Source organism: Mytilus trossulus, chromosome 1 (assembly GCF_036588685.1).
Source record: "Mytilus trossulus isolate FHL-02 chromosome 1, PNRI_Mtr1.1.1.hap1, whole genome shotgun sequence".
NCBI lineage: Eukaryota > Metazoa > Mollusca > Bivalvia > Mytilida > Mytilidae > Mytilus > Mytilus trossulus.
The window spans coordinates 20,502,706-20,791,063 of NC_086373.1; the positions used below are offsets into that span (position 1 = coordinate 20,502,706).

At 32.3% G+C, this 288,358-nt stretch overlaps 9 protein-coding genes across 16 annotated transcripts in view; 4 read left to right on the forward strand and 5 right to left on the reverse strand.

The window, feature by feature from the left end:
• Positions 1 to 8,939: 8,939 nt before the first annotated feature.
• Positions 8,940 to 15,769, reverse strand: LOC134718139 (uncharacterized). The gene is made up of 4 exons (XM_063580633.1): positions 15,603 to 15,769; positions 14,084 to 14,165; positions 11,216 to 11,391; positions 8,940 to 10,551 (listed from the first exon to the last, which is right to left on the reverse strand). The coding sequence occupies exons 1-4, from the start codon at positions 15,661 to 15,663 to the stop codon at positions 10,340 to 10,342; spliced, it is 531 nt and encodes a 176-aa protein (XP_063436703.1). The 5' UTR covers positions 15,664 to 15,769; the 3' UTR covers positions 8,940 to 10,339.
• Positions 15,770 to 23,843: 8,074 nt separating this feature from the next.
• On the reverse strand, positions 23,844 to 27,606 carry LOC134718165 (transmembrane protein 187-like). 3 transcript variants are annotated; one of them, XM_063580674.1, is made up of 3 exons: positions 27,435 to 27,606; positions 26,181 to 26,321; positions 23,844 to 25,682 (listed from the first exon to the last, which is right to left on the reverse strand). In XM_063580674.1, exons 2-3 carry the CDS (start codon positions 26,293 to 26,295, stop codon positions 24,859 to 24,861), a joined length of 939 nt encoding a protein of 312 aa, XP_063436744.1. In that variant the 5' UTR covers positions 26,296 to 26,321; positions 27,435 to 27,606; the 3' UTR covers positions 23,844 to 24,858. The 3 variants fall into 3 exon arrangements, with proteins under 3 accessions (XP_063436744.1, XP_063436736.1, XP_063436728.1); XM_063580666.1 differs by lacking the exon at positions 27,435 to 27,606 and adding an exon at positions 27,259 to 27,404; XM_063580658.1 differs by lacking the exon at positions 27,435 to 27,606 and adding an exon at positions 27,284 to 27,394.
• On the forward strand, positions 27,555 to 60,859 carry LOC134718149 (host cell factor 1-like). 2 transcript variants are annotated; one of them, XM_063580642.1, is made up of 22 exons: positions 27,555 to 27,769; positions 34,164 to 34,385; positions 34,813 to 34,900; positions 35,609 to 35,817; positions 36,222 to 36,413; positions 37,099 to 37,244; positions 37,770 to 37,803; positions 38,162 to 38,392; positions 38,764 to 38,829; positions 40,645 to 40,769; positions 41,032 to 41,203; positions 41,646 to 41,839; positions 42,078 to 42,230; positions 44,029 to 44,293; positions 46,249 to 46,350; positions 47,188 to 48,960; positions 52,276 to 52,403; positions 53,140 to 53,286; positions 53,754 to 53,942; positions 54,833 to 55,133; positions 56,779 to 56,854; positions 58,220 to 60,859. In XM_063580642.1, exons 1-22 carry the CDS (start codon positions 27,610 to 27,612, stop codon positions 58,275 to 58,277), a joined length of 5,031 nt encoding a protein of 1,676 aa, XP_063436712.1. In that variant the 5' UTR covers positions 27,555 to 27,609; the 3' UTR covers positions 58,278 to 60,859. The 2 variants fall into 2 exon arrangements, with proteins under 2 accessions (XP_063436712.1, XP_063436717.1); XM_063580647.1 differs by lacking the exon at positions 38,764 to 38,829.
• Positions 60,860 to 74,661: 13,802 nt separating this feature from the next.
• LOC134718199 (uncharacterized) lies at positions 74,662 to 82,134 on the reverse strand. Of its 2 annotated transcripts, XM_063580701.1 has the most exons (7): positions 82,010 to 82,134; positions 80,287 to 81,131; positions 79,282 to 79,453; positions 78,541 to 78,666; positions 77,389 to 77,646; positions 76,912 to 76,982; positions 74,662 to 76,346 (listed from the first exon to the last, which is right to left on the reverse strand). In XM_063580701.1, exons 2-7 carry the CDS (start codon positions 81,064 to 81,066, stop codon positions 76,140 to 76,142), a joined length of 1,614 nt encoding a protein of 537 aa, XP_063436771.1. In that variant the 5' UTR covers positions 81,067 to 81,131; positions 82,010 to 82,134; the 3' UTR covers positions 74,662 to 76,139. The 2 variants fall into 2 exon arrangements, with proteins under 2 accessions (XP_063436771.1, XP_063436764.1); XM_063580694.1 differs by lacking the exon at positions 82,010 to 82,134 and having other exon boundaries at positions 80,287 to 81,293.
• LOC134718190 (ubiquitin-like modifier-activating enzyme ATG7) lies at positions 82,081 to 145,688 on the forward strand. Its single transcript, XM_063580686.1, has 19 exons — positions 82,081 to 82,292; positions 93,976 to 94,030; positions 95,059 to 95,176; positions 96,134 to 96,211; positions 96,681 to 96,797; positions 106,766 to 106,909; positions 107,331 to 107,419; positions 109,079 to 109,200; positions 111,436 to 111,526; positions 117,392 to 117,536; positions 123,884 to 124,042; positions 124,406 to 124,457; positions 124,918 to 125,054; positions 131,430 to 131,594; positions 132,988 to 133,103; positions 137,959 to 138,043; positions 143,469 to 143,549; positions 144,036 to 144,155; positions 144,927 to 145,688. Exons 1-19 carry the CDS (start codon positions 82,148 to 82,150, stop codon positions 144,975 to 144,977), a joined length of 2,070 nt encoding a protein of 689 aa, XP_063436756.1. The 5' UTR covers positions 82,081 to 82,147; the 3' UTR covers positions 144,978 to 145,688.
• LOC134718215 (uncharacterized) lies at positions 85,585 to 89,253 on the forward strand. Its single transcript, XM_063580712.1, has 6 exons — positions 85,585 to 85,767; positions 86,358 to 86,742; positions 86,970 to 87,200; positions 87,467 to 87,755; positions 87,991 to 88,229; positions 88,549 to 89,253. The coding sequence occupies exons 2-6, from the start codon at positions 86,681 to 86,683 to the stop codon at positions 89,117 to 89,119; spliced, it is 1,392 nt and encodes a 463-aa protein (XP_063436782.1). The 5' UTR covers positions 85,585 to 85,767; positions 86,358 to 86,680; the 3' UTR covers positions 89,120 to 89,253.
• Positions 145,689 to 147,435: 1,747 nt separating the features above from the next.
• Positions 147,436 to 216,637, reverse strand: LOC134718225 (protein kinase C delta type-like). 4 transcript variants are annotated; one of them, XM_063580728.1, is made up of 20 exons: positions 216,429 to 216,637; positions 209,327 to 209,382; positions 198,272 to 198,453; positions 187,086 to 187,231; positions 185,381 to 185,577; positions 177,523 to 177,583; positions 175,807 to 175,969; positions 171,188 to 171,219; positions 170,398 to 170,483; positions 169,989 to 170,118; positions 168,684 to 168,841; positions 167,463 to 167,516; positions 163,661 to 163,846; positions 162,762 to 162,935; positions 158,472 to 158,563; positions 154,901 to 154,963; positions 154,410 to 154,548; positions 153,412 to 153,600; positions 152,785 to 152,925; positions 147,436 to 152,328 (listed from the first exon to the last, which is right to left on the reverse strand). In XM_063580728.1, the coding sequence occupies exons 4-20, from the start codon at positions 187,213 to 187,215 to the stop codon at positions 152,182 to 152,184; spliced, it is 2,142 nt and encodes a 713-aa protein (XP_063436798.1). In that variant the 5' UTR covers positions 187,216 to 187,231; positions 198,272 to 198,453; positions 209,327 to 209,382; positions 216,429 to 216,637; the 3' UTR covers positions 147,436 to 152,181. The 4 variants fall into 4 exon arrangements, with proteins under 4 accessions (XP_063436798.1, XP_063436791.1, XP_063436810.1 ...); XM_063580721.1 differs by lacking the exon at positions 209,327 to 209,382; XM_063580740.1 differs by lacking the exons at positions 167,463 to 167,516; positions 209,327 to 209,382 and having other exon boundaries at positions 216,429 to 216,634.
• Positions 216,638 to 222,669: 6,032 nt separating this feature from the next.
• On the reverse strand, positions 222,670 to 249,384 carry LOC134707009 (uncharacterized). The gene is made up of 2 exons (XM_063566471.1): positions 249,313 to 249,384; positions 222,670 to 224,647 (listed from the first exon to the last, which is right to left on the reverse strand). Exon 2 carries the CDS (start codon positions 224,637 to 224,639, stop codon positions 222,696 to 222,698), a length of 1,944 nt encoding a protein of 647 aa, XP_063422541.1. The 5' UTR covers positions 224,640 to 224,647; positions 249,313 to 249,384; the 3' UTR covers positions 222,670 to 222,695.
• Positions 249,385 to 285,223: 35,839 nt separating this feature from the next.
• The window catches only part of LOC134718252 (uncharacterized), a 5,993-nt gene continuing 2,858 nt past the window's right edge, over positions 285,224 to 288,358 (forward strand). Inside the window, exons 1-2 of the mRNA XM_063580749.1 lie at positions 285,224 to 285,397; positions 286,010 to 286,426. Of these exons, the coding sequence (XP_063436819.1) occupies positions 286,021 to 286,426 (406 nt within the window). The 5' untranslated portion in view covers positions 285,224 to 285,397; positions 286,010 to 286,020. The remainder of the gene's footprint in view (positions 285,398 to 286,009; positions 286,427 to 288,358) is intronic.

The window sequence follows — 288,358 nt, forward strand, 5'->3', positions numbered from 1 at the left end:
ATAAATGACATATAAAATACAAAAATACTAAACAAAAATACAATATGTATGTAGGCACTTGTTAAAATGTAACAAACAGATCATTATTGTATATATTTATATAATTTGTTTATCACGCTAAGAAAAATCGGTATGATAGCTTACTTGTATATAACTGGGGTTCGTGTTGCTTAATCTTTAGTTTTCTATGGTGTGTCATGTGTACTATTGTTTTTCTGTTTGTCTTTTTCCTTTTTATCCATGGGCATTAGCGTTGTAACTTTCTTTTCGATTTATGAGTTTGACTGTCTCTCTGGTATCTTTCGTCCCTCTTTTTTTTAAAGGTTCTGGCTATGTAATCGGTATTCATTTTTCCGAGGACCTAAAATCATAATATTGATCTATCCTATATTTAACTTGACATAACAACGGTTATCGAAAGTGTCAGTTCTTTTTGATATATCTCATTTCATTAGTTAATGAACCAATCACACTTTTTTGCTCTTTCTATGATGTTTATTAAACAGATAACATGTTTATCCTATACTTTAGGTCAGCTCTAGGATTTCAAACATTTTGGCCTCGACTATCACTGAAGAGACAGTAATTGTCGAAATGTGCATCAGGTGTAGCGAAACTAGTACCGTTAGAATAATTGCATCACTGAAACAGTTTTAGAACATAGAAGATCGAGTATAGAAGCCTACATTGTACTTTTTACATTTATGTTTTGTCCATTTGAGAAAGGTTGTGAAATTTTTATTTTGCTTTACTTGTTTTTTTAACTTACATCAAAAACACTTTCTCTGCTTTTAACAAGGTTATTAGCCTTAATCAAAAAATATTTGTGCTATTTACTAAATCCTAGAATTTTATGCAAAACATGAAGGTAAATATTTAACTATAATAGTGCTTGATTTACTTTAACTTTCTTAACATAGCAAGCTCTAATATCAGCTCTCTCTTGCATGCTCGCTTTATTTTCTTCAAAGTTTCAAATTTATTTAATTTTAAAAGCTGAATTTGTATTTAACAGCTATCTACAGTAAACAATGAATTCTGAAATAGGCACAACATTACGTAGGGGTAGTACAGAATTTCAATAGTTTAAACGTTCAAAAGTTAGGGGAATATTAAAGTTGAAAATATGCAGCACAGTCCTATGTTTTGACCTTTGAAAAACACTGTAGTGCATATCAACTTGCCATTCTAGAATGTAATTTTTTACGAAACCTCATAGGAAAATTGGAACAGTTTTATACGCAAAAGGTGTTTCTTTGGGAAACAAATTAGAAATGACGTGTTTTGGTCATGAAACTCTCTAGTAATCATCTCAGAAAAATTGCCTTATTTCTCTCTTGTTTTGTGTTTTTGAGGGGGGGGGGGGTCGTGGTGCTCAGTCTTTGGTTTCCTTTGTTGTATTTTGTAATCTGGTGTGGTGAGTTTAAAACCCGCTGTATTTGTTCGCATCTGTCCTAAGTCAGGAACCTGTTGTTCAGTGGCTGTCGTTTGTTGATGTGTTTCTCGTTTATATAAACAAGTAGATGGGGTATGATTGCCAATGAGACAACCGTCCACAAGAGACCAAAATGACACAGAAATTAACAACTATAGGTCACCGTACGGTCTTCAACAATGAGCAAATCCCATACCGCATAGTCAGCTATAAAAGGCCCCGAAATGACAATGTAAAACAACTCAAACGAGAAAACTCCTTTTTATATATATTTGTTTTTTCCTGGTTGATGCTCCTAGTTTTCGGTTTTTTATATAGATTGGTATTCCTGGATGAGTTTTTATACAATAGTCATTTTGTGGCCCTTTATACCTTGCTGTTAGATGTAAGTCAAGGCTCAGTGTTGAAGATCGTATTTTGATCTATACTGTAGATTCATTATTATTCGTTGGATACCAATTTTCGAGGCTTTCGTGGGAACAAGTAATCTATGTATGCAGATTAGTAAAACCACGAAAATGCAAGTTTTACTCAATCCACGAAAAGTGATACACACGAAAATAAATGAATCCTCAGTAGTTGATTACTTATAACACATTATGGCTTGGATTAAGAAATATCTCATTGGCACTTATAACACATCTTATTACCACTTACATGTTCCTTTTTGTACTTTTCGCTTCTCTTTTAGAAAATATACGAACTTTGTGTATAAGGTATTTTGATACAGGTCGGCATTAAAAAGTTCAAAAGAGGCACAAAAGATACCAAATGAACATCCAAACTCATAAATCGAAAAAAAAGTCATGGTTAAAAAAAATGACAAACAGGCAAATAGACACACAATTGTACACACAACACAACATACAAACTAAAGACTAAGCAACACGTACCCCACCAAAAACTTGAGTTGGTCTGATGTAATCTGAAAGTAGAGTTGCTCTTCATTTGGCACCCGTTGTTTTGTTCATGTTAATACAAACCCGGTAAAACATTCGTGATAAAGGGATGACATTGGTAACATATTCGCTACCATTCGTTTGAGAAAATGGATACTCAAAAACAGTAACCAATTCATGATGCCGTCCGGAACATTTACGAAGGGATGATTTCATCTTCACCATTTGAAACTTATGGTTCAATAAATTTCTTATGAGCAGCAATCACTACAATGAGGTTACTGTGCGTATGTGAACGACACACCTCTGCACATCATATAATGTATATGAAAAAACACAATCTGCTGAGACTAAAATTACATTTTTTGTATTCTCTATAAAAATCTAAAGGTTCTTTGGAAAATAAGATAACTTTTGTATGACATGAATTATATAATTTAATGTTAACATTAATGAAACGTAGGCATGGTACGTACCCAAAATGCACCGAATTAGCAAAATAGCAGCGTATGTGTTACAAATTCTCTTAGAGAATTAACAAATTGTAATTTTATTATTTGATATTATATATAAAAACAAATGTTCTGTGTATTATGTCAGTATTAAAATATCATAGTAATGGAATTAACAATGATAACTTTTATCTCGTATCATAAACTTGAAATCACAGGGTTAATAAGAGTTTCAAATAAAGGCAACAGTAGTATACCGCTGTTCAAAACTCATAAATCCATTGACAAAAAAAAAACAAAATCGGGGTAACAAACTCAAACCGAGGGAAACGCATTAAATATAAGAGGAGAACAACGACACATCACCGAAAAGCAACACACACAGAAACGGACCAAGCAACAGACAAAACACCACGAGAATAACAAATATAACATCCAAACCAAATACGTGAATTTGGGATAGACAAGTACGTACCGTGCCACGTCTTATCTCAATATCTCAAAAATAAGAGAAAACACAAACGACTGAACGTTAAAATGCAACACACACAGAAACAAACAATATTATAACAATGGCCATCTTCCTGACTTGGTACAGGACACTTTTAAAGGGGAAAAAAAGTGGTGGGTTGAACCTGGTTTTATGGCATGCCAAACCTCGCACTTTAATGGCAAAGTTAAATAAAACATTGAAATGACAACATAATATTACAGGACTACAATACAAATAAATAGGAGAACGCATTAGATAAAGAAAAACATGATGAATAGATAACAAAAGACATCAGGTTTAACTGTCAAAACTGTCAATGCCTTTCAGAACGTTGAATTTCTTTTATCAATAAATCAATCCATTATTTTATTGGAAGGGACTGGATTTTGGCTATAATAGTACGCTGTAAGGTTTATAAAAGGTAAATTATATTCAGGTGATTTTCAATAAATGTATTTCAAGTCTTACAAAAAAACAAAAAAACAAAAAATCCACCAGCAGTGGTATCGACCCCGTGGTTGTAAATAAACTCAACATAGACACCAGGATTAAATTTTGTATTTACATCAGACGCGCGTTTTGTCTACAAAGGACTCATCACTGACGCTCGAATAAAAAAAGTTAGAATACACAAATACAGTGCGAAGACGAAGAGCATTGAGGACCAAAAATTCCGAAAAGTTTTGCCAAATACATCCATGGTAATCTATTCCCGAGGTTGAAAAGCATTAGTAATTCAAAAATTCAAACTTTTATAAACAGTCCAAAGATCAGTTCAGTTTTACATTTATGAACCTATTGTTTTTTAGTTTCGTTATAATAAGCAATCATTCATCAGACCTATTTACTAAGTGACGTTGATTTATAAGTGTGGATCCAATGCAAAGTATCAACACTGATTCCCATATAAGGCTTTAAAATGTCTGATATGAAACAAAACTTAATAGGCATTGTTAATAAAATCTGTATCAGTATTTTCTAAAAGTGGATTTTTTTTTAATTTTGATATTTCCTCTTTTAAACTATTCATCAAAGAAGTACGAGGAAATCGATACTAGAATTTTCATTTCGTCAGAGGATGGAAACCCGTATTGTTCATTATTCAATTCAATTAACAGACATATTATGTAGACGTTTTGACACAATTTATTGAAACAATGTACCAATCGGAGAAATAGCAATCATGAAGTATAATGTAATACAAAAAATAAAGAAGATAAAGTACATTTCATAGAGCAACAAGACGGGTTCCCGCACATGTGAAGCGGGATCTGCTTACCCTTCCAGACCACCTGAGATCACTCCCAGAATGTTGTGGAGTTCATGTTGCTTTGTCTTTAGTTTTCTATGGTGTCTTGTGTACTATTATTTGTCTGTTGTTTGTTTTTCTTTTTAAGCCATGGCGTTGTCAGTTTATTTTTAAATTTATGAGTTTGAGTTTCCCTCTGGTATCTTTCGTCCCTCTTCCATAGAACACATCGAAGGAATCTTCACTTAATTTATTATGAAGAGTCTTGCAATGTGACTGGTTTCTTATCAGATATAATTAAACCCCATCCAAGCTAAACTAGTTACATGTCAGGATGAAAAAGGAATTTGTAATAGCACGTAGGAATTAATTTGAATCATTAATATTGGTTTTCATTTTTATTGAAAAAACAAATTGTAAACAAAATAGTACTTTTATTTTGGTTGCTGTTTTTGCTTGCATAGTGATGGAGAATTGAAAATTTGTGCGTAAGTTGCGCGTTTCTAGATTTATCGTCATACTCAAACACAAAAGTATAAATGCCAAAACTTAAGGACCTATACAGCCAAAAGATACATAATAAAAATAGCCATGGATTTCTACTTTCAACCAATTGGCCAATTAAGGTTATATAACAGAACGTTATTTTCCAAATTGATACAGAAACGTATCCGCCTTGGATGCCTAAACAAGGAAGTATTTTGGGTAAATATATCATTAATTAACTTTTTATCATTTTCCAACTATAAATAAAAGTGTAACACATTTTGCGCAATTATAATTTGATTCATTTTTCAAATCTTATTTATATTTCACCTGTTAATAGAGTTTATTTTTTATGGATTTATATCTCTTAAAATTTTCTGCAACGATTTTGTCCAATCATTTTCGATCTTTATATAGTTGATATCATTTCGCGGCCGAATAAACATATACTTTTATATACATTTTTGCAGGTACCACAACAATGCAGATAATATATCAAGTTTTATCACTCCTGGGATTTACCATCAGCTCAGTGGTATGCGCAAACAAGATGAAATTACCTTGTCAAGAAGAAGCACGCTGTAACTGCTGGAGAGTTAATAGAGAGAAGTTAAATGTGGATTGCTCGTATAGTAATATGTCGACAATTCCAGTACTGCAGTACGATGTAACTTTTCTCAATCTTCAGTTCAATTCTATAGAAGTTCTTCCTAGCGGGATGCTAGGAAATCTTTCACAGTTGTCTACATTAGATATTTCGTATAACAAGCTATTACGGATTGAACCAGGTGCTTTTGACGGTCTCCGTCATTTAAGGAAATTAATTCTTCAAAACAATGCTTTGAAATACAATACTGTTTCGTTTCCATTAGGCATTTTTAAACCGTTGGTATCACTCGACTACATGAACATCAAATTCAATGACCCTTCAAATAGTGAAAACTTTCCAGGTAGTGTCCTTTCAGACCTTATAAAGCTTACTGATCTCGAGCTTGACGTATTTGAATCACAAGATTATATGGTGTTTCCTGAAGTCTATATGTCCTTCAAAAGACTGCAGAGACTGGTGATTGGCAATTGTACTATAAACACTATGAACAATACATTCTCTTATTTACCGTATCTTCAGTATATAGATATTTCTTCGTGCAATATCAGCAATTATCAAGAAGGGACATTGAACAAGAGGAATCTGACTTATTTAAGTATGCCAGGCAAGGGATGGGAATATCTCAAATATGATCAAAATGTTGTTCGTGATTTAAACACAACAAAGTTGACCATTTTAGTAATGAAACACAGTACGTTTTCATTAGAGTCTGCATTTCATTACAAATATTTGATTCATTCAGGTTTAAGAGAGTTGTACATACACAATAACAACCTAAATCAAATAATAAATGAAGGTGAACCAGTAGAATTCTCTCTCCCTTCTACACTTGAGATTTTAGATCTTTCAAACAACAAATTAAGACAATTTTGTATCAATCTCCGAAACGTTACTGTTCTTAGTCTATGCAACAATTTGATTGGTCCATTCTTAGAGCAGGATCTGTGCATACAAAATGAAGCTAGTAACCTAAGAAGAATAGATTTATCTTTTAACAGAATTGAACATTTTAGTTTCTCTATATTTCAGCAACAAGCAAATTTAAAGTTTATCAATCTGAGCTACAACAACATAATACATATTTCATTTGACGTTTCTTACATAAATTATTCTTCAATCTTGGATTTGTCCAGCATTAACATAAGTTTTTTCGATCCGTCTACTATGAGCAATTTCAGTTTTATGATGCACAGTTTCGGGTTAAAACTGAATTTATCAGACAATACGTTTGAATGCAATTGTGAAGGAATTTTGTTTTTGGTATGGATGTATGATAATTCTAATCACCTGGTGAATAGTGAAAATTATGAATGTAAATTTGAAGATGGCTCCGTCATGAAATTCTTACATTTAAGAGATATAATTTATAATTTGCAAATAAACTGCTTATCATACGATCTTCTTGCCGCCTCTCTTTCTATCATTATTCTATTAACTTTTGTTATTCAAGGAGCAAGACTCGTGTTCAAATACCGTTGGAGATTGCTTTATATGTATTACAGAAAAAGGAGAACACTCGGTAATGGGCAATCGGTAGAAAAATTCACGTTCAATGCGTTTATTGCATATTCAGAAAATGATAGGGATTTTGTTCTGAATGACTGTATTCAAAACCTTGAGAGTGATGGGGAGTTGAAACTGTGCATTCATGATCGTGATTTTCTACCAGGCGAGGAAATAACTTCAAATATTACAAACGCGATTCGCGAGAGTAAAAATACCATTTGTATTATTAGTAAATCATTTTTCCAGTCCTACTATTGTATGTTCCAGTACAACATGGCATTAATGGAAGGAATTTATGAAAGAGAAGAAGATAACGTTCTGATTTTAGTTTTCTACGAACAAATTATGCCTCGAGATTTACCATTAGTCATACAAGAGCAAATACGACAAAGGTCTTATATTTTGTATCGCAATGATGGAAGAGGAAACGTAGATTTCTGGAAAAGATTAAGAGAAGCTATACTGTGATGCAAAACAACAGGACATTTTATATGGAACTTATGGGGAAATTAAAACTAATTTGTTGGTAGGGAAAGTTAACTTTTGGCAAACATGCCATTGAGACTAAGATGTGATAAATAAACTCATTAAAGATACCAGGACTAAATTTGGTATATACGCCAGACGCGCGTCGTCTACAAAAGACTCATCAGTGACGCTCGAATCCAAAAAAGTTAAAAACGCCAAATAAAGTACGAAGTTGAAGAGCAAACATCTGCTTTAAGTTAAATGTGGTTTCTTTTTCTTTACACCCCAGTTCTATTGATATATTTCAAAGTTTCTATTTAAGACACCAGTGTAAATTGAATAATTATATTGTTACGTTAATTGCAGATACAAATATAGATATCTATGAAGATATCGAATTATATACCATACCGATTTAAGAAATAAATTTAAAATGTAGTTCGTTTATTTTATCATTCACTAATGTTTCAATGCCATTCAACAGTTCTAACTTCCTGGTCCTGCTAATTTATAATCTTATTTGCGAACACCGGGTCTAACTTTCAAAACAAATTTGATCAATTACCATATGAAACATCGTATATATTTCAAATGTTTTCATTGACGTTTAACCACTGATGAGGATATGTAGACGTTTCAAATTATAAGACTGGTGTCTTTAGTGAGTTTGAATCAGCGTAGAAAAAAACTTAAACAAAGTCGTGAATAGGATAAACACAATAAAATAGCAAATGAAGAATTCCGATATAAACAATCACGTCCACTAATGAGATATTGGCACTGACACATTGGCTTCTAGTAGACTTGGTATTAGTTTTAGGATAACGCAAAGCTCTTCAATTATATTCTTATTCTTGATAAGGTTAAAACCATTAAAGCACCTCCGACGCATGAAAATTATAAACTCTTGTTAACATAATATAAATATAAACTCTTGTTAACATAATATTAATATAAACTCTTGTTCACATAATATAAATATAAACTCTTGTTAACATCATTTTTTCTATGGAAACATGTCAAGTATTCAATATTGCTAAATAATATGCATGTGTTTGAATTGAGTTTTTTGTTTTGTGTTTCTTTAGTTTTGTTGTTTTGTTGTTTTTATGATGTCTTAAGGATAGTCATATATACTTGAAGTTGTTTGTTTCCAAACTCCATCAGTTTTCATTTATAAATGTACATATGCTTAATCAAAGTCACATTGGTATGTTAACTCATGTGAAGCATTGATTCTTAACAATGTAAATAAAAGAAAGTTTACAATAGAAATTGCAACACTTTATAAATCTGCTTTTGGTGTTCATGTGAACAATTTCAAAATCAAAAAAGAACTCGCTAGTCATTTGATTTTTATTGACTTTAAAGCAAACAAATAGCATGATATACTTTTAAAACAATGAATTGTTGATAATATTTATCTTAATTTATAAAATATATGTACATGTTATACTCCTTTATAAAAATTAACAAAATTAATAGACTCTCTGCACAATTTTTATGTTATTTTCTAAGATCAATTGTTAGCTTCTGTAAAAAGTACCCATTCTAGTTAAACCCTGGGTTTCATGTGCATACAAATAATAAGGTTGGTCACATCAGTAGAAGGGTACAAATTAGGATCTTGATTATATTCAAATTAGAATGCACTAAGTATAATGTCAGTAAAACATGTAAATAAATAAACAACCTTAAAACAACGCTAATTTATGGTCAAACCCTCATAAAATAGTACCTGCATAGCAGGTTTTGTATTTATAAACAGATAAAAGTAACCGCCAGCAGTCACGTGATGATGAAGATGGGGATGAGGATGAAAATGTGGGTGGAGATCTAATTTGTCTTCTCTCATCATATAATAACAAGAGAACTATTCGTGTCACTACATACCAATGAATTGATATTTATGATAAAAATCTTAATGCAAAAAGCACGATTCTAATATATCATTACTCAGCACCAATATAAACACAACTTGATCAATGTTTATGGTAAAACAGGTTCGACAACTTGATCAATGTTTATAGTAAAACAGGTTCGACAAACCATGGCCTTATGGGAACGACTATTTAACTTCAAGGAAAATTAGGGGGAAGTGGGAGGGTGTCCCATACCTTACGGTGATAAATCAAAATCTTCTGACAAAACAAAATAACCCCCTCGAAGTTAAATGGTAGCTCCCATAACAAACTGTAGGTGTGGTTTGCATTGAGTTTATTGAACTTAAGATTAAACGCTGCCTTCGACGTGGGTTTTCTGAATTCATGGTGGAATCGATCTTCATTGGTTTTATTTTCAATAGTTCATCACATTTAATTTTTTCAATAAAAAACATTTAAAATAAAAAAGCAGAGTTAAAAAAGCCCCAAAAGGACAAAATAATCAGTGTGACGGCGTCATGTAAATAAAATGGAAATTCTTAAATCAATCACATAACATTTCTTCACAAAATTCTATAGTTCACTTATTCAAATCTATTTGGAATTAATTTATATAAAAATTAATACACTAAAGACGAATTTCCACTTTTGATGCTTAAAATGATTGTCAAATATATCACATTCGTGTAAAAATAATAAAATGAAGCTGATTTAGTTTCCAATCAAATGCATTAACTTTTGATTGAGGCATATATATATATATATATATATATAAATACAGGGTAAATTCAAGGTTTGTGTTGCTCTGTCCACCATATATCATGACCTTATTTCACTGTATAGCGGAGCAGGTAATCATCATGACCTCATTTCACTGTATGGCGGACATGGTGATGCTGGTGACGATATTCCTTGAAATGTTGTATTTGATGGCGGCGATGATACACTAATATCTTCATACGCTGGTGGAGGATTTACATCACTACTTGTATACTGTGGTGGCTTTGTTACTAATGGTTGATACGGAGGTGCTGTCGGTGGTATATATGACCAGTTATTGTGAAGAGGTGCTAAAAACAAAAAAACATCACATTTATACTGGCATGCTTGAATTGGAGATCCGAAATATACAAAGGAAACATTTACTAAACATTATATTAACAAGGTATCTGTTATAGGAACTTCTATTTCACTTTTCGAATACAAATGAGACAAATGTTTGTATTTCGCTCTTTTGAGATTATTTTGAATCTGCACAACATTAATTATTATATAGAATTCTTAAAAAATACAGTCACAATAAAACATGTCGTAGGCATGAAAGACTTTTGATAAGTTTGTTAACTTCTTCATTCACATCGCTTAGAAAAAAAAACTGGCTCCAATTCGCAATAACTCGCTGAATAACATACAGTCTCTGTCTTACCATTATCGTTCTTATGTAGTTCTAGAACACCTATTCAGATATATATTTGGAGATAGGCAAACATGAAAGATTGCATCATTATTTAAATTAGAATTAAATACCATGTATTGGTATGAAAAGGTATCTATTTGATTCCGTTTGTTTGAAGATTAAAACGTAGAATCAATCATAATAATATTACCGTTGTATAAGATTTTTCATTTTCATTTTGAGCATTCCCTTGGCTTCAACTAGTATCTAAATTTCAAAACGACAGAATGTTTCCAGTTTATTTATTTGCACTCGAGTTAAACATAAAACAAACTTACTGCTGTAAGGGGCCCTTGAAGTAACTGTGGCTATTGGTGTTTGACGTATCGTGTGGCCACGTATACCGTGTGTTTTACAACAATTACAAGCGTGTACAACCACAATGACAATAGCTATGACGATACACAGAGCAATCAATCCACCTATAATACTACCAGCTACCATACTGGCAGACCTGAAATAAAGACAAATACAAATCTGAGTTATATTGTACACGGCTAAAGCCAATTACTACTGACTGAGCTGAAATAAAGACAAATACAAGTCTGAGTTATATCGGATATGGTTGATGCCAATGAGACACTGAAACAAACGAGCATATAAAAAGAAGAAATTCGAAAAATGACTTGACTTTTCTGAATTCTTTTTTGCCATGACTGTGATAATTACAAAAAACACATAATTAAAAAATTGCCTGCATCTATTCTTTCCAAAATTGGCTAATTTCCCTGGTAAGTGTAATTGTAGAACGTGTACAAGAAAATATAGCAAAGTCATATTCAAATTTAGAATCTTTATCTCTGTTAGAATAAGTTTTATCAAACGAAATTGGAGCAATTTATGATATTATTCCCTGTTTACTCTAAATACATAACTAGCGAATTTGTTTATTGCATACAATCATCAACGTTAGTTCAAACGGTTTTCACAAAATTTATAGAACATAAGCAGGATTTATACTTTCCCAATTGCATAAATACAGTGGATTATATTTTGCACAAAAGTTGTCTACACATCATGTTATTATATGTTATTCTATTTTATTCCAAGATGTTTGATTTCTAGCAATAAGAAGCTTTGTCGGGTAAAGAAGATCAAAATGTTAAAGAACTCGTGAATTGAATTCGTTTGGTACGATTCAAGAAGTAAACGGGAGAACACGTCGAAAGCGACCCAAATGGTTGATTGCTTTTTTGTGACCTTCAGAATGAAACGTTTGTATACATGAATGCTCAGAAAAGCCACCTGCATGAACAAAATTGAAGAAAAGGGGAAGGGAAGTTCCTTAAAATCATCATTTACTTATTATGTCATTCTGGGACATTCTTTAATTTGCACATGTTGAAATAAGAAGTAATTTGAAACGCGCTTTATGAAATTTCTGCTGAATATTTTTTAATGCAAATTTACACTTAATTATATGTCCCAAACAGCAAGTAAATGAATTCGATTCCTATTTTAAAATATTCCTGCACAAATAATGAAATAATTAAGGGTATGCAGTATTTATATATTCTTTTTTTAAACATTTTAAATGTGACGTTATGCTTCGGACACATTACTAAGTCTTGACATTGTTTTTTTATTTATACAAAATCTAAGTTTAAAATTAAAAATCTGTGTACATTATATTTATACACATAAATTTTGATATAAAAAAAACTTGTGTGCGATGGTTGAAAATCTGCCAGCAGATTCGGAGTTATTTTTACATTTTCTGGCATAAATATTTTCCATCGACAAAAACAAATTTTAATTATTTCTTTCTGTCAATAATACGCTTAAAATTTATTTTATATTGACAGCCTTATTAACCACATAATACGTTTCTTCCAAGCGTATATATAATCTTCTGAAAATGAAGTGGTTGTCTGCCAACACATTTGGATGACAACTGGAAGTTCAGTATCTAGTTACATGTCAGAACTATGCATGTTATGTAATAACTATTTTAAATCAAATTTTATAATAACAAAGTTATGTGCCAAAGTAATTACAATTTAATGAATTGCATAACTTTATAATTTTATAATACAACAATGTATATTCACTTTAAATGGTTATGTAATTTTATTATGTAGAAAAATTATGTGGGGCACCATCCATGACACAAAATCAGCACATGCACAGCAAAGGCACACACACAAATAAACAAAAGGAACAGGCGCCTTCGATGTATTCATTCTTCAGAATAGATTAAGAGCACGCGAAAGCCGGACTTTTCTATAACAGTTCTGATTTGGACAATACATTAAGTATCGGGGGAAATATCTTCAACCGAGTATAATTTTAACTGTTATATTAAACGGTTTTAATCCTGACTTAATTCAGAAGACTTAAACGTAATTGGGAAGTTTTTTTAATTTTTATTATTTTTATGATTTAATAAAAAAATACTTAAATCCAACCTACACCTTTAATGCATAAATTTCACAAACACATATATACGCTACACATATATTTTTTTTCAATGTTCATGCAGATGCAGTTCAGTTCATATAAAATTTCATCAAGATTATAAATATTGCTAAATAGCAGAGGCTAAGAGTATACTTTGCCTTTAACGTCACTTAAGAATAACAAAACAAAAGGTTGAGAGCACTATAGGTAACCTAAAGATACATCTAAACTCAACTTTAAAAAAACTATTTGTATGTGTTCTCGGGGAACATGATACCCTCTAGATCACTCCGTATATATGCTACTCTAATATATTCTAAAAGTTATAAACATTGGCTTTCATAAAAAAAAATCGTGCACCACATTATAGACGATGTTTGAGAATTCTAGTATTTTTGGAGGTGTAAAAAGTAAAATCACAAAAATACTGACCTCAGAAGGAAAACAAATCGGAAAGTCCCTTATCACATGGCAAAATCAAATGACAAAACACATCAAACCCGAATGAACAAGAACTGTCATATTCCTGACTTGGTGCAGGCATTTTTAAAGGCAGAAAATGGTGGATCAACTCTGGTTTTATAGCGCTAAACCTCGCTCTCTGTTGACTGTCTCATCAAATTCTGTTATATGTAATTTATATTCTATGAGGCCAACATACAGAGGGAAATGCGATTTAAGCAAGAACCACTGAGGTACCTCTTCAGGGGTTAGAAAAAACCCATACTTGATATTAAATATCTTACCCGTCATATCCCTCATAATAATAGTAGTAGTAAGAAGAATAGTGGTTATATCTTCTACTATGGCTGGAACTGACAGGACATACTGAAATAGAGAGAACAGTCTGTATAATTGACCATAATATGTTTAAAATAACAAATGTTCATTTTGCCTCCATTTTTTTTCATGCAGGTGGACACCGTTATAAGGAAAAGCCTTTGGGAGCAATTCGTCACGTACAAACTTTCTATTTATAAGTGTATTGGATAACCATTAAACAGTTGTTCTGAAATTAAAACCATGGTAAAATGATTGTTTGTGGTCCGATTTATTTTACATTGACTTTAACAAATATAAAACTTGGAATCAGAGATTATATAAATGACATAAGAACTTCTGATATTCTGAATATGATGTAGCTGTATGGAATTGCGTATTTATTATTCCTTATATATACCAAGGAGCTTTGAAATATCAAAGGACGTCCCACATTTTGACTTTGGACAATGTATGCAAGGGGTCATCAACTAGCAGTGCACATTACTGTCTGCCAAATATTGGACATACAAAGAAAAATCACCCAATATTTGATATTTAAATAGAACGATGAGTTTATATTAATGTCGAAATATTTCTTTTATTTACTTGTAAAAAATCAATGGAAATTTTAAAAAAAATCGAAAATTGAATCTTGTTATCTTTAATTTGATATCAGTAAATGTCTACGCCACGAATCTCTAAAGTGTCTCTGATTTATACCTTATTTAATAGTTGGTTAATTAAGAGATATAACAATTTACTTGCTTTAACACTTCTTTTCTTTATATCCCAAATAGGGGTAAACTCATGAAGTAATCAAGCCATATGATCCCATGAATATGACTAGACATATATTGATTATATACAGAAATAGATATCCAATACTAGTAATAGATATCCATATAAAGTACATTAAAAAACATAAAGACACAAGCCAAAAAAATCAACATAAGAATGGAGATATGGTGGAACATAAACAAACTTAATCTTTGTCAGGGATGAGATAGAATACCATTCAAAAATGTATTTCAAACAATTTGACGGTATAGATCAGTAAATGAACGAACAGTCAAGAAATCAAATAAAAAAATCAACAGAGAACACTTGAAAGGTTATAAAGTTTCACTAGAGGCCCTTCATCTTTCCGGCTTCCATCCAAAAGAAATGATTGTATTTATATTTTGTTAAATTTCACTGATGGCGATGCGCTGTAAGAAACAAACTCAAGACAAGAAGTTAGTTGGTTTTTTTTTTTTGCGGGGGGGGGGGGGGGGGGGGGGGGTGCTTTCTCATGGAAATACTAAATAAACATGGTGAATAGCAAAGTTAATATGTTGTATCAATAAAATACAATTGTTTAATATGTAGAAATAACAATAATATATAAATATATATTTCATTTCAAAACATCAAGATATTGTCTGTCACTTCCCTTCTCGTATAACCTAATATTTAAGGTCTTATAGGTTTCTAAAACAATTTATATTCAAATTTAATGATTACCTGAAAGGAGAAATCCAAAGAAATAAAAGCAAAAATATCCAAAAAAATCATATACATCCATTTTGAAAAGAGTGTGTCGTCCTATATAATTTAAATCGCCGACATCATAACTCTATTTATTTACATACGTACGTCTTGTCGTTAAGACTATATTTCAATGGATAACCTCTTAATTCGTATAAAATGTTTAGTCATGCGATCTTTTGTCCTTTTTAAATACATCTATACCTACTATAAATAAGACTACCTGTCACGAACTAGTCGAAACAATATCTTCTGCAATCAAATTTTAAAAAATGGGATCGGAAATTTAGCTGGGATGCAATATCATCAAACATTTTTATTGTATCTTTTATAAGTATAGAAATAAGTGTAGCTATATAATCGTTTACACGTTCCTTTCACAGTATATTTACATATTTTAGATAAGCCAACAAATTGGCAATGTTTAAATGTAGATATTATATTTACAAGGCATCATAAATAATCATATAATACTCTATTAAAAAGGGCACGTTTCTTTACCACTCTTATTTCTTGATATGTTCTTCAAAATCATGATAGAATGTGACATAAAAACAAATTGCTATATATATATACTCTGGAAATTATTGCATATAGGGAACGCTAAAATTTAACAATGAAGGCCGTACGGTGACCTATCGTTGTTAATATCTGCATCATTTGGTCTCTTGTAGAGAGCAAGTTGTCTCATTGGCAATCATACCATATTTTGTTTAATAAATGAAGGCTTTCGACCATTTTAATTGCACCTAAAACCTTAAACCCCTAAAACGTTCGTTCTAATTGTGCCATATGAATTTGAAGGTTTTTTTTAATTAAAAGTAATGAGAGCTATGATCAAGAAACGTAACATGCCGTACTTTAACCTATAATGGTTTACTTTTTAAATTGTTAATTGGATGGAGAGTTGTCTCATTGGCACTCACACCACATCTTCCTATATCTATGGTCTGCATGAATATGATTACTAAAAGTATCTAACAAATGTCTCTAAAGCATGGGTCAAATAGGAGTATCTGCATCTTCAACAATTATTATGAACGCTCTCGAACATTGTGAACTAGAATAATATGCTAATCGTTTTTGTTGACCGTGTATGCTGATTTTTAAAAAAAATAATTAAATAACCGTTTCTTTTCGGTGTTTGCCCAAAACACGAAATCGTCTTCTAAGGGCAGTAACTTCTACGAATAATTTGCTGTTTTCTGCTCTATGGTCGGGTTGTTATATTTTTGACATATTCCCCATTTCCATTCTCAATCTTAAAATGATTGGGGAAGCATTTTAAAGCTATGCGCCAGACGCAAACATTTGGTCGTAGACACCATATTAAATCTGAAATCAAATATAGAAAATAAACTTGAGAAATAAATCAAATGAAAAGACAGTTTAGCAAATAATCAAGACAATTTATAACAGTATATATATATGTTAGATTTCATTGTCAGAAATATTTTATAGTTTGTTTGCATTACCTCTCACATGTGTTCTTCCGTGAACAGAAGTAGTGTGATCATTTCAACTTGCAATGTTCGTGAGAGTTTATGGATTATGCTGAGAACAGTATATATCTATATATGTTCCTGGTTTATGTTGAGGTCATTGTAACTTTGAGTCATAAGAGCGCGGTTTCTTTCCTTTTTATTTTTTATGTGCGGGTAGTGATTCGATTATGTGTCACGAATTGATACACCATATCCTGGAAGTATATTTCCGTTGTCTCATTGGCAATCATACCATATTTTGTTTAATAAATGAAGGCTTTCGACCATTTTAATTGCACCTAAAACCTTAAACCCCTAAAACGTTCGTTCTAATTGTGCCATATGAATTTGAAGGTTTTTTTTAATTAAAAGTAATGAGAGCTATGATCAAGAAACGTAACATGCCGTACTTTAACCTATAATGGTTTACTTTTTAAATTGTTAATTGGATGGAGAGTTGTCTCATTGGCACTCACACCACATCTTCCTATATCTATGGTCTGCATGAATATGATTACTAAAAGTATCTAACAAATGTCGCTAAAGCATGGGTCAAATAGGAGTATCTGCATCTTCAACAATTATTATGAACGCTCTCGAACATTGTGAACTAGAATAATATGCTAATCGTTTTTGTTGACCGTGTATGCTGATTTTTAAAAAAAATAATTAAATAACCGTTTCTTTTCGGTGTTTGCCCAAAACACGAAATCGTCTTCTAAGGGCAGTAACTTCTACGAATAATTTGCTGTTTTCTGCTCTATGGTCGGGTTGTTATATTTTTGACATATTCCCCATTTCCATTCTCAATCTTAAAATGATTGGGGAAGCATTTTAAAGCTATGCGCCAGACGCAAACATTTGGTCGTAGACACCATATTAAATCTGAAATCAAATATAGAAAATAAACTTGAGAAATAAATCAAATGAAAAGACAGTTTAGCAAATAATCAAGACAATTTATAACAGTATATATATATGTTAGATTTCATTGTCAGAAATATTTTATAGTTTGTTTGCATTACCTCTCACATGTGTTCTTCCGTGAACAGAAGTAGTGTGATCATTTCAACTTGCAATGTTCGTGAGAGTTTATGGATTATGCTGAGAACAGTATATATCTATATATGTTCCTGGTTTATGTTGAGGTCATTGTAACTTTGAGTCATAAGAGCGCGGTTTCTTTCCTTTTTATTTTTTATGTGCGGGTAGTGATTCGATTATGTGTCACGAATTGATACACCATATCCTGGAAGTATATTTCCGTTGAAAAATAAATGCACAAACAAACAAAATTTAAATCCGAAGGTTATTACTTTCCATCTTCAGCAATGAAGACAAACTCAGACATTTAAATTAGAACATTTAGCATTGAAATTGGAACTCATTCCCCCTAAAGTAGTAATTGCTACGTACGTACTACGTGTAACTGATTTACAGCGCAGGCACGCACATATCATTTTAAATCATATTTTTTTTGGTTCAATATAATAAATGAGAACCATAACTTACAGTGATTTTGACGACACCAAAACAAGACAAAATTGTTTTTTTCTTTTTAAAAGCATGTAGATTTCCCATTACCATTCTCATTTTTATTAGGCCATGATGGTCATGACAATAGTATAAAACCCTTGCACATTTTTGTACGATGCTGCCTATGCCTACCTGGGGGTAATGCTCAAAAAGGGACAAAAGATACCAGGGGACAGTCAAACTCATAGAAATAAACTGAAACCGATATGGTTATGGCTAAAAAAGAAAAAGACAAACAGACAAATAATAGTACACAAGACACAAGATAGAAACCTAAAGAGTAAGTTGTTTGAAGTGTTGAATAATCGATGGAGTAAGTATATATACGGTGTAATACCTTTCCGAATAATACGTTTAACGTATCACGAGTTTTTAACCAATTAACCATATCAATTTGTTCAAATCCTTTTCGGATAAATATTTAACAGTTCAAAAGGTGAACTTCCTGACCGATACATTTCTTAATTATAAATGTCCAATACACACTGGTATTAAAGAGATAATGGTAACTGCAATTACGATTATCCCAATATGGCGACGGTAGATATAGGTAAAATCTTTACACTCATTTTTCTTACATGTAGCATGCTTTTGTCAATAGTTACTCAGCTGCAAGGTTTATCTATACCATTACATCATATTTGAATCGTAACGGTGCACTGGAATTGTCTAAGCGCTGTGAAAATAGCCGTTGAAAAATTCGGGATGATAATCGTAACTCTATGGTATTTTTCTTCTTTGATAATCGTAATTTTCTTAATCGGATAATAGTAACTGAAACATAATAAATGTGTTTTTCAGCATTTCAATGGTATTTTGTGTGTTAAAAATGTAATTTAATAGAAAAGTACGAATTATATGGCAAGCATGCAAATACAAAAATGTTCCTTGTTTTAGTACCTTCAATATTTTTCTCTACAATATCTTCCATGCATATGTATGCAGCATATTTTTCATATACCGAGTATTTATGAATTTTTAATAAGTTTGTTTCTTATTTTGCGGAATATGGGTTATTCAATTATTTTCAATTTTGCAGTCATTCTTTGAATAAGTATTCTTGTAAGAAAATTCAAAGCCACATCAATTTTATTTCTTGATTTTCGGGCTTTTGGCCAAACTATAAAAGAACACAAATCCATGTTTGTCAATGAACTCCACGTTACTTAATTTCATAATACACAAAGAATCCCATGTAGGGCCAATCTTTCTCTAATCTTATTTAAGAATTGAATGCTTCTTTTTGTAAATTTATTGGGGTGTAAAAGCGTTGACCGAAGTACATTTTGTATGAAGCGCATTCTAAAAATGTACGCACGGTCAACGCTTTTACAACCCTATAAAGTTACAAAAAGAAGCATTCAATACTTATAATTACATTTTTTAGCTAGGATTATAAAAACACGATTTTCATGAAGTTAAATTTTTAAATTCACCTGTGCACTTTATTGTGGGACCTCGTGTCATCATGAATGAAATGTTATTGTCTCATGCAACTGCTTACGGAATAACATATGATGTGCAATTAGCCAATCAGAATAACGTATTATAATTAAACATACATCTAATGTAATTATATAGCATTAAATGTTTTAAGGATGTCATATTATCATAATTCAAAATAAAATTTGATTCTTTTATAGTTTATATCTGAGATACTGAAATTTCAGTGACAGTCATGAAGTAGCCAATATAAATAAGAAGATGTGGTATGTTTGCCAATGAGACAACTTTCCACAAGAGACAGACATGACTCATCATTAACAAATATAGGTCACCGTACGGTCTTCAACAATGAACAAAGCCCATACTGCATAGTCAGCTATAAAAGACTCCGAAATGACACTGTAAAACACTTTTCAAAGTTTTCCCTTGTTCATCATAGCTTTTAAGTTATGATATCATCCATGAAAAATGATCGAAGTGATATGAAAACTGTAGCCACTAATTTCTCGTCAAACGGTTTTTGACGAATACTAAATGTCTTTCCTACTTCGTTATGGCATACTAGGGTATGTTCTAGAATTAAATCACCGGGGGCAGAAATAGCACATATAACCACCTGCAACAAATGAATTTAAATAATATTTACTATATTTACTATTTACTTCAGAAATTATTTTTTGTTTACTGTCTTAATCAGAAATCTGATATAAGGTGACACATGCGTGTCGCCTGACAATTATTATCATGTATCATAATTTCCATCGCTCATTCACATATTTTGTGGCTTACCTAGTGTTTGGAAATTTCTGTAAATTAACAAAGTTCGTGTTTTCCCATTTCCAAATTTCTTGAAGCTTGTTCACCCTTCCAATTGTATGATATACTAGTATGTAGCTGTTTTCATAAGAACTATTAAATATATATGCATAAAAAGAAATGTCATAAGATGTTGGTACGTTTCGTAAATAATTCATCGCCATAATTTCATAATATGCTATCAGATTTACGTTTTTAGTGTCAATATTAATAAAACAGTTTCCAGTTACGATTATCTTTTTTATTTTTAGATACATAATTACGATTATCTTTTTTTCCGAGTTACGATTATCATCCCGAATTTTTCAACGGCTATTTTCACAGCGCTTAGACAATTCCAGTGCACCGTTACGATTCAAATATGATGAAATGGTATAGATAAACCTTACAGCTGAGTAACTATTGACAAATACATGCTACATTTAAGAAAAACGAGTGTAAAGATTTTACCTATATCTACCGTCGCCATATTGGGATAATCGTATTTGCAGTTACTATTATCTCTTTAATACCAGTGAATACAAGTTCAAGAGGGTTTAAATCAAAATGATAGTGGCGAGTCTCTGAATACGTAATGTCCATGGCGGTGTCGTCTACCCCATAAACAATATATAGCTAAATTAATATTGAATACTTGCTGTTAAAGTCGTTACCAAGTGCATTTAAAAAGTCCTTCACTAAAAAATATTTCAAGTTATATGGTGCAGGTTTCGAACCAGGCTTCAATACAGACAAATGAATGTGATATACTACATTGCCTGTGACTACAAAACGTTTTGGAGGCAAATCAGCGACTAACTCTTTCTCAACCCATTGTTCACATATTTTCCCCTTCATCTGTATGGTAATCTCGCTCATCTGTACACATACCCTAAAAACTAAATCGCATTATGCCATACTTTAAAAAAAAAAAATCCTTCTTACAATGGAGGCGAAAGATACCAAAGGCATATAACATACTCATATTAAATGGAAAACAAACTGACAATTGATATTCACAATGCCACGGAAAAAAAAAACGAGATAAAAAACGACGACAACACAAAACAGTTCACAAAACTCAACATAGAAAACTAAAGACTTTAGCAACACTAAACCCCGCCAAAAAAAAACCAAACACGTGGTGATCTGCACTTACGTAGAGGTATTTTTTTCTATTTCTAAACTCATCGGGACTGTTCCATTGGTGAGATGAGGTAATTCATGTCACAAATAAAAAAGTGTGTACCCTGTTTCATGTTGTTTTTTCTTCCTAAAATTTTGATACGTTGATTAATAGTATTTTCCCTTGTAAGAGTTTATACCTTTTCTTTTTATATAACTTGTTATTTCATTTACATAATAGATCAAAAGGAAGAAAAGCTTAACCTGTTGATATGAAAACATTCAAAACATGGTTTCCGCCACTCTTATATGGGTGGCTGTACATCGAAGAAAATTGCATACCGCGACTTAAAAAACGTGATTTGTTCCATCTTAAAAGAGAGGATACTGACAAACTTGAGAAAGTGAAAGACATTCCAAAACGGCATTTGAGCGTTCCTGGTGAAGTTAAATCATAAAATTGTTTCCGATCATAAAATTTATAGTGTTGTTTTCATTTTTGACACCAGCACTGTGTCGATTCTGCTTTTAATGGACCATCAGCTCATTTCTCAGATGATTTAAAACAAACCAATCTTAATTTGAGCATTTATAAATTTTGAAATTATTAAAAAAATAAGGTTCCAAAATCCTCATGCCAAGTTGGTCGTAGATGTATTTGGAGACCATTTTGAAATATAGGTCTTTTTGTTGATGAAGCTCTTCCACCTTTTCGGTTCCTATACATCGTTGGCTTAAAAATATTCGGCGTTGAGCTTTGCTTGTGAAGGTAAATTCAGAAAAGCAACATAACAAAGATGGAAACATGCATCACATGCTTGTATGAAAACTAAATAATATTTAATAATTATTGGCAATTATTTTGGAATAAAGGTATCACAAAACTTAACATTAATCACTGAATCATAACATTGAGACCAAAGACAGTTGTGTTGCCTTCCGCTGAATAGGAACTGGTTACTCTTCTTTCTATTTGTAGTATCAGTAGTGACAACGTTTGATGGCAGTGCGTGTGTCATCTATAGTTTCAAGAGATAGGATTTTGCAAAAATTCTCAGCTGAAAACAGATGACAGACATATGAATTGGGAAAAGCTCTTTCTGTCCTTTGGGGCAGGTGAGCTTCCAACATCTAAAGCTTAAGAATATCTTGTTGTTTGTTGATGTGTTGCATATTTATGGGCATTATGTTTTCTGGTATGTTCGTCTGTTCGTCCGTCTCAGGTTACAGTTTTTGGTTGAGGTAGTTTTTGATGAAGTTGAAGTCCAATCAACTTAAGACTTAGTACACATGTTCCCTATGAAATGATCTTTCTAATTTAAATGCCAAATTAGATATTTTCTCCTACTATCACGGTCCACTGAACATTGAAAATGATAGTGCTGATTGGGCATCTGTGTACTGGGGACACATTCTTGTTTGTTCATATTTTGGTGTTGTTTTTTTACATAAATTAGGCAGTAAGATTTCTTGTTTGAGTTGTTTTACATTTGTCATTTCGGGTCTTTTATAGCTAACTATACAGTATATGGACTATGTTGAAGGTCGTACAGTGATCTTAAGTTCTGTGCCATTTGGTTTCTTGTGGGGAGTTGTCTCATAGGCAATCAGGCAGCATTTTCTTTTCTTTTATTTTTACAATACAAAATTTCAGGATAAAGACATACTCTGGCTCATTATTTCAGCAATAACGACTACCTAAACCAACATTAAAGACAGTTGTCTCATTTGTAATCATACCACATCTTCTTTTTTATATTAAATAAACATATATGAAGATATATATTATCAGGACAGAACTTTTGAGGCTAAAGTATGCAATGAAATCACCTTAATTATTTTTCTTGTTTTATTATTTTAGTTTCATTGTTACAGAACAAATTTATAGATGCTAAAAAATTGAAGTAACAATTTTGCATCCTATAAAATCAAATCACCTGTCACATATCACATCAAATATTCAACATACAGTAACATAAATTATATATAATGTATTTGTCCCTCCATTCCAATTTATGGAAATTCAATATAGTTGTCTGACATTAAAGTAACAGGATCAAAAATTTTATTCTTTCTATTAACTAATGTCTTGCCTTTTTTAACCTTTTATAATTGAAATGATCCAAGTCTATATCATGATTTAATTATTTATGTATCAATAACACTTAACACTATCAACAGTTCATGAATATGAGGTCAAGATCATATGACCATGCAATTTAAAATGTACATCTTACAATAATCCAATACTTAAAAAATAAATGGTCTGAAAATGTTAGAAGTGATGATATTTTCATTGAACTTGAAGTGTATGGTAATACATTCACATGTCAAAGGAGGTCACATTAAGATGTGTGCTGGACACGATAATGTTTTGTATTCAAATTTTATAAAGACAAAAATTGATATTTTGGACAATGTCTCCACGTCTATCTGAGGATCCAAAAAGTGTTTTTGACTGATCCAAAATGTGTTTTTGACTCCATAATTACAAATCAAGTTCAAAGGGACATAACTGATAGAAAGCAAATTTGCCTACAACATATTTCAAACAGAAATTGTATAGGTGATAGATCAGTTTCAACTTTGGATTACTCAAAGCTTCCAATTTTAAAAAGGAACATAAACACATATGTATCAAAAAGGATCAGAACTAGTATGGTCACCAATATCATTTGTTCTTGAAACAATATTTAATGTATAAATATGAGTGGTTTAAAAGATAACATATTACATTTATTTCCAACATAATTCTAACTGTATGGAAACTTGTTCACAAGGCAAGGAAGGAAAAACCAAGATGTTATTCATAACAAAGCAAATTTAAAATAAATGTTGAAGTTGATTCACATACTTTTCTTGCTTTCAATGTTATGCTTATAAAATGTCAAAGCAAAAAAGTACATGTTTACATAATGAATCTGATAAATGTCTGCAATCTTTGACAAAAAATGTCCTGAAATTTTAGTAAATATAGGATGCACTTTTGGTAAATCTAAATCAATTAGTTTCAATCCAACAAAACCAGCACAACATATGATAGACATTACAAAGGGATATTTACAATCACTAGATGGAAATTTTTGATAGGCTAATAGAGCTCCAATTATTGCTATAATTATATGAACTCCAAGTGCAATCGCAAATCCTACATCTGTATATAATGTCAAAGTATAGCTACCAACTGAAAATATCATACATTGAATTATGAAAATCAAGTTCCAACCAGATGTTAGAAAGTGTCCCCACACAAACACCCACATAAAGAGTGGGTATGTATACCATTGATCTAAAACAGCAAATTGTGGTAGCTGAGTCAAAATTCTTAAAAGTTGTATCGGGCCATAACAACCTGCCATAAAATTGAATATATAGGATATATATGCATCAATTAGTGTGATCCTGTTTGCTTGGAAGGCTGCTGATGTATAAGCACACCAATATGCTGCCATTATAACATATCCAAAATTAATGGCCGAATTAAGTGGCATCTTCATCCACTTTGGTAACAGAGCTTTCATTCCTAGACCTGGTCTCTCGGCATAATGTTCAATCCCATTCTCTGTGAAGACTGAATCAAACAGACCCATGTAGACTAGGTAAAAAATGGAGCAGGATGGTAAAATTACACTTACAAATGCTCTGAACATTACTTTGTACATGGCAACACCTGAAAATATACAAATAAAACATATTAGTTGAGTAAATATTGTCAAATAACATTGACTTTAAGAGTGATTATCTTTTAAACAGAAATTTGCAACAGGCAATTGTCTCAAGATCCCCCCTATCCTATATACCTTTATAAAATCATGTTATATTAAATTATAAAGGAATTTTTTCCAGAGACAAGTGCCTGTGAAACTTTCCTATTGTTGAGGGTCATATGCTTATGTTTCAGTGCCTGTGGTGGATTCAGAAAGTTGGGGCCCGATCGCTTCACGCTTCAATGAATCCCTATATAAGCAAACAAATTTGTCTGTGTCTGAATGGCTTTTGGGTTTATTGTGTTGTTGCATTGCAGTCTTTTTAACGCATAATGCTTCTGCAGGGTAATGAAGAATATGACTTACATAGGCACTTAACAGGTTTTATGGTCACCATTATCACTTCAATTTGTCGGATTTTCCAAAACGAAATACAATTTCCTTAAAATTTAATTTCTTACTGTCAATATCAGCATCAGTTTGATCTGTGGCTTTTTGTTTTCCTAAAGAATCTTCACTATTCTCAGGTTTTAGTCTTTTCTTTGTCATGTTTGTCGTGGTTATGTTTTCTGCCATTATTTTCTTGAATGTAAATATTTCCTCTAAAATAAAAAATTCTAAGTTTTATAAATAATAAAATTCCAATCAACTAAATTGGTTTTAACACAATAAAGCCAGTTTCAAGTTAGGCTACTGTATTTAATCCAATTATTACTGTCAACATTATATAAATCTGTTTATAAATTAAAGCATGCCTTAACCCCTTCTTAGATCAAACTGCTTTCCACTCAGCAGTCATCACAATATCAAAGACCCTTGACTATGTACTACATGTATTTTGCATAGTCAATGCTGCATACAACAATTTTTCAAGAAAATTAGCATAATAAAACCTGTAAAATCTTTTTTTAAGTTTTTCACTGAATATCAATTGCACATCTAAGAGATTTCGTGAAATATGATATTCTTTTAAGGGACCATTTTCCCACACGCATGTGTTCTATCAAAATTCAAACCCAAACATAAAACAAGAACTGTTCTGTCATAGTTTATCCGTTTATAAATGTAAAAAAGAATGTTTAATTTTAGTAAATATATGGAAGAATTGGGATCAAAAACTGTGCTTTAAAGCGGTGGACATTTAAAATATCATTTTCTTATACATTTTCTGTGAAAATACTGTCTTCAAACAGCATAGACATTTTAGATAATTCATGTTCAGTTACATCATGTGCATTGTATATCATTATGATCATACATTATATTATCAACCACACAGTGATATATTTTTGGCAATTCCCAATATTTCATGTCCAGCTTTCAATGCCCACTTTGAAACCTAGTAATGTCCTGTGATGGATCTTAGTAACTTAATGTTTGATCAGTTTAGCTGGTTTAATTTGTTCATAATTTCATCTCATGATCTTGTCCTCTCCACCATACCCTTATTTATATTAAAATATCAGTCTTAATAAACCTGTGATTGTTCAGATAGATCAAATTCTTAATTTATCAACAAATAATTAAAAACAAAATGACTATAAGCGGGGAAAACTCTTGATACCCTTGTGTAATTGTTTACAACAGAATCCAATGGTGCTTGTTTGAACCACACAAGACACACAATAGTTCAAAGGTGTTTTCCTGATCTATTTTTAGAAAAGCTGCATTCCCGACTAGGAACCAGTTACAAAATAACAATTAAAATAAACTACCCGAATAATATTAAAATATGTAATTAAAAAAATGTATGCAGATAAATGAACTTAAATTGTACTAATATTAAAAACCCATTCTTTTTTTAAGAATCACGTTTTAATTTTGTCATGTGATATTCAAATTTTGTTTGGACATACGGGATCGGCAGATGCATTGTGGGTTAATTTAAAAATGGCGGCACCCATATTGAAATGGAAAAGGCTAACAAATGCATCGGGACCATGCCCAAGACCTCGACATGGACACCGTGCTGTTGCAATCAAAGATTTAATGGTCATTTTTGGTGGTGGAAATGAAGGGATCGTCGATGAGCTGCATGTGTACAACACCGGTATGTTTTGTTTACAGCTCTTCGGAATACAAAATGGCAGCCATCATTGTTTACTGTCAAACTACAAGAATTTTCATTCCCTCATACGAGAGATTCTGTCAATAAAACAATAAAAATGCATTTGCTCCTAGTAAATGGGTTTTGATATATGTATTTATTTTTATGTTTGAAGCATCAAATTGGTTATGCTCATTCAATGGGGGAACTTTTTTGCGGCAAAAACAAAGATGGCGGCACCCTGCATCTTTGCTGTGTTTAATATTTCATTGATATTGAAAGATTTGAATGCTTGGTATTCTTTTGATGAATTGCAAAAATCGAAAGCAACTTTATTTTTGTCATTGATAATGTAGCTATGTTATTTTCAAGTCCAATTTAGAGATTGGAGAAAGGTTTTTCAACTGAACGCAGAGTTGAATAAATCAAAATGGCGGATTGTTTTCCTAAATTTATCGGACCGCCGAGAAGACGTCATTAATTAAAATTAAAAAAAATCAAGATTTTGATAATTATTACCAATCTCCTTTTTCAAAAGTGTTGGTATTGTTTACTTATTATAACAGATTAAATGTGTAGTAGTTTAATTTTTTTTTATACCGGAAATGACCTCATAACTTGGGGATCACAACAGGTTTAAATGGGGTTCCACTGGGAAAATTAAATTATTAAAATTTCACTTCATGCAGTAAAGAAATAATTATTTTAACTTAAAAATATGAAATGTCTGAGTTTACATTTTTGTTAAAATGTAGCTAAGAGTCTTTAGTCTTTTGTCCTGTTCACCCTTTTAAGCTAATAAAAAGATCTGATTGCAGTATGTAAAATGAAAAGGGGGGATGGGGGGGGGGGCTTTTTCAGGACGTTGAGTTCCTGTGTTTTCAACCTTAGGATTTCAGGATTGATCATTTCGGGATCCAGGAATTCTTTTATCAAATTTGGGGATGTCTTCATTTCAAATTCTTTAAATTTGGTACTCCTGATTTCATATTTTAAAGTCATATGAAACGAGTGACTGGTGAAAAATAATATTTGTCCAATTCTTGAACCAATGCATGTATACATCATAAACTAAGTCTTCTGTGCATGATTTTATCATTATTTTCGCAAATATATGATATAATCGTCAATTGTTTCTCTCTCTATTTGTTATGATTTAACAAATATGGCTGCTCATTAAATAACGTGTTTTGAAGCCGAGTTTTACCGATTGTCACCTTATAGTAAACAAATCACTAAAAAGCATTGGTGTTGAGCACGTGTTTAATATGTATTATCAGATATTTGTTTATTTCAATGACAGATCCATGCATATTGTGGTCACCAGATTTTTACGAGGAGGGTTACGCTCGGGTCACTATGCATACGGAAAATATGTCTGTGAATTGCCTGCTGGAAGCACCGTTTACGTGACATGAAACCAAACAGGAAACCAATCTTTATTTTCTTTATTTTGCACAATATAATTCAAAAGGCATAAATAAACACCATTACTAGTGTTACTTGCTTCATGTTAATATTTAAAATCTATTTTCAATGTTATATTAAAGTTTTTTTTAAACCTGACAGGAAACCATAAGAAACCGAAAGCATTTTTTTAGTTTTATTTTATTGCAAAATCTGCTTAAAATAATCTGAACAGTATACTTTTTCTTAAAATCCATCTTAAATGTAACAGTATTATAAAACTCCTAAATATGTGCTTGTTTTGAAAACAATTAGTACAATTTATTCAGAATTTTCCATATTTTCTCCATTGATACAGGATACCATTATCGTTGTATCTTGATGTTTCAGTGATAGGGAAGGACGTGCGCCCTGCGCCTATAGCGCCTATTCACCAGAAATGGCGCATAGAGTGACAAATGTAAGCGCCCACGTGGCGCACAATATTTTTCACATCGTTTCGAAACGTTTAGAATATGGTCAAATAGATTTCCGATCGTGTTCCGTGCCGCCATGTGTGTGTACACAACTGTATAATGTTCCTCCAAACATAAGAGCACCTATATATTTTTAGGACGTCTCAGGTGTTTTCCTATATGGTAATAGAACCATGCGATTTAACGTCTCGGGTGTTTTCCTACGGTAAAAATAGAACCATGCGGTTTAACTGATAACCCAAAAAACGTAATTAACCATCATTCATGATATAATTTTTTATAAACAACTTTACATTTGTGAAATGGCTATTACAGACGAGATTTAACTTTAATAATAATCTTTTAATTTAGTTAAGCTTGCTAGTATTACGATTGAAAACCCCTGAAGCCTTTTTATGAATATAGTTTTTGTCTCCATAAAAGGCGCTTAACTGTCCTTGTCATTTTTTGGTCTTTGGCTCGTTTTGACATTTTGTAAACATGACTTCAGCGAATTATTGTTTTGTTCTATCAATTAATGGTACTCTCTACTGTTATTCTTGTCATCTTGATGAAGTAATAATAATAATACAAGAAGTGCAGAGGACGTTCCTGAAATGTCCTCTAATACGGAACGTCTGGAATGAGTATGGTATCGACGAAGACCCAAATTTAATGTTAAAAAATCATGAACATGAACAAGCCAAGGCAACAGTAACAGTTTAAACATTGTAAATAAAGGTTTATCTTTAATATTGTCCGTTTTGGAAGAAGTTATTGTATATTCAATGTTCATTGAAATTACAGAATCACAGGAACAATATCCATGATATTATTTAAAATCATGAAGGTAAACTTGTACCAACACCTCCTTTCCAAAACATGAGAAAATAATGATTCTTTTTATTTTTTTTACAGAAGTCAATTCGAATGGCCCACTCATTTGACAACATGGCCCATTATTTTTTAAAATGGCCCATTGAATTTATTTTTGAGGGGCCCTGGGCCCATAGTGAAAAAAAACTTCCAGATCACTGTGTTTAAGCAAAAAAAATGTATTTATATTTGGTTTTGATATTCCAGTTATATACAATTTATTCCAAATCATTGGCAATGTAACATTCTTTAAATCCAGTAAAGAAAAAAACTTTTAACTTGGAATTAAAATCTTTAAAATAGGCACAATGTGATACTTGTGACCTGTACACCATCTACATGGTTTCCACATTTTAACCTACTTTAGTGGGCTAAAATCAATAAAGTACTTCCTTTCAAGTCATGCATGGTAAAAGTTTACTTCTCCTTTGACAAGTTTATTGCGTTTCTGATAAGTGTTTGCAGAACATGAATAAAAAATATTAATTAAAAACTGTGACAGGATTCCAACTTTGTACATTCTAAGTGTAACGGTATATTAACATGTATTTGTTATTAAATTATATTTATTCACCTAAAATATCCAGTAATATTTACTGCTGAAGTTAAATCAATCCAACGAGCATTGGTACAATGATAAGAGTCGTAATTTCGATTGATTTTTCCAAGGACTCTTCACGTCATTATCGGGAAACGAAGTGTGTTCTAACGTCTGTCAAATATGAAATCAATTTTGTCAAGTCATTGGGCATTTATTTTCACACAGGATCGTATGTAACATTATGCACATAGGAAAAATAACAGACCACCGGCGCAATCTCTTTGACAATTGTATTTTTCTCTTTTAAACAAGACGAAACAAGTCTACAGATTATGTTTGCTAACATCCCATTGGAAACAAAAACAATGTTTAGACCTAGTATTTCGTACATCCGGCCGTAATGGCGTTATCACATGTTAGTCACGTGTTTCACGTATGACTGGAAATGGTTAGAACTTAAGGACAAAAACAATTTTAATAAATAACTGGACTTCTGTTTCGTGTGAAATGTAACGCATAACCACAACGTAATTTTCTTACTTAATTATTACGAAGATCAAAACAAGAATGTAAATCATCTCGGATTTACCTGTTTGAACATCTCGCGAGAGTTCATATTTGCATATTGTTTTTAAGAATTCTATTACAACAAAGCAGATTACATCATCTAAAAATTGCGTTACGAAATCGGACACAAAAATCACGCCATTGTTCTTACATCTGCTACATAAATACTTATAGTTCTCGGCATTTTCTTCTCACTATTCTTATTGGTCGATGTTCTTTGTTATTTGAAAGCAAAAGTTACGAATTTGCCGGTGAAGATGATCTATAAATCAGTCAGCGTTATGCTCTTCGGAAGCAATAAGTAACGCGAGAAACGACACATAAATACGGTTGTAGAATCTTTGAAATTCATATATTTTAATTTTTTTTCTAGGGAAGAGTAGCATACACTTGTATGTTGATAAAAATAATGGAATCTTTAGATGTAGTTGCAACTTTTCTTACAGTAATTCACATTTTATCACTTTTCTATAGTTATAGGAAACAGAGCCCAATAGCAAATTATGGTCCATATACACATTTTGTAAATTGTAAATAAACTTGAAATTGTTATGTTGTGGCCAAACCTGTTCTTGGGGTGAACACTAAATTTTCAAAAAAATCTGCAGGCCTGCAAGGCGACTTAATTTGCTTAAAATTGGTATGGACGAATTCTGTTACATGTAATGCAGGGCAAGCGCATGCTGATTTGTCACACACATGTGTTTTAATGGCATATTTGTCCAATTTCTGTATTGTACCTTCGATATTCGTTCACTTAGATACATGAAATTAACTGAAACTCGAAAATCAATACATTTTATAAAAAATCAACATGCGCTTGCCCTGCATTACATGTAATAGTATTCGTCCATACCAATTTTAAGCAAATTAAGAGCAATGTCAATGATTTAATTTATTGAAACAAATTAATGCTCTTATTTGATTCAGATGATTTTGGGTCATGATATTTATAAAAGGAAGAGCTTTTCCCTCGCCATAGTTTTTGTCGAGCCTTTGACTTTTGTCGAAAAAGCGAGACTAAGCGATCCTACATTCCGTCGGCGGCGGCCACAAATATTCACTCTGTGGTCAAAGTTTTTGAAATTTTAATAACTTTCTTAAACTAAACTGGATTTCTACCAAACTTGGACAGAAGCTTGTTTATGATCATAAGATAGTATCCAGAAGTAAATTTTTAAAAGTGAAATTCCATTTTTTCCGTATTTTACTTATAAATGGATTTTGTTTTTCTGTGGGGAAACATTACATTCACTCTGCGGTTAAAGTTTTAAAAATTTTTAATAACTTTCTTAAACTATCCTGGGTTTGCACCAAACTTGGACAGAAGCTTATTTATGATCATAAGATAGTATCTAAAAGTAAATTTTGTAAAAAGATAACTCCATTTTTTCTGTATTTTACTTTTAAATGGACTTAGATTTTCTTCCAGTTAACGAGGAATATTTTTATTGATTTTTTTCCTCATTTTTGTTGAGCCTGCGATTTACAGTAAAAGTAGGCGAGACACTTAGTTCCGAGGAACCCTTACAAATTTTTAAGTGAAAAAAATACATGTATGTAAAGAGCATAGATGCCAACCATTACGATTTTTGCGTAGTTTTTCCGATTTTGCAATAAAAACTACGCTATTACGGTCAAAGTCGAATAGTTACGGATTACCAATAATCGCCGTTCAATTTTGTAAAACACGGATTTTTATCATTACTTTCCCGTCCTGGTCCGGTATTTAGAAAACGCCAATGTAATGCTTCCGGTTTCTCGGGAGTTATCAACCTATTGTTGAGTAACTAACTGACTTCCGAAGAGGCAAACTTGCATTTATGAAGTAGCTTTCTACCTTTCCCTACTTCTCCTTGACAAAACGAAAATGCACGAGTCGAGAACATCTGAACAATAAATGAATGGAATACATACTACAGACAACATGTTAAACTACAAATTTCGTGCACATCACTTTGCAACCACCTGGCAGTAATTTTTATTGGTAAATGCACGTTTATGAATGATTACTGAAAACTTTTCAAAAATACGGAAAATTTGATAGTTTGTTACTGATTGTGTCAAAAGGGGGTTGGCATCTATGAAAGAGCAAAAGATAGTCAACATAGGATGTCAGGCAACTCCTTATTACACTTTAATTATTAGCCTGTTTCATTTTGTGTTTACAGTAAATATGATGGCCAACATGACATTTTAGCCTGTCAGTTGCTACAAAAATAGGTTTAATCTTATGGTTTTAGAGATGGGTTATTGTTGATTATGCACAAAGATCAAGGTGACCTCAGTGACCAAGGATTTTTATGGACTCTAAGACTGTAGTTATTTATTATGACAGTAATACTGTATGGAATTATGCACATATATATATATACCATGAATACCAGTATGGATACCAGCACAGTGCTCTCCCCTGTATAGCATATATAGCTATGTGTCTGTTCAAATTTGGGCTCCACAAATTTTTACTAATTCTAGGTTAAATTCTTTTTATTGGAAGTTAGCACACTCAGTTAAAAAAAAAAGTATGTTTAATTATGATGAATTTCAGCAACCAACCAGTGGTTTGTCCCAGCTGTTAGGGGAGATATCCCACCAGGATGTGCAGCCTATGGCTTTGTTTGTGATGGAACAAGAATTTTGGTGTTCGGTGGAATGGTCGAGTATGGAAAATATTCTAATGAGCTCTATGAATTGCAAGCTAGTCGATGGGAATGGAAAAGATTAAAACCTAGACCTCCAAAGAATGGGGTTCCACCATGCCCAAGGCTAGGTAAGCAATGTTGATTTGCAACATTTAATCTAATAAAATAAAATGTAATTGATTTCTATGATAGTACAATGTCTTTATGTGTTTTCAGTTACCAATTCAATAGTTTATAAATATTTGTTTTGTTTATGAGTATCAGTAGACGGCAATTTCCAGTCTAATTTAACTGCTTTGGGTTAAACATAATTATGCTTGAAATGAATAAGATTTCTTTATAGCAGGTCAAAACACAATTGACATCACACAGCTTGATATGGGGTTCAATAAAGAGTTGTACAAGCGGAAACAGACACATTGAAGGCTGATAATTGATCGCTTTATGTTAAAACTGTTGGTTTCTTATTAATTTCAGATCTACATACACAATCACACCAAAAATATGTACAGTTCTGTATCACTTATCACATTCTTTTTACTTTTGTTTAAACAGGACATAGTTTTACCTTACTAGGAAACAAAGCTTATTTGTTTGGTGGTTTGGCAAATGATAGTGAAGATCCTAAGAACAACATCCCAAGGTAAAACATAAGTTTTTGATTCAATATTTTTTATTTAAACAAATATATGTTTCTAAATCTCACAATCGATTTGTAAACTAAAAACAATTATACACACATGAATTGACTTGCGTGTCAATAAGAATCTTATCTTATGTGTCTAATTGAAAGTTACATCATTTTCATATGACACACATTTAATCAAAGTTAAAAGAATATTTTAAAGAGGATAAGATATTGATTTGTTAAAAAATATGTGGATGTCTATATATTGAATACTCAAAAATGATGTGGCAGTTAATATATTGAGTACTTAATATTTACATGGTAAATCTATGGTAAATAAGTGTTTGTGCAAGTAACTTCAAGCAGTCTTCACAATGAACTATTAAATCTACAGGCCCTGAGTTCAATTTTTGAAAATTTTTAGTTAGATTCTGTTGGCCTGTAGATATGATTTTTACAGGCTCGAGAGCAATTTTACAAGCCTGGGCTGCCACTCAGCGTAAAGACTGCTTCAAGCTCTCAATTATATCAGTCAAGCATGTTTGTATCTTCTGGATACTGAAACAAAATGTCTACATGTATAGTAAGGAAAGTTAATCTGAAGTGTATTGCTATTATTTAGTACTTAAAGCTCCTGTATGAAAACATATGTTAATAGACTGACATTTTGAATAGCATGGTGTTAAAACAATAAGGAGATGTATGTTTATTTTCTTATTTCAGATATTTAAATGACTTGTATACACTTGAAATGAAGCAGAACTCAAGTACCATGTCCTGGGACATCCCACCAATAGTTGGTCAGCCTCCACCTCCCAGAGAATCTCATTCCTGTTGTGGATACACAGAAAAAGATGGGCGTCGCCCACGATTATTGATATATGGTGGCATGAGTGGATGTCGCCTTGGAGATTTGTGGCAGTTAGATATAGGTAAACAAAGTCATAACATTATAGAATATGTAAAAGAGGGATATCAGATATGTGGAGTATAACATCTGTGAGACATCTACCACACAATAACACTGTACCAATAAGAGATATCTAGAGATAACATGATGCATGGATTTTTTTGATTTTTTTTGTTTCTTGACATGCCAGAGTTGTCTGACTTTAACTGTTGCAATAAAAGATTGTTCACATATTCCACACTAAACTTTGGTATTCTTTGATCATATAAAATAACATCAAAGTTGAAGAGTTGATACATAAAAAGGATAACTGCTACTTCCATAGAAACAGTTGTTTAAAGTTTTAGATATTTAAGCAAGAACAAATCTTTCTGCCTAGCATGAACAATCAGACATTTCTATGATTTGGATTATTTTATTGACCAGATTCTATGACATGGACGAAACCAGTTATACAGGGAATCCCACCATTACCCAGGAGCCTTCATTCATCAACAGTTATCAGCAATCGTATGTTTATATTTGGAGGATGGGTTCCACTTGTAATGGATGATGTCAAAGTTGCCACTCATGAAAAAGAATGGAAATGCACAAATACATTAGCATCATTGAATTTAGGTGAGTATTACACACACACACTTTTATTTATCCCATCAGTATTAGAAAACATATTATTAAGCCTGTCCCAGTAACAGAAATAAAATTAAAAATGGAAATGGGGAATGTGTCAAAGAGACAACAACCCGACCAAAGAAAAAAACAACAGCAGAAGGTCACCAACAGGTCTTCAATGTAGCGAGAAGTTCCTGCACCAGAGGCGTCCTTTAGCTGGCCCCTAAACAAATATATACTAGTTCAGTGATAATGAACGCCATACTAATTTCCAAATTGTACACAAGAAACCAAAATTAAAATAATACAAGACTAACAACGGCCAGAGGCTCCTGACTTGGGACCGGCGCAAAAATATGGCGGGGTTAAACATGTTTGTGAAATCTCAACCCTCCCCCTATACCTTTAGCCTATGAAGAAAAGTAAACGCATAACATTACGCAAAAAAGCATGGATGCATTTTTCATATCCAACGTCTACAATTGATAATTGGTCAACAGGAAATTGTAATAAATTTCTTTATGATACATGTAGCTAAATAGTTTAATGTTATGGGGTTACATAAAGTGAAACTATCTTAATTATTGTATGTTTCATTAGTAATATTAAAGGTGTCAGTGAAACTGGATATTATGCTGCCACTTCAAAGTTATTCAATTCAAGCTTTAAAAACTTGAATGTTTTTCTTTAGATACAATGACCTGGGAACCTCTTGCAATGGAGGTATTTGAAGATGCACTGCCCAGAGCCAGGGCTGGACATTGTTCTGTGTCTATACATACAAGACTTTACATATGGAGTGGTAGAGATGGCTACAGGAAAGCTTGGAATAATCAGGTATTGGTCACATTCACTATTATTGGTACCATGAGGTGCATCGTTCATCTGTCAATAAAGCCTAGGTCCAGCCTAGGTCCACACTATATTAAAAAATTACCAAATAGATTTCACATCAACTCAACTTTTATCACCACTATTTTGTATTATAAAGTGACTTGATTGATTCTGACTTCAGGATGCTTAACAAATGTGACAATGTGAAGGGATTGATTTCAGGTATAGGTTTCAAAATGTTTTTCAACAAATTCTTAATGGATTTGTTCAAACTGATTCTTTATCATGTTGACTATGGAGTGGTTTGAAGCATTAATAGGGTTTTTATAATTTCTGATTTTTTGGCAGATAACTGAATTTGTTATTTTTTCTTCATGTTTGCCTCAAAGAACTGAGAAGACTTAATATAAAGTATGCTTTTTATGAGAGATACTTCAGATTTGTTTTGTGTGTGAATGTTCACTTTTAAATAAACATTTGAGTTTCATCATGAAAAATGCTGATATTAAAGTTTTCATTTTGTTTCAGGTTTGCTTCAAAGATCTTTGGTTCCTAGAAACAGGTATGTATATAAATACAATGTTAAAAAATCATTTGTCAACATTATTCATATACATTTTGATGAAGGTAAGCATTTTTTTCACCTGGGGTCCGGGAGTAACATATAGGACTTGCAACTCTGAAATTCACCAAGGCCTAAAAGTTTTTTTCTCCCTTAATTTGTATGACAAAAGGTTGTGATTATTATCAACATAGATGTGGATTATGGATGACTTTATACAGTTACTATTTTGCCATCTTTCATGTCTCATGCAAAGATCATAGTTGAATAATTACATTTGTATTCAGAGAAAAGCCTCCAGCTCCATTGCGAGTTCAGTTAGTTTGAGCCAGCACTAACATATTATTATTATTTACAGAAAAGCCTCCTGCTCCATCTCGAGTTCAGTTGGTGAGAGCCAGCACTAACACATTAGAAGTATGTTGGGGTAGTGTACCAACAGCTGATGCATACTTGTTACAGTTACAGAAATATGACCTGCCACCTGCACAGGCCTTGACCCCTACTGCTGTACCTCAGACCAATCCACTAACTAAAGCAATTGCAGCACCACAGCAAACTACAACTGTGGTCAGACCACAATCACAAGGTGAATTTCATTTAAAAAATTTCACATTAATGGTTTACATATTCTTTTCCCTGGATATGATAAATTCATCCTTGAATATGATTCAAATAAGTTTGTACTTGTGGATAGAAATAAAATGCAGCAACAATATAAAGGAAAGAAGGAAATCAAATATTCTATGTATTTTATTTTTTTAATGGCTTTGAAATTTATTGGTCTTATTATCATTATTTAAAAAAAAAACGTTATTTTACCACAAATTTGGTGGTGCAAAAAAATAAAATTTTATTTGTATTGATACTGATACTGTACTGAAAACAAAGTAGGAATAAAAAAAACTAACTTTTTTGTCTTTCTTTTTTCTATCTTATGATTCTGTCTTCTTACTTTAGGAATAGCACACCTACGTGCAGGGGCTTTGGGTGGTGTTTCCATGACAACACCCCAAACCATTAGAGGTAGACATTACATTAATGCATGTTTTATTTCTATTTCTTCTGCAATTATTGTGGTGTATGGATAGTAGTTTTTGTTGTAGTATGGTAAAAGATGAGACATATTTTGATGAATGCCCCTCCCCCTCTTTTTTATTTAAACATAATAAAACTGTTGTACCTTTCCATTTCTATATGCATTATATATCCAAGAATTTCTATTAATGCCTAATACATGTAAAACAAATCTTAACAATATCATGTTGTAATGTACATATAAACAACATTATTATATGTATAGGAATATAATAAGCTTTATCAATATCAACCCCTTTAAGATTTATAGTATCTCGCTGAAATATACTGTTTGTTTGAGAATTTGACACAGTTAGCAAAAACTACATCATATCTGGAAATGTCAAGTTTTCACACTTGAATATAACAATAAAAGTCATTTGGTTCTCAAAGAATTTTTCTCCTTTTAAAAGAACTTTCACCAAATGGATAGTTATATGACTGCTTAGAAAAATTTGTGTGCATGGCATATCTTTTTTTTTATGATAAATGAATATACTGTTTAAGACAAAATAGAGTTAAAAACTGTCTGAGATGAAGATAAGTTTGACAAACATTTGTTCTTACATGATCTTAATTATGTACAGTGCTTCATATCATTAGTTTTATAGTAGAAAAAGGTACAAACAGACATTGTTTTTTCTTAGACATTCTAACATAGGTGTTAACATTACAATAAAACATAACAATATCCAAAGATTTAAGATCCATGAATGGAACTCATTTTGGACAATTTTCCTTTGAAAACTAATTGAATGTATTAAATCCTATATTTGTCAATGCTTGGTTAAGTTTTCTTTATATATAGACTGTATTTGTTTAGATAGCCTTATATATTGTAGAATCTGTCACATATTATAGTATTTAAAAAATCAACTAGTCATCAATACACTTTGAGAGAGCTGCAATACTGGTTTTGTCATGGACTATATATTTAAACTAAAGCTTTGCATGTTAACATGCTTAAAAGATTCAAATATTACATGTTGTAGCATGATAGAGCTTTAATGAATGTTGTCTCATGTACAATTGTAATATGTTTAAAGGAGCTAAAATCATTTTTGATCTTTTTTTCATAAATGATATATTAGATTGAACTGTAACCATGATTAAAAAATGTATGGCAATTTAAAACTCAAGGCTTGTTTAATGTCTTTAAAAAAACAATTTACATTATAATCTTCTTGGTAAATTGAAAGAAAAGTGTTGAGGGTAATGGTTACTATTGTAACAAAACCTTTATACCTTGGTATAGATATCTTTTTTTAAATTTTAGATAAAATGTTTAAAAAAAAAAAGTTGAATTTTGTATACAAAGTAAAATAAGCAAAGTATTATGTGAACATTACAGCAGATTTCAGTCAGTATGTAGCTAATGGTAATATCTTTGGTTAGCTTGCTTGTTAGCTGAACCACAAAGTCATTGTTAGGTCAGGTAAACTACCCTCCTTTGATAGTAGACTAGCCCAACAGATAACCAATCTATATCTCTGTAGGACTAAGCTACTTTGAAAGAAGGGTAGTATACCTTACCTAACAATGACTTTGTGGTTCAGCTAACAAGCAAGCTAACCAAAGATATTACCAGTAGCTACATACTGACTGAAATCTGCTGTAACTGTGAAATTTAGACAGTATAAGTATTAAATGTATAACTTTCGAGTTAATAAAAAGAAGTATTTTGCTGTGAAATTTGTGAAAATGGATTAAAAATATTCAATTAAAACAGTAGCAGCTCTTATTGATAGTTTTGTTTGTGTTTAGTTACAGCAGTGGCAGCCAGACAGAAGACACCTATCACTGTTAACCCAGCAGGATCAGCCATTAGAGTAGGGTCTCCACATATCGTTAACCTGACACAAGCTCAGAAAGCTAACATGGTCTCATCAGTAAGATTTCATATATTTCTTTTAATATTTTGTTTAATTGTCACTTTGGTATAAACAGTGTTTTATTCCTACATGAATGCACGATAAGGAAAAAAATGGGTTAATACTAAATAACTCAAAGTTAATGGAACAGAACAAAAAATTGATGAAAGGCAAAGAAAATAAATTTATGATCATATATAAGTTTAGCTAACTTACAGATGTGTATAGAGATAGGCTGATATTTAGACATTACTTAACATAGCTTCATATCATATTTCAGTCTAGTGGAATGACCGGTATTGCAGCTCTTGCTGCTGCTGCTGCAGCCACACAGAAAATACCTGGTACAACTGTCTCTACAGGTACTCAAAATGTCTCGGGGATTAAAGTGGTAACACCTACTATCGTTACACCTTCAGGAATGAAAGTTACACCTGTACAGAGTAGAATAGGTAAGTCTGGTGTCATTTATTAGTCCAATGAGAACTGCAATGTATGGTTGTACATATCAACTACTACCAAATATCAGTTCAGTATTTAAAAATTTGCCTGTTATTAAGTGATGGTTGTTAGTTGCTATATATCCTGTTTGTTTTTCATTCATTGTTTTTTTTTTTCTCTTTGAATTGTTTGACTTTTGTCTTTTCTTGGCCCTTCATAGCTGATCATGCAGCATGGGTATTGCTCATTGTTGAAGGCTGTGCAGTGATTGTAAGTGGCTAACTTTAATATTACTTGGTGTCTGGTGGATAATTGTCATCATGGACATCATATCACATCTAATTATTAAATTTCAAGAAACTTTAATAAAATTTTGAATTTAAATTGTTAAAATTTGTTTTCATAAATTAAATACTCACTTCCAGCTCATCTTTTGTATTTTTTAAATATCAGGAACACCTACTCAGACAGTGAGAGTTGCTACACCAGGAACCACCATATTGAAATCTACACCTGGATCAATACAACAAACTATAGGAGGAAAACAAATCATCACAGTACACAAAGCTGGAGGAGGATCATCAGGGACAGGTCATCCACAGATTGTTACACTGGTGAAAACAAATCAAGGCATGCAAGTAGCTACGGTAAGAATTACAATATTTTTTTCCCTACTTAATTGATTTTTTTCTTGAATTTACTTCTTGAATTTTAGGTATATGGATATGAAAGTATTGATGTAAAGTAAGGACTAAAAGTTATTTAATTTTTCTGTAATGACAATTAAAAGTATCTGTTTCCGAGATATTTTTATGATTGATAATAAAAAGTTTAAATGTTTTTAGAGTTTAAAATCTGAATTACACTAATTTTTCTTTCATTCAGACAAAAGGACCTCTGCCACAAGGAGCCACTATTGTCAAGTTGGTAACCACACAAGCAAGTGGTGCTCATGGTAAACAAACAGCTATTATTACAACCAGTCAGCCTGGGCAGACACCTTCTACTATTCTAGGAATTAACAGTGTACAGCCACAGGTAAACAAGATTACTATGTTTTTTTATGCCCCATCTGTCCAGTGTTAGACACTAACATTAGAGGACATGTAGTCCACAGGACTACCATGAAATATTTTTGGGTAGTTCTGGTTGTCCATCACTATCACTGGTGAGGGCCGCGTTTTGCTAGGGGGGTTTGGGGGCATGCCCCCCCATGAAAATTTTTCCAAATAAGATGCAATTTCCTGCCATCTGAGCACCCCAAAGCACACAATTGTTCATTTGAGTTTTTCAAATATAGTTGGTTTTTTTTAGATAAAAGTTAACATTCAGTGAATCAATTTTATTCCAACTGAACTTTTTCTCAAGGAAATTTTGAAAAATGAGATGCAAAATCCAGCAATGACAGACAATTTGTAAGACCTTGTTAGGTGGAGTTAATGACCTATCATTCCAGAATTTTTTAGAAAAAAAGAATAAAAATAAGTCAAACAATATGTTTTAATTTTTTCATTAATTCTTCAAACAGTTATAAGATTTTGTTGAAGGGATCATCAATACAAAGTCTTTGTTTGTGTACTAGAGGTCATCTTCATCATCACTGTTGAAATCCATTCTATTCAGTGAATAATTCTTGAAACAAAGTGGATGTAATACCATTTTCAATGGCATGACATATGATTTTCATTTAACAGGAAAGCCTTCAAAAAAGATCAGTGATATTGTTGCTTTTTTTTTTTAAACCTCAACCTGTTGTTGTTTTTAGGGTGAAATGTTTTTCTATCCAAATTTGGAAGTTTTTTTAACACATGAACGTTATTATTGCTGACCTTTGTTGTCCTTTCTGCAGTTTCCATTCACATACATTTTGGTTGTCAGACATTTTCAAGCAGGAAGGTACTTTTCGGGGAGAGGAAAGGAATGAAAACAATGATGGTACTTTTTACATTGAAAACGCCATGTGTTACAAACACTAAGAAGATTTTGATCAGAAACCTGGATCTCAAAAGTGCTTTCATAATATAAAAACATGATTGAAATTTACGTACATTACGATCAATGCCATCACTGTTTTTGAAATGTATAAAATTTATTAGGAGAACTTTCTATTCCATTTTTTAGCATTAGAATAGCCAGATCATACACAAAATTTCAGGTGGTCCACAGGACTAATGATTAACCATGTTTTGGTAGTCCTCCTTGATTTTAGGAGGGCACCGGACTACCGTTAGTGTCGAACCCTGTCTGTCATGTCTGTGGTGAAGGGGTTTTAAGTTTTACCCTGTCTGTCTGTTCATCCCAAAAAAAGTTTCCATTCTCTTACTGAAATTTCATTCAACCCAATGTAATTAAACTGTCATACAATGCTTATAACCACCAAACACAGATCTAGTTCAATTTTGATGGCTTCAAATGCTGGATTTGCCATATATTTACAAACAGGAGCATCTGTGTCCCCTTTATTTTCACTAAAATTTCAGTGCATTTGTACTTTCTTAGATCTTCACAATTGATGTTAGGTCACTGGTCTGGAGGTGCCAATTGATATTATTTTTCAAGAGATAAATGTATAGGAGTCAGATATCACTTTGATTCTACCTGGCCTTGTATGAAATTTCAATTATTTCCTAAATTGTTAAGTCTTCTTGTTGAAATAGTCCCCACCTGTTCATACAATCAATTCTGAAACAACCCCAATTATTTTTCAAACTTTCAAATTTATTATTCAGATATCATCAATTCAAGCAGGCAAGACGTTACAGTGAGTCAACTTTTGATATAGTTCTTTTATTTTCATCTTATTATATATTTTCAATTCTCCATTTTCTTTCAACAGCAAGTATCATCCAACACTAGAACGATAATAAAGACCATTCCTTCATCCATGTTGTCAATGGCCAAGGCTGGCACTGGTACTATAACAACACAAGCTGGATCTAAAACAATTGTCATTGCAGCACCTAAGGGTAGCACTTCAGGTCTGTCTGGAAACCAGCATAAAATCATCACATCAATGCCAAAGCTAGGTGGCACTGGAAATACTCAGTTTATTGTTGTTAGTCCACAGTCATCTCAGGGAATATCCACATCATCAATTACTGGTATGTCTATATTATAGTGTGTGTATGGGGTATTTATTCAGTGAATCAATTTAGAAATCCAGTGTTTGTAGATTTTTTGCACTGACAAATGACAAGAATCAATCCTTGCTTATTTTATCTGTAAAACTGAAAATTGATTTTTGCTGATTTAAGGTAGCACTACAGTCTAACAATGATTTTTTGGAGATATTTTTTTATCACATAATTTTGAAGTAGGTACTATTCTGCACAGTTTGTAAAAATCCCAAATTCATTATCATATTGCAACAGGGAGTAAATTGATAATTGACTTATGTAAATAAAAGCACATGGTGATTAATCTAAATATATAGGCATTTGGGAGGGGCTAATATGTCAATCATCTGTTGATGCCAGTGTCCAGCTGTTAATCCCTGACCATAAGATAAATATTGTAGTCTTATCTCATTGTTCTGCAACAAAAATAATTTATATAACAGGGAAGTGAACAGAGAAAAGAAAAAAATCTAAAGGGACCAAAACTACCAAAAATGAAAAAAAATACTATGGAAAAGATTAAGAAAGTATTAAAAGCCTTTGACTGCCTGTATAAATTTATTTCCTTGGTCTTCTTCATTTGAATACAGTTTTATGCGGTTAAACTAATTTTCAGTTTATGTGTAATTTTTCAATTCCATTAAATTAAAAAAATTCAGAGGAAAAGTGTATTTTCAAGAAGAGGATGGTCTAACTCTTGATCTTTTTATAAACATGTTTTTTATGCACATTCCTAATGTTCTACCTTATTTTAGACATAGTTTATTTCTTTTTTAAAATTTAAATGAAAATTATCCTTTATATATAGAGAATAATGATGTTAAGCATTGATTATATGCAGCTGGTCAATCATGTTATTCTCTTATCTTAGACTGTCTAGAAAGAGGCGGAGCTTTGTCTATATTTAATTACTACATTATAGATGTTGGTCAAATCTGTGACGTCACACTCCCGCCAAATGCCAAGTTAGTGTTGGACAGTTCACATATAATGCTAAATTTACAGTATAAGAGCATCAAAGACACAAAGTGTGTGGTTCTATTGATATAGTAATGGTATCAGAACACTCCTGGGGTGTTCCAAGTGGAATTTTTGTATTTATATTGACTTTACAGAGGTTCTAAGGGGGACATTCAGTTTTTAGGTAATTTCTCAGAACAATTTTTCATGAGAATTGTAATGAAACATGAAAATAGAAACTTTATGGGTACCCCCTTTGGCTTGACTTTGATATATATGATTAAAGGGTGTATTTTCTACAATACCGTGTCCCAGTTTTTGGATAATATGCTTCTAAATGAATTTATAGGTCTCCAAAGATGAAAGGTGAAATGAGGTTTGGAACCCAGCAGTTAAATCAACATATCTTCTTACTGGAGGCATATATCAAAAATCTAAGACACGGTTTTGTTGATTTTATATGGTTGATTAAAGGAATGAAAACAAATTTTTACTACCATTTGACATGAATGTGCCATTTTGATTTAAGTTGGAAGACCACTTTCTTGGCAATTAATGAGCTATATTTTGAGATTAATCAAACCAAAAATAAATTTTTAAATAGATTAAGAAAGAGTTATATTTCAGCTTTAAAATGAGTTATAGATTTTAAAAATCCATTGAGTAGTTTTAGAGAAATTAATCTTTAAAGACTGTTGATTGGAGTCAGAAAATTCTGACTGTAGTGCTACCTTAAAAGTCACCAATTAACCCTGGGAATTAGCAATATATGAATAAATAAGTATAAGTACAGGGGTGGACCCAATCATACAAATAGGGGGAGAGGGGGTATTCAATCATAATTAGCCTTGATCTTAAAAAAAGGGGTGTTCCATTCTTCTAAAGACAAAAAAAGTCTTTACATAATTTGTTTTTAAACATGTACTTAATTTTTTATCAATATTTTGAATTAGTCTAAGAAATTGCAATTTATTTTTCAGGAAAACCTTTATCAGTAACGACACTTCCAGCAGGAACACAACAGCACATTATATCGGGATCACCATTAGCTAAACCAGTCGTCAATATTATATCAACACAAGGTAAAATAATTATTTTTACTTTTTTTTGCTGTGCATTTCCATTCATGTACTTTTCATGTTTAACATAGTTTAAAGAATGTTTTTGATACATGAAAACAAATACACTTTTGTACAAATTTTATTTTTTCCTAATAAAAAAAGTGATCAATTCAAACAACCTCTTTGGGATAAAAAAGGACATGATATAACAAAAAAATTACTTCAGTCAAGCAAATGTGGCACCTTTATTGTAAAATAAACAACCTTATCAGATAATACACCAATCTAAGGCCAAACAAAAAAGTATGTGTGTTTAATGTCACATGCTGAAAAAATAAGGTAGGTAGGTAGGGATTTTTTTTTATGTTGAGTCTATGGGAGCAACATTGTGACTTTAGCAGTGCTGAATAAAAAAAATGGTCAAAAGACTAGGGTAGGTGGGGGTACTGTTAACAAACATACTTTTTTGTTTGGCTGAACAGACTACTGATGATGCTTGAAAATCTTTGTTAGTTTGTGAACAGTCACAATGATCTATTTTATTTAGTTAAGCAACTTGTTTTTGAAAATTTAATTTGAAGTCTCTATTCACATCATACATAAAGACAGTATATGTTGAAATATTTATAATCCCGCTAGATATAAATCTTGCTAATTTGTCATCGATTTAAATTTTGTAAAAATATGTTAACTTGGGAAAAAGTACGTATTAAAGAAAACGTAATCTTAGAAACTAGAAATACATGTATGATATCATAGGACTGCAATTAAAAAAAATGCTTCAAATTTTTCATGGTTCTGTAAGCATTAGATTTTCTAACAATCAATCTAATTATTGCTTATAATTTCTGTTTTCAGGAACACAGCAGTCTGGTGGAACAATAATTAAGACCATAGCTGCCACACCATCCCAGTCTTCAGCCACGTCATTATTATATACCACACAGGCTACACCAACTCCATCAACACCTACTATATCCCTCATTACACAGCCATCAATCTCTCAGTCTCCAGTCACAATGACTACTCAGCCAGTATCTGTGGCAGCTCAAGGCATCTCATCAACACCAAAACCAGTTCAGATAACGATAACTCCAGCTAGTGCTAAACCAACGACAACAGCTCCAGTTGTCTTAACTCAGGCCGCTACAACACAGCAAGCCCCATGTACAGATGGTCATAATTGTCCGGGAGATGAAACTCAGCCACCAGCTGTTTGCACAGACGGCCATAATTGTCCGGGAGATGATCCACCTAAAGCAGCGTGTACAGATGGCCATAATTGTCCTGGAGATGAACCACCCAAGCAAGTGTGTACGGATGGCCACAATTGTCCTGGGGATGAACCACCCAAAGAAGTATGCACTGATGGCCATAATTGTCCTGGGGATGAACCACCCAAGCAAGTGTGTACGGATGGCCATAATTGCCCAGGGGATGAACCACCGAAAGCAGTGTGTACAGATGGCCATAATTGTCCTGGGGATGAACCACCCAAGCAAGTGTGTACAGATGGCCACAATTGTCCTGGTGATGAACCACCCAAGGTAGTATGTACTGATGGCCATAATTGCCCAGGGGATGAACCATCGAAAGCAGTGTGTACTGATGGCCATAATTGTCCTGGGGATGAACCACCCAAGCAAGTGTGTACAGATGGCCATAATTGCCCAGGGGATGAACCACCGAAAGCAGTGTGTACCGATGGCCATAATTGCCCGGGAGATGGGGGAGATGAAGTTGATGGAACCCCACCTGGTGTATGTAAAGATGGCCATAATTGTCCAGGGGATGAAAATCTGACTCAAAGTGGAGCTTGTACAGACGGCCATAATTGTCCAGGGGATGAAAATCAGACTCAAAGTGGAGCTTGTACAGATGGCCATAATTGTCCAGGGGATGAAAATCCGACACAAAGTGGGGTTTGTACAGACGGCCATAATTGTCCAGGGGATGAAAACCCGACACAAAGTGGGGTTTGTACTGACGGCCATAATTGCCCAGGGGATGAAAATAATCCAACACAAAGTGGAGTTTGTACAGATGGCCATAATTGCCCAGGAGATGAAAATCAAGGGCAAACAACAGATTCTACGCAACAAGCCTCTATGACTGCTGATAGTGCTATAACAAACTCTGATCTTTTAAGTAATGTGCCAATGATTGATCCAGTTACAGCCGCCATTCCTTCACAGCTGACATCACATGACCCAGAACCTGAACCAATGGATATATCTGGATCACATGTGAGTGCATTGCAACAACTGCAAGAACCTCTTGCCAACATAAATCCTACTTTACCAGCAGACATTTTACAACCTTCTGAAGGTCAAATATCAATGCCTACACAAGAGGAAGCTTTAGCTGTGACACAAGCCTTAGCTCTTGTGCAGGATCAGGCTCTAGCTGCATCTCAGGGACATGCCTTAGAACTGCCTGATCAGTTAATGGCTCAGCCAGAACCAAAAGATGAAGCTATGGACACATCTACTGGTTTACCTGCAAGTCTCCCCAATACCAGTGCTCAACAGTTGACTGGTCCTGCATCAGTAGATAATACAGCCATGTCACTAGGACTGGTACCACCTACACAAGGAATCCTCCGTCAGATCTCAAGCTCAATGGACTCGGGTAAATATAATGAATCCATTTAACAAATAAAGTTTACATTGCTCTAAAGTAAACGGTGTAAAATTTAAAGGAAAATTTCAAAAATTATCCAGGTTTTTAAGATGATTTAATTCCAACATGACAAGAGAGGGAATATACTCCTAATATAATTGTATTTTTATTATTTGGATCTTTAAAGGGAAATATTTGGATCTTTAAAGGGAAACTTCGCAAAAAAATCAAAAATTGATATTATGTTCATTCTGTATAAAAATACTCAAATTCATAGATATTAAAGTTTAATTCTGCTAGATAAGAGATCACCGTCGATTTAAAATTTAGAGTATCAATTCCCTGCGGTCAGCCATTTTGTCACCTTCCACGATTTGCACCCGCGATATGTCTAAGGACCAAAACTGCAGTAACCCGATGCAGTCGTAATTACGTGTCGATATCTTGTCAATCGTACGGTTGTTTTATCCGACTAGTTTATAACTAAGTTGATACGGAAATATTTTTTTTTTGATAACTATGATCAACGTCATTATCTGTTATTTATAACAATAATGATAATATTGGAATTAGTTAAAAAGTATTAATTTCAAATCATAAATATTTTAAAAAGTGTTCCGTGAAACTTTAATTGTTTTCGGAAATCTAATTAGTTCATAATTCTTTTATGTAATAAACTTTATTCAAATAAATTAGGATCCTCGCTCCACTGATCACCCGCATGGCTAAAGGTATTAATTACTCCCAAGGGTATTTCAGGGGGTGTGAGGTGACACGTCCAGGTATTCAAGCAATTTCCTGTCGAGCTTGCAAATTCATCATTGTTTCACTTCTTAGGGTATTGATCAGTGTACACTGCCGATAACTTAAACTTTCCATTTTGAACTATTAGGTGTATAATATGCATCTCTATCTATCTTGCGTGTCCGAAAGTGATATAATATACTAGTCATTACTAAACTCATACGCTTGTTTATGAATAACATTTCTGGTGTAAAGAAAATTATTTATAAAAATATATTAATACCTATTAATAAACAACATATTTGATGAAATAAAAATCTATATACACATATTTTTTCCAAGGGTAAATGTGGTAAAATGTAATTTATACTCGTTGTAAATGGTGAAGGACAGATTGGACCATACCAGAAATATTGATTTAAAAAAAATGTACGCACTTGTCGACCATTCGTATATACGCCTGGATAAAAAGTTACGGAACTATAGCGCAAATTTAAATATATACATGCATACATTGCACATAAGAAAGAAACATAAGTTTTGTAAATAGACCAGTCCACGTATGCCAACAGTATGTAATCATCAAATGTCGAAAGACTATTGTATACCAAAAGAAGAAGACGAAGAAGAGATTTATTTACAGATCGATATATAACTTTCTTTGGCTCAACGAAGTAATGGACATTTATATATCAATTAGATTGTTCTCGAATAAAGGAAGAAATTCGTCATCATCACAATAGTTCCGACATGCATGTAATATGTACGCAACTGGACGTACACTAATAATCCCTAAGGGATGTGAATATTTTCCAGGAAAACTATAGAGTATCAAAGTTTCAAATCAATTTCAGGATTTATTTTCTTTATTGATATTCAATGACAGCATTTTAAAGAACAAACTGCTTGTCCGCTTTAGTGGTATTCTTGCCAGTTGAAACAGACTTATAATTACATTAAACAATAGGAAAGATGACAAAGCAAATATGTTCGTAAATTTCGATTCCATTCCAAAAAGATTCTTAAATTTTCTGTCAATTTATTAAAGCATCTTTTTTCAAATATCTGAAGTATTCGTGCGTTGTGAGAAATGAAATATTTGTATGAGAACATTAATTCCTAAATAGGTAATTAAAGATAACTTTGGATGGACTAAATTATATAATTGCAATTGTTAATGATCTGTTTGAAATATTTAAGGCTGACGATCCTAATCTTAAATAGTACAATTTTTAGTTCATACACTCGTGATTAGAAGGTTTTATTTATTTATGAATTTATACTTCAATTAAAATAATTAAGTATTTTATAGTTACTGGATTAATCAAAAGTCATAATTCATTTAAAAATGATCTTATTATGCTTATGCAAAATATAAAAATATACAACAGCTATCCAGTTATTGTGCGACCTTGTTATTCCCATTAATTACTTTTAATTAAATTTTTTTACATTTCTGTATCTAAAACTTTGACTGACTCGAAATGTTGTTCACACCTGTAATGCCAGTAAACCGTGACGCCTAGATTTCACTGAATGAGGATCAAAGGATTAGAATTACATAATGTTATCTTATAATTACCTTGAGTTAACCTACGCATTCAACATTCTTTAGGTGTCACAAAACAATACACATTTTATTTCCAACGTACAAGCAAGTGAAAATGTTTGATGGAATGAAGCAAAAAGGTCAGAATACAAACATGTATTTTTAATACACTATTGATCATGTCAATTTCATATGTTTGTTTTAAGTATTTTTAGAAAAAAAATCATGAAAATGTTCTATTGTATGAATTAATTTCATTATTAAAATTCGTTTTAAAATATCCACACGATTTAATTTTAAAAGTTGCATGGCTATCACTTACTTTCGTTGGTTAATAACCACACCAAAAGTCGTTGATGCGCTTTAAATCGCGTTATTAGATGGTTAACGAACAAGACTTAAATGAGATATTTCCACTCCCGGCATGCATCAAAGACTTAAACTAAGTCACATAAGTCAGGAAGTTTCAAGAAATAAAATTAAGAATTCCCAATTTTCTTCTTTATTAGATTTCATATCAAAATAAAACTTGGTGAATATGTTTTTTATTGTATAATGAACATAATAGGATGAAAAGTGAAAAATCGCGAATTATCCCTTTAACAACAGACACCAAGGCAGGATTTCAAAATGGATTCATTAACATGCTGCATATAACTAACACACATTTTTAAATTCTTATTCAAATAATAAATAGGATATTACAGTTAACAACATGCCAACAAATTGACTCCATGTAAGCAATTCACACAAATCTTCTTTTATGAATTATTTGTTTTGTATGAATTTCCTTAATAATAGAAATTACAGTGATCGTTAAATTTTATGTATTAAATAATAAATGATCAACAACTCATCAATAAAAATTTTAATTTGTGTGTGACTTCTATGAATAAGACAAAGGAAATGTTTGGCTTGTTGGTTTATTTAAATGAGGAGGTAATTTGTTAACCAAGAATTGAAATTTCACCAATGCTTTTTTCGTAAAATAAAATTGCACTGAATGCATTCTGTTTTTTGTTCCTTTGTAGATCCTTTGTCAACCTTGGCATCAGCAGCAATTTCATCCAATTCAGCAATATCTTCTACAAATGGCATAAAACAAGAACCTGATGCAACTAATGCAATTAAAATAGAACCAGGAACTGAAATCAAACAGGTAATAACTTATCGAAGAATAAATTGTCATTTAAATTGTAATCAAATCATCATTTTGTCCAACAACAAAAATTGACATCATTATTTTTGTGCTACAGTGAAGAATACAACTGCAAATTATAAAATAAATCCAAAGTTTGTCTATATGAATAGATTTTTTTTAATTTGTTGATACTCTTCGTTGTTATTATCATTTTGAATGTTTTGTAAATCAAGTTTGATAGACTTAAATAAAAGATTGAGCACAGTGTATTCTATAAATGTATCGGTTCAAAATACAGTGTGAACCCTTACTACAATGTACTATGATGGAAAACTGAAATGAACTGAACAAAACTGGTTAGATCTCTTTGCAATTGAATCTTATGAAAAGTCAAAATACTTCAATTTCTATACAAAAATAAACTATTTGATATGAATTAAATATTTTATGTTATAGCAGAATTCATTTATGTCTAACTTCTGGAAGCTAAATCATAGCTGGTCAATTTTAAATTAATCACAAGCTATTCAACTGATGTCTCTGGGCCAAAGAATGATTAACTGAAAAGAACAGGTTGTATCAGGTGACTTTACCTTAGACTCACTGAGTTCTACCTGAGCAAATTTTTGGTAACACATGGACAAATTTTAATAGCCTTGATAAAATGTACATGATTTGACCACTTCCACTGAAATATATGTTATGTTTTAATGGGTATATGGCAAATTTGAAGTTTTGTTGGTTGTAATTTCAGGAAACTAGTACCACTCCAATAAAAATGCCAACCACTCCAATAAAGAAGGAAGCTAACCAGTGGTATGATGTTGGTATCATTAAAGGATCATCATGTCTGGTCGCACATTTCTATCTGTCATCTGATGGACTACAGGGCAATGGAGATGTAAGTTTTATTTCATATTCTAATTTGATTTTGTTGAATATTTGATTGATATTTCAAATTAAATGTTTTTCATTTTCCCGTATAGAAATAATTTTCTTTGGTTAAGAGAAAGGGAATTATGAAACCTGAAGGGGGATCTTTGAACACAGTTCTTCATTTTCAAAAGTATTTGCAAAAATAGAAGATGTAATAATTATGTAAATGACTAATATGACAATACACATTGGCTGATCTTGATGTACTTGGTATACACCTTTTGGTACATCATTGAAAGTCTTCCCTCAAATCTAAAAGAACGAAAAAACAATAAGAGCTTTTTCTTAAATGTACAAGTTACTTCATAATATTTCTTGGTATACTTGTCCTGTTCAATGTTACTGGATGTTTAACAGCCAGCCAAAATTACCATGATATTGTAGTCTCATTATATCCTTATCAAACAGTAAAATATATATCTATTTGAACAGGATGTTGATGTTGTAAGCATACCTGATCACAGTGTTCTAAAGAAACAAGAGTTACTCCCAGGAACAGCATACAAATTCAGAGTGGCAGGTATAAATGCTTGTGGACGAGGACCATTCAGTGAGATATCTGCATTTAAGACCTGTCTGCCTGGCTACCCTGGTGCCCCATCAGCAATCAAGATTAGTAAGGTGGGTTGGTTTAGAAGAATAACTCGGAAGACAAATTGTCATTCAACAAAAAGACCCATTCATAACCTTACCAAGGAGTAAAACATATTCATGCCATATTTCTGATTTATTTTAAAAATGTCTGCATGGAGGGTTAAAACTTGTGTAGACTCACCTTTAAATACTAACAAAATCATTTAGTCTGGTTGGAGCTAGCTTTGTAATAAATTTGACTTGATAATATGATAAAATATTTGAAGAGTCCATGAGGTAAATAGTGATGGGAGTGTGTCTTTACCTAATTTTTTTCTACTCTTACCTTATTGCATCTGCTCCTGAACCTTTTGACAGAATGTTGTAAAACTTTCAAAAATACTTACATGATGTTCTGTTGCACCTTTTTTTTTTTACTGATTTAGATTAATTCTCCATTTTTCTGGGATGGTTGTAGAAAACATTACATCTGATAATCCAAAAAAGATACATGTGTATTCATATTCCAACTTAATATAAAATTTTATACAAATAGCAACTGTAAAGTTAAATACAGAAACTATTCTTTATATCTGTATGAAAAGGTCCCTCACCTTTAATACTTGGAATAAGATACTATTGTGTCTAAAACAATTTCAATAGGGTAGTTAAGACAATGTGGTGTTATTGTATAGACTTTGTCATACCTGCACACTACAATGTACCAGCCTTTCATTTATTAAAACCTTATTAGAATGTATTGAATTTTTCTCACAAACTTAATTATTGAATGCCATTTGTGTCTCAATTTTTTTGAATCCTCATTATTGTGTTTTTTTCCCTTAAGCAAATCACAGACTGCCATTACAATATGATTAGTTGGGTATGATTTTGTCTGTTTTGCTTATATTATACCTAGTATTATCAAATATTTACAGAGTCCAGAAGGTGCACACTTATCATGGGAACCTCCACAGAACACAGCAGGAAAAATCACAGAATACTCTGTATACCTGGCTGTACGTAATGCTGCATCACAGACAGATCAAAAACCAGGAGCTCCAGCTCAGCTGGCATTTGTAAGAGTCTACTGTGGTCCTGCTCCAACATGTACAGTGACAACAGCAAGTCTGGCCTCAGCTCACATTGACTATACAACAAAACCAGCTATCATCTTCCGTATTGCTGCCAGAAATGAAAAAGGATATGGACCTGCTACACAAGTCAGGTGGCTTCAAGGTTGGTTGATATGTAATGTACTAAAATAAGAACATTGTGTGTGTCTTATTAAGCAAACTTAATTTTTTAGATTTTTGTATGAAATTATTTCAAGAGAACAATTTGTTGTGTATTTTTATGCCTCACCTACGGTAGTAGAGGGGCATTATGTTTTCTGGTCTGTGGCTCCGTTCGTTCGTTCGTCCGCAGTTTTAAGGTTTTGGTCAAGGCAGTTTTTGATGAAGATGAAGTCCAATCAACTTGAAACTTAGTACACTTGTTGCTTATGATATGATCTTTCTAATTTTAAAGCCAAATTAGACTTTTGACCCCAATTTCACGGTCAACTGAACATATAAAATGATAGTGCCAGTCGGGCATCCGTGTACTTTGGACACATTCTTTTTAGATACTATTTTTCCTTAAATAGTTATCAAAGGTACCAGGATTATAATTAAATACCCCGAGACACATGTTTCGTCTACATAAGATCCATCAGTGATTGTCAGATCAAAATAGTTGTAAAGGCAAACAAGTACAAAGTTTAAGAGCATAGTCATTATTCTTCCTGTGATGCATTTTTGTCGAGCCTTCGACTTTAGTCGAAAAAGCGAGACTAAGCGATCCTACTTTCCGTCGGCGGCGGCGTCCACAAATATTCACTCTGTGGTTAAAGTTTTTGAAATTTTAATAACTTTCTTAAACTATACTTGATTTCTACCAAACTTGGACAGAAGCTTGTTTATGATCATATGATAGTATCCAGAAGTAAATTTTGAAAAAATAAAATTCCATTTTTTCCGTATTTTACTTATAAATGGACTTAGTTTTTCTGCAGGCAAACATTACATTCACTCTGTGGTTAAAGTTTTTAAAATTTTAATAACTTTCTTAAACTATCCTGGATTTGTACTGAACTTGGACAGAAGCTTATTTATGATCATAAGATAGTATCCAGAAGTAAATTTTGTAAAAAAAAAATCCATTTTTTCCGAATTTTACTTTTAAATGGACTTAGTTTTTCTGCAGGCAAACATTACATTCACTCTGTGGTTAAAGTTTTTAAAACTTTAATAACTTTCTTAAACTATCCTGTGTTTGTACCAAACTTGGACAGAAGCTTCTTTATGATCATAAGATAGTATCCAGAAGTAAATTTTGTAAAAAGATAACTCCATTTTTTCTGTATTTTACTTTTAAATGGACTTAGATTTTTTTCTTCAAGTTACATACAGTCGGCAGTTAAAGTTTTCAAAACATTTATAAGATTCATTAACTATCCTAGATTTTTACCAAACTTGAACAGGAGCTTCTTACAATCATAAGATAGTATCAAGAGGAATATTTTTTTTGATTTTTACCTCATTTTTGTTGCGCCTGCGATTTACAGCAAAAGTAGGCGAGACACTGGGTTCCGCGGAACCCTTACAAATTTTTTGTTAAATTATTCATCTGTTATACCAAGAAAAATGTGAAATGATAATCAGCATTCAATTTTATAAAATAATCTATAAAGGAGAAGAAAAAAATATTTGAGACATCTCAGTATATTTTTTTTTATAAAAGTAAAGATTTTTCTGGAATGAGTTCCTGTCCTCAACAAAAAAATATATATTTAGTTCCAACTTAGTTCATGTTTAATGATATATATTTATTGTTTACACAGATGCCCAAAGTCCTGCCACACAAAAGGTTGCAGTGAAGAGAACAATAACAACTACTGCTGTTACCACAGCTGATGTGTAAGTTTCATTCTTAAAGTAAATTCAAGAAGTGTTTGTATGTCTGAAAAACTACAGCATGCATTCTGCTGAAGAAAAAAAAATCACCAGGAGTATGTTCAAAAGTTTGAATGACTTCATTTCAAAGTGTAATCCCCCAACAAATTTTGTTAACGATGGCAATATCATTTCCCACCATAATCAAATTTCTGATGAAATAGTCTTAACTTTAAATAAAATGGACATAAAGATCAACTTTGTCATTCATGGCTTAGGCCAGGATTTTTTAATTTGTTGGTTTACGGATCCGCCAACCTGATTTTGCCGATTCCCAGAATAAGAATAAAATTGACTTTTCATGCTTTTTTATTCCCGCCGACCCAAACAAATACATTATCCCTGAAAAATAATTAAATTCTTCTTTTTTTTATGAAATGAAATGCATGAATCACTAACAAAATTGATAACACTCTCTGTTGTGAAAAAATAAAACTTCCAGTTTACGTTTCTAAAAATAGACAAATCAATTATAACTGACCTTGAAATGTTGTTTACGCAAATAATTTTGCGGAACGAAATATGTGTTTAAAACCCATTACACAATAAGTTCGTTTTCCTTATTTGTCATCAGTCTGTAAGATGCATAATCTAATAGAAATAGACTTGTCCAAATGTGGACAGGTGGAAAGCACCTTGGAAGTAAAAGTTCTGAATATCAACAAGTCATTTAGAATGTTCTTGTTTCATGGATAATAAAAAAAAATATCGTTCATTTGGATTAAAAACGGTAATGAATGACACTAGATTAACCCGATATTCTCGTTTTTTCCGTGGACGAGTCTATTACGTTTTTGACATGTGTTGAAACTTATTTTCGTAAGACGTTTTTTGCCTTTTTTTCTTTATCAGTTTTCGTTTTTGAAGATCATTACTCACCAAGTTTTCCGGAATTGAATAAGAGCTACGCGAATTTGTTTTTCTTGTTTGTGAAAAGACGATTTAATTTCGTCTTTGTCTGTGAACACCCCCCTTTTTTTACGGCAAATCATAAGTTAATGTCATGCGATATTTATGACAGCTGAGCAAGAATATTTCATCGAACTAAAATTTGAAATGATAACAAAATAGCATAAACAAAATTTTGTTAGAAAGGTGAAATGTATATTTATTTTGCTTTTTTTTTTTTTTGTCTAGAAAGATATTTTTTTAAATCCGTAAACCAACAAATTAAAAAACTGTGGCCTTATGGTACTTCATTGACTGAAAAAAATCTCAGTTCTTTGATGTTTTAGTCAAAAAAGTTAAACCAAGTCTAACAACTTCCATAAAATAATTCTAAATTGATGTATTAACAGTCTATCATACAATTCATCTTAATCATTTCAGACGGCAGCAGTTAGCTGGCATAGGGCAAGTTAAAAAGATCAAAACAGAAGAAAATTAGTAAAAAAAATATAGTTGTTGTTAGTTAGTTATATTTTGTTAAATGAATGTAACTGTTAAGTTTGTAATATCAAAAAATTGTGTTTAACTTTACCTAGATATCAACTGGTATGGTTGTAAATTAAATTAGAGAAAAAACTATTTCATTCAACTTGTGCATAGTTAAATGCTACATTGATATATGATTTATCCTGCTGACACTAATTCATATGGTAATATGTTTTGTTGAACTTGGTTGAAGATACTAAACACTAGATTATTCAAAGGTTTTGTCAGAACGTGAAGGGTTATATATTTCACAGTTGACTGAACTAATAATTGTACATCTTGGGGAATGTTTGTTTATTTTTCGTCGTGACACTTATTCAGCTTAGTTGTATATGATTGGAAAAGCTGGAGGTTGCACAAACTGTTTGTTGGATAATTTACAGTCTTCAATACTAGTGCTAATACTTCTAAATTGTTATTATTGTTGGTAATGTTTTAATGCTGAAAATATTTTTAAGTTTCTTTTTTCTAATGTAGTCATTGTTTTTTAATGTAATTCACCCAAAACATCATTTAAACAGAAAATCTCTTCATAAATTTTGATCATACATTCTTCATGTAACATTATAGTGCCTGTTAAACAATCATAAAATATCATTAACAAATGAAGGAATTTTTTTCTAATTTTTTTATTATTTTTCTTCAAAATAACATGATATTTATTTTCTTATTTGCTTAATTGTATTACCGGTAAAACTATTCTGTCAATTGTGCAGCTTTTTAGAGTGTAATGTATTGATTGACCTATGAGTTTGAAAAGTTTATTGTAGAATATTATATTTGTATGATTTTACAGATGGCTATGATTGATTGTTATTTATTTAGACGGAGACATAATGCCTAGAACATCTTAGTTACTATGTTGCAAAAAAAACGTTATTTTGTGCATATTCTAATAATTTTCCTTAATTCAAACGAATTTGCCTGTTTTTTCATCACTGACAGTCAATTTGCAATTTTGGATATTCCTTTTTTACCCTCTCGAGCATTTTCCCACCAATGTTTTTTCGGATATGACGTTACGTAAAAAAGCAAGCTAATGTGTATAAGTACATGTATAATTCTTGTGGTTCTATGATAATATCCTCTAATTTAAAATTATGAATAAACATGTTAATGATTTACAGCTTTCAAGTAAAAATAAATTATGTTCTGTACAGAGAATTTCAATCCAAATCTTTTTCGGCGTAACAAATATATTATGTTATGGAGGGGTTTTTGCAACATAACATGATATATCTGTTTAGAAGTATTTTCTTCAAGTTGTGTAGCAACATCTTCTTAGCTTGTTGCAAGTCTTTTAAAGGTTGGCTTTGTCTTATCATGCCAAATCTGGTCTTCTAAAACATACCAAATGTTTTTGTGTATGTGTAAGGAGGGTTGCCATTCAGTTCAAGTAGGTAAGTGTACGTTTTCCTTGGACTTCAGCTGTCAATTGCTTTCAATCTTTAGTGAGTGCAATTATTGTTTCTTTCCAACAATATCCATGGTTTGGAAATTCACTTTTACTCTGCATTAATTCAAATTCAGTGCAGAATAAATATCAAAAATAATAATACAAATGAAAATAAATTGGCCTTTAAAAACAAAGCAATAGAGAATAACAGGCATCTAAATTATTAAGAAAAGATAAGAATGGGGGAAAAAAATAAGGAGAGGAAAATGGTTGATTTTTGTTTGTTATAGAAATAAGAGATGAAAGAATCCGCCCCCTCAGACCTTCATTTATGCTTGCTTCACTATCATGTGGGCACCATGGATAGGAAATATGTTCCTGATCCTGAATATATGTATCTTAAAATTATAAAGAATTTGTGTTATCCATCAAATTTTAATCTTCCCATGTAAATGTGTCTGTAAATTGTAAATTACTGTAAATATAAACATGATAAAAGAGTATTGTAGTTAACTCTCATTCATTATATATCATCCTGTATAACACCATTATTGTATGTACTCTTGTGGTTCCTAATACCAATCATTGTTTTTAAGTGTAGATTCAGTATAAAATTAATTTTCAATTGTAAAGAACATCTGATAAACTTTTTACAAAATGTCTGATTCAACTGGTTATATTGACAGCTATCTTTAAAGCAAGAAATAAGATGAAAAGGAAAAACAAAATAAGTTGGTGACAGATAAGTAAATTTATTTCTGTTCCTCCCATTCATATGATTTCTCTCCTATCAAATATGAAAATTTCTCCATAAGTTATCATGCAGGCACTGTTATTTTACAGCAAGACCCAATAATTGATCATAATTTTTATATTTGGTAAAATTGTGTGAACACAAATGATTGCAGGGTAAGGGTGCAGTATTGATATAAGATGGTTAGGGCATTATTTAGATGAAAGAAATCGAGATGTAATTGTATTTAAAATATTAAAGATGATTCTTATATGTATCCATAAAATGAAATAATATGTCAACTTGTTTACTTGTATATTTTGTTTACACCATTGTTGTAATTGTAAAATATTCATCTGTACATTGCCATCAACGTATTGCTTTTAAATATAGCATACAAAATTTTTTGTTGAGTTTTTTTATGCCCCGCTGTAGCAGAGGGAGCATCAAGTTTTACCCTTGTCTGTTTGCATATCCCAAAATTTGTTTCCTTTCTTCAACTGCAGTTAAACCACAGTTGAAGTTCCTGACTTGCATAATTAACATTTTTCAAAGTAAGACTAGATTGTAAATAAGTTGACCCTCTTACTATTATATCAATCTATGAGAAGAAAAAGCACAGGAAATCCACTTGATTTAATCATAAAGATGATTAAATAGAGGATAAGATGATAAAGAATTGCTTGCAGTTCATAATGCAAGATACTGTTTGGCAATTGCTCAAGACCAGAAAATGACGATATACTAGGGTTATATAAATATGGTGGCTAACTAGCCTTTGTCCAAGACCTGAAAATGACGAGATATTATGGGGATATATATATATATACAACTCGTCTAAACATCAACCCAACCATGTAAGATCTGTAAATATGCTTTCGCAAATTTTTGGTTCTTCCCTCGCCGGGATTCGAACCCATGCTACTGTGATATCGTGACACCAAATCGCCTGCATGAAGCATCATGTACTGTAGTTGTCGTGTGGTCTAGCGGGACGGCTGCAGTGCAGGCGATTTGGTGTCACGATATCACAGTAGCATGAGTTCGAATCCCGGCGAGGGAAGAACCAAAAATTTGCGAAAACAAATTTACAGATCTAACATTGTTGGGTTGATGTTTAGACGAGTTGTATATACATTATGTACACAGCCATGTATCACCATCATTGATGGCGATCCGATGGATACATCTGTTGTAGGGTTGTCACTGACTCAGACGTACTTATGTATATATATTGACACCGAATGTTTGTGGCACAACATCCTGTCCACAAGTTAACAATTATTTTTTTTTCTGTGACGTATTAAATTTATAATAAGATCCATTTTGTTACAACCTGTGATCAATTTTATTTGGCAATTGCCAATGGCAGTCAGCAGGGTTAAAGAACATCAGTTGTTCGACCTGTTAGTCAAATGCTTTTTGTTTAAATATACTTTTTCACTCTTTTGGTCTTTTGGAAAATGTTGTTTGTGCTGTTTTTAGACCCTTCTACAACGAAATTTGTTTGACATGCACACGTATAAAAATTGCGGTTTTTATCCAACGCAGTCATAGGTTTGAACGTAGTTTTCAATTTAGACTCGTTTATATATATATATATATAACTCGTCTAAACATCAACCCAACAATGTTAGATCTGTAAATTTGCTTTTGCAAATTTTTGGTTCTTCCCTAGCCGGGATTCGAACCCATGCTACTGTGATATCGTGACACCAAATCACCTGCACTGCAGCCGTCCCGCTAGACCACACGACCACCTGGGCTCTCAAAAAAAGAGCTTTCGGTGGCCATGTGTTACCTTTCTACGTCAGTTTTAATCTAGCGGCGTACTACAGTACATGATATATAACGCATGAAGATATATATATAAAAAAAGAGAGCAAACAATATTACCCAGTATGAGAGCTATCTGTCAAATAATCTATAAAGAAGTATCTTCACAAGATTTTTTTATGTCAAAATACACATATTAATTGTCAAAAAGTCCCATAACTTGTTTACAAATGATTGGATGAAAATGACTATATGATACGGTCAACTGTACATAATGGCTAACAATCCTACCAAAATGAGTACTTTCTGTAAAACAGAATTGAAGATGGTGTTATGATACTTAAATATGGTCACGGAATATGACGACAAATGGTTCAACCAAGAACAAAAATTAGGTCAAAAGGCCATGGGAGTATTGATGTGTTTGAGACAGAAATACCTTGATCCCATGCCAGTGTTACGAAATGAATGTGCAGAAAACTGATACAACACTTACTGGTATGTATTGTTTGCCATCATATTTGGAATACTTAATTATCTTGTCATTCCAGACTGTATTTTTATGCCCCACCTAAGATAGTAGAGGGGCATTATGTTTTCTGGCCTGTGTCTGTTTGTTCGTCTGTCCTGTTTCAGGTTAAACCTTTTGATGAAGGTGAAAGTCCAATCAACTTGAAACTAGTACACATGTTGCCCATGATATGGTCTTTTTAATTTTAATGTCAAATTAAAATTTTAACCCCAATTTCATGGTCCACTGAACATAGAAAATGATAATGCAAAGTTCAGGTAAAAAAATTTTGGTGAAGGTAGTTTTTGATGAAGATGAAGTCAAATCAACTTGAAACTTAGTACAAATGTTCTCTATGATATGATTTTTTCTAATTTTAATGCCAAATGAAAGTTTTGACCCTAATTTCACGGTCCACTAAACATGGAAAATGATAGTGCAAGTGGGGCATCCGTGTATTTGGACATATTCTTGTTGTAATGTTAAATTCTGTCTTATTATAAGTAAAAGGATAACTATATTTAGTATGTGCGTACCTTGCAAGGTCCTCATGCCCGTCAAACAGTTTTCACTTGACCTCGACCTCATTTCATGGATCAGTGAACAAGGCTAAGTTTTGGTGGTCAAGTCCATATCTGAGATACTATAAGCAATAGGTCTAGTATATTCAGTGTATGGAAGGACTGTATGGTGTGCATGTCCAACTTGCAGGTGTGAACTGACCTTGAAATCATTTTCATGGTTCAGTGGTTTTAGTTCAGTTTTTGTGCATTTGTCTGTTTTTCTTATACTGTATGCAATAAGTCTACTATATTTGATGAATGGAATTATTGGCTGGGGCGTAGCTAGAAATAAATGATGTGCAAGCCACTACTGCTGAGTGGACCGAGGCGAAAAAAATTTGGGACACTTTTATGCAGAAAAATGTTTTTATTTCGGTTTTGGTAATACATGTAATAGGGCGGTTTGAAAGAGGAGCTACATGTAGATAGGACTTATAAACAATTTATGAATGTAAAACTATTAATAAATCTTCTGAATAGAGTAAATCATGGTAAATTGAATACATAAACTACACATTTTTGTGATACAGAATTTACTCAAAACTCAAAATTGTCCAAAATCTGCTCTTTGGGTCTAAGCAGAAACGAACTTCTCTATTATTTTGTCAATATTCACACTGAAATCCCAATGAATAAGCAGTAATGCTAGTGATGATAACCTGTCGTTGTTCATTGTTGATCGTACATTTGTTTTCAACAGACGTAGTACACTGATAGATCTCCACGGTAGCACTCGCAAGATGTTATAAACCAGCGTACATGTTGGCCATGAAGCGACCTCCCAATTGAATTCGTCAAAATTACATGTCAGGTCAATTTCGTATGTTTCCGACAATGTTGAGATTTGTTCTTTTCTTAAATTTCCTCCAACACAAGGAAGGAGATACGACACAAAGAAGTAGTTTTCTGATAATTTCAGACACAACTTCAGTTCCATTACCATATAGTCTATAAACGCAAAAAATAATGAGACTTTCCAATACTGTTTTGGCTTGTTTGCAGGGTGATTGGCTCTGGTATTCTGTTGAACACATCGCTGAGGCATATTTTCAACGATATCGAAGGGTTTGATAAATCTAATGCAGATTGGTTCATCTAATTCCAAACAGTTTAACCGTTCTCTGTAAAATGTGCTCCGAAACTATATTGCTTAGACTGAGTATAACAAATTCAAAATCTTGTAAAAGATATAAGTTACTGTCTGATTTTGACATTATCTCTAATAAAACTTCTATTTTGAAACCAAATGACGTTATTTAATGACATTTCATCAATTAATATATGTGTTTCCTTTAAACATTTAATTTATAAATTTTTATTTTGCATTTTTTTTTTGCATGCCGAATCGATGTGCAGGCAACTGCGTGTTAGCGTATAGGGAGGTACGCGCCTGATTGGGAGGTGTATATGTCAAGCTGGCAGGTGTCATTTGACCATGACCTCATGTTTATGGTTCAAGGGTCAAAGTTAAGTTCTTTTTAGTTCTGATCTTTTTTTCTAATACTATGTTTGGTTTATGGAAATATTTAATGATCAATAAGTCATTCGCGCAGGTTTTATTTGACCTTGACCTCATTATCATGGTTCATTGCTTAGTGTTAAGTTTTTGTGTTTTGGTCTGTTTTTCTGAAACTATAAGCAATAGGTCAATTATATGTGTTGTATGAAACAATTGTTAGCTGTACACGCCTGCCTGGCATGGTTCATCTGACCTTGACCTCATCTTCATGATTTATTGGTCAATGTTTAGTTTTCTTGGTTAATGTTAAGTTTATGTGATAGTTGTAATAAAGTTTTATATTTAGGACTATCAACATAATATCAATGATAAATAAAGAAGGCAAGACATTTCAGCTTGTGCACTCTTGTTTTTCATTTTTTAGTCCTGAGTAAAGGCCAAACATATTGGCAGGTATCTTGCTTTCACAAATGCAAGAATTCCTTGATGATGTTACTCTTTATTACTACTGTTTACACGACAGCGCCATATGTAAAGCAGCATCTGCTAACCCTTCTGGAGCACCTGAGATAAGTTTTCTTGGCAAAGTCAAGGAGACTTTAGGTTTGTAATCTGTCCATCCATCCATAGTCCATTAAAACAGTTTTCTATACTTTTTCTCCCTGATTGAAAATACGTTTTATATTTGAGGTATTGTTTAATGATAATTTTGTTCTGGTCTGATGATTTTGAGCAGTTATTTATGGTCCTTGGACTTCGAAAATTCACTAATATGATAAGTTTTGCTTACTTTTTTTGGTCATAATTTATCAGGTGGGTAATATAGTAATGGTATACTGATATAAGAGGTCAGGTAACACATAGCTCTAAATGGAGCTTCCGTTAGCATGGAGAGTTGTTAAATATAGATAAAACAAACTCAATCACACTGAACACATTTTATTTTTCAGCTGCTCTCAGAAATAAACTTTATAAAACACATTATATATATACTTACTAAAAACTTAATATTCCACTATTTAAATTGATAAATTATATACTTTAAAAGAAATCATATAGCACTATTTACAGTATTCTAAATTTTACATTTCTTAAAAAACAAGCTATTAAAACCAATAATGACAATATAATATTCATATTACTTCTCCTGGTTCATAAAATATCTTGGAAATAAAACTAGAGGCTCTAAAGAGGACACAGATGGATTCATGACAAAATTGTGCTTTAGTGATCGTGATGGGTTTGTAGATCTTATTTTACTGAACATTCTTTCTGCTTACAATTATATCTATTTATAATGAACTTGGCCCAGTAGTGAGAGTGGAAAATATTTTGTAAAAATTTACTCCTTAAAGGGTCAATTGACCATTCTGTTCATATTAACTTATTTGTAGGTCTTACTTTGCTATACATTATTGCTGTTAACAGTTAATCTCTAGCTATAATAATATTCAAGATAATAACCAAAAGCTGCAAATTTTTCTTAAAATTACCAATTCAGGGGCAGCAACCCAAAAAAATGGGTTACCTGATTGGTCTGAAAATTTCAGGGCAGATAGATCTTGCTCTAATGAACAATTCTTATCTCCTTCGATTAACTCTAAATGCTTTGGTTTCAGAGATATGGACCAAAAAATGCATTTTATCCTATGTGCAATTTTTAGCCATCTTGGTTCTTGGGCAGGGTCATAAGACACATTTTTAAAACTACATACCCTAATGATGATTGTGGACAACTTTGGCTAAATTTGCCTTAGTAGTTCAGTGGAGAAGATTTTGTAAAAGATTACAAAAATTTACAAAAAAATGTTAAATTTGACTGTAAAGGGTGATAACTCTTTAAGGGGTCAATTGACCATTTTGTTCATGCTGACTTATTTGAAGATCATACTTACCTGAACATTATTGCTTTTTATAGTTTATCTCTATCTATAATAATATTCAAGATAAAAATCATAAACGGCAAAATATCCTTAAAATTACCAATTTAGGGGCAGCAACCAAAAAAAGGGTTCTCTGATTCATCTGAAAATTTCAGGGAAGATAGATCTCGACCTGATTAACAATTTTACCCCCATGTCAGATTTGCTATAAATGCTTTGGTTTCAGAGATATAAGCCAAAACCTACATTTTACCCCTATGTTCTATTTTTAGCCATGGTGGCCATCTTGGTCGGTTGGCCAGGTCACCAGACACATTTTTTAAACTAGATACCCCAATGATGATTGTGGCCAAGTTTTGTTTAATTTGGTTAAAATATCAACTTTGCATATTACCCAGCTCTAACTTGTTCAAGAGTTTTAAAAAAAAAAGTTTTAAAATTGCCTTACAAATACATTATTACTGCGAAATATAATATAAAACAGTTGGGTAACTTTTTTTGTTACCATAGCTTTCTAATGTAAGACCCTTTCCTAACTGAAAATCATCCTGTATTGTTTGCATATGTATATATAATTCAGAAAAAGTTATTTACTATGTTTATCCACTCTTATTTTGCTCAACTGAAAATATGTTGAGATTCGATATAATATAAAAAAAAATAAACAGCATTATGAGATTTTATGCGAAACAAAATTGTTCCACCACAACATGAAAATTGTAAGAAAGAGACAGATTTGAGTGGTTTCTTTCTCTTTATAAGCTCACATATGTTATTAGTATAGATTCACTATTTTCAAATTTATAAAAGTAATAATATAAGGTATAAGTGCAAAAGAGACATCTCTCCACAAGAAAACATATAAAAGTTATTTAAGCAATTAATAGGGTCACAGAGCGAGGGCTGTCTACCCAGTTATGGTCGTTAAAACTTTAATTATCAACAGGGTCACTGGTCAGGCTTCAACAATGTTTAAAACCTATACTGAATAGTTAGATATAAAAGGTCCAACATGCAAAATGTTAAAAAAAAAAACTCAAATTTAAACTAGAGGCTCTAAAGAGCCTGTGTCGCTCACCTTGGTCTATGTGAATATTAAACAAAGGAAGCAGATGGATTCATGACGAAATAATGTTTTGGTAATGGTGGTACATCTTACTTTACTGAACATTCTTGCTGCTTACAATTATCACTATCTCTAATGAACTTGGCCTAATAGTTTCTGTTGAAAATGTTACCAGTAGTAAAAATTTACAAATTTTATGAAAATAGTTAAAAAATGACTATAAAGGACAATTACTCCTTAGGGGGTCAATTGACCATTTTGTTCATGCTGACTTATTTGAAGATCATACTTACCTGAACATTATTGCTTTTTATAGTTTATCTCTATCTATAATAATATTCAAGATAAAAATCATAAACGGCAAAATATCCTTAAAATTACCAATTATGGGGCAGCAACCAAAAAAAGGGTTCTCTGATTCATCTGAAAATTTCAGGGAAGATAGATCTCGACCTGATTAACAATTTTACCCCCATGTCAGATTTGCTATAAATGCTTTGGTTTCAGAGATATAAGCCAAAACCTACATTTTACCCCTATGTTCTATTTTTAGCCATGGTGGCCATCTTGGTCGGTTGGCCAGGTCACCAGACACATTTTTTAAACTAGATACCCCAATGATGATTGTGGCCAAGTTTTGTTTAATTTGGTTAAAATATCAACTTTGCATATTACCCAGCTCTAACTTGTTCAAGAGTTTTAAAAAAAAAAGTTTTAAAATTGCCTTACAAATACATTATTACTGCGAAATATAATATAAAACAGTTGGGTAACTTTTTTTGTTACCATAGCTTTCTAATGTAAGACCCTTTCCTAACTGAAAATCATCCTGTATTGTTTGCATATGTATATATAATTCAGAAAAAGTTATTTACTATGTTTATCCACTCTTATTTTGCTCAACTGAAAATATGTTGAGATTCGATATAATATAAAAAAAAATAAACAGCATTATGAGATTTTATGCGAAACAAAATTGTTCCACCACAACATGAAAATTGTAAGAAAGAGACAGATTTGAGTGGTTTCTTTCTCTTTATAAGCTCACATATGTTATTAGTATAGATTCACTATTTTCAAATTTATAAAAGTAATAATATAAGGTATAAGTGCAAAAGAGACATCTCTCCACAAGAAAACATATAAAAGTTATTTAAGCAATTAATAGGGTCACAGAGCGAGGGCTGTCTACCCAGTTATGGTCGTTAAAACTTTAATTATCAACAGGGTCACTGGTCAGGCTTCAACAATGTTTAAAACCTATACTGAATAGTTAGATATAAAAGGTCCAACATGCAAAATGTTAAAAAAAAAAACTCAAATTTAAACTAGAGGCTCTAAAGAGCCTGTGTCGCTCACCTTGGTCTATGTGAATATTAAACAAAGGAAGCAGATGGATTCATGACGAAATAATGTTTTGGTAATGGTGGTACATCTTACTTTACTGAACATTCTTGCTGCTTACAATTATCACTATCTCTAATGAACTTGGCCTAATAGTTTCTGTTGAAAATGTTACCAGTAGTAAAAATTTACAAATTTTATGAAAATAGTTAAAAAATGACTATAAAGGACAATTACTCCTTAGGGGGTCAATTGACCATTTTGTTCATGCTGACTTATTTGAAGATCATACTTACCTGAACATTATTGCTTTTTATAGTTTATCTCTATCTATAATAATATTCAAGATAAAAATCATAAACGGCAAAATATCCTTAAAATTACCAATTTAGGGGCAGCAACCAAAAAAAGGGTTCTCTGATTCATCTGAAAATTTCAGGGAAGATAGATCTCGACCTGATTAACAATTTTACCCCCATGTCAGATTTGCTATAAATGCTTTGGTTTCAGAGATATAAGCCAAAACCTACATTTTACCCCTATGTTCTATTTTTAGCCATGGTGGCCATCTTGGTCGGTTGGCCAGGTCACCAGACACATTTTTTAAACTAGATACCCCAATGATGATTGTGGCCAAGTTTTGTTTAATTTGGTTAAAATATCAACTTTGCATATTACCCAGCTCTAACTTGTTCAAGTGTTTTAAAAAAAAAAGTTTTAAAATTGCCTTACAAATACATTATTACTGCGAAATATAATATAAAACAGTTGGGTAACTTTTTTTGTTACCATAGCTTTCTAATGTAAGACCCTTTCCTAACTGAAAATCATCCTGTATTGTTTGCATATGTATATATAATTCAGAAAAAAGTTATTTACTATGTTTATCCACTCTTATTTTGCTCAACTGAAAATATGTTAAGATTCGATATAATATAAAAAAAAATAAACAGCATTATGAGATTTTATGCGAAACAAAATTGTTCCACCACAACATGAAAATTGTAAGAAAGAGACAGATTTGAGTGGTTTCTTTCTCTTTATAAGCTCACATATGTTATTAGTATAGATTCACTATTTTCAAATTTATAAAAGTAATAATATAAGGTATAAGTGCAAAAGAGACATCTCTCCACAAGAAAACATATAAAAGTTATTTAAGCAATTAATAGGGTCACAGAGCGAGGGCTGTCTACCCAGTTATGGTCGTTAAAACTTTAATTATCAACAGGGTCACTGGTCAGGCTTCAACAATGTTTAAAACCTATACTGAATAGTTAGATATAAAAGGTCCAACATGCAAAATGTTAAAAAAAAAAACTCAAATTTAAACTAGAGGCTCTAAAGAGCCTGTGTCGCTCACCTTGGTCTATGTGAATATTAAACAAAGGAAGCAGATGGATTCATGACGAAATAATGTTTTGGTAATGGTGGTACATCTTACTTTACTGAACATTCTTGCTGCTTACAATTATCACTATCTCTAATGAACTTGGCCTAATAGTTTCTGTTGAAAATGTTACCAGTAGTAAAAATTTACAAATTTTATGAAAATAGTTAAAAAATGACTATAAAGGACAATTACTCCTTAGGGGGTCAATTGACCATTTTGATCATGTTGACTTATTTGTAAATCTTACTTTGCTGAACATTATTTCTGTTTACAGTTTATCTCTATCTATAATTAAATAAAGATAATAACCGAAAACAGCAAAATTTCCTTAAAATTACCAATCCAGGGACAGCAACCCAACAACTGGTTCTCTGATTCATCTGAAAATGTATGGGCAGATAGATCTTGACCTGATGAACAATTTTACTCCCTGTCAGATTTGCTATAAATGCTTTGGTTTTTGAGTTATAATAAGCCAAAAACTGTGTTTTACCCCTATGTTCTATTTTTAGCCATGGCGGCCATCCTGGTTGGTTTGGCGGGTCACACCACACATTTGTTAAACTAGATACCCCAGAGATGATTGTGGCCAAGTTTGGTGTAATTTGGCCTAGCAGTTTCAGAGGAGAAGATTTTTGTAAAAGATATATAAAATTTAGGAAAAATGGTTAAAAACTGACTTTAAAGGGCAATTACTCCTAAAGGGGTCAACTGACAATTTTGGCCATGTTAACTTATTTGTAAATCTTACTTTGTTGAACATTATTGCTGTTTACAGTTTATCTCTACCTATAATAATATTCAAGATAATAATCAAAAACAACAAAATTTCCATAAAATTACCAATTCAGGGGCAGCAACCCAAAAACTGGTTCTCTGATTCATCTGAAAATGTCAGGGCAGATAGATCTTGACCTGATTAACAGTTTTACTACTTGTCAGATTTGCTCTAAATGCTTTGGTTTTTGAGTTATAAGCCAAAAACTGCATTTCACCCCTATGTTCTATTTTTAGCCATGGCGGCCATCTTGGTTGGTTTGGTCGGTCAAGCCACACATTTTTTTAACTAGATACACCAAACATGATTGTGGCCAAGTTTGGAATTATTTGGCCTAGCAGTTTCAGAGGAGAAGATTTTCGTAAAAGATATATAAAATTTACAAAAAATGGTTAAAAATTTACTTTAAAGGGCAATTACTCCTAAAGGGGTCAATTGACCATTTTGGTCATTTGACTTATTTGTAAATCTTACTTTACTGAACATTATTGCTGTTACAGTTTATCTCTATCTATAATAATATTCAAGATAATAACCAAAAACAGCAAAATTTTCCCTAAAATTACCAATTCAGGGGCAGCAACCTAACAAGGGATTGTCCGATTCATCTGAAAAGTTTAGAGCAGATAGATCTTGACCTGATTAACAATTTTACCCCTGTCAGATTTGCTCTAAATGCTTCGGTTTTTGAGTTATAAGCCAAAACTGCATTTTACCCCTATGTTCTATTTTTAGCCATGGCGGCCATCTTGGTTGGTTTGGCGGGTCACGCCACACATTTTTTTAACTAGATACCCCAGAGATGATTGTGGCCAAGTTTGGTGTAATTTGGCCCAGTAGTTTCTGAGGAGAAGATTTTTGTAAAAGTTAACGACGACAGACGACGGACGACGCCGGACGCCAAGTGATGAGAAAAGCTCACTTGGCCCTTCGGGCCAGGTGAGCTAAAAAACCAGGATAATTTATGAACAACACAAAAAATAAAATGACAGATAAACAATTAACACTACATGTGTTGATTTATAATAATTCCAAGAATGAAAAGCTTTCAAAGTTCAGGGATGCAATATATATATTTACAATATGAAAAGCAATCAATATTCTACATTTTAATGCAATCTGAAATCTCAGATATCTGATGGTACCTTTCTTTTTTTAAGTTAATTTTAAATGAAGTTTAGTGCATATTATTTTTGTAAAATTAACTATAGAGCTATCTCCCATATATAACAAAAATTGTTAAAAACCATGTAACTTTTGTCATTAACTATTGAAAGGTTCTGTAGTGAATTGGTTTGCATATAATCCGAGGGTACCACAATCTAATTTAATCAATGATGATATTTTCAAGAATAAAATTCATAATATTTATATTACACCATTTACAATAGTGGTTCATTAAAAATAATGCTATTCTGTGAAAAAGGGATGCTAAAATTGCCCTTGCATGAAAAGCTAATTCAATATGCAAAATGCTGTTGAATGGTAAAGAGTGGAATACCCTTAAGTTCTTACATTGTGTTTCCTTATTCATTTAAAAAAATGTAAGCCTATATATTCAAATATTATTCACTGACCATAATATGACACATAATCATACTACATTTTGTATATATCTACCATTTTTGTGTACGTTAACATTTCATAACAAAAGTAAGTTTTCTTTGACAGAAATAATTGAACTAAAATGAAATCTGATAAATGAGACACAACCTCATCGTGAACGATTAAAATGAAGAAAAATAATTCTGTGTACTGGCTATTAATTTCATTCCAAATAAATTATCTACTGATAATATTTGTTCAGTGCTGCACAATCAATTAAAAAATATGATTAGAAGTAAATATTATCAGAAAAGTAAATTTATAATGAATATAAAATACAAAGTTTGATTCATACTGGTCTGTTTATCAATATCTATCATATAGACATTATATCTCAAATGTCAAATAAAACAATTTGCAAATTAGAAAACTCAACAACAACAAAAAACAACAACATTCTAGACAATTTTGGTATACAAAAACAATACTATACACTTATCATGTGTAACATATCTTATTAAACCATTTCTTTAAACATGATATTTATGTAAAGAAAATATTAATGAAACAATAACTCAACAATACAAATAAAAATTTAAAACAAATTTGTAAGGATTCTGCGGAACCCACTGTCTCACCTACTTTTGCTGTTTATCACACACATTATAACAAAAAAGATGAAAAAAATCAATAAAATTATTCCTCTTGATACTATCTTTGGATTGTCAGAAGCTTCTGTCCAAGTTTGGTAAAAATCCAGATTAGTTTAAGAACCTTGAAAATGTTTTAACAAGAGTGCACACACTGAAATGTCTCGCCTTCTTTACTAATTCTTGATACTATCTTGATAGATCTAAATATAAAGCTTTATTACAACTGTCACATAAACTCAACATTAACCAAGAAAATGAAACATTGATCAATGAACCATGAAAATGAGGTCAAGGTCTGATGAACCATGCCAGGCAGACATGTACAGCTAACAATTCTTCAATATTACAAATATAGTTGACTTATTGCTTATAAATAATGAAAAACAGACCAAAACACAAACACTTTAAACTTAGCAATGGACCGTGAAAATGAGGTCAAGGTCAAATGAAACCTGCGTAACCGACATATAGATCATAAAATATTTCCATAAACCAAATATAGTTGACCTAATGCATAAAGTATAAGAAAAATACACCAAAACTAAAAAACTTAACTTTGACCACTGAACCATGAAAATGAGGTCAAGGTCAGATGACACCTGTCAGCTAGACATGTACACCTGACAATCATTCCATACACCAAATATAGTAGACCTATTGCATATGGTATAAGAAAAACAGACCAAAACACAAAAACTTAACTATAACCACTGAACCATGAAAATGAGGTCAAGGTCAGGTGACACCTGCCAGTTGGACATGTACACCTTATAGTCCTTCCATACACCTAATATACTTGACCTATTGCTTATGGTATCTGCAGTATGGACTTGACCACGAAAACTTAACCTTGTTCACTGATCCATGAAATGAGGTCGAGTTCAAGTGAAAACTGTCTGACAGGCATGAGGACCTTGCAAGGTACGCACATACCAAATATAGTTATCCAATTACTTATAATAAGAGAGAATTTAACATTACAAAAAATATGAACTTTTTTTCAAGTAGTCACTGAACCATGAAAATGAGGTCAAGGACATTTGACATGTGACTGACGGAAAGTTTGTAACATGATGCATCTATATACAAAGTATGAAGCATCCAGGTCTTCTACCTTCTAAAATATAAAGCTTTTAAGAAGTGAGCTAACACCGCCGCTGCCGCCGTAGCCGCCGCCGCCTGATCACTATCCCTATGTCGAGCTTTTTGCAACAAAAGTTGCAGGCTCGACAAAAACTTTAACTGCAGACTGTATGTAATGTTAACTGGGAGAAAAAATAAGTCCATTTATAAGAAAATGTGGGAAAAATGGAATTTTATTTTTAAAAATTTACTTCTGGATACTATCTTCTGATCATATACAAGCTTCTGAGCTAAGTTTCGTACAATTCCAGGATAGTTTAAGAAAGTTATTAAAATTTTAAAAACTTTAACCATAGAGTAAATGTAATGTTTCCTGGCAGAAAAAGGAAGTCCATTTATAAGTAAAATACGGAAAAAATGGAATTTTATTTTTCACAAAATTTACTCCTGGATACTATCTTATGAACATAAAAAGCTTCTGCCCAAGTTTGGTAGACATCCAGGATATTTCAAGAAAGTTATTAAATTTTCAAAAACTTTAACCACAGAGTGAACATTTGTGGACGGCGCTGCCGCCAGAATGTAGGATCGCTATGTCTCGCTTTTTCGACTAAAGTCAAGGCTCGACAAAAATGGAGATGAATTAAGTATCCACCACACTAATGGATATGTTCAGTTCACACTAGGTGGGCAAAAGTGTTACACAATTCAAAGTATTACTTTAAATATGCAATTGAAAAAAAAAGAAAAAAAAGAGCAGTTTCATAATCTAAAAGCTTATATAAATGTAGGTAATTTCATTGTTCGTTATTTATTCAAAATGAAAATAATTTTCATACTATTGGTTCCTTTAAATTGTTAACCTTTTTACTACTCAAAGATGCTTGTTTGTGTGCTATGAACATTTTACCCATTTGAAGCTGAAAATTATAAATTCTCACAAAACAATGCATAAATATTTACATATTTTCATTTTAACTACAATGTTGTATACTGGTAATCTTGAATAAATACCATGATGATTTAAACAGTGTGCTCCCTAATGTTAATATTTAATTTGATCATGAAGATTATAGATTGGTTTTTTTTCAAATTTGATTTTATACCATGTTAATTGAAATATATAGACTACTGGTTATTCCTTTTTTCAATGAAATAAAAGTTATATTGGAAGGTTGCATATGCTTATCACACTAAGCACCAATTATGAAATATGGAAGACATGTTACGGTAATCATCACTTATCATCAACGTCATGAAGCAACAATTACAAGTTGTATTAATTTACAAATAAAGACTTCTGCTTTGTCAGACAAAAAAAAATCTTTGCAAATTTAAAACCTACAACGTCTGTACATGTCATAAATATATCAAAAAAGTTTTACTCAGAAGTATACCACCAAGATGTTTGGGTAAAACAAACATATATAATTCTTCAACAAATTCTCATTTTACCCAGGGATAAACTTTTAACCCCCTTTAATTTCTTTAAAAAAACTTTCACAATAATGTAAAAGGGATTAAATTTTATGCAGAGAATGACAGACAATATACCAATTCATCATTATATCACATTTTTTGGAAGCAATTCATAAGTATCAAATTAACATCACTGCATGTTTAAACATACAATCATTTATCACACAGTGGGGATCTTTTCTGTTCTTTGATGTTATTTCTAGTCAGTAAACTGTTTTTTCTTGTGATCTTCTCCAAGGATTTTACAGTTTTGGCAAAACTTCCAGGCGATTCAAAATATTCTGTCTGATTGTATGGCAATGTTTTGGGACTTCTCTGTCTAAGAAAATATTTCTGGCTGTAACTATTTTTACTAGTACTCTGTAAAATAAATGAACAGTTTAAATCAAAGATGTAAAAAACATATAGCCAAATCAAAATTAATCATATTCTCTGTAACTTAACATGGAAAGAGTCTGTGCTTGGTTTTAATATTTCACCAATATTACTATTGATTGGTTCTTTATTGATAAAAATAAAACTAGGTTCATCCCTCAACTGGTGAATGTCTATATTCATTATAAGACAGTAAGAACAAGATAGATATAAAGTTAAATCACTAAACGGTCATATATTTTGATGGATAATTTCACTGATACAGTTGTCTTAATTATCCATTAACATAAAAAAGCACACCTATACTAGCTACAACAACAAAGAACTGTCATGGAATAGAAGTTCCTTCATAATATAAGATCCAAATGGAAAAATATTCTGGAATATTACTTCCACAGGAATAAATATTACAGTAGATGTTTCTAACAGAATAAATAGTATAGAATATTTGTTCCATCAGGTACAGGTATTATGACATTGTTTATAATAAAGTTTCCGCTGGAACTTCTGTTAGGTGGAACAAATATACGTTGACAGATCAACAACTTACTGGTTGTGGTGTTATAGATCTGGTAACTCTACTTCCAGTCAGGTCTGCAAATCTTGACTCCATACTACGGACTACAAATATTATATAACAATGCTTAAAATTGGTGCATGCTAGCTTGTAATTCAATAAACATGAAATTAAAAAAAAAAATATGAAATATAATTCAATAAAAAACATCTCATTAACCAGAAGGTCTTTACTTTTTCTATTTTGTTTTCATAAGATCATCTGCATTCCATCTGCATACATTTTGTTTAAGTTGAAAAAGTGCTTGTTTTTATTTTTGTTCTAAACCTTTAATGATTCATTAAACACTACTTTATTTGAGGAATAATAACACATAAAATAATTCAACATATTAACTTGTACTGGTAGAACTTCAAAGAGAAGCAATTTGAAATGATGATAAAATTATTTTTCAAAATGACAATTTCTTTTAACAAGATGAAAATACTATGTGTACATCAAGAGTCTTACTTGGTGAAGGTTGTCTGTATTTTCCAGTTTTTGCCCAAGCATCAATTTGTTCTGCCAGCTCCTTAAGAGGTGTAGCACCACGTATATCCCTTAGCTCATCAGTAAGTGTCATCTGACTGGATTCCCAGGAATAACATGTAGAATAGCTCTCCACGGTAGACAAAGACGAGGGTACATATGTGTTATCAGTATTCCCAGACAAACTCTCTGTAGATATACTACTCTCACTACAACCACTGTCACTTTCATAACCTGTTGCTGTAAATAATGTAATAATGGTTAATGTTTTACAAAGCATAATTAATTTACATTTTTAAAAATATCTCTTTGATCTGACAACATGGACAAGCTCAGTCTTAAGACTTCATGTATTAGTTATTGGTTTTCAGTTCTCTAACTGAAATTAAATATGATTATCTGTAATTTTATTATTTTTGAGGGTGTTCTAGACCTTTTTCAGAACTATTATATTTTTGTGACAGTCAGTTTTTATTGATGAAGGGATTTAAACGGTAGTGACTGAAGAAAACCATAAATTTTGGCAGAAATTAAAATTGGAGTCTAACGCACCTGCCACAAGCTGGGTTTGAACTCATATCCTTAGTGTTGACAGCCTTATTATATACTTGAACTACTTATTTCTCTCAGCCACAAAGCCCCCAAAGTCAAATATGACATCACACAATGGTTTATTTTGCCACTTTTATAGTACTTGAAGTGTAATTTTAATGTATAATACTATGGATTCATTTATTTTCGTGGATATTAATTTCCGTGGCTTGAGGAAAACTTACATTTTTGTGGACATTTAATTTCATGGTTTTGTCAATATCTGCATACAAAGCCTATAGAAAATTTACAATTCCTTGAACATTAAAATTTGTGGTTTCCCTGTACCCACAAAACCCACGAATATTGGTAGCCAATGAATAATAATGAATCCACAGTACACCATTGGAAAGAATAATAAGTTTACTTAAACCTGTAATCAATTCAACAGGTTCTTTTTATGACAGTTATAGTCATAACTAAAAATAAATAAATCTCTAGGAAAACAAATTCAGTGACATACAAATGTATGTCAAAATAGTTAAAAATATTTACATTCACAATATGCAATGATATGTATGTAGATGGTTATCCTTAACTTACTATCAGCAGCTGCTGTTAATGTACTGGGTCTATCTGTATTACTGTTATATCCTTGTAATGTACATGAGATAGTGTCACTTCTGCTATCTGCATTCAAAGCACTCACAATTTCTTTGTTCTGATTGCCTGTTTTAAGATAATTATGAGTATAAAGTATTTTGAAAACATCTGCATTTGCAAAAAGGATATCTTATAAAAGGTAGCTATCTTCGGTGTTTTGCATTGTGTCTTTGATATTCATTTTTTCTTTATTAACTTTCTAGTTCTGACAATACTAAAGTTAAACCAAATTACAAGAACTTTACGCTAAAAAAAATCCTGAAAAGCAGTTTTCATGATAAACCTAAATTCCTACAGTCCAGGTCAGAAAAAAATGTCTACAGACAAGCAATATTTTCATAAAAAGAGCCTCACAAGTCAAATACATTTGAAGAAATTTTAGGAAAAGCTAATGATTTTCTGGCTTGTATGTCAAAGATTTTTTATGACTCCTGCTAATGCTAGTCTAACTAAAGTCTTAACATTGTTTATGCTTGCTTTCATTTCTTACAACTTTTCATGTTCCAATAAAGATTTTTCATGTACCAATATAGATTTACCTTTTTTGGTGCAAACTCATTTTTGAGATTTCAAAAAAAGTAATTTACACATGTGGTACTAATTTAAAACAATGACAACATGCAATTAGTTCAGTGCATTTGTACCGCCGTCCACAATTAAATATACATGTACATGAATTACCTAGTCCAGTGTTTTTGATTTCCAAGTTTTCAATTTTTCTCTTGATATCCCATAAGAGTTGGTTATTGATGACATTTAAATCTTGGTAGCAGTAAGCTGAAATTCCCAATATAAGTAAAGCCACTGCACCGGATATCTTCCTGCAAAGCTTCTGGTACATATAAACTGCCTCCTGCAATTTATTAAAAAAAATATTTATGCAAATACTGTGTGTCTTCATTAAGGTGTACATGGTGTTATTTAGTGTATAAACTAGCAATATACTTTATTAATAAACTTTTAACAAACCCTTCAATTAGAACTAAAATGTTCATCTTCTTGAAACTGGACTAATTTCTACCTAAAAGAATACAGTGATGATATATAAATAGAGTAGCAAAGGCAGACAATAATGCATCCAAATTAAGTGCTGTTTTCCTAATGTTGCTGATCAACATGATCAATGAAAACCATCAAACACAAATGTTGTCAAATTGCTTCAGTGAATTTTTGAGCCTGTCCAAAGTCAGGAGCCTCTGGCCTTTGTTAGTCTTGTATGATTTTTAATTTTAGTTTCTTGTGTATAATTCTGAGTTTAGTATGACGTCTATTATCACTGAATTAGTATACATTTTTGTTAAGGGGCCAGCTGAAGGACTCCACAGGGGGTGCTGGAGTTTCTCGCTGTATTGAAGACCCATTGCCTGGTGGCCTTCTATTGGTACATGTATCTGCTCTATGGTGAGGTTGTTGTCTTTTTTTTCAATTTTATTCAAACATGTGATACAACATGTACAAAATGTATATGCTGTGGAGGCATCAATAAATTTGATACTAACAAATATTGGTTCAGTTGCAAAACCTGAAAGAAGTTGTTGCAAAAATAGAAATACATGTAGGATTCTATCATGTCTTTTTCTAGAATATTAGCACATTGACTTCCATTCTTTCTTATTCAACAAGGTTATACTGATATTGAAAAAAAAATGTTAAAATTTGACATGATATAACAAAATTTAAACATACATCGATATCACTTCCACTTCCTGCTAGTTGATTTTCTTCTGATATCAGCCAAGATATGGCAAATCTCTCTAACAAGATGTTGACTGTTGCTACCCCAAATAACCAAAACCTTGCTGCAGCAGTACGAGGCGTTGATGTCAGAAAATATGACATAAGCACCATAACAGCATAGTATAGAATTGAATATAAACCAGTGAATTCTCCTAACATCATTGACTGAAGGTGAGAAAATTTATCAAATAAATCCCCAATAAGGAGACGCTGTTCATTTGTTGCATTTTTATATTCATCAAATATTTTATGCATATTATCAGAAGATGTTGATATAATGTTACTCAAATTGACTGATTTTTCCAGAATCTCTTGCTGGTTAGTCATTGATTCCTTTTGCTGGTGAAGCATTTCATTTTGAAGTTCACTTGTTTCTTCGAGTTGTGTAGCGACATCTTCCGAGCTTGTTGCAAGTCTTTTAATGGTTCGCTCGGTCTCATCATGCCAAACCTGGGCTTCTAAAAAATAGCAAATATTCTGTGTATGTGTAAAGAACGTTGCCATTGAGCTTCGATCAGAATCCTTCATATTCTGTGTACATTCTGATAATTTCTGAGTAACATAACATTCATATATTGGTAGATCTTGCATTTGTAAAAAGCAGTTCAAATATGCAAGAGCGAGTTTTCCTTGGACTTCAGCTGTCAACTGCTTGCAATCGTTAGTGAGTGCAGTTATTGTTTCTTTCCAACAATATCCATAGTTTGGAAATTCACTTTTTCTTTGCATTAATTCAAATTCAGTCTTTCCAGCTTGCAATTTTGACTTGTCCAAGTTTGTGAACTTAACCTCTACTAAAACAATAAGAAACAAAAGAACAGTGAGGGAGGAGAAACAGAAAACCCCTCTTAATATCATACTTTCAGATTTTTCAAATCGTAAACAAAACAAGTTATCTTCTCTTGGTCATGATTGATATTCAAATTGTGTGTTGGATTTCGAGAACACTGTATAAATATGTAGGTTGCACTAATGACAGGATGATTGCCCGGATAGTGACAGGACGGTTGACCGGACGACATATAAATAGTCATAACTTTTTTGTTATCCGATAGATTTGTTTAATATTTGTAAACCTGATAGATATTAAACTATATTTTATGAAAATAAAATAAAAAGAGGGAAAATAATTATTTTTGAGCAAAAAAAGTTGACCGGACGGTATTCACACTCGCCAATATACGCTATATATATCATATATATATTCAACTGGTCGACGACAAATGTTAATATCTCTTTTGTTTGACAATATTTGTTCATGAAACTCAGGAATCTGTGAGATTTATAAATATATTACACGAAAATATAAACTTTAAAGTAAAAAAGAAAAGGAATTTGCAAAAAAAGTTGACCGGACGGTATTCACTTTCGACGATGTACGCGTTGATTATATTGAACTAGTCGACGACAAGTGTTGATATCTCATTTGTTTTACAATATTTTATCATGAAACTCAGGAATCTGTGAGAATAATAAATATTGGATACGACAATATAAACTTGATAGTAAAAAAAAAAGTTTGTCTCCAAAAAAAAAAATACATAGAGATATTATGCAAAACTAAATATACCACATGATCCTGCATAGTTGGCCACTTATGGTATACGATATTGAGAATATTGTGGCATATTCCCAGACTTAACCAAGACAGAGACTAATAATGTGATCTTACCTTACCAGGAAATCTTTCTCCGTCCGATCGGGACTCTAATACTTGTTTTTACAATTTTGTACACTAATCACGTGACATTAAAAATGGTAGACCTAATTGGAAAATCTTGAATTTCTATTTCCTTTTATTTATAATACAATGTCGAGTCAACACAAGAAACTTCAGTTTGCCCCATTCAGTAGTTTTCTTGATGCTGGTTTCTGGCACAAATTATCCGAAAATAAACTAAATGTTTATGGTTTGGATGAAACCCCTAAGTTCATCAATGGATTTTATTTCAATGGTAAGTGAAAAATTATGGGAAATGTGTCTGTGAATAATATATTTTTTGTACAAAATATATCCTTTAATATGTGCTTTACTTTTCCAACACTACCAGTTAAGTTATATGTGGATGCACTATGGATGTATAGTTCTTTTTTTATTATACCTCAGTCATCATTTTCTATATAAAATAAGTACATCAAACGAAAAGGGATATAATGAATATGGAATAAGCATCGAAAGAGCCAGTAAAATACGAAATGCATTCATCATATCAGCTGGTGATTTCAACCTACCAGGCTGGGATTGGACTACCAAAGAGATCAAGATGCACACCCAATGTGTAACAAATCATGAAAAATTTACTGATATATTGGATGATAATGGGATGGCACAACTTGTGACGAAACCAACCAGAGGACTCAATACTTTTGATCTTGTCGTAACAAATCATCCAGAAAGCTTCATGAGAGTTGAAACCCTACCTGGGCTTTCCGACCATGAAATCGTCTTCACAGAAGTTAATCTCAACCCCAGGAAATCTTTTCAAAAACCAAGGATTATACCGTTATATAGAAAAGCAAATTGGGAGAATATGAAACTAGATCTTAATAAATTACACCAAGATATCACCCTAATGAATGAGCAAAAGGCAGGAGTAAACAAATTATGGACACACTTCCAAACCAAACTAGAAGAGAGCAAGTAGCACGAATTTTAACTGTTTGTGTTTAGTAGAAGAAGATGATGGTATTGTCAACCTGTTCTAAAGTTTGTTCCATTTTACAGGTGAAGATACAAATGTAGGTAAAAATCATTTACTTTCATAAGAATCTATACATACACATGCTATGAAAACACCCCCATCTTACATTTGATTCTTCCAGTTTATTTTTAATATACCAAGTCTAAACAAAATATTGGCATTAGTAAATTTGTTCTCTTGGAAATTTAAGAGCCATTTTTGGCAATAATGAGTTTCGAAATGACGTCTGAAGACTTTTTCTTACAACTTGGTCCTGATTATAAGAAGTACTCTGCCACATTTAATGATCATGGATTTACAGATGTTGAAACTATCTGCACAATGGAGACCAAAGAAGACCTGTTAACCATGTTCCCACATGATAGTATGCCCCTAGGTCATAGGAGAAAGATTGAAGCTGCAGTTAAAAATTTGAAAACTGCTACCAGCACAAAACCCTATGATAATTACAAAGAACCATGCAGAGGAGAAAGGAAGTCTATCAAAGATTCAAGGAAAACAGGTCGATAAACTGAAAGATTTAAATGACAAGTTGGGGAAAGCTGTTGCAGCTCAGAAAGAAATTGAAAAATTCATCCCCTTACCTGAGCCTGAAGGGCCTTATAAAACCCAGACCTGTTCAATTTGTCATGTTCGCGGCCATAAGTCAGATGGAAATAAGGACAGATCCCATTGTATGAAGGAATCATTTACCTCATGGGAGTATTGTGGAAGAAGAGACAAACACAAACCAGAGGTCAGCAGAATGAAAAAAGAGATGGAAAAAGAAATCAAAGAATTAAATCGTGACATAACAGAGGTCAAAAATGAAAAAGAGCAAATGGATATATTTGCAGAGAGGTCTCAGTCATCGTTTATGCACCTAATGAAACTTAGGTTGAAAGCCATCAATCCAATGAAGTATTCCCTGTGCACAAACTTATTGATGAGAGATTTAATAACACACAAAGAATTTTACAACTGTAAAATCCCACAACATGACCCAAAAGAGGATAATGTGGAACTTCCTAAAGCACTTGGAATTGTCAGCACACTCAAAAGAAGGTCGTCATATAACATTTTTGATGATAACAGTAATGCCACACATGCATCTGCTAAATCCAGATGTGAAAGTCCTAAGAAAAAAACAACTGATATAGAAATTCCAGTTACCACTTGTACCATAACCCGTCCAGTTTCATCTGATCAAGCAATGTCTGCACAATCTAGTTTGTATCAACCAAATTATATGTCACCATTTATGCCATACGGATATCCTCAAATGGGCTACTACAATCCTTATTATCAATATCAGTATCCCCAACAGCCTCTACAGCCTCAACAACAACCTCCAATGCCAACTTCACCACCACCAACCAATCCACCACTACCTAAAGGATCACCACCTATGTAACTTTTATTTGTTTTATACAAAGTTTGACTTTAATTCAACAGAAGTTTGATGTAAAAATTTTCGTGATAATTCTAAGTGGAGATAACTCTAAGTCATTTTGTGAAAATAGTGCTTAATAGCTGTCAACAAACGAAGACATATTCATTAGTTTGTAAGAATTATATAATGCTAATTTGCACTTTGTGGATATACTTAAATAATTCATAAATACCTGTGGATTTTAGTAACTTGAAACACTTCAGTGATTCTGATGAAAATTTCAGTGGAAAATATTAAGGAAGTTTAAGTGATAAAGTAAAAAGTTTGATATATATCGCAGTAGACTTTGCTAAGTGACATGCATTCAACACTCTAAGTGACAAATAAAAAGTTATTATAAAGTTAATAAATTTGTTTGCTATATTGGTTTTATATTCATATATTTTCTTTGATTTAACTATAAATAAGAGGTAAAAGTAAGCATATGACAATATCCAATGCAACAAAACTAGGGAAAAACCCCACATTACTCTGCTGAATTATTGCTAAACTGCTTCCACTATTAATAATATAAAAAAAGAAGATGTGGTGTGATTGCCAATGAGGCAACCCACCATAAGAGACCAAAATGACACAGAAATTAACCATTATAAGTAACCATACAGTCTTCAACAATGAGTAAAGCCCATATTGCATAGTCTGCTAAAAAAGACCTCGATATGACAATGTAAATTAATTCAAACGATAAAACAACTGGCCTCATTTATATAAAAAAATGAACCAAGAACAAAAATGTAACACATAATAAAACAACAACCACTGAATTACAGGCTCCTTACTTAGGACAGACACATACATAGATAATGTGGTGGGGTTAAACATGTTAGCAGGATCCCCTAACCTGTGATAGTGGTATAACAGTACAACATAAGAACAAACTATTAAAATCAGTTGAAAAGTGGCCTGGTACTTGTACACCCACACCACAAGAAGACACTAAGAACAGATCTGAGAGTACTTGCAGTTAACTGACAGCCAGTTCAAAGGCTCTAACAACTAATAAAAATAATCATGCATCTAAGACTAAATTATCAATCTGTACACAATAAGTTGTTGCTTCGAGCAAATACTTAGAGAAGTGGGAGAATGATGTCAAGTACAGGGGCTGGTTGTCCAAATCAACGTTAGGATTGTCACATGCCTTTTGTAAAGTTTGCAACAGAGACTTCAAAGTTGACCACGGTGGCCTTAACGATGTCTCCAAACATGCTGGTACTGCAATTCACCAGAAGTCCTTCAATGCACAGAACATCACCAAGCCTGTCACACACTTTTTCGTTGGACCACAAGATGAAGGTAAGAAATTAAAAATATATTAAGACCATGAACTTTTTTTATAGAGGCTAAAAAGAAACAAATGAAGTGTTTTTAGTTTTCTCTCCCCTCAATATAAAAAAGAAGATGTGGTATGATTGCCAATGAGACAAATTATGTTTTATTTTTGCATTACAAGTAAATTGTCATTTGGTCTGGATTCAATTGAAATAATTTATTAAATATTTGGTATAATATAATGATTAAGAATTTTGTTTGTGATAATTATTTATACTGTAATACATGTTTAATACTTAGATTTTATTTTTTTTTTAAATTAAAATTAATTATTGAAATTGAGTAAATATTCAATTAATTTAACTGTTATTCATGTAAGTTAAACCTCTTTAGATTTTGAACTATTTCTTAATTAATTGCATGATTATTGATAATTAAATTAAATATGTTATCAAATTGTTTTCTTAGTTTATCTGATTAAGTCATAAAAGTAAAATACTTAACACCTTTATTAATGACTTGATTGATAACTAGTGATGTTTATTAGGTAAATTAAGAGGCTTGTATTCATCAAATGATAGAGATTATATTTTAATTATGTTTTAATTTTTCAGGTACTATCAAAGCTGAGGTGATATGGTCCAACTTCATAGCACAGCACAACATCTCCTTTCTACTAGCAGATTGCTTCACAAAGGTGTGTAAAGCCATGTTTACAGATAGCAAGATAGCCTTAAAGTTTGCATGCAGCCGTACAAAGACTACTCAGATCATCAAGAAGTCGCTTGCACCTACTCTTCATCAAGAGGTTGTCAGAGACCTGCAGACCAAACCATTTTCCATGGCCATTGATGAGAGCAACGACCGTAACTGTGACAAGTCTCTTGCCATTCTAGTTTGCTACTTCACTGACTAAGCAACAACCAAGTTCCTTGCCATGCCAATATGTAACATAGGAAAAGCATCTAACATCTTTGACCATCTTCAGGAAGTATTTGTGTAAGTGTTTTTTTTTTAACAATTGACCTTAATTTTTAACTTCAACATTCATGAATATTATCAAAAAAAAAAATAAAGATGAGAAGATGTGGCATAATTGCCAATGAGACAATTCAGTACCAGAGACCAAAGGACATAGAAATCTAAAATTGTATTTTGTTTATAACAAGTTTATGTTAACTGTCATTGTAGTTTAAAAAAATATAATATCTCTTCTTTTTTTTCAGTGACAACAATATACCCTGGGAGAACTTGGTTTCTTTTGTGTCTGACAACTGTAGTGTCATGACTGGTAGACACAACTCAGTAGTAACCCGCATCAAAGAGAAGTGTCCAGCTGTGTTTGACTTTGGATGTGTGTGTCATCTTGCCAACCTTTGTACTGTTGCTGGTGTGAAGGCCCTTGCTCTGCCAGTAGAAGACCTCCTAGTGGAAGTTTACTTCCACTTCTTTCACAGGTATTATAACATTAAGATAACATTGTTTATAAAAAAAGGGTATATATCAATAAGACAGCAATCCAACAAAAAATGATATCTATAGGACCAACATTTGTTAATTATAAAAAATTATAATTCATATATCTATGAAACAGCAATCCAACAAAAATGATATCTATAGGATCAACATTATACATGTTATATATTTGATATGGAGACTGTCATATTTTTTCCTGAAATGTTTTTAATTTACAATATGATTATAATAAGTATTATTATTTCAGTTCCAACAGAAAAGAAAAGTATAAAGAGTTTTTGGAATTTACAGACACAGAACCTAGCAAGATCATCAAGCACAGCAGCACCAGATGGCTTAGTTTAGAAAAGTGTGTTGGGCGTCTTCTACACCACTGGTCAGCCCTTACTTCCTACTTTAACTCACATGACGAGGTGGAGAAGCCAGGCCGTATAAAGCGTTGTGCCAACTACCTCAGTGACCATGAGATGCACCTGTACTACCACTTCCTAAGCTTCATACTGGAACCACTGAACCACTTTAACACCATGTTTCAAGTAAGTTACTTTTTTTATATAACATTTTAATAGAATATAATTAGGTTCATGTACATAAAACATTTATTAAAAAAAGGAGATGGAGATGTGATATGATTGCCAATTAGACATATTTTTTATCAGAATATTAAAAAAGACTTTTATGATAGATTTATTCTCTTTTTTAAAGTCAGTTATATATATGCATTTTCATGTTGATTGCTTTCAGTATTAATAATCTTGTTAACTTTTTTAGGCTGATGAGTCACGTATTGGTTTCTTGAGCCAGGAGATGACAGTCCTCCTACGTACTTTCCTTGGCAAGTTTGTAAAAGCCAGAGTCATCCAGTCACACCAAGACTTGACAACAGTACCCTATAGTGACACAGCCAACCAACTTCAAGACAACATCCTAGCAGTTGGCCTCTATACCCGTACCTACATGGCAGACCACACAGATGACATTAGCCCATCAGTCCTTGCCAAATTCTTCAAGTAAGTTAATGATATTTGAAACATTGTAAATATAAGAATATGTGGTATGATTGCCAATGAGAAAACATTCAACAAAAACCATATAACACAGAAATTATCTAGATAACAGTTCCATCCTACAACAATGAGAAAATTAATAGCTAATTTTATTTCAAATAAAGTATGATAAAAAAAACAATAAGTGCTTAATTGCCAATGAGACAACTCTCAACAAGAGACCATTCAACACAGTACATCCTTCAACAATGAGAAAATCACTTGTACATTTTATTTAAAATAAATTTGTATAAAAAACTAATTATTATCTTTTTGTTATTAGGTCTGTCAGAAGCTTCTACAATGTAGTTGTGGCCAAGATGTTGGCAAAGTTCCCTTTCAAGGACCCAGTTGTTTGTGGCTTAGCCTTTCTAAACCCATCAACCAGAGGTGACCTCCCTTCATCATCTGTAACAGTTGTAGCTAGAAGGTTCCCATCAGTTGTTCCTGAGCACCTACTTCAACAACTAGAAGAAGAGTTTACAGCCTATCAGGTCACACCATCATCAGAACTGCCAACCTATACACCAGATTCAACCAGAGTAGACCAGTACTGGGGACAGGTGTCCCAGATGACCAACAGAATTACTGGAACACCAAGGTTTCCTCTCCTATCCAAGATTGTATCAGCAGTGTGCACAATTCCAAATTCAAATGCTGATTGTGAACGTACATTTTCCATGCTTAAGAAGATTCACACTGATACCAGATCATCATTAGACAATTCCACATTATGTGCCCTTCTGACTGTAAAGCTGAACACAAACAGTAAGTGCTATTCATTCCAGCCAACAAAGGAACAGCTCAAGACAGCTAAGCAGGCCTGCTCATCTTACAACAAAGACTGTGCTTAAAAAATACATGTGATATTGAACTGTAGTGCTTAATTATAAAATAGTTGCTTTGAACATTTTTAACTGTATGAACTTTATAAACTCTTGAACACTTTTAACTAGTGCTGTATGTGTGCATGAACCTTTAATAATCATTACATTGTAGCTTTTGTGTTTGACTGTTTGACATTATAACTTGATCTATATAATATATTGTTGTTTTTTTGTTATTAAATTATTAAACTATTACTTTTTTTTTATTTCTTGACAATGTATTAGACAAACTTAAAGTCATCTTACTGGTGTTTATCTCAACAAAAAGAATACAACAATCAAACAATTAAAAAAAGATGGTTTTTACAGTATCTTCAACTGTCACCCCCTAAAAAAGAAACATGTCAGCCTTTTCTAAGGAGCGAAATCATCACACGAAAAAATGGCGCAAAAAATTCTACCCTAAAAAATGGTGCCGCGCACAAAAACCCCCATGGCCATTTTCAAAAGTTGGCAGGTATGAATAACTTCATAGAAATGTAAAATCCATTATTACAATGGCAAAACTTCCATAAAGTGTTTGAAGATTCGGAATCACTTATTAATAAATGATTCTTAATTTTACACTGCGTTTACCCCTATTTATTTATTGCAATCCAGCTGAAAGAAATACAGACATGACAGATAGAAAAAAAGATGCAAACATGAAAACCAACTAATTTTTGCAAGCAATTTTGTGGTGTTGTGTCTTATTATTATAAGAGCAAGAAAATTATTAATCTAATCAAAGACATAGCTAAGAAAACAACGTAAAAGGAATAAGTCAAGATGAATAACTATTTGTGAAGATAAGTTGGTTTACAGAATTTGAAAAAATAAACAAAAAACACACATTCATACACCTTGGGCATCTATTACTGTAACATTGATTTCTGTCCTAATAAATACACTATTGACATACTTTCATGAATATAAAAAAAAACTCAGTTTTGAATGAAGAATAAAAAACAACAACCAGGGTATATTGAACAATTACAAGTGTATTTTCATTTATTTGGAAGATTTTTTTTTACTCAGGTAAATTAACCAATGAGTGATAGATTTAGTCTAAACATATTTATTTTTTATTTTTTTAGTGGATTGGGAAACAAGTCTTGCAAGTTATATAAATCCTTTTCCACTTTGCGGGTGCGAGTGCAGCCTTGTAGCGGCATAAGCCTACTCTTTTTCGAAATCTACAAGGGTGTCTTTAACGTGCAAGAGATATGACTCTCTCTTAACAGGGGTCAGCCATTTATCGTTCCCTTCCGACGGACTATCATCGTTTCCTTAAGACCATACTCGCGAATGGTGTCAAGGGAGAGCCGAAAATTGAGTGATAGATTTCTCTTGCAAGAAATTTAAAGGTCCCATCAAATAAACTATACAGAGAACTTTACCTGTTGTATTTGTTCAATAGGACAATAGAACTTACAAAAGTTTAAACGGGCAAGTAACTTGCAGGTAAATCTATGGAAAACTATGAAAGGTTTTGCAATAAATGGAACTTTACATTCAGAGCCAACAGATAAAGCAGACATACTCAATGGCCAATTCCAGAAAGCCTTTTCAGACAAAACCACCATAACTGAAAAAGAATTCAAAGAACAGTGTAACATGCCTGGAAAGTTGGAACAAATCTTAGACATCAATATAACAGAAAATGGTGTGTACAAACTTCTTAATAACCTTAACCCAAATAAGGCAGCCGGGCCAGACAATATAACACCAAGAGTCTTAAAGGAACTTGCAGAACAGATAGCACCAATCCTGACAATAATATTCTGCTGCTCATATCAGACAAGCGAAGTACTTAGTATTTGGAAATCTGCAAACGTCTGCCCAGTGTACAAGAAAGGGAAGAAATACGATCCAATAAATTATAGGCCAGTCTCTCTCACTTGCATTGCATGTAAACTAATGGAGCACATAGTAACTTAGTTACTAGCCACATCATGTCTCATGCAGATACACACAACATCATGTATCCACTTCAACATGGGTTCCAAAGGGGATTATCATGCGAATCACAATTGATTGAATTTATCGATGATGTAACTAGAAACTTAGATCTGGGGAAACAAACAGATTGTCTCATAATGGACTTCTCCAAGGCATTTGATAAGGTTAGTCATAGCCTTCTCATTCACAAACTGAAGCATTATGGGATAACCGGTAAAACAAATCAGTGGATAGACAACTTCCTCAGTGATAGAATACAGTCAGTAGTTGTAGAGGGTGAAACATCTACCTCCATACCTGTAGAGTATGTTGTACCACAAGGATCCGTCCTGGGACCTAGCCTATTTTTGTTTTATATAAACGACATGCCCCAGGGGATCCAATCAACTGTATGACTGTTTGCTGGTGACACTATTGCTTATCTCACAATCTCATCCAATGCAGATGCCGCAAACTTACAAAAGGACCTTGACCAACTGGCTGTATGGGAAACAACATGGCTTATGAAGTTCCATCCAGACAAATGTAATGTACTCACCATCTCCAAGAAGCAAACTCCAACAAATTACACACTTCATGGCCATAACCTCGAACATGTAACATCAGCTAAATACCTGGGATGCACTATTTCATCAGACCTTAAATGGGGGAAACATATAAGCTCCATCTGCTCCAAAGCTAACAACACCATTAGCTTCTTAAAAAGGAATGTTAACATCGCAAACAAGTAAATTAAAGAAAAAGCATATATGTTCCTTGTCAGGCCTACTTTAGAATATGCTAGTGCAGTATGGGACCCATACCAACAAAACGACATCCACAGATTGGACATGGTGCAAAGACAGGCAGCAAGGTATGTTACTAACATATATCACAACACCTAATCTGTTAGTAGTATGCTTGATCCTCTTGAATGGCCCACCTTACAAGAACGAAGGAAACATAGCCGCTTAATAATGATGTATAAGCTTCAAAACAACTTTGTCAAAGTCGATACATCCAGTAAGCTTATATTGAATGAACGCCCTTCCAGAAATAACAACGAAAAGGCACTAAGAATACCATCATGTAAAACAACGGTACGGAAGGAGTCGTTCTATCCAAGAACGATCAGAGAGTGGAACACCTTACCCAACTCTACTGTCTTCGTCCAGAGTCCTGAATCTTTCAAGACTCAACTTCGTCATTAGATTTAAATGACATGTTTTTAATTGCACCTGTATATATATTAAATTGCACCCATTCTTTTTGTTTTATTAAATTTCAAAATTATGTATGCGCTCACTCCTAGATGTGGCAGAATAGTCAATCAGTTGACGGTGGCCGCTTACCGGAAGAAGAAGAGTACACAATTTTTTCACTATTTTTCAAATTACAAGCTTTGAACTATGGGACCGGTCAAAACTGGGTGAAACCATTCAACTGCAAGCATCATCATATTTCACGGAAATTTCAATGCAACTACAGGATTGGAGGATTTTTAAATAACAAGGGAGTAACGACGTCGCATTTTACCTATTGTATATAGGTTTATTGTCAGTACAAAATGTAGCCTTAGCATTTCAGAATATTCATGAAGTAAACGTTTATATGGTTGGGTTTCTGCTTTTTCTATTATGATAGCTGATCTATCACAGCCATTTCTTGTCTGTTGTCTTGGACTGGTAAAAAATTTCGAACTATAAGACCGGGGTGAAACTATTTGACCGCAAGCATCATTATATTTCCCGGAATTTTAAATGCAGCTACGTGATTGGAGGATTTTGAAAATAATGTGGGAGTAACGACGTCATGTTTTACCTATTAATTCTCTTGATTTTTCTCTTCAGCATGTCAGCGCATGACAGATCCGCGAAGTAGTGTTTGTGATACTCATTTTCAAAATAAAGTTAAATTCATCTGAATCGTCTACGAACATTCATTTCTTTTTTATTCAAGCTGTAATCTTTTTAATTATTATCTAGTATAGGGTTGACCCCAGTGTAGCCGTAGCATTTGAACATATCTATGAAGTAAACATGTTTTGGTTTATTCTTTTTAATATTATGATAGTTGATTTATCACAGCCATTTATTGTCTGTTGTCTTTTTTGATATAATAAAACACTTACTGACTGGATATTCGCAGAATAGTAAGTTTATTGTCTCTAAGATACAACTATTGTCCTTGGCTACAACTCAGGACAATAGTTGCTCATGGGAACAATACACTAAGTGACTTACTATTCCACTTATACCCAGTCAATAAGTATACAATGGTCTCAACATGTTAAAATCAATAGCACTGAGAACTTTTAATATTTAAAGAATATGCATAACAAATTATCCCAGTCACCTCAAATCTCAAGAAGCTGGAAATATAAATTTAATGTTTTTTACAATGTCATGTATGTTTTCATCTAAAATAAGTAGCTTGTCGCCGTCATCACTGAGGTAGCATACCCATAGCCAGGGAAGTTCGGACACCCCCCTTGAAAACAAATAAGCACTGTTAAAGTCACCGTTCTGTTTGAATTTGTGACTGTTAAAGTCAAGTTTGTAGGTCAAAATACCCCCCCCTCCCCCCTGGAAATTCCTGGCTACGGGCCTGAGTAGTGAGTTAAAATCCTTCCTCTGGTGAGGAATTTTGACTCAGATCTTAACTGATAAGGATGACCAGTTATCCTATACAAGGTTGATGTTTCCATGTATTCCAACTTTCTAGGCCTCTACTAATAAAAACTGGCTGCCAAACATCGTATAGTCAAGATTGCTGAATGTAATACTATACACTACCAAACAAACAGACATACATGTATATTCAAATGCAGAAGCAATGAAAACTGAACATTATGTTATAAGATGTAAAGATATTAATTGTAAGCTGTGTTCACTATTTTTCAGGTGATCCAGCTGGTTTGCCATGCAGATTAAATGTAGAATATTCAGCATTTGATAAGTAAGCTACCATGTACATTTGAATCTATTGTCATATACAACTGAGCCTTCTCTTACTGTATCACTTATTATCTGTCCTCTATATTTCATGTAATTTCATTGTTAAAATCTAAAGAAATATCTGAATCAAAATGGTTGGAGCTTTTAGGATGAATTGAATTGTTACAATTCTATGCTGTTCAGTAATAAAAAATAAATATGCTGCAATCACAGAATTAGTGTTTACATATATGTCAATTTAAGAGGAACAATAAATGAAGATTCATTTGATATTTGGTATGAAGTTTTATTTTATGCTAGATCTTATGAAATTAAATGTTACATTTTTCATAACACAAAATCTCACTGAGGTGTGTTTTTCATAACATAGCATCTCACTGCTTACAGTTAAACATTTTTTTATAATCATACATGTAGTTTGCATTGAATTTATGATAGTCAGGTTCTAACTAAGACAAGAATATGAGTCTTCACCTCTGGACGCATGAAAATATGTTTGAGTCGAAAGATGCATCAAGATTGAAATATTTTGAATAAACTGAACACAAACATCATTTCATTGCGAAAGTTTAAAAATAATCTGAATTTAATGTCATTTCCTTTATCTATAAACATGATATGTCATGGAGGCTAAAATGATAATTTATAACTAGCAATAAAATGTCTTCTTCTTACTGTAAGACTCACATGGCCAAAAAAGATGAGTCTCTGTACTCAGAGGCGGATTTAGGGGGGGGGCGGGCCCCCCCTTTTTGGGAAAAAATTTGGTTAATTATATAGGGAATCACTGAAGCGTGACTGAAGTGGCCCCCTCTTAGGTCAGTCAGTGGGCCCCCACTTATGAAAATTCCTGGATCCGCCACTGGTACTTGCCTTCAAAAATCCTTAATGAGATCGATCGAACCCTGAGATATAGAGAAGCTGTAAGTGGCACTTTAAGTTCACTTCAAATATAAGTGATTGTCCTTTAATGATGATTTTTAGAGCACCTAGTTTCTCCAAGATGAAACTTTCTCTTATATTCTAAAGGGTACCACAAGTTCCATCAAGATGTTTCAGATCACATGGTGTCCTCCATAATATGAACACAATAGACAAATTCAAAGAATGTGATCACAAAGAATTACTAGAAAATGTTGGAAAAAAGGTTGGTTAAGTTTTTTTCCTGTTTACTTTTAGTTCAGATATATAGTAGTTCACTTTTAAAAATACCATAATATGTTATGGCAATTGCTTTTGTTATTTTTAGCATTGCACTTAATTCCATACTTTTAACTCTAGTCACCTAAATCGTTCTGGTTTTTACACCAAAAAAATAGCAACAAGTTCCATACACTAGAAACTAATGCTCGTCTTAAACAGAAACAGAATATATATGACCAAAGGAACTAATAAAATAATCAATAAAAGAGGATAATATTTTGTTACGTACCATAACAGCATCTAGTACAAAATGTATTATAAAATACGATATAATAGATTTTAATGCTACAAAACAATATTTTTGTGCTGGCTTTTTGCACAGGTGCTTGAGGACAGGATCCTGTATGAGCCCCATATAGTCCCTCCCCCTTATTATCATAAATCTCAGATTTTTTCGATATATATAATTTATTTATACCATATATATACTAATATACCATAATTTACTCTAAATATGCATGTTTACTATCAATGTGAATCTCGACTATAGAGCGGTACAAATAATGATATATATCGAAAAATCTGAGATTTATGATAATAAGGGGGAGGGACTATATGGGGCTCATACAGGATTCTGTCCTCAAGCACCTGTGGCTTTTTGTGGAGGAGATTGTAGGTTCAGTTCAATGTCAGTTCAACTCATAGACTTTAGACTTGTTATTTATTGCTTCTCCAATAAAACTTGTGACCAATATAAGGATTAATACTTGTCCGTTTAGATTTGAATGTATTTGGTTTAGTACAAACTGCAAAGTCATATATCTTTATATCACATTTTTAAAAAATAGTTTAAATTTACATGTAATAATTACTGATGAAAGTTAGGCAATCAATCAATTAATCTTTAGAATATATTTCAAGCATAGTCGTATTTTACAGTTAAGATGAAATTTACTTGTAGGTCTGGGAAGATATTGTGAGCAAGAAAATAGAGAAAGATCCATCACTTTTATCCAGATATCTGTTATTAGCATTTGCAGTAAGTATATTTGAGATTCATAAAGTTAAAAGCTAAAAAGATATATAAGCAAATATGTCGACGATATCTTATAAAATGGAATCTACTCAGCCAATTAGAAAAACAGATTTATCTGATACTAGTAGCTCTGTTCTTGTCTTCTTATTTTCTATTATTAGTGGTGGTTGGTGATACATGTAAGTTGTCTCATTTGTAATCATAAAACATTTCCTTATCGTAATATTATTGGTCATAGAGTACCAAATTGTTCTTGCGAAGTAGCTATTCTCATTAAATAAGGATAAGGATTGAGGATCTTTCAAATCATTTTTTTTAAATTTTGATAGCAAGACAAGCACTGCTATCTGATAAGAGCTACATGTATACTGATTCCTGTTTATTTTAAATCATGTTTTCTTTGCTATTGATGCAGTTTAAATCAGTTAAAATTAAAAATTTGCAGCTTCTTGTAGTTTTGTTTCTTTTTCAGGATCTGAAGAAGTATATTTATTATTATTGGTTTGCATTTCCATGTTTATGTATGCCAGAAGATGTTACTATGGTTACAGATCCTGTGAAACTACCAGACAGGTTGAACAGCCAGCAAGTGAGTTTAGGACTTTTTTTTTTTAATTGTTTAAAAATAATAGTATCACTGTTTGTTGTCTCCCTTTGACTATATAGTATTAGTGTATTGTAATTTTTCAATAATTAAAAACCCATCATGACAATTATTGTAAACTTTGATTTAAACTGAAATCATTCTGCTACTCAGGGCATTTTGATTGACAAATGAAATTTGTTGTTGTTGTTGTGTTAAAAATTGGTACTTTACCTCATGAAGCTGCAAACAAAAGGCATTTGGGCGTGTGCTTAATTGTAAAAAAAATGTATTACAAAATGAGCCATCATGCCTATCTAAGTTTACAATTTGGGCAGGGCAATGAGGAAAAGGCTACCATTACTCCAATGAATGCACATATTCGTCAGAGTTATGGCTCCTAGAAATATTAACTATATGGAAAATTGCATTTATAGGGCTCACATGTGTACAAGTTTTGCTTATATGAAAGGTGTTTATCAGCAATGTCTTCGACAAATTCAAAAATCAGTGCTGATGACCTATTTTTGATAGAGTTATGCTGCTTGGAAACATTAATTAAATGGAAAATTGCATCGTTAGGCCTCTCATAGATACAATTCTTGCTGGATTTTTATGAAACTTGTATGGTAGGTTTATATCAACAATGTCACATGCAATTTTGAAAATCAGCGCTGATCAATGATTGTAAAAAAATTGTTTTATAGAAATTTGCAAGGGCTCTCACATGTATGATGTTTGTTAAATTTTTATCAAATTCATATCAAAGGTCACATCACGTAAGATAATTATAATAAGTTTTAAAAAAATGAAATATTTGTAGTTAATTTTTTTGGACAGATAAAATATGTGCAACGTGGGAATTACATTGGAACTATGCTTTTTCATATGTATTTTATTTTTAATTGAGCACTGACTTCTCTTAAAGATTCAGACCAGTATTTGACATTATCCAGTGTTACCCGGTAAAACCCAGGTTTTCCCAGTATTTCCCACTGGGTTTGGCAATTCTCATAAAACATGTACAAATAAAGTCTCCTGTTAACTGCTTCCATGTAGAACAAGCACTAATATGGATATATATAGACAATAATAGTGCATTGACTTGACATATCAACGATATAAGGATGAGGCTTAGAAACGAAGAAATGCAAGGCTGGGTCGAGCTATTTCCCTGTTTCGGGCTGAATCCTTATATCTTTGATATGTCAAGTCAATGCACTAATATTTTCTTTATACTGCAATCTAAAACAACATTTTCATTTGTTGTTTAATGCGTTAAGGTTATTTATTTGATTTAAAATATTAGGGAAAATCCCCTTTAAAAAGGCCTCATATCATGCTCGCGGAGAAATATACAACACAATGAAATGTACATATTTACTTGTTGGAACTCACACTCGATGGTGAATGAAATCGTTTGAGTATGGACTTAAATATTAACTATAAGCATGAAACATAATGATTTATAGGTTGCAAACAAAAAATATTATTAAATGATATATGTTTTTCCAATAATTGCAAAAGAAACAAGGTTGAGTCGAAACCCGGAATCGTTGTATGCATTGGAAACAAAAACAGGTTGAAGAGGTCGTATGAATAATTAAATATTGTTTCAGAATTTTCTATTTAAATATTCATGAGGAAAACTGATATCGGGTCAGTGACTGTATATGACATAGAAATATACAATCTATGCATTTTGACTGCTCAAATAGAACAAGTGCAGTATAAATACATTTTGGAATTCTCTTTGCTATCCATATTCCAACTATGTTCATTTCTTTGAAAATTTACTGGCAATGATTTGGATCAAAACAACTAATACTCATGGTTCAGGTGTAAATTACAGGATGAAAACAATATATGTACATTGTTGGAAATTCAAAATGTAGTTGTACTTGCTATGGAACAGGAGAAAAGTTTGTCAAGCCTCAATTTTCGTCCTGTTTCTTAAGCTTGTACAAATAAATGTTATAATTTCTGACAATATACATATGATATATTGTTTATTTATTCATGCAACAATTTCAATATTTACAATAAGGGGATATCATGAGCTCTCAGCACAGCTGCATATTTCAATTTGTTCTTTGTATACCACTGTCCTGGGTTAGGGAAGATGAATATTTTTACCCCTGCCACATTTTGAAGTGCCTGTTCCAAGTCAGTAGCCTGTAATTCTTAAGTTGGGGTTAGTTGCTGTGTGTCATATTTTGTCATAACAGATTAGTCAGTTATTTTTCTCCTTTGAAATGTATTACATTTTGTACAATTGGGAACTTTTATAGTTTAGTATATGATAAGGAGTTTGAAAGCCATAAAGTGACCTATAGTTGCTTATATTCAAGACATTTTATCTCAGGTGGATATATAGTTGTCTAATTGTCAATCTTACCACATCTCTGTATTTTTATACTGTCAGCATAAACACTGAAGAATTAAAAGCACAAACCGATGAGCACAAGTTTTATTAAGAATATACAGAATCAGTAGATACATTACTTCTTATTTTTTGAAACACAAATTATTTACTTATGATATTACAAATAATCTAATGCAATGATGTTCCTAAATCATTTTTAGGATGTGTATTTTAGCATCTGATTTTCCTTTAATTGTATTACATCCAACCCACAGTTGCATATTGCTGTCAATATCAAGAGAAATTGGACATATAACCCCTTGCTCTGTCATTGTCCTGTAGGATAGAAGCTCTCCTGACATTGATAAGACGTGTAATGCATCACAGTTAGGATCAGTCACTATTATATTTCCAGTAGTTGTTGTCATTAAACCCATTGCACGAAACACTTTGTCAGTTTTAATGATCTTGGTATTCCCCTGATATATCCACTTTAGATCCCCTCCCTGACCCAATACCATCACCCTTGAACTACTTCCAGATATATGATCAATAACCACCATGTCATTGTTAACATTTGTTGTGATTCTTCCAGGTATAGTGAATAACCTCTTTCCATGTTTGTCATATTCGATACAGTTTTTTTTAGTTCCATCCATTTGAAGAAGTAAAATCTTGCTGTTGAATTTAGTTCCATCAAAAGAGTCACTACTATCTCTTACGCCTACTATGATATCATTGTTTCTGGTAATATAAATTCCACGTGTTAGTAATGGTGCCAAGGAGAACAACGGTTTAATTACACCTGATTCTGTCAGAATTTTGACCTCACCTGTTTTAAATGATGAAAGCAAAATTTGATTGTTTGATACTCTGGACATATCAAAAACCATAGTACCAGTTAAACTAATTTTATTGTTACTAATTTGCTTGTCAAGACAAATTTTTAACAATATTTGATTTGCAGTGTTGCGAACCCATGCTTCATGATGGTTTAATATGCACAACTGATCAAAAGAACCCAAGTCTGTTGTATAAGACTTCATCACTTTAAAGTCATGTTTTAATTGTTCTGCAGGTGCATTGATAGACTTGAGAACTCCAAATATATTATCAATTACTGATGTTTCAAATTTTCCAGAAAGAAAATCTATGAGTTTGTTGGGTAATGGTTTGTCTGAGTCATCTGGTAAACTGCCATCTATCTCTAATTCAGTAGAAACAATAGCTTCTCCCTGCTTGGATTCAATCACTGTTTCCAGTTCATGACATTTTGATTGCAGTCTATTTTCCAATGTTTTGAGTTGTTTATCATTTGTTATCACTAATTCATTCAATGTGAGCTTTTCATTGGTTACTTGACTCCTTAGTCCATCAGCATATTTATGTAATTCCCCTTGAATTTCCTTTTCCCTTTCATCTATTTTTTTCATTACTTCATCATAATGTAAGTTTCGTGCCAATTTCATCTGCTGAAGATTTTCTTTTTCTCTTTTACAATCTGCCAGTTGTTCAGATATATTTTCACGAAAGGTGGTAATGTTTTTCAACTTTTCTTCACAAACCTTGTCCATAGATTCAAGTTCATGTTTTCTATGGGTACTGGAAATACATTCTGGGCACACTAGTATATCACAAGTTTGACAAAACATACAATAAAGTTTTCTTGTGTGTATTTTACATGGTACATTGTCTGTTGCCACTGCAAGAAAATCATCCTTTCGAGCTTGAACTGATTTAATGTCTATAACTTCATGTTGAGCACAGGTTGGTGTGTTCAAATGTATTCTTTTACACTGGTCACACATATACTTGTTACATTGAATACATGAACATTTAACGTTAGTGTTTGTCTCACAAAGTTCACAAGGTTTAGGCATCTGTGCACGTATGATTGATTTAGAAAAAGCCATAATTAAAATGTGAATCCAAAAATCATGCAAGTCAATAAAGTCCCAGTACAAAATATCATTTGATTACAAGTATTTGTTAAGAGTGGGTTCATCCCACATAAACACTGTACCATAGATTATTTAATTCTAGTAAAGGGAAATGGTTAATTTAAGTTGATTTGAGAAATTACCATACTATGCTTCTTGTCTCCAATAAAATGAAATAAGTAAAAGCAAAATTATTGTTAGTAAAACAAAATAAATTTTATTTGTATTGTTTGCATTTTCAAGTTTTATATGTATATTTTAAGAAATCTTTCACCTATTTTTGAAAAAAATGGAATGATCCATATAAATAGACTAGTGTAGACTTGTGTTTTACAATGGATATTTAAACTTTGATATCCCCAATATCATTTTAAGTAAAGTAAATGTTAAATACAAGTTGTAAAGGTATACATACCAATGATACCATATAATCAGATCAATAATAACTGATAATGCAAAGAACACATCTTGATAAACTTTAAAAGAATTTTATTTGGAGTAAGGAAGTATGACAGTTTACAAATACATTTTGTGTGGTTAATCTGTTCTCTATTTATGAACTTTCAAGTGATTTTAGGTGATTTTTTAAATTTTTACTGTGACTTGATAATAAGTTTATATCTAATATCATCAAATTTTAACACCTATTCAATTTAAAATTTAATATGAAATCTGAAAGAATGCTAAGTGCTCTTTGATAACTTGTTCAAAGTACCTCAACCTCACTTCCTGTTTCATAGGAAAAAGGGTTGGAAAAAAAATAAACCCTTGAACTTGACAGTTGTTGCATTTCACTGCTGCAAAAGATATCAGTCGTAATAGTAGATTTAGGTGTTTCAAAGCACTATTCTTTTTTTATTTGTTTATTCTTTAAAGTAACTTGAAAAATTGAGGTTACACGGTGGGGGGGGCTACTTCAATACTCAATTGATTGGGGTGCTGCTGGGTTCTGTTACCCCACCCTTTTCATATAATATAGATTTGAAATATGTATACCTTTTCATATATTTGGTAGGTAAAAATGTAACCTTTTCCCATATTGTTTGGGTTTCCTGTGGTGTCTAATGATCAGTAATGTAAGAATGGAATACCAAAGTGCCAAAAGAGAAAAATTGGTTGATAAAAACATCTGGGAACACCAAGAAAGATGACGAACGAAGAAGTTATGGGAACTTTATTGCCCTACTCGTATATTTCTGTTTCTCTGACCTATTCACATATTTTCAAGCTTGAAAAGGTGACCTATTCCAGCAGCATGTCCTGTCAACCTGTAAATAGGAAATGTCCCCCCCCCCCCCTTTCTGTTGAATTTGAAAACCAATCAACTTAAAACTTAGTACACATGTTCCCTATGATATTATATTTCTAATTTTAATGCCAAACTGCAACCTATCTCTAATTCAGTAGAAACAATAATGTCTCCCTGCTTTGATTCAATCACTGTTTTCAGTTCATGACATTTTGATTGCAGTCTATTTTCCAATGTTTTGAGTTATTTATCTTTTTCTAACACTAATTCATTCAATGTTTGCTTCTCATTGGTCACTTGACTTCTTAGTCCGTCTGCAATTTATGTAATTCACCTTGAATTTCCTTTTCTGTCTTATCTATTTTTTTTCATTACTTCTTCATAATGAAAGTTTCGTTTTATTTTCACCTGCTGAAGATTTTGTTTTTCACTTTTGCAATTTGCCATTTGTTCCGATATTTTGGCATGAAAGGTGGTAATGTTTTTCAACTTTTCTTCACAAACCTTGTCCATAGATTCAAGTTCATGTTTTCTATGTGTACTGGAAATACATTCTGGACAAACTAATTTATCACAAGTTTGACAAAACATACAATAAACTTTTCTTGCATGTATTTTACATGGTATATTGTCTGTTGCCACTGCAAGAAAATCCTCCTTTCGAGCTTGAACCAATTTAATGTCGATAACTTCATGTTGAGCGCAGGTTGGTGTGTTCAAATGTATTCTTTTACACTGGTCACACATATACTTATTACATTGAATACATGACCATTTAACGTTAGTGTTGTCTCACAAAGTTCACAAGGTTTAGGCATCTGTGCACGTATAATTGATTTAGAAAAAGCCATAATTAAAATGTGAATCCAAAATTCATTCAAGTTGATAAACTCCCTGAACAAAATGTTATTTGATTTCAAGTATGTGATAAGAGTGAGTTCATCCCAAATAAACACTGTAGATTGTTTAATTCTGGTAAAGGGAAATGGTTAATTTAAACTTGATTTGTGAAATTACCATACTTTGCATCTTTTCTCTAATAAAATAGAATAAGTATGAAAAAAAATACATAAACAATTTATTAGTATAATATTTATAAATCATATTTTAATTGTTTGCATTTTCATGTTTTCATATGGATGTTCATAGATATATTTACCTATAAACTAAAGTGATCCATGTTAAATTTCTATTGGTAGTGAAGACTGAAGACTTATATTCTGAATACAACGGATATCACCTATTTCCTTTTTCAAGGAAAATTAGTGGTAAAAATATAATATCATTCTATCTGTATCAAATCAAGAATAATGACAGTACAAAGATTATAGACACATCTAAATATAGATCTACATTAAAAGTATTTTATTTTGAAAAAGGAAGTAATAATTGATAGTCAGCTTTAATATAAGTCAAGTCTGTGTTTTTTCTTAAATCATCTTCTGAACTTTTAAGTGGTTTTAGGTAATTTTTAAAACTTTTTACTGTGACCAAGGATTAACCATACAAATCCTTGTTGTGACTTGATTTTAAGTGTATTTAAGATGTCATAAAATCATAATATCAATTGAAATTACTGTGACTTGAGAGTTTCTCTCCACTTATTGCAGTTCATTTAAAATTCTGACCCACTTGCAATTTGTTTTATCAAATTAAACTGTTTAACTGGTAAGATATTGTAACCAAAAACCATTTTTGTTTACAGTCTATTCCAAATAAAATAGTTTTACTAACATTTAAATTAAACCACTTACACCTACAGACAGAGGTATAGTGTTTCAAATTCTGCTATATATTTCAGGTAAAAGAATATTGTCAAAAATTATTTTGGCCCCTTTGTTTATGTTTTTATGACCCCAAAGTAGCAGAGGGGGCATTAAGTTTTACCATTGTCCGTCTGTACGTCTTAGTTGGTTTCTATCCTCTAACTTAAGTTTGCCTCCACCATGCAAATGTTATGAAACTTATACACAATGCTTATAACCACAAAACACAGATCGAGTTTAAATTTTAGTGGTGTCATTTAAAGCTCACCTTCCCCGAAGGGCCAAGTGAGCTTCTCTCATCTCTTTGTGTTGGTTGTGGTTGTCATCCATTGTCCTTAACTTTTTCAAAAATCTTCTTTTCTGAAACTGCTGGGCCAAATTATGTAATTAGTTTTTAAAATGTTTCCGATGATCCCTCCCGCCATCCAAGACGTCAGAATAGCTAAAAATTAAACATAAGGGTAAAATGCAGTTTTTACAGGCTTATGCTTATACTTCTGAAACTAAAGCATATAATTATTGAGAAAATCTGAAATGGAATTGATTGGTTTTCAGGTTGATATCTATATCTGCCCTGAAATTTTCAGACATATCAGACAACCCGCTGTTGGGTTGCTGCGTCTGAATTTGTAATTTTATGAAAATTTTGCAGTTTCTGGGTTATTAGAGTTATGCCCCTTTACAAATTTAAATATTTTTGAATATTTCATTTCAGTTTTCAAACTTTAGTTTGCCATAACAAAATGTACTGAAACTTAAACACAATTGCTGAATTCTTTGTTTCTGATATGGTACTGAGTTTTGCCTTAACCAAATGATATGAAATTATTAGTTTTGTGGAACTAAGCATCTTGTGTATCACAAAATTCAAATTAGGAACATATTTGGGTATAGTCACTTTTACTGTTTTTGATTTATGTTCCTTTATTAGATTTTATGTAAGCTGGGACATGGACACATTCCCTATTTTTACTGTATAACTTATTACTGGAAATTTGTAGAGTTATTTATGGTTATTTTACTATTTTTAGACATGACATGTTTAATATTAAAATTAAATGTCAATGTTCCCTGAACATGTTATTTTTACCAATATCTTTACATGCAGTTCAGAGGCGGATTTAGTGGGAGGGCCCAGGGGGCCCGGGCCCCCCCTTTTTGGGAAAAATTTTGGTTGCTTATATAGGGAATCACTGAAGCGTGACTGGAGCGGGCCCCCTCTTAGGTCAGTCAGTGGGCCCCCACTTATGAAAATACCTGGATCCGCCACTGCAGTTCCTTGTTCATGTCTCTCAGCAATGATTTCTTTGAAATTATGAATGATAACAATTGTCTTAATAATTGCAAGAAACTTAACAGCTGCTTCTGTGTTTAATGAACACAATTTAATTCTAATTTGACCAGAAATAACTTTAGAACACTTTTTTTTTTAGATTTGTTTTTACATGAATGTGGGCTGTTGAACTTCAGAAATTGAAGATATTTATTTTTGATTGATTTTTTTTTTCTTAATTTCAAGCCAAAAGCAACCCAAATCATTTAGACCTATGGAAGATTCAAGATTCAAAGTTTTATTTAGAGTCAATATTCAATAAACTACATAACACAAGCTCTAGTGAGCTTTTCAAATCGACTTAAAAACAAAATACAATACACACACACAATACAATACACACATACAAAAGAGTCATGAAAACAACACAATTCTAAACATATAATGCATAGTAAGATACCATAATGACATATATAAGTTAAAAGCATACAGTACACTTAAAATATAGCACAAGTTAATAATAAGATTGCACAAATTAGATAGTAACACAGACAATAAAAATAAAACAGGTTTAAACACTAAATGCATGCACTGCACTGGCATGAGCTGTTACTTGGGTCCCATGTCTGTACCAATTTTTTGAATTGGTCAAAAGATGTTTCCACTCGACAATGGTTTGGTAGCTCATTCCAGATTTGTGCAGCATTATAGCGAAACGATCTTAAGCCATACTTAGTAGTTCGAACTCTTGGGAGTACTGCTGTTTCCTGTGATCTTAAATCATACTTATTAATTTTTATATCAATTAAATCATGAAGGTAGCTCAGACTTTTTTGGTGAATTATTTTAAATGTTTCTATTGCAATTGTTTTATTCTTCTTATTTTTAAAGATGGTAATTTAGATTTTTCTTGTAATTTTTCGTAAGGAATATCATAATCTTCATAAATGAATCTTAGAGCTCTTTCTTGATTTTTTTTCCATTTTAAAAGATTTTTTTTCACTACAGTAGTGCCAAATTACTGGACAATAGTTAAAGTTAGAAAGTATGAATGAGTAGTATGCTGTTAACCTACCTAGCCTGTTTAAATATTTACCCATACGTTTTAGAATATTTAATTGTCTTGATGCCTTTTTACATATTTCAGAAATATGATTGTTAAAATTTAAGTCCGAATCTATAGTTATTCCAAGAAGTTTAACATTTTCCTCACAAGAAATTTTGTTTCCATTTAAATTAAATATTAAATTATGTTTATTATGTCAGGATTAGCCTTCATTAAATTTGAAGAAAAGAAAGAGAAAAGGTATGCTCAATAAATCTTATTTGTACATTGTATTTTCTAGTATTACGAAGAGAACTTTATATTTTCTCATTTTAGATATCAGAGCTGATAGCAGAATATGATAAATTTCAAAGTACATCAACAGAATTTGTTGGATATTTTATTATAGTACAGACTAAAGACAGTGTTGTTGTGGATCATCTTAAAAATGTAGAATCGTATTCCAAAGATACATGTAAGGTCAGTAGAAAAACTGTGGACAAATAAAAGATACATATATGTGAGCATGTGAAAGTTTTGTTTAATAATGTATATAAAATATTATTTCATCTCTATCTCTTCTCACAGGTTTCTCAAATGTCCAAAAAGTTCATTTATCAAAGCTCTCAAAAAAGTTTGAGCAGTTCTTTTTTTTTTTATAATTTGAAACTTACTATACAAGACTTTCATAAAATGTATCTGGCCCAAGCAACAAAGCACTGCTTTATTAAGCATTACAACTTCTCCCTATTGCATGTATCAGTTGAAAAAGAGAAGTCACTTCTACCCTTGATTCTGAAGATGTATGAGCCATCTTCATGTAATTAAGCCAGAGTATTACAGACAATTATTTAGATCTTTTTGTTTCCTGGTTTTTATATCTTGTAACGTTTTTTTATAGATATTTTTTGGTTTTGCTGACCCATGTACATTAGATAGTAATCCAGGATGGCCTCTTAGAAATTATCTGTTGTATATAAGTTACCACTGGTAAGTTGATACAGATTAGGTATAAAGCAAACTCAAATTAGATACTATAGTATAATACTAATATGAAAAACTACTTGTAGTGCAAATGCATTAATACACAAAATTGGCTTTTCTGCTTAATAATCAATTAATTTAATACAGTAAAAACCATATTTCATGCACACAAAATTTGCTTTTCCGTTTCTTACTCAATTTTTGACAGACAAACCCACAGTTTGTGTAGGCCCAGTTTCCGATACAATACCATTATCTCTATTCTAATGCAAAATTAACAAATCAGTCTATTTATTTTATAATTTCTGTGTAAAATTACATAAAACGTCTCGTGTGAATAGGGCTTTCATGATTGCCAAAATTTTCGTATTTGTCTAGTTAGAATCAGAATAATTCATGTCAGATCTAGATTTCTTTTCATTTAACCATGGTTTGGTAATTTATGATCATACTTTACCACTAGCTATTGCTCCGGATAAAATCATCAAATATAAATGACCTCCTCATAATAAAATAAAAGCAATTGTATGGCTGCTATGAATTTATTCCAATATTGAAATGAAATTGTCTTATGTAAAACATTTCTGAGGTATGCATGAACTCTTATCACCTCATAATTATGTTGTCTCAATAATTAATTTCATAACTGTTTACTATATACCAATGAATATTTGTAGAATGTGTATTCCCTAAACCTATGGGGCATAAACTGATACATATTTGTTAATTTTTGTTAACCATTCTTAAGTATGCATTTTCAGATTTCCTTAAGCTACAATCTTTGGAAATTCCACACCTCATTTACATTGTGTTTTTTATGCCGACTGAGGGGAAATTAAGTGTTACCCTTGACCCTCCATATGTCCGTCCCAATTTCTTTTGCTGCAATCTCAAAAGATTTGCTGAAACCAAAACTTGCATACAGAGTTCTAATTTGGGCAGTGAGTCATTTAATGTTCTAGAGTTATGACCCTTTTTTATGTCATTACTCTTACTTAAGTTTTCCTTGTCTTCATTTATTGAAACTCATTCACAGTGCTAAGGTTCAAAACTTGCAGACCGAGATTCAGCACTCTAACATAAGTTTGTCTCATCCAAATTTTATGAAACGTGTACACAGAGTTAGAATTTGCACAGTTAGTCATTTAAAATTCTGGAGATCTATGCTTCTATTAATATGGATAATTGCAAAGTTTGAGAGGGAGCATTCATGTCCTTGTACATACTTTTTTTATTTTGTGAAATAATGTATAGTACATGCTTAACATTTGAATTTGATATTTAACAGGCTATTATTTGAACTTGGAATTATTTTTAACTATGGAATTTGCTTGATTTCTTGTTATTGAATTTTTTAATAAATTCCATGTTTATTATGTACTGAAATGTTTTGTGCTGCGCACAACACTTTCTATTACAAAGAAAATAGTATATTTTCAATAGAATGTACTGTGCCGCGCACAACACTATCTAACCAAAATACATTGTATGGAAAATGTTATTAACCGCTCAAAAGATTATAATATCAAATAAACATGGAATTTATTAAAAATTTTAAACACAAGAAATTATGCAAATTCCATAATTAAAAATAATTCCAAGTTCAAATAATACCCTGTTATTTCCTGACTTCTCAGCACTTCGTTATTTAATCTGGTGTTTCAGGGGAGATAAGTTTAAAAATGCTGAGATTTTATGTTTCCGTGATAGAAGTAAAGATGGAGTCAGAGACGTATCACACAGTATTATTCTAACTCTAAATATATCCTCAACAATGACGCTTACAGGTATGTACCAAAGTATTATAGACAAATCTCACTTTTGTTAAAAAAAAGTTCAACAAAAGGGAGATATACAGAAGCTACAAGACTTTTAGTTTAGAATATGATAGATAGCTTGGTAGAAAATATAATTTCTCTTCACATTTTGTTTATGTTTAAGTTTTAAAATGGTTTTTAAAGTGAACTCATTTACAAAATTTATATATAGCAATATTGGTGATAAAGTAGCTTGTTTTAGCAATAACATAAAACAACTTTACATAAAAATTTTATAACTTTCTGTTGTTGGGCTGCTGACTTTTGACCTTTTTCCTATGTAAAGGTTTCAATTGACACAATTTGAGCAAGAGTACTGTGACAAATCTGGACTGATAATTGTTATTATTGTATAGCAATATAATATTCCCCACAGAAAGTAACAGAAAGTTAGCTTGCAATAAATCTTCAAAATTCATGACGTCATTAACGACAAAATTGTAGTTTTAAACAATTTTTACCTTCAAATATTATATTGCTATACAATAAAAGGGTTATTGCATGAATATTGGGGAATATTGCCCTCGTAGAACATATATTGCACTCGCAAGCTCGTGCAATATAAAATTCTACTCGGGACAATATTTTCCAATATTCATGCAATAACCCTATATTATTTAACGTATTTTTTATTGTATAATACATGTATTTATTTGAATATTGCCGGGTGTGCACAAACACTGATAAATGCATTGACTTTCATTTTCATGATTTAAACTATTTGTACTTTGCAAGCGATAAGGGCCAGTTTTATATGTATATCTTGGTAATGTTTACCTATGAAATACTTTGATTATCCCGTCATATAGTGATTTATTTTGACAAATATCGTGTGACATTCAACTTATTTACATCTGCCATGACACTGTTTTGTACTTTCCCTTTGCGATCTCATATTATTATTTGTTTAAGTTAACACTTTGTCAATGCAGATAAATTGCGTATTTATTATGTTTGTGCCTCCCTTTTCATTAACATTGTCTTTATATATGATAGAACAGAGTTTTCATTGATCTCATTTAAGCATTATATTTAGTGCGTAAGGTTATGTAGATTACAGCAAAGTTCATACACCGTGTCGAGAAAAGAATTTACTGTCCGTTTAGAAATAGCATTATGTAGAAATGTTCTTTTAGTTTCATACGCTTTTAAACATAATTTGGACAAGAAGGACAAAGTTAGGACAATTTAATAATGTTTCTTTATTTAAGAATAACGAATTCTGTTCGTCTTTATAAATGATTCTAGCCGAATGACGTAAGAGACGTTGCTTTTGATTGAACGATTAGTTGTTTACTCTAACATCATAGTAAGTGCCAAAAGACATAAATAGGAGCCTGTAGACAAACATGGCATTCTGAATCAAGCCTTTGAGCTGTCAACTACCTTTTATATTGACCACCCGATTTATTGTTTATCTGTTGAATGATGACTGTGTATTTGATGTTTATTTTATATTGAAAGAAGAAGTTAAAATACGTCTGAAATAAATAATATTGTTAAGTATTACAAATCTGTTTCTCTGCATTGCCGTTGATTCCACTCCTCCTGAATGATGGTTATAAACAGCCTTATACCAACCCTAAGTTTGTTACAGTACTTTGATTTGACAAATTCAACTTGTTAAACTGATCATTAGACTGTAGAAAAAAGTTATTTTCTGAACAATTTTAATTTCTTTTAGATTTGTTTGATTCCTTACCATGTTCCAGCAATATTTTTATTTGTACCACATGTTTTAACTTGGTTAGCCAAATAAGAAAATAAACTATTTAGCCTTCTAAAATGGAGGGCAAGGGGAATAACTCCAACTCATATATAATCACAACTAACATATTATCTATATCTCCCTCTATTTAAACTGAGACAGTGTGCAATACTGTGGATATCTTCTTATTTGTCATAGGATAAATTTTGTTTGATTTCATGGGCAAAGGAAAATCTGGAGGTTCATTGTTCAACAAATCACAATATCTATGACTTGTATTGAGAATTTGTCTAAATTTTAGTTCCAGTATCCTTAAAAATGCAGTTTCTCTCATTCCACAGTACATTTAAAACTCATTGACTTGTACAGGATGATTGTTTTATTTTGTTTTTCCTTTATTGTTTACACATTTCTTTGCATTGCATGAAAAACTAAATGTACTTTTGATAGAAATACAGAATCTATGATATCTAAATATGCTTTCTATTTGTGCATAGAATGTCCAAAAAGTGTTGGTTGGGAGAAAAATGAAAGACAGAAACTTGGTCCAAGAGTTGTCAATCTAAGTTCAAGCATGGACCCTGTCAGGTTTGTGTTTGATAACTTCACAATGGAATGTAACAGGGTGAGGTGTTAAGAATATATCTGATGGGTTTACTTTTAAAAAAACATGCCATATTAAAGTCAATCCCAAGTTCCCAACATTCAATTATTACTGTTTTGAAAGGTATTTTGCATGGTATTTAGAATAAAGACTTGTCTTTACACAAAAAAAAATCTTCATTTCACCATTCTGAATGTACAATAACGTTAGGCAAAACATGCTCAGCCAAAAAGATCATTCAAACTACAAATGTACATTTGTTCTTAAAAATCCTATGAAATATACAATACAAAGTAAAATTCTGGTTAAAAAAAAAATGGATAACTCATGAATGTTTTTGAAACCCTGATTCATATATTTGGAACTTAATTTGTAAATATAAAAAAAAAAGATGTGGTATGATTGCAAATGAGACAACTCTCCACAAGAAACCAAAATGACACAGAATTAACAACTACAGGTCACTATATGGGCTTCTACAATGAACAAAGTCCCATAATGCATAGTCAGCTATAAAAGGCTCTGATATGATAATGTAAAACATTTCAGATAAGAAAACTAATGGCCTAAGTTATGTAAAAAAAATGAATGAAAAACAAATATGTAACACATAAAAATATGACAACCACTGAATTACAGGCTCCTGACTTGGGAAAGTCAAATACATACAGGATGTGGCAGGTTAAACATGTTAGTGAGATCCCAACCCTTTCCTAACCTGGGACAGTTGTATGAAAGGCCGTTCATGTCAAAAACCCGATAAAGTAACGCGTTAACATTTAACGCGATAAAATCACATCTAACGCGATAAATGTAGTTTAACCGTGTTAATTGATAATTTAATGCGTTAGGCAATGCACTACAAAAAATGACAGAAAAACTTTCTACTTTCGCCTTAACTAAGTTTTAAGACGTCAGGTTTTACTCGAAACCTAATAAATGAAATGGCCGGATGTGTCATATCTACGTCTATTATCGCGATAATGTTGAGATTAGCAGAACATTACGTAAAAGCTTCTTTAATGCGTTAAATGCAATTTTAACGTGTTAAGGTCAAGGAACAGTAAATGGGCTATGTCGCAGATTTTGCTAAAAATTTGCATACAACCTTGGCTCGTTGAACTACAACTGAAAATCGAAAAAATAATAAATTTATCTCTTTTATTATCTGAAAAATTGCAGATTGATTTTTTTTAATATGGGTGAATATTTTGTATAGAAAGCACATAAAATCGGCGAAAAAACTTCTAAAATTTGTCTTAAAATCGCCAAATCTCTAATTCTACTCCATAGATTTTTGTTAAAAAACTATATGTTGTTGATAGATAAATTTCTGTTTTAATGATATAAAATAATCATAGGGTCACCGAATTCGTTTTTTGTCTAATAATCAATTTGATACCTTGTTGGCAGTGAAAAACGTCAAAAAACAACCTTTAACGGCCTGAAACGCGATAACGTTACGATTATTTCAACGTTTTGTTGGATTTTTTCACGAAGAAAGCAACTCTGAATAATGTATACCGTAAAAACGAAGTCGGTGACCCTATCTTTATTTTGCATCATTATAACGGGAATTTATCTATCAACAACATATAGTTTTTTAAGAAAAATCTATGGAGTAGAATTAGAGATTTGGCGATTTTAAGACAAATTTTAGAAGTGTTTTCGCCGATTTTATGTGCTTTCTATACAAATGTTCACCCATTTTGTAAGAATTCAAACAGTAATATTTCAAATGATAATTGAGATAAATACATTATTTTTTCGATTTTCAGTTGAAGTTCATCGAGCCAGAGTTGTATGCCAAATTTTACTGAAATCTGTGACATAGCCCATTTACTGTCACTTGACCTTAAATGCAACTTTAACGCGTTAAATGTTATCTTAACGCGTTAAAAGCAACTTTAACGCGTTAAAAGCAAGTTTACCGGGTTAAACGCAACTTTAATGCGTTAAAAGCAACTTTAACACGTTAAACGCAACTTTAACGCATTAAAGGAAACTTTAATGCGTTAAAAGCAACTTAAACGAGTTAAATGCAACTTCAACGCGTTAAATGTTATCTTAACGCGTTAAAAGCAAGTTTACCGCGTTAAAAGCAACTTTAATGCGTTAAAAGCAACTTCAAAGAGTTAAATGCAACTTTAACGCGTTAAATGCAACGTTAACGCGTTAAATGCAACTTGAACACGTTAAATGTTAATGTTATGCGTTAAAAGCAAGTTTAACACGTAAAAATGCAGTTTTAACTCGTTAATTGTTATTTTAACGCGTTCAATGCATCTTTAACGCGTTAAATTAGCGTTAAATGCTACTTTAACGCGTAAAATGCAGTTTTAACGCGTTAAATGTTTTTTTTAACGCGTTAAATGCATCTTTAACGCGTTGAATGCAATTTTAACGCGTTTAATGAAACTGTAACGCGTTAAAGCAACGTTTACTTGTTTAATGCAACTTCAACAGGTCAAAGCAACTTTACCGCGTTAAAAGCAACTTTACCGCGTTAAAAGCAACTTTAATGCATTAAATGCAACTTTAACGCGTTGAATGCAACTTTAACGCGTTGAATGCAACTTTAACGCGTTAAATGCAACTTTAATGTGTTGAATGCAACTTCAACGCGTTAAATGCAACTTTAATGCGTTAAATGCAACTTAAACGCGTTAAATGTTATTTTAACACGTTAAAACCAACTTTAGATTTTCATTTGTCAACCTGTCTTTACGCTTTAAATTTTGTTTATATGTCCAGTTGTTCAGATACTTTACTTCGTCTTTTTGCATCATGTGATGTCTGTATCTAACATTATGGTTTACCATAAACTGGTAGTTTGACGTATACTTACATAAGTCTCTACAGGTGAATTTTGTAAAATAAATTTTAAAACAAGAGGTCTTTAATAGCGTACATCGAGCATCTAGTAAACCATGCCCAATAATGTAACGAATCTGTGCCAAAAGAAAGAGGATGACCTTTTGATATCCATTGGGAAAGGAGGATGTTATTCTTTGTTTTAACTACTTACTAAGTCGGGTTTTTTTTCGCCGCGCAATCATTCATTTTCGACATTTTGACCTCTAAATACTGCGTTGTTTTGTAATATGGCATGTACGGAGAACAGATTATTTATCCCCCTCTCTAAAATGGGCGCTATTATCAATGCCTTACCTGTAAAGCTGAAAGACACTGTCTCTCTGTCCGTCCGAATTTTGTTCAAGGTTATGATTTTCTTTCTGATATTGTTTGACTCTTACCCCATTGTTTTATTTTTTATTTACATTGAGTCATAGATCACATTTGTTCGGTCAGTGTTTCATCATTAGTTCTTTTAATACTAGTATGTCATTTGATTGAGTAAAACCATTTCAGTTAATATTTCAGTGTCTTTCTATGTTGTGATTTTACATTATTGTTTCAAGTTGGATAGGTGTTAGTGCCTATCTTTACGTTTAAATCCAATTTGTTTGCACCTGTCCTAAGTCGGGTACCTGGTACCGTATCAAAATGTCGTTTTTTTTATGTGCTTCATAAGTGTTTCCATTTGTTTTTATAGATTATACCGTTGGCTTTCCTGTTTTTACACTAGTCTTTTTAAGGCCCTTTGTACCATGCTGTTCAGTGTGAGCCAAGACTATACAAACTTTGCGCACGATGTTCCTACGTTACACCACCACGACGTCAAAGAGAGATTTCTTGACGTACATTAATTTTATTCAATTTGCAAGTTTCATTTGCTTTTTTTATGTAGTTGGTTGATTCTAAATCTGTCTCTATTAATTTTGTGATGTCTATTTACCAAGAATTTATTTACCCAAAGTTGTGGAAATCGATTAAATAATTTTTACCCTTAATTCACATTTAAAATGTTGTATTGTCGTAAGTAATGAACTTGAAGGAAGGAAAAATGGGACAGAAGTATACGGTTTTCTATAAATAAATTACGACAAAATTTTAATCGCAGGCTGCTAAAAATGCATGGATGCATATCATCTGTCATTGTAAATTTTTCATGTCTTGATTCAACCCTAATACAAATATATCCGACACTCTGCAAGTAAATAAAAACATATTTACATTTGATTAATTTGAATTGAATTGTATTAAAAATTTACTTGACACATAATCATCGAATGAAATTATTATAACCCGATCTTGAAAATTATTTTCCAAGTCATTTGAAGTTTCTTGCTTTTAAAATGTACTAATCTTCTCCTGAATCGTCCGTATAATACGGGGATGCATTACTTCAATGAAACTGTTTTTGTCGCCGTTTCCGATAAGGCAGCAACCATTTGATTTTTTGGAGGGGGGCTATGGTTTTTTTTGGAAAAATAAGTTTGTTTCCAGTTTTTGGTGAAAAAAATTATTTGTTTAGGACCTTGAGAAAAAAAGAATAGAATCACTATACATAAGAGATAAAACAGTTGTTTAAAAATGTAACGTTGGACATCCGTTTTTTTCACAAAGTTTTGTTGTATTAATCCTCAAATATACTAGATATTACTAAGCATATGACCAAGAGCTATAAGAAAATAAAGGAAAACATATATACTGAATTAGTTTTTATAGTGGTTAGTGTTTGTTAACATTTTATTTTGTTTTGCGGCGGAAATTTCGAAGATTCTGTTTTAAAACATAGGGGTTGTAATGTAGGAACAGCGTGCATGCCGTTACAGTGAAGACTGTAATGTATTCCCGAGTGTGCCAAAATGTTATCGTCTTCATTGGTGTCATCTTCTTGTATTTATGGTGGTATGTTTTCATTTGCAGCACTTGTTTTTGGTAGTATGTTGTTCAAGATACCTGTTACAAATAGGACATTAGAACTTGTATAGTTTTTAGTTAACAAACCGAGTTTCCTATTTTGAAATCTGGTTTGATAAGGAGAATGGTTTAATCATGAGAGGAAGACAAAATGTAATATCTTCATTATCCTCCTCGTCTGAAATGTCCTGGGGTTGAAGTCATAAAACTTTGCTCAGTGCTCGGAGCACAAAAATCGTGCTCGAAACATGAAATCCAGCATTTTCATTTGTTGATTTACGAGTACGAGTACAAAAACTGACTCGCAAGGCCAGACCTCACGGTCATTAAACTTTTAAGCATGATTTTTGTACTCAGACTCGAAAATCAAATGGCTGGATTTCATGTTTCGAGCATGATTTTTGTGCTTGGAGCACTGAGCAAAGTTTTATGCCTTCACAACACGCTACTCCAAAAAATTTGAACAGATCATAGTATTCGTTAGCAACATTATTCTATAACTCCAACCAACGATGTTTTATCGCGTTAAACGATGTTTTAACGCGTTAAATGAAGTTTTAACACGTTAAACGAAGTTTTAACACGTTAAATGAAGTTTTAACGTGTTAAATGATGTTTTAACGCGTTAAAATAATGTATCGTAGCAACGTTTTTGTGTTGAATTTAACGCGTTAATGTGATTTATTATGACACATGTGGCCAGTGCGACGGATATATTATCGCGATAAACGTCAATTTGCACCTACGGGATAAATCCCAAACTTGATAATTGCAAAGTTTAACGCGTTAAAAATATTGATTTCTTTTCGCGTTAAAGTCTTGTTTTAACGCGTTAAAGTCTTGTTTTAACGCGTTAAAGTCTTGTTTTAACGCGTTAAAACTGTATTTATCGCGTTAAATGTGATTTTATCGCGTTTAATTTTAACGCATTACTTTATCGGGTTTTTGACATGATCAGCCTCTCATACAGTTGTGTAACACTAAACAGTACAACATAAGAAAGAACTGTAAAAATCAGTTGAAAAAGACTCATCAGATAGATAAAAACACAAGTGTAAAATTTATTTTTCTTTTTTCTTTAGATTATCTGAATCTGCAGTTGATTTGAATTTAAAACTAATGAGATGGAGACTATTGCCTGAACTTGACCTTGAGAAGGTCGCTGGAACTAGATGTTTATTACTAGGTGCTGGGACTTTAGGATGTAATGTAGCTAGGTGTTTAATGGTAAGAATATCTTTGTCTGATATTATCTTTAAGACATTTTATGCAAACTGAAGATTAAGCTGCAAAAAGAAAATACAAATAAGTGAATGATATACTTTTTTTTTTTTTTTTTTTTTTTTTAAGACTTGAAATACATTTATTGAAAATCACCTGATTACATTTTCCTTGTATAACTCAGGGAAGAATACACAAGGGGCCCTGTGTTTACAATGATCCAATGTCCAGGGATAAACGGTGGACTCTATCATAAAAAAAAAATCTATTTAATATTTTTTTCCATACATAAGTTATACATTCATATTAATTACACAGATTGAGTTTGCGTATAAAATGATCACAATATTCTACAGTAAATAAAATACATTAAAAGTCCCCCAAAACACACTACAATCTACACAATAATTTACCTTTACTTATATAATTGGCATTTAATTTTTGTACTTTTAACACCTGGATTACATTGTTATGTGTCGGTCAGTGGTTTTATAGGTCACATGCTCGACCTTGTAAATGCGTGTATTGTATATTTCTATCGTTGGATGTATTATGTTCTAAAAAGGAAAAGAAAGTAAGTACAAATTATTTCGTCACTTACTAATGTATAAGATTTATTATAAGTTTTATTTCAGCTGCAAAATTTTCTTTTTTGGATGATAATGATTTGTCCATAGATTCAATTAAACTTCCCAGTTCCCGTTTTGCATATGCTATCAATTGACTGGAAGTAAAACTTTTAGACTGATATTTGATTATATTCCTACATTTCCAAATAATCCATTTAACTGTATTCATAATCGTATTAGTTATGACATTGTACTTTTTGTTGTAATCGTACATTCCTAGCATGATAAGTTCTTCGCTCAATGGAATACATACTGTGTTATTTAGTACATTATATGTTTTAAGCGCATCAAAAATGTGTTCCCAAACAACCATTATAATGTTACAGTTGTGAAAAAGGTGTGTGAGAGTTTCGTTTTCTGTTTTACAAAAATGGCATTTGCCATTATTTGATTTGCCCATTCTAAATAGTTTTTGCTCCGTATAGATAATGTTATGAACAATTTTCCAGCTAATTTGATTTGCTTTCCTAGAGGACATACTTTTATTTAAATTTATCCAGATCTTTTTCCACGGTAATTCCGAATTATACTGAATATTCCATTTTATTTGACAGTTTGGAACTATATCTAAATTTAACGAATATTGGATTAATTTCAAAGATATCTCACTTGGGATTACTACTTTATTCTGTTTATCGTAAAATTCAAATGTATTTTTAATATAATAACCATTTTTGGGGGGTTCTGGATCAACGTGGACGTTTTTTAGTCTGTCCTTGAACAATTTAGGAATAGCTAATTTCAGCCTTGCCCATTCCGAGATCCAGTTTCTCTTATCTTTAAGAGTATTGTATATAAAGTTGTCGCTTTTGATGTTTTTCGTTTCTTCATCCCAAATATCTTTTATTGTATGAATTCCACTTTTTCCGAAGTTAGCGAAAAAAATAGGTTTTTTATTGTATTGAATTTTTATGTTTCCAAAAAGTTGTTGGTTTAGGATATCGTTTTTATTTATTGGACTTTGTATACTTAAAAATTTTGACCACGTTTTAATTAACTCAAGATAGTATTTTGGAAAATTTTCCATTTGCAATCCTCGTAAGTCCGAACACTTTGCTAAAAAATTATTACAATTATATTTGATATCAAACTTCTGTAGCCACCATTTGGCTATTGTGTTCCAGTTATCGGTTTTTGATCTTAAAATCTTTTGCATACTTTTGATTTGTTTGGATTTAATGAACGAGTCTATATTGATCATACCAATCCCCCCTTCTTCTAACGGTAAGCAACACACGTCCCTTTTAATTAAATTTACTTTCCCCTCCCATATAAAATTCCACATGACATTGTTTATTTCTTTTTTATATTTTTCAGGTATACCTCGCATTTCGATTTCGAACCCTATTTTAGAAATGATCAATGATTTTAATATTAAGACTCTGCTCTTCAATGTTAGGTCAGGAGATTTCCAAACCTCAAGACACGCCTTAATCTTCTTTATTTTTTCTAACCATATAGCTTCTATATCAACACTATATCCATGCATGACTCCCAATGCTTTAATTGGTTCGCTAGACCACCTAATTTTTTTTTATTTTGGTGTTTTATTTTTCCAACGACCCAAATATACCCCTACAGTCTTTTCATAATTTATCTTAGCACCCGATGCTTTCTCATATATTTCTAAAACCTTGAATGTTTACTCTATTGATTCCTCTGTTCTATTAAAAAATTGTGTATCGTCTGCAAACATGTTAATCTTAACCTCTTTCTTTTCATTTTCTATGTCAGGGTGGGGTAAATTTATTCCTTGAATTTTCGGATTAGCCCTAATTGTGGCTGCCATCGGCTCTGCTTGTAAAATGTAAAGCATCGGCGATATTGGACAGCCCTGACGGATTGATCTAGAAATTGGGACGTATCTTGATTGAAAACCGTTAGTCATTAAACAAGTTTTAGCATTTTTTAGTAACATTTTAACCCATTCCCGAAAATTTTCCCCAAATTGAAATTTTTCTAAACATGCATCTAACCATTCCCATTCTGCATAGTCAAAAGCTTTTGTTTGATCAAGAAAAAGGATTGATCCTTCCTCGTCTTCCATATCTATAAAATCGAAAATATCTTGCAGCATTCTATTAGAATCAAAAATATTTCTGCCCTTAACAAACCCTTTTTGATCTGTTTCTATAATTGATGGTAGAACTATTTTCAAACGTTCAGCCAGAATTTTTGAGCAAATTTTATAGTCTACATTTAATAATGTTATAGGTCGCCAGTTTTTAATATCCTCCCTCTCCCCACTTTTATATAATAGGCTTATCATTCCAAGTCTCTGCGATTCGGAAAGTGTTTTATCAAAAAAGGTTTCTTTTAATATTTGCGTAAGCTCATCCTGTATCAAAAACCAATATTCCTGGTAAAATTCTGCAGTTATGCCATCTTCCCCTGGTGATTTATCCCTTTTCATTAATTTAATTGCTTTGAAAATTTCATCTTTTGTAATTTCACTATCACATAACCGTTTTTCTGCTTCAGATAGAGTTTTACTTACATTATATAGTAATTTTTCCCCAGCCTCTCTATTACAACCCCCCGAGGTAAAAAGTTTCTCATAATATTTTAATTGCTCGCCTAAGATTTCATTAATATTATTTTTGTATGTGCCATTTTCGGCTTTTATTTTTGACCATAGTTTTTCTTTTCCTCGTTTTTGTTCTAATCTGAAAAAATAATTTGTGGATTTTTCACCTTTTTCATACCAATTTATTTTTGATCTTATGCGTGCTGCTTCTGCTTTTTGTTCGTAATATTTATATATATCTTTTTTTAGTTTTTCAACCTCATTCAGATTTTTTTGTGTTCCATCATTTTCTAACAGATTTTCTAATTTATCTTCCCAATTTTTAACTTCATTTTCATTTAATCTAAGTTTCTTTGAAACCGTTATTGTTATGTCCTTTATTTTAGTTTTTGTTAAATCCCAGAACTCCTTTTTATCTTTAAAATTATTTATGTTAAGTTTCCAAGATTTCCAAAATGTTTCAAAAGTATTTTTGAAAAGGTCGGTTTTAATTATACTATTGTTCATTTTCCAGTAACCCGGGCCTCTTTCTGGTTCGACGATGTTCATAGTAATTGTTACGCCGTCATGATCGCTGAAGGGAAAATAAACAATTTTTGCATTGTTTACTCTACAATCGATATTCTCACTGGTGAATATATAATCTATTCTCGAGTATGATTGACCCCTTGAAAATGTATATTGTTTTTTGTTTGGATATCTGAGACGCCAAATGTCCGTCAGTTCATTCTTTTCAATGAAATTTTTTAGTTCATAATTTCCCGCATCTTCACGTTTGGGCATATGTTTTCTATCTAATTTCCTATTTAGACAACAATTAAAATCTCCCATAACGTAATTCACAATATCATTTTCTTTATCTATTTTTAACTTATTAAAGAAATGTTTTCTTTCTATGCCATTATTAGGGGCGTAGATATTAAAAATTCTAATAGTTTCGTTTGAGTCTAATTTGAATTCAACTATTAATTTCCTTCCCTCTGCATCTTTATATTTTTCAGTAATGTTTATATCTAAATTTGGTTTCACTAAAATTGCTACCAAACAATGTTTTAATGGGGTTGACACCCATGCCTGGTCGACAAAAATCATCCCAAAGATCGATAAAAGATAGCCTTTGGTCTTTTGAACATACCTTTTCCATATACAAATTAACAGAATGAGATGTTAAATTACATTTTGTTAAAGTTTGACCTTTGCCCTTTCTTGGCAGTATACTGAATATGCATATATCCGCATTTGGAAACTCTGCTTTAACTTTATTTATAGCATTTGTCATATTAACACAAATCATTTCTTTATCTGTCATGTTTCTTGTGACGTCGTTTGTACCCAAACAAAAGATGACCTTCGACACATAATTTTTATCAACACTTTTGTCCAGTGTGACTAAAAGTTTGTCAATGTCTTCTGCTGTACTACCAGAAACAGATGCATTGTGTATTCTGTTGTCAGATATCTTGAGACGGCAACAGTTTGATGCACCTAAAATGATTGTAATAGGGGGTAATGGTAAACAGTTGTCTTCGTTTTCAGGAACAGATTGTTCATAATCCGAGTGTTTGGTGGTATCGTTGTCAATGTAGACATTCAATTCCTCGATCTGATCTTGTTCCGTAGTTTCTCGTCCCTCCCTAATTTCATGAACATAGTCCCCGTATTCATTATCTTCGGTTATTTTCTCATTTTGCTCGTCTTTTCTAACGGTTTGTTTATTTCGATTGCAATTTCGTTTGATATGACCTTCTTGACCGCATTCGAAACATAAGTTATCTGTGTGCGGACAGTCTCGAATAATATGGTCGTGGCTACTGCAACGAAAACAGTATCGCTGTCTTTCTTGTCTTTGTGGTTTCATATCACAACGGTATGAAGGGTGGTCCGTTCGACTACAGTATCGACATTGGGTTCTATTGTTGTCAGCGAAAAGTCGGATTTCAAATCTTCCGAGTTTGGTGATATTGGGGATGGTTGGGACACAATTTATCAGCTGAATATACCGCGTACCGGTTTCAATGTTAGTACCTCTTATAGTCCCCCTTTTAATTGAGTCTTGGACTACTTCACCTTATTGTCTCATAAATGTACAAATTGCAAGATCACCCAACTCGACAGGTGCATCCTTAATCGTAACATGTGTCACCTCTTTTTCAACATCAACAAATTTGTAATGATAGTTTTTAAGTTCGATACCCTTTATTAGTAATAATGTTTTCGATACCTGATCATCAACCGTAACAACACATTCTCTTTCAGTCAGTTGTATAGCTTTAACCTTTTCTCTATTTATATATTTTTCCAGTTCGTTTAGAATATCTGTATGTGTGATCCCCTTGATATACTTTGAACAAAAGTGTACTGACGTGTATCTTTGTATTTGTTGATTGTTGTTGTGAACTGTGTCTAGTTGGCTCGCCATTTTGTAAACAAAACAATATGTGTTCACTTAGAAATCAGTTTTGACAGTTTGTTTACTTCATTTTCACTTACTCTTGGACGGAAAAGACCTCTGCAATGAATTTAGGTTATATATCCGACGAAAAGTACAACAAGCAATAGGTTTAAAGATGTTTTTTTTTAAATTTTAACCGGAGCTTGCGAAAACACTACATGTCACATCAAGGGCAGATAACTCATGAATGATATACTTAAAAAAATTAAAGTTCAGTGTAAGTTCAATTTGAATTTAATTGATTATTCACATAGACTTATTATTGTACGTTACTTTTCATATGTTGTGTTTATTAAGAAAACTACTAAAATTTGTATATAAACAACATATTTTGAAAGCAAAACCATACATGAGGCACTGTAAATTAAAGTATACAAACTTTTATGACATGAATGTTATAAGTTAGTCAGCTAAGTACACTTATTGCAAACATAGAATATATTATAGGATTATTGCATGAATATTGGGGAATATTGTCCCAAGTAGAATTTTATATTGCACGAGCATGCGAGTGCAATGTATGTTCGACGAGGGACAATATTCCCGAATATTCATGCTTTAATCCTTTTATTGTATAGTAATATGATATTTGATAGTAAAAATTGGTTTTGTTGTTGATGACGTCATGAATTTTGAATATTTATTGCACTAGGGCAATATTGGAATTTATTGCACGTTAACTTTTGGTTACTTCCTGTGGGAAATATTATATTGCTATACAATAATATCATTTATTCCTTTTCAGGGTTGGGGTGTAAGACATATTACCCTTGTTGATAATGGAAGAATATCTTACTCTAATCCAGTCAGACAATCATTATTCCAGTTCGAGGATTGTTTGAATGGGGGCAAACCTAAAGCAGAAGCTGCTGCAGAGGCACTGAAAAAGATCTTCCCTGGCGTTGTATGTATATTGTTTACATTCATGATTGCTTGTTTTTTTTTTTTTTTTTTTTTTTTTAAATTTAATGCAACAAATAAATTATGTTTTACTGTAATGTAATGGTGAAATGATATATCAGATACATGTGATTTAAAGCAAAATTTTCTATTTAATATTGTGAATTAATTAAAAGAAATGTAACTTTGAAGTTTTATGTAAGTGGAAATTCAAATGACACAGCAATCTTTCAATGAAAGCCAAACAAAGTGACATCTAGCAGATATTATACAGTCTTCAATGATGGCAATAGATCTTACTTCCAGTGTTTAGATAAATGATATGACAAAAACAATATAGTTATTCATAAACATGTTTTTGTTTCAGAAAGCTACAGGAATTTCACTGTCTATTCCAATGCCTGGTCACTCTGTTTCTGGTGAGTTATAAAATGCATATGTCAATAATAATGATGACGGGGGTTATTAACAAACTTTTCTACCAATTATGGTCTTGCGAAGTCAGTATTGTCAATACATTTGTAATATATAAAACAATTTCTGTTGTTTTAATGAAGATTTTATTTGCTAAAGCATTCATTTTATGTCTTTTGATAATGATTTTATGTTTCCATACTCTTATTCAGTTTGAAATAATCTTTAAAAAAATGCATTTTCACAAGTGCACAAGGGAAACTAATTTATAAAGGGAATCATGAGAAAATATTCACCTTTTTAGAAAATACTTGTTTTCTGAAAATGGATGTTTCTGTGTCTGTTTGTTATCGACAATTCAATTTATACTAAAAAAAATTATATTCATTTAGTCTTTATATTTCAGATTTAATGTTAAGTACAGAACATTAATTTTGTTCTCATCTTTTCTATGCTTCTCTTTAGATGGATCACTAGAAGGGACAAAAAATGAGGTGCAACAGTTAGATGAACTGGTGCAATCCCATGATGCATTGTTCCTTTTACTAGATACTAGAGAAAGTAGATGGCTTCCAACCGTCATGGCTGCAGCTTATCAGAAGGTAGTCAAAATATTTACAACCATGTCATATAGGCGAGCGCCGATTTGAGAAAAAGCCTCTCGTTAAGGTTTTTTATACACCTATTGAACACACAGCTAATGTTGGTATCAATCGAAAGAAAAACTTCTAGAGCATACGATTTGGGTGGTCGTCAAAGTTCCCTATGGTCACGTTTCTTGCAAATCTCACGAGAACACAGACATGTCGAATTACTTTGGATTATACGGTGATACTTAACATTGCATATATCGGCATTGTTGTAAATGTATTATTCGTTTTTATCTAAGATAGCTTTGAATACATTCTAAAAAGACATGGAATCCAATAAAAAGAAGATTTTTTGAAAAATTAGTTGATTCTGAGGCATCTGTTAGACCAACTCTAAAATGTAAAAAAAATACCATAATTTTTTAGATTGTCAGTGTCAATGACTTATTAAAACTCTTATATGTTTTGTTTTTATAAATTCCATATACCCTGAAAAGATTGCGACACACATCGAAGCTCAATGATGGATAATAAACGTTTGACGACTTTTCTAAAATCTGCATTATTAAACGGTATTCCGGATCTGTATCGTGTTTATCCCAGACGCTAAAAATTTATATACTGTGAATTCACTTATTTTCGTGGCTACCAATTTTCGTGGATTAAGGAAAACTCACATATTCGTTGATATTTAAATTCGTTGTTTTGCGAAGATGGCATACAAGTCTAAAGGAAATTTGTCTTTCGTTGAACATTTAATTTCGTGATTCACCTTTACCCACTAAATCAACGAAAATTGGTATCTAACGAATGATAATGAATCCACAGTAAATCTAGTATCTAATATGCATAGGTAACACTTGAGTTTCCAAAACACAAGTCGTGTTTTAACATATTACTAGATAAATATTCGTATATGTGTTACCAAAAGACCACTTTAACTATTACTAATGATATTAGCATGTGCTATGTAAGCAGCAGACTGCATTTTGTTTAATAGTATATTCTTGAATATTATTATAATTACTCATCATTGATGAGTGTCCAAGTCCTGTGAAATGTGCGCCACTTCCAATGAAGCGCTGCCGCATGTCCATAATTAGCAATGCTGTATAATATGTCAAAATATCACACAAGAGACTCTCAGTATGACAACTAATAGAGGTTTCACAACCTTAATGAATGCTGTTAGCTTAAGGCAAAGACATGATGATGTGTTAAGGTTGTAAGAGGCATTGTTGGTTTAACAAAGAGGAAGGCTTCATTGATAATATGGAATCTTACAAGGCGTGTGCTTAGTCAGATAACATCGGCAATGAGAGCACGTTCGTGTATTGTCCAGGTTGGTGACCAATGTCACGATGAAGCAAAACCAGCTGCAATGAAAAGGGATAAAACATATGTAGACGATATAACTGTTTATATAACAGAAAATATGACAAATTCATTTGACGTTGATAATCTCTCCCGTCAGCATTTCAACTGGTCTCCATGCAAATTACGACATTGAAGATTCACTGTTAAAATCAGTTGAAACTTGAAAAACAAAAACGTCAAAAAGGAAGATATTTGTTGAGTCATCACTATCAACAGACAAAGTTCTGGCCTTGAAGGCATAAAACTTTGCTCAGTGCTCTGAGCACAAAAATCATGCTCGAAACATGAAATCAAGCAATTTGATTGGTTGATTTTCGAGTCTGAGTACAAAAATCATGCTCGTAAGTTTTTTGACCGTGAGGCCAGGACTGAAGACATTTGAGGATATGAACCCCAAAGTACAACTAAAATGCAAATCTGGGCAAGTTGTGAAAGGTCATTTGATTCCCGAGCTTGTGTTTACCCGTGTAACTAAATGTAGAGATGACGTATCTGTGGAAACTGTTTCGTCCTATCTAATATGTCCCATTCCCACTGCATAATTTTATGACGATGGAATTATGAGGAAGACAAATAAGTCTGATCTTCACATGAATTTGAAAATTAAGATAGGATCAGTCCCTAACATTCCTCAAATCGATCACGGTGCTACCGTACCAATAAGAAATGGCATGATTTCAGTCATTTGATGTTGAAAGGATGTCCACAATTGGAGACTTGGCCAAATCTTACATTATGCAGTTACTCATTTTTAGCCATGGCGTTGTCAGTCTATTTTTGATTTATGAGTTTGACTGTCCCTTTTGGTATCTTTCGTCCATCTTTTACAATCATGCTTCTGATTCACAGACAAGGTTGTTGATGTCTTCGATCGCTATGACACTAGTACTGAACATTCCATAAAATCAGCAGAGCGACATAGACGATCGGCAACAACTACGAAAAAGTTTCATACCGCTGAAGGCCGAACTGTTCCAGACTGGAAAAAATGTCTATCAAGCAACAAAAACAAGCAAGCTCTGATAACTTTCCTTGGCGATTATCTGAGCAGCAATTTGTCTGATATGTTTCAGGATGAAAACAAGTGTTTAGTTCTTGACGGCGCATTTTCCAATCCAGAATAGAGCGACAACACTCAATGGGAGCATGTAATCGATCTCCAGATCTGTCCTGTTCGTACGAATACACAGACACAAGAATCTTGCTTCATGTTATACTCTGATAAAATCTTTTAGCAGTTGAATATAAGGCGCCAATCATAGTCAAGTGTTCCGATACAGATGTTCTTGTGCTCTGTGTTCATTATTTCAAGATTCTTGTGTCGACTGAACAAATGTGGTTTTTGACGGGTCAACTAATTGTCTAAGGGACTGTAGAAGGTACATACCAATCAAAGAGTTAAGTAAATCTTTTTCACCTTTACTAGCTAACATTCTCCCTGTAGTTAATGCTTGAACTGGTTGTGATACCACTTCTGCTATAATTGGGATTGGCAAAAAGACTGTTTTCAAGTTGATAAGAAAATCTCCGAGTAAGTTTACAAATCTCCAAAACGTTGACAAGATTGCTTTTTCCACCTCGTTGTCAGCAGCCATAGAGCATATTTCAAGCTTGTATGACTTAAAAGAAAAATTCGCTTCATCACATGTTGACTTAAACAAATTACGTATTAAACTTGTAACATGCAAAGACTCAAGTGAACCTGCATTCAAAGAACATATTTTGCGGTCATTTCAACAAACGACAATTTGGATGTCCTCACATCTCGATCATCCAAATCCTTTGTCTCCTTATAAATACGAATGGAAAAGAGTTCACATGGCCCAGATCCATTCTACTTTTTAGGCATGATGACGTCCGATTTCCTGCAAGATTTAGTATGTTCTTGCAAGAGGGAATAAATACGTAACAAAACATGTATTTGCCAAGAGAAGCAAATGTCTTGCACGGAGCTTTGTCCATGTCAGGGCAGTGATACGTGCCAAATTATTTATTCTAAATAGAACATCAACCTCTAAAAAAGATCAAATGAATGACGATGATGAAGATGAAAACAATACCATTGACTAATAGCGAAAGAGCATTTGAGCAATGGGGCAACATAAAGTTTAAGTTGCCTCACTGTTATTCAATGTAAATATGTATATTATTATTAATTATGGTTTTGTAATAACTCTACCAAATGGTTGTGTACTTAAGTTCTGTATGCGATGATAGTGGTAGTTAAGAAAAAAACCAAAAAGAAACAACACCTTGCAAGTGATCTAAACAAAACAAAAAACCACAAAAAACAACACCTTGCTAGTGATCTTCGGCCTTGACGTGGTTGGCAAGCTTAAGACAATTAAATCATATTGTATTTATAACTGTCGAACTAACAGGAGACCAAAATAACATTTATTTTTTTAACTGTGCTGTAAACATGGTAAATATGCGCTTTAAAGCAGTTTAAGATATGTTTTAATATAGTTTTATCAATATTTTGTCGGTATAAAAAACAAGCTAGGCGAGACATTAGAACTTAAAAAACTAGTTATATATGTTACTAATATAAAACCAATAGAATGTGTGTGTGTTTAGATGCAAAATTAAATATTACCGAGAGTTTTGCGTCAATATCCGTAAAAATTATGATTTTCACAAAAATACGAGATTTTTTCATTTTAAACACTTTCAATTTTTTTTTTATTTCAGAAACAAAAACTATAGTTTGTCAAATGATATATTCCATATTATAATGCAGATGAATTTGTTCTTAAACTGCATTTTTCGAACAATATCGTCAAATTATGACTTATATTTTTCCCTCTTTTTTGCCGTTTTTTGAAAAATGTGACCATTTCCCAGTTTGACGACCAGGCAATTCTGAATGTACGATAAAAGACCTTTCAAATGATATATCATATAGCCGTGTGTTAGGTAGGTGCATTAAAAACCTCCGAATCCTTGTTTTGGCGCTCGCCTAATAGTAATTCTGATATATGTATGGTTTTTCTTTTAATTTTTAGGCAAGCCCAAAAGTTGCAAGAACAGTAGCAGTTATGTTTATGTAATTAAAAGTTTCTTGGTGATAACTATTAATATTTTTCCATCAGAAACAAATAGTAGAACAAAAATTCCTGCATGTAAACATCTGTGTTCTTTTTTAAAAATCCCTACATCAGAAACAAATAAATCCTTGCTGATGACTTCTGTTGGTTTAATATTCTTCCTCTTGAACATAATTCCTACTTGTCATAAAGTACACTTAATTCAGTTTTCATGGGATCATTTATAAATGTTAAAATAGTTAAAGCAAAACTGATGGTATGGCAATGAATCATTGATTTGTTTGAAATTTAATCATTGAAATTAAATTAATTACTAAATGTATGAAACACAGGTTAAGTAAAGGTAAATCTTGATAGAAATAAAATTTCACAAAAAAATGAAATAAAAAACAAGTTTTAAATGTTGTTTATAAAGATTTTTATATTGTTGTTTTTGCATTATTTTGGTTTCATTGTGTGCTTTTAAAGATAATGACACCTTATGTGAGAATCCTTGGTTTTTGTCGAGCCTGCAACTTTTGTTGCAGAAAGCTCGACATAGGGATAGTGATCCGGCGGCTTTATATTTTAGAAGGTGGAAGACCTGGATGCTTCATACTTTGTTTATAGATGCCTCATGTTACAAACTTTACATCAGTCACATGTCAAATGTCCTTGACCTCATTTTCATGGTTCAGTGACCACTTGAAAAAAAAGTTCAGATATTTTGTAATGTTGATTTCTCTCTTATTATAAGTAATAGGATAATTATATTTGGTATGTGCGTACCTTGCAAGGTCCTCATGCCCGTCAGACAGTTTTCACTTGACCTCAACCTCATTTCATGGATCAGTGAACAAGGTAAAGTTTTGGTGGTCAAGTCCATATCTCAGATACTTTAAGCAATAGGGCTAGTATATTCTGTGTATGGAAGGATTGTAAGGTGTACATGTCCAACTGGCAGGTGTCATCTGACCTTGACCTCATTTTCATGGTTTAGTGGTTATAGTTAAGTTTTTGTGTTTTGGTCTGTTTTTTCATACTTAATGCAATAGATCTACTTTATTTGTTGTATGGAATGATTGTAAGGTGTACATGTCTAGCAGGCAGATGTCATCTGACCTTGACCTCATTTTCATGGTTGAGTGGTCAAAGTTAAGTTTTTGAGTTTTGGTCTTTTTATCTAACACTTTATACCATAGGTCAACTATATTTGGTGTATGGAAATATTTTATGATCTATATGTCAGTCGTGCAGGTTTTATTTGACCTCAACCTCATTTTCATGGTTCATTGCTAAGTGTTAAGTTTTTGTGTTTTAGTCTATTTTATTAAACTATAAGTAATTGGTCAACTATATTTGTTGTATGGAAGCATCGTTAGCTGTACATGTCTGCCTGGCATAGTTCACCTGACCTTGACCTCATTTTTCATGGTTCATTGGTCTTTGTTTAGTTATCTTGGTTAATGTTAAGTTTATGTGACAATTTTTAATAAAGCTTTATACTTGGGACTATCAACATAATATCAATGATTAGTAAAGAAGGCGAGACATTTCAACCTGTGCACTCTTGTGATTGGTTGATAGCTAGTGTATTTTTCACCAATTTATCGTTCATTTTTAAACGCCACCGCGGTATTTGCCAAAAGGATATGCCTTTTTTATCCTCGCTGCCATGGTATTTGCCAAAAAATACTCTATCCGACTGGACGCTTGTAACGTCACGATCATCAATGCGTTTTTGAACATTAACATTCGGTGTAAGTAAACAGATATAGCATGTTCTTGAGGGGTGTTTGCAAAAAATACCAGTCTTGGGAATGAATTTCCATCACATTACGGCTCTCGAAATTTAACATTCTTTCGAATTATATTTTTCGCAAATACCCCTCCTTAACATTATATATCTGTTTAAAATTCTCTGATTAATTAAATATTTCTTTATATTATGAATGAAAATATCTTTCACCTTTCTTTACAGATTGTGATATGTGCTGCATTGGGTTTTGACACATTCCTGGTAATGAGACATGGTTTCCACACAGGGGTAGATAACCCTGAGAAGATTGCTTTCTCCAGTACAATGTCAATACCTGGGGACCAGTTAGGGTGCTACTTTTGTAATGATGTAGTGGCACCAGGCAATGTAAGTGATATCAAAATCATGAAAACTGATTTTTTTTTAATCTTTTCAATTGGAAATAAAAGATTAGGAACTAGTTGAGGAGATATTATCTCAAGAAAAAAAACATTCATAGGATCATCTTATTTTACAAACTTATTTGTTTGTTAATTAAGTTTTGCCCTGATGTTAGTCAAAATTGACATGCTACCACATAGGCTGTCAACTGAGAACTGTAGAATGTACAGTACGAGACAATTATCCACCAGATTTCAATTGTCACCGATATACATAATTATGGGTACAAGTTACAGCCTTTAACAATGATAAAAACCAATAATGTAAATGAACGTATAGATGCTTTTTTTAGCCAACGGTACATTACTGGTTTATCTCATTGTTGCAGACTGTACTGCAACCCACAGTTGCTTATATCCATGACATTTGAACCCTATATTGAAGAATGTATTTTTGTTTAGTTGGTCTGAAAGAACATAAGCCTAAAAACATAAAATGATTGTGATATTTCATGTAGATTATGTATGTTATTGGATCATGAAAATATGAGGGATTTAGAATGATAATTGTTTGTTCAGCTGAAACATTCCATTGTATTTCCTTCTACAATGTGCTTGGTGTGCTTTTGGAGTATTTCACTATACATTTTCCCATTTTTTGTTGTTACAGCATGATAAGGTATGTTAATAGCATTTGTCAAATTATCTCCTACATTTTGTCCATTTTGGTATGTAACACGATTGTTGAAAGGTGTTTCATCCACAATCTTAATGGCACAATCCAGTCATTGATTTTGTGGTTGTACAGTGTATGGCCATTCAGTAGTAATGGACGTTCATTGATTCAGCAATGTATCATGTATATGAAGGTATATGTATATGAAGAGCATGCTGTCATTTTATGCCATGTCTTTATTGAAAGACCTAATAATTTTTTTTTTTAAAAAGCCCCATGTACTTCTAATCTACAATTCTTTGGCAATTACAGCTTCCTTTTATTTTTTCTTGTCATGCTTATTGTTGATGGCCATTAGAGTTTTGTTGCATCATTTCATGTTTATTTGCTGCTTCATGTATAGATTTTTATTTTAACCCAAGCCGAACATGAGCAAATGACAAACTTGAAAACTGGACCCATAATGAAAAAAACTTACTACATGTTTTAAGAACAAAGTTTAATTTTGGACACTTTGGACCCTAATGTAGACCAATTTAAAAACCAGTCCCAAAATCAAAATTTTAAATCAATGGGTCAGGATATTAAAGATCCAATTCAAAGACAAATGTTATGAAATATAATTTACAAGGACAATTTAACATGTGAGCAATAATGGCTCATGTAAGTAAAAAAAAATCATATTAAAGATTTAAAAATAATTTAAATTTGCATACTGTTGTAGTCAACAAGGGACAGAACTTTGGACCAGCAGTGCACTGTATCCCGTCCAGGCATGTCATATTTGGCTAGTGCTCTTGCTGGAGAATTACTGGTATCTGTGATACAACACCCACTGGGGTAGGTTATATCTAATAAATGAAATGTATTGCATATATTAGTTTAAGGTATGATTCTCTTAACTTAAAAAAAATCTGTTAATTAACTTGCTAAGATCTTTGTATTTTTAACCAATTTTCAATTCTCTCAAGGTTTTAAGACCTGATTTATTTTATATTGTCTAATATATAACATCAGAATATCCAATGCTGAATAATTCAAAAAATGCATCAGCCAAATCATATATTTGATGATATAAGTACCGCTCTTCAAGTTTTTTTTACCTTTTGTTTAATGGGATTTTCAAATTTTTATGGTTAACAGTGAAACATTAATGTTTTCTATTATTTTTTAGTGATTTGACCAAATTCTAGTTAAATCATAGAAACAATTGAAAAGTTGGTGTATTATATTAGACCATGAGACAGCAACACAATGATAAAAATAAACAAAATACATCTAGGTGACACCATACAATTCTCCAAATAACAAAATACATCTAGGTGACACCATACAATTCTTCAAATAACAAAATACATCTAGGTGACACCATACAATTCTCCAAATAACAAAATACATCTAGGTGACACCATACAATTCTCCAATCAACAAAATACATCTAGGTGACACCATACAATTCTCCAAACAACAAAATACATCTAGGTGACACCATACAATTCTCCAAAACAACAAAATACATCTAGGTGACACCATACAATTCTCCAAACAACAAAATACATCTAGGTGACACCATACCATTCTCCAAAACAACAAAATACATCTAGGTGACACCATACAATTCTCCAAAACAACAAAATACATCAAGGTGACACCATACAATTCTCCAAAACAACAAAATACATCAAGGTGACACCATACAATTCTCCAAAACAACAAAATACATCAAGGTGACACCATACAATTCTCCAAAACAACAAAATACATCTAGGTGACACCATACAATTCTCCAAAACAACAAAATACATCTAGGTGACACCATACAATTCTCCAAACAACAAAATACATCTAGGTGACACCATACAATTCTCCAAAACAACAAAATACATCAAGGTGACACCATACAATTCTCCAAAACAACAAAATACATCTAGGTGACACCATGCAATTCTCCAAAACAACAAAATACATCAAGGTGACACCATACAATTCTCCAAAACAACAAAATACATCTAGGTGACACCATACAATTCTCCAAAACAACAAAATACATCTAGGTGACACCATACAATTCTCCAAAACAACAAAACACATCAAGGTGACACCATACAATTCTCCAAAACAACAAAACACATCAAGGTGACACCATACAATTCTCCAAAACAACAAAATACATCTAGGTGACACCATACAATTCTCCAAAACAACAAAATACATCTAGGTGACACCATACAATTCTCCAAAACAACAAAATACATCAAGGTGACACCATACAATTCTCCAAAACAACAAAATACATCTAGGTGACACCATACAATTCTCCAAAACAACAAAATACATCTAGGTGACACCATACCATTCTCCAAAACAACAAAATACATCTAGGTGACACCATACAGTTCTCCAAAATGACAAAATACATCTAGGTGACACCATACAATTCTCCAAAACAACTAAATACATCTAGGTGACACCATACAATTCTCCAAAACAACAAAATACATCTAGGTGACACCATACAATTCTTCAAAATAACAAAATACATCTAGGTGACACCATACCATTCTCCAAAACAACAAAAAGCTTGATATTTGACATATGACAACTACTGGCATTGTTGCTGACTTTGGACACCATACAATTCTCCAAAAGAACAAAATACATCTAGGTGACACCATACAATTCTCCAAAACAACACAATACTTCTAGGTGACACCATACAATTCTTCAAAACAACAAAATACATCTAGGTGACACCATACAATTCTTCAAAACAACAAAATACATCTAGGTGACACCATACAATTCTTCAAAACAACAAAATACATCTAGGTGACACCATACAATTCTTCAAAACAACAAAATATATCTAGGTGACACCATACAATTCTTCAAAACAACAAAATACATCTAGGTGACACCATACCATTCTCCAAAACAACAAAATACATCTAGGTGACACCATACAATTCTTCAAAACAACAAAATACATCTAGGTGACATTATACCATTCTCCAAAACAACAAAATACATCTAGGTGACACTATACCATTCTCCAAAACAACAAAATACATCAAGGTGACACCATACAATTCTCCAAAATAGGTGACACCATACCATTCTCCAAAACAACAAAATACATCTAGGTGACACTATACCATTCTCCAAAACAACAAAATACATCAAGGTGACGCCATACAATTCTCCAAAACAACAAAATTCATCAAGGTGACACCATACAATTCTCCAAAACAGCAAAATACATCTAGGTGACACCATACAATTCTCCAAACAACAAAATACATCTAGGTGACACCATACAATTCTCCAAAACAACAAAATACATCTAGGTGACACCATACAATTCTCCAAAACAACAAAATACATCAAGGTGACACCATACAATTCTCCAAAACAACAAAATACATCAAGGTGACACCATACAATTCTCCAAAACAACAAAATACATCAAGGTGACACCATACAATTCTCCAAAACAACAAAATACATCTAGGTGACACCATACAATTCTCCAAACAACAAAATACATCTAGGTGACACCATACAATTCTCCAAAACAACAAAATACATCAAGGTGACACCATACAATTCTCCAAAACAACAAAATACATCTAGGTGACACCATACAATTCTCCAAAACAACAAAATACATCTAGGTGACACCATACAATTCTCCAAAACAACAAAATACATCTAGGTGACACCATACAATTCTCCAAAACAACAAAATACATCTAGGTGACACCATACAATTCTCCAAAACAACAAAATACATCTAGGTGACACCATACAATTCTCCAAAACAACAAAACACATCAAAGTGACACCATACAATTCTCCAAAACAACAAAATACATCAAGGTGACACCATACAATTCTCCAAAACAACAAAATACATCTAGGTGACACCATACAATTCTCCAAAACAACAAAATACATCTAGGTGACACCATACAATTCTCCAAAACAACAAAATACATCAAGGTGACACCATACAATTCTCCAAAACAACAAAATACATCTAGGTGACACCATACAATTCTCCAAAACAACAAAATACATCTAGGTGACACCATACCATTCTCCAAAACAACAAAATACATCTAGGTGACACCATACAATTCTCCAAAACAACAAAATACATCTAGGTGACACCATACAATTCTTCAAAATAACAAAATACATCTAGGTGACACCATACAATTCTCCAAAACAACAAAAGGCTTGATATATGACATATGACAACTACTGGCATTGTTGCTGACTTTGGACACCATACAATTCTCCAAAAGAACAAAATACATCTAGGTGACACCATACAATTCTCCAAAACAACAAAATACATCTAGGTGACACCATACAATTCTTCAAAATAACAAAATACATCTAGGTGACACCATACCATTCTCCAAAACAACAAAAGGCTTGATATATGACATATGACAACTACTGGCATTGTTGCTGACTTTGGACACCATACAATTCTCCAAAAGAACAAAATACATCTAGGTGACACCATACAATTCTCCAAAACAACACAATACTTCTAGGTGACACCATACAATTATTCAAAACAACAAAATACATCTAGGTGACACCATACAATTCTTCAAAACAACAAAATACATCTAGGTGACACCATACAATTCTTCAAAACAACAAAGTACATCTAGGTGACACCATACAATCTTCAAAACAACAAAATATATCTAGGTGACACCATACAATTCTTCAAAACAACAAAATACATCTAGGTGACACCATACCATTCTCCAAAACAACAAAATACATCTAGGTGACACCATACAATTCTTCAAAACAACAAAATACATCTAGGTGACACCATACCATTCTCCAAAACAACAAAACACATCTAGGTGACACTATACCATTCTCCAAAACAACAAAATACATCAAGGTGACACCATACAATTCTCCAAAATAGGTGACACCATACCATTCTCCAAAACAACAAAATACATCTAGGTGACACTATACCATTCTCCAAAACAACAAAATTCATCAAGGTGACACCATACAATTCTCCAAAACAACAAAATACATCTAGGTGACACCATACCATTCTCCAAAACAACAAAATACATCAAGGTGACACCATACAATTCTCCAAAACAACAAAATACATCTAGGTGACACCATACAATTCTCCAAAACAACACAATACTTCTAGGTGACACCATACAATTCTTCAAAACAACAAAATACATCTAGGTGACACCATACAATTCTCCAAAACAACAAAATACATCTAGGTGACACCATACAATTCTCCAAAACAACACAATACTTCTAGGTGACACCATACAATTCTTCAAAACAACAAAATACATCTAGGTGACACCATACAATTCTCCAAAACAACAAAATACATCTAGGTCACACCATACAATTCTCCAAAACAACAAAAGGCTTGATATATGACATATGACAACTACTGGCATTGTTGCTGACTTTGGACAGCAAATGATCATGTGACAAGGTTAAAACCAGTTTTTTAGATCTCAAACCTTCCCCTTATAATGTTGTATTTCATTTGAGCTAAAATAATGATTCAAAACAAACTGATATTTCTGTGCAATGAATAAATATTTTTTAGGGTTGTAGATTGAAAATAGTATTTAACCCTTTGAATTTAAGGAATTAATTTTTGTTTCAGACCAAAAGCCCCAGCAGATACCAGTGCTAAGGATGAACACTTATCTCAAGAGCTGTCATGTAACCTTGGGATTGTTCCTCATCAGGTAGGTGTACTGTTGATATGTTTGAATTAGAAAATATGTTAAATACAGATACATCAAATGGATTAAAATACCTATCACTTACTGTGGAAATATTACTATTAGTTGAATACCAATTTTCATTGATTTCATTGGTACATGTAAACCACCAGTTTAAATGTTCCATGAATTGCAAATTTTCTATAGGGTTGTATGCAGCTTTTAGCAAAACCACAAAATCAAATATCTATGAAAATGCAGGTTTTCCTTCAATCCATGAAAATTGGTTTCAATCAAGGACTTATATAGAAGGATAGGAAACTCATAATTTTTGGAAAATATGTAGAGAATCGTTTGATTTTAACATATCATCTATACATTTTTAAATTGCTTATATTTAATCTTATACCTTATTGATAACCATGAAAATTCTTCTGTACATGTAAAACACATTAAGACTTCAGACAAAATAAATTTCATCAAAATCAATCAAGAACTTTTTAAGTTTTTAGCTGAACAGTTGAACTATGTTCTATATACGTCCCTGTTTCAATGAAAAGAAATGAATAAACATTTTTTTTTAATTGGGTAAAGATTGGATGAAATGCAATCAAAACCTTTTTATGTTACTGACTTGATATCTAAATCTTCCAAGGCTTATCACTACCTTTTTGATACACAAAATATAATGCATTGATCATAACATTCTACACAACCTATTCATGAACATTTCCAGAAATTTATCAATACAATATATGCTCAGATATTCAAGTAAAAAAATAATGTAACAACTGTCAAGAAAATTACATAATTATTGCAAGTTGCAGGAATCCAATAAATAAAATTGAGAATGGAAATGGGGAATGTTTCAAAGAGACAACAACCTGACAATAGAAAAAAAACCAGCAGAAGGTCATCAACAGGTCTGCAATGTAGTGAGAAATTCCCACACCCGGAGGCATCCTTCAGCTGGCCCCTAAACTAATATATACTAGTCCAATATCTGTATTATAAATATATACGGTATCATTGTTAAAGTCATCTTTAAAATTTGGAGTTATCTCCCATTGTAAAGCAATCTTTACCATTCAGTGCTTCCAAGCTCTTTGATATTAAGATACTATATATGATTAAAAGATGTGGTATGATTGCAGATGAGACAACTCTCCATCATAGACCTAAAGAGAAAGAAGAGGGCAACTGAGTTATAATTTAGGAATATTTCCCCCAAAATAACAAGAGGTTGACAAGTACCATATATTTATATGCTTGAGACAAGCATGATACAATTATGGCTCCTAGAAAAGGCGAATATCCAAAAGTGTCAACATGAGAAGGTTATTTTACAGAGGGCGCAGGCCGAATTTGGATATTCTTTGCATCTAAGGGGCCACAATTGCTTTATTATACCGAACTAACAGTGGAAGGGCCTTTTGAAGCATGTAAATGTCTGTTTGGAGTATTTTACAGACCCCCTGATTCTAATGCGCAATACTGGGATAATATGAATTTGTCCATAGAAAATGCTTTCAATTCGGGTATTGATAAAATAGTAGTAACGGGCGATTTCAACGAAAATTTGTTGAATTATCGAAACACAAAACTTACAAATATTATTTTGCAAAACGGCCTGAACCAAGCAATTGATCAGCTGACATTCTTCTGCGAGACCAGTTCATCTTTACTGGATTTAATTTTAGTAAATGATCCTGACATACTTTTATATACTGAAGTCGGTGATAATATTTTGGAAGCTAATGTAAGATATCACTGTCCTGTGAGTGGCATAATAAACATTCAAAAAACACCAAATAAAGTTTTTAATAGGAAGATTTGGGACTATGACCACGCAGACCTAACTAAATATAAATTTGATCTAAGTGAAGTTAATTGGGATGATACTATTAATAATATTGACGTAAATGTTGCCGCGACAAAAATTACAGAAACTATATTAAAAATAGCTGCAAAACATATACCTTGTAAATATGTCAAGTTTAGATCTCAAGACCCGCCATGGTTAACTGGTCATATAAAAAAACTAATTCGGCACCGAAAAAGACTACATAAAATTGCAAAAAAGAAAAATACTGCTGATTCTTGGCGACAATTTCGGTATGTTAGGAATCAATGCATAAATTTCATAAAAACAGCTAAACTTGACTTTTTCATCAAACAAATAAATATATTAGAGAATCCAGAAACCAATGTTAAGAATTGGTGGAAGCTTTTAAGAAATTTATCTGGACAGCCTTCGAAAGCGTCAAATTACCCCCCTTTGTTAGTAAATAATGAATATATAGAAGACGATAATGAAAAATCAAACGCATTTAATCTCTTTTTTTGTAAGCAAGCTACCGTGGATGATTCTAAAGCGTCTTTTCCTAATACCCCCATGTCAGATGATATACCAATTTTAAACAATATTATAATAACCGAAGAGGAAGTGTTTGATCACTTGTCTTTGTTAGATGTCACTAAAGCGACGGGCCCTGATGAAATTAGCGGTAGGCTTCTGAAGTATGCTGCTCGAGAGTTAAGTAGGCCCCTGGCTCAGCTTTTCAATAAATCTATACGTGAAGCTGTGTATCCAGAAACCTGGAAATTAGCAAGCGTTATACCAGTTTTCAAAAGTGGTGATAGAGAACTGGTGTCAAACTATAGACCGATATCACTTTTGTCGATCATTGGTAAGAGTATGGAACGTTGTGTTTTTAAGCACTTCTTTAACTTTTTAACAAAACATAAAATAATAACAAGTGCCCAGTCAGGTTTCATGCCTGGAGATTCTACAATTAACCAACTCTTACACATAACAGATTTATTTGGCAAAGCTCTTGACGCAGGAAAAGAGATTCGTGTTGTCTTTTTTGATATAAGTCGTGCTTTCGATCGAGTCTGGCATGAAGGTCTTATTTATAAACTTAAAAATATTGGAATAAGAGGAAACCTATTAAAGTGGTTTATGAGCTATTTATCAAATCGAAAACAAAAAGTTGTTATTTTAGGTCAATCCTCTGATACTTTTGGTGTAAATGCTGGCGTCCCTCAAGGATCAATATTAGGCCCCTTACTTTTTTTAGTATATATAAATGACATTGTAAACGACATAGACTGTAACATTAAACTATATGCTGACGATACTTCCCTTTTCATAGTAGTTGAAGATGAATATGCAGCAGCGAGCAAACTTAATTTTGATATAGAGACTATCAACAATTGGTCAGTCCAATGGCTGGTAAATTTTAATGCAAAAAAGACTGAAGCTATGACAGTTTCCTAGAAATCAGTTAAACTCCATCATCCACCTCTTTATATGAATGATGATATGATTTCAGAAGTAGAAAGCCATAAACACCTCGGTTTAATTTTTCATGAGGATGGTTCATGGCATTCTCATGTCAATAAAATAATTGAAAAGATAACACCTAGATTAAATTTATTTCGTGCCTTGAAATTCAAATTGAAAAGAAAGTATTTACAAACTATATATTTAAGTTTTATTCAACCTTTATTTGAATATACAGATATCATTTGGGACAATATTCCAGACTATTTAAGTGACAAACTAGAAAATATGCAAATTGAAGCGGCTAGGATAGTTACTGGTGGTACTAAGTTATCGTCCATAAATAAATTATACGACGAAACAGGATGGGAGTTACTATCAGAAAGACGTAAAAAACACAAAATTATAAAATTTCATGAAATGTTTCACAATAAGACCCCTGATTATTTAAGCGACATTATCCCTCAACAATTGTTCAATATTCATAATTATGACACACGACGAACGAATGACACGCAACATATAAAGTGTAGAACTGCATTTTACCAGAAATCTTTTCTCCCCTCAGTTATTCGATCCTGGAATGCTATTCCGGACGATATCAGACTAAGTCCATCTAAGTTTACACTTAAAAATTACCTTAATCAAAATGTAAGAAAAATGCCAAATTATTATTTTATGGAGACAGGAAAGGACAAATACTTCATGCCAGACTTCGGATGGATTGTAGCAATCTGAACGAACATTTATTTAAGAGAAATCTTGTAGTAAGTAAAAACTGTACCTGTGGTAGAATCGAGAGCAGTAAGCATTTTCTCCTCGAATGTAAGAATTACTCCCTTGTCGGAAAACGTACGATAGAAAAAATTCCCTTCCCATACAATATAGAAACACTCCTATTTGGCTGCAATAACCTCAATCAAGAGGAAAATGTACTCGTGTTTAAACAAGTGCAACAATTTTTGGTAGATTCGAAGCGTTTTGGCTAATAGCGTCGTTCGTGCATGATAAAGATCGTAATTGGGTGAGACAGTCTTGACAAAGTCCTGTAAACACACTCCGCCGCCGGTACATATATATATAGGAAAGATCTGATGGAAAAAAAAATCAACTTTTTAATTTGCAGTTATTTCCCTTTATCTTTTTTCTACAGGGAGACGGATTAATATAAGGGAAACCTTGTTTCCGAATTCTTTTGTAATATGTTATCACTGTATTTATAAGTGTATGCCATGTACATGATTTTTTGAAATAAAATATGTTTAAAGTAACAAAGCGTAATCAGGACGTTATATTAGAATGTAGATTTTGGCTTATAACTGGAACCAAAGCATTTAGAGCAAATCTGACAAGCAGTTAAATTGTTTATCAAGTGCAGATCTATCTGCTCTGAAATTTTCAGATGAATTGGACAACTGGTTGTTTGGTTGCTGCCCCCTAATTGGTAATTTTAAAAGAAATTTTGCCATTTTTGGTTATAATCTTGAATACTATTATAGATAGAAATAAACTGCACACAGCAATAATGTTTAGCAAAGTAAGATCTACAAATAAGTCAACAGTTATTGCCCTTAATAGTCAATTTGTAACAATTTTTGTAAATTTTTACAAAACATTTTCCTCTGTAACCAAAGGGCCAATACTATTATAGATAGAGAAAATTGTAAATAGTAAGAATGTTCAGTAAAGTTAGATGTACAAACACATCACCATCACCAATACACAATTTTGTAATTTGTTTAATATGCACATAGACCAAGGTGAGCAACAAAAGCCCTTTAGAGCCTCTAGTTCATATGATCTTTAAAAAAAAATATTGTTTTAAAGGAAAGAAGAAGAAATTTCTCATCAAAGTCATGTTTGTTTGGCCACACTTAGTGCCTTATGTTTTTGGGTTTGTGCATTTGTTCATACCTCCCTTTGGTCATCAGTTTTGTCAATCTGTTCCACTTCAGGTTAAAGTTACAGTTGCTTCTTTGAGTCAGACAATGACAAATCTGTTTTTTGTGTTATTTAACTTGTTTATTATATTTTAACATACTCTGTTTTTATATATTTATTGGGTTAATTGTTTTTGGAGATATTTATGTAACAACAGAAAATATATAATGTGTGTTAATTTTGAAATGTAATAATGTATGTTAATTCTTTGTGTTTCAGATTAGATGTTTCCTGTCTAGATTTCATCAACTTTTACCTGCTAGTATGGCTTTTGATAAATGTACAGCATGTTCAAAAACTGTAAGTTCAATGAAAAATAACTAATAAGTTTTAGAGAATTACATACTAGTATTAAAGACTATGTGATATATTGTAAATGAATCACTTGAATATTATTTGATAATGATAAGGATAACAAGACTACTTTTAGATACACTAGTAGATGCCCACGAAATTCCAGTACAGTTTGGCAAGTGTTGAAAGAGTTTAAATTTAGCAGGCAATACTTTTACTGAGCATGTGTGAAAGCGTTTAAGACACGGATCAATAACTGTCTCTATAAAATTTTGATATTTTCTCAAAAATTGGTGTTTTCTGTGGGTTGTTTCAAAGACAAATTTAGGAAGTACAAAACCCTTCATTTATACACCAGGGATGGTACACATATTCTGATATGTAGAGGTGTCAACTCAATAAAATCAGCCTCTTCCTTTAGTAGTATAGATATTTTTAAGTTGGACATTTTTAAAACCCATGCTCCAAAACATGTACTGTTTGTATTGACAGGTCATAGATGCCTACAAGAAGGAAGGTTTTGACTTTCTACTCAAAGCTTTTAATGATCCTGCATATTTAGAAAATCTTACTGGTCTTACACAGATGCACCAAGAAACATTAGATGCAGAGGTATGTATGATATAACATTATGGTATAGATGATATAATAATAAAACTGGTAGCTGAAAAGTAAAATTTTATTCAGATTCTTTATCCTTTATTTTCTTCTTATTTTTATTAAAAGTCAGAAGGAAGTTTCTGTGCTGAGTATTTTAAATTATTTTCCACATTGAAACAAAACTTGATATGTTAATGCTATCAGCTTTTCAAAAGTTTGTATGAAGAAAAATTAGTAAATATATCACCCTATTCTAGCTTAAATCTTGTGATTTATATGGCGTAACAGTTTCAAGATAAGGTTTTATAGTAATTTTAGAAACCAAACTAATGATCTTATCAGAAGCAGATGTACTGAACATCCCACTCCTAACTTGATATGTCACAACTACATGTACTAATTAGTTAAGTTATATCAATATTTGTATCACACTATTAAAATTTCATACAGATGAGACATATCTCTGTGTTAACAATTTATTCAATTCAAAATGTGAGTTTAAATTTTTGCGATTATAACCCCGTCGCATTTTGCAAAAATAAAAATTTACCAACAATTTCTGAATTTACAGAATATAAAGCACCTTATAGATCAAAAGTACAGATATCACTAGCATTTCCATAAGCCTGGTGATTGCTCAGAATTGTGAGATACTTGATATATTTTCCAGCTTCAAATCAGTTTTGTCGTACAAATAGCTGACTGTGCAAGAACTGAATAGCCAGTCAAGGTCGTTGAAAACTTCCATTTGTTGTACTAATGTTTCACTTCCTCTTTTTTTAGGTATGGGATTATAGTGATGATGAGGAGTGTAGTAGTATGGAAATCACATGACAACAGATAACATTGTAGACAATTTCAATACTGATATTAATTATTGAACAATTATTTGTTAAGAGACAGGGTTAATAATAAGACCAATATTTGTTGCTTTATTATAATGTATAAACTTCTGCATAACTTTATAAAATCCAACTTTTATTTACCATGATGCTTACTCCACTTTATTACAGATAGTCCTTTTCTGTTTTGGTTACAGACTTATTTATTTGGGATTCTTTGACCTATCATTTATTAAAGTTCTTATTCCAAAGCTCACTTTTTAATTTTAGATACAAATTTATTATTAGGGCTTTGTTGACCTGTTCCCTATTGCCACATCTCTTTTTTCCAAATTTATAAAGTTTCATCATTCACACCATTTCTTTGTCCACAACCTGTTGATTTTTTTTTTAAATATCTGCTTTTCTGCAGGTCCCATTACTCCAACTTCTTTGACCAATTATATGAAACTATTCCCCTTTATCATATTTCTGGTTGTGGTTTTCAAGAGGCTTTGTTAACTTAATGAAGCTATTTACCTTTGGAAGACATTTTTATGGATCTTTATTCTATTTTTTGATAAAATACTTTCTTGGTCTGTGAACTTTCTTTACGCTGCTTTTGATGTCTTATAGTTACCAAACAAATGGTAGTGGTATAAAATTGTTCTTTTATGTGTTGGTGACTATTTTCTGTTAAAGAATTATTTATTATTAATTATGAAGTTGAAAATAAACTAACAAGAGTCAAGACTTGTAGTATTTTTTTTAGGAGAATACCCCATTTGAAATAATTTTTGTACTTAGATTTTATCCCTATTTGGATAGCTAGATTTAATTTGTTTAATGGATAATTTGGAAAGATAAGGATGACTTTGACAGTGTCGAGAGTGTTTCATTGCATACAAATGTGAAGTAAAAATAAGGAAATACTACGAACAAAACATTCTGAAACAATTATTAAAAAAAACAATTAACATGAGCACAGATTGCCCATAATAGTTGTATAGGGGTAGGTGTACACATCTCCAAACTTCTATATCTATGATGATTATTTGGCCCTGTCCCGTAAGTCATGGTCCGTTGACTATGAAATTGTTGCTCAGTTTATATGTGATAAAATATCCTTGTTTTCAAAATCTTAATAGGGAACATACTTTATATAATTGTATAAAGAAACCAATTTTTTTTAGACAATTCTGCCATTGGCCGTCTTCAGTTCTTTATTTTTCCTCTCAACTACATGGCTGACATTACATTTGTATTTCCTTTTCAATCATTGAAAAGATGTTATCAATGATTGAAAAGGAAATACAAATGTCAGCCATGTATGATGTAGTTCAGAGAAAAAATAAAGAACTGAAGAATGGCCAAAACGTCTCAAAAAATTGGTTTATTTATACAATTATGTAATAATATAATTTGTGATAAGGCCAGTTAAAGGAGAAACACAAGTTGTACTTACATTGGAACTTTTGCATAGTTTACATGTTAAGGTTGATGAATGGGTCAGTTTAAAGGAACCTGTTGTGATAAGTCATAGGTATGTGGTAAGTTGTACATTTGTATTGGTATTAACTGTTAACATGGAAGTTATATTCACCATCAGTCATGGTTCATTAAATTGGTATGTTCTGTATAGTTGGCATCAATCAGTTTCTGTCTACCATGATATGCAGTAACTTATCTAGAAGTAGACTTTGAAGGGGTCAATCTTGTTGATTTCGAAAAATTGCAGGCTAATGCTGCTACAAGGCAGCACTCTCATCCACAAAGTGGAAAGGGATTAATATAAGTTGCAAAACTTGTTTCCCAATCCACTATAAATAAATGTTTAAACTATCTGTCCCACAAATGGTATTTTTTTATGAAATTTTATTGACATGTCATGGTCACTAGTCTAAGGATAGTCATGGATGGTCTTTTACAAATTCTGCCTGCCTGTACGGTTTTTGTTGGGACAGAAAGGGAAATTACTGACATTGAATTGTCTAGCAACATCACGTTGACTTCTAGCGTCCTGATTCTCATTACTCAATCTCATCAATATAGAAAAGCAATATAAGGTTTTTATTTCTTATACAGCAACAACTATTTTTGCGCCTGTCCCCAAGTCAGGAGCCTCTGGCCTTTGTTAGTCTTGTATTATTTTAATTTTAGTTTCTTGTGTACAATTTGGAAATTAGTATGGTGTTCATTATCACTGAACTAGTATATATTTGTTTAGGAGCCAGCTGAAGGACGCCTTCGGGTGTGGGAATTTCTTTCTACATTGAAGACCTGTTGGTGACCTTCTGCTGTTGTTTTTTCTATGGTCAGGTTGTTGTCTCTTTGACATATTCCCCATTTCTATTCTCAATTCTACATTGTATCTCATAAACAAATACCACTTTTCAGGAAGAGCAAGTCACTGTTTCGAAAAAAATTAATATGTACAGGATGTGGAAAATCATAAAACAAAACCCAAGATATCTATTTTGACTTTTTATTTCATTAGATAAAATACAAATAAGTATTAGGTGGTTGTTAGTCTTTGGGTTCCTGGATTTCATATAGAAAGTAAACAATATACATATTAACAAAACAATAACCATTCAAAAATGTCTGTACATTATAAGCAACAATTATTATGCCAAGTAACAAAAATACAAGTGAAGCTATAACAAAATTTTCATGTGGTTTTACACTTCTTTCTGTAGCATTTATCTAAAAAAAGAAAAAGTAACAAATATGACATTTTGGTTTAAAGTCTGTAAACACATATTCACAATTGCAGACAATAATCTTTCTAATACAAATACAATGCTGTTTGTAACATAGACTCTGATTGGATAATGCAATACTTTTGAAGGAACAAAAGGCATGAATTGTTTGTAACATAGATTCTGATTGGATAATGCAATACTTTTGAAGGAACAAAAGGCATGAATGTCCTTAGCAAAAGACCACTTTCGAGTTCATCCGTCACTGGAAAAAACTTGTCAATTATACGCGCCTTTATCACCGTCATTTGTGCGTTTAGGGGCGTCGTCACTTCCATTCCAATGTTGAGCGAGTGGTTGGAAAACTATAATTCTGTATTGTACGAATTATTCGGCAAATTGAATTCTCAAAATTGACAACTAGCACTGCTGTCATTAGGAAATTGTCATTTAGTACCTACAGAACAACCATTATTTCTAGTTTATCCTACACAATGACGATCACTAAGACGCTTGATGAACGTAAATAGTGCAGGGATACAGGCGACCCCCTCTATCTGGTAAATGACGTCATAAAGGTGCGTATAATTGACGAGTTTTTTCCGGTGAGGGATGAACACAAAAGTGGTCTATTGCATTTCTGTTTGTTAGTCTATAAATAAAAATCAATTACAGTAAGACTAAAAAAAAATATATTCAGGTTGAACCTAATTTTGAGAGTTACAAATATTTGTTTCCAAACTTGGTTGATAAATACTTTGAAAACATTTTTTTAAGGTAAAATAAACTATCAAATTCAAAATATTATGTTGTTAATGTCAGATCCAAAAAGGTATTAATATTTATATCATTTTAATTTTTACATGCAAAATGAAATCTTAAGGATACATATATGTCAAGTTTTTCTTTACTTAGTGGCAGTTAGAGCTTTAAAATTCTCCAAAAGGTTTTGTATTAAAATTTTAACCTGAGGCTAAGTTTTGCTTCATATAACTTGAATGCATGCATACTACATGATGTAAGTCAATGTTATGTAAATACAGATTTATTCTTATTATTAGTCATCTATTATTCCATACTAATTAATATAATTAAATGAATGTTTGGTAGACATCAACGCAGTAACCCAACAACACATAAGAAGGCAAGTAGAGATCAGCATAAAAAGCTCACAAAACAACTTTTTTTTTTATGGCAGTAACTGATAGATGAACTAATACAGAAATTAACTTTTGTTATTTTTTAATTTAATCAAGAGTCCTGAAGCCATGAGCCCTATAGGTGCCAGAAAATATCTACTCTTTTATAAGGGAGAGAAATTCTGTAAACCAAATAGTAGTTCCTTGATTTAAGCAGTGAAAAAAACAACCTTAAAGGTTACGCTTACAAAATGAATTAATTTAGTGTTCCTTACAACACATTTAAAGATCTATAAATTCAAAAGTGGAAATTGGTTTTAATAATATAATGCTGCCTTCTGTTGAATATGCAAGGAAAAAGAAGTGATGTGATGAAGTCTGGTTTTGTTAACATAAAATAAGAAGATGTGGTATGATTGCCAATGAGACAACTCTCCACATATTTGCTTTAGCTACCATTGTCTTTAATTTGTTTGTCATCTATCTATGAATAGTCATAGATCATTTTTCAGATTTTGTTTTACCCAAAAAGAAATCAACTTAATTTCATTGGTTAAATTTTAAATGTTTGGTATGTTGTTAACCAATCACAGTGTTTTGGTGTACACTTTTGAAAATTTACCCATAAAGCATTAGATTCTGAAACGGTGATCATAACACAAATGAGTTGTATATAATATCCGACAAACATCATGATTACAAAAAAATACATAGTAACATTACATAATCCAGATGCACCAATATTATTCAATATAAGCTTAAATTATGATTTGAAGTCCTGCGTCACACAGTATATAAAAAGTACATATGAAATCCTTTGTCCTGATAGTAACAATTGCATAAATGACTCATATAAAACATTCATACGCCAACAAACACACATCAGACAGGCTGAATTGGATAAATAATGGTGTGTATATGTATATATATATATATTAGTATACAATAATAATAATAAACAACATTTCAAGTAAATGGAACCTGTATAAATAAGATAACAAAATTTTGCAGAACTATGACAATAAATTGACACAATATAGTTTCTAACTTTGTTTTGGACTTCATCAAAATCTCTGCCAAATATTGACACAATTTAAACTCTACATGTCCAAGGCATACACATTAAATATTTTAAAGAAAATTTTCAACTCAACATGCATTCTTCACTTTCACTTCGTAAATAAATGTCAAGTAATATACTTAATGGCAAATGGTAAGACTGTATAGAGCTGTAAGATCTGATGTATATTACAATCCAAAGAACATTCAATTTGGGTTCTTTATCTTAAAATGTCTTAGGCCGTCATGATCTGCTTATGATTATGATAATCAGACTTTCGTCGATTGAGGAATACCACTATTCTAATGGTTTTTGGTTTCTTGGTTTTTCTAAGTCATCATAGAAGCCAATGGAAAATTTGCACTATATTGAACATTAAAATGTGTGGTTACCATATGTGCAAAAAATCTAATAAAAATATGAATCCATAGTAATAAAATAATAAAAAGTGTAGTTGAATGACCAATTGCTTTTAGCTTGATGTGCAGTTTAAACATTATTATTCATGTAACAGTTTAGGATAATAGTAAAAAAAGATGAGATTGACGAATATTTACAATATACGTATGTACTAATGTTAACAATATACCTATCATCTGTACAATATGTTTCGAACATTCCTGGAATAACTACAATGCATAAATAATCAACCACTATGTATCTCGCTTTATACAATAATTATAACAGACATCAACATTCACTCAAACATACACAGTGAGTTAAATGTAGGAAACATCCATCATATTTGACGGATTAATTCATTTCTGATCTCACATAGAATATCACTGATCTCATGTGGATCTATTGCTTAATCACTGATCTCACACTAATTAATTGTGAAATTGGTGATCTCACATGGATTCATTCTTAAATCACTTAAATAACATGGATCAATTGTTAAATTACTTATTTCTCACACTGATTTATTGTTAAATCACTGATCTCATATGGATTTATTCTTAAATCACCGATTTCCACATCGATCAATTTCTATATAAGTGACAATTTCTTAAATCATTGATCTCACATGAATTTATTCCTAAATCACTGATCTGACATGGATGGATAGCTGAAACAGTTATTTCCCATGGATAAGATAAATCTAATTGTAGTTTAGAATACAAATATATTTTTACCCTTTGAAAGGTTTCATTCTTCAATTACTTTGTAGAATTATAACATGGCAAAATAATTTTTATAAATGAAATTAAATACACAAATGGTAAATAAAGTCAATTTTCAAAACATGTTTGTAAAGAATAAAAAATAAAATCATAATTAAGGGAAATAATTCAAATGAACTTTCTTCTTGCACAAAATATAGTACAGATTTGCGTTTATTACCATAATGCTTAATAGGTATCTCCCAAAAATCACGCTATTTCTGCAATGGTGATTGATTGGTATTATTATCAACACCTATTTTGATAGCCTATTGTTCAACTTAAATATATAGATTATAGCGCTTATACTAGCTGCTATGATAATGAACACAACCCTGTATTCTTATTATTATAATGATTCAGGTGTTTAATGCCATCCAGTATACTAACAATGTAACCAAACACAAAGAATTTCAAAAAGAGACTCGGCAAAACATTTTTAAGAGCCAATATTAGTTGCCATGCAAAGTTGGTCCATTAAAAAATAAAAAGATATGAAATTGATGATGAAATGTTGATAGTACACAATTTTTAAAACCAACTTGATGAAAAATATCAACAGACTATTGAAATATTATTAAATAAATAAATGCACACTGCAAATTAGAGAAAACAGCTGAGATGAATTCCAGAGGAGGGTTTGTTATAATTTTGCTGATCAATTCACCAACTAAATATTTTTGACACAAATGAAAAATCTTTGGCAAGATTCTTGAATTTATCTTCACTTGGTTAGATAACCATGCTTACTTCATTAGTAAGTACAGGGAATTAATAAAAGGCCACTCACTTTTTGCCTCAGAAATAATGCAATTTTAGTTAGCGTGCATGGTTAGCCTCTGCTGGGCAAATAAACCATAGGTTTCCTGGATTACAATCTTATCACCTTTTTTTTTCAATTTTCATGGGTTATTTTAAATTCATCTATTAAGGGAACAACAGGTTCATTTCTAGATCTAAGTCAGTAAGAGCTATGTGCCTGTTTCCTGCTTGCCCATTAATAAAAATTTTAAACCTCTTTAACTGTTAGTAATCAAAACAATTCTATATGACAAATGTATCATGCAATTATTTCTACAATTATCGTATCACAGATTGCATTTGATTGTACAATGTTATATGAGCATTTGTAACAAGTCATTTAATTGGTCGATCAGTCATCAGCCATAGCACTGGTAAAGCTAAATCCCATAAAGACTTTCTGGTTCATTGTTTTGATATAATCCTTGTCTGGTGGTGTTATGTTTGGTTTCTCCATTGTAAAGTCAGTGTCAAAGTTAGATATATCATGAGCAGATTTCTGAAATGAAAAAAAGAACATCATTAAGTTAAATTACAGGAATTTTGTTTTTAAACCTGATTTTTTACACTGTTCTTCAACAGGAGATATCATAAGTTATGGATTAGATATAGAATTGATGGCCTGTTGTAGTCAAATAGAGCAATAGAAACAGTGTAGCATTAAAGCAAAATAAATTTGTTGAACAGAATTGCGCTAACCTCTACACAACAGCCCTGGCACATGTTTGTCTTTAAATAGCAATTTCTCTAAAACTATAAATTCTATATAATTCAAAGAATATTTTTAGAAATGTGTTTTTATATGAAATAATAGGGGAATTTTCAAAAAGTGAAACACTTTTGACCTAAAACTGAGGGTTTATTCAAATTGTGTATGGTAATTAGAACTTTGTCAGACTGATTTTCAATTATCATTGAAAAAAACCCATCAAACTCTATATGCATTATTACTTACGATCGTAGGTTTAAATGGTGGGTCCACCATTCGTCTTTCCATTTTATCCCAATCAATGTTCCTGAAAAATGCCTGCATTCTAATTGGTCCGGCTACACAATCAGTCATACCCATTCGTATCTTTGGATTTCTTTCAAATAGCTGGAATTAAAAAGAAATAAACTCCGCAATCAAATATAAGCAATTTCTTTCATTAAATGCAAATATAGCGAGTGATATGATTAATCTCAATATTTTGTTAATCATCTTTGAGTAATGTTTCCCTGAAGTTTGTGTTAAAAGTAAATGTATTCAATCAAATGTCAAAACAAGGAATTGTCTCTAAAATAGAACACATTTAGGCAAATTATATATTTTGAATTAGAGTTATCTTCCTTTGTTCATAATTAAGCATTTTCTGTTAAACATAAGTTTTTTCTTGAAATAAATATTAAAATATCATTAATAAATTGAATGACATTGGCTCTTTGTTTTGAGCCAATCAGGGACCAAACTGACAACCTCCAGTACATAAGGTGAACAGGCATATAGGACCACTGAGGTGGAATGCCAAATTTTGAACAAGGAGTGTTGGAAATTTTGTATCTCATGATACAGTGGTAAAATAGACATTGTACATATACATACCAAACTAAGTAACGAAGAGGCCTCTTTGGCTAGCCATCTTGGATAATGTGGTGTGTCATTCATGATGGAATGGAACAAGTCTTCCTCATCATCTCCATGGAACGGTGATTGTCCTATCAACATCTCATATAATAAAACACCAAATGACCACCAATCAACAGAAGAATTATACTTCTGGCCTTTTAATATCTACAAAAATAAAGAATATTAATATAAAAAAAATAATTAACTTCAGCTTTTATGTTTGGTATTGAGATAGTATTTCAATAAAATATATTTTTAATGAAACAAATCATTTATTTTTGTTATTCTATGAAATCTGAGACATTTCTAAAAGAAAACAGAAATAATAGATGAATTTGAATCAAGTTTCGGTTTTATGACATATTTATATGTTATAAGCCAAGGACATTATAGCCTTGTGATTTCTTATTATTTCTAAAATTAATCCTCTATTATAATACATTTCTTTCACAAATCAAGGTCAACAATCTCTGCCTAACCAACTTACAGGTAACTCCATTAATATTGAAAATTGGCATAACACAACAGGTACTACATTAATAGGTAACATTCAGATTCAATATTTCTGCGTCATTTGGTCTCTTGTGGTCAGTTATTTCATTAGCAATCCAAAAACATCTTCTTTTTATTATATCTAATTGCTTCTTGATTTTATTTGTTTAGTTTTATAATATGTCTTCATATAAAGTCATAAATTTAATAACTCAGTTTTTTACTGTAAATCAGGAATATATGGTTGGAAGATTGTTGTTACATTGATGTTCAGTGCCAAATATTTCATCCAGGACAATTACATCACAAATAAAATATGTAACTTCATTGATAACTATAACATGCAGATGACCTGTGCAAAGTAGGTATTTCAAATAATGTGCACTTCCTTTCAAAGTTCAAACCATATGGTCAACTGTAACAGTTGTCATCGTGTTCACTATATAAGCAACAATAGTTTCAAGACGAGTTTTATAACTTACTTCATATGCTATATAATCAGGTGTCCCACAAAAAGTTGTGGCTTTATTTTCACCAAATACTCTCTCTTTACACATTCCAAAATCAGCAATTTTGATATGTCCTTCTTTATCTAATAATACATTGTCTAATTTTAAATCTCTGAAAAAGAAAAAAAATCATTTAAAAACAAAAAGAAATATTACAAGAAAATTAATATACCGGTAAATGAAATCCTCAAGGTCTAATTTGGTTTTGTTTGTCTTTTTTTTGTTGCAAAACCTTAAAAAAAGTAAAACTAGAATGATGGAACATACTAACTTATAAAAAAACATTAAAATCATTACGTTTTCTAGATTCTTTCATACTACATAACAGGAACTTGGATCTGTACCTTCTAATAGTTTAGCTATATAAACAAGCAGGTTTATTTAGATGTATCATTTGGAGAAATTATGCAAAAACCTTAATATCCAACTGTCATTGGATTTAACACGTCAATTTCATCACTTACCTATAAATTATACCATTGGAATGCAAAAATTCTAATCCTAAACATATTTCAGCTGCATAAAATCTGAAAATAGAGGAAATATTTAAGTTTTCTTTCTTTGTGAATTGTTCAGTCTTAAAATCTAACCCATTTTGAAAAATGGAATCTGTGAATAATATAAACATTGATGTCTTTCAGATTTGTTTTTCATTGTATTTTTCCCCTCATAAATCAGCCACTGATTTTCTCATTAGAATAGTTTTGAGATAATAGATTTGATCTTAGTTGACAATGGTTGAAGGTCGTATGGTGATCTATCTTAGTTGACAATGGTTGAAGGTCGTATGGTGATCTACAGTTGATTACATCCACTCCATTGATTTGATCTTAGTTGACAATGGTTGAAGGCTGTATGGTGATCTTAGTTGACAATGGTTGAAGGTCGTATGGTGATCTACAGTTGACAATGGTTGAAGGTCGTATGGTGATCTATAGTTGACAATGGTTGAAGGTCGTATGGTGATCTATAGTTGACAATGGTTGAAGGCCATATGGTGATCTATAGTTGACAATGGTTGAAGGTCATATGGTGATCTATAGTTGACAATGGTTGAAGGTCGTATGGTGATCTATAGTTGACAATGGTTGAAGGCTATATGGTGATCTTAGTTGACAATGGTTGAAGGCTGTATGGTGATCTATAGTTGACAATGGTTGAAGGTCGTATGGTGATCTATAGTTGACAATGGTTGAAGGTCGTATGGTGATCTATAGTTGACAATGGTTGAAGGTCGTATGGTGATCTACAGTTGACAATGGTTGAAGGCTGTATGGTGATCTATAGTTGACAATGGTTGAAGGCCGTATGGTGATCTATAGTTGACAATGGTTGAAGGCCGTATGGTGATCTATAGTTGACATTGGTTGAAGGCCGTGTGGTGATCTATAGTTGACAATGGTTGAAGGCCGTATGGTGATCTATAGTTGACAATGGTTGAAGGTCATATGGTGATCTATAGTTGACAATGGTTGAAGGTCGTATGGTGATCTATAGTTGACAATGGTTGAAGGCCGTATGGTGATCTATAGTTGACAATGGTTGAAGGCTGTGTGGTGATCTATAGTTGACAATGGTTGAAGGCTGTGTGGTGATCTATAGTTGACAATGGTTGAAGGCCGTATGGTGATCTATAGTTGACAATGGTTGAAGGCCGTATGGTGATCTATAGTTGACAATGGTTGAAGGCTGTGTGGTGATCTATAGTTGACAATGGTTGAAGGCTGTGTGGTGATCTATAGTTGACAATGGTTGAAGGCCGTATGGTGATCTATAGTTGACAATGGTTGAAGGTCGTATGGTGATCTATAGTTGACAATGGTTGAAGGCCGTATGGTGATCTATAGTTGACAATGGTTGAAGGCTGTGTGGTGATCTATAGTTGACAATGGTTGAAGGCTGTGTGGTGATCTATAGTTGACAATGGTTGAAGGCCGTATGGTGATCTATAGTTGACAATGGTTGAAGGCTGTGTGGTGATCTATAGTTGACAATGGTTGAAGGCTGTGTGGTGATCTATAGTTGACAATGGTTGAAGGCCGTATGGTGATCTATAGTTGACAATGGTTGAAGGACGTATGGTGATCTATAGTTGACAATGGTTGAAGGTCGTATGGTGATATACAGTTGACAATGGTTGAAGGTCGTATGGTGATCTATAGTTGACAATGGTTGAAGGCTGTATGGTGATCTATAGTTGATTACATTCACTTCATTTGAACTCTAGCAGATAGGCGTCTCATTGGCAATCACACCACATTTCCTTATTTTTTTAAATTCCTTTTATAAAATGTTAATCACAATTAAGCCGTCTTTGCTTAGGCCAATATTGTCCCTTTGGTGTCAAATTAGTGGAATTGTGAACAAACTATCCATTTAATGCTATATATCTGTAGTTCATTAATTCCAACAAAAAAAATACCATTAATAAAAAAGAAATAATTGTTTTCCAATCAGTCAGTAGTCTATATTTAGAATATCTTAAAACCAGAGTAAAATAACACCAACAACAATGTTCCTATTTGTTATAAAGGGGTTCAAAGTATAATCAAAATCATGGAAAGAAATTAGTTTGTCATTGACAACTTTCCAATTTCTGATGATTTGCTTTTAAAATAGCTTTGTTTTCTAGCTTCTAATTTCATGCAACAAAAGAAAAAGGCATCGGCATATTAAATATGGTAATACTCTTTCCTTTGCAATCTGAATCCAAATGGAAATATAAAAGAGAATATATAACACTGTAAGATAAATAAAGAATACAAAGGCATTAAAAAAGCCATGTGCGAGAACCATTATTAGCTATATAAAAGTCACTATCACTGTATCCTGTCCTCTTAAGGGTGACTGATAGTTTATTTCTTGCAATGATTGAACACTTGTATACCTTCATCTGCTTCTTTAAGAGATAAATAATGTCGATATTTACTAAAAATTTCAGGTTTAAAAAAAAAAAAATGGCCTTGACAACGACTGTAAACTCAGAAATTTTGCGTGCATCTATTATTGTGATGTTAATTTTTGCAATATTGAGAACAATCCTGTTAATTCATATACAAAATTTCAAATTGGAGTTTAAATTATTGCGATTTTAACCCTGTCACATTTTTCACAATAATAAAAACATCGCATTAATATCTCAATTAACAGTACTTCAAACAAATGATTAAAGTTAATGGAATCATACATCTTTTACCAATAAATCACATTTAGACATCGCAAAAAATATCATTTTATGTTAACAACTCTATTACCTCCCCTGTTATTGTATATAAGTATGCCTTTAATTGACTATTAAACCAGAGTAATATAAATAATTAGACTGCTGACAAAGATATGATGATAGAAATTTCTCATTAACAATATATGGACAAGTGTTAAACATCAAAGAGAGAACAGTCCGCAAGGAATTCCAAAATTAGCAAAATCAATAATTCCATAAGAAATTTCTATGATTAACAATTTTGCAGCTCATAATATATATGATAATTGTTTAGAATGAACTCCAATAACTATATTGATTTACTTTTTTTTAATTCTAAAAGAATTAAGACTTGCAAAGCCATGTGCTATACTTATAAAGGATGATCCAAAATTATATGCTTTTGGGACTTACTTCATTTAACCTGAGTTTGATCATTTCGCAACTGAACACAGTCACAATCCTCATTAATAACTTATTGGTGACTCACCATAGAGTGTACAGCTAAACTTTATTTTGAAAAGTGATAACCTAAGGATACATTTGACAAAGTGTATTTTTATTTGAACAAAGAGTTGGTCTTGAGAAACGATAATAGTCCATCCGTGTTAAGAGAGAGCCATATATCTTGCACATTAAAGACAACCTTGTAGATTCCGAAAAAAGAGCAGGCAATATATAATGATGCTACAAGGCAGCACTTACACCCCAAAATGTAAAGGGATTAATATTAGTTGCAATAACTTGTTTCTCAATCCATTATAAACAAATGTGTTAAAACTAAGAAAATAATTTACAAAGAGATGGCAACACATTGAATCAGAAATACTTACTGTGCTCTAGGGAATTCAAATTTCCCTGACAACTGTATATGGAACATCAAATCTCCACCATTTAAATACTCCATTACAAAAAATAAATGACCCTGCAAGAGAAAATTAATTTACAACATTACAAGTCATTCATCAAATGTTTTGTATGTAATTCTTTAACCTAGAACTATAATCCACAGAGTGGTACTGACACCTTTAACCTAGAACTATAATCCACAGAGTGGGACTGACACCTTTAACCTAGAACTATAATCCACAGAGTGGGACTGACAACTTTAACCTAGAACTATAATCCAGAGTGGGACTGACACCTTTAACCTAGAACTATAATCCAGAGTGGGACTGACACCTTTAACCTAGAACTATAATCCACAGAGTGGGACTGACAACTTTAACCTAGAACTATAATCCACAGAGTGGGACTGACACCTTTAATCTAAAACTATAATCCACAGAGTGGGACTGACACCTTTAACCTAGAACTATTATCCAGAGTGGGACTGACACCTTTAACCTAGAACTATAATCCACAGAGTGGGACTGACACCTTTAACCTAGAACTATAATCCACAGAGTGGGACTGACAACTTTAACCTAGAACTATAATCCACAGAGTGGGACTGACACCTTTAACCTAGAACTATAATCCACAGAGTGGGACTGACAACTTTAACCTAGAACTATAATCCACAGATTGGGACTGACACCTTTAACCTAGAACTATAATCCACAGAGTGGGACTGACACCTTTAACCTAGAACTATAATCCACAGAGTGGGACTGACACCTTTAACCTAGAACTATAATCCACAGAGTGGGACTGACACCTTTAATCTAGAACTATAATCCACAGAGTGGGACTGACACCTTTAACCTAAAACTATAATCCACAGAGTGGGACTGACACCTTTAATCTAGAACTATAATCCACAGAGTGGGACTGACACCTTTAACCTAGAACTATAATCAGGCGTTTTGCATTTGCGCCGATCTGCATTTCATATGGCCGATTTTTTCTTTCATTTACGCTGATTTTTGTTTTCATTTGCGCTGATTTTTTTACAGGTAAATAACAGGTAAATTACATGTGAAATGATATAAGAAGATGTGGTATGAGTGCCAATGAGACACCTCTCCATCCCAGTAATGTTATTTTTATTTATCATTAAAGACCTCTTCCGTTAGCCAGTTGTACATGTGTTATGAATTGTCAATCATAACATGTATATAACTGTTGTCTCCTGCTTAAAATCAAGAAGTAAAAAAGCACTTTGTTTATACTAAAATGACGAATTAAAAATATATGTAGAAGCATTCAAATCCATAAAAACAGAATGCATTCAAATCATAGATCTGTTCTTGCCGAGTATGTATAGGCAACACATCTTTCTTATGATTTCGTCTCTTCTATATTTGGCTTAATTGTCGAAAACAAAGGCCATCTTTTCTTTGTCTGGCATACGTCCTGGTGGGGGCATTTCTAGAATTCGCATTTTCTCACACGGAAGCTATTAAACCAAGAGTTACAAATGGTGAAGTTGAAATCATCCCTTCTTTAATTTATGGACGCCATCACGAATTGGTTGACCGTTATGGGATCTGTACTTGTACATTGTCTAAGAATGTATGACATTTGTCATCAGAAGGAGTGTAAGACAATGTCAACTGTGAAGCAGTCATCGATTTCATTTATGAAAAGGAATGGTAATCCGAAACATTGGAATAGCCATTTACCAATTACAAGGTCACTTGATTTGTCTTTATACTCTGTGCTCAGCCAATGTAAAAGTATGAACTTACCTGTAATTAACCTGTAAATCCAATTAAGAAAAATATAAAATCGGCGCAAATAAAAAAATGAAATCGGCGCAAATGAAAGAATGAAAATTTTCAAAATCGGCGCAAATGTCATACGCCCCTATAATCCACAGAGTGAGACTGACACCTTTAACCTAGAACTATAATCCACAGAGTGGGACTGACACCTTTAAGTTTTCAGCTTGAGTAAAGCTAATGGAAACTTGGATGTGACTCTCATATGATTTTAGAGAATTATTGTGTCTTTATAAACCTTCAGATGTTACCAACGGTCAAAGTTGATCACATATTTTCAATCATTGGTCACAATTGTATGCCAAATAACAAAACAGGTACATATGTCTAAAAAATGCAAAGACATCGTAAAGACAGTTGATTAATGTAACTATTGGCTGTGAGTTTCCAGATATACCTTGGTGGTCGTAAACATGTTTTGGAATAGAAAAAAAATATTTCAATAAGGATCGCTCAACATATCAAAATATGGAAATTATACAATACAATTCCCAAAAATTGTAATGAACAAAAAAATTTGCTTGAAGATAAAGAAAACAACATAATTTGGCACAGATTGATTTATTGTTTGTTGTGTGACATCCAGTGGCAAATATTTTATGCACATTCAGAAGAGTGAAAACATTATTTTCTTCTCTGTTCAATACGAAATAGCTTTTCTACCACATGTAATATATTCAAACAGATAGTGCATGAAACAATAAACTGCAATAGAAACAAAAATGCTGTGCAAAGGTATTTATCAAAGGATAGACCATATGATAATACAATCAGAATTACTCCAGGTTTTAAGATGTATTCTAAATGACGCAAGTCACCATCGTAATATGTCTTGAAAAATGATAAGCACAGATGGTTTATTACGTAACATTTAAAAAAAAGAAAATTAATGTTTTTTCTTGCAGCTAATGACGCTTGAAAATATGAACCCTTACAGTTTGTTCTGTTTAATATAGTTAACTCTAAAACACTATGAAATTTGGGATGAAAGTGCAAAAAATCTATAAACAATATTCATCCTATTATTAGACCCTGTCCTAAAAGATGCATTGAAAAAGAAATTGTTGAAATATGAGGGTGAATGAAAATTGCATTTAAATTTTTTGAAATTTTAGTTGTAAATTTAGCTGCTCGAATATATGATGTTAACATTAGTTTTGCATAAAACCAAACAGAAAAACATAAGTCAATATTGCTGTTTGACGATGAAATAGAATGTTGTTTTTTTTTAGGATAATTCTATTGCCAGAGAATTACTTTAATGACATTAGCTTCTGGAAAGGTGTAACCTATTTCTAACTTGCAAAATCTTGTTACTGTGATTGAATTAACAAAACCAATTAATAATGGTTGGGAAAAGATATAGGAAGATGTGGTGTGAGTGCCAATGAGACAACTCTCCATCCAAATAACAATTTAAAAATTAAACCATTATAGGTTAAAGTACGGCCTTCAACACGGAGCCTTGGCTCAAACCGAAGCTTATTTTAGTATAATCATTAGATCTCTTTTGCCAGTTTCCAAGAACACAATAAATACTAAATTTAAAGATGACCTGTATCCCGCTTAAAATTCTGATTTTGTCTTGTAAATTAATGGTACTGGTTTTTACTGGTCTTGTTTGCTGTAGAAAAATCAGGATTGTTCTTACTTCTAATTTCTTGTGTAAACTGCACTTTACTTGACATAAAAAAAATCTGAGATTGTTCAAGATTTTGACACCAGACTTATCAAAACTGATTTAATCTTTTTCTTATGAATATTATATTTCTCAGTACCAGATATTTCTTGTTTTTCTCATTTTAAACATAAGACCTTGATTTTATAACAGAATTCAAGATTGCCTTTTATTATACAGTTATTACAAATAAGCATTTTTCAAATGCCATAGCAAAATAAAAATTTCAATAAAATAACATTAAATGTCAGGGGGTATAGAATATCATTTTTTTATTATAAAAGAAAAAAAATACAAGCAGTTAATAAAATGCCATAAATATAATAATATTTCTATTTTATTAGATATCAACTATACACTTGGGGTTTAATACATGTCTTTCTTATTTATGCCAAAATTAAATTTACTTAGTATTTCTTGTTACATCTCTGATATAAAGCCATGAAATGGAAAAAAGACAAGAAGAGACAAAATCAATCAAACATGAAAACTTTGAAAAAAGCTTCTTAACATAACGTAACTAAAAGAGACCCACTAAATCCAGTACAATTGGGCAGGTGATGAAGCAACATGTTTTAAATGTCACAGGCAGTATGTTGACTGAGCATGCATGAAAGCGTATAACACAGGGATTGTGTTATTTTCTCAAAGACAAATTCAGGAAGTACAAAACACTACATTTATACCTCTTATCATAAATATTTCCGACTTTGTATGGTTTCAGAGGAGATGCAGCTCAATGTTATCGGTCTCGTCCTTTTATTTGTATAGATAATTACCTGGGTATGAAAAGTACTGTGTAAATGTGTCAGATAGGGATGGCTGCAACCTAATGCTAAAACACGTTTTTCTATCATTGTACATTCTACATCGTCATCCTCTAATACTACATCCTTTTTTAGCACCTTCACAGCATAATACTGCTTCTTTCCTTTATGTTCTGCTAACATCACCTGAAAATAATATTTTTGATGTGAACAAAACCAGAAACCAGATCAAGACCACTGAACAATGAAGTTTTGATGTTCATATACAAGAAACTAAATTTTATGTAATCTTAGAGTAGTGAAAGGACTTTTTTGTGACATTGAATGTGGCCTTCATTTCATGATAATTTACACTTATTGGGACATGGAAAAAATAAACTCATCATAGATACAAGGATCAAATTTTGTCAGACGCACGTTTTGTCTCGAAAGAGTACCGGTACTTAATTTCTCTGGTTAGTCAGGATGATCCCCCTCCTACCCCTTCATCGAAGCATTCTCCAGTTTAAAATGCCTTACAACAGAAGAAGCTGAAGGGGAGTATTGGAAGGCATGATCTATAAATTGTGTATACATGATAAGCATGGTAAGAAATCAAATTACTACAGCATATACAAATGATAGTTATTTAGTTTGCAGGGTGGTTTGAGCGCATGAAAACTTCCACTCCCTTTCATCAATTCTTTTGAATGACCCTACTATCAGGGGGGTGTTATGTATATTATTTCTAATATGTGTCTAGTTTTGTTGCATCATATTACCCTCTCAACATTTAAGTATACACTCAAAAGCAAGTGCCTTCTCAAATTGAGCTCTTATGAGTATCAGTTTGTTCATACTGTATTAACTGTTCCTTTAAAACACTGGCATGGCATGAAGATTAACATCAATAACAGACTAGCAGCACATACCTTTCCAAAGCTTCCTTTACCCAGAACTTTAAGGAATGTAAAATCAGATGTAGTAAATTTCTTCCTGGGTGGACCTGGAGGTCCGCCTCCTGGAGGTTGGTGAGGAGCACCCTCTTTACCCCAAATCTGGTCATAACCTAAATATTCATCATCAGAACTTTCATCTTCCTTTCCATCAGAATTTAACTGGAAAAAAATTAGAAATTTCCTTATATTTTACTTCAAAGCAAATATTTCTTTCAACTGACTAGCTAAAATTTTTACAAGATGTTGAAAAATGTAATTTTTGGTAATATGATACGATATTTCTAAAATTGATTTAAAAAGGTACAAGTATAATAAAGTAAACTCATGTAAGGCTTTGATTCACAGTTTCTTGAGAAAAATGACAACAATTTCCACACATTGCCATTATGTGCAAGAATACATCAGTATTTGGTAAACAGGTATTTGATGAGTAATTGGTGTGACAATGCATGCTAACATACATCTAAATATCAAATCTTAGGATGCTCTAAAAATGGAAGTACAAAAGGATACTGATATCAACATACATAGCCATTATATTTAATAAAATATTTAAGAAAGTTGATATGCAATAGATATGAAAACGTATCACAATTATAAAACTTTGCTGATGATCTGTGACTCTAATAAATGTATTGACTATCAATTACAGAAGAAAATGGGTAGAATTCTTTAGCAGGAATAAGGAAAAACTTTACTGTACAAAAAACTTACAGGTCTGACTGTCTCAATTTAAGGCACATATAGAGGGGATATACATTGTACATGTATTTGATTTCCAATAACATGTTAACGATATACATTGTATTATATTTGGGGCCAAGATTCAAATTGCAATATATCTATAAATGATTTTCAATAAAAGTTTACATTTTTATAACACAACATATTCACAAGGATATTTATTATACAAAATTAATTATATATATTAAAACTTTATTAAAATATCTCAACTTTGTGCTTAATTTTGAGATAATCTAAATACGTGTTTGAGAAAATAGTATTATATGGTGAGAATAGAATGCCTCTTTGATTTTTTATAGGAAATGTATGTGAAGATAGAATGTTTTAAAATAACTGTAGGAAAAACAAGAATTCAAGAAAATTTTATCCAAAGTGTATTTGTATGAATTAAAAACAAAGTACCGACAGATATATAGAATACATGGTCAGACATTCAATACATTGCATAAGAACAAGCAAGATGATTATACATGATACAAGAAGATTCGAGTATATAAATGGCAAACATTATTTATACACATCTAGCAAGAGTGCAAACAATATTTTGTGCCAAAATAACCACATTGAACTGACATATAACTCTTGTTATTCTCTGATAAAACCAAGTCACTAAACTTCACATGCATATGCATGAAATATTAATGATGATGAACACTGACATATAAGTCAAACATTTCAAACAAGGTAAATGAAGCACAAATATGCATTCACAGAGCCTTTTCTTAAAGGGGCACTAGCTACAACATATATAAAAAATCTAAAGTTTGATTTTTTTTTCTGTTCAATCAATAATGAAAGTGAAATAACAATTTACTTTTTGCAGCCAAAAATGTTTAATTTTGTCAAACTACGCTAAGAAACATTGATAATTAGTTATTCACTTGCAAGTGAATGAGTCGACCTCTTTAAATCCGTATTCATATGAACTTCAATTTAACCCCCTAGCTAGAGATTGACAATGCATTCATTGTACATGTACTGGTTATTTAAAGAAAAAGAATGTCAACAATGAAAGTGAAACTATGGTAAATCATTTGATTACTAATTTGATGCACATAAAATCATTCTTATACGGTTAAAAACAATGAGAAACATCTATTTTTAATCTAAAAAATAAAATCATACAGACCTATAAAAATCCAATTGCACGTGGTGGTTTAATCTATTCATATCTTTATTAATGTTTACATCGCTTATATGGTCATCTGAGGTCGAATGAATAGTTAATTAGATGGCGTCTGGACTAAAATACACACGAAACGAACCTATATATTATCTACCCCATGCTCTGTAAACTGTTTATTTTAGACTTTTGATAGTTTGGATAAATATTTTACATTGTTATAAATTGTTATAAATCAAATATGAGAATTTGAGTCAAATCGGTGACCATGAATTTGCCAGCTAGTGCCCCTTTAAAAGAAATATAATATTGTATATAAATATTCACTCAAAGTTAGATACATAAAACCATAAATGGATATTGCGAAAAGATAGTTTTTAAAAGCATTCCCACCAAAAGAGCTAAAAATGAATTTATATAAAATTCTTAATTATCTGTACACAGAGACAAAGGAAAAGAAAAAGTTTAAGTTGTGATCAATTGTTATACTTTAAAGCTATAAAATGTCCTATAATTCTGAACAATCAAGAAAATGATAAGTATCTGTTTCGATCCTTGTTCAAAAAGTATAGAAGGATTTCTTACTCTATACCATTGTCTGAAATAGAGTACCAGTTTGGCATGGGTTTTGTTTTAATTCAAATTTTAGAAAACAATCGTATTAAGATTCAAATTTTACTGATTTTCCTATCCTTTCATGAACTAAAACTAAGAAGCAGTGAAATTTTAAATGACTTTTAAACTATAACTGTTTATCCTTTGATCAAAAATTTAATTCATCATATGAACAAGAATTGTAACTATAATAGCAAGAGGCTCTCAAAAGCCTGAATCACTCACCTTGATTTTTTTGGCATTTATCTTTCGTTTAAGAGTTTAAGTGTCCAATTTCATAGTAGTTTGTGTTTTTGAATTAATGTATATTAATAAGTGTTTGAAAATGCAGTTTTACTGTTGTATATTATATTTGTTGGATAAAAAAATTAAAAGAAAAAAAAAGAAAATGCAGTTTTTTGTCACACTTTCCTCAAAACAAAAAACTGCAAAATTTCCTTAAAATAACCAATTTAGTGGCAGCAACCTAACGATTGCTTGTTAGATTCATCTGAAAATTTCAAGGCTGATAGGACTTTACCTTATGATAACTTTAACCTGTGTTAGATATGCTCTAACTGCTTTGGTTATTGAGATATAAGCCAAAAACTGCATTTTACCTCTATGTTCTATTTTTACCCAAGGCGGACATGTTTTTTAACGAAACAAAAAATAAAACACACTTTATTCTAGATACCCTAAGGATCATTCAGCTTAAGTTTGGTTGGAATTGGTTCAGCAGTTTCAGAGAAGAAGATGTTTGAAATAGTTTACACCAGACGGACGACGATGGACAACAACGATGGACGCCAAGTGATGGCTAAAGACAAGGATTATGACAATCCTTATAATGAACAAGACCTGCGACTATTCCATGAACAAGAATTGAGGCTATCCTAGAAATAGAATTATGCCTATCCTAGGAACTAAAAATAAGCCTATTCTATGAACAAGAATTGAGGTGCTTTTGTCAATTACTTGAAGGAATAAAATTCAAGCCATCTCTGTTTGTCTCTCAAACCTTCAAAATCATATTTCAGCAAGTAATTATTTCTATACATTTTCATATACTTAAATGTCTTTTTCACATTATTTATTCTTTTTAAAGTAAAAACAATATTCTTTTCTTATTTATATGAGATTTTTCCCCATATAAATAGTTGATAATTTCAAGCACAAGAAGCAACTTCCATTGTTAATGATGTCAAAAGAAACAAAATCAGTTAAAATGAGCAAAGATTTGAGAAACACAAAATGTTTAAAGGTCCTAAAGCTGTTGAAGGTTCACTACAAGAACTAAAGTGTAGTTTTTACGTGTGAGGACTTTGATCCTTTCCCTGATTTACCATTGCGCATTGGTACATGTACCTGTAATGCAATGATGCAACTATGATAATATCCAATCATGCATGACAAACAAACATGCTATTATTACTACATTTTTATAATTTGCAGAATTTGATACAAACTAGTGTTAGTTTTATAATAAACATTAGTCTCAAATTACATATTACATCATAGGGAAGGACATTCCATGCTGTACAACATTAACGTTGTGTAGAGTCAAAAACATACACATATTTAATTGAGAAAAATTAAAGTCTCTTGAATATAACAAGCCTGCAGAGACAATTATTTGTCTTGAAATCAGTAACTTCCTATTTAAATTAGCATGTATAAATCAATTAAACAAAAAATTAAATAAATAACGAGGAAAGAATCTTCTCCATTGTAGAGTTGTCTCCTCCAGAGAGGTCACACTGACTAGCCAAAGGAACAATAGTAATGTTCCTTAGTATAACGATCCTATATCTAGTGTTTAAAAAGTTTGTCCCAAAGGCCTTTAAGGTCTTATGAGAAATTCCAAAAATGTTGATATCTTACCCATTATAAAATATTTTACTGTTTATAAAGACCCCCCTGGCAAATGTTTTATGCAAAGATGTCATGACCATGTTTAACATTGGAAAACTAAGGAAGCATTGTCTAGTACATTCTCAACAGGATTAAAATAGTTTTTTATGGTTCTACTACTGACAAACATTAAAGTATGGTTAATTGCTTCTGTTCTCATTTATTTGATTTTTAATTATAACAATAGATTTCTCTTTTGATTTATATGGTCCCTTAATGGCAAAAAAATAAGTTTAAGTAAGACCTTGCTGCAGATGGTTTTTATTCGCTTAAAAGCTGATTTATCTTTTAAAAAAAATCATTTCCATATTAATTTTTCTCCCTAAGCTACAAACTACTCGTCAGAAACAAAAATATTGAGAAAAATATATTTAAGGAATATATTAAGGTTTATGGAGATACAGTTTGTTGTGATTAAAATGTAGGTTAAAATCATGCAATATTAACCTGCCTTTCAGTGGAAAAATGAAATAATATGATTACATTCTATCCCTTTCACTAATTTCTTCAGTAAGATGGATATATCTATCAAATGACTAATTAATCTGTTTCCATATATAAAGACGAAATATATATTGAACTATTAATGACATATAGTTGAATATCTATTACAATACTCACACTAGTAGTTGATGTATTATTGGACATGCCTGTCTTGCCTTTCTTTTGACTTGGCATTTTTCTAATTTCATTTAATTTTTCTGCCAACATTTTCTGATTTATTCCACATAGATTTGGCATCAGCTTTTCACATTTCTTATGACAGTTTACACCACAAACTATAAAAAAGTTAATACAATCATTAAAAGATGAACTTGACAATAAGCATAATATACTCATTGATATATATGATAAATAATTAACCATGATTTCAATGTGTCATGTATTCTCTTGGTTTGACGTAAATACAATATTTTGTATATAGTTTTGGTCCAGATTTTGAGGGTTTTTATGTAGCTTCCGTCAGGTGGGGAATTTGCCCCAAAGTGGGTCATCAGGTGCAAAAAGCGTCAATTTTGCCGATTTTTCATCCCTTCTCTTGACCCAGAAGACCCAGAGTTGCTGGTTAAGGTATCAAGCTGTAGCCTGTGTGTAGAGTGGACCCTAGTGAACAAATTGACCCCAACAGTTGTTAGGTCTGAGTAAATCTGATCTTGGTTCAGCAGTCTACAGAAGGTCATTAGGACCCAAAATACCGAATTTCACGATTTTTGCCAATTTTTTACTTCGAAAGGACCCAAAACTGGAAGTAGTTGTTTCCTATGCGTATTTCAATAATAATAATGATCAGTAGTTATATGGCCATGGTTTGCACTATCTTTGCCAGTTTTATGCCTCTGAACTTCTTGTGTAAGATACAGATGTGACGCCTACCCCTCCAGAAAACCGAGTTTTAGCCAATTTCAATTTTCCAAGTCCGTATTTGTGCTTAAAATGCTACTTATACATGAGAAACGTGAATATGGATAGCCTCAGGTTGACTGAACATGCATAACTTTTAAAATAAGTATCATAAAGTGGACTTCTAAAAGTATGGAACGCCATTGAAGCCAAATAACGGTTATAAGGGTCCGCCCGTCAAATAACAGTCAACGCATGGTAAGGGTTAAGAAACATTTTGGTTTGTTGGATTAACCATCAAAATGAATCATATAACCCCAACAAAAAAATCAAATTATAGCAGATAGGGATCAGAATAGATAAAAACATATTCAATCCTGCTTTTTTTTTAACTGTATTCTTAATGCAGGGTTTACTAACATACAAATCATGATGAGTGATGATTATTTCTTTAAGTCTGGCTTATGGTATTTGCATACATTTACATGTTGAACATAAAACATTCAAGTTTAAGCAGATAAACTATGCTTTTATTTGTCCTACATATTTATTTTATTATTTTAATTTTGAGTTTTTGAACCTTACCATCACACTTTAAACCTTGTCTAAACAGACCATACAGCAGGGTGCCACAGTGATCACAGAATGTTGGAGACATATAATTATTGACTTTAAATCTATGTGGCACATTTATGTTGAATCTCTCTGACATCATCTGAAAAGAAAAAATATCTGAACTAAAAATATGTATAGATTGTCACTGGTTATGGGGTGGTCTCTAGCTGTTATTGAATTTAAAATCACATTGGAATTTTTCTTAATATAATATTTCATGAATAATCAATAAAAATAACTCTAGAACGGTAAATGCTTTTTTTTCTAAAACATTGTAGGAAATTCTGTTTTATTTTCAAATAAATGAAAACCTTATTTTTACATACTGCTTGACTATTTTGTAAAGGATTGCTGTCTGTTACAGAGTTATAATTCTGACCTTGGTTTCCCTACTATCCTTAGCACTGCCAGGACAGGTTCCCAATATTTGATGATGGCACTTCTTGTGAACTGCACAATTGCAAACTACAAAATAAAGTGTAAAACACATTAGAATTTATTTTAAAATCACCTTATGAACAAGGATATGATATACTTTTTTTAGGATGGATCCAACGTGTCCAACTTAAAACATAAACAAATTATTCAATGGAGCTTTTATGAAAGTTTTAACAATGTACAGACAAACAGGACAGACAGTATGGACTGGCAGATGGATGGAAAGACATGGATAATAATAAATGCCCCCACTGCTACAATGAAGGCATAAAAATGTGAACAAATGTGAAAGCAATAGCTTCACAAGTATAGTCATTTAAGTATTTGTGTTACCTATGCCTACATTTTACATATAACACAGTGATTAAACTTTGTCTGATTTGATGTCTTCTCTTTAGATCATATATTTTTGTAACCTAACCTGCATATATTGTGATTTTCAAAGATGGCAATATCTTTTGACAACTGATTCAAATACAAATTAAATTGAGAATGGAAATGGGGAATGTGTCAAAAGAGACAACAACCTGACAAAAGCAGAAACAGACAAAGGCCAGAAGTGGGTCTTCAACAAAGCAAGATAATCCTATACCTGGAGGCAGTCATTAACTGGTCCCTTAACAAAGCCCATATGTTACCATAACTGGAAAAATCATAACTGGGTTCAAAATAAAATTAAAATAAGACTTATCCTGTTTGGTATTTACTTTCCTTGTGTACTATATACATACCTTTGCATTGGTAGCCCTGTTTGTTGAGTCCCCTAAAAATAAATAAAATAAAATCTGTCAAATACATTTCATAGCACATCATACAGAAACAGAATGGAGCTCTTATCTATAGAAGACTAGATGTATACTTCAACAGTCACAACCAGAAATCCTTTTTTTTTGGCATTCAAATTTTGTCATGATATTTATTTAAATGGTGTTTTTTTTTAATGGTATATCATTATGCATTATATGGACAATATGTCTAGATACAAGAAGATGTTGTGTGAGTGGTAATGAAACAACTCGCCATTCAAGTCATGATTAATAAAATTATCATTATAGGTCAAAGTACTTTCCTCAACACGGAGCCTTGGCTCACATCAAAAGCAAGCTATAAAGGTCCTGTCTACATTAAACATTGATACCTAGTAGGGTTATTTAGAAGATGTATTGTTTGTCCTGTTTGTATTATCTTCTTTTTTTCATGAAAGGGTTTAGTTTCCTATACTGTTTTGGCTCTATAAAATCAATCAAGTTTTAAAATTTTCTTGTAGGTCTGCTTTGAAGTATAAATCTTTTTAATTTTCATATTCGAATCAATATAACTCTTATATCGCTATGCACTATGCTAATTTTTACCCATGTAAAAATTAGCATAGTGCATAGCGTTGTAATGATGTAGACAAATATAACATTTACCAAGTTAAAATGAGCATAGAGCATGGCATGAATGAATTATTTCTAAAGGTGGTACACTACGCTATAGGGAGATAACTCTGTAAAAATCAGTTGAAAGATCATGTTTTATTGTTGAGGAAATATTTAGCTTCCCAATGATTGAAAATAGGTGTTAGGTAAACTGCTCTACATGAAATGAAATTTTGTTGAAACCATGCACGTGTGGTTCAAGTTTTTTTGAATTTTTCATATTTTTGTCAAAGTAAATATTATGTCAAATTCTATGAAAATTAAACATGTTAAATTTATATAAGTCAAGATGTTTGGTACCACTTTAAGTATATTTTATACTTTCAATTACGATGAAATAACTTGGTTAATTGTGTTTCATAATGCAAGATTTAAAATATTATATCCAGCTTAATGTGGTCACTAATAGCAACTTATCATAAAAATAAATTGAACATCTGCTTAAAGATAGAGAACTTTTGTGTCTACAAAGCATTTATTAAATAGCACACACTCCATAATAACTGACGGATTAATATTTTTCTTGCTAATAATTTAGAAAAAAATGATCTAGCTTCTATACAAGATTTATTTTTTATTCTTGGTTAACCTATCTGTAAATCGATACTTAATAGGTAAATGTGCTGTTTAAATGCAATGAAATGCAAGATAATGTTGAAGACACCTATCATGACAAAATTATATCTAATGACACAGCTTCTAGTTTCATCATACAAGATCACTCCACAAATTGACACAGTTATGGAAACAAAATATGTCATAGATATTTAAGGCATAATCAATTTGCACCAATTATACAGTTTTGAATGGTATCAATTGTGCCACTCTCTATTTTTTCTAATGATTTCAACAGGAATAAATGGAATTAAATTATGCCACATTTACATGTATATATTTTTAACCTATATCATTCATGCAGAATCTTACGAAAAAACAAATCAGTCCAATTGGGTGATATTTCATCTTACAAAGTCTACCCAAATTATTTTCCTTAGAATTCCACTAAAAACTGAAGTGAGTATTTGCTCAGTGTTGAAGGCCCCAATGTGACTTTGACATGAAGAACAGCAATAACGGTGCTGTTTCTATGCTTTTTGGGGTGTTTTTTTCTAACTGTTTTATGCTGTGCACTCACTGATTTTGAGTCATGGATGGTTATCCCATATCCTGTGTTTTTCTATAATTTAAACATGATCCAGATAGCCAGACTAGAAATCATTAAATTTTACAGTTACTCCATTAAGTGTTATATATTCAACAGCAACAAACAATATGACATCAAACCAAAAAGATATTATGGAAATTATATATATTTTGACAATATAAACAAAACCTAAACTGATGAGATTTATAACTAATAAAGTGTTTTGATATTAACGGCTACTTGTCAGGCTATAAAATCAATGGAGGTTTGTCCCAACTGAAATGTTTTTTGTCTGTCATTCAAAAACAGACAATAAAACATCGAAGACAATGACTAGTTATTGCAATATTGTCTGGATCAATATGGTAAACAAATATCAGAAATGACTAGTTACTGCTGCCAGCTATTATTTTATGATTACCGTTGATTAGTGATCTGTCAGTTTGTATACTTTAGTAATTATAAGTCCCAATGCCCCATCAGTTCACTGTTGCATCGAAATCAAACATATACAAAATCATATTGACTTTTGATGAATTATCCCATGAAGTAGAGGATATATCATACTGAGAATACAAAAAGCAGTACCAAAGTTCTTATAAATAATTAATTCATTTTTTTTAGCACCAATACATTTCAAGTAAAATTTATTTTATTTATGACCTTAATGATGCTGTAACAATAAAATTTCATTCCATTCATAACATAAGTAATGGTCATTGTGATGGTCACTTCCTACATTAATCCATACAATATGTGATGTTGTTGATACTTGATAAAAATACATCTATGTACCCTGGTAATTTCATTTTGAAAATATAAAAATGAACCATTTTCAAAGACATTCAATTTAGTGCAATTTCATCTAGTTTGTCAAGTAAAAATATAAAAAGATTGAAATGTATCTCATTTATAAAAAAAACATGTCAAACATTAAGTTTAAAGCTTTTAGTTTTAAACAATATCAAAAATCATAGACAGAATAAATGACACAAAAGAAATTCTGGTAACAGGATCATCATTTAAATCTGACAGATCAACATTTCATATTTTACATGTTTGATGTATAATTTAGCTATGATAACTAGGTGAACTCTTTTAGTGGATAAAAACAAATATCCCCGTTTAATCTATGGAAATCACTAATCTAAGTCAAAAGTCAAGGCCAGAGATCATCTTCAATGTTACAAATCACATCATATTGAGGTGATGTACCAAGGTGATGTACCAACATGCCAATTAGCAAAGCTTTGCTCAAAGGATAGAAAAAAAGTTATTTTCTGCATGTTTTTTTAAAATGACCTCCAATTTAAAGGTCAAGGCCATAGGGTGTTCATGATGATATAGGGTAAATCATCTCATGCCAAATACCACCCCCCCCCCCAAAAAAAAAAAAAAAATCTTTATAATAAATGTTACCCAGATATCTCAGAAGAAATACCACTTAAGAATTGAATGGTATTTTGGGTAGTTCTATTGGGGTGTAAAAGCATTGACTGAAGCACTTCACAGAGGCGGATTTAGCCCCCCCTTTTCGGGAAAAAATTTGGTTGCTTATATAGGGAATCACTGAAGCGTGACTGGAGCGGGCCCCCTCTAATGTCAGTCAGTTGGCCCCCACTTATGAACATTTCTGGATCTCTCACTGCTTCATATAAAAAATATGTGCAAGTTCAACTCACTGATGATACCCCCGCCGCAAGTGGATAATATTAATAGTGTAAAAATATGCAAGTGTTCAGTAAACAGGAAGTTGTCGAGTGATGAATCTGAAAACGCATCACACGGTATAGCTGACTTATATAAATCCTGAAATCAAATTTCAGAAATCCTTGTATTGTAGTTCCTGAGAAAAATGTGACGAAATTTTCAACTTGGCTATCATGTGTAAAATCATACAAGTGTTCGGTAAACAGGAAGTTGTCGAGTGATGAATCTGAAAACGCATCACACGGTATAGCTGACTTATATAAATCCTGAAACCAAATTTCAGAAATCCTTGTATTGTAGTTCCTGAGAAAAATGTGACGAAAATTTTCAACTTGGCTATCATGTGTAAAATCATACAAGTGTTCGGTAAACAGGAAGTTGTTAAGTGATGAATCTGAAAACGCATCACACGGTATGGCTGACATATATAAATGTTGATACCAAATTACAGAAAGGGAGGATGTGTAGTTCCTTAGAAAAATGTGACAAAAGTTTCGTGGGACGGACTGACTGACGGACGGACTGATGGACGGACGGACTGACAGACAGAGGTAAAACAGTATACCCCCCTTTTTTAAAGCGGGGGTATAATTACAGAATTGTATGAAACCTTTATGCAATGAAATGATTAAAACATAATATCTGCCCTCATCAAATGGGAGATATATTCAAAGACATATTCTACTTACAACTCACTATTACACATACTCTTAAGATATTTGTTGAAATATGAAACAGATACCTCTCAATAATTCAAATAGAAGTGGTCACAAATCAATAAATATATAATAGAATGTACTATGATTTCTATTAAAGCTGCATATTAACTCTTACATTGTTATCCTATAATAGGGTACATTTTCAGAACGGTTTGATGCTAGAATTATATTGAGCACTGATAGAAGATAATTTCTAAAACTCTTATAAAACAGGGATCATTTTCACCATTTATAAGAACATGTGTACCAACAAATACAAAAGTTATATTAAACTTTGAAAAGATACTGTCTACAAATATACAATCAGTTCATATATGACCTTTTTTGAAATATGACCTTGAGAGATCAACACTTACCATATAAACTCATTACAGAATGAACAATATGTAAATTGGCGGAAGAACTTGGCAATAAATTGGTGACCTTTGACTTCATGTACTTTAGCCTGTTTGATGGCACCTCTCCTGCGTGTAATGCCTCCTGTTGCTTCTTTCTCAGTATCAATAAATGGCACTTGTTCTGTAAAAAGGACAATAATATTCAAAGTAAAAGGACGTTAATTGTTTATTGTATTTTTTAAACTGAGTGAATAGTATCTGTTTACTGTTACAAGTGATGGCAAATAAATCATAAGTTTATAAACAAACCCCTAAGGGTATATCAAATGTGTGAAAACATATAACACAAACAAATTTCAAAAGAGAATTTGAGATGAAATTGCAGTTTTTCTTTTCCATTGCATAAGGTCACGATTTCCCAGACTGCTTATGATGTCCTTACTCTTAACAAGGATTTGTAAATCAATTGAAGATTACTGATTGATAAATTTAATCTGTTCTATTTATATGTTGAAATATAGCTGCAGATTTCCTTCCAGTAACTGTGAGAAGTCTAAGGGCAGTACTTTGTGACTTGTCCTTTCATATTTTGCTGTTGCTTTTTGTGTTAAGTACCAATCTGATGAGTCTGGCTACTTTTTAACTGATTTTGACAGTTTTTTACATTGTTGTACTACAACACCAGTTGACGCATGTAAGGAAAAGGATTAAAGGCCCACAACATCAAAATAAGAAGACATGATATGATTGCCATTTAGACAATTCTCCACTAGAGACCTAATGATCAATAGGTTATTAAATCATCATATGTTTTAGTGTGCCAGATTATCTTTCCCAACTCATAAGCATGTTATCTTGTAGCTATCTAGGGTTACCATGTGGTTATAACTAACTATCATTTTGTAATCTAGTGACCATGAATATTGTCTATGAGGTACAAAAATTGATTTATTTTTTAAAAGTAAGTCATAACTAAAATGTGTTATCATCATTGCACAAGGTCATGCTTTTATTAGACTGTTCATGATTTTTTAAATTAAATATGCAGTTGTTTTGTGTACAGATGTGTTTTTTCGTGAAGGAAAATATGGTTAATCTTTAGTTGGAATTGGTGCTCAACTAACTTTCAGTAACTGCAAGTACTCTTGGATTGGTACATAAATTAGTGTTTTTTTGCCTTTTTTTGTTGTTTTTCATAGTAAATCGTGCCAACTTGCCTTTTTCAACTGATATTCTGTGAACTCTTGTGTTGTGTTTTAATACCACTGTCCAAAGTTAGGGGAGGGTTCAGCACACTCAAACATGGAGTTTAGAGTCAAGAGTGGATAATGTAGTGTATGTTGTTTGTTGCTGTCTGCAATATTTATTTATTGTTTATCCTTTTTAACATGAATCAGGCAGATGTTTTTCTCTTTTGAAGTGTTTCAAATTTTGGTATGCTGTGGGCTTATAGCTGTTAACTTGTCCATTGGTCTCTGGATAATAGTGATATTTCTTAGGAAGTGGTATTTTTTAAAGAAGTGGTAATTCTTAGGGAGTGGTAATTTTCAGAAAGTTGTATTTCTTAGGAAGTGGCATCCCATAGGCTGATCCAGGCCCCCTCTTTCATGGGAAAAATTTGGTTGATTATATAGGGAATTATTGAAGTGTAACTGAAGCGGGCCCCCCTTAGGTCAGTCAGCTGGTCCCCCTTACAAAAAGTTCTGGATCCTCCACTGCATCCACTGTACCTACCTTCTTGTTCCGAGAAGAATCTGACTTGTATCTGTAATCTTCCTGATGGTTTCAAATCTAACTGTAAAAAAAATAACAGAATTGACATTAATTGGCCAAAAAAGCAACATACCCAAAAAAATAAACAGCATTTTAAGAAAGTGACATAACTAAATGACAATGCAAATTAATGCCATACTGTTTTCAGTATGTGAACAGAACTATTCTCTACATAACACAAATATATCAGACATTAGTGCACAACTTATTGCTAATGTTTGTGTCCCATTAACCCATTAATATATTTATTATATTAACTTATCAAGACCCACTGTGAATTTTAGAAGAACTTCTAGACTAAATTCAAATGAATACAGTGTATGTGGTAAGTGTTTAGTTCAACAGGTTTGTTTGTCATGTTCCAGACTTTTGGCTTAAGGTCAATCAAGGACATAGGTCTAATAAACTATTGGTGTACGAAAGTCAAAACCATAAAGTAACAAATATATATACTAAACAAAGATTGCAGAGACTTTTGAACTCCAAAATTTGTAATAAGAATGTGTAAACCATAGAGCATCAAATCTATATACCATGCAAAAAATTACCGACACTTTTTGAAAGTGTAAATGATATACAAAACCAAACAGAACTACCGCATGTGATGCAATTTAAAGCTTCATTGCCATAGTAATCATCATGTAATTAAGACATATACATGAAAGGTACCTATATCTGGTACACTGGTGAGAATGTACCTAGCAGGAAACTGGTGTCAGCATGATTACAATGAGCTGAGAAATGCTACATGTGTGTTTAGACAAAAAATAAATAATCCTAAGCAAGTTATTTATCAATGATTATTTTCCAGATAACGATACTTGCTGTAGAAATCATTTATCTGAAAAACAACTTCACTAATTACTCTTCATAGGGTTGCCGATCCATTTTACTATGTAAACCATATCATTAACTATGTGATAATCTGGTAGGTAATTTTTAGAGATACGCCTATTCTTATTTTGCTTCTTTTACTGTAAGAAATAGGTATACCAGATATGTGAGGCACTAGGTGCACTTCACTAAAAACTGGTTAAATTTGAATGTATGCATAAGTTACACATATTTAATAAGATTTTAGGTATATGAACATATGTCTAACAGGTGCTTTATTAAAATTAGCTGTTTGTAAATTATAAATAATACTTAATTAGACAATTATTCCTAGATTTATTGCATATTGATATATAATACAAATTAATAAGGGATACTTTATATACATCTTCTGAATTTATTTATGCACTGGTCTTTGATAAGGTTGGTGTTTTTTTAATTTTACTAAAGAACCCTACTTTCCAACACACGTAAAATTGGATCAATACCTGGATAGCTGGATAGATAAATTTGTCTTTTAACATTCAGTGGCAAATAGTACATGCAACTCAGGATGAGAACATGTTTTAAAATGAGATATGAATATATACTCTGTTTTGTTATTGTCTACTAGTTGATTTGCTTGGCTGAATTTTCAACATGCAAACGAATTCACAAAGTAGAAGTCAAAAACAGGGATGACTCTGATCAGTCAAGTCTTGCTCTTTAATTAATTGTAATAAACGTCTTCTCAGAAAATGCAGTAAATGCCAATTTTCAAGACTTTGATTTGTCTAAACCAAGGCTGATATTTCCATCACTAGAGCAGGCATGCTTTGAAGAGACCATCAAGGTTTAAGCAAAATTGAATCACGAACTTTTATTACTACAAGTTTAAAAGGCAAAACTGTTCATAAGGAATAAATATGGATGGGTTTAGAGGTTTAGTTTGGTGTCAAAAATGGTTAACGGACAGCACTGGTTTGTTCAGTATATGTCAATAGCTTTTGTTTCTTATAACATCAGTTCTACATATTTCATTATAAGTAGCATCTTAAACATATTAAAGTGTATTACACTGAAGAATAAAGAATAAATCAATCTTCATCAAATTTAATACACATTAAGTGTATTCCGTCATTAATCTAATTAGATCATTGATATTTCCTGTCAGAAGAAAACATTAACTTGAGCACCCATCTATTATTTGTAATCTTTAAAACTCGTCTATTATCTAAGAAACGTTTTTATTGTATGGAATCATCTCTTAAACTACAAATGTATATTAATCTTAGAATTGACTGTAGAATATAAGGTAGGGTGGCATTTACTCACTGAGAATTGTAGCTGATTCAATATGTATCACAGGTAAAAAAAAAAGACAAGAAATAAATGTTGACCTGCTAAATCAGATGCTCCTAAAGAACTCAAAAGGCAACAATCTGTTGATGCAGATCCAAGAATTTGAGGTTCAAGTTGGGCAGGATACAAATTAAGACAGCTGACTAAATTGCCATTAGCAGTTATTGTATCAGGTGGAAAAAGGAAATTGTTCTAAAATGATGGCAGGTCTCACTGTGAACAAAACAGTAGAGTTTGCCAGCTGAATTGAGTTAAAAACACATGCAATGCATCTACTATCTATTTGTTTATATTCTGATACATTTTTACTACCAATAAACTAATTAATTCCTTGTTCAAGTACATGTATTTCATATTCTGATGCTACTAATAAATTATTTCATTGTTCAAGTATTTCATATTCTGATAGTGATACTACTAATAAATTTCTTCCTTGTTCAAGTATTTCATATTCTGAGACTACTAATAAATTCCTTCCTTGTTCAAGTATTTCACATTCTGATACTACCAAGAAATTACTTTCTTGTTCAAGTATTTTATATTCTGATACTACCAAGAAATTACTTCCCTTGTGTGAATCATTTAAAATATAGAAGTGACAAATTAATCAATTTTTAATGAGCTGTTAGGAAGCATTGCATGCAAAAAACTATTCAATATTGAACAGAAAAGAGAATTTAACAAGATTGATGACTGCTTTTTATTAAATGAGGTTCACGGAGATTTCTTTAGCAAGACTCATGATTAGATAGAAAACAAGTCTATTGATATAAAGTGAAAATTCCACAGAAGATCGTCTCCTATGGGATTTTTAACATCAGATGTTTACAGAAATATCAACTAAAAGAGATTAAGAGTACCCAGAGGAATTCCCTTTATAAGATGGCATTAATGATCAGATATCGCACCACTGACGTAGGCATGTGTTAATAGGAACTCCACGGAGATACAGAGACAGATATTTCTCTACAACTGATTTAAAGGTCATCTCCGTTATATAAACTGTACTAACTTTTTTTGAAGAACTAATATCAGAAAAAACCTTAGCTAAACTGAACAAACTGTCATATTTCAGTGTAATTATAAATCCCTGGAGAAATTCTCCTTGTAATGTCTTCATGGTGATGTTTCAGACAACTAATCTCATCGATAAAATCCAACTGATGGTTATAATTATGTATTGTATTTCTAGAAATCTTTCCTGGATTATCTCTATGAAATATAGGAACTGTATAAACAGCAATTTGCATCTGATTTCAAAAGTATAAAATACTTCATAAAATGGAAAATATTAATTCAGATTTAATATCTGGACTATAAACAGAGTAATGAGACAAACAAAAAGGTCACTTCCTTCGAGTATATAATATTTATTAAAACGCAAAATATTATTCCAGATTTAATATATATCCTAGACAATAAACAGGGCCCCAAGACAAACAAAGTCTACTTTTATCTTCAAAATTAAAAGATCAAATCTATGCAAAAAAAAAGAAGAAAAGAAAATTGATAAAAAGCTTGTACGAAAACAAATGAATGCTTACATTAATCTAATAGCACATAAAGGAGATGTGAGGATATAATGGTGTATATATCAATGAGACAGCAATCTATCAACATCAATTAAGATATGAAATTAAGATGTAGAAAGCTTTTTTACAAACATATAGACATGAAAAACAATTTCAAATGACCTCTAAACCCAGATAACTGCAAAGTAGCATAACAGAAAGCAGAATGGTCAGAAAGATGATCCTTATTGTAATTGTATAGAAAGTACATAGAGGGGGGGGGGGGAGGGCTCAACATACAAATGTGTGTACAGATGTCTTGGCTAAGGTTTAAACACCACCCCTTCATATATATTCATTCTGGCGAAACACTATGAAAATAAACAGATCTAGATGTGGTATGATAAATAATGTGACAACCTTCCATAAGACAACAAACAAGTTACAACACTTAACATATATTTCATGGAAAAATCATAACCCATTTATATATTGAGCAGAAAATGAACATTTTTGACTCATTGACAAATAAACTTCTACGGCGAAGACTACCCCTAGCCTATATAATATAATTTCTATGAAATTGCACTCTACTGATATATTCTGCATTCTGAAAAAAATGTTTGTGCATACCTTTATATAGGAAAAGACAACCCCCAGTGAGATAGTATGTATAATCTTGATACAGACTTTTACATGTGGAAGTATGGAAAGGATGGTTGATCTACATTCATTACAAATATTAATGAATTGTGATAAGGTGGATCTAAGGCTTTATTGAACCAAGAATATAATTTTTACTGAGGCCATGTGCTGAGGTCAACCTAATTTCCTGGGATAATTAACCCTGTATCCACTACACTTAAGTCTTGAAATTGTTTTATTAGATGACAGATTTTTTTCGGGATGAGATGAATATTGATCATACAATACACTGACTTGTTTGTGTTGCTGTCCACCTTATACCAGTTTAATCAAAATTCTGGCCAAATTCGAATTGGTTTTCATCAAATCAAATCATCTGGTGTGTCAAAGAACCAGTCTTCATTGTTAAAAGTGATAAAATAATTCATACTTTCATAACTTATAAGACTTCAATTCCACTACATGTAATGAAATGTTTAACTTTAAATAAATGGTGAATGTGTCCATGGAACACAGATGATGACCCCCTTGCATGTAACTTTATAAAGGGACATAACTGAACTCAAAAACAGTAAAAGTAACTTTATATAAATTAGTACTTAATCTGTGATTTGTGTTAACAATGATTATGTATGAATTTCAAACCATTTGGTTGAGGCAATCTTAAGTTTGGAAATTGAAACCAATTTTAGAATGGACAAACGTACAGTTTATGGTAATGTGTCATTTAAAAACTAAAAGAGTAATTTTGTAACTGCAGTTTTGTATATTTTCTAAAATAAAAATTTTAAATGCTTCAAAGTAGTCCTAAAATTGAAATTCAAAATACATATTCAAAATAAATGTTTTCATGAATTAAAAGAGAAATAAGAATATATTAGATTATCTCCCCATGAAAACTTAATGCAATCTTATTGTAACTTCACATACAGGTACATTTTAATAACAAGAGTGCACACGCTGAAATGTCTCGCCTTCTGTACAAGTCATTGATATAATGTTGATAGTCCTAAGTATAAAGCTTTATTACAACTATCACATAAACTTAACATTAATCACGATAACTAAAGAAAGACCAATGAACCTTGAAAATGAGGTCAAGGTCAGATGAACCATGCCAGGCAGACATGTACAGCTAACAATGCTTCTATACAACATATATAGTTAACCTATTACTTATTATACAGTTGAAGAAAAATAGACCAAAACACAAAAACATAACACTGTGCAATGAATCGTGAAAATGAGGTCATGGTCAAATAAAACCTGCACGACTGACATAAAGATCATAAAATATTTCCATACACCAAACATAGTTGACCTATGGCATATAGTATTAGATAAAAAGACCAAAACTCAAAAACTTAACTTTGATCACTGAACCATGAAAATGAGGTCAAGGTCACATGACATCTGCCCACTAGACATGTACACCTTACAATCATTCCATACAACAAATATAGTAGACCTGTTGCATCTAGTATGAGAAAAACAGACCAAAACACAAAAACTTAACTATAACCTATGAACCATGAAAATGAGGTCAAGGTAAGATGACACCTGCCAGTTGGACATGTACACCTTACAGTCCTTCCATACACCGAATATACAAGACCTATTGCTTATAGTATCTGAGATATGGACTTGACCACCAAAACTTAACCTTGTTCACTGATCCATGAAATGAGGTTGAGGTCAAGTGAAAACTATCTGACAGACATGAGGACCTTGCAAGGTACGCACATATCAAATATAGTTATCCTATTACTTATAGTAAGAGGGAATTCAACATTACAAAAAATCTGAACTTTTTTTTCAAGTGGTCACTGAACCATAAAAATGAGGTCAAGGACATTGGACAGGTGACTGACGGAAACTTCGTGAAATGAAGCATCTATATAAAAAGTATGAAGCATCCAAGTCTTCCACCTTCTAAAATATAAAGCTTTTAAGAAGTGAGCTAACGCCGCCGCCGTAGCCGCTGCGGGATCACTATCCCTATGTAGAGCTTTCTGCAACAAAAGTTGCAGGCTCGACAAAAATAACATGTTTGAATTCAGACGTCTTTCTCTTATAAACATAATAGACTGTATAAAAAGAATAGTATGAAACCTCTTAGGGACATTTTAATAGCAGTTCGAAATCAAGCAGTCCTCTCATCCTTTTAAGTATCATTACAATAACAATATATATAAAATATCAAGGCCACACTTTCATAAAAGTAGTAAAGTGGTATTCAAATCATAATGGATTGTAAGTGTGCTTTTTTATTAAATCACTTCACACCTTGATGGCTTAAATGAGGCCTATCTTCAGAGATAGATAAAATTTCTGACCAGCTGCAGGGGCGGATCGAGCCATTTTAAAAAGGGGGGGTTCCTAACCCAGGACAAAGGGGGTTCCAATTACATGTCCCCATTCAAATGCATTGATTGTTAAAAAAAAAGGGGGTCCCCCCCCCCCCCTGAAACCCCCCTCTGGATCAACGCCTGAGCTGAACAGTTTAATCTGATATTTATGCACTTTATACAAATATTACATTGTACATATTGGATAAACATTGTAACAGAACTTTGCATCAATTAATCAAATGATTAGATATCAACATAACAGACAACCTCCAGCTTTGCCATATAATAACAGCTGTTATAGGTAATGAATACATATAATCATATTGATATTTTTGAAGGAAAAGTGTGTATCAAAATATATAATATTGTCATAATTACATCTAATTGGTACTGAATCATGGACATGTGAAAATGTTAAAGGAGGTGTGGTATGATTGCCAATAAGACATTTCTAACGACCAGAGACCAATGACGAAGAAGTTAACATCCATTGGTCAAAGCACAGCCTTCAATAATGAATGAAACCCATTCTGCATTCTAAGCTCTAAAATGCCCACAATGACAAATGTTAAACAATTAAAACAAGAAATCAGCCTGATTTATGCACAAAACAATGAACCCAAAATCAAATATGATTTTGCAGCAACAAATTAATGACAGCCGCTGAATTCATATCAATATAAATATGAATACATCCATATTCAATAACACAAACACATTTATTTGAATAGATATTTTTCAACATCAGTACATTTGTCTGTCTTGGACCTTTACCAACTGGTAGCACTTTTCATAAAAAATCTTAAGTGTAAAATTTATCGTATGTTTTAAATATTCATTAACAATTCAACAAAATATTTTTATCGTAAGATTAATTTTACACTTAAGATTGTTTGTGAAAAGGGCTACAGTATTTTAACAGAAGGTCATGAGAGCTTGAATTGTTCCCTGAATAAAGATATGTAATTGTTGATACCTTAATGGACTTATATGGCAAATCATAACTGAAATTAGCAGGTTTTTTTTAAAATAAAACTGATGGCTTGCAGATAAGTGTTAGTTAAGGAACTGATAATAAACTTTGTTATAACAGGAAAGTGTTCAACGCCAAAAGGTCTTCCCTATACTTTTTCTTACCCAGGCAGTTGCTATATTTCCATCTGTGCATTTTTCTGCCAATACTTTTGCTGATAATGTAATCTCTGCTAAAAATCTATTTGGTTTCTCCATGACAACAAGGTTGATAACTCTGCCATCATACAAATGTGCATCAAAACATGTATTCCATTCAGGATAAATTGTGCGCTTTTTCTGAACTTGCTGAATACCACGACCTTTATCAATTGCAAATAAATAAAACAAATCATATCAATTCTTCACATTTGTTTGTACATGTAAAGAGCTGGTCAGATGGACATCTTACAATCATTCTGTACACTGGATATAGTGAGCTACCAAGTATCTGAAATGGACTCTATGGTCTGGTTGTTGTCTCTGTGACACATTCCCCATTTCCATTCTCAATTTTACTAATTATTAATTATAAATAACAAAATTTTTAAATTAACCAAAGAACCATGAATATGAGGTTAGCCGATGATCAAATTAACACTGTCAGACCTTAATACCTTAAAATCTTTTTTACACCTATTATTCTTCAAACTTTTTTGAATCTGAGAAACTAAATTAATCGCAAATACAACAAATACAATTTAAACGGTTTTTGAAGAGGTCATTGAACCCTGAGAATGAGGACAATGACAACGGGCTTTTGCCAGACAGAAACCTCAGACTGTAAAGCAACTGTAAACCTGATATGGACTATCAAGCTCTTAGTCCTTCTGAAACATGTTGGTTTATATAAAGTGCTTAGTTGCAGATCAACATCCCTATTTCTTTTATTACTTTTGTAGCAGCCAAGATGATTAAAATAAGTGTCATTGGTTAAGCATGGCAGCACTTCAGTCATTAGCTTGACATACAAGATGTTATAAGTTACAAAAAGATACCTAAGTGTATACAGGTGTTTAGAATGTTCATTGAGGTTTTCTCACTCAACCATTATCACCAGGTAGGTAGGTGCCCTCACATTACCCTTTTACATCATACAGTAGTTTAATTACATTAGTTTCTGGCATCATCATCAAACCAGTATTAAACAGCAGTAAACACAATTGAAGCTTTTGTTTGCTTTTGTATTTAATAATTTATCATCAATTTGATGAGACCCATTTGAGTGTGATTAACTTTCCTTACAAACTCAGGTCAAAATGATTCTTTCTGATGAGTTTATCCACCATATAAACAGCCTTTAATAACTGTTTCATACTATCATAAGAGGTATGCAATTTGCTGTTGCTGAATCTTTAGGATATATATAGGTCACTTACTTCGTGTATTAATCATGAAAATAATATTAGAACATCATTCACTGAATTCCTGTAGTATAGAACATTGTTTACTAAACAAAATGCTATTTTGGTGTAGCTTTCGAAAGTATGATACTAATGCTAGAAAGATTCTTAGATTGATGGATAGTAGCTTTTCTATCTACATGTCTGGTATATTTAGTTACAGCATGGGTTGACTACCTACTCACTCACACTTGTTGTTCTTTTGGAGTTAATGAAATTTCCTCAGACTTTTTGTTTTCTTTTTTAACCTCAAATTGCATCTTCAAAATGGATTTGGAGATTTGACCTTATGTTCTATTGCCTCTAATTTATCACACATACTTCCTGTACTGTGTGTGACCTTTCGTTAATTCTTACTCAGTGACAACAACACCATATCAGTAATACCATCAATTTCTACATACACTAATTCTTGGATGTTAAATTACCTGGTGTTTGAACAGACTCTTTCACATTCACAGCTACATAAGGGTCAAACATAGGGGCTATAGAGTCCATTGAACTCCCTTTCTCCACCTGGAGAAGTTTAACACGTATAAATCCAACTCCTCCCGCCATCTCTAATGATCAAGTCCTGCAAATGAAAACAAATTTTAAATTAGAATTCTCATAATATTAAAGATGTGCTTATAAACAATAACATAAGTTAGAAGACTTCTGATGTTAGGGAAAATACATATATTATATTAATTTCAATACTTTCAATGAGTACACCACACCAATAGAGCTTTGAAGCAAATTCAAAAAGGAAAAAAAAAGAAATGCAAAAACCAAAGGGCACAGTTTAACATTCTAATTTCAAATTTCTTGACAAAGTTAGTAAGTACAATTATGGCTGATAATAAATAATACCTTGCTTACATTTTTATGAATTTAATAAATAATACTTGCTTACATTTTTATAAATTTAAATAATAATCAAAAGTGTTATGGTTTAGTTTGAATTCTTCGAAATATTAGCTACTGTGGAATCATTTATTTCTTGTGGGTACCAATTTTTTTTTGATTGAGAAAATATAATATTTTCATGCATAGCCAAAAGTTGAAAGTCTGAATACAAGCCTATACTGTGTATAGAAAATTTGTACTTTATTAAATATTTAAATTCTCAGTTCATCTAAGCCTTGATTGTGAACATGATGAAAGACCTGAATATAGGTATCCAAGGAATAATAATGAAAGATCAGGGTATTAATATTCATTTCTTCAATATTCTCTTCAGGACATTTGAATATTTAATCAAAGTTTATTTTGAGGATCAAAAGGGAAATGTCCCTGTTTGATAGATCAGTATGACATTTTCGTTCTTCCTGTTTGATATAAGTCCTGTTTGATAATATAGTAGCTTTAAATCCTTGTCATTTGAACAATAGTTCGGATCAATATGCCAAATGAAAATGAAAACAATATCTAATTGATATATAATATGTTGTATACAATTCCATCAATTTGATGTATATTATTTCATTCTGAAATGTAACATCAGATAATATAGAATGCTGTCTGATAGCTATCCGAGAATGTTACTACTCCTGAAGCATATGTACTGGTTCTTAGATATAAGGAAGATGTGGTATGAGTGCCAATGAGACAGCTCTCCATCCTAGTAACAGTTTATAAAAGTAAACCATTATAGGTTAAGGTATGCCTTCAACACAGAGCCTTGGCTCACACCAAACAGCAAGCTATAAAAGGGCCCCAAAAAGTAATTACTGGTGTAAACCATTCAAATGAGAAAACCAACCATCTAATCTTTAGAACAAGAGTGCACACACTGAAATGTTTCGCCTTCTTTAATAATCCTTGATACTGGTCCGAGACCACCATTGTCGTCCCTTGATTTTCGTTGTTCACAAATATAGTCCCTAGTGTTGACAGTGGGTTACTTGCCATTAATTTTTATACCCCTTCCAAATTTATTTCTCCATGTTTAATGCCTCAAATTGCAAGTAGGGGGATGAAATTACACTGTTAAAAAATTTGGGTCCAGAATTTTAAAGGAAAGTAGTGATTTGGTCCAGCTGAAAAAGGTTGAAAATGAGCACTTCGGAAGCTGTCAAAAGATTTCAAGACGCCCTAAACATAAAATTGTCCATATTTTGAGTTAGAGACGATGAAGTTTTCTATAATTTTGATATAATTTGTCCCAAAAGTAGTACAACACACTGTAAAAGTTTCTTTGAGAAAGCGCAGGTGGGATTTTTTTTATTTTCATTTATGTTCTAAAAGAAATGCACTACGAATTAATTGTGTTCTCGGACCATCTTGATAGACCTTAATATAAAGCTTTATTACAACTGTCACATAAACTCAACATTAACCAAGAAAAGGAAACATTGATCAATCAACCATGAAAATGAGGTCAAGGTCAGAATAATCATGCCAGGCAGACATGAGCAGCTAACAATTCTTCAATACAACAAATATAGTTGACTTATTGCTTATACTAGTAAATAAAGAAAATCAGACCAAAACACACAAACACTTAAAACTTAGCAATGGACCGTGAAAATCAGGCCAAAGTCAAATAAACCCAGCATAACCGACATAAAGATCATAAAATATGTCCATACAAAAAATATAGTTGACCTAATGCATAAAGTATTAGAAAAATAGACCAAAACTAAAAAACTTAACTTTGACCACTGAACCATAAAAATGAGGTCAAGGTCAAATGACACCTGTCAGCTAGACATGTACACCTTACAATCATTCCATACACCAATTATAGTAGACCTATTGCATATAGTATAAGAAAAACAGACCAAAACACAAAAACTTAACTATAACCACTGAACCATGAAAATGAGGTCAAGGTCAGATGACACCTGTCAGCTAGACATGTACACCTTACAATCATTCCATACACCAATTATAGTAGACCTATTGCATATAGTATAAGAAAAACAGACCAAAACACAAAAACTTAACTATAACCACTGAACCATGAAAATGAGGTCAAGGTCAGATGACACCTGCCAGTTGGACATGTACACCTTACAGTCCTTCCATACACCGAATATACAAGACCTATTGCTTATAGTATCTGAGATATGGACTTGACCACGAAAACTTAACCTTGTTCACTGATCCATGAAATGAGGTTGAGGTCAAGTGAAAACTGTCTGACAGACATGAGGACCTTGCAAGGTAAGCACATACCAAATATAGTTATCCAATTACTTATAATAAGAGAGAATTTAACATTACAAAAAATCTTAACTTTTTTTTCAAGTAGTCACTGAACCATGAAAATGAGGTCAAGGACATTGGACATGTGACTGACAGAAAGTTTGTAACATGAGGCATCTATATACAAAGTATGAAGCATCCAGGTCTTCTACCTTCTAAAATATAAAGCTTTTAAGAAGTGAGCTAACACCGCCGCCGCCGTAGCCGCCGCCGGATCACTATCCCTATGTCGAGCTTTCTGCAACAAAAGTTGCAGGCTCGACAAAAACGAGAAACATATATGAACAACATAAACAGACGACAACTACTGTACATCAGATTCCTGACTTAGGACAGGTGCAAACATTGTACATTTACAAAGAGCAGGTATCCAGTTTTCTACTCTCAAATTGCTGAGACACTTGTAATTCAAAAGCCTGTTCATTCATTTTTAAATACATTCATTAATTGTTTAAAAACCAACAACAAAAGATATCTATGAGATAATCAAATCTTTAACAACAAAAAACAATCTGAGATAAAATACAATATTGTTTCATCTATTTTCGGAGAATAGCGGTATTACATGTATTTTTGTAAAGAAATAAAAATGTGAAACTCTTATTATTGGGATCATTGTGTTATTAAGTTTGTTTTCTGAATTTACATGTGAAAGACTTCACAATTGTACTCGGACTTTCATACTAATGTATGCTTTGTATATGTTTACACTTTTGTTCCTGCTTTTTCTATGATGAGGACCTCAGGGAAGATATATTAAGTTAAATACCTAACCTTGTATACCAACTTAAAATAAAATATTGTTGTTGTTATTACAATTCAATTCAACAGTTTAAAAAGCATCTGAAAACCTAAGCCTGCAATATAATAGACCAGGTCTGAGCTTGATGTTATAAAAAGAATGCTTTTTCTAATCTTTAAAATTTCTCGCTTTAAATGAAAAAATGGCTTCTAATCAGAACACTGCTATCATCAATGAGCCAACTTAAATGGACACATTTGTATGAGAACAACTAAAATAAAAAAAAAACGTTTAAATCTAAACAACAATGAAATATTTCAATTGTTTCATTTTTATCAAATGACGATCAAATGCTGCAAACAAAATTGGAATTCTAATTCAATGGATAAGAATTACAGAAAATCGTTGATCTTTTTTATCAGCCATTTCAAAATTCATTTGAGTGCTTCTATCATGTCTATTCAAAAGAAGCTTTCTACTTGAGAGTTGATGTTACAATTTGTATGTATCAAGCATACATATCATCAAATGTTTCACTATCATTGAAATCTAATTACTAAATTAGAGCTCGAACAAACCTGAAACCTAATTCTCCCCAATACATCAGTCGAGCTTAGGTCAAATATATTAGGTATTCAATAAAAAATGAGCAATCTGCTTGCGACAAGCTGACAGACATTATTGGAAGTTTTTCCATTCTAGGTAATAAGTTTTACCATTAAGAATCGGACTACATGACAGCCAATATCACTCTGTTAACAGCATCAATGGAAGAACTCTGCTTAGTCTGTCCCGATGATAGGCAGGCATGAAAAATTGATGAGCACCTCACGATTCTATCATTTATGGATGAATCTTTATCCCAAACCATCATAGTATATTTAACTAAGGAAAGCAACATTATAATTATTTGAATGCTTATAGATTCTACTATTACAAGTATCATAGATGTATAAACAATGTCATTGTTTTCTAAAACAAGAACAGTAAAAAAAGATTTTTTTTTTTTTAGAATTTTAATTGTCCTACATGTTCAACTAAACAGCTTAAACAATCTGTGAAAATAGTTTCCTAAATAATTAATCCAGACATGTCTTGGCATAGAAATAGCACATAGAATTGTAAGACAATATATAAGACGATAACTCGTGTACCAATATTGATGCAGAAATAAATGTTTTCATGTTCTAGATAATTAGCCTATATGAAAAATTGATGAGCACCTCATGATCTGATAGTTTAATGTTTGAAATATGAGCCAACAATTCAATGAAGCATTGACTTTGGACATAATGCATTTGTTAAGTTTTCTGAGTATTTTCAGCATTAATCAAAATGTATTGACTTAAGTTTAGAGATTTATTTTACAAATCTTAAAGAGCATCAATCCTTCTGAAAAGAAACCATATTACTTTTGTTTGAACAAGACTTTCCTTCTTGCAATACATTCACAATGGTAGACAACAGTCATCCCAGGAAACCAGGCACCAAAATGTCATTGCTTAACAATTGCAAAATAGCAGTAGAAAATACCAACTACTGAAGGAAACCTGGCTTCAAATTGAGACAAATGTCTAATAGCAGTAGAACATACTGAACTACAGAAGGAAACCAGAGTGGCTTCAAATTGAGACAAATGTCTAATAGCAGTAGAACATACTGAACTACAGAAGGAAACCAGAGTGGCTTCAAATTGAGACAAATGTCTAATAGCAGTAGAACATACTGAACTGCAGAAGGAAACCAGAGTGGCTTCAAATTGAGACAAATGTCTAATAGCAGTACAAAATACTGAACTACTGAAGGTAACCTGGCTTCAAATTGAGACAAATCTCTAATAGCAGTAGAACATACTGAACTACAGAAGGAAACCAGAGTGGCTTCAAATTGAGACAAATGTCTAATAGCAGTAGAACATACTGAACTACAGAAGGAAACCAGAGTGGCTTCAAATTGAGACAAATGTCTAATAGCAGTACAAAATACTGAACTACAGAAGGAATCCTGGCTTCAAATTGAAACAAATGTCTAATAGCAGTAGAAAATATACTGAACTACAGAAGGAAACCTGGCTTCAAATTGAGACAAATCTCTAATAGCAGTAGAACATACTGAACTACAGAAGGAAACCAGAGTGGCTTCAAATTGAGACAAATGTCTAATAGCAGTACAAAATACTGAACTACAGAAGGAATCCTGGCTTCAAATTGAAACAAATGTCTAATAGCAGTAGAAAATATACTGAACTACAGAAGGAAACCTGGCTTCAAATTGAGACAAATGTCTAATAGCAGTACAAAATACTGAAGGAAACCTGGCTTCAAATTGAAACAAAAGCCAAATAGCAGTAGAAAATACTGAAAATAGACTGGCTTCAAATTGAGACAATATTCAGCCACCAATTTTCCATGAGGCTGGCTTCAAATTGAGACAAATGCAAAATAGCAGTATAAAATAATAAACATAACCTGGCTTCAAATTGAGACGATTGCAAAATATCAATAGAGAATATGGTAAAAGTGTATACTGTAAACATCTCATATATATATGTATAAAATGTATCTAGTAGGATCAAGTACAGGAAATAGATATTTACACCAATAAGCTGCACACACTCTGGTGTTTACATTAAATCATTCATGTAACAGGACTGACCTATTTGAACTCAAGAAAAGGAACATTATAAAAGCGCTGTTTCTTTGCTTTTTATGTTGTTTTGTTATGTGCATGTACTGATATTTTTCCATCATGGATGAATACCCAATATCCTTTGTTTTTTCTATTATTGATAAATACTAATGAAAATAAAATATAAAGAAAACTAGTTATTCATAAAGAACATAATGAAGACCAACCAATAATTCATAAACAATTAAGATTCCTGAACCTGTAGGTAACAAAAGCACTTTTGGGATAGAGAGTATTCATATCAGTGGCGGATCAAGATGGAGGATCCAGGGGTTGGAACCCCCTTTTTTTAACGATCAATGCATTTGAATGGGGATATAATCTGACATACAGTTGGATTTCCCCCTTTATACTTGGTTGGGACCCCCAACCCCAACCCCTTTAAAATGGCTGGATCCAACCCCTGCTCATCTTTCATGCTTTGGATGACAGTCTCAGGTAATTATTATCTTTGCTTTAGGAATAGGAATATTCACAGGTCTATAAAGAAAATTCTGGTAAATGTTTCATTCTCATACTGATCAAAACAACAATCCTTGCTGAATCCACCAATGTATATTCTTTTGGGCCCTTTATGAACTTAAGTGTTTATGGAAATTATAATAAATTATTGCTCCTTCCTGAAATCACCTGAAAATGAAGGCTCCAAAATGATTATCCTTCCCACTGATGTCTCAAGTGTAGAAAGCTTTATATTGTAATGGATAATCCATCACAATAATTCTCCATCTAGATGTCATCATCAACAGCAATAAAATAAATTTAAACATTTACCCCCTCAAGGAAGATGTACTAGCTAGCTTGCATGCTGTCACAGCATAAACTTAATCCATGACAATTATCCCACATCCAGACTGAGTTCTTTATTTTCTTCACAAATACCCATAAGGATATGTTAAACTGATTAAATGTCCATTGAGCCGAATAAAATGTCCATTAAAAATGTCCTAAGGAAACTGGACATGCTATACATGCTAGAAGAGAGTATATACATGTACAAGCTAAGAATAATTTCATTCCACCCACATCTTAAATATAGTCTTTATAGGTACAGTTGGTACTTTTTAAGTATTACACTTATTTTTTTGTGCATATAATAAAAAGATATATAAATCATAATAATAAGGAGATAAAAAATACTTGTGTATGGGTGACAACATCACAATTTGGATTTATTTTCAACAAATATGTGTTTATTGCCATTTAAAGGATTAAATATATTTGATTAAATCTTACAAAAATAGATATATACTGACAGATATTTAATCAAAATAAATGAATCTTATTTAATGGTCCATAAAATTCAAAGCACCTGAGATGTATACATCACTCACCCAGTAATGTTAAATCTAGGTCAAACAACCAAATGTTTACATAGATATACAAATAATTCAAATAACTCATACCTTTGCTGGTCTGTAGTTTCAATGTAAAAAATGTTCATAAATAGTCCATTTCAATTTATCCCACTTAAGTACATGAAAAACCTTAAAATATTTTGAGTAACTTTAAAATTTCAACAAGGAAGGATCAGTTAATCACCTTTAACCAAGTATGTATATATAGGAAGTTTAAAGAGTTTTAAAAGGGGACATGTCAAAAATGAAATTTAAAAAAAAAAACACATAGGGAAAATCTCAAAACTTATAAAACTGAATCTTTTACATAAATATTAAGATTTCCATTGATTTGTCTAAATAAAGTAATCTATTTTCCATTAATGCCCCACTAGCATTTTAGATTTTAATTTATAACTTACACAGTAAATAACACAAATGTAATACAATGTCGATGAAGTCGAGGTCAGATTACCCTTGTTAAGCATGTGAATAGAGACATAAATCAAACACTGTTAACAGGCTACCCACCTACTGAGAATATGAAGTTGTAATAAGCTTATAAATAACATCCTAAAAAACTTTTTTATCCACTAAATCTCTTATTTAACTATGAATCTATGCTACTATATATTCATGTTGGCATCATATGAAGAGTATGTTGCTTATTTTGCAATCATTCATCAGCCTAGAACTGACCACTATTACACTTGGCTAATAGTTAGAAACTGTCTAAATCATTGAGAGCATATGTGAATCCTTAACCCATGGTTTTGAGGTCAATGGCAAGTGATCCTGTCAGACTAACATGTACTTCTACAATAGATATATAGACTTGTGTTCAAGCAGTGAGTGGTTGATTAATTGATTGTTGGTAGCTTCAAGTCCAATGGCAAATGTGTCATGTATGTTCAGGAGGAGAACAAATTCACAATAAGTACTATAGGAAGGTCCTTCCAGGATGAAAGTCACAGAAATTTGGACTGCCACTAGAAACTAAGGGTATATTGGATGGAGCCAGAAATTTTGTCTGAACATGTCTAATATGACGTACTCTCTACATGAGGTAGAACTGGATTTTGACATTCTGCACAGCACCAACGAAACCCCTCTTTTGCAAAGCTGTTACTACCAGCCACGAGAAGAACAACATTGATAGTATTTATAATCCCCTGCTGCCATCCTTGCCGTTTGTTTCTAGCAGTGGCACAGCTTTAAGATTAAGAGCATTGAAGCACAGTTCTTGTCTGAATTGTGAATCATAAGGACAATATAATCATGTTTATGAATGATAAGATGAAATAAAAGAATTAATAAATATACTTGCTGAATTTATAGTATTTTGATGTTGTGAAAATCTATTTTTAGTTGTTGAAATGATTATTTTACATGGAAAAGTATCCACTTTCATTTGCAAAAAAATAAGGTCAGCATTGGGGGGGGGGGGGGGGGGGGTGCTTTTGTGGGAAAAATTTGGGTGATTATATAGGGAATCACTGAGGCATGACTGGAGTGCCCCCCTTAGGTCAGTCAGCACCCCCCCTCTTTTATGAAAAGTTCTGGATCCGCTACTGGTCAGTGGGGAGAAGAAGAATGGCAAAGATAAGTCATAGTTTTTAAGGAGGTTAGCTAGGAAACTATAAACTTATATATTGTTTTGATCCAATCATAAAAACTTTACAAAAATATCTGAAGTTCAGTCAATCATAAAAGTAATTTATGTGGGATTTACTAATGCATCAGTCTGCATCTGATAGTGAAGTATCTGTGTAATTAATTTTATGAATAAGAAAGAAAAACAATTATTATATCATATCAAAAGAGGTTGCCTGACCATGTGCATCAAAAGAACTTAAAACAGTCAGTCAAACAATTTCATTCATTAAACCTTCAAAGCAAATTTCAAAACTCATTGAAGCATCAAATTGAGAACAAGGTCAACAGGTATTTTAGATTTAAGATGAAAAGTGATGAGCATAAGCATCTATGCATGAAATATGAATACCATCTGAAATATTAATTATATTACCCATTACATGCAGAAAGAACATACCTTCAAGAAGCATTAGGAGAGATAAAAAAGTCTTCAGCATATAAATGTAAAATACAGGCTGTGGGTTAAAAATGGACCAAATTATATTGACCTTTGAAGGTTTTTTTCCACAAGCCAAATTCACTGTAAATTTTTTCAACAATGGTAATTATTTTCATTGATTGCTCAGAGCTAAAACTGATTTTACATGATTGACTAAGTATACATGTTGTAGATCGATTGATATGTTAATGCAACTTTCATTCTCACCTTATTATAATTCAAATTTAAACAGCTTTTATTATATATTAAAAGAAATGTTTAACTGTTCATGTATACATGGTATCACAGTTTTGTAACAATGAAACTTTAATAAAGTGGAATATACATTGGAAAAGGAAGTATAACTGTCACATGTGGTGGGTGGTTTTATCAAAGTTCAGTCAGTTAAATAGATTTTGCACATAATTTAAAAAAATGATTTAAAACATTTCCTCTTTTGATCACTAGATACGAGTATAAAAGATAAGAAGCAGACCATGTCCTATATACCTTACATGTATTGTAATTTTTGTCTTTCATCTAAAAATAGTGTTATGAATGGCAAATTTCAACATTAGTTATTTTTTCTTAGAAATAAAAAAAAACATATTTTGCCCAATGAGACAAAATATGGTTGGAAATTACAATGAATCATGATGGGATAAGCAATAGAGTATTTCAAAAAAAAAAAATCCCCTTTTTCAAGTTGCCTCAGATACTATACAATGTATTTTCTCTTTTAAATGTTTCACTGTCACATTGACATATGCCTAACATCCCGTTTTATTTATCTAGAGTTATATTTCATTAACCTACTTCATATTTTCTTCAACACAGAAGTTATTCGTTAGTATAAAGTCTGTCTGACTTTTTGCTGATAACTTCCTTGAAGTAATGGTCATATAATATAATTATATTATGGGTACTCCAATGTAATAATTGGTTTTAAATCATTATTTTTATAAGATATTTCAGATACTTGGATTAACTTTATTAATTGACAAAGCTTAGATTTTAAAATTTCTTCCTCATCTAAAGATTTTGAATAGAGTCATTAAATTTAATTAAGAATTGAAATGGGGGAATGTGTCAAAGAGACAACAACCCGACCACAGAGCAGAAAACAGCTAAAGGCCACCAATGCTTATGGGTCTAAATCACAGCAAGAACATTTTACACCCTTGTAGAATATTCTAGAGAGAAAAGATTTATTCAAGCCAATACTGCTCACCTGGTAACCTTTTGTAATAATTGACTCACATATAAAAACTCAATACGTGAAGGCATTCAGAAAAAACAGCTGTGTAACATTATTGCCTCCAAATTTTCAAAATCCAAACTTGTTCAGTGTAACTCATAATACTTAGACAAATTTGTGGTGAGGACAAGTCTGAATGGTTTAGCATATAAGGCATTTAATCCCCATTGCAACCTTGACATTCAACTTTAATAAACATATCCATAAGTACAGGAACTGTTACAAGCTTAACATGTCACCACTAAAGATAAGGAAACTAATGCACTAACATAGCATATAATAATGACTGCCTCTAAAACTCTTAAATTAAAAATACAGCCTACCTTTGTAGAAAACTAATTAATTTTCAGTTTGATGTTCAGTCACAGTAATCAGAAGAAGCATTGATGAAAATGTCAACACATGGGTTTATATTTTATAATGTTAATTCCATACAATATAGTCTCTGCTTATCATATTTTTCTTATTCCACTTTTTAAAAATATGTTTCTTCTACATTTTTAACCTGAAAATATAAAAAAAATAATATGGTCATACTATTAACAATTTTAAACTAAACCATGACTACATTTTGAGGCATTGTCATACTATTAATCCTAAACTAAACCATGACAACATTTTGGGATATTGTCATACTATTAATTCTTAACTAAACCATGACAACATTTTGAGATACTGTCATACTATTAATTCTAAACTAAATCATGACAACAATTTGGGATATTGTCGTACTATTAATTCTTAACTAAACCATGACAACATTTTGGGATACTGTCATACTATTAATTCTAAACTAAACCATGACATCATTTAGGGATATTGTCATACTATTAATTCTAAACTAAACCATGACATCATTTTGGGATACTGTCATACTATTAATTCTAAACTAAACCATGACAACATTTAGGGATATTGTCATATTTTTAATTCTAACCCATACCATGATAACTTTTTGGCATATTATCAAATCATTAATTCTAAACTAAACCATGACAACATTTTCGGATATTGTCATATTTTTAATTCTAACCCATACCATGATAACTTTTTGGCATATTATCAAATCATTAATTCTAAACTAAACCATGACAACATTTTGGGTTATTGTCATACTAGTAATTCTAAACTAAACCATGACAACATTTTGGGTTATTGTCATACTAGTAATTCTAAACTAAACCATCACAGCATTATGGGATATTGTCACCTGTTCAGAGAGCTAAAATTAGTAAATATTGCTTCCTTCAACAATAAAAAAAAAAAGTTACATGTGCTGATATTTGCTATAAGACTAACTAAAAACTTCCATGCTAAGTGGGCCTAATAAAATCTAAAGTGATTGTCAAACAGAAAGTGACTTCCTGACAGATCGGTAAATTGCTTCCACAGAACAACTCAACAATAGACAATCCTATTACATTGAATACCACATGATACCAGTTCATTAACAAAACATTACATACTCAATGGTTGTAATACTATTCAAGGTATTATTAAACAGGAAGTGGCTTCTAGGATGATCTGGAAATCACTTATGCAGTACATCTCAACATTATACAGTTCAATACTAAATATATTCTTTATCTTATTAATAATACAGAAGTTGAACAATTGATGTGTAATGACAATGTGTTATTCTCCGATTTAGTGTTTTTTATGAATAAACAGGGGGTTCAATTCTCCATGTGACATTGGTGTCATTTCACTTATTAATTTGTTTATCACATATTTGACTTATAATAGTGCAAACTTATGCATTTATAATACAATAAAATGTTATTAGATGTGGACTAAGTACTATAGTATTTCATTAATACCTTTTGTACAAAGAAAATTCTTGTTTTAGGTTTTTGTCTAGTCTTTGTAGTCAGTCTCTTTGGTACTTTAGAAAATAGTTTTATAGGCTAATATAAGGTTCATGCTGAGAAACATAAGCAATAAAGATGATTAAAATTCCATCAGTGTTTCGTTTAGCCCAATACTTATCAATAAGTTTTAGTACTTGTCCCTCTCCACTGTTTATATTAGATGATATAATGAGATAATTATATGATTATCTTCTCTTTATCATAGAACTTAAGTGATAGCTTTTGGCATTCATAAGTACTCTCTGTATGCTTTTCATGTCACTTATTTAAGGCAGGCCTCCAAACATGTTCTGTAATTGTATTGTATAGAAAAGAGGTGGCAGTGAACAAATCTTGTTCAGTGTCACTTATTACAAATACCCCAATAATGCATGGACCCTGGTTCATGACACCAGAGTGAGTGTTCCTTAGTAACAGATTTATTGATTGGTAATTTTAAAAAGCCATTTCAGCACTATTTGCTATTTCAGGGTGGTCAGTTTTTATTGGTGGAGTAAGTCTAAGTACCTGGACAGAACTACTGACCTTTGGCAGGAAATTTGACAATTCTTCTAATTTTTAAGCTTAAAGTCAAATCCACCTCCATGGTCGGGATTTAAACTCACAATCTTGATGGTGTTAGGCTAGTTATACAGAAGTTGGACTACTTTGACCACTCAGCCACTTTTTTATCTACTATTTGGCCAGTTCCAATCTAAACATTCCTTTTGCCCAATACCACCGCGGTGAATTACGACAGTGCTAAACAGCACTGTGCTAAAACGGCCTTGGGAGAACACTGGAGTTACCGGAACCATGTAGTCAATTTCTTAGTGATTCATAAACTTATACATACAATGACATACATGTGTTTTTATTCTGAAACAAGAAAAATGCTTGTTTTTTCTTTTGGCCCCTTATCTCCTAAAAAGATAAGCCAATAACCACCAACATCAATCCCAACACTCTTTTTGTGTTATGGAACTTAAAATGTGACTCAATTGCCTAGAGATGCAGAAACTGATTTTTAAATAATTGCTCCAAAACCAAAAATCTGGTCGTTCAATAAAAGCTGTAATTCAAAAAATTTACTAAATTAAACTTTCAATTCATTTTTCAAGTACATGTATTATACATGTACACACAAAACTGTCACATCAATAATAATGTTTTATTTATAACCAAAATAGATAACCTCAAGTTGTATAAATATGTGCATTATTGTGCATTACTGATAAAAACTGCACTATAATCCTGTGTGACTATATTTATATCAAAAGGTAATACCATTTCTCGGGTACCATTTAAACAGGGAATGAAATGAATAAAACAAAATCAAGAAATAAATCCCACTGTCAGGTAACAATATGAATAGAAGGTGATGTGGGGTATACCAAGATGAGACAGACAACAACCAAATGACAAAACAGAAGGTCAAATGACAAAACAGAAGGTCAAATGACAAAACAGAAGGTCAAATGACAAAACAGAAGGTCAAATGACTCGTAGATGAACAACAAATGAGACACATCATATACATGTATAAAAATTCTAATCGTAGATGAACAACAAATGAGACACATCATATACATGTATAAAAATTCTAATCGTAGATGAACAACAAATGAGACACATCATATACATGTATAAAAATTCTAATCGTAGATGAACAACAAATGAGACACATCATATACATGTATAAAAATTCTAATCGTAGATGAACAACAAATGAGACACATCATATACATGTATAAAAATTCTAATCGTAGATGAACAACAAATGAGACACATCATATACATGTATAAAAATTCTATGGTGATACACAATTCAAATAATCAGCTAGCTAAAACCCGAAAAATCTCTGACCAAAAACTAAGAAGACAAGAAAATTTGTTAAAATTGTTTTGACTTTGCCTTTTGACTAAATGGCTTTTATATAATTATATCAAAAGCCCAGTTCAACCTGTTGGCAGAAATATACAGTTAAATTGAAATTTTATACTCCAATAAAAATTTAAAAAAACTCAAATTTGAAACTGAATATTCAAGTCTTCAACCATTCTTTTCCCATGGCTGTATATTTCTATAATATTATTCAGGAATCAAAATTTGAAATTTCCGGTACACTCATTTATTAATAATACATTAGCAAGCATGACTATGTAGGAGTACTGTTAATTCATTCAATCTCTTTTTAACAACAGAAATAACTAATAAATGAGACCTACCTATCTTTTTTTAATTAGTATTAATTCAAATGTACTCAATACTAAGTATAATCCTCTAATAAATCCAACATGCTTTGCTATTGTACACTGAAACATTTATTCTGTCCTCATCAGTATATAGCTTCCAATTCAGAGCTATATACTGTTAGTTGCAATTTTATATCATCTAATAGTAAATTAGCTATTGGAATAAGATCTCCCATTTACACATTGACACCATTTCACAGTGAATTTCCCACCCAGACCTGCCAAACATTCATAATATTGAGAATTTTGCCATAAGTCGTAATTAAATATAAAGCATATTCAAACAGAACGAAATTAGATAAAGTGAAATGAGTTTTCAGTAAGATCTCCTTTGGGTATGAGTTTATTGCATTTATTTTGTTCCACAATGTCAAGTTTTCTGTTTAATAAATGTCAATTTTAGAATGCCTTTTAAAGATTTCAGTAACAAACAATACTAATACATAAAGAGCAAAATCATTTCTAAAATGTTTCTTTTATAACCTGACTCCTCAATGAATTTATATCCATACATGTACTAATGAAGCTATTCACCAAATATATAAGGGAATCATATCAGCTTATATATTGATAAAAACATCATATTACAGTTAACTAATCATTGTACATCAATAAAATAGCAACAGTACAACTACTAGCCAAAACAAAATGTACAGAATGTATACCAGGTGAGGTGTATCTAATGACAGCTGAGATATATATAGTGTTAACATGTCTGTCTTTCTTTTACAATCATATACCAGGTAGTCCAGACTTGTTATTGTTATGTCTGCATGAAATAGCTGCAGAAAAATTAAAATCATGTTGCAACTCAAACATATTGAAAGAGGAAAACTCAACACAATATATATCAGTTCATGTATTGGCCAGTCAAATAAAAGGACATAAAAATAACCTTTGGAAAAACAGATATTATCGCAAATGACAAATGATATTGACTATCAAAAATTTTACAATGATTCAATTTTCAAACTCTACCATGCATGTGTCAGCTAGTCACCCCCACAGTAACCCATGACAATTTGAGGTGCAAACCAAGGTTACCTCTACCTTGACCACCCATCCAGTGAAACACCAACTCTACCATCATGTGAGCTAGTCACCCCCACAGTAATTAACCCATGACAACTTGAGGTGCAAACCAAGGTTACCTCAACCTTGACCATCCATCCAGTGAAACACCAACTCTACCATGTGTCAGCTAGTCACCCCCACAGTAACCCATGACAATTTGAGGTGCATACCAAGGTTAACTCTACCTTGACCACCCATCCAGTGAAACACCAACTCTACCATCATGTGAGCTAGTCACCCCCACAGTAATTAACCCATGACAACTTGAGGTGCAAACCAAGGTTACCTCAACCTTGACCATCCATCCAGTGAAACACCAACTCTACCATGTGTCAGCTAGTCACCCCCACAGTAACCCATGACAATTTGAGGTGCATACCAAGGTTACCTCTACCTTGACCACCCATCCAGTGAAACACCAACTCTACCATCATGTGAGCTAATTAATCCCCACAGTAACCCATGACAAATTGAGGTGCACACCAAGGTTACCTCAACCTTGACAACCCATCCAGTGAAACACCAACTCTACCATGTGTCAGCTAGTCACCCCCACAGTAACCCATGACAATTTGAGGTGCATACCAAGGTTACCTCTACCTTGATTAGTACCCATCCAGTGTAACACCAACTCTACCATCATAAGAGCTAATCAATCCCCACAGTATCCCATGACAAGGGTTAAGATTCATACCAAGGTCACATTAACCTGGTAAAAAAAATGCAAATAAACCTTAATCTGATGAATAGTCATGACAAATTGAAATTGGTTGTAAACTATAAAAAAAAAAAAAAGGGAATAAATTGAGATAAACAAAATGGACCAGAAAATAATACTCACATAGTCTGCCTTCTTTATCTTTTTTATCTCAAGGTTAAATGTCTGTCCCAATTGATATTTTTTTTTAATTCTATTTACATCTAATATCTCATATCTAACTCTATCAGTCTGATCAACTTTGAGATATTATGAGGCTACTTCATTTTGTTACAAGATGTAACAAAGTATGCAAATTGTTTGTATGTTGACAGATGGGAAGGGGTACAAATTTATGACTTCTTTCCTCAGGAATGCAGTGACTTTTAGATCTATTGAAAATACATCAATTTATAAATAACACATAGCTGAGAGGTTGATAAAGCAGATTGTTGCCTCCAGAAAACAGTGTAAATTTAGGTGAAGTCATGGTTGACAATGTTTTCTTTTTCTTTCAAAGGGTATCAATCTGCTCTATCACCCTCTGCTATGTTTTATTCAATTGAAAAATTGAATTTAATATACATAGATGTCATGTACATAACAATTAAATTAAGAATGGAAATGGGAAATGTATCAAAGAGACAACAACCTAACCAAAGAGCAGAAAACAGCAGAAGGCCACCAATTGGTCTTCAACACAGCTGTAAATCCTTCACCCAGAAGCGTGCTTCAGCTGGCCCCTTACCAAAAATATGTAGTTCAACCATTCATATTAAATAAAACACACAATTAATAAAGAGTTGTGAATCCAGGATTGTGCAAAACACCAAAAAAAATAATATTTCAGGGGCACTTACTACAAATAGGTCAAATTTTCAGGGTGTTTACTCAATACATCTCGTTGTAATATTCCTTTTTGCAATGTTCACTTTTTTCCTAACACTTGTATTGTGCATGATACCCCAAAAAAAAACCAGCAGAAAAGTATATTTCAGAGTCATTAACTTCAAAACAGGTCAACAGATTTTATCCAACTCTTAGGGTAGATATACAACTACCAGTTGTCATTCTGATCATATTTTCAACTTAGATTTCTAACCTAACTGCTATACTTTTCATGATAACAGCAAACATCTGCAAAAATGAAAACAAATCTGAATTTCAAGGACAATACATTGTAACTCCAAAATTGAGTTGTTAGATTTTCTCTAATGATCAGGGTGGATAAATCTACTGATGTTTATTATTTCAGGGTAGATAGATATTGTAACGCTCACCATTTTTTACACTGTTAAGTTTCTTTCTTATTGATAAAGTTTTGGAGATATTAGCCAAAACTTTACTTTGACCTTTTGTTCTATTATAATAGACATGAAAGTTAGGTTAGTTGGTCCACCTGGATAAAAACCACAAACTGTATAGTTAACATCCTAAAGAAAAAGGGGGTCTGGTTGTTCTGATCCTGAAACCCTGGGCTTAAAAACATAAAATCCTGAGGTCCTGAATTTTAAGAAATTTAAATTCAGACATCCCGGAATTAAAAAAAAAATTCCCAGATCCCGAAAGGATCAATCTCAAAATCCCGAGCTTTTAAAAAACTGATTCCAACATCTCTAAAAAGTTTGAGCCTCCTATAGTCTATAGGTGAAGCAGACAAATCTTTGGTTCTAACCATTGAGGAGTTACAGAGAAGATTTTTTTTAAAAGAAAAAACAGATAATGTGGCAATTGCTCACATGGCCCTGGTGAGCTAATAATAATGTGTAACCGTTATGATAACACAATATTTAAAGGACAAAACTAGAAAGTCAGAGCACCTGTTGATATACCCCTAAGAACAGCAGAGCTCCTATGTTTTAAATCTAACTGTGAATCAATATCAATTTCCTCTTTGACAAGAGACAAGACACTAATCCAGTACGAATTAATTATTTGTTTGTGTATAATTGGCAAAGGACAGAAAAAGATAATAGATTTCTGACCAATAATTACCAACAGTAATTATCCTGGCATTTGAACAAATGTCTTGGTATTGTGGTTTTCAGAGGAATCCTGAGTCTCAGATAACCAGAGTTTCTTTGAGACATGATTGGGTGACAGCTTATCAATTAAACCCATATTACAAGACACTTCCATCCATAATGGTCAAATCAACACTACTGAAAAACTAGTCTCCAATTTATAATTATAACACTATCTATGGTTTCGTATTTTTTCTTTAATTCAAAGAAAAATTTTGGTAAATGAAACAATAATTGGATACGTGTTCAGGTGTTTTCTAAAAATCAACATTTCAATAATATGATGTAAAGAAATATTACTGTAGGGTCAGAAAAGGGGGAAAATACATCTTGCAAAAAGGGTTTCTCAATTTGATTCATGTAGGTGTCAACTTTATCAACCTTTTAAGTAGAAGACTTCCATCAGTGACAGATTTTTAGAGGAAACTTGGTGTTAAACCTACTTAACAAGCTGTTTTCTATGTATTATGCAATCACCATTTTTAAGTATCATGAACATTTATAATATCTTTTTTAATTTTATTTTCAAACGAATATAATTCATTTTGTTCATTCATAGCTAAAAGGAGTAAGAAATAAGTACATGCATTTAATATAAAGGAGGTGAGGGAAGTCTTATTGAACAAAATGATTTGACAAATAACTGCTTTGCCAAGCGCAGCTGGATAAGACTGCACAGGTCTGACCCTGAACAGTTAGGGCAAAAATGGACACAATATTTGTTGATACAGGTCTGAGTTAGGATTGTAATTAAATATTTGACACATTACAGGTTTTTGACACAAAATAAATGTACTCAATGAACTTGAAATTAGTTAGATTATATGATTTCAATTAAGGTGGTACCTAACACTACAGGGAGATAACTCTGTAAAGTTAGCTAAACATTGTGATGTAAAAGGAGTATTAAGCTTCTCAATGTTCAAAATTGGTATTTGTCAAACAGCTATATAACCAGTGTAATTTTTCTGACAAAACGGTTGGTTTTGAAATTTTTATATTTTGTTAAAGGGTCAAAGTAAGTACTTTGACAAAATTTTATGAAATTTAAACGAGCCAAATTAATTTTAGTGCAAGTGTTGGGTACCACCTTAATATTCAATTGAAGATTTTTTTCTAGACTGTGCTGTTCCCCAATACTTGGTAAATATGTTTTAAGACTATATACATAGAGTTAGCAAAATAAATTTTGATCACCAATTTTTCTTTGGAAAATGGACAATTTCTTAAATCTTCAGGAAAAAAATTGCAACTTTTAACATTGTTTAACACCAAACAAAGCATTCATTAATATTCATTTATTTATGGTACATCCAAAACATCAGTTTCTATTAGCCTTTTTATTTGAATGAAAAAGTCTATATAGTGACCAGCTATCAATGTCTGAGCTACATCCAATCTATTTGAAATATAATAGAATCATACAGAGTATTAATAATATACAATATAGTTTTAGAGAGAAACAAATCTTAAGTGAGGGTAAGTCTTATTGTACCAAAGTTTAAATGAAAAAGGAAAAAACAACACAGTGCATATCCCTGGCACAAATATCTGATTAGAATTTCAATCGTGAAAATTGACAGTAAAATGAATAGCACCAAACATAAGTATAAGAAAGATGTTTCCTTATTTGACTACATCAAGAAGTTTGAAAATAGTGAAATTAAATCTTCTGTAGTGAATTAGAATGGGCTTAATTTGTAAAGTTCGTTCTTATGTAGTACTGTTACACCATTGTCCCAAGTTAGGGGCGGGTTGAAATCCCGCTTACATGTTTGCAACATTCTGTATGTATGTGCCTGTCCCCTTTTATAGCTGACTTTGCGATATGGGCTTTGCACATTGTTGAAGGCCATATTTAGTGACCAGTAGTTGTTAATTTCTGTGTCATTTGGTCCCTTGTGGAGAGTTGTCTCATTTGCAATCATACCACATCTTCTTTTTTATATTAAATAAAGTATCAACAATAATATGTTTTTTCTAGATTTTAAACAGATTTCTTAAGAAATAAGGTTCTCAACTGGATTAGGCAATTAGACAACCCTGTACATGCTATACATGCTTCCAGATGCTTTAAAATATGTAAACTGCAGACTATCTCATACAGCAAGATCTGAAAAATCATGTGTCTTCAAGATGGATTAAACTTTGTTACTTAAAAATACAGCGTTTTACTTCAGGTTATTTGTATACATATTTTAAACCTAGAAAGGCAGTTTAGAATACTTTATGAGAATTTTTCCAGTTTTACACCCATTTCGTCTTCTCACTGTTCTGAACAAAGAGTATCAACTAGATTATATTACATGTGTATTATGATTTTATAATAATTATTCACTTTGGTTAATGTTTTCCGTGATTTTATAGAAAAAAATCATAGTTTTATAAATAAAAATAAAACCATTAGTTTAACATGTTTAAGGTTCAATAAAAAAAAAACTGCTTTAAAAAAATAACCGTTATTTTTCAAAAGGAAATTTCTTTAAACAGGTAATAAACAGGGATATATATACTTTGATAAATTGAAATGATTAAAGCTTTGAATAAAATATTGTGTGACATTTCATTATTATGAAGGTGGTTTTTTTTGCAGTGACAAGAATTAAAATTATTCATAAGAAAAGTTTTTCAACCAAATATACATGTATGTCTCACACATTCATGACTTGTATCAGTCTATTGTCATGATTTGTGGTTTAAATTTTTTTTGTACCTATACAGGAGGATTTTGTTGCTTTTAATTAATTACTCATCCTGATTTAAATCTTAGTGTCACATATTCTTTTTTTCCATAACTTCTTTTTTTCTAACAAATTTTTATCTCGAAAGTCGTAGAACTAAATAATTACACTGAAAATATAAATAAAGTTTGAAATGTAGATTTCCCAAAAAGTATTCTATAATTTTGATAAAAAAAAATGCATACCCGTAGCCAGGGGAGTTCAGGGGGTTAAACCTCCCCTTGAAAACAAATAAGCACTGTTAAAGTCAATGTTCTGTTTGAATTGTGACTGTTAAAGTGGAGTTTGTGAGTCCAACGAACCCCCCTTTGGAAATTCCTGGCTACGGGCCTGAAATGTCATTGCTCAAGTGAGAAGTTTACATACATGTTATCAAGTAAATCGCACGTTCTTTTTTGTGTCATAAAATACTACCAGTATATATATAAGAAATTGGACTGAAAATTAACAATTAACTGTAAAGGGTCAGGGTCAGCAACCCCACCCCACCCCAGCATTTCTTCCAAAGAAATCAAACTAAATTATTGCATTAACTTTTAAAGATATAATCTGTGCACAAAAATATCAAACTACAAATGCATTCAAAATGAACCAAAATTACATGAAAACTATATTGTACACATGTAAAATGAGTTATTTAAAAATGTTAAAAGTGCATTAGTGCTCATCATCTAGTGCATATTACTTACATACGCTGTTAATTAACTTTATTACAAGCTCTCACATTCACACTTACCATTCATTCAAATCCAAAAATCAGCTAAAATTATGTCTGATAATAAAATGTATTCCCTAGAATTACAATAGTTGTGTTAATACACAATTAATCCTTTCTTTCCTGACAAGTAACCCACAGAGGTATACAATTATATACAGGTAAACTCTGAAAAGATCAATGGATTATATAGTTATCATTATCTTGGTGTCTTTTTAGGGGCCTTCTCAAAAAACATTAATTAACAAAATTATGAGAGTGAAGGGGTCTTCTCAAGAAGTAAACTGCTGACAGTAAAACCTAAAAATATTTTTTTTATCTATTCAATGTTTCATTTTTCAGTTCTAGATACAGAGACACAAGTTTGCTTTCCAAATGATATATAGTGTATCTATAAATAATGTTTCTTATTTCTATGTTACTGTTTCTGTTATTTTTAAAAACATAAAGAATCGAATTCCAGCTTAACCTGATAACAGACAGACACACTTAGGTCATTGATGAAAAAAACATATGTTGAATAAAGATATTTCAGAGCATGTTTTTTATAAAATATTGTAAAAAAATATAATTTGAACTTTCATAACAATTTTTTGTATATCAATGAAGAACAAAAGTAAGCCCAAGTTCTCTAGCCAAAATATGGAAAGTCAAGCCATTTATTGATAAACATTTTGTTAAGGGGCCATCTGAAACTCAACTCCACGCGCAGGATTTTCTTCGCTGGGTTGATTGATTGAAATATTGTTTGCTTAATGTCCAGTGGCAAATATTTCATGCATGTTGAGAAGGAGAACAAGTTCACAATAAATACAAAAGGTAGGTCTTGTAATAATAGGGGCCATCAAGTATGATTTGGACTGCCACAGGAAAATTAGGGTATATCAGATAGGGACAGAAATTTTGCCTTGCAACAGGCCATCTACCGACCCCTTAAAGAGTTGCAAGGGTTCTTTAAATGTAAAGAGTGTGGCACTCTCTTTACATAAGTATTCAGATTTAACATTCTCATTCTGACCACATGTCCACCATGGTGAAGATGATGCTCTTCAGCTGTTATCTGCTCTTAGGTCAAGTTGTGAACTCTTTTCACACATTCCACATTTCCATTCTCAATCTTATGTCAGAAAAGTCAGGAACAAGAAAACTGCCTAAAACTGCCAATGAGACAACTCTCCACAAAAGACACAGAAATTAACTGTAAGTCACTGTACAGCCTTCAAAAATGAGTAAAGCCCATTCCACATAGTCATCAATAAAAGGGCCCAAAATGACAAATGTAAAACAATTGAAAAAAGAAAACTAATGGCCTAATTCATAAGTGATTTTCAGGGGCGGATTTAGGCAAGGGCGTGGCGGGCATGCGCCCCCCCCCTTAAAATTTGCAAAGCATGGGTCGACTTCAACATATTTAATGTATCAGAAGAGACCATTCAATCTTTTTTAACATTCAAAGTATATAAAACGGTCAGTTTAACAGAATCAACGTGATTACTAATCAACTGACCTACACTTTATTAAAGTTCTATAAATGATTTCAAAGGAAGGTGTCAAACGCGGAGCTGCATTTGATGACAAATATAAAAGGTTTTTAGCAGTTAAAGTAAAAACAAATGTTACATTGTATTTGCGGTTTTTATAATCAATTTGTTGGATAATTGAAATTCCAAAACATCCCTTACTCACTTTCACAATTTCATCATGACACGGTCAAGAAAGCAGTTGGCAGGTGAGATTCTTTTATAATATCCGTAATGAAAGATAGAAATACTGTTTCAAGCAAAAGGTTAGTTTATTAATTTGTATCTCTGTGTCTATATTTATTTCTCATTTGCAACCTAAATATTTAGCCGAAATCTGTACCGTATTACTGTATGCTTGGATCCCTAGAAAATAAACATAACTGCGTAAATGCATCTTATTTTGATTTTAGTTGTTTATGGCGAACACAGTTAAGTCTGGCACGACCTCCGAAAATCAAAAAAGTAAAACAGGACTTTGAAAAACATATTGGTCTGGTGAGCAATTGTGATCTGTCTCGTCTCATTTTGCGTCTGTCTGTCCGCCCGTCTATCTGTAGATTGTTGTCAGGTGTGGATTGATATAAAAAAGAAGCCGATGTGGTATGATTGCCAATGAGACAACTATCCACAAAAGACCAAAATGACACAAACATTAACAACTATAGGTCACCGTACGGCCTTCAAGGCTGTTTCAGCTTTAAACTTTAATTCCTCGCTAATTTTAACACACAATAGTTCGAGATATCAACATTGCACCCCTTTAGAAGAATATTTCAATAATTTTACCTTAAAAAACCTCCAAAAATTAAAAATTGTGCCCCCCCTAACTTGAAATCCTGGATCTGCCCCTGATTTTGTATATCTTACCATTAATGGAGCAGAATACATTACAGTAGTGGGATGGTTAAATGTTGATTTAGGATTAAACAAACTTAATAAACTTTTTGAGTTAAAAGGAGGGGGCATAGGGACAAAGTTTATCTTCTAACCTTTGTTTGGTTTTCTACAATCTATCCAAATTTCCATGACCAAGTAAATGGAAACTGATGCAACTTAAAAGAAACCAAAATGGGATAGGCAGAGGAACAGAAAAGGTAACAATAGATGCCTCAGTTGGAGTCTGATTTTCACACAGACATCAAGTATGTGTTTTTCTGCTGAGAAATGCTTTTCAATTGGAAAAACATATACATTGTAGGTCTAGGAAATTTTTATGTTTAACAGGAGTTAAATAATGAAAAAAATACTAATACCTAAAGAGAGGAATAAAATCATCAACCTTAATTATAACACATAAAGTCCTCTTCATGCAGTTATTTCAAATAAAGAAAGACAACTCTGATGAAATAAAATACATTGTTTTCTATATACCGGTATATGTTAGATGAAAATTGCCCCCTATATTTATGCATTCTGTATTATAAGTTTGAACAGATTTCATATATGTTTGAGTCCATAATGGATTTGCTTCCATTAGACCAGAGTTACAAACCATGATGTAACTTTGAGAAGAACAGCAAGAAAAAAGTTGATCTTTAGAGTCTGGTTTAAACAGCCTATTATTTGAACTTGGAATTATTTTTAATTATAGAATTTGAATAATTTCTTGTGCTGGAAATTTTTAACAAATACCATGTTTATTTGGTATTATAAGTTTTGAGCGGTTCATTACACTTTTCATACAATGTATTTTGGTATAGATAGTGTTGTGCGCGGCACAGTACATTCTATATAAAATAAACTATCTTCTTAGTAATATAATAATAATTTAATAAACCGCATTCCTTTGTTATCCAGGAAAATTTCCTAACGGGATGTTATTGAACAATATACAGCAAGTAATACCTAACCAAGAAGGCCTTATAGTTCCTGTAATGTATTTATTTTAAATCCCAAATGTTAAAAAAAATTATAAACTAAAATGTACATGTATTAAAAAAATCATAAATCTTTTGATCAATACCTTTTCAATTTAGTTAACTCCTAAGAAAAATGAGATTAGCAATTAGACAATAACTTTTTCTAATGTACATGTATGCAGTCTCCATATCATATCTTTAAGTTTTTGTTTTGACTTTTTATTAACACATTGTAATACATGTATACTTCACAACTTTGTGATAATGAGTAAAAACATATTTTGAAACTTCTTTCAGGTTGAAAAATAAATATTAAAACATCCAGGAACAAGCTTACCATATTAAGGTCAAGTGACAGTAAATGGGCTATGTCACAGATTTCAGTAAAATTTGGCATACAACTCTGGCTCGATGAACTTCAACTGAAAATCGAAAAATTATGTATTTATCTCAATTATTATTTGAAATATTACTGTTTGAATTCTTACAAAATGGGTGAACATTTGTATAGAAAGCACATAAAATCGTCGAAAACCCTTCTAAAATTTGTCTTAAAATCGCCGAATCTCTAATTCTACTCCATAGATTTTTCTTAAAAAACTAAATGTTGTTGATAGATAAATTCCCGTTATAATGATGCAAAATAAAGATAGGGTCACCGACTTCGTTTTTACGGTATACATCATTCAAAGTTGCGTTCTTTGTGAAAAAATCCAACAAAACGTCGAAATAATCGTAACGTTATCGCGTTGCAGGCCGTATAAACGTTGATTTTTGACCTTTTTCACTACAAACAGGGTATCAAATTGATTATTAGACAAAAAACGAATTCGGTGACCCTATGATTATTTAATATCATTAAAACATAAATTTATGTGTCAACAATATATAGTTTTTTAAGAAAAATCTATGGAGTAGAATTAGAGATTTGGCGATTTTAAGACAAATTTTAGAAGGTTTTTCGCCGATTTTATGTGCTTTCTATACAAATATTCACCCATATTTAAAGAAATCAATCTGCAATTTTTCAGATAATAAAAGAGATAAATGTATTATTTTTTCGATTTTCAGTTGTAGTTCAACGAGCCAAGGTTGTATGCAAATTTTTAGCAAAATCTGCGACATAGCCCATTTACTGTTCCTTGACCTTAATATGCATATAACCGGACAATTTAACATTAGGTGAATGGGAAATGGTTTTGTGCAGGAGAAAAGTATGCAATTAACCGAATTATGCTATTAAGCGGTATGCAATTAAGTGGAATCGACTGTAGTTGAATACAGTGAGGATCTAGAGTTCCACTGACTGACCTAAGGGGGGCCAATGGACAACTCTAGTCATGCTTTAGTGATACCCTACATTTATATAAAAAGCCCCTAGATCCACCTATAGTATATCTACAAGAGAGACTGTTTAGCACAATGTAACTTTTATTTTCATTGATTCTTTAAAAATCAAATCAGACTATAATAATGTGTAGTTGAAGATAAATCACATGTTATACTTTTTATGCCTTTAAAAGAGCATTACATGTAGCTGTCAAGTTCATGATCATGAATCCATAAATCCAAATTACAAAAAGTCCAAAAGAAACAATTCATAATGCATGGATTCGTTATACATGTAATACATTTGCAATTCATGCATATTTCAGATTAAACAGTTAAAATAACACCACCAAAATTCAAACTTGATCTGTGTTTTGTGGTAATAATCAAATATACAGTGGCAGATCCAGAATGGGGGAGGTCTGGGCATTGGAACCCCCCCCCCTTTTTTTTTTACGATCAATGCAGTTGTATGGGACATGTAGTTGGAACCCCCCAACCAACTTTATCGTGGGTCTCATTGGGGTCTAAGCGTGATGCAGGATTGCCAATTTTTTGTAAGCGTGAAACGTGAAAGTCAAATTATTGTGTCGTGAAAACGGGAAATGAGGTCTTGCGGTACCGGGGAAATGACAAAATAATGAGAATTGCTAAGTACATAGTGTAAGCGGGATACGGGAATCTGACAAAACACTAAGCGGGATCCGGGATCGGAACCCCCCAATGAGACCCCCTTTATCCTGGGTGGATCCTGGCTGGATCTGCCCCTGTTATATATTTTTACATTGTTAATGTAGTACAATATATCTATCTGCAAGATTTACAAAAAAAATCCCCTGAATGAGAAATCCAAAACATTATTTACCTGGAATTGTTTAACTCCTTTCTCGGAGGAAAGATTTTAATGAATCACTAAGCAGAAATATTATAATTTAAATGTGACACTTTGTTTTATTCCATTTAAGTAGACTGATTTATTACAACTGTAGACAGCATTTAAAATACAACCAATTTAAGACACTTTTTAAATAATTTTACAATAATTTATTTAAGTTAATAAATCATTGATATTTATTATTTTACCAGTAAACTAGACAAAAATGTACTTGCGGTTTGCATGAATATAGTTTCACAAACACTAAATATAAGTAAACTATAAAGTTAAAGTACAACTCGATATTGTTGTTTTTGAAAGCATTATTGAGTTTTGTCTGAATTTTTAATAAATACAAACTCAGAAACATAAAACTGGCATATAAATACTTAAAATTCTGACATTATTCACACCCATATAAAGGCCATACACAAATAAGGAGATGTGGTATGATTGCCAATGAGACAACTGTCCATCTATGACCTAATTTCAAATGAAGAGGTTGTAAGCAATGATAGGCAACCACCTAAACTTTAAACTTATTTTCACAAAAAGAAAACAGATTGTTTAACCATCATAAGAAACAACTATATTAAATTTCCAGTTAGGGTGCGACATGTTTACAACGGATAGACAGAGGCCAGACATTTGCATACCATATGATATCCCGTCAAAATTTTGACAGGGGTATAAAAATTTACCGAAGTTTTATGCAAATTGGTTGAAGCGGTTTTTGAGGTAATGTCTAAAGTGTTGACCAAAAACAGGCGGAGACGAAATTTCTTTATATTTTTATTTCATATATTTTAACAAATTTGATTTTGTTTAGGAATAATCACATGTTAAACTATATTTTCGAAGGTAGAGAGAAAATGGTGGATAGCAAAAAGCATATTGCACAGCAAAAAGCTTATAGCACGGTTATTTTTAGAATATCTAAAAATTGATATACTTTGTGATGAGACAATATGATATCAATAAAAATCCAACATTATCAAATTACGATTTTGATACAATGGTCGGAAATTAATAATATTATGAATACATGTATAGCCTTTGTATGAGGTCAATACAGGATATATAGACCCTGAGACTACTATAACACATGTGTTATAGTAGTCTCAGATAGACCCAAAGAAGTATATCGAGCTCGGACTTCGTCCTCAGTCAATATACATCTTTCAGGTCAATATATATCCTTGTATCGACCTCATACAAATGCTATATTTGTGTAATATTTTTTTGTCATGTAAACGGGTGTATAAAAACCTTGTCCAAATCCTGTACCCTAGCAAGCACCTGTTCTACTATCAAATACTTACCTTACAGTTTAGATATGCACGTATCAATATCAACTGAGACGTACACAGTGTTTGCAGGGATGAGAATTTCGAAAACACTGTTACACATGTTACATGACAATATTGAAAATGACTCGTTTCATGACAGTCTATGACTGCCTCGAAGTGTCTACAAACAAACAGGTTTTTTTTACAAATCACTTGCATTTATATTCACATGTTTCAATGTATTTTTACCTGACTCTCATTAAAAGCTGGTTTAGTTGTCCTGTAAACTTTTCTTCAACTTGTTATTTAGTTTGATTCTTCTTGCCTCGTTCACCGATAAACCGGAATTCGTGTGATGTCACTTTGTAGGGGGTTTCCCTTCTCAAATTAACTTCTCGATACTCTCACCTGTCTGATGACGTCAAATACGATTGTTACCTGTCCTCTTTGTCAAATTTCTAAAATTAAGTTCAACTCGTGACATTTGTTTTCAGATAGTCCAATTAAAATGCTTGGATTTAAAATGTCCAAATTTCTAAATATACATCATACAAATACCTGGCCATGGGCTTTCTGCTTTATCACTATTATAAACAAAATCCTTGTTATACACTTAATATTCCGACTACCTGCTTAGTTCAAACAGAGACATATAATACAATCTCTAGTTCAAATATCATTTAGTTTTGCCAGATTGTGAAAAAAAAACAATTCAAAAGCACACAATTTTAATGCAATTAAGAAAGTTGCTAATATCATACTGGATAAACCATATGATCTTCAAGTTTGATTGGGATTTTTTTTTTTTTAGGGGGGGGGGGGTAATTTATTCTTATTTCGTTAAACATTATAAAATCATTTCAGTAGGAAATTAATCAAATCGTGTGCCGTTCCTTATTAACTGTAAAGACTCTGTAAAGGGACATTAATACAAGATTGTGATTCCCTGAAAAGAACATTTCAGTGGCGGATGCAGGAATTTTCGAAAGGGGGGGTGCTAGCCCAGGGCAAAGGGGGGGTGCAGGGGGGGTGCAAACATATGTCCCGATTCAAATGCATTGATCGGCCAAAATAAAGGGGGGGTGCGGACCCCCGGAACCCCCCCTCTGGATCCGCCACTGCATTTCTTCTTCTTCTTTTATCGGCTAGCTGTCAGTTGTATTTTAACAGAGACATATTATAATATGTATTACCAAGGATTTGTATAGTTACTAACTTTACAAATCCTTGGTATTACTGTATTTATATATATCTCTGATTTGAATTAAGTTGGGAAAATTATGCCGGTTCTTTAAAAAAAAATCCGCAACAAACTATAAAATTCATGAATGGCCGGTATTTTTATTACAGCGACAACACAACTAAAGGCTAACTTTAAAACAGTCAAATTCAGTTCTGCAGATTTTTTTCTGAATGCGTTGTTTAACACCATCACATTTCATACGAAAAGACATGTAGCGTGGGGGCTTGTATAATAACTACACCATGTTACATAAATCAGATATTTAGATATAATAGACTAAAAGGATATAGGTAAGACTAGAGAGTATTTAGACAATAGGAAATAATAACAGGATTATAAACTACGTCACGAATACATGATGTAATATATACATGTTATTAGTACGTACAAATCCTATCATTAGATTAAACTGAATGACATACACGAAAGAATTAAGAAAATATCAAACATGTCACAGTAATTAAATGAAATCAAACAATAGAAAAATAACTCAAATGTTTTTAGAGAATAACTAAGTGGTAATCTTTAATCATCTTATTACACATAGTATATATAGTCATTTAAGAAGATGTGGTATGAGTGCCAATGAGACAACTCTCCATCCAAGTCACAAACTGTAAAAGTAAACCCGGCACTAAAGGTAAAATAACAGTCTTCGACACCGAGCCTTGGCTCACACCGAACAACAAGCCATAAAGGGTATACTAAAATGACTAATGTAAAACCATTCAATCAGGAACACAAACCACGTTTAATCTATAAGAGAAACGAGAAACATTTATGGTCATTTATGATCAACATGCACATTCGCTAATTACGATTTTTTTTCGATACATAAATTCATCCCAAACTAATATCAACGAAGTTCTTTTTTATCAATTTAATCCTGATGGATTTCCCCAATAATAAGGGTCTTAAAAGCCATACGAATATTGTTTATCGATCAAATACATTCATAAAATGATATTCCAATCCCCCCAAAAAATGTACAGTTGCACATATAACATATTCAAACAGATTTTTTTTTTAAAACCTTTCGGTATCAATGTTCAAGTTGTATGCATGTACACGGTACTTCTTTATAGCTATCATATGAGAAGCATCTAAATTTAAAACATTTTGTGTCAACCAAACATTACATCAGCCATAATTACATAATAAATCATTATAATAATTAATATGACCAATTCAATTTATTTTAATTTTCACATTGTTAGCCTCAAAGACTAGCATTTCTGCATATCATTTTTTCAAAACGTAATTGTCAGTTTAGAACAACATTTCGTCATTTTACATTAATTCTGCACATACAATGAAACATATGCGTAATTTGTAGTATTTTTTTTTTACTTTCAAAATCCTCTTTAAAAATGAGGTGAAAAGTTTCATTCCTACACTTCGCTACCATAATTCACCAAGCTTTTTCATATAATATGTATCAAATAAACTAAAGAGAGTTTTAATCGTGTTCAGACAGTATTGTAACCTTAGTGCACTGTCTATAATTCATCACAATCCGAGCAAAAAATGACAAAGTTAGAGAATTTGTCTCCATTTGAAAGGTTGTTGTTAATGCATAATTTATAGATAGCATCAACTTTATTTGACAACTTTCTCTGTGGGGGAAATTTTTTTTTCTTCTATTTTTGTATTCGTCCTAAAAAATAATTGATTTTTCAAAACAAGATTTGTTTAAAGAGAGATTCAGAGATTGGGTCAAGTGAGGTAGGTATATTGAACTGAGCGTGTTCAATACTAATAGAAAATAAATTTATAGTAAAACAGTAAAATGGTATTCAATATAAGATTAGTCCAAAGCAAATATTCAAAATGATACAAAAACGGACTAAGACATCACAACACAACCATAATTAGTTGACGCGCAGTTCTTTGATTCGGATGAATCTGCTTTTTAGCAGTTTTTGCCAATAAAAGTTTTAATTTAAGTCTCCTATAGGATATCATACCATATACCCGATAGCCAGCGTTTTTAACAAAGACTGCAACTCCCTTGACAAAATTGACTTTAGAACAAGTTGGCTGCTCTAATAAGACCCGTTGCGTTTTATTATGTCAAAAGATTTTTTTTTCTTTCAGATGTTTAGTTTGAATGAGTTTATAAAAAAAGCGCTTCGAACGATTGAAATGTATTAAGTATTATTTGGAGTGACCATGATTTCATAGTACCAATGAGTTCAGTAATCATAATTTACGTATTATTGTGATCTAGATTCCTTTTAGTTTAGGGATTTTAGCTAAATGCCAATGGCTTATCCAAATAAATTTCCGTGCAGCCACAACAAACTTCCCTCACTTGTAACACTGTAACATACATTCGTTAGATGTGTTGTGAGCTCTGGAGTTTACCATTTTTTTTTAAAGAACTTTTAAAGTAGCTCTATAGAATCAATACTGATGCAACCTTTTAGCAATGATGCCACTGTATTCTTGAGTTTTTGTTATAAAAAATAAACGTATTGAGATATTTTATGGTTAAAATTATCATGTCTTTGGAACAGGGAATACTCTTGAATTTATTCTCCCTCTTTAAGGATGAAACTTGACAGAAAAAATAGACCTTCAAATGTTTCCTCCCAGCATCCCCAATGAAAGAATTTGATTAGTTTAGGTTGAAAGTGAAATTAATTTAAAATATATATATATTTTAATTTACGAATATACATGAACATCTGCAACATTGCATTGGGGGAAAATTTGATTTCCCGAGTGTAGGTTGATTCAATAATTCACATTTCTTTGTCTAGCAGTTAAATTATCTGTCTTTTTTGTTGGGTTTATTGAAACTATAAAATGCAGTTGCTCTGGCAACAACAGTTGTAACCCCAAAAGACACGAACCTTATGTAGACAGAACCATTTTGTTGCAGCAGACGACATCCAAACTAATAGCAGACTTGTTTTTGTACGGTTATGAATCACAGTTTATGACCAAACTCAGTCTAAATTGCATTTCATTAGTTTAAACATATTTATTTATAGTGGATTGGGAAACAAGTTTTACAACTTATATTAATCCCTTTCCACTTTGCGGGTGCGAGTGCTGCCTTGTAGCGGCATTAGCCTACTCTTTTTCGAAATCTACAAGGGTGTCTTTAACGTGCAAGAGATATGGCTCTCTCTTAACACGGGTCAGCCATTTATCGTCCCCGTCCGACGGACTATCATCGTTTCCTCAAGACCATACTCGCAAATGGTGTCAAGGGAGAGCCGAAAATTGAGTTCCTGAAATGTTCATTGATACATTCAATAACACTTAACCGTTATCTTGATGACATTTTTTCGTTAAATCACCAAGAAATTTCAATACTGCCGAAATTACCCAAAGGAACCTTAAATGTATCAAATTTAAACGGTAATAACTGTCCTTTCCAATATTTAGATATTTCAGTTTTACACGGGAAACCGCACACTAAAATTTACGACAAATGGGACGATTTTTGCTTCCCATTGTTAATTTTCCCTTTTTGGATGGTGATGATCCTTTGACACAACATTATGGTGTTCATTTTTCACAACTTGTTCGTTGTTTCATAAAAAAAATATAATAAAAGTTTATGTTAGCTGCTTTAATGTATATATTTTAAAGGATAAAGATGGAAATAACGATAATATAAACAGTAAGTTCGTGCGCATGTGTCAAACATATTTTGTGCTCATTAGAACACGGCTTTGTTTACAAAGCGTAATAAGGACGTCATATTAGAAGGATTGGTTTCAATTAATATACCCCCAAGAACTAGACATAAAGAAATAAAAGACACGGCTACCTCCAATTCATCTTTAGACTAATACTTCGAATTTGACTAACGGTGATTTTAGTACCAGAATCTATGACAAATGAGACGATTTTAGTTTTGAAATTATCAATCCCCCCACCTTATTAGCAATTTACCAAGTTCACCTGCATATGGGATATACATTTCCCAACTTATTATATATCCAAGAGCTTACAGTTACTTCTCAGACTTTGTAAAACGTCACCTGCTTGCAGTTACTCCTCAGACTTTGTAAAACGTCACCAGCGTCTGAGCAGAAAGTTGATAAACCAGGGGTATGTCAATGAACGTCTCGTCATTTTTCTAAAAATGTTCATTGGAAGATACCATGATCTTGTTGATAAACATTCCGTATCAACATCACAAATAGTACACGATGGTCTTGAAGTATAGTTTATCATCTTAACAATGTGTTTTCCAGTCTTTGGTCGGGTTGTTTTCTTTTTGACACATTCCCCAATTTTTCTCAATTTTATATTTAATCTTTTATTTGTCCTTATGAAGATCACTTTTACTATTTAGTCTGTTCTTTGTGATATCCATTTGACTTGGCTCTGTACTTCCCGTCATTGTGTTATTGTTCTATGATACATCTTTATTTGTTCTTGCCTTTCATTTCTATTAATGTGATCTGTCTATTTACCTTTATGAGTTTCTTAAAACTTTCTTTGTTACATATGACGTGACTCTGTACTTAAAAATCCCGTTATTGTGTTATTGTGCTATGGAAATCTTTTGTATTCTTGTCTTTCATGTTGGCTACTGTGCTGTGCCTTTATGCCTTCTTCCTTCTTTGTTACATATTTGTTTGTTTTTATAGTGATTAAGATTTTAACAAAATATTGACTACTGTACCCCTATTTAAACTTTATACCTATTATGTCTGGTTTTCTTTTTGTTCACAAATCGTTGTCAATAGGATATAAATTTACGCGACTGTCGTACTAGTGATAGGTTTAGCCAGCTATAAAACCTGGCTCAACCCTCCTTTTTACATTAAAATAATGCCTGTACAAAGTAAGGAATATGGCAGTTGTTATCCATTATTTTGATGTGTATGAGATTTTGATTATGGTTTTTTAATTTTTAGTTCATTAATATGTTTTGTCGTTTAGTGTGACGCCCATTTTCACTGAATTAGTACAAAATTTTATCTAGGGCCCAGCTGAAGACCACCTTCGGGTGCATAGTTTTCTCGCTTCGTTGAAGACCCATTGGTGGCCTTCGGTCTTTGTCTGCTTTTTTGTCGGGTTGTTATTCCCCATTTCCATTTTCAATTTTATTATCATGAATATCTTCTGCGGTTTGAAACCGGTAGGAACAATATGAACACTGTAGGCAATGTGAACAATTTTTAATACAACGATGAACATGCATTTTCTTTTTCTTTTATTATCTTATATTACACAATCTGAAATAGATTCTTTAATGTAAAACTATACATTATACATAATATCATAAGTTATGTTACCAATGTTTACAGTTTTGACAACCTCAAAGCAGCTGTTGTAGTGTTATATTCACCATAAGAAACACAAGTACTAAAGCATTCGTGTGCCTTATTTACATGTCCTATCATCTCATGGGCTATTCCTAGACACAGGAAAGAAGATATAATTTGTGTTTTTCCCAATGCTTTATATCTGTAAAGATTATATGTGCACTTTTCTAGACCCCTCAATGACTCCATACTTGACGTTAAGTCACCTAAATGGTAATTAGACAAAAAGTTTAAAAAATGAGTAAATATGATGACAGCCAAATATAATGAAGAATCGTTCGTCACTTCAATTTCCAGTTCATCTGGTATCAATGCAGAACCATTCTCAAACACCATGATGTTAGACACTAACATGTGCAAAAGATGCATCGCTGACATTTTTTCGAAGTGAACAATGTTAACGGTAGTTGCTAGAGTGGAGGGATCTACCTTTAAAGAACGTGATAAAACAATTGAAATGATTTCTAATGCACTATGGTACCTCTTGTGACAATAGTAGCAAGATGCAAGAAACATCCATCCTGTATCAGGACATTGCCTATGTTTAGAAATGATTAGTAACCGTAACTGTTGTTTAAAATGTGTATATTGCGGTTTATTATTTAAATGATATTTTGTAATTGTGTCTCGCTGTACTTTCAAGTTGTTTGATTTTTCCAAAAGAAAGATAATAATGTTAACAGCTAGTTTTATCCGACTAAATTGAAGTATTTTTTTCACTACCACAAGACTGTTTTTGTCATTCTCAAAATAATCTGCCATTTGCTCTACCATACACCAGAGCATTTGATGAATTACATTAGAATCATAGTAAGGATTATATAGGGTATGAAAATCACCGCTAAATGTTCCAGAAACACGGAAGCATTGCCAACCGTGATCACGCACTTCTTTCAACAGACCAATCATTTGGATATGTTCGTCTTTTTCAAATCTACATTCAAAAAAATTGTTTTGGGGAATAAAATAGTGAACCAGGGTAAAATACTGTACACAATATAACAGTCTACAGATACAGGATCTAAAGCATGATAATATATCTTCAGGTTTCCATATGTTTTTTTCTGATTCCTCACACAACCAAAACAGTAATGTTTTTAGAAAATAAGAACATAATTTGCCCTTTAACGATTTGCTTTTATCAATAACATCTTTTAGCACAAGTTTCATCAGTCCGTAGCACAATAATTGAGTATGATTGAAAGAGTAAATCAACAACTTTTCTGCAACCGAAAACGACATCCTCCACTCGATATCTTCATTAATCGACCCTTTACAACCTACCGGCGCGAATAAAACACCATAATTTACAATTTTTGTTATTAGTTGGGGCGACGGCCAATGACTCATTCGCGACCTTGACATCCATGGCCGAGCTTGAGAAGGCCAATATTTGCATCTAAAGCAATATAGTTGATCAATTGCATCGTCCTCTGTGGTTACACAAGGACCATGAATTTTATACCGATCTCCTGAAAGTGACATAAAATTTAGTTGACTGCACTTAAACAGTTGACTAGAATAAAATAAACCTTGACCTCTATGTTCCAGAAAATAATGGATGTTTTCAGGAAATCTAACGTTTTTCGGTACACGAAGCAATGCATAACATGGGTTTGTATTATCAATATCCATTATTAATGTTCTTATATTGTTTTCTTCAGCATCACTTTCTGCATCGCATTCATTTAAACATACAGCTGTTCCATTAATCACTGCCATCTTATCTAAATCACTTCCTATCATGTCCAAACCCTCTACTGCACTACCGCTACTTATATGGCAGAGTAATGGATCGTCGTTACATATCATATCATGTAGATTGTAAAGATTGCGTCTCAAGCGTACAGTCTGAAATGTACCAAATTTCTGACATGCATAATCATACGACTTCAGAGACTCACTGTTCCTTGATGACATGCTGAATTCTGAAAAGTGCAGATACTTTCATAAATAGCAATTGATACATGAAAACTTTCAGGAGGATATTTCGAATATAACAGACTGTTCTTGTCGAACATCGAGGTTTAATCTGACTGAAATGCTAACTCTTTGTTACAAAACATACTAGTATTATCCTCATGCATATAGTTATCAAAAGTACCAGGATTATAATTTTATACGCCAGACGCGCGTTTCGTTTACATAAGATTCATCAGTGACGCTCAGATCAAGAAAGTTAAAAAGCCAAACTAATACAAAGTTGAAGAGCATTGAGGACCCAAAATTCCAAAAAGTTGTGACAAATACGGCTAAGGTAGTCCTGGGGTAGGAAAATCCTTATTTTTTTTTTGAAAAATTCAAAGTTTTGTTAACAGAAAATTTATAAAAATTACCATATAATTGATATTCATATCAACACCGAAGTGCTGACTACTGGGCTGGTGATACCTTCGGGGACGAAACGTTCACCATACATTAAGAACCAGTTGAAATTCTCTAAAGAACAGAAGAGATTATAAAGGATTAAAAAAAATAGTATGTGTAAACATATTGAAGAATTACAAATATATTTTACTTAATAATTGCATTGTACAAACCAGCGGGGTTATACGATATATATATATTTGACAAACACGCATTATGATAACACACAAACACTGGCCAAAAGCAACATCACTAAAACACTGAACTTCTACTTGTTATGTTTTAACAGGGTTAAATAAGCAAAGATTATCAATGTGTATAATTACTGCATTAAGCCTGTAATTGGCATGATTTGTTTCAACAAAGAAGGTATGCTTGGTCTCTTGAAATAGTGGATTTGAATTGGATAATTTTACACATGTAAAAAGTTTTTATTTGGTTAATAAGTGCAGTTCCAAATCTTAAGTTTCTGAAAATACACATGACCTATTGAATTAACAAATTATGCTCCAAATAAGTAAGCATAGAATTATTGAAAACAGTACAGATTGCAAATTTTTAATATTCTTGAAATAACAAAAAATATTTTGGATCCGTCTTTCAAAATCTGCTGTACTGAAAGCCGGTAATACGTGTTTACATTTTTGCTAATTTTGACGTCAGTTATCAGTTATATCATTTCCGATTGACACGAGTTTGCATAATCATCGTTACTACAACATAAAGACGACAGTGAAAGGTATACATATCATAACGCTTATTGAAGATTGTAAATTTTTATCTGAGTTGGTAAGAATGAATATGTCAAATTGCATTCCACGATTTTATTTTTATTCAAAAAGATTGAATAAATATGCATATTACTAATATTTTTGTACATATGCATTCGACTAGTTTAAAAACCCCGGTTTGAAACTTTTTGAGATGCTTAATTTCGTGGATAGAACATGCAATTGGCCTCAAATTGTTAACATGCACACTGTCGAAATGTAAGATTTTGGATATTAAAGTTATTGTCTAAAATTTCAAAATGTATACAAACTACTATAATTTTGCTTGTCTAAAAAGTTTGTTCATTTGTTATTATAAATTCAATTATTAACAAGTAATCCTGTGTTAGGATGCTAACACAAAAGTCACCAAAACGGACCCCAAATCATTGTTTTATGGTATCCATGATGCCACATAACATGTGTGTGAAGTTTCATTAAATTTAAAGGATTTTGATTTTTTTCACATTTTTGCCGTTTCCATGGTTACGGCGGCCATTTTGAAAATTTTAAAGTCAAAAGTACTGTCTACATATGGTAGGCAACATTTGTTTAAAGTTTCATCAATTTTGAAGCATTTTGAAAATTTTCACATTTTTGGAGTTTCCATGGCAACGGCGGCCATTTTGGAAATTCCAAACTAAAAAGTCAAGTCTACATTAGCTTCACAACATATGTTATAAGTTTCATTTAATTTGAAGCATTTTAATGTTTTTCTTATTTTTGCTGTTTCCATGGTTACGGCGGCCATTTTGAAAATTCCAAAGTGTCACTTCTGCTGCAAATTGTTCACTCCATAATTATATACCATCTTATACCATGAAATATCTCTAGAACAAATTTAACATTGATGTTCTAGAATATTCCATGAAAATTCACCCCCCTAAAATTATGCCATGGAGACCCCCTACTGAAATAAAATTAGTGCCAAGTTGAAGCAGACATGTGTCTCTAAATATTCATAAGAGAATATATAATTCCATCAACTCTACATACAGTGGAAAATTTAGGAAATGTAAAAAAAATTTGACCCCACCCATCTTTGAGCCCCCTAATTATGCCAAGATGACACCCTTGTATCATGGACATTGGGTTCTGCAACCCCCGTGATGCAGACCCATACCCAGAAAAAATATAAAGTTTCCATCCTCTACCGCTTCATAGAAAATGGTAGGACCGTTTAAGGGGTTAGAAAAAGAAAAATAAGAATAATAATAACAAGTAATCCTGTGTTAGGATGCTAACACAAAAGTCACCAAAACGGACCCCAAATCATTGTTTTACGGTATCCATGATGCCACATAACCTGTGTGTAAAGTTTGATTAAATTTAAAGGATTTTGATTTTTTTCACATTTTTGCCGTTTCCATGGTTACGGCGGCCATTTTGGAAATTTGAAAGTCAAAAGTAATGTCTACATATGGCAGGCAACATTTGTTTAAAGTTTCATCAATTTTGAAGTATTTTGAAAATTTTCACATTTTTGGAGTTTCCATGGCAACGGCGGCCATTTTGGAAATTCCGAACTAAAAAGTGAAGTCTACATTAGCTTCACAACGTATGTTATAAGTTTCATTTAATTTGAAGCATTTTGATGTTTTTCTTATTTTTGCTGTTTCCATGGTTACGGCGGCCATTTTGAAAATTCCAAAGTGTCACTTCTGCTGCAAATTGTTCACTCCATAATTATATACCATCATATACCATGAAATGTCTCTAGAACAAATTTAACATTGATGTTCTAGAATATTCCATAAAAATTCACCCCCCTCAAATTATGCCATGGAGACCCCCTACTGAAATAAAATTAGTGCCAAGTTGAAGCAGACATGTGTCTCTAAATATTCATAAGAGAATATATAATTCCATCTACTCTCCATACAGTGGAAAATTTAGGAAAAGTAAAAAAAAATTAACCCCACCCATCTTTGAGCCCCCCTAATTATGCCAAGATGACACCCTGGTATCATGGACATTGGGTTCTGCACCCCCCATGATGCAGACCCTTACCCAGAAAAAATATAAAATTTCCATCCTCTTCTCCTTCCAAGAAAATGGTAGGACCGTTTAAGGGGTTAGAAAAAGAAAAATAAGAATAATAATAATAACTAGATTTGCCATTGCAAGCAATAGCGGATGGCACCCTTCCCACATTGCCAGGCCAGCGGCAGCAATTTAGAATTTTTTTGCTGTTTCCATGGCAACGGCGGCCATTTTGAAAATTCCAAACTCAAAAGTCAAGTCTACATAAGCTAGGCAACATTTGTTATAAGTTTCATTAAATTTAAAGCATTTTGAAGTTTTTCATATTTTTGCTGTTTCCATGGTAACGGCGGCCATTTTTAATACTCCAAAGTCAAACCCCCGCTGCAATTTTTTCCCTCCATAATCATATACCATTTAATGTCTCTAGAAGAAATTTAACATTAATGTTCTGGAATGTTCTCTGAAAATTCAAAGTTTTGACCTTTTTGCATTGTTTCCATGGTAATAACAGCTATTTTGGAAATTCCAACTCCAAATGCCACATCTTCCAATGTTGCTCATCGTTACTGTGAAGTTTCGTGAAGTTTGGAACATTTTGAGATTTTTGAATTTTTTGGAGTAGTTTCCATGGCAACATAGTAGTTCCAATGAGTGCCAAAATTATCCAACACCTGTATATAGTGGGCACCTACATTGTATCAAAATATAATGATTCTGAGTTCAAGCATCTCCAAATTATTCACAAAACCAAAAAACTGGAATTTTTCACATATGTTTCGTTTCCATGGGAACGGCAGCCATCTTGACGGTGCCATACCCCACTGCACTATAGAACGTTCTTGTCTACATTATGGTATAGTTCCATCAATATTGTTCAAGCCAATTCCGAGAAATAGCATGGACAAAAAAGTGTGGAAGAATAAATATAACTAGAATTGCCATTGCAAGCAATAGCGGATGTCACCCTGGTCCGCCAATTGCCCCTAAACAGAAGCCATTTTGAAGTTTTCCATTAGTGAATGCAGATGTATGAATGACAACAGATATTTCTGTTGTTTTCATAGCGTTAAGTTCGCATTTCAAATTTTGTACAAATATGCTGTTTCCATGGCAACGGCGGCCATTTTGAAAATTCAAAAGTCAAATGCCACATCTTTGAAAGGTGTTAAACTTTTTTGTAAAGTTTCATAAAGTTTTGAGCATTTTGATTTTTTTTGCCGTGTTTTCATGGTAACGGCAGCCATTTTGGAAATTCCAACTTCAAAATGCAACTCTGCACTTGTCAATTACCATTCCTGTAAAGTTTCATCCAGTTTGCAGCATTTTGATTATTTTGAAATTTTTGAAATTTTTGCTGTTTCCATGGCAATAGCAGCTATTTTGAAAATTCCGAGTACTGTTGGTAACTTAGGGCACCACTGCCAACATTTACATAAACTTTCAAGAGGTTGCCTCTTATAACGAAAGATTTAGAATTTTGATTTTTTTTTATATTTTTGCAGTTTCCATGGTAACGGCGGCCATTTTTTACCATTCCAATGTCCCTTGCACAACTTAACATGGCGGTTCATATTATGGTACAGTTCCATCAACATTGGTCTGACCAATTCTGAGAAATAGTCTGGACAAAAAGTGTGGAATAATAATAATAACTAGAATTGCCATTGCAAGCAATAGCGGATGTCACCCTTCCCCCATTGCCACTAAGCGGTAGCCATTTCAAAATAATAAAACAGTGAATACAGATCTATGAATTGCGATATATCTTTTTGTAAATTTTGAGTTCATTTAGAGGATTGTCAAAAGTTTCACATTTCTTCTGTTTCCATGGCAACGGCAGCCATTTTGGAAATTCCAAAGTCAAAAGTCTCATCTGTACATGCCAGTTAACAATAATACTAAATTTCATTAAGTTTTGAGCATTTTGAAAATATTTGACATTTCTGCAGTTTCCATGGCAACGGTAGCCATTTTGGAAATTCCAACTTCAAAAATCTCATGCAGACTTGACAGTCAACATATATATTAAGTTTCACCAATTTTGGAGCATTTTGAAATTTTTGAAATTTTTGACATTTTGGCTGGTTTCTATGATAACAGATACCATTCCAAATTTCTAATGGCAGATACCACATTGGAACATGGGAGGGAACATACCATCAGAGTTTCAATAGATTTGACCTACCATTTTAATGAAGTAAATGCCACTTTTAATGGTTTTTAAAGCGTTTTTACCATTTTTGCCCTGTTTCCATGGAAACGGCAGACATTTTTGAAATTCCAACGCCAATTTCCACATCTACTCAAGTTGCTCATCGTTATGCTAAAGTTTCAAATGAATCGGAGCATTTTCATATTTTTGAAATTTTTGGTGTAGTTTCCATGGCAACATAGTAGTTCCAATAATGACCAAAATCACCCAAAACCAGTATATGCCTGGCACCTTCATTGTATCAAAATATAATGATTCTGAGTTTAAGCATCTCCAAATTATTCACCAAAAACAAAAACTGGAATTTTTCACAATTGTTCCGTTTCCATGGTAACGGCAGCCATTTTTTTTGGTCTAGAGACCCACTGCAACCCGAAATTTTTTGTTCCTCATTATAGTTCACTATCATCAAGAGTCAGGTTCCATTGTCTCCAAAAAAGCTGCCGGACAAAAATCATTGGAAGAATAAGAATAATAACTAGATTTGCGATTGCAAGCAATAGCGGATGGCACCCTTCCCCTATTGCCAGGTGAGCGGTAGCTATGGTAACAGCGGCCATTTTGGAAATTCCAAACTCAAAAGTCAAGTCTACATTAGCTGAGCAACATTTGTTATAAGTTTCAATAAATTTGAAGCATTTTGAAGTTTTTTGTATTTTTGCTGTTTCCATGGTAACGGCGGCCATTTTGAATATTCAAAAGTCAAACCCCCGCTACAACTTTTTCCCTCCACAATCATATACCATTTAATGTCTCTAGAATAAATTAAACATTGATGTTCTAGAATGTTCTGTGAAAATTCAAAGTTTTGACCTTTTTGCATTGTTTCCATGGTAACAAGAGCGATTTTGGAAATTCCAACGCCAAATTCCACATCTTCCAATGTTGCTCATCGTGACTGTGAGGTTTCATTAAGTTTGGAACATTTTGAGATTTTTGAATTTTTTGGAGTAGTTTCCATAGCAACATAGTAGTTCCAATGAGTGCCAAAATCATCCAACACCTGTATATAGTGGGCACCTACATTGTATTAAAATATAATGATTCTGAGTTAAATAGTATCCAAATAGTTCACCAAAACAAAACACTGGATTTTTTCACATTTGTTCCGTTTCCATGGTAACGGCAGCCATCTTGACGGTGCCATACCCCACTGCACTATAGAATGTTCTTGTCTACATAACGGTATAGTTCCATCAATATTGTTCAAGCCTACTCCGAGAATTAGCATGGACAAAAGAGTGTGGAAGAATAAAAATAATAAGAAAAAAAGAAACGAACAATAACAATATGTCACCCCAACTCCGTTGAGGGTGCCATAACTAGATTTGCGATTGCAAGCAATAGCGGATGGCACCCTTCCCCTATTGCCAGGTGAGCGGTAGCCATGGTTATGGCGGCCATTTTGGAAATTCCAAACTCAAAAGTCAAGTCTACGTTAGCTGAGCAACATTTGTTATAAGTTTCAATAAATTTGAAGCATTTTGAAGTTTTTTGTAATTTTGCTGTTTCCATGGTAACGGCGGCCATTTTGAATATTCCAAAGTCAGACCCCCTCTGCAATTTTTTCCCTCCACAATCATATACCATTTTATGTCTCTAGAATAAATTAAACATTGATGTTCTAGAATGTTCTGTGAAAATTCAAAGTTTTGACCTTTTTGCATTGTTTCCATGGTAACAAGAGCGATTTTGGAAATTCCAACGCCAAATTCCACATCTTCCAATGTTGCTCATCGTTACTGTGAAGTTTCATTAAGTTTGGAACATTTTGAGATTTTTGAATTTTTTGGAGTAGTTTCCATGGCAACATAGTAGTTCCAATGAATGCCAAAATCATCCAACACCTGCATATAGTGGGCACCTACATTGTATTAAAATATAATGATTCTGAGTAAAAGCATAACCAAACAGTTCGCCGAAACTAAAAACTAGATTTTTTCACATTTGTTCTGTTTCCATGGTAACGGCGGCCATTTTTTACCATTCCAATGTCTCTTGCACAACTTCACATGGCGGTTCATATTATGGTATAGTTCCATCAACATGGGTTTGACCAATTCCGAGAAATAGTATGGACAAAATGTGTGGAAGAATAAAAATAAAAATAAGAACAAAAAGAACGGAACAATAACAATATGTCACCCCAACTCCGTTGAGGGTGCCATAATAAGAAAAACTAGAATTGCCATTGCAAGCAATAGCGGATGTCACCCTGGTTCACCAATTGCCACTAAACAGCAGCCATGGTAACGGCAGCCATTTTGGAATTTCCAAAGTTGAAAGCTGCATCTAGATTAACAAGTTAACATTTCTGTAACGTTTCATACAGATTTGAAGAATTTTCAAAATTTTGCTTTTTTTGCACAGTTTCCATGGCAACATTTGAAAATTCCAAAGTCATACTGCTGCTTAATATTGTGCTCGCCATAATATAATACCATTATATAACATTTAATGGTCGTAGATTTACTTTAACACCAATGTTCTAGAATGTTCTATTACATTTTTACATTCCTTCTGTTTCCTTGACAACGGCAGCCATGTTGGATATGCCAACCCTCGACTGCACTTCTGCACATGGTCTTTAACATTTTGGTAAAGTTCCATAACAATTGGTCCATCCTATTCTCAGAAATAGTCTGGACAAAAAAGTGTGGAATAATAATAATAAAAACTAGATTTGCGATTGCAAGCAATAGCGGATGGCACCCTTCCCCTATTGCCAGGTGAGCGGTAGCCATGGTTATGGCGGCCATTTTGGAAATTCCAAACTCAAAAGTCAAGTCTACGTTAGCTGAGCAACATTTGTTATAAGTTTCAATAAATTTGAAGCATTTTGAAGTTTTTTGTAATTTTGCTGTTTCCATGGTAACGGCGGCCATTTTGAATATTCCAAAGTCAGACCCCCTCTGCAATTTTTTCCCTCCACAATCATATACCATTTTATGTCTCTAGAATAAATTAAACATTGATGTTCTAGAATGTTCTGTGAAAATTCAAAGTTTTGACCTTTTTGCATTGTTTCCATGGTAACAAGAGCGATTTTGGAAATTCCAACGCCAAATTCCACATCTTCCAATGTTGCTCATCGTTACTGTGAAGTTTCATTAAGTTTGGAACATTTTGAGATTTTTGAATTTTTTGGAGTAGTTTCCATGGCAACATAGTAGTTCCAATGAATGCCAAAATCATCCAACACCTGCATATAGTGGGCACCTACATTGTATTAAAATATAATGATTCTGAGTAAAAGCATAACCAAACAGTTCGCCGAAACTAAAAACTAGATTTTTTCACATTTGTTCTGTTTCCATGGTAACGGCGGCCATTTTTTACCATTCCAATGTCTCTTGCACAACTTCACATGGCGGTTCATATTATGGTATAGTTCCATCAACATGGGTTTGACCAATTCCGAGAAATAGTATGGACAAAATGTGTGGAAGAATAAAAATAAAAATAAGAACAAAAAGAACGGAACAATAACAATATGTCACCCCAACTCCGTTGAGGGTGCCATAACTAGATTTGCGATTGCAAGCAATAGCGGATGGCACCCTTCCCCTATTGCCAGGTGAGCGGTAGCTATGGTAACAGCGGCCATTTTGGAAATTCCAAACTCAAAAGTCAAGTCTACATTAGCTGAGCAACATTTGTTATAAGTTTCAATAAATTTGAAGCATTTTGAAGTTTTTTGTATTTTTGCTGTTTCCATGGTAACGGCGGCCATTTTGAATATTCAAAAGTCAAACCCCCGCTACAACTTTTTCCCTCCACAATCATATACCATTTAATGTCTCTAGAATAAATTAAACATTGATGTTCTAGAATGTTCTGTGAAAATTCAAAGTTTTGACCTTTTTGCATTGTTTCCATGGTAACAAGAGCGATTTTGGAAATTCCAACGCCAAATTCCACATCTTCCAATGTTGCTCATCGTGACTGTGAGGTTTCATTAAGTTTGGAACATTTTGAGATTTTTGAATTTTTTGGAGTAGTTTCCATAGCAACATAGTAGTTCCAATGAGTGCCAAAATCATCCAACACCTGTATATAGTGGGCACCTACATTGTATTAAAATATAATGATTCTGAGTTAAATAGTATCCAAATAGTTCACCAAAACAAAACACTGGATTTTTTCACATTTGTTCCGTTTCCATGGTAACGGCAGCCATCTTGACGGTGCCATACCCCACTGCACTATAGAATGTTCTTGTCTACATAACGGTATAGTTCCATCAATATTGTTCAAGCCTACTCCGAGAATTAGCATGGACAAAAGAGTGTGGAAGAATAAAAATAATAAGAAAAAAAGAAACGAACAATAACAATATGTCACCCCAACTCCGTTGAGGGTGCCATAACTAGATTTGCGATTGCAAGCAATAGCGGATGGCACCCTTCCCCTATTGCCAGGTGAGCGGTAGCCATGGTAACGGCGGCCATTTTGGAAATTCCAAACTCAAAAGTCAAGTCTTCATTAGCTGAGCAACATTTGTTATAAGTTTCAATAAATTTGAAGCATTTTGAAGTTTTTTGTATTTTTGCTGTTTCCATGGTAACGGCGGCCATTTTGAATATTCCAAAGTCAGACCCCCGCTGCAATTTTTTCCCTCCACAATCATATACCATTTAATGTCTCTAGAATAAATTAAACATTGATGTTCTAGAATGTTCTGTGAAAATTCAAAGTTTTGACCTTTTTGCATTGTTTCCATGGTAACAAGAGCGATTTTGGAAATTCCAACGCCAAATTCCACATCTTCCAATGTTGCTCATCGTTACTGTGAAGTTTCATTAAGTTTGGAACATTTTGAGATTTTTGAATTTTTTGGAGTAGTTTCCATGGCAACATAGTAGTTCCAATGAATGCCAAAATCATCCAACACCTGCATATAGTGGGCACCTACATTGTATTAAAATATAATGATTCTGAGTAAAAGCATAACCAAACAGTTCGCCGAAACTAAAAACTAGATTTTTTCACATTTGTTCTGTTTCCATGGTAACGGCGGCCATTTTTTACCATTCCAATGTCTCTTGCACAACTTCACATGGCGGTTCATATTATGGTATAGTTCCATCAACATGGGTTTGACCAATTCCGAGAAATAGTATGGACAAAATGTGTGGAAGAATAAAAATAAAAACTAGATTTGTAATTGCTAGCAATAACGGATGGCACCCTTCCCCTCATTGCCAGTTGAGCGGCAGCCATTTTGAAAATTCCAAAGTCGAAGAATGCATTTACACATGTCTAGTAACATGTTTGCAAAGTTTCATTAAGTTTGAAGCATTTTGAATTTTTTGATATTTTTGCTGTTTCCATGGTTACGGCGGCCATTTTGAAAATTCCAACTTCAAAATGCAACTCCGCACATGTCAGTCACTATTCCTGTTAAGTTTCATCCAGTTTGCAGCACTTTATTTTTTTTGGGAAATTTTGAACATTTGTGCTGCAACCATGGTTACAGTAGATAATTCCAAAATTCTAAAAGCGTACATCTCATTGCCACATGTCATGTTATATATCAATACAGTTTCATTTACTTTGGTGCTATACTCTCTGAGAAAATGCTGATTTTATGCATTTTTCCATAGGATCAATGCAAAACTTGGCCCCAGTTTCCATGACAACGGCGGCCATTTTGAACTATCAAAATATTGTCTTGACATCTTGGCATACTGGAGAACATTTTCATAAAGTTTCATCCAGTTGGATCTTATAACGAAAGAGTTAGAATTTTTGATATTTTGGCTGTTTCCATGGTAACGGCAGCCATTTTGGAAATTCCAAAGTCAAACTGGAAATCAGCACATGCCAGTCAACTTTCCTGTGGAGTTTCTTCCAGTTTGGAACACTTTGATTTTTTTCGCATTTATGCTGTTTCCATGGAAACGGCGGCCATCTTTTACCATTCCATACCAAGGTGCACAACTTTACATGGGGGTCCTCCTTATATTAAAGATACATCAACATTGGTCCATTGGATTCCGAGAAACACGACGGACAAAATGTGTGGAAGAAGAAAAAGAAAAATAAGAAAAAAAAGAAACGTAGAATAACAATATGTCACCCCAACTCCGTTGAGGGTGCCATAATAAGAACAAAAAGAACGGAACAATAACAATATGTCACCCCAACTCCGTTGAGGGTGCCATAACTAGATTTGCGATTGCAAGCAATAGCGGATGGCACCCTTCCCCTATTGCCAGGTGAGCGGTAGCCATGGTAACGGCGGCCATTTTGGAAATTCCAAACTCAAAAGTCAAGTCTACATTAGCTGAGCAACATTTGTTATAAGTTTCAATACATTTAAAGCATTTTGAAGTTTTTGGTATTTTTGCTGTTTCCATGGTAACGGCGGCCATTTTGAATATTCCAAAGTCAAACCCCCGCTGCAATTTTTTCACTCCACAATCATATACCATGTAATGTCTCTAGAATAAATTAAACATTGATGTTCTAGAATGTTCTGTGAAAATTCAAAGTTTTGACCTTTTTGCATTGTTTCCATGGTAACAAGAGCGATTTTGGAAATTCCAACGCCAAATTTCAAATCTTCCAATGTTGCTTATCGTTACTGAAAAGTTTCATTAAGTTTGGAACATTTTGAGATTTTTGAATTTTTTGGAGTAGTTTCCATGGCAACATAGTAGTTCCAATGAGTGCCAAAATCATCCAACACCTGTATATAGTGAGCACCTACATTGTATTAAAATATAATGATTCTGAGTTAAATAGTATCCAAAAAGTTCACCAAAACAAAAAACTGGATTTTGTCACATTTGTTTCGTTTCCATGGTAACGGCAGCCATCTTGATGATGCCATACCCCGATTGCACAATTTCATTTAGTGGTCTACATTATGGTATAGTTCCATCAATATTGGTCAAGCCAATTCTGAGAAATAGCATGGACAAAAAAGTGTGGAAGAATAAATATAATAAGAAAAAAAGAAACGAACAATAACAATATGTCACCCCAACTCCGTTGAGGGTGCCATAATAACAAAGAAACGGAGGAATAACAATATGTCACCCGACATTGTCGATCGGGTGACATAATAAAAATAAGACAAAAAGAAACGAACAATAACAATATGTCACCCCAACTCCGTTGAGGGTGCCATAATAAGAAACCGAACAAAAACATAAAGTCCCCAAAACTCCGTTTTGGTGACTTAATAACTAGATTTGCCATTGCAAGCAATAGCGGATGGCACCCTTCCCCTATTGCCAGGTGAGCGGTAGCCATGGTTACCGCGGCCATTTTGGAAATTCCAAACTCAAAAGTCAAGTCTACATTAGCTGAGCAACATTTGTTTTAAATTTCAATAAATTTGAAGCATTTTGAAGTTTTTCGTATTTTTGCTGTTTCCATGGTAACGGCGGCCATTTTGAATATTCCAAAGTCAAACCCCCGCTGCAATTGTTTCCCTCCACAATCATATACCATTTAATGTCTCTAGAATAAATTAAACATTGATGTTCTAGAATGTTCTGTGAAAATTCAAAGTTTTGACCTTTTTGCATTGTTTCCATGGTAACAACAGCGATTTTGGAAATTCCAACGCCAAATTCCACATCTTCCAATGTTGCTCATCGTTACTGTGAAGTTTCATTAAGTTTGGATCATTTTGAGATTTTTGAATTTTTTGGAGTAGTTTCCATGGCAACATAGTAGTTCCAATGAGTGCCAAAAATCATCCAACACCTGTATATAGTGGGCACCTACATAGTTTTAAAATATAATGATTCTGAGTTAAATAGTATCCAAATAGTTCACCAAAACAAAAAACTGTATTTTTTCACATTTGTTCCGTTTCCATGGTAACGGCAGCCATCTTGAAAGTGCCAACCCCAAAAAGCAAATCTTCATCTGGTGGTTAACATTATGGTATAGTACCATCTTCTTGGGTCCATTCACATTAGAGTTCCAGACTGGACAAAAATGTGTGGAAGAAAAATAATAATAACTAGATTTGCGATTGCAAGCAATAGCGGATGGCACCCTTCCCCTATTGCCAGGTGAGCGGTAGCCATGGTAACGGCGGCCATTTTGGAAATTCCAAACTCAAAAGTCAAGTCTACATTAGCTGAGCAACATTTGTTATAAGTTTCAATACATTTAAAGCATTTTGAAGTTTTTGGTATTTTTGCTGTTTCCATGGTAACGGCGGCCATTTTGAATATTCCAAAGTCAAACCCCCGCTGCAATTTTTTCACTCCACAATCATATACCATGTAATGTCTCTAGAATAAATTAAACATTGATGTTCTAGAATGTTCTGTGAAAATTCAAAGTTTTGACCTTTTTGCATTGTTTCCATGGTAACAAGAGCGATTTTGGAAATTCCAACGCCAAATTTCAAATCTTCCAATGTTGCTTATCGTTACTGAAAAGTTTCATTAAGTTTGGAACATTTTGAGATTTTTGAATTTTTTGGAGTAGTTTCCATGGCAACATAGTAGTTCCAATGAGTGCCAAAATCATCCAACACCTGTATATAGTGAGCACCTACATTGTATTAAAATATAATGATTCTGAGTTAAATAGTATCCAAAAAGTTCACCAAAACAAAAAACTGGATTTTGTCACATTTGTTTCGTTTCCATGGTAACGGCAGCCATCTTGATGATGCCATACCCCGATTGCACAATTTCATTTAGTGGTCTACATTATGGTATAGTTCCATCAATATTGGTCAAGCCAATTCTGAGAAATAGCATGGACAAAAAAGTGTGGAAGAATAAATATAATAAGAAAAAAAGAAACGAACAATAACAATATGTCACCCCAACTCCGTTGAGGGTGCCATAACTAGAATTGCCATTGCAAGCAATAGCGGATGTCACCCTTCCCCCCATTGCCACTAAGCGGCAGCCATTTCAAATTGTTAAACAGTGAATGCACATATATGCATGGCAATACATGTTTCTGTAAATTTTCAGTACATTCAGAGCATTTTGAATAATTTGAAATTCTGCAGTTTCCATGGCAACGGCAACCATTTTGGAAATTTCAAAGTCAAACAACTCATATTTACTTGCCAGTTAACAATAATATCAAGTTTCATTAAGTTTTGAGAATTTTGAAAATTTTTGGCATTTCTGCAGTTTCCATGGCAACGGTGGCCATTTTAGAAATTCCAACTCCAAAAGTCTCATCCGGAATTGCCAGTCACCAATCATATTAATTTTCATCAATTTTGGAGCATTTTGAAATTTTTGAAATATTTGATCCTGTATCCATGGTAACATAGTAGTTCCAATGATTGTCAAAATCATACAAAACCTGTATATAGTGGACAACTATATTGCATGAAAATTTGATGATTTTAAGTTCAAGCATACCAAAGTTATTCACCAAACCCGGACGTTTTTGGAGCATTTTGACGTTTTTGCATTGTTTCCATGGAAACGGCAGACATTTTGGAAATTCCAACGCCAAATTCCACATCTACCAAAGTTGCTCATCGTTATGTTAAAGTTTCCAAAAAATTGGAGCATTTTCATATTTTTGACATTTTTGGTGTAGTTTCCATGGCAACATAGTAGTTCCAATGATTGTCAAAATCCTCTAAAAGCAGTATATGGCTGCCACCTACATTGTATTAAAATATAATGATTCTGAGTTTAAGCATCTCCAAAATATTCACCAAAACCAAAAAGTGGAATTTTTCACATTTGTTCCGTTTCCATGGAAACGGCAGCCATTTTTTACCATTCCATAGCAAGGTGCACAACTTCAGATGGGGGTCCTCATTATAGTAGAGTTCCATCAACATTGGTTCCATTTTACTACAAAAAACCTGACGGACAAAAAAAGGTGGAAGAATAATAATAATAACTAGAATTGCCATTGCAAGCAATAGCGGATGTCACCCTTCCCCAAATTGCCACTAAGCGGCAGCCATTTCAAAATTGTTTAACAGTGAATGCACATATACACATGGCAATACATCTTTCTGTAAATTTTCAGTACATTCAGAGCATTTAAAAAATTTCACATTTCTCCTGTTTCCATGGTAACGGCAGCCATATTGAAAATTTCAAAGTCGAACGTCTCATATTTACTTGCCAGTGAACATTAATACCAAGTTTCATTAAGTTCAAAGCATTTTGAGAATTTTTACTTTTTTGCAGTTTCCATGGCAACGGTGGCCATTTTGGAAATTCCAAAGTCAAAAGTCTCATCCACACTTGCCAGTTAACAATCATATTAAGTTTCATCAATTTTGGAGCATTTTGTAATTTTTGAAATATTTGATCCTGTATCCATGGTAACATAGTAATTCCAATGATTGTCAAAATCATTCAAAACCTGTATATAGTGGACAACTATATTGCATAAAAATTTGATGCTTTTAAGTTCAAGCATACCAAAGTTATTCACCAAACCCGGAAGTTTTGGGAGCATTTTAACGTTTTTGCATTGTTTCCATGGAAACGGCAGACATTTTGGAAATTCCAACGCAAAATTCCTCATCTACCAAAGTTGCTCATCGTTATGGTAAAGTTTCCAAAAAATTGGAGCATTTTCATATTTTTGAAATTTTTGGGGTAGTTTCCATGGCAACATAGTGGTTCCAATGATTGCCAAAATCATCCAAAACCAGTGTATGGCTGGCACCTACATTGTATTAAAATATGATGATTCTGAGTTCAAGCATCTCCAAATTATTAACAAAAACCAAAAACTCTAATTTTTCACAATTGTTCTGTTTCCATGGAAACGGCAGCCAGGTTTTATGGTCTTAGACCCACCTGCAACCAGAAATTTTTAGTTCCTCCTTATAGTGAACTATCATTAAGATTGGTTCCATTTCACTCCAAAAAAGCTGACGGACAAAAAAAGGTGGAAGAATAATAATAATAACAAAGAAACATAAGAAAAGCAATATGTCACCCGACATTGTCGATCGGGTGACATAACAAAGAAACATAAGAAAAGCAATATGTCACCCGACATTGTCGATCGGGTGACATAACAAGTAATCCTGTGTTAGGATGCTAACACAAAAGTCACCAAAACGGACCCCAAATCATTGTTTTACGGTATCCATGATGCCACATAACCTGTGTGTAAAGTTTGATTAAATTTAAAGGATTTTGATTTTTTTCACATTTTTGCCGTTTCCATGGTTACGGCGGCCATTTTGGAAATTTGAAAGTCAAAAGTAATGTCTACATATGGCAGGCAACATTTGTTTAAAGTTTCATCAATTTTGAAGTATTTTGAAAATTTTCACATTTTTGGAGTTTCCATGGCAACGGCGGCCATTTTGGAAATTCCGAACTAAAAAGTGAAGTCTACATTAGCTTCACAACATATGTTATAAGTTTCATTTAATTTGAAGCATTTTGATGTTTTTCTTATTTTTGCTGTTTCCATGGTTACGGCGGCCATTTTGAAAATTCCAAAGTGTCACTTCTGCTGCAAATTGTTCACTCCATAATTATATACCATCATATACCATGAAATGTCTCTAGAACAAATTTAACATTGATGTTCTAGAATATTCCATAAAAATTCACCCCCCTCAAATTATGCCATGGAGACCCCCTACTGAAATAAAATTAGTGCCAAGTTGAAGCAGACATGTGTCTCTAAATATTCATAAGAGAATATATAATTCCATCTACTCTCCATACAGTGGAAAATTTAGGAAAAGTAAAAAAAAATTAACCCCACCCATCTTTGAGCCCCCCTAATTATGCCAAGATGACACCCTGGTATCATGGACATTGGGTTCTGCACCCCCCATGATGCAGACCCTTACCCAGAAAAAATATAAAATTTCCATCCTCTTCTCCTTCCAAGAAAATGGTAGGACCGTTTAAGGGGTTAGAAAAAGAAAAATAAGAATAATAATAATAACTAGATTTGCGATTGCAAGCAATAGCGGATGGCACCCTTCCCCTATTGCCAGGTGAGCGGTAGCCATGGTTACGGCAGCCATTTTGGAAATTCCAAACTCAAAAGTCAAGTCTACATTAGCTGAGCAACATTTGTTATAAGTTTCAATAAATTTGAAGCATTTTGAAGTTTTTTTGTATTTTTGCTGTTTCCATGGTAACGGCGGCCATTTTGAATATTCCAAAGTCAAACCCCCGCTGCAATTGTTTCCCTCCACAATCATATACCGTTTAATGTCTCTAGAATAAATTAAACATTGATGTTCTAGAATGTTCTGTGAAAATTCAAAGTTTTGACCTTTTTGCATTGTTTCCATGGTAACAAGAGCGATTTTGGAAATTCCAACGCCAAATTCCACATCTTCCAATGTTGCTCATCGTTACTGTGAAGTTTCCTGAAGTTTGGAGCATTTTGAGATTTTTGAATTTTTTGGAGTAGTTTCCATGGCAACATAGTAGTTCCAATGAGAGCCAAAATCATCCATCACCTATATATAGTGGGCACCTACATTGTATTAAAATATAATGATTCTGAGTTAAATAGTATCCAAATAGTTCACCAAAACAAAAAACTGGATTTTTTCACATTTGTTTCGTTTCCATGGTAACGGCAGCCATCTTGACGGTGCCATACCCCACTGCCCTATAGAATGTTCTTGTCTACATTATGGTATAGTTCCATCAATATTGTTCAAGCCAATTCCGAGAAATAGAATGGACAAAAAAGTGTGGAAGAATAAATATAATAATAATAATAAGAAAAAAAGAAACGAACAATAACAATATGTCACCCCAACTCCGTTGAGGGTGCCATAACTAGATTTGTAATTGCCAGCAATAACAGATGGCACCCTTCCCCAATTGCCAGGACAACGGCAGCCATTTTTGAAATTCCAAAGTCAAAGAGCACATCAGCACATGCAATTTACCATTTTTGATAAGTTTTAGAAAGATTGGAGCATTTTGAAAATTTTGAAAAATTTTGCATTTTACCAGTTTCCATGGTAACGGCGGCCATCTTGGTGGTGCCAACCCTTATTTGCAAATCTGCACATGGTGGTTATCATTATTGTAAAGTTCCATAAGCATTGGTCCATACAGTTCCGAGAAATTGCCTGGACAAAAAAGTGGAAGAAAAATAATATTAAAAATAAGAAAAAAAGAAACGAAGAATAACAATATGTCACCCAAACTCCGTTTAGGGTGCCATAACTAGAATTGCCATTGCAAGCAATAGCGGATGTCACCCTTCCCCTATTGCCACTAAGCGGCATCCATTTGAAAACAATTTAGCAGTGAATGCAGATCAACGCATTACAATATATCTTTCTGTAACTGTTCAGTTCATTTTGAGCAATGTCAAAAGTTTCACATTTCTTCTGTTTCCATGGCAACAGCAGCCATTTTGAAAATTCCAAAGTCAAAAGTCTCATCTATACATGCCAGTCAACAATAATATTAAGTTTCATTAAGTTTGGAGCATTTTGAAAATATTTGACATTTTTGCAGTTTCCATGGCAACGGTGGCCATTTTGAAAATTCCAACTCCAAAAGTCTCATCCAGACTTGCCAGTCACCAATCATATGAAGTTTCATCAATTTTGAAGCATTTTGAAATTTTTGAAATATTTGATCCTGTATCCATGGTAACATAGTAGTTCCAATGATTGTCAAAATCATACAAAACCTGTATATAGTAGACAACTATATTGTGTAAAAATTTTATGCTTTCATGTTCAAGCATACCAAAGTTATTTACCAAACCTGGAAGTTTTTGGAGCATTTTGACCTTTTTGCATTGTTTCCATGGAAACGGCAGACATTTTGAAAATTCCAACGCCAAATTCCACATCTTCCAAAGTTGCTCATCGTTATGCTACAGTTTCCAAAAAATTGGAGCATTTTCATATTTTTGAAATTTTTGGAGTAGTTTCCATGGCAACATAGTGGTTCCAATGATTGCCAAAATCATCCAAAACCAGTGTATGGCTGGCACCTCCATTGTATTAAAATATGATGATTCTGAGTTCAAGCATCTCCAAATTATTCACAAAAACCAAAAACTGGAATTTTTCACAATTGTTCTGTTTCCATGGAAACGGCAGCCATTTTTTATGGTCTTAGACCCACCTGCAACCCGAAATTTTTAGTTCCACCCTATGGTGAACTATCATTAAGATTGGTTCCATTTTACTCCAAAAAAGCTGACGGACAAAAAAAGGTGGAAGAATAATAATAATAACTAGATTTGCGATTGCAAGCAATAGCGGATGGCACCCTTCCCCTATTGCCAGGTGAGCGGTAGCCATGGTAACGGCGGCCATTTTGGAAATTCCAAACTCAAAAGTCAAGTCTATATTAGCTGAGCAACATTTTTTATAAGTTTTAATAAATTTGAAGCATTTTGAAGTTTTTTGTATTTTTGCTGTTTCCATGGTAACGGCGGCCATTTTGAATATTCCAAAGTCAAACCCCCGCTGCAATTTTTTCCCTCCACAATCATATACCATTTAATGTCTCTAGAATAAATAAAACATTGATGTTCTAGAATGTTCTGTGAAAATTCAAAGTTTTGACCTTTTTGCATTGTTTCCATGGTAACAACAGCGATTTTGGAAATTCCAACGCCAAATTCCACATCTTCCAATGTTGCTCATCGTTACTGTGAAGTTTCATTAAGTTTGGAACATTTTGAGATTTTTGATTTTTTTGGAGTAGTTTCCATGGCAACATAGTAGTTCCAATGAGTGCCAAAATCATCCAACACCTGTATATAGTGGGCACCTACATTGTATTAAAATATAATGATTCTGAGTTGAATAGTCTCCAAATAGTTCACCAAAACAAAAAACTGGATTTTTTCACATTTGTTTCGTTTCCATGGTAACGGCAGCCATCTTGACGGTGCCATACCCCACTGCACTATAGAATGTTCTTGTCTACATTATGGTATAGTTCCACCAATATTGTTCAAGCCAATTCCGAGAAATAGCTTGGACAAAAAAGTGTGGAAGAATAAAAATAATAAGAAAAAAAGAAACGAACAATAACAATATGTCACCCCAACTCCGTTGAGGGTGCCATAACTAGATTTGCGATTGCAAGCAATAGCGGATGGCACCCTTCCCCTATTGCCAGGTGAGCGGTAGCCATGGTAACGGCGGCCATTTTGGAAATTCCAAACTCAAAAGTCAAGTCTACATTAGCTGAGCAACATTTGTTATAAGTTTCAATACATTTAAAGCATTTTGAAGTTTTTGGTATTTTTGCTGTTTCCATGGTAACGGCGGCCATTTTGAATATTCCAAAGTCAAACCCCCGCTGCAATTTTTTCACTCCACAATCATATACCATGTAATGTCTCTAGAATAAATTAAACATTGATGTTCTAGAATGTTCTGTGAAAATTCAAAGTTTTGACCTTTTTGCATTGTTTCCATGGTAACAAGAGCGATTTTGGAAATTCCAACGCCAAATTTCAAATCTTCCAATGTTGCTTATCGTTACTGAAAAGTTTCATTAAGTTTGGAACATTTTGAGATTTTTGAATTTTTTGGAGTAGTTTCCATGGCAACATAGTAGTTCCAATGAGTGCCAAAATCATCCAACACCTGTATATAGTGAGCACCTACATTGTATTAAAATATAATGATTCTGAGTTAAATAGTATCCAAAAAGTTCACCAAAACAAAAAACTGGATTTTGTCACATTTGTTTCGTTTCCATGGTAACGGCAGCCATCTTGATGATGCCATACCCCGATTGCACAATTTCATTTAGTGGTCTACATTATGGTATAGTTCCATCAATATTGGTCAAGCCAATTCTGAGAAATAGCATGGACAAAAAAGTGTGGAAGAATAAATATAATAAGAAAAAAAGAAACGAACAATAACAATATGTCACCCCAACTCCGTTGAGGGTGCCATAAAAAGAATCGATGAATAACAATACGTCACCCCAACTCCGTTGAGGGTGCCATAATTAAAAATAATAAGAAAAAAAGAAACGAAGAATAACAATATGTCACCCAAACTCCGTTTAGGGTGCCATAACTAGATTTGCTATTGCAAGCAATAGCGGACGATGGCACCCCGTACTGCACATTGTCACAGTAGCATCAACAATTATGAGTGTACAAAAGTCAAATGGCATATCTATTATACATGTGGGAATCATCATGTCTAAACAACCCCCCCCCCCCCTTTTTTTTCTCTTCCGTAGAATACGTTTCAGTTCTATACATAGTTTGGGAATCCTTTTTAAATCTAAAATTAGACACGCGCGCAAGTAGGAAGGTGGTGTCACGTGATACTGAAGTATATTATCGTGGACTTAGCATATTAATATTCTTTTTAGAGGGGACCTTGGACAGACAACATGTGTATATATTGACGGAGCGGCGTATTAACTGTTCAATTTATTCTTCAATAGCTCGCGTATCACACAATACATGTAACTTATCGTGTACAATTTAATTACATGTTTATCGATTGATTTCAGCTAATGTGTATATTTTAGCAGGTGTGTCATTCACGGATATGTACTTTAACGCAAGTGCAGAAATGTCAGTAATTTGTACTCTGAGTGTTTCTCGTTCTTTCGGTGGCGATTTTCTCTATAAAGCACATTAAATAAATTACATATTTTTTATTCTAGAATATTCTAGTACATGTTAGCAGTACAGCATTGCATGTGACCATATGCACATACTCCTAATTACGATTTCCGTGGAATTGTTGTTATATTTTAAAAGAAAATGCAGCTAAAACGCATTTTCCCATAGGGTCAATGTTAAACTTTTGTCCAGTTTCCATGGCAATGGCAGCCATTTTGAAAATTCCAAGTACTGTTGGTACCTCGGGGCACCACTGCCAACATTTACATAAACTTTCAAGACTTTGCCTCTTATAACGAAAGATTTAAAATTTGGATTTTTTTTTACATTTTTGTAGTTTCCATGGTAACGGCGGCCATTTTTTACCATTCTAATGTTTATTGCACAACTTAACATGGCGGTTCATATTATGGTATAGTTCCATCAACATGGGTATGGTCAATTCCGAGAAATAGCATGGACAAAATGTGTGGAAGAATAAAAATAAAAAGAACTAGATTTGCGATTGCAAGCAATAGCGGATGGCACCCTTCCCCTATTGCCAGGTGAGCGGTAGCTATGGTAACAGCGGCCATTTTGGAAATTCCAAACTCAAAAGTCAAGTCTACATTAGCTGAGCAACATTTGTTATAAGTTTCAATAAATTTGAAGCATTTTGAAGTTTTTTGTATTTTTGCTGTTTCCATGGTAACGGCGGCCATTTTGAATATTCAAAAGTCAAACCCCCGCTACAACTTTTTCCCTCCACAATCATATACCATTTAATGTCTCTAGAATAAATTAAACATTGATGTTCTAGAATGTTCTGTGAAAATTCAAAGTTTTGACCTTTTTGCATTGTTTCCATGGTAACAAGAGCGATTTTGGAAATTCCAACGCCAAATTCCACATCTTCCAATGTTGCTCATCGTGACTGTGAGGTTTCATTAAGTTTGGAACATTTTGAGATTTTTGAATTTTTTGGAGTAGTTTCCATAGCAACATAGTAGTTCCAATGAGTGCCAAAATCATCCAACACCTGTATATAGTGGGCACCTACATTGTATTAAAATATAATGATTCTGAGTTAAATAGTATCCAAATAGTTCACCAAAACAAAACACTGGATTTTTTCACATTTGTTCCGTTTCCATGGTAACGGCAGCCATCTTGACGGTGCCATACCCCACTGCACTATAGAATGTTCTTGTCTACATAACGGTATAGTTCCATCAATATTGTTCAAGCCTACTCCGAGAATTAGCATGGACAAAAGAGTGTGGAAGAATAAAAATAATAAGAAAAAAAGAAACGAACAATAACAATATGTCACCCCAACTCCGTTGAGGGTGCCATAAAAAAAAGAAACGTAGAATAACAAGATGTCACCCCAACTCCGTTGAGGGTGCCATAATGGTGCCATAACTAGATTTGCGATTGCAAGCAATAGCGGATGGCACCCTTCCCCTATTGCCAGGTGAGCGGTAGCCATGGTTACGGCAGCCATTTTGGAAATTCCAAACTCAAAAGTCAAGTCTACATTAGCTGAGCAACATTTGTTATAAGTTTCAATAAATTTGAAGCATTTTGAAGTTTTTTTGTATTTTTGCTGTTTCCATGGTAACGGCGGCCATTTTGAATATTCCAAAGTCAAACCCCCGCTGCAATTGTTTCCCTCCACAATCATATACCGTTTAATGTCTCTAGAATAAATTAAACATTGATGTTCTAGAATGTTCTGTGAAAATTCAAAGTTTTGACCTTTTTGCATTGTTTCCATGGTAACAAGAGCGATTTTGGAAATTCCAACGCCAAATTCCACATCTTCCAATGTTGCTCATCGTTACTGTGAAGTTTCCTGAAGTTTGGAGCATTTTGAGATTTTTGAATTTTTTGGAGTAGTTTCCATGGCAACATAGTAGTTCCAATGAGAGCCAAAATCATCCATCACCTATATATAGTGGGCACCTACATTGTATTAAAATATAATGATTCTGAGTTAAATAGTATCCAAATAGTTCACCAAAACAAAAAACTGGATTTTTTCACATTTGTTTCGTTTCCATGGTAACGGCAGCCATCTTGACGGTGCCATACCCCACTGCCCTATAGAATGTTCTTGTCTACATTATGGTATAGTTCCATCAATATTGTTCAAGCCAATTCCGAGAAATAGAATGGACAAAAAAGTGTGGAAGAATAAATATAATAATAATAATAAGAAAAAAAGAAACGAACAATAACAATATGTCACCCCAACTCCGTTGAGGGTGCCATAATAATAAGAAACCGAACAAAAACATAAAGTCCCCAAAACTCCGTTTTGGTGACTTAACTACCAATTTGAATAATTAGCAATATTGTATCGACGAAAAAAAAAGAAGTGTAATTTTTCAGGAACGCCATCATAGATTGGTTATTTAGATATACACAACTCAGAATTACGTTTCGCATTTTGACTTTAAAAAAAAGAAGAAAAAACAATCAGAAATCTTATTACTCATTAAGACTTAGTTACGTCGTGCGAATTTTATGCGACTGCCATTAAACTGAAAGATTTGGCAAAACTCTAAATTTAGGTTTAATCCAACATTTTTTACATAAAAAAAATACCTGTACCAAGACAGGTATAAGATAGTTGTTTTCATCGTTTGATGTATTTGAGCTTGTGATTTTGCAATTTGATAAAGGACTCTAAAAGTAGAGGCCAAAAAAATGACAAAGACGTACCAACCTCTTTCTCTGGTTTGTTACATAACGAAATGGAATTACCTTTCTTTTCCAACGCTTCTTAAAATATGCAAAACACAAACAGAAGTTACTTTATTTAACAAAAATATCAAAAGGAAACAACATTTTGTTTTTCCCAAACAATGTCCGAGAATACAATTAATTACAAAGAAACTCAAATATGTCAACCGAAACAATTTCCTTTAAAGATTTCATAAGTAGTTACATAACGCATGTATTTTAAATTATGTATTGACATATTCGAAGTGTATAAGATAGGATGGTGGGAATTTGTCGTGATGACAAATTTGAAAAATAGCTGTTCACGTTTTTTGTACGTTTATCAATTTTAAATAATAATTATTTCTTGATTTCACAGCTCATTGTTTGCCAGAGTTATTCGAAATGCAATTTCTCTTTAATTAGATTTCTTATGTATCAGGCTTTTAATTGAATAAATGAGACTTTGGATATCTTTAGATTTTTTTTGGTCTGAAAAAACGGTAATTTTGTTTGTCTTATAAGTCCAATGAAGACTTACAGTACGAACGAAATACCCCGTCACCATCGTATTAAAAAATATAACTAGAAAATGCCCAAGGATGAAAAGATAGTTTGCATATCGGCAATACTAAACACTCGAATTCCCAATTCAATTTATGGAATAATGAGGTGAAAATATCTGATTCTGTTTTGACGAATTGGTAGATAAATGGCAATGGTTTCAGAAAAAGATTCTACTGTGGATCACACGAGGGTGGTAAAAATCTATGAGTGTCAATTTTTTCAAGTTGTTTTTCCTACCTGTGTATTGTTATCCTAACCATTTTAAAATTTCGTTTCATCAACGACGACGGTAATTTTCAAACAAAATCGCCTCATGTTTTCGTAGACTATGACCACCAAATTAGACTTACCATCCGCTTTGTACTTACACGAGTAACGCGACCGGTGCCACATGTTGAACATTATCTGCTTACCCTTCCCGAGTATTTGATGTTGCCTTAGCTGTCAGTGGACAAAACATATTCCAGAGATGTACATCATGCCAAGATGTGACATTTCAAATGAAGCGAATGAAATAAAAACCTGGCATTTGCTTTTCGTCATGCGACTAATATGATATATTTGAATGGGAAAGCTGTTTAAACGTGCACTTTTCAACATGGAAGCATTCACAATGTTGACGGGGAACAAATTGAGCTCTAAATATGCTTAGTATAATGACAACCAATCAGTATTTGACTCAAATCAGAGGAGTACACTATACATATGTTGAAATATAAGAGTCAATATTGTTGCTAAATTATTGACGCATTGAAAATTGAAGAAAGTTGAAAGACATTTGAAGTAATTATTTCATCATGTTTTGGTTAAGTTATCATGACAACTAAACATATATAATGTTTATGTTTCGTCACTGTCAAATCATAAATTGAGGACAGGGTGAAAAAGTCTTGAAATTTTTAAATCCTTTACTTGCAAGACTGGTAGCGATAATTGAAATTAACTATATAGTGATTTTTTCAGTAATTTATGTTGCTCATTTTAAACCATAGTAATGCTAATAAAAGCTGCATTATCATTAAATTCGTGAACATTTAAGTAGAAGCCATGTTTCGTAGCTCTGAAATCATGGTATTTGATCTTTTTTGTCTGTAAGTATACAATCTTGCATGTCAGAACGAATGTTCATACTTCTTGCCCGGTTACCATAGTAACCGTTATTCATAGAAACAGAAATGGCGTGCATTTGCTTCTCATGTCAAACTTGATGAGACACACTTTGTTCACACACATTTTGAAAGAATACAAAGAGCTGTTGTTGATTACTGTGTCGGCATTGGTAACATAAATGTTTTAGAAAAAAAATAGTTGGATGACCTATATTTTTCTTTTTCTAATTCCAGAGGTAGGACCATGTTATGTCAAATTAAAAAAAAATCATTGGACCTTTTTTGGGAAATTTAAAGGAAAATGTAAATTTCATCAAACTCTTTGTTTTTCATTTACACCAGTGTTGACGAAATTGGGCTGGAATTAAATAAACATGTACAAAACTGTTTTTATTTGTGTTTTATTTACATTTTTAACATTATTTCTGTAAAAAATGAAGAACAAAGCTTTCAAAATACTTTCAAAGGATTAAAAAAAATCCAGAATTTGTACTTCATGCAAATATTTATTCATACATATGTTGTGCCAACTGTGGTGGCCTTTACCATGGAAACAAATCTGTTGACATCATATTTTTAACTCAAGTTTTTATAGAGGCTATTGCAAAGTATATGTATGAAAATTTTAAGAAAAAAAATCATTTGTGAAAATAATTGCTATATCTGTAGGGATCCAACTTAAGGGAGGAAAAATATCAGCAGCAAATCAAAAATCTACAATATGAGATATGACTAAGACCGAAACATTCCTTTTTTATGTAAAATGGAACCTTTGGATGAAACTGAAACTTTGCATCAAAACAAGGAGGCTTTGTTTTCTAGAAAACAATCTAGCCGAGAACGTTTATTACATTTTCAATCCAAAAGCACTTGTTAATGCATACATAAAGTATTCGCTTACACAGCTGGATGTTGCCTAAACAACAGTAAATTAGAAATCCTATTACTGATTAAGACTAGATAATTCTGTTGTAAATGTGCATCATCATATCAGGTTAAAAGCATCAACAACAACAACATAAAACCACACATATATTTGTAATAATTTGTATAATTTTATATAATTTTACATAAATTATATAAATGATCATTAAAAGACTGATATAAAGTTGAAGTTTATCTTATTTTGAAATAAAAAAAAATATTTCCTGGCATTATTTTCTCGATACCTTGATTTGAAATGTTTTTGATGGAACAGGATATTGAACCACATTTTGATGTTTTATATAATTTTGAACAACTTGATTACACAAGCTCGGTCAATCCTGTAACTTCTCACACACGTTCCAAAATACAAAAAAAAAGAAAGAAATACCGAAAAAATTCTATGCTTAAAGAAGATTTTTACATTTGAAGCAGAATTAACTGAAAAAAACATACAAACCTCTTTCTCAAGCTTGTTACAAAATAATATGGATTTACCTTTTTCTTTCTACGTACATAAAATCTGAGAAAAATATCAAAAGGAAGCAAAACTTTATATTTCCATAAACAATTTCCTAGAATATAATTTATTACAAAGAAGCTCAACTGTTCAAACCATAACAATTTCCTTTTCAGATTTCTGCATATGAATACATCGACCTCATTGAATCCGTATACATGGAGAAAAGTATATATCATTAAAATATAGATTGAATACACATGTAACTGTTGCAACACATTGCGCTGTGAGATTGAAGGGGTACTATCTGTCAAATTCATGTTCATCGATTTTAATCAAATTCTCTTATTTGATCTATAATAATGTAAAACATTTATCCAAACTATTAAAATTAAATCTTAAATAAACAATTTACAGGACATGGACTCGAAAAGATATAGCTTCGTTTCGTGTGTATTTAAGTCTAGACGCCATCTAATTACCAACTATCGAGTTGACATCTTAAAAACAGTCCGATGGCCATATAATCTATTTTCGATTGTTTTACAATCACCATCCTACGAAGCAGAAAATCACAATGAAACAACACAACATGTATAGTGATTTAACAATAAATCATATCAACTAAAAGTATGTCATCGTTGCAGAATGTATAATAAACAAAATTGTGTCCCTAGAACACTATCATTTTCTATGTTCAGTGGACCGTGAAAAGGTGAAAAAAACTCTAATATGGCAATAAAATTAGAAAGATCCTATTATAGGGAAAATGTGTACTAAGTTTCAAGTTGATTGGTCTTCGACTTCGTTAAAAACTACCTCAACCAAAATTTTTAACTTGAAGCGGGACAGACGGACGAACGGACGAACGGACGAACAGACGGACGAATGGACGAACGGACGAACAGACGGACGCACAGACCAGAAAACATAATGGCCATAAATGGGGCATAAAAACTGAAATGAGTCAATCATTATTATTTCGTGTCAGTATTTCTGAATTATTCACTTAACACAAATATAATTGTAGTTGAAATCCAAATATAAACAAATACAAGGGAAACATTGACATCTGATGATATGGTATTCGTAGTGACAATATATAAGCGACGTCTTATTAGCGATAATGATATAAAGTAAAAAGTCGAATTTGATCCATTGTAAACATCGACACCTTAAATAAGCTTGAAATATCAAATCAGTAAAAAGCCTGATGAATTGTGTATAGCCAATGAACAGACATGTTTGCATGGCATAACCTCATTGCTATACAACTAATACAAAATGACAAAGATGAAGTAAATTTTTTACAAATAGAAAGAAGAATAGTGTTCCGGAAAATGGAGAAAAAACAACAAAGCCAAACTGCATTCCTCAAGAACAAAATCATTTCTTCCTACACTACTTGAACTGTAAATTATGCTCTCCTGGAAGGTTAAAAACCTAATAATCAATATGAAAAGAAAGGAAATAATTTATAGTACTACCCGCTCCCCTTAATTGTGTATCATTATACGCGTTTAATGATTCAAATTGATAAAGATGTTTTGAATGTTCAAACTGTCGAGAACCATATCCCGTCCTCAATGCTCTGCAAAAGAGGGACGAAAGATACCAAAGGGACAGTCAAACTCATAATCTAAAACAACGCCAAGGCTAAAAAGGAAAAACAGAAAAACAATAGTACACACGACACAACATAGAAAACTAAAGAATAAACAACACGAACCCCACCAAAAACTAGGGGTGATCTCAGGTGCAACACATATGGAGCAGGATCTCCTTACCCTTCCGGAGCACCTGAAATCACCCCCCCCCCCCAGTTTTTGTTGGGGTTCGTGCTGCTTAGTCTTTAGTTATCTATATGTCGTGTTTTCTGTACTATTATTTGTCTGTTTGTATTATTTTTTGCCATGGCGATGTCAGTTTATTTACAATCTATGAGTTTGACTCTCCCTCTGGTATCTTTCGTCCCTCTTTTGTACTTGTTTGGCTTTATAACTATTTTGAACTGAGCGTCACTGATGAGTCTTTTGTAGACGAAACAAGCGTCTTGCGTATTAGATTCTGATCCTGGTACCTGTGTTAACTATTTACCGTATAAATGGAAGGGCGACATAATCTTTATCTAAGAATAGTGACTGGCAGATTTGTTTGTGTGTGGAACATCATGCTGTAAATGGGGGACTCATCTCATTCCTATCTATGATGTCCGTAAGGGACAATGACTTTTTCGACAATTTCATTAACAATTGTTTCAGATCTAATAAAATTAAAACTCCATTTGTATTTAACTTTAACTCTTTAGATCTTGTGTAAAGTAAGTACAACATATAGCATTTAGAAATAATGGTTATTGATTATGATTGTAAAGGTCTATACGAATTTCATATAACTTGATAAAACATGACAATTTCTACCTTTCACTGTCATGCTTTCCTGAAAACAATTTTATTCAAGGCAGTATGTCTCTAATGTATTATAATTTTGCATACACGAAAACATGACATAATGGCCCAATTTTATGAAAATCTTAGTCCATTTTTAATGAAAAAGAATTTTTCAAAGTTGTCCAATAGTATCTGATATCATTTCCAACTGTAAACTCTCATTTTTTAAATTTTATTTAAAGGCATAATAGGACAGGGTTCACGATTGGCACAAACTGGTCCTTAATTTTATCTTCGTCGTAAAATAGGAATTCGGTTCTTAAATTTGTGTAATTCAAAAGCTGTAATGCTTGGAAAACCATATCAATTCATAATATTACCTTATATGCTCTAAAGTCAGCTCATTTATGAGATGCTGTAATAAACCAAATACTTTGTGAACTGTTAGACTTAAAAGCTTCAAGAAAACCTTGGTTGCCGGCTGTGATCCAAAATGCTGTTTGGTCAAACGGTACCAAGATTGATATCAAAAAAGGTTTTACAGTAGGGATGGCGGTGAAGGGAAATTAAACTTATAATTATGAATTACAGAAATTCGAAACGGAGAGTCTCTTAACAAATGACAAAATCAAAAGCTCAAAATCATCAAACGAAAGGATAACAACGGTCATACTCCTGATTTGGTGTACAAGCAGTTCCTTATGTAGAAAGTGGTAGATTAAACCTGGTTTTATAGATGGAATGTAAATCTTTATAATAATGGAAAGTCAAAATGTTTAACATATTGATTAAGGACATTAAATCAGAGGAAAACATAAATTTACAATATTGAAGAGTAGCACATAGTCGAAATGGGATTCAAAAAAGCTTTTATAGTGAGTTGGTGCATTTCATACACTGTATTTAAAATATAGTAGAATAACAAAAATACCGAACTTCAAGGAAAATTCAAATTGGAAAGTCCCATATCACATGGCAAAATCAAAAGCTCAAACACATCAAACGAATGAAAAACAACTGACACGTTCCTGACTGATAGCTAGCTAAACCTCACATTAAAGTCGCAAGCAATTCTATTCTATTGGCAACAATGCCTGAACAAAACAAACACACATAATAGGTGAAAATGTCAAACACAAGTCATTTATTGTGACCCCAGATTTTGTGGTTTGTACCTCTTTGTTTTTTAGGGAGTAGTTAGTCTGTTCATGTCAATACTTTCTTTGCATCACTCATATAAGTTTTTTGTTATATATTATTCATGTCGATACTTTCCGTGCAGCACTCGTACAAGTTTGTTTTATATATTGTTCATGTCGATACTTTCTGTACAACACTCGTACAAGTTTGTTTTATATATTGTTCATGTCGATACTTTCTGTACAACACTCGTACAAGTTTGTTTATATATTGTTTATGTTGATACTTTCTGTGCAGCACTCGTACAGGTTTGTTTTATATATTGTTCATGTCGATACTTTCTGTGCAGCACTAACACACAATTTATATACTGTTTTCTCTACAGCAGACATGCAGTTATGCACATATTTATTTTTAAAATATATTACAAATATGAAACAAGAATTAATCTTATTGAACTTAGAGAATTTTTTGTCATCATAGTCATGTGAAAGAACCTTTTTCCTGTAAATTCCAGGTCATTCAAATACTTGCAGACTGATGAGTTATTACAGTGCATTCTATATTGAACTTACATGAGGTGAAAATACTACAGAAACAAAAGTATTCTGAAAATCAATTTCTGAATCGTTCATAAAAATAAGTAACTATATTATATACTAGAATAGGTATTTCACCACCATCCTATTTTATGATTCCCATGTATACTAGTAATACATTTTCAAAAAGATACTTACACTTTTGATGTGTTTGTATTTACAGACGGGTAACGACTTTTTACAGAATTTTTTAGATTGGCAGAAAAGTTTTGGCATATCTTGATATATAGGATGTTCTTCTTTTTGGTGCCATACTTTGATGTGTTTGAACTTTTGATTTTGCAATCTGTTTACGGACTTCCGTTTTTAAATTTTCCTGGGAGATCTATATCTTTTTACTTTACTTTTTATTCATATTTAAGCCGTCAAACAGGGCTTCCCATGAAGTTTAGAAATGTTAAAGCTATCCTCTAAACATAATGACTTTTTAGCTCACCTGGCCCACAGGACCAATTGAGCTTTTCTCGGCACTTGGCGTCCGGCGTCCGGCGTCCGGCGTCCGTCTTTGTCCTGCGTCCGTCGTCGTTAACTTTTACAAAAATCTTCTCCTCTGAAACTACTGGGCCAAGTTTAACCAAACTTGGCCACACTCATCACAAGGGTATCTAGTTTAAAAAATTTGTCCGATGACAACCAACCAAGAAGGCCGCCATGGGTAAAATAGAACATAGGGGGGAAATGTAGATTTTGGCTTATATCTCTGAAACCAAAGCATTTGGAGCAAATCTGACGGAGTAAAATTGTTAATCAGGTCAGGATCTATCTGCCCTCAAATTTTCAGACAAATAAGACAACCCGTTGTTGGGTTGCTACCCCCGAATTAGTATTTTATGAATTGTTTGCAGTTTTTAGTTATTTCTGGAATATTACTATAGATAGAGATAAACTGTAAATAGCTATAATGTACAGCTAAGTAAGATATACAAATAAGTCAACATGACCAAAATGGTCAGTTGACCCCTTAAGGAGTTATTGTCCTTTATAGTAAATTTTTGACCATTTTTCTAAAACCTTAGTAATCTAAAAAAAATCTTCTCCTCTGAAACTATTGGGCCAAAGTTAAACAAACTCTACCACAATCATTAGTGGGGTATCTAATTTAAAAAAATGTGTCCGATGACCCTGCCCATGAAACAAGATGGCCAACATGGTTAAAATAGTACAGAGGGTAAAATGCAGTTTTTGGTTCATATCTCTGAAACCAAAGCTTTAAGAGCAAGTCTGTTGTAGATAAAATTGTTCATTAGGTCAAGATCTATCTGCCCTCAAATTTTCACACCAAACGGACAATTTTTGGTTTGGTTGCTATATTCCGTAGTTCCTCAATTATACAGAAGTGCTGCTGTAATGATGTCAAATATAAGATTGGGTGGGAAATTTTTACATCAAATATTTTTGAATTGAATGATGGTAGTTTCGCGGAAACAATAAAAGTCGGTTGAAAATATCAATATATGAATTGGTGGATATTTTGAATTTAAACAAAAATCTAACTAGTGTCGGATTCTGGGGGAGTACATATGGTTAATTAAAAAATATTTTTTTCGCTCGGCGAAACATCCACATCGTTCCAACCCTGGCTTCGCCACTGCCAGGATTGAATTTTGTATTTACGCCAGACGCGCGTTTCATCTACAAAAGACTGATCAGTGACGCTCGAATTCAAAAAAGTAAAAAGGGCTAAACAAAGCTAGTTGTAGAGCATTGAGGACCAAAATTCCTATTTTCTTTTGACAAATACAGCTAAGGTAATCAAATCCTGAGGAAGATAAGCCTTAATATTTAAAAAATTCAAAAGTTTTGTAAACTGTTAATTCATAAATATGACCATATCAATGATAATACATGTCAGCACAGACGTGCTGACTACTTGGCTGGTGATACCCTTTGGGAGTTAAAGACGAGTATCGACTTGTAACAGAAATTGTAAGATTAGCGGAAATATTTTTGCATGACATGATAAAAAAGATGGGAAAACAAGATACATGTTTAAGCTTGCACCAGCCCAATTCCTCTGATCAATATTCAACGTTCCCTGAGTAAATATTCTCTTCTTCTAGGTGCCATCCTTTGGTTTGCCATTTGATCACAGACTTTCCGTTTTAATTCGTTCTTGGTTTGGAGTTCGACATTTTTATTATTTTACTTTTTATTTATATTTGAGACGTCAAACAAGGCTAAGAAAATTAGAAATGTTAAGGGTATCCTCTGAACATAAAGATGTTTTATTAATGAGTATCAACACACATTTTTAGTGACGCTGATGGACGACTCACTTTGACAATACTATGCATCAAGATTTGATAACCGAAAAGCAGCTTTTGTACAGTTCCATTTACCCTGAGAAACACAAATACTGAAACATTCTTGTGCCTTGTATAAATGACCCATCATCCTACGGGCTACTCCAAGGCAAAGGAAAGCCGATGCTATTTGCGTTTTGCCTACAATTCTATGTCTGTACCAAGTTTCTGCGTTCGCTTCTAGAGATTGCGATGACTCAATGCACGAAATAATATCTCCTAAATGGTAGTTGGACAAAAAATTCAAAATATGAGTCATTATAATTGCATCCACAATAAATACGTTGTCTGTCACTTCAATCTCAAGTTCATCTGGTATCAAAGAAGAACCAATTTCAAAGGTCATGTGTAAACCAAATAAACAACGCAAAATATCCATCTCTGAATGTACACAATCCTCAATATTCTTTAACTTAGTACCATCTGTATAAGCAGGAATTCTTGTAATGTACGATGAGGATGCATCTGCCTTTACCGTACGTGAAAGAATCTGTGAAATGAGTTCTAACACGATATGATACATTTTGTGACGATAGAAAAAAGCTGCTTGAAACAACCATCCTATTTCACTAATATCTGCATGCGAAGAAATTAGCAAACGACTCTGTTGTTGTTTGAAGTGATGATATTGTACTTTGTTATTGAAATAATGCAACATTTTTGTTTGCTGTACTTTTAGATTGTTCGATTTTGCCAAAAGAAAGATGATTAATTTTGATGTAAGTTTTATTCCACTAAAATTATTTATCTTGTTCAGTATCACAAGACATTTTTCGTTTTTTTCAAAATATGATGCTGATAGATGTATCAAAACCCGAAGCGTCATATGAATTGGCATAGAATCATAGATAGGGTTATTTATTGTATGGAAATCGCCGGTAAAGGTACCAGAAATACGGAAACATTGCCAACCAAGTAGACTTGCTACATGTCCCTTCCTAATTATGTGTTTTCTTCTTTTTTTTCAATTTTGCCCCTTTAATAGAACTAGGAGATTACAATTATACTGACATCTCCAAGGGCAATCAGTAGGCTGGCACTTATCAGTAAACATATAAATTAGTAAGAGAAAAATAATAGAAAGGGACATGTAGCAAGTCTACCAACCAAGTTGATAGACGTCATGAAGAAGTCCCGTCATTTGGAATCTGTCATCGTCTTTATATCTACCTTCTAAAAAGTTGTTTTGGGGAATAAAATAGTGTACAAGGACAGAATATTGTATACAGTATAAGAGTCTACATATACATGCCCTGAAGCACGACAATATATTTTCAGGTATCCATATGTCTTTACCTGATTCCTCATACAACCAGAACAATAACGTTTTCAAAAAATAAGAGCATAATATGCCCTTAAGTGATTCTCTTTTTTCAATCATATCTTTGAGGAGTAGTTTCATCAGCCCGTAGCATAACATTTGTGTATGACTAAAAGAGTATATCAGTAGCTTTTCTGCAACTGAAAACGACATTCTCCATTCAATATCTTCATTAATCGACCCTTTACAACCTATTGGCACAAATAAAACGCCAAAATTTACAATTTTTGATATTAATTTTGATGATGGCCAATTACTCCGTGATCTAAACATCCACGGTCGAGCTTGGGAAGGCCAACTTTTACATCTAAGGCAACAGGCTAAATCAAGTCTATCATCTAGTGTGGTGAAACAAGGCCCATGTATTTTATACCGAAATCCTACTAATGTTAAACATGATAAGTTATCCAGATGTTTTAGTTTGAACAGTTCACTGGAAAAAATTCATTCCGACCTTTACGTTCCAGAATAAACTGATTAAGACCTGGGTAGTTGATAATTCCTATGAAAGGAACGTTTCTCGGCACACGAAGCAAAACGTAACATGGATTTGTAATATCAGTATCCGTTATTAATGTTGTAACATGGTTTATTTTAGCAACATTTTCCGCATCACGTTCACTTGTACATACGGCTATAGCATTAAACAAATACATGGTATCAACGTCACTTCCAATCATGTCCAAGCCCTCAACTGAACTGCCGCTACTTATTGGGAAATCTCTTTTGCTTCTTCTAATATCCGTTTCGGTTCTTATAATATCCGATATGTTGTAGATATGACGTCTTAGGCGTACCATCTCATCCGTACCAAACTTCTGACATACATAATTATATGACCTTACAGACTCATCTTTGCTTTTTGGCATGTTGAAATCGTTTAACTGAAAAATACGGAAATACACATAGTTTTATTGTTGATATTCACCCCACTTGTACCAAGTTTTAGATCAGTTTAATTGACAAACAAGCAATTTCTTGGTATTCCTAAACGGAAGATTATACAGGCAGAAGAAGTATACGCAAGAACAAATTTATTTTCATTTTTCTATGTACAATTAAGAAATAATTATTATAAGCCATAGATTTGTTGGAAATGTACAAATGGACTGTGTCGTGATATTCGAATATTCAGTTTTCGGGATTAGTTTCTCAATTTCATATATGAGACCTGGTGTCATGTGTTCTGTTGTTTGTCTGTTTGTCTTTTTGATTTATGAGTTTGACTGTATCTTCCATCCCTCTTTTATAGGAAAAAGAGGGGTCTATTTGACATATTTTCATGTCAAAACGAAACGAAGAGATATTGGTATATATATATCTAGGAACATATGAACGTGCAAGGATAAGAAATGATTTCTTTAAAAAAAAAAAGCCTAGGATGTTGCGTTAATAATAACAATAGGAACATAAAATATATTTCAACATATATTTTTTTTTATTAAAATTAAAGAAACATGCGTGAGATTTACACCAATAAGACCTATATATATAAACCGTGAGTTTTAGCCTTTCACTTATATATCCTTTATGTCAAATAGAGAAGGGGGAACCCTCCAATCCATGCATATGTAAATGATATATCAAATTTCCTTTTTTGTTATATCAAATTAATAATATGTTATATCAAATCCATAATCTGTTATATCAAATTAATAATATGTTATATCAAATCCATAATCTGTTATATCAAATTAAAAATTTGTTATATCAAATTGTAAAAAGTAAATTAGCATGATCGAATCCTACTATTTGTAGAGACATTCACAAATTATTACATCAAATGAATAAATAAGGATTATAACATCACCTTTTCATATCAGACCCCTTATCAGCCCGAGAGCCGACAGGCTCGAGGAATGATTTTGACCATGGGCTGATAGAGGGTCTGATTTGAAAAACGACATGTTATGTTTTTTTTATCATTTAATTTGATACTTCAGCTTAAGACATGCAGACAAAACTTTTTTCAAAATTTTGAAACTATGCATTTGTTGTAATAGAATCATATTCAAAACAGTGTGGCTGTGGCCATTGATTGACGTCCTTAATTCATCCAATGACTAGGACAGATTATGTGAACGTTTGTTTGTAACGACACTGCTCACTACTTATTCATCATAGACTTTAAACGGTAGGGTCACCAAAGGTTCTTAACGCCTTTAATAATAAAATAATCCGAAAAAATAAATCAGGAATAACCTTTATGTTTTGATTTATATTATTGATATAAATCATATAACATCGTGTTATTCATGATTAATTTTTCGAATTACTTTATTTAGGTATTGAGAACCTTTGGTAACCCCACAGTTTAAGTGTCTTTAACAAGTACATAGAGAGTAGTGGTCGTTACAGACAAAAGTTCACATAATCTGTCCCAGTCAATGGGATAATGTTGTTTATTCTTTAGTTTTCTATATTGTGTCATGTGTACTATTGTTTTTCTGTTTGTCTTTTTCATTTTTAGCCATGGCGTTGTCAGTTTGTTTTAGATTTATGAGTTTGACTGTTCCCTTTATTTTTCGTCCCTCTTTTAGGACGTCAATCAATGGCCACAGCCACACTGTTTTGCATATGATTCTATTTGTTTTGTATTTTTTAATAACTGATTATTAATATTTTCTTTTCCTCCAACTTTGTAATGTTTTTCTAAAAAAAAAAAAGTACAATTGAGGTAAATTTTCCGGAATTTGACGAATGACGTCGAACTGTCATGAAATAACGTTATAGAAAAGCAAGCGATAATAACCGGAAGCAGTTGATATAAACCGAAAACAGTTGATAAAGAAAGTTGTATTACACAGCTAAGACAATTCTTTAAATTTGATAAATAAATATATGTACAAAGAAGTGGTACAGCTATACCATTATATTCTATAAGAATATGATAATTTGTTATATCAAATGAATAGTTTTTCATTGAGTTTTTTTTATAGTTGCATTTCGTGTGCTAGAAAATGTCATAACTCGACGTTTGTGACGATGCCAAACAATGACGTTATTCCATATATTGTGTCATGCCCGAATGACCGTTCATTTACGACCCGTTTTGAAAAAAATAAATTTTGAGAAGCTTCAATCAAAACGGACTTAATGTAAAATGAAAAAAATAATTGCAGGGGTGTGATAAAGGATATGATAAAGAGTGAGCATCAAAGTTGCGCGATATGGAATAAACAGCAGGCTATTTTTTAGATATTCAAAACTACTGTATTTACTACTAAATATATGATAAATTGTTATATTAAATGAATTATTTGTTATATCAAATGAATAATTTGTTATATTAAATGAATAATTTGTTATATCAAATGAATAATTTGATATATCAAATGAATAATTTGTTATATCAAATGAATAATTTGTTATATCAAATGAATAATTTGTTATATCAAATGAATAATTTGTTATATCAAATTGAAAAAGTTGTTATATCAAATTGATAATTTGTTTTATCATATATTTAGTACAAAATAAAGCAAATTTCTATATCTAATAAAGGTTCTTTATTCCAGTCTGTATCACCTACCCTGTTCGCATACCCCTTATCGAATAGCTTAATCCGTATCGCATACCTGGCGTGACGTCATAAATCAAATGACGTCAACGTTTTACCTTTGACGTTCAGTTCATGTATTTCCTGGCAAAGAAAATAGTTTCCACTCAAGAAAAGTGCTATCATTTCAACTAAAATCGATATTTTTCAAAATTGTAGTAGGAACTCACTTTTGTCAAATGACTGTGTATATACCGAATCCCTTCTTTGTCTGTTATATCAAATTGTCAAACGTAAATAAGCATTGCTCTAAAAGGCTTCCGTAGCAAATAAATAACTTAAGAATGAGTGTAGACCATTGTACAATACTTCTTTTTGGCAAAGAAAGGAGGGGTGGTTTTTATTAGGAATATTTTTATTATTCATGTGACAAGTTTACCAAAAAAGGTATAAATGAATAAAGTACTAGCACTCCATTGCTTCTGAGAAATTCTTGATAGTACACCTCTTCTTTTTTTTCACAGTGTCTTGATCCCCCCTGATACTGATACGTAGTATTAAACTATGGGTCATAATCTATGACGAAATACGTAACGTAAATTTACTTAATGGTGAATGAGCCATATACATATACATATATATATATTTTTTGTTTAAATATACTTTTTCACTTTGTTGGTCTTTCGGAAAATGTTGTTTGTGCTGTTTTTAGACCCTTCTACAACGAAATTTGTTTGACATGCACACGTATAAAAATTGCGGGTTTTATCCAACGCAATCATAGGTTTGAACGTAGTTTTCAATTTAGACTCGTTTAAATATATTTTTTGTTTGGGCATGTATCATATTTTCTCTCCGGTTTATATGATCCGTTCATCCTATATTGACTCTTAAATCAAGAGTGAATCTTAAATTGAGAGTAAATTATATGGCCTTCCAAATACCGTTTCGATCCCTAACATCACTGAAGAGACATATATTGTCGAAATCTAGATCTGGTGTACTAAAGAAATATTGACACCAAAATTTTGTGGCGCAACATCGTGGCCACAAGTTAACAATTTTTTTTATTTTATTTTTCTGTGACGTATTAAATTTATATTAAGATCCAGTTTGTTTGGCAGTCGCCAATGGCAGTCAGCAGGGTTAAAGAACATCAGTTGTTCGACCTGTTAGTCAAATGCGTTTTGTTTAAATATACTTTTTCACTTTGTTGGTCTTTTGGAAAATGTTGTTTGTGCTGTTTTTAGACCCTTCTACAACGAAATTTGTTTGACATGCACACGTATAAAAATTGCGGTTTTTATCCAACGCAATCATAGGTTTGAACGTAGTTTTCAATTTAGACTCGTTTACATATATATATATATATATATACAAGTCTAAATTGAAAACTACGTTCAAACCTATGATTGCGTTGGATAAAGACCGCAATTTTTATACGTGTGCATGTAAAAACAAATTTCGTTGTAGAAGGGCCTAAAACAGCACAAAACAACATTTTCCAAAAGACCAAAAAAGTGAAAAAGTATGTTTAAACAAAACGCATTTGACTAACAGGTCGAACAACTGATGTTCTTTAACCATGCTGACTGCAATTGGCGATTGCCAAATAAAACTGATCACAAGATGTTACAAAATGGATCTTAATATAAATTTAATACTAAACAGATAAAATTTAACTTGTGGCCACGATGTTATGCCACAAACATTCGGTGTCAATATTTTTTTAGTACACCAGATCCGGATTTCGACAATAAATGTCTCTTCAGTGATGTTAGGGATCAAAATGGTATTTGGAAGGCAATATAAAAAGTACCCTCATTTTTAGAAAAAAAGTACACTCATTTTTAGATAAACTCTTGAATGTTAAGAGTCAATATAGGATGAACGGAAACCGGAGGGAAAATATGATACAAGCCCAAACAAAAAATATAAACGAGTCTAAATTGAAAACTACGTTCAAACCTATGATATATATTTACAACCTTTTGGCAAGTTACCACCATCCAAGAAATCAGTTACCACGATCTTGTAAAAATAACATGCACAGTTACTAACATTAACGTACTGTTTTCCCTCTCTATTTTCTAAGTAATGGCCAACTGTTAAAGGTTAATATTTTATAGACTCATTGCAAATGTTAATAACCAAACAACGGCTGAGTAATGTTAGCCACGTTTCTTTAAAAACAACGAAATTAAGAGAGAGAGATCTTACGGGGATTCCCCTTCACCATATTGGAATCGTGGTTAACTGAACGTGGTAACTTCAGTTATCATCATCCGCTTGTCAACAGTGATAGAGGATGTGTAAGTGTAACTTACGAAGGAATGTATTTTTGATTAAACTTAATAATGATGTTGCCTAAATTAATGACATCAAGGCCTTTGTTGGCATAGGTAACAAGGGGTACAATCAAAATCACGTGATGGATATACACACACCAGAATTAAGAGTCGAGCAGACCGCTTGAAAGGTAAGTAGTCGTATTTACTTGTTTATATCAATAAAATTTAATAAATAAGGTAGTGCACCGAATGTCGAATACTATTTAGTTTTGAAATACACAATTATCCTTGCTGGAAAGCGTGCAGTTAATGCTAACACTTCGACACAGTTATCCGTCGAAAATTTGGAACTGTGTCGAAGTGTTTGCAATAACTGCACGCTTTCTAGAAAAAAACAATTGTGTATTTTTAAACTACATACTATCCGACATTCGGTGTGCCAACTTATTAATCAAAATTTAATTGATATAAACAAGAAAATGCAACTACTAACCTTTCAAGCGGCGAGTTCGACTGTAACTTCCGGTGTGTGTATATCCATCACGTGATTTTGATTGTACCCCTTGGGTAATTTTAGGCAAATGGCGTTCCGCTGTTACTTCTTTCTACAATACCAACCGTCAGAAATTTGTAAATTTGTGACAGTCAATATAGCATATGATAGCTGTATTTTAATATCAGTTTTAAAGGGGGGAAATGTCCTCTTGTAATTAAAAATATAAGAAATAATCAGGTAAGGCAATTAAAAACAAATCAAGTTTCATGTCGTTGAAAGTAGTTGGCATTGGTTTAACAGGTTTAAATATGCAGTGCTTAGCAATGAGTATACTTATTGCTTCCAGTCTGTAGGTGGCATAATTTGTTTCAACAGGTGTACTCGGTCACTTGAAATAGTGGATTGAGATTCGATAATTATATGAACAGTTTTAATTATGCTAATAAGTTGAGTTCCAACATTTATCTGAAAATACACATGACCTATTAAATTAAAAAAATATGCTGCAAAACTATCAAGCATGGAAGAACTTAAAACTTTAAAAAAAAATTGCAATCTTTAATATATTGGTATATGAAACAATCCCGGTTTTACAACTATTTAAGATTATTGATTTCACGGATAAGAACATGCAATCTGCATCGAGTTGTGAACACGCACACTGACGAAATGCAAGTTATTAGATATTTTAGTTTTAGTTTAAAACAACAAACTACAGTTATTTTGCTTGTCTAATATTTCTATTTTTTTGTCGAGATACAATCATTTGAACAGACGACCTACATAACGCACGAAAGAACCGGTCATCTATTAACTGCATTTCGTACAAAGTAGTTTGTATAATCGGCAATATTGTAGCGTCGTTTAAATTATTTGATATATTACGCACAAGTTGTTTTTACTCAAAGGACAGTTCGCATTTGACCTCGTTTTTTTATACCATATCATTCCTGTGGAGTATTTTTTTATGATTTTAGGAACGCCATCTTATGTTGGTTAGGTAGCAATACGCAGTTAAGAATTTGGTTTCGCATTTTGGCATTCGAAAATTCAGTCAAAAATGTTATAACTTATTAAGATTTAGTTACGTCTTTCGAATTGTGACTGTCATTGAAGTAAGCGATTTAGCACCATTTTCTACATAAAGAAATAGTTGTACAAATAAACTCATCATAGATACCAGGATTGAAATTTTTATATTTGCGCCACACGCGCAATTCGTCTACAAAAGACTCACCAGTGAAGCTCGAATCAAAAGATGTTAAAGACCAAATAAAGCACGAAGTTGAGGAGCATTGAGAACCAAAAATTCCTAAAAGTTTTGCCAAATACAGACAGTTATATGATAGTTGTTTTCCATTCGTTTGATGTGCTTGAGCTTTTGATTTTGTTATTTGATAATTGACTCAGTTAAGATTCTAAAAATAAACTCATCATAGATACCAAGATTAAAACTTTATATTGACGCCAGACGCGCGTTTCGTCTTTCAAAGACCCATCAGTGACGCTCGAATCAAAAAATTTTAAAAGGCCAAATAGAGTACGAAGTTGAAGACCATTGAGGACCAAAAATTCCTAAAAGTTTTGCCAAATACAGGTTAGGTAATCTATTCTTGATGTAGAAAAGCCTCAGTTTTTCAAAAATTCAAGGTTTTGTTAATAGTTAATTTATAGTTATGAACATATCAATGATAACTCAAGTCAACACAGAAGTGCTGGCTACTGGGCTGGTGAAGTGGGCGCAGAAATAACTGACAAAACGTACAAACCTCCTTCTCCAGTTCCAGTAATATAAAGAAATAGATTGACCTCTTTCTTCCTTCGCTTTATAAGATATGGAAAAAAACAAACAGAAGTTATATATTTAACAAGAATATCATTAGGAAATAAATCTTTGTTTTTCCAAAATAATGTCCGAGAATTCAATTAATAACAAAGAGTCTCAAATGCGCCAATTGTAACAATTTCCTTGAAAGATTTTATAATAAGTTACACAAATAAAGGCAACAATAGTATATCGCTGTTCAAAATTCATAAATCGATAGAGAAAAACCAAACCCGGGTTACAAACTAAAACTGCGGGAAGCATTTCTTTATTTCTTTATTTCTAAACTATGTATAAACATATTATGTGCATGTGCAGGGTTGCATGTGCAGCGTTGTAGCAATTTTTCGTGATGAAAAATAACTCTTCACGTTTGTGTATACTAATAATTTCTGAACGATTATCATTTTTAATTTCACAGCTCAATATTTTGAAACAGTTGTGTATATGCTATTTCTCCTAAAAAGAGATATTCTTTAGTAAAGAATTATACAAATGACGGTAATTTTGTTTGTCTAATAAGTCTGTTCATTTTGTCAACATATAGTCAAATGAAGACTTACAGGACTAACAGAAGAACCCGTCAGCATTGTATTCAAAAATACGCTTATAAACTACTGTATAGTGATAGATAATTTGCATAATCAGTAATATCTAAATGAAATTTTATACTGAGAAAAATAAATAGACTCAATTAAGAATCTGACATTGGAAGCAAAAATAAACTGTCACAAACATACAAAAGTCTTTCTCCAGCTTGTGGAATAATGTAATGGATTGACCTTTTTCGTTCTACGTAAAAGCAAACAGAAGTTATTTCTTTAACAAAACTATCATAAGGAAACAAAATCTTAATTTTCCAAAAAAATGTCCGAGAATAGAATTTATTACAAAGAAACTTAAATGTTCTGACCGTATCAATTTCCTAGTAAAATAACCGATTTAGGTATTTTTGAATTTGTAAACGCATATTCTGAGTTCATATTACAGGGTTGTGCAATTTTATTTTGTGATTGTTTGAAAAGTATCTATTCACGGTTTTTTTCTGTGTACATTGACATATTTTACAGCTATTATAATTTCATAACCCCGCAAGTCAATGTTTTGTCATATGTATATATGTTATTTATTATTAATAAAGACATCGAACACAAATTGAAAATGCATAAAACATGATTCTGAATTGATAAATTTGAAGATATGTAAGTTTCTATTATAAAATAACTGTCATAATTAGCTATTTAACGCCAGCGCGCGTTTCCACTCATTAGTGACGCTCAGATCAAACTAGTTATGAAGCCAAACAAGTACAAAGGTGAAGACCATTGAGGACTAAAAATTCCAAAAAAGTTGTGCCAAATACGTCTAAGGTAATCTTTTTCTTGGACAAGAAAATCCTTATTTTTTTCGAAAATTTAAAGTTTGTAACAGGAAATTTATTAAAATGACCATATAATTGATATTCATGTAAACATAGAAGTCCTGACTTCTGGGCTTGTGATACCACCGGGGACGAAACGTCCACCAGCAGTGGTAAATGTCACAATTTGTAATTACAGCTAATTAAGTAATTGTCAATACTTTTTGGACCTTTTGGATTATAGCTCTTCATCTTTTATATAAGCTTTGGATTTCAAATATTTTGGCCACGAGCATCACTGAAGAGACATGTATTGTCGAAATGCGCATCTGGTGCAAGAAAATTGGTACCGTTAATTAAATTCCGGTAGATCAAAAAGAGAGACAAAAGATACCAAAGATACCAAAGGGATATTAAAACTTTACAGTCGAAAACAAACTGCCAATGCCATGGCAAAAAAGAAAAAAATTAGCAAAATACAACATAGAAAATTCAAGTATAAAGAGTAAACAGAACCCCTCCAAATAAGTAAATAACAAAAATATCGAGTAAGAAGGAAATGAAAAATATAAAATCTCTTAACAATGCCAAAATTAAATTCTTAAACACACCAAACGATTGGAAAACAAATGTAATTCTCCTGACTTTATATATGCATTTATTAATGTAGGAAATGCTGGATTAAACCTGCTTTTATAGCTAGCTAAACCTCTCACTTGTTAGTCAGTCGCGTAAAACTTATCCTGGCACCAATGTGTGAGCATAACAAAAACCTTGGGAAAGTTGATTCTGATCCACATATGACACGCGTGGTCTTGCTCATGCAATTACAAACCTGATAAAAAGTCTATTTCGGTAGGTCTTTTTTTTAGGAAAAGAGGACAGAACTGTGGTTACTACAATAATACAATTATGACATGTCCCTAAAAGGAGCAGTCCTATATCAATATCAACTGTGGTAAATATGCTCCGCTTGAACAATTCACCAAAGTGACGCGAATACCACAGTTCGAAAAGCTGATGTCATCTTTTTTGTCGTAAATGTCATTGTTAAGTTCTCAACCAAACCTGGATATCAGTTCTAGATGTAAGTCAAGATATGAGGCAGACTGTTAACAATGCATATGTCGGATCCTTAATTTCAAGTTCGATACGATAGATGCGTTAGATATAGTCACCAAACTTTGGACTGTTTCGTGACGGGAGAATATATATACATGTATATAATATACGATAAGTCAAAGAATAATGCTAGCTTCTTTTTATTCTTCCTAAGAAACTGCTGTATGAAATCTGCCTAATATGAACAAAGTAAACCATTCCACGTGTCAATTCTCGATTCTTTTACAATCATCATTCTAATTAGCAGAAAATCACAAAAGAACTAAATGTATAGTGATTTAACAATAAAATCTAATGAAAACTATAAAAACATATCAACTAAAACTATGTTCCCGAAGCAGAATGTATAATTAAAAACTGCATTTACTATTTCGTGTCAATGTTTCGGAATTATTCCCTTACAACAAATAGAATTGTTTTTGTTTATTGGTAGTTGAAATCTTAATATAAGTAAGTACACCGGAAAACATTGACATCTTAGAATTTTGTATTCGTACAAGCGGCATCTTATTGGCGGTAATGGTATGTAGTAAAAAATAAAATTTGATTCATTGCACAATGAATCTACAATAGAAACAACTACAGCCTAAAGTTTGAAAAAATCAGTAGAAAGCCTGATGAATTGTATATAGCCAATAATCCAGAAAGGAAACAAGACCAGACAAGTTTGTATGACATAGCCTCGTATCTCTAGATCAACAAGGAAACTAATATAAAATGACAAAGATCGTACACGATTTGTACAATTTGAAATAAGGATATTTTTTCAAATCCAATCATCCATGTCTTTTCAATATATGCTCACAGCGGTCAAGGAAGGCGTGAACATGTCTTACTAATTCACACTTCGCGCTCATTTTGGAGGTTATTTAAAGATTTTTCCTAGTCCAATATCATAGTCAAAATTAAAAACGTTTGAAAATATGACCTAAAATGAAAATCGCTTGAAATAACCTCAGGTCACATAAATCCAAAACTTTTATTCAGATATGCATTGGTTTTTGACAAACGGTATAGATGATGTAAGAGTAGAAAATGTGCTGTTTCATCCTGTCGGTCCCACTCCAGTTTCTCCTTTCCATGATGTCGGCACCATGAGACTGATTTGGTGATGCAATTCAAATCTGAAGTCTCTCTGTTTCCTTTTCTACCTTCCTTTGACCCATCACTCACAACTTGCATTCTAGTACACATGGCATTGCATAGGTTCAATGTGTTGATTCTAAGAAAAATAAAACATTCGGTGACCTTTCAGCTGACTATTTTAAAAATATGTAACAATGCTTTACTCTAGCGCACACAGGGGCAGACGTTTTTGACCACTAAAAAAATAAAATACTTTAGAAAAGCTCTTGAAAGGGAACGCCGCACAAAGAGTGAAGTTCATATCTGATAAAGAAAACAAACAGGCTTAATTTCTTTGTTATTTTAAGTATTCAACACTTTGACAAACTCACTATGATTACATCTGATTGTCAACTTCGATGTTTGACCTTATTTAAAAAAAAAAAACTGTCACCACATTTCTTTTTGACGACATTGATATCTCAAAAGTACTTATTTTGACGAATGCAGTGATAGATAATATAGACAAATAGTATATTTGACGATTAAATCTAAAATCAAATTGAGTCTGATCACCGTGCTATTTTATTCAAAAGCATAAAAGAACAAGGTTTGGACCTTAATTTCATCTATATCATATTATATTAAAAGGTTCACAATTCGGGTTTCAAATTGGTGTATTTCTAGAGCTTTCATGCAAATCAAAATCATATATATCCATAATATTAATATAACATGCTGCAAAGTCACATTTAGATGTTATAAAATACGGTTCTTTGTGCATGTTTTTACTTTGTTTCATTAAAAAGGATGGCGAACGTAGATACAAGTATCTTGTCTTGGGGAGGGATACATCCTATTTTGTATAGAATAATTCTGATTCAAACCAAAAATGCTCTGAACCGGACATAATCATGATGCTTTATTTCTTGATTGCCAACATATTTGTTTCGTTCGGAGGACGTGTTTTTCAGTTTGTCGGAATTCCAATGGGAACCAATTGTGCCCCTCCTCTTGCCGACTTGTATCTTTTTTATTATTAGGTTGACTTAATACAGGAACTTCTAAAGATGAAAGATAAAAAGTAAGCAACAACCTTTAACTTTAAGTTCCGCTACATAGATGATGTTCTCTCACTAAATAATACACAATTTTGTGACTATATTGAACGAATTTATCCCATCGATCTAGAGATAAAGGATGCTACATATACAGTAAAGTCCGCCTCATATCTTAAATTCCATCTAGAAATTGACAATGAGGGTCGGTTAAAAACAGAACTTTACGACAAAAGAGTTGAGTTCAGCTTCTCAATTGGGAACTTTCGATTTCTATGTAGCAATATGCAAGCAGCGCCTGCATACGGAGTACATATCTCCAAATTGATACGATATTCCCAGGCTTGCATTTCCTATCATGATTTCCTTGGTAGATAAACTCATCATAGATACCAGGACTAAATTTAGTATTTACGCCAGACGCGCATTTCGTCTACAAAAGACTCATCAGTGACGCTCGAATCCACAACAGTTAAAAATGCCAAATAAAGTACGAATTTGAAGAGCATTAAGGACCAAAATTTTATGTGCCAAATACAGCTAAAGTAAGCTATGCCTGAGGTAGAAAAGCATTAGTTTTAAAAAAAAATAAAACATTTGTAAACAGTAAATTTATAAATATAACCATATCAATGGCAATTCATGTCAGCACAAAAAAGGTAGAGTATTGCTGCTTTCAAGGAAGCTTTTAAACCAAGAGTGCAAACAGTTGAAGTTGAAATCATCCCTTCGTAAATTTTACGGACGCCCTCGCTGGTTGACCGTTATGGAATAAAGGTTTCACAAATGATATCGGAAATACTTTTTGTACACTTGCTTGTTATGCGGAATGATTGTCTATAGTTACAACATAATTACCTTATTCAGAAGTTATTAATGCATCCTATTTAATTCATATTTATCCTTTTATAATGTTAGAATTAAATAGGATGCATTAATAACTTCTGAATAAGGTAATTATGTTGTAACTTTAGACAATTATTCCGCATAACAAGCAAGTGTACAAAAAGTGAAAACATGTATGACCTAGTTTCGCGGAAAATATACGCCGGGAAAATACGAATGAATGAAGGTTTTTATTAAAAGAAAACTGCAAATAATCGTGGCACAACAGATTTTACTTACGAATGGCTGTATTCACGATATAAAGCCGACTGCATCTCCTACCTGTATCTCATATTCATTATAACAATACATTTGATATATCAGTTTTTATTTCAATGTTTCGTATGTTGATCTATTATATAGTCTACACCAGACATCCATGACAAATACAATAAAAAGGTATTTCAGGATTCAAACTTTCTATACACTGGCTTTAATTCTCACGAGAATTCGGGAAAACAACGCCGTATTATAATCTAACAATACTATTTATACAATTTTGACATTCGAAAAGCTGCTTTTGTATACATATGTTGATCCAAAGAATTACAGGTACTAAAGCATTCGTGTGCCTCATTTAAATGACCAATCATCTCATATGCTATTCCCAGACAAAGGAAAGAAGGTATATTTTCTATATTTTCTGTTGGATAGTATCTGTAAAAACCGTATGTGTTTTTTTCTAGAGATCTCAACGACTCCATATACGACATAAAATCTCCTAAATGGTAATTTGACAAAAAATTTAAAAAATGAGCATATACCATAATCGGCACAGTAAATAATAAATTGTTTGTAACTTCAAGTCCCAGTTCCTCTGGTATCAATGCAGACCCTTGTTCAAAAAACATCATCTGATTCACTAACAAGTTCAAAATAAGCATCGCCGGTATCTTATTAAACTCAGGCTTGTATAACGTTCCTATTGTGGATGGATGTGCCTTTAACGAACGTGATACAACATATGAAATGAGTTCTTTTACAATATGATACCTCTTGTGACGGTAGAAGAAAGATGCTACAAACAACCATCCTGTTTCACGAAATCGATTATGTATAGAAAAATTTAGTAAAAGTAACTGTTGTTGTTTGAAATGTTTATATTGTAGTTTATTATTGAAATAATTAGTTGTGTCTCGCTGTACATTCAGATTGTTTGATTTTTTCCAAAGAAAGATAATTATTTTCAATGCAAGTTTTACACCACTAAATTTATTTATTTTGTTTAATATCAAAAGACTGCTCTCGTTTTTCTCAAAATATTTTTTCATAAATGTTGTTATTATGAACAGCATCGAATGAATTGCCTCTGAATTATGGCGAGGTTTATATAGTGTATGAAAAACACCGCTAAATACAACAGATTGATCAAAGAGGCATTGCAAACCATGATGACGGACGTTTTGCAGAAATCCAATCATTTGGATATATTCCTCCTTTTTAAATCTTTTTTCAGAGAAATTGTTTTGGGGAATAAAATAGTGTACTAGGGTGGAATACTGCACATAGTATAAAAGTCTACAGACACATGCTTTGAAGCACAATGATATTTTTTCAGGTTTCCACATATCTTGATCGGTTTCTTCGCATAACCAGAACAGTAAAGTTTTAAGAAAATAAGAGCATAATAGTCCCTTTAACGATTCGTTTTGATCAATTACATCTTTAAGTAGCAGTTTCATTAGCCCATAGCACAAGAATTGTGTGTGATTGAAAGAGTATATCAGTAACTTTTCTGCAATCGAAAACGACATTCTCCATTCAATATCTTCATTTATCGACCCTTTACAACCTACTGGCACAAATAAAACGCCAAAACTTACAATTTTTGATATTAATACGGGTGACGGCCAATGATTTATTCGCGACCTTGAAATCCATGGCAGAGCTTGAGAAGGCCAACATTTACATCTAAAGCAATATAATGTATCGAATTTGTCGTCTTCTGTAGTCAAACACGGTCCATGAATTTTCAACGGAAGGCTAGTACTTGATAATCTATTCTGAAAAAATAGCTTAAATAGGTGACTAGAATAAAATATGTCTTGACCTTTATGCACGAGTAGGCACTGGAGGTATTCTGATAAAGGAACGTTTTTCGGCACACGAAGCAACGCATAGCATGGTTTTGTATTATAAGTATCCACTACTAAAGTTGTAATATCGGTTTCAATTTCGGCATCATCTTCACTGAAACCTACAATGGTGTCTTGAGCAGCAATTTCGGCATCGCGTTCACTTAAACATACAACTGTTCCTATAAGCAAATGCATGATATTGATGTCACTTCCTATCATGTCAAAACCTTCAACTGCACTGCCGCTGCTAATCTGAACGTTTGATGGACCGTTGTATTGTATGATATCCCAAAGATTGTAGAGATTGCGTCTTAAGCGTACCATTTCAACTGTACCAAACTTCTGACATATATAATTATAAGACCTTAACGATTCATAATAGCTTGTTGACATGTCTGAAAAATTCAAAAGTATCTATCAATAAAAATAAATTCATGTATAACTTTGGTTAGATCATTCGACGGTTACGAGATGGTGTTTGTTATCTATTTTAATTAAATCAGATACGTTGGATAAAAGTTTGTTGATTATAAATATACATTTGACACGTTGGGTGTGAGTATCTTTTTCCTACCCATTGCATATCAATTGTGTCAATTATCAAACTATTATTGTGGCGTTTTCTAAACATTACAGTTCTTTAGTTTATTCCTTGAATGCCAACATCCTTTGATCTACCAACAATTTACCTGTAAAATTATGTTGGCATTCAAGGAATAGGTGCAAGAAGTTATCACAACAAAAGTGCATGCTTATCAAAACAATCATACTAATTAAACAGATAGGTAAATACAAGTAGCTAAATCTAGTTAATGTTTGTTAAGTTGTTAAAAATCACATGTTGCTGCACCTGCTTGAACAAATATGGATTCCCATTAATTGGGCTCTATAATCATTGAGTTTGAATAACCACATAATTATCTGTAATGATTCATAAGAAACAACTATTAATTTGAAGTATACAGTTATTGGATATAAATCGTAAAAAATAAATAAAACAAAATTGTATTCATTTCCAGTACACTGTACTGAAATTTCCATTGAATAATACCTCTTCGGTCGAATGGTGTTAGTAGTTTAAATACTGTATTACTAGCCTGTCTACACTGATATCGTAAGTTTGAACCATGTGCGTTCGACCGAAATCTTAAATGGCTTAGATTGTTAGTTTTTCTCTCTCAAGGCACCCATGCTTCCTACCCTACACACTGATCGCAATGTTATAGCCAAATTTGCTGTAAGTGTTGTTAAACACCAATAACCAATCAATCGATTATTGAATAATTATAAATCGAAATTGTATCCACTGTTAATGTTGTGATGCTGGTTAATTCAGCAACAATTGAAAGTTTTTCGGCGTAACCGAACTAGTTTATAAGTATATGCAACACTCAGAAACAAGCGCATCCGCCCAAACATGTCCAATCCATAAAAACATGTCCATATGACATCACTATATACCAAATCCTGTTTACATTGGTTTCGGACAATGACACGTTTTCTTTACATAAATACCCAATCTATTTTTTTAGGAAGATAATACATGGCAGATGTAAGAATTGCATACTCGCAACAACTTAACATTATAAAACTACAGACCAAATATCTAACTATTTTCTTTCGAGGAAGCTAAGACAACTTTGATTCTATGAAAAAAAAAATCTTTATGACGGACGGACGAATGGACGAAAATACGGACGGACAGACGGACGGAGTCGAGCGGTTGCTTGACCTGCTTTCGCTTTCTGCAACGCAAGTAAAACTTTATTCTTTATCAAGAGTGTATTTGAAAACAAGAACATTTGATTTTTTTAATGTACAAAAAATGTATTTTCATTTATATGCAAGGGCATCAAATACACAAAACAAAGCAAAATATCATTGGTACATGGACATCATTAACGAAATAATTCTATCATGTCATGCTCATTTTAATATGGATAAACATTTTATTTGTCAATATCTTTTTATCGAGTGTAAGCGAGGTTAACATATTGTCAATTATAACGCCTACTCATATTAGAATTAGCATAAAGTATGACATGATACAATTATTTCGAGTCTAATGAAAAAAAAATAGAACTTTTGTTTCTCAAAGCGGACCTAAGTTACACGTTCGAAAGTCAGCCATTTTGATTTAATGAAGACAAAATGTAATAGAAAATCGACTGATTCACAATAGAAACATGTAAATTTTTCTTCTAAAGTGTAATGTTTGATTTCCAACCAGATAAATTACGTTTAATCCATGTTCTATTGGAATTAGAACATGGCTTTGTTTCAATAGTGATAGAATGTAACGTCCTATAACAACATAAATCAATACAACATAAATCAATATGCATTCATCGTATACGCCTATTTTAAAAACAGTTTCTTCATCGGAAAACTGCATATGTACGTTTTTCAACTATTTAATGATGCACATCAAATAATTTAAAAAAAAATAATTTCGATTATCAAGCATCGATAAATGTATGACAATATTCTCAAAGTAGTTTCGGTTGCTGTTCACCGGTATACTCAAAATTTACGTAGTTGATCAGGGTGACCCAGTATACGTCAAGTCTGTTTGTTGGAATAAGAGGGTGTTATTGGCTTGTTTTTCTAAATCGTTCAGGTGTGCAATTACCAAACAGACAGTATATTACAAAGATCTTAATAATTGCCAGATGGAATTTTATCCATTTTTTGGGCGACTTTTAACAATCACAAAAAATCTGTTTGTTTTTATAGTGATTTAGATAATTACGAAAAGGTGATATTGTTTGCTGTTATATCTATTCATTTTGTAATACAAAAAAATCTTCGTCTGATTTGTCTAAGTGCAGTACTACCGACAAAAAGCTTGTTAACTTTGAGAGCATAAGCAATCAGTTATTTCATTTTTAAGTCTTTTCACTATTTTTGATAATTATCATTACCACTACACACTTGAGGTATTCAGATTTATTATATCATTATGCTAATTAATGATTGTAAATATTAATTCAAATCGATCAAGAACAAAAAAGCTAATGATCAATACACTTTCGATTTTTTTCCCTTCATTTTAAAAACACTTCCAGAATACATGTTAAGTACTCTATAATAATAAGTACTACTTGTACTTTTGACTAGTTCAAACAAAAATCTAAAACCTCCGGGTGTTTAACAATTTAGGATTAAAATATGAATTATATATTTCAAGGATATAACATGTAGTTAAAATAATCTCAAATTTTGAACACGTGCAGTGAAAAAAAGTAAGTAGATTTTTACAGCAACTTCGTAGATACTTTATTTAATTTCAGCACAAGAAGGATTTTTTTTTTGTTGTTGTTTACTTAGCAGTAGAAATAGTACTGTTTGAATAACGCTTTTTGTTATGCTAAAGATTAGAATCAAGTGTGATTTATGATCACCGGAAACCGGTAAAGTTTGGAACAAAAGAACGAAAAAAATAGAAAACTAAACAAATGTATTTGCTCATCAATTAACTTCTAGGTAGTTTCAACTCTCGATCTTTCTCTATCATCAGTGCTATCAAAACTTATTTCAACCATGTATACCAACCATTACCCATGTGAAATTGAAAAATCGTCTAAAAGCTTTAATCCACAATGCATTTCAACATAAAAATGGTAAATAAAGTCAACGGTAGTATACCAGTGTTCAAAAGTCATAAATAGATTGAGAGAATACATACACTCGTAACAAACTAAAACAGAGAGAAATACATGAACTATAAAAGGAAAACACAACAACAACAGAAACACTGAAGTGCAAAAAAAGCAAACGCCAACATACATAGAAACGAACTATTTGATAACAACTGCTTGGTTTATAAAAGGACATTTTTAGAATAAAATGATGGATCCAACCTGGTTTAATGGCTAGCGAAATCCACCGCTTTAGAACAATGTTCTGTTCAGACGGACGACATAGATGGTAAACCACAATATAAGACGCGATAAAAAGTATGAAGCAGTTCTTTTTGCGCTATACGCTATAAATATATTACTAATGATCAATAATATGCTATAGATTTTTATTTTGTCAACATATTTGTTGAATTTGGAAGTTAACTTTTTCAACATTTTTTTAGCATTCATATGGGAACGAACTGTGTGAATATCCTTGCCAACCTCTTCTAATTTTCGTATGAGTCGGAGTTCATAAAGGCACTTGTTGAAAACATAAATATACCAAAGAAACTCGATCATTTTATTTCAAATTCAGATACATTGATAATGTAATTTCCATTAACAAACCAAAATTTTCTGATTGGGTTTTTCACTAATATATGATAAAACCAGAACTTAAAGCAACAACGGACAAGGCTATCCTGCCTTATTTTTAGACGTATACCTCTCATTTGACATAAGCGACCAATTCAGTACCAGATTCTATGACAAACGGCCCTATTTCACTTTTAAAATTATAAATTTTCACCACCTTAAAAAGGTAGCAATGAACCAACTTCACCTGCATATGGAATATACATTTACCAACTCATTCGGTTTTAATATCTTGTTTCAGACTTTTGTAAAACGTCACCAGGGTCTGAGTTGAAAGTTGATGAACCTGGGTTATTTTCAAAGCAAGTGTCGTTCTTTTTCTTTAAGGTTCATCAAAAGATACCAAAACCTTGATAAATATTCCGTATCAACTTCATAAATAATTCACGAATGTTCTAGCAATACAAATTCTAGATACTGACGTTATTTATCTTCTTCTTCTGTATTATAGTGTTCTTATATTTGTCATAGTAGATTATAAGTTTTACTATTTATTATATTTTTGGTAATATCCAATTGACGTGGCTCGGTATTTATACATCCCGTCTTTGTGTTATTGTGCCATAGTAAATATTTCTTTTCTTGTCTTTCGTTTTTGCACACGTGCTTTGTCTATATCTGTTTTTGATTTTCTTTCTTGACATTTCTTTTTTGTTTAATAGTGATTAAGATTTAAACACAAAGTTGACGGCTGTACCTCTATTTTTGAAAAAATTGCCTATTATGTCTCTTTATTTTGTTCATACATTGTTGTCAATATAATGGATTTGTATGCTACTGTCATACAAGTGAGAGGTTTAGCTACTATAAAACCAGATTTAATCCTCCATTATCTACCTTATAAAATACATGCATGTGCAAAGTCAAGAATATTACAGTTGTAATCCATTCGTTTGATATCTTTGAGCTTCTCATTTTGCCATTTAATTACAGACTTTCTGTTTTGAATTTTCCTAGAAGTTTATCTTTGTAATTTTACTTTTCAGCATGATAAACCACATGTAACAAAATGACGATAAAATCGTATTCTTATATATGTTTAAGACAATGCGTAAAACTAGTCCAGATTTAGAAATTGATCAACCTTTTTTTCTGAATGCAATGCATGTCATTAAAAAATAATACAAGTTTCAAAAGACTTTGTAAGCAAAAGTTAAAAACAAAATCCTACTAACCTCTTTCTCCTGCTTGTTACATTATGGAAAAAACTGACTTTCTTCTACCTACTTATGTAGTTGAAAATCGAAAATGATACTGAAATCATGGATTAAACAAAAGTATTATAAGGAAATTAAACCTTATTTTACCCAAACAATGGCCGAGTATACAATTACCTATTTATAAATTAGTAATTTCCTTATACGAGTGTCAAAAAAAGTAACATGAATCATTTTTGAATATTTGAACATTTACAATGTATGAATATTCTGAGTGCATATGATAGTTTAAGAAAACTTTGGATTTCCATTTGACTGTTAATTCTACAAACTTCGGACTTTCCAAAAAATTTAAACTTTATGAACTTGTTTTTCTAGATAAAGTCATTTTGTTGACTAGAACATCTGTTTTATCCTCAGATGAATGAAATAGTTGAAAATTGGTTTTGTAATATAGGAATAAGGGAAAGTATGTCCATCACGCCTTTCGATGTCCTTTCAAAGTTATTATCAATTTAATTTCAAATGAATAAAATAGCTGAACAAAGCATTTGGAATATTAAAATAAGGAACGGAGATTTTTGCTTGGCCGAATCTTTAAAATAACTTCTTTTGTATTCTCGAGTCAGGTAGTATAATAGAATATACTGTTTGTCATATTACACATCAAGTGTTGATTCGCATTTGTAACTATAGAACACGCTTACCCTGTGGGTGTACCAAAACGGGCTCCGTAAGTGTCTTCTGTGATCCCCTCAGCTTGTGTTTTAATCATAATATGTACATTCTAAATATAGTCACGACTGTTGCTTGTAATAAATAAAGAAATGCACTGTACATAAAGATTTAACCACAGTGTATTGAAATACCTATGTTTAGTTTATAAATAAGTGAATATGGTCTTTATTATCAAGATAGGCTCTATTTTTGGCACTCTAGAAACAACTGCTAAATCTGAAATATTGCAGCTTATAAAAATATTCTGTATAAATTCTGTGAATCTGTAGTGGTTTTTTTATTTACCAAATTTTGGAGCAGGATTTGAATTCCTTTACGGAGCACCTGAGACCCCACCCGGTTTTTAGTGGTGTTTGTGTTGCTCAGTCTTTGTTTTTTCTAGATAGTTTTTTGTATACTGTTGTTTGTCTTTTCATTTTTTTTACATGGCTTTGTTGTTTTGTTTCCACTAATATGTTTGAATACTCTTAATATTTCTGGGCTTTCTTTCATGTTCTTTATAATTTAGCAATTTAGCAATGGAGAGGATAAGTTGAAATAAGTATTTTGTCAATCCAGAAGGACTAAATACTGAGCTAGCGATACTATCGGGTAAAAAGGTCCACTAGTAGTGGAAGCGACGCAATGCTAGATTATGAAAACAACTGAATGAAGTTTTAATTCCTTGTGCGGTGGTGGTTTTTTTTTAAAGGTGTGGACAATAACAAACGGGCTATGTTTCTGTGTTATTAAGGAAAATCTGTATTCCATAGATCATGTGGACATTTTAAATATGAAAAGAATCGATTGCAAACACAAACACAAAGATTATACGAGACGGATTGGTAAAATGGTATCAAATGAAAAATTCAATTCATGATTGAACAATTGGAGCACAACAAAAAATTTGAAAGCAATGTGTGTAAATATCGCATACCGCGAATCTCAAATTTTATGACAAATGACGGATTAAATTTCAGGACCGGAAAAAAACCATATGAATGGCAAACGATAGGGTCTATTATTTCCCCTTAACCTAACCTAGAATATTTTTACAAATATGTTAAAAATGTTAATAATATTAGTGTTTTGTTGAACTAAAGAAATACACATCAAACGTTTATCGAATTTGATGTGAAATTTGAAAAGCTAGATTAAGCCATCTTCGCAAAAATTAATTCCTTTGGAAAAAAAAGTTATTGAACAGAGATGTTTTTTACTATTTTCCTTTCATTTTCTCTGTAGAAATGCAACAAAATATTAACCTTCAACAACTTCAATACTTTGCTTAAAATGAACCACAAATAGGTATTTTTAATTCAACTATAAAGAGCAAGAGTTGATCAGATCATAAAAATAACGACTACATTCAAAGTTGAATAAAGTGAAATAACAAAACATCTTTGGTATGTCATTTGGAATTATTTTTTGACAGGTAACCAACTCTAATTTTAAACTTTAAAAGCTATAAACTTTTTCCAGATAATGGTTCACATATCTTAACTTATGATGGTAAATTAGTAAAACATATGTCAAGAGCTACATTTCCTCCTGTGAAAGTGACTGTTTGTTCTATTCTAATCAACTATTATTCGTCATGTCAAGAAACCAATTTTTAACTAAATTTGAGTTTTGCTTGCCGTCGACTAATGCGTTGTTCCAATCTAATAGTATATGGAGAAGATGTAAAATGGTCATTGATATTTTTGTTGATGGAACATAGGATACCAACAGAATTTGACAAATTGTAAATGTGTTATCATTCAAATGTCTTACTTTAAATTAACACTATGGTACAAAGACACTAGAGCACGTGCTTGTGATACTCATAGGAATTTGCAGTGAATACAAAAAGACCATCTAAAAACAACGAAATTTTATAAAATAACATTTACATCATTTCCCATTAGTTAACTTTCCTTTTATGTAGCAGCATTAAACAAGCACTTGCGTATTTGTCGTAAAGTCAATACAGCGGAGCTTACATTTTCTATCAGGATTTTTGTTCCAATGTTGAGTTATTTTTTGTTCATGATAGAATAATAACGCTCTATGTTTAATTTCGGATAAATTGCTTTTACCTAAGTAAAATCAGTGAAAATTTTACTTGTAAGTAAATTGTTTGCCTCTTCAGGAGTTATTGAACTGAATTTTGATCATTCGTGCATAAGTGAGAATGGCAGATCGAATTCGCATCTTAATTGTTCGTACATTGCGTACAAGATTACCTTGTTTACGGAGTTAACAAACCATCCGTCATTCCGTAGTCGGAGTATTCATCTATTCGTCTGGTAAACCATTAGGTTGACTGATTTGATTCACAAACACTTAAACAGATAAAAACAATTATAAACATATTATTTTAACCTATAATAATAAACAAACAAAACCTAGAAAAAAAACTAAATGCATGAGTTCGCTATCTATTTTAATCTTTTGTTATTTTTGCATCATGTTATATGAACATCGGCAGTCTTCGGAGGACATCTGGATGTTTAGATGGCGTCGAGACAAACATACACACTATTACACATTATCGAATATATGCGTCGTAAATTGTTTATTTTAGACTTTTCATGATATGGATATACGTTTTAGTACGTTATAAGTCGAATTTGAGAATTTGAGTCAAATCGGTGAACAAGATTTTGACGGTTAATGTCCCTTTTAACAGAAAAAGTGAAAATGTGTACCTGCATTTTGAACGTTCCTGTAAATTCGATATATTTAAAAGATATTAAAATATCATATTGGTGTCGGAGCTTTTTTGACGGTTCCTATTTCATTTTATCTCTGTTGATCTCTGTACATGATATCGGTATTTCTCATGTGCTTTTCTATTTATAATTCATATGCAAAACTGACGGTTATTCTAAATATAGAAAAAATTGTAATAAGGTCTTACTATTTTTATTTTTATACACTTATTTTTAGAATTAGAATACATGTTTCAATAGAACCACATGTAGTTATCATTTTGAATTGTTTAGAAAATTGATGATTGTGAAATATCGTTAATGTATACATACATTTCATCGCGTAATATAAAAAAAGGTTTGGAATATTTTTCGACAAAAAAGATCAAAAAAGGGCATAAATGGTTCTCTAAAGCAATAATTCCACATAATTAACTCTTAAGATTTTGAATGATGCAACTAAAATCAAGATTCTATACTTAGAACAAATATCATGATTTAGTATTGATGTTTTCTTGTAAATAACAACGTTGTGTTCTCTGATTGGCTCAGAATGTTCCATGTATCGTACGATATTATAAGACCATATACCGGGTTTAAATGTATGTATATTTTTGTGTTGGACTTTGACCGTTGCCATTCATGCATGACCATTACAAAACACTGGCTTATGGTAGTCATAACGTATAAGAAAATTTAAAACACCAGTATTGATCATTATTTGCAAAGGAGTCGAATAGACAACAGGTAGGATCATATAAGATTTAGCTTTAGGTTAAGTTATGTTATTTTTAAATGAACCGACTAAAAATTATAACACGTGTTGAGCTTCGAACTTCTGTGAGTACAGAATCGAGATAATATACGAGAAAAAAATCATAAGTGAATAAATGGAACTTGTTCAGAGTTCAACTGACCAGCATTCTAAATTATGTAGTATGTAACTGCTGATAGTGATATTATCTACGATCAGCTTCCAGTTATACTTGTTATTTTTATTGATTCTACCGCTGGACAGAATATTGGTTTATTCTTGTTTGCTGAATGTCCGGTGGCAAGTATTTCATGACATTTATAAGCACAAATCATTTAATCAATATAAATTAATTTTACAGAACTATGTCCAAATAATGTACACATGAATGTGTTTATAAAAGAGGATTTTTTTTGTAATGTTTAATGTTATAATCTCTTTATATATAATTCTGTATAGAATGGCTTTCTTGTATATCTAATATCTATAATTTACTCTGTGTAATGCTGTATTATATTATTGTGCGATGGGTCCTCTTTAAACTTAATTGAAAGTTTTCTATTGACGGGAAAAATCAAACTTATAATAAAATATTAATATTTTAGATTGAATAACAATGGCAACTATCAAAGTGAATAGTCCAAATGTAACGTACACAGAAGAATACATAGAATCTAAATATGATTACCAAACATCACAGGTACGGAACGGTCCTGATGGAACGATCAACGTTACTCCAGTCACCACGCAGTACACATTCCGTACAGAAAGGAAGGTACCAAAACTAGGAGTGATGTTGGTAGGATGGGGAGGAAACAATGGTTGTACTGTAACTGCTGCCATCTTGGCAAACAAGCACAAAATGTCATGGCATACGAAGGAAGGCCTTAAACATGCCAACTATTTTGGGTCTATAACACAGGCTAGCACTGTAGGTCTTGGTACCGGACCGGAAGGAGAGGTTTATGTTCCAATGAAAGACATCCTGCCAATGGTAGACCCTAATGATGTTGTTATTGATGGTGAGTACCGTCATACAGGTTCACATGCATTTATTTATGATCCTGTTTAAATAAAAACAATGATTTTCCATCAAGGTGAAGGCGTGACATGAAATGGAAGTTCCTTTATTACATAAGTTCAAAATGGAAGACTTCTATAATGTTGGTGTTTTTTTTCACTTATAACTAATATAACAGTATTTGTTTTTCGGCATAGATGGTATAGAAAATATGTTCCAAAAGGGGACCACATGCCATGATTGCATTGTTTATAACAAAGTTTCCAGAGAGGCTTCTGTTAGGGGAACAAATATACGTTGACAGTGTTTCACCTAAACGAAGTAATATCACTAGTCACAAGTGATAAAAAGCAGACAAAAACCTGAGTATTATTGTTTTTACAGCTAGTGGATAGTACGGAGCAAGGGTGTGTAAACAAAAAAAAATCCTTACATATGCAAATGGCTTTCTAAAAGGACTCTCTTTATAACCAATCTGTCGATAAAATATTACTCGTATGTCATGAATATTTCGGAACGACGTGAAATTACTCACTCATATGGGGTCTAACTTAATACATGAATAGTTTATAACCTTGGAATATTGATATACATGATGATAATTTAATTTAAATGATACATATAGAGCGCTATTGATTGTTATTAATTCATTAAAGCTTTTCTGAACACGCATTACGATTTTTAAAGTGAATCAATGGCACTTTTATTCTGGTTTTAAATGTGAATGGCGAGAAATAAAATCTATATTCCCACCCGGTTCAATAAAGTACGTTGTAGTCAAATCACAAACCAGAAGTAACCATAAACATAGAACGTACGAGTTGTAAAATCCCATTGATAGATCGACAGAAAAAAAACTTAAGTTGGCACACATTGTAATCGGCATTGTGTACTTACATGGTGGTATTTAAACTAATAAATGAACTCCACGTATTAAAAAGTAATGACTATACTATTTGCTGACCTTATAAGGTAAAAATAAGGTTTGTTATTTAGGTCGGGATTGACTGCTCCTATAAACTCGGACGATGTGTTTTGATTTCTGAAACAGATCACTGTTTAACACATATGATAAGCATTCAATGCATACAAGCTTAAAACAGTCCTAAATCTGAGTTTTAAGTAAAAATTCTTCCATGTTCAAAAACAGTTTATGTTCGTACATGTTTTAAAATATTTTATATCTGCTTTACTTATTAACGAAAGGGAATACTTTTTAAATGAGTGTATTTTCATTGTTTTGTATATAATTCCCTAACGACCAGGTCTGAATGTTTTAATTTGAACAATTCAAGTATACTGCATACGGGGTAAAAGAATATCAAGAGCGTTGAGCTTTGGTCATTAAGCTTTTCGCTTATTATACATAGTATTTGTATTTCCTCGGCTTTTGATGTTATATGAACGGTTCTAAAGAAGGTTAATCCCGAAATGGCTTTAGACGCACCAAATGTATGATGGTTTAGTTCCTTTTCTACGTGTAGTACTAGGCGAAAATTCTGCTAGTGGACTAACTGTTTGTCAGTGCAGGTGTCAGTGCTTCGGTACTGAAATTATTTAAATTTTATCAAATAATCCGTTGATAAACTAGGATTTCAACTCCCATGTGTAAAGTTGAGCAGACCTTAGAAAGATTTGGTGAAATACCTCCTAAAATATGATTTGATTTAGTTTTTAGGTTTGAACGTTCCTATAATAATAGAGGTTAATCCACAAAAGCTCTTTGGGTGCACCTAATTTGTACAGTGTTGTTTCCCATTCCCAGGAATTGGTCAAGACAAGTTAGTCGCAGAGGGAATCAAAGATCCAGTGACCGAAGCTTCTGTACTGACATAACTTGCTTTAAAAGCACAATTTCCTTTAAGTTCTTTTTGTGTTTGTCTATGCCTTTTCCTTCAATTAGGAGGGTTCGAAGAAAAACTTTTCCCTATAA

What these genes read in the sequence shown, in the direction of transcription:
- LOC134718215 (XM_063580712.1), top strand. Translation starts at nt 86,681, where the DNA reads ATGCCAATATGTAACATAGGAAAAGCATCTAACATCTTTGACCATCTT. An exon ending in TACTTCCACTTCTTTCACAG is followed by an intron (nt 87,201 to 87,466) that starts GTATTATAACAT and finishes TTATTATTTCAG; the next exon opens with TTCCAACAGAAAAGAAAAGT. An exon ending in ACTTTAACACCATGTTTCAA is followed by an intron (nt 87,756 to 87,990) that starts GTAAGTTACTTT and finishes TAACTTTTTTAG; the next exon opens with GCTGATGAGTCACGTATTGG.
- LOC134718190 (XM_063580686.1), top strand. Translation starts at nt 82,148, where the DNA reads ATGTCGAGTCAACACAAGAAACTTCAGTTTGCCCCATTCAGTAGTTTT. An exon ending in GAATATTCAGCATTTGATAA is followed by an intron (nt 94,031 to 95,058) that starts GTAAGCTACCAT and finishes TATATTCTAAAG; the next exon opens with GGTACCACAAGTTCCATCAA. An exon ending in ATTCCAAAGATACATGTAAG is followed by an intron (nt 106,910 to 107,330) that starts GTCAGTAGAAAA and finishes GTTTTTTTATAG; the next exon opens with ATATTTTTTGGTTTTGCTGA.
- LOC134718149 (XM_063580642.1), top strand. Translation starts at nt 27,610, where the DNA reads ATGGCGGCACCCATATTGAAATGGAAAAGGCTAACAAATGCATCGGGA. An exon ending in TCCACCATGCCCAAGGCTAG is followed by an intron (nt 34,386 to 34,812) that starts GTAAGCAATGTT and finishes TTGTTTAAACAG; the next exon opens with GACATAGTTTTACCTTACTA. An exon ending in ACAAGTCAGGTGGCTTCAAG is followed by an intron (nt 55,134 to 56,778) that starts GTTGGTTGATAT and finishes TTGTTTACACAG; the next exon opens with ATGCCCAAAGTCCTGCCACA.
- LOC134707009 (XM_063566471.1), bottom strand. Translation starts at nt 224,639, where the DNA reads ATGTCATCAAGGAACAGTGAGTCTCTGAAGTCGTATGATTATGCATGT.
- LOC134718225 (XM_063580721.1), bottom strand. Translation starts at nt 187,215, where the DNA reads ATGGCGGGAGGAGTTGGATTTATACGTGTTAAACTTCTCCAGGTGGAG. An exon ending in ACAAGGTTTAAAGTGTGATG is followed by an intron (nt 168,842 to 169,988) that starts GTAAGGTTCAAA and finishes ACTTTTTTATAG; the next exon opens with TTTGTGGTGTAAACTGTCAT. An exon ending in CACCATTTAAACCTACGATC is followed by an intron (nt 152,329 to 152,784) that starts GTAAGTAATAAT and finishes TTTTCATTTCAG; the next exon opens with AAATCTGCTCATGATATATC.
- LOC134718139 (XM_063580633.1), bottom strand. Translation starts at nt 15,663, where the DNA reads ATGGATGTATATGATTTTTTTGGATATTTTTGCTTTTATTTCTTTGGA. An exon ending in TATTATGAGGGATATGACGG is followed by an intron (nt 11,392 to 14,083) that starts GTAAGATATTTA and finishes TCTTTATTTCAG; the next exon opens with GTCTGCCAGTATGGTAGCTG. An exon ending in TTCAAGGGCCCCTTACAGCA is followed by an intron (nt 10,552 to 11,215) that starts GTAAGTTTGTTT and finishes TTTTGTTTTTAG; the next exon opens with CACCTCTTCACAATAACTGG.
- LOC134718199 (XM_063580694.1), bottom strand. Translation starts at nt 81,195, where the DNA reads ATGATATTAAGAGGGGTTTTCTGTTTCTCCTCCCTCACTGTTCTTTTG. An exon ending in GAAGTGGAAGTGATATCGAT is followed by an intron (nt 79,454 to 80,286) that starts GTATGTTTAAAT and finishes AATAAATTGCAG; the next exon opens with GAGGCAGTTTATATGTACCA. An exon ending in GATCTATAACACCACAACCA is followed by an intron (nt 76,347 to 76,911) that starts GTAAGTTGTTGA and finishes TTTATTTTACAG; the next exon opens with AGTACTAGTAAAAATAGTTA.
- LOC134718165 (XM_063580674.1), bottom strand. Translation starts at nt 26,295, where the DNA reads ATGGCAGAAAACATAACCACGACAAACATGACAAAGAAAAGACTAAAA. An exon ending in AACTGATGCTGATATTGACA is followed by an intron (nt 25,683 to 26,180) that starts GTAAGAAATTAA and finishes GTATATTTTCAG; the next exon opens with GTGTTGCCATGTACAAAGTA.